Below are 245,964 nucleotides of genomic sequence, written 5' to 3' on the forward strand. Positions count from 1 at the left end.
GAGTCCAAACTGCTGGACTAACAGAGAACCTCAGACCCCAGAGAATATCAATTGGGGTGAGGCCTCCCAGAGGTCCTCATCTCAGGACCAAGACCCAGCTCTATCCAACTGTCTGTAAACTCTAGTGCTGGACGGCTCAGGCCAAACAACCAGTAAGACAGGAATACAGCATCACCCCCCCCCAAAAAAAAGAAATGACAAAAAAATTTGTTACAGACAAAGGAGCAAGGTAAAAACTTACAAGACCAAATAAGTGAAGACAAAGTAGGCAACCTACCTGAAAAAGAATTCAGAGTAATGACAGTAAACATGATCCAAAATCTCGGAAAAAGAATGGAGAAAATAAAAGAAACATTTAACAAGGATCTAGAAGAACTAAAGAGCAAACAAATAGTGATGACCAACACAATCACTGAAATTAAAAATACTCTAGTAGGAATCAATAACAGAATAACTGAGGCAGAAGAACGGATAAGTGAGCTGGAAGATAAAATGGTGGAAATAACTGCCAGGGAGCAGAATAAAGAAAACAGAATGAAAAGAATTGAGGATAGTCTCAGAGACCTCTGGGACAACAATAAATGCACCAACATTCGAATGATAGGGGTCCCAGAAGAAGAAGAGAAAAAGAAAGGGTCTGAGAAAATATTTGAAGAGATTATAGTTATAGAAAACTTCCCTAACATGGGAAAGGAAATAGTCAATCAAGTCCAGGAAGCACAGAGAGTACCATACAGGATAAACCCAAAGAGAAACCCACCAAGACACATATTAGTCAAATTATCAAAAATTATTTTCAAAGAAGCAATATTAAAAGCAGCAAGGGAAAAGCAAAAATAACATACAAGGGAATCCCCATAAGGTTAACAGCTGATCTTCCAGCAAAAACTCTGCAAGCCAGAAGGGAGTGGCAGGACATATTTAAAGTGATGAAAGGGAAAAACCTACAACCAAGATTACTCTACCTAGCGAGGATCTCATTTCAATTCGATAGAGAAATTAAAACCTTTACAAATAAGCAAAAGTTAAGAGAATTCAGCATCACCAAACCAGCTTTACAACAAATGCTAAAGGAACTTCTCTAGGCAAGAAAAACACAAGAGAAGGAAAAGACCTACAAAAAAAACCCCGAAACAATTAAGAAAATGGTCATGGGAACATACATATCGATAATTACTTCAAATGTAAATGGATTCAATGCTCCAACCAAAAGACACCGACTGGCTGAATGGATACAAAAACAAGACCTGTACATATGCTGTCTACAAGAGACCCACTTCAGACCTAGGAACACATACAGACTGAAAGTGAGGGGATGGAAAAAGATATTCCATGCAAATGGAAATCATAGGAAAGCTGGGGGCTTCCCTGGTGGGTCAGCGGTTAAGAATCCACCTGCCAACGCAGGGGACACAGATTCGATCCCTAGTCCGGGAAGATCCCACATGCCACAGAGCAACTAAGCCTGTGCGCCACAACTACTGAGCCTGCGCTCTAGAGCCCATGAGTCAAAACTACTGAGCTCACGTGCTACAACTACTGAAGCCCACACACCTAGAGGCCGTGCTCCGCAACAAGAGAAGCCACTGCAATGAGAAGCCTGTGCACCACAAGGAAGAGTAGCCCATGCTCGCTGCAAATAGAAAAAGCCTCTGCACAGCAAGGAAGACCTAAAGCAGCCAAAAATAAATAAACTAATTTTTTTAAAAAAGAGTATTTGACATTGTAACATTTAAAATATTTAGGGCTTCCCTGGTGGCACAGTGGCTAAGAATCCACCTGGCAATGCAGGGAAAACAGGTTCAAGCCCTGGGCCGGGAAGATCTCACATGCCACGGAGCAACTAAGGCTGTGTGCCACAACTACTTAGCCTGCACGCTAGAGCCCGTGAGCCACATCTACTGAAGCCCACGTGCCTAGAGCCTGTGCTCTACAACAAGAGAAGCCACCGCAATGAGAAGTCTGAGCACTGCAATGAAGGGTAGCCCCCGCTCGCCACAACTAGAGAAAGCCCACGCACAGCAACAGAGACCCAACTCAGCCAAAAATAGGAAAATAAATTAATTAATTTAAATATATAATTTTTTTTAAAAAGCAAGCTAGAGTAGCAATTCTCATATCACACAAAATAGACTTTAAAATAAAGACTATTACATGAGACAAAGAAGGACACTACATAATGGTCAACGGATCAATCCAAGAAGAAGATATAACAATTGTAAATATTTATGCACCCAATATAGGAGCACCTCAATACATAAGGCAAATGGTAACAGCCATAAAAGTGGAAAACATCAGGAACACAATCAGAGTAGGGAACTTTAACACCCCACTTTCACAAAAGGACAGGTCATCCAAAATTAAAATAAATAAGGAAATACAAGCTTTAAAGGATACATTAAACAAGATGGACTTAATAGATATTTATAGGGCATTCCATCCAAAACCAAGCAAATACACTTCTCAAGTGCTCATGGAACATTCTCCAGGATAGACCATATTTGGGTGACATATCAAGCCTTGGTAAATTTGAGAAAATTGAAATCTTATCAAGTATCTTTTCTGATCACAATGCCATGAGACTAGACACCAATTACAGGAAAAAAATTATAAAAAATACAAACACAAGGAAGCTAAACAATACACTACTTAATAACCAAGAGATCACCGAAGAAATCAAAGAGGAAATCAAAAAATACCTAGAAACAAATGACAATGAAAACACGACGGGCCAAAACCTATGGGATGCAGCAAAAGCCGATCTAAGAGGGAAGTTTATAGCAATACAATCCTACCTCAAGAAACAAGAAACATCTCAAATAAACAATGAAACCTTACAACTAAAGCAATTAGAGAAAGAAGAACAAAAAAACCCCAAAGTTAGCAGAAGGGAAGAAATCATAGAGATCAAATCAGAAATAAATGAAAAAGAAATGAAGGAAACGATAGCAAAGATCAATAAAACTAAAAGCTGGATCTTTGAGAAGATAAACAAAGTTGATAAACCATTAGCCAGACTCATCACGAAAAAAAAGGGAGAAGACTCAAATCAATAGAATTAGAAATGAAAAAGGAGAAGTAACAACTGACACTACAGAAACACAAAGGATCATGAGAGATTACTACAAGCAACTATATGCCAATAAAATGGACAAGCTGGAAGAAATGGACAAATTCTTAGAAAAGCACAACCTTCCAAGACTGAATGAGGAAGAAATAGAAAATATAAACAGACCAATCACAAGCACTGAAATTGAGACTGTGATTAAAAATCTTCCAACAAACAAAAGCCCAGGACCAGACGGCTTCACAGGTAAATTCTATCAAACATTTACAGAAGAGCTAACACCTATCCTTCTCAAACTCTTCCAAAATATAGCAGAGGGAGGAACACTCCCAAACTCATTCTACGAGGCCACCATCACCCTGATACCAAAACCAGACAAAGATGTCACAAAGAAAGAAAACTACAGGCCAATATCTCTGATGAACATAGATGCAAAAATCCTCAACAAACTACCAGCAAACAGAATCCAATAGCACATTAAAAGGAACATACACCATGATCAAGTGGGGTTTATCCCAGGAATGCAAGGATTCTTCAATATATGCAAATCAATCAATGTGATACACCATATTGGCAAAATTGAAGGATAAAAACCATATGATAATCTCACTAGATGCAGAAAAAGCTTTTGACAAAATTCAACACCCATTTATGATAAAAACTCTCCAAAAAATAAGCATAAAGGGAACCTACCTCAACATAATAAAGGACATATATGAGAAACCCAAAGCCAACATCATTATCAATGGTGAAAAACTGAAACCATTTCCTCTAAGATCAGGAACAAGGCAAGGTTGCCCACTCTCACCACTATTATTCAACATAGTTTTGGAACTTTAAGCGACAGCAATGAGAGAAGAAAAAGAAATAAAAGGAATCCAAATCGGAAAAAGAAGTAAAACTGTCACTGTTTACAGATAACATGATACTATACATAGAGAATCCTAAAGATGCCACCAGAAAACTACCAGAGCTAATCAATGAATTTGGTAAAGTAGCAGGATACAAAATTAATGCACAGAAATTTTCTGCATTCCTATACACTAATAATGAAAAATCTGAAAGAGAAATTAAGGAAACACTCCCATTTGCCATTGTAACAAAAAGAATAAAATACCTAGGAATAAAACTACCTAAGGAGACAAAAGACCTGTACGCAGAAAACTATAAGACACCGATGAAAGAAATTAAAGATGATACAAACAGATGGAGAGATATACCATGTTCTTGGATTGGAAGAATCAACATTGTGAAAATGACTCTACTACCCCAAGCAATCTACAGGTTCAATGCAGTCCCTATTAAACAACCAATGGCATTTTTCACAGAACTAGATCAAAAAATTCCAGAATTTCTATGGAAACAGAAAAGACCCCAAAGAGCCAAAACAATCTTCAGAAAGAAAAACGGAGCTGGAGGAATCAGGCTCCCAGACCTCAGACTATACTACAAAGCTACAGTAATCAAGACAGTATGCAACTGGCACAGAAACAGAAATAAAGATCAATGGAACAGGATAGAAAGCCCAGAGGTAAACCCACGCACATCCGGTCACCTTATCTTTGATAAAGGAGGCAAGATTATACAATGGAGAAAAGACAGCCTCTTTAATAAGTGTTGCTGGGAAAACTGGACAGCTAGATGTAAAAGAATGAAATTGGAACACTTCCTAACACCATACACAAAAATAAAATCAAGATGGATTAAAGACCTAAATGTAAGGCCAGACACCATCAAACTCTTAGAGGAAAACATAGGCAGAACACTCTCTGACATATATCACAGCAAAAGAAATGGAAATGAAAACAAAAATAAACAAATGAGACCTAATGAAACTTAAAAGCTTTTGCACAGCAAAGGAAAGCATAAATAAGACAAAAAGGCAACCCTTGGAATGGGACAAGATATTTGCAAATGAAGCAACTGACAAAGGATTAATCTCCAAAATATACAAGCAGCTCATGCAGCTCAATATCAAAAAAAACAAACAACCCAATGTAAAAATGGGGTGAGGACCTAAATAGACATTTCTCCAAAGAAGATATACAGATCGGCAACAAACACATGAAAAGATGCTCAACATCACTAATCATTAGAGAAATGCAAATCAAAACTACAATGAGGTATCACCTCCCACAGGTTAGAATGGCCATCATCAAAATATCTACAAACAATAAATGATGGAGAGGGTGTGGAGAAAAGGGAACCCTTTTGCACTGTTGGGGGGAATGTAAATTGGTACAGCCACTATAGAGAACAGTATGGACGTTTCTTTAAAAACTAAAAACAGGGGCTTCCCTGGTGGCGCAGTGGTCGAGAATCTGCCTGCCAATGCAGGGGACACGGATTTGAGCCCTGGTCTGGGAAGATCCCACATGCCGCGGAGCAACTAGGCCCATGAGCCACAACTACTGAGCCTGCGCGTCTGGAGCCTGTGCTCCGCAACAAGAGAGGCCACGACAGTGAGAGGCCCGTGCATCGCGATGAAGAGTGGCCCCTGCTTGCCGCAACTAGAGAAAGCCCTTGCACAGAAACGAAGACCCAACACAGCCAGAAAAAATAATAAATAAAAAATAAAATTTTTTTAAAATTAAAAAAAAATTTAAAACAAAAATTTACCCTTATATCCTTTAAAAAAAAAAAAAACTAAAAATAGAACTACCATATGACCCAGCAATCCCACTACTGGGCATATACCGTGTGAAAACCATAATTCAAAAAGAGTCATGTACCACAATGTTCACTGCAGCACTATTTACAATAGCCAGGACATGGAAGCAACCTAAGTGTCCATTGACAGATGAATGGATAAAGAAGATGTGACACATATACACAATGGAATATTGCTCAGCCATAAAAGGAAACGAAATTGAGTTATACTGAGGTGGATGGACCTAGAGTCTGTCATACAGAGTGGAGTAAGTCTGAAAAAGAAAAACAAATACTGTATGGTAACACATATATATGGAATCTAAAAAAAAAATATGGTTCTGATGAACCTAGGGGCAGGACCGGAATAAAGACACAGACATAGAAAATGGACTTGAGGACATGGGGAGGGGGAAGGGTAAGCTGGGACAAAGTTAGAGAGTAGCATTGACATATATACACTACCAAATGTAAAATAGATAGCTAGTGGGAAGCAGCTGCATGGCACAGGGAGATAAGCTTGGTTCTTTGCGACCACCTAGAGTGGTGGGATAAGGAGGGTGGGAGGGAGTCGTAAGAGGGAGGGGACATGGGGATATGCGTATGCATATAGCTGATTCACTTTGTTACACAGCAGAAATTAACACAACACTGTAAAGTAATTATACTCCAATAAAAAGTTTAAAAAAAAAAAGAATGGATATGCTATATTTGGAATTATGTCTTCCTGGTGAATTGATCCTTTTTTGTTTAATAAGGTTTTTTTAAAATAAATTTATTATTATTTTTTTTTTAATTTTTGGCTGTGTTGGGTCTTCGTTGATGTGTGTGGGCCTTCTCTAGTTGTGGTGAGTGGGGGCTACTCTTTGTTGTGGGGCACAGGCTTCTCATTGTGGTGGCTTCTCTTATTGTGGAGCACTGGCTCTAGGCACGTGGGCTTCAGTTGTTTTGGCACACAGGCTCAGCAGTTGTGGCTCGTGGGCTCTAGAGCGCAGGCTCAGTAATTGCAGCACACAGGCATAGTTGCTGCACGGCATGTGGGATCTTCCCAGACCAGGGCTCAATCCCATGTCCTCTGCACTGGCAGGTGGATTCTTAACCACTGCTCCACCAGGGAATTCCCTGTATTGATCCTTTTCTCATTTGAATTATATCTGTTTTTTTTATAATACTCCTTAACTGGAGATTACTTTTTCTAATAAACCACTATAATTTTCTAAGGAAAAAAAAAAAAAGAATGGATATGTTAGGGGTTTTAAACACTGGCTATGCATATAATTCAACTGGGGAGTTTATAAAATAATTTCCGGGCCTCAGCTCAAAATCACAGACCTTGAAATAGGGATAAGACTGAAAGTTTATGTTATATGAAAAATTTAATGCAGTTATTCAGCCAAAGAGACGATTTTCAAAAGTGAACACAGAGGCCAAGGGTTCAACTTCTAAGAATGGTGAAGTAACAGGTAATTTTAAACAATAAACACACTGAAAATGACTAAAAAATGATACAGAATATTTTTTTTTCAGAATATTTTAAAATCTGTTGTGAAGGAGAAGAAAGTTCTAGAGGTATATTCCAAGAGCCTAACTTTTTTTTTACCTGTAGAAAAAAAAGAATTTACCAATTCTATAAATGGCAGCAAAAAAACCTGAGGATAAACCTGAGGAACTGATATATTAATGGAACTAACATATAAAAACTGATGTTAAAATCCTCACAAAGGAGAAGGCCCTTGTAAACCATGGACTGGCTATACACCATGGGTTAGGATAAGTGGAAAACAACCCAGCTTACACAGAGATTAAAACCCAGCTTTTAATCATCTCAATCTCTTATTGGACTAAGAAGATTGGAGGTTACTAGTGCCTGAGTATCCTTCCAGAATCAACTATAAATCCAAATTCCCTCTTCAACTTTCCAAAACCAATTTCTAGTATTCAAACAAAAATAACCAGATATAAGAAAAGACAATATCCAAATAACCCAAAACAAACAAAAAGACCTTTGAAACAAAATCAGAGATACAGATAATGAAATAACTATGCATGTATATAAAGTAAATGTCCTTAATATTATTTGAATAATTAAAATGTAAGATTGTAATATTCCATTGTATATATGTACCACATCTTCTTTTACCCATTCCTCTATGGACATTTAGGTTGATTCCATGTCTTGGCTATTGTAAACAGTGCTTCAGTGATCATTTGGGTGCACATATCCTTTTGGACCATATTTTTCTCTGGATATATATACAATGGAATATTACTCAGTCATTAAAAAGAATGAAATAATGTCATTTGCAGCAACATGGAAGGACCTAGAGATTGTCATATTGAGTGAAGTAAGTCAGATAGAGAAAGAGAAATATCGTATGATATCCCTTATATGCGGAATCTAAAAAGAAATGATACAGATGAACTTACTTACAAAACAGAAACAGACTCACTAACTTAGAGAACGAACTTATGGTTACCAGGGTGGAAGGGTGGGGGAAAGGGATAATTAGGTAGTTTGGGATTGACATGTACACACTGCTATATTTAAAACAGATAACCAACAGGGACATACTGTATAGCACAGGGAACTCTGCTCAACGTTATGTAGCAGCCTGGATGGGAGGGGAGTTTGGAGGAGAATGGATACATGTATACATATGGCTGAGTCGCTTTGCTGTACATCTGAAACTATCACAACATTGTTAATTGGCTATGCTCCTATATAAAAGAAAAAGTTTAAAAAAATCAATAAAATAAAATTTACACGAAAAAGTAAAAAAAAAAAGTAAGATTATAATCTAGGGCAGAGAATCCAGCAGAATTCCCAGGCTTGAAAAATATAACTTAAATTACAAACTCATTAAATGAGTTTCACTTCAGATTAGATACTGCCAAAGAGAGAATGAAGTGTTCTAGAACAGTGCCTCTCAAAGTTTGGGCAAATCACAGCAACATAAGCATCAGCAAAGAGCTAAAAAGAAGTGCACATTTTAAGGCCCCACCCCAGAAGTACTAATTGAGAATTATGAAGGTGGACCCAGGAATAAACTTTATCAAGATCTGGTGATGAAGAATTCTGGGAAGGCTTGGATGGGAAACTGTGCTTAACTTCAGTCAATTTCAGCTCTTAGCATAGTAGCAATTATCCATCCCCCACCCCCAGGCACATGGCAGGCAACTGTGCACATCTCCTGAAGCAGCTTGTACACAGCTTGTGGGAGTCAGGGTGGGAAAAAAGGATCCTATGCTCCAAATATTAGGGACCTGTGCTCTGATTTCTGATTGCTGCTTCTGATCACAGAGGTGCAGTCAAAGAAGTCAGTGGCCATTTTTGTTGTACCTACCGTAACTGTTACAAACCCCTCCCCCTCCAGCTAAAGTAACTTCCATGGGATATAAAGGGCCAGTACCTTTTCTTTCCCCCTCTTCATTTTTCTACTTTTCCCCTTTTAGGAGACATTAAGACACTCAAAAACAACTTCAAATATGGGGAAAGCTAGAAATGCCCAGGAAAAGTTGCAGACTAAGAAAAGACCTGAGAAGAACTAAAGTTTACACCTCAGGCTGATCCTTGCCACAGAGACAGTCTACAACAATAAAATAAACAAACAAGACAATAACAAAAAAAGCAAACCATGGGGGAGGGAGAGAATCTGATATTCTGAGTTACAACCTCATTAGATTCAAATAGCCAGTATTCAATAAAAAATCAAAGAGCATACAAAGAGACAGGAAAGTATGGCTAATTCAAAGGAAAAAATACGTTAACAGAAACTGTCCCTGAAAATGACCTGATGGCAGACCTACTAGACTAAGACTTTTAAAAAACTGTCTTAAAGGTGTTCAAAGAACTAAAGGAAGACATGGGGAAAGTCAAGAAAATAATGTGTTAACAAAATGGAAACATAACTATAGAGAAATGAAACCTAAAAAGAGACCAAACACTAAATTCTGGAGCTGAAAAGTACAATAAATTAGATGAAAAATTCACTAGAGGGATTCAAAGGCAGATTTGAGTAGGCAGAAGAAAAAAATCAGTGAACTTGAATATAAGACAAATGGAAATTATTGAGGTTGAGGAACAGAAAGAAGAAAGATTTTAAAAAGCAAACAGACCCTAGGAATACCCTAGGAGACCCTAAGAGAACCCTAAGAGAACTATGGGACACCAACAGAAAGACCAACATACACATCATGCAAGCCCCAGAAGGAGAAGAGAGAAAAAGGGGCAGAGAGAATATGTGAAGAAATAGTGGCTGAAAACTTCCTAATTTGATGAAAGTCGTGAATATAAACAGTCAAGAAATTCAATGAACTCCAAGAGACCCACAATGAAATAAAATAAGACCCCCATCGAGACACATTATAATCAATTATTTGGAAGACAAACACAAAGAGCAAATCATGAGGGGAGCAAGAGAGAAGTGAATACTAGGGATCACATACTAGGAATCCTCAACAAGATTAGTGGCAAATTTCTCATCAGAAACTTTGGAGTCCAGAAGACAGTGGGCTTGTATTTAAAGTGCTAAAAGAAAAAAAAAACCTGTCAATTCAGAATCCTAAATTCAGGCAGAATCCAATTTAGGCAAAACTGTCTTTGAATAGTGAGGGATAAATCAAGATTTTCCCAGATAAACAAAAGCTGAATGAGTCTGTGACCATTAGATCTGCCTGAAAAAAATGCTCAAGGGAGTCTGCAAGGTGAAACAAAAGGACATTGGACAATAATTTGAAACCATATACAGAAATAAAGATATCTATAAAGGTAAATACATGGGCAATTATAAGAGCCAGTAGTATACTTTTTAAAAATTTCTTGGCTGTGTCACGCAGTATGCGGGATCTTAGTTCCCTGACCAGGGTTTGAACCTATAGCCCCTGCGGTGGAAGCATAGAGTATTAACCACTGGACTGCCAGGGAGGTCCCAAGAGCCAGTAGTTTTTTAACAATGGTCTATAACTGTATTTTTTGTTTGCTAAAAAAAAAACCCAAAAAACAAAAATTAATATGTTTAAAAAAATTAACATAAAAGCTATTATTACTGTACCTTATTTTCTATATAACTCAGGAGACTAATGCATTTAAATCATTTGTTTGGGAGCACACAATGTATAAAGATGTAATTTTGTGATATCTACAACCAAAAGGGATGGGAATGGAGTTGTAAAGGAGCAGAGTTTTTATGTTATTGAAGTTCAGCTGCTATAAATTCAAATTTGCATGTTATAACTTTATGATTAAATGTAATCCCCATGGCAACCACAAAGAAAATACCTACAGATTATAAACAAAAGAAAATTTACAAGGAATTTAAACATCTCACTGTGAGAAAACCCAACTAAACGCAAAAGAAGTCAGGAATGTAGTCAATGAGGAATGAAAAAGCTGTAGGGCATATAGAAAACATTAGTACAATTACAGAAGTAAGTCCCTGCTTACAAGTAATTACTTTAAAGGTAAATGGATTAAATTCTCCAATCAAAAGATAGAGATTGGCAGAAGAGATAAAAATACATTACCCACCTATATGCTGTCTACAAAAGACTCACTTGATATCCAAAAACACAAACAGTTTGAAAATAAAAGGATGGAAAATGATATTCCATGCAAACAGTAACTAAAAGAATGCAGGAGTGGCTATACTTATATCAAACTAAATATACTTTAATCAAAAAAGTTTACAAGAAATAATGAAGGCTACTATATATTAATAAAGGCCCAATGCAGCAAGATGTAACAATTATAAACAATTATGCACCTAATGACAGACCACTGAAATACATGAAGCAAAAACTGACTGAATAGAAGGGAGAAATAGACAATTCTGCCGTAATAGTTGGCGATATTAATCCTGCTCTTAAATAAAGGATAGAACAGCCAGACAGAAGACAAGTAAGGAAATAGAGAACTTAACACAATAAACCATTTATATCTAATAGACATATACAGAACACTCCTTCCAACAACAACTGCACACACGTTTTTCTCAAGTGCACATAGGACATATGCCAGGGTAGACCATATGACAGGCAACAAATCAATTCTCAAGATTTTAAAAAGATAAGTATCGTACAAAATATCTTCTCTGACCACAATGGAATGAAGTTAGAAATCAATAACATAAAGAACACTGGAAAATTCACAAAACTGTGGACATTAAATAATACACTTTTAAGTAATCAGTGAATCAAAGAAGAAATCACAAGGAAATTAGAAAATACTTAGAGATAAATGAAAACAAAACACAACATACCAAAACCTATGGATGCACAAAAGTGGTGTAAAGAGGGAAATTTGTTAAATTAAAAAAGAAATTTCTTGAATCAACAATCTAACTTTACAACTTTAAGGAACTATAAAAAGAATGAACTAAATCCAAACCTAGCAGAAGGAAGGAAATACTAAAGATTAGAGCATAGGTAAATGAAATAGAGAATAGAAAAATGGAGATAATCAATGAAACCAAAAGTTGATTCTTTGCAAAACGTCAACAAAATTGACAAATCTTTAGCTAGATGGACTAAAAAATAGAAGACTCAGATTGCTAAAATCAAAAGTGAAAGTGGGGACAATACTCCTAAATCTACAGAAATAAAAAGGATTACAAGAGAGAACTATGAACAATTTTATGTGAACCAATTGGATAACACACATAAAATGGACAAATCCCTAGAAAAACAAAACCTACCAAGACTACATCACACACAAAAAGAACAATCTGAAAAGGATCAGCCATGATGGTAGAGTATAAAGACTCTGAGTTCACCCACTCTCACAGGCACACCAAAATTTAAATTATTTACAGAACACCTATCAAAAAGACCAGAACCTACCAGAAAAGAGCTTCTACAAAGAAAGATATGAAGAAGGAACCACAACTAGGTGGGTAGAAGGGGTTAAGTGGTGGTATAGTCAAGACCCATACCCATGGGTGGGTGACCCACAAACTGGAGAATAATTATAATTGAAGAGGTTATCTCCAAAGAGTGAGTGGTCTGAGCCCCACATCAGACTCCTCCACCTGGGGGTCCCAGAACATTTGGCTTTGAGGGCAGCAGGACTTAACTTTGGGAGACCCAGAGGGCTGTGGGAAATAGAGACTCCATTACTAAAGGGCACACACAAAATCACATGCTACAAGATCCAAGGCAGAAGCAGTAATTTGAAAGAAGCCTGGGTCAGACCTACCTGCTGATCTTGGAGAGTCTCCTAGAGAGGCAGGAGGCAAGTGGAACTCACCCTGGGAATACAGACATTGACAGAAACTACTTTTGAGAGCTCATTCTACTACATGGACACCAGTACTGATAAGCACCATTATGGAATACTCCCTCTAGCTTATTAGCCCCAAGAACCAACCTCCAACTCCACCCCCTGCCCATCTAACAGCCTGTAGGCACCAGCACTGGGATGCCTCAGGCAAAGTATTAACTGGGCAGGACACAGCCCCACCCACCAGCAGACAGGCTGCTTTAAGAACCCCATAGCCTGGGCTTCCCTGGTGGCGCAGTGGTTGAGAATCTGCCTGCTAATGCAGGGAACACGGGTTCGAGCCCTGGTCTGGGAGGATCCCACATGCCGCGGAGCGGCTGGGCCCGTGAGCCACAATTACTGAGCCTGCGTGTCTGGAGCCTGTGCTCCGCAACAAGAGAGGCCGCGATAGTGAGAGGCCCGCGCACAGCGATGAAGAGTGGCCCCCACTTGCCACAACTAGTGAAAGCCCTCGCACAGAAACGAAGACCCAACATAGCCATAAATTAAAAATAAATAAATAAATAAAAATTTAAAAAAAAAATAAAAAAAAAAAGTTTAAAAAAAAAAAAAAAGAACCCCATAGCCCATAGCTACCCCTGGACATGGACCTGCCCTCCAGAGGGCCCAGAACCTGGCTTCCCACACAAGTGAACAGACACTAAACCTAGGACCCCCAATGCCCTGCAGTCAGAGACCCTGGGACCGAGCTGTGTGCACCAGAATGCAGGCACCAGCCAGAGAATCTACAGCCCTGGCCGTCAGCAAGCCTGCTTTAGCTTTGGGACCAACCTCACCCACCAGCAGGTGGACACTGACCCCACGGCAACTGTACTCCTGCAGCCTATGGACCCAGCTCACATACCAGCAGGCCTGCACTGGCCCTCAGACTGGCTGGGCCCCAGCTGCATCCAGCTTCCAGCCACCACAAGCTTCAGGACACCCCAAACCCTGAAATCAGCTGTGTCAGGAACCAGCTCAACCCACCAGCAGTCCAACACCAGCTCTGGGAACCCTGGGCCCTGCAGCCAAACTCCATGTCCCAGCATTAACCCTAGGACCTGGCTTCATCCATCAGAGGGTAAGCACAGGCTCAGGATCACCTGGACACTGACTCCACCCGCCAGGAAGCCAGCACTAGCCCTAGAATCCCCCAGGGTTCAGCAACTAGCTGCCTCATGACCAGGCCCTGCCAACCAGAAGCTGGCAGCCTCCACACAAGGTAGGGCTTGGCAACCAACCATACCGGGGGCCAGCCAAGCCTACTAGACTGCCCATTAGTAGTCAGCCCAACACAACAGAAGGACCTATGCAGCCCACATAGGCAGCAGCCCTAGAGCATATAGCTTTGGTGACCAGAGGGGAGCACACCGCTGGGATGCATAGGATGTCTCCTACAAAAGGCCACTTCTCCAAAGTTGGGAAATGTAACCAACTTAACAGATAAACAGAAATAAAAACAGGAAGTTAGGCAAAATGAGGTGACAGAGGAACATATTCCAAATGAAGGCACAAAATTAAAAACCCAGAAGAAAAACCAAGTGGAGAAAAGTAATCTACCCAAGAAAGAGTTCAAGGTAACAATCGTAAAGATGATCGAAGAAGAGAAGAGAAAAACGGATGAACAGAGTGAGAAGAAATAGACATTTTTAACAAAGAGAAAACATAAAGAACAATCAAAGAGAGATGAAGAATACAGTAACTAAAATGATAAATACACTAGAAGGAATCAGCAGTAGAATAAATGATACAGAGGAATGGATCAGTGAGCTGGAAGACAGAGTAGTGGAAATCACTGATGCTGAACAGAGAAACGAAAAAGGAGCAAAAAAATATTAGATGGTCTAAGAGACCTCTAGAACAACATCAAATGTACCAGCATTCACATTATAGAGGTCCCAGATGGAGGAGAGAGAAAGGGGCAGAGAATGTATTTGAAGACATAACTGCTGAAAACTTCTCTAACCTGGGAAAGGAAACAGACTTTCAAGTCCAGGAATCAGAGTCCCAAACAGGATCAACCCAAAGAGGACCATACCAAGACAAATTGTAACTAAAATGAGAAAAAAATAAAGATAAAGAGAGAATATTAAAAGCAGCAAGGGAAAAGCAACGAGTTACATACAAGGAAACATTCATAAAGCTATCAGCTGACTTCAGCAGAAACTCTGCAGACCTCAAGGGGAGTGACATGATATATTTAAAGTGATGAAGGGAAAAACCTACAACCAAGAATACTCTACCCAGCAAGACTCTCATTCAGATTTGATGGAGAGATTAAAAAAGTTTTACAGACAAGCAAAACCTAAGAGTTCAGCACCACTAAACCAGCTTTACAAGAAATGTTTAAAGGATTTCTCTAAACAAAAAAGAAAAGGCGACACTAGAAACATGAAATTATGAAAGGCTAGACCAACAATAAGAACTTCAGGGATACACAAAAAATTAGATGTAAAATATGATGTCAAAAACAGTTATCGTGAGAAGAGGGTAAAAATGCAGAGTAATTTAAAAGTGTTTGAAATTAAGAGATCAACAAATTTTAAAAATCATTTATACATATAGAGTTCTATATACAAAACTTGTGGTAACCATAAAACAAAAATCTATAACTGACACACGCCCAGAAAAAGGAAAGGAATCAAAATAGAACACTAAAGACAGTCATCAGATAACATAAGCAGAGAGAAAATAAGAAAAAAAACCACAAAACAACCCAAAACAATTAACAAAATAATTACTTTAAACATAAATGGACTAAATGCTTTAATCAAAATATATAGAGTAACTGAATGGATATAAAAACAATACCCACGTACATGCTACCTACAAGAAACTCACTTCAGATTTAAAGACACACAGACTGAAAATGAAAGGATGTAAAAAAGTATTCCAGGCCAATGGAAACCTAAAGGAAGATGGGGTAGCAATACTTATATCAGACAAAATAGACTTTAAATCAAAGATTGTTACAAGAGACAAAAAAGGACATTTCATAACGATCAAGGGAGCCATCCAAAAAGAATAACAATTGTAAATATATATGCACCCAATATGAGACAATCTAATTAACTAAAGCAAGTATTAACAGATATAAAAGGAGAAATTGACAGTAACGCAATAATATTAGGGGACATTAACTCCTCACTTACATCAACAGATCATCCAGACAGAAAATCAGTATGAAAAACCAGGCCTCCAGGCCTTATATGACACATTAGACTAGATAGACTTAATGGATATATACAGAACATTCCAACCCAAAGCATCAGGATACACATCCTTTTCAAGTGCACATGGAACATTCTTCAGGGTAGATCACATGCTGGACCACAAAACAAGTCTTGGTACATTTAAGAAAATTGAAATCATATCAAGCATCTTTTCACACCATAAGGCTATGGCACTAAAAATCAACTATAAGAAAAAAACTGCAAAAAATGCAAACATGTGAAGGCTAAATGATATGCTACTAAACAACCAATGGATCACTGAACAAATCAAAGAAGAAAGTTTTAAAAACACCTGGAGACAAATGAAAACAAAAACACAACGATCCAAAATCAATGGGACACAGCAAAAGCACTTCTAAGAGGGAAGTTTACAATGACACAAGCTTACCTTGGGAAACAAGAAAAATCTCAAATAAACAACCTAACCTTACACCTAAAGGAACCAGGACAAGAAGAACAAACAAAACCCAAATGTAGTAGAAGATCAAGGCAGAAATAAGTGGTATAGAAACTAATAAAACAGAAAATGAAACTGAAAATGAAACAATGAAATTAATAAAACAGAAAACTAATAAAATGAAACAATGAAACTAATAAAACAGAAAATGAAACAGAAAATGAAACTAATAAAACAGAAAATGAAACAGAAAATGAAACTAAGAACCGGTTCTTTGAAAACATAAACAAAATTGATAAACCTTTACTCAAACTCATCAAGAAAAAGAGAGGGCACAAATCAATAAAATTAGAAATGAAAAAGAAGTTATAACCAACACCACAGAAATAAAAAGAATCTTAAGCAATTACTACAAATATGTATTTGTACAATAAAATGGACAACCTAGAAGAAATAGACAAATTCCTAGAAATGTGTAATCTCCTTGAAAACATAAACAGACAAATTACCAGTAATGAAATTGAATCAGTAATTTTAAAACTCCCACAAACAAAAGTCCAGGAACAGATGGCTCACAGGCAAATTCTACCAAACATTTAGAGAAGAGTTAACACTTATTTTTCTCAAACTATTCCAAAACCTGAGGAGGAAGAAAGGCTTCCAAACTCATGTTAGGAAGCCAGCATCACCCTGATAACAAAACCGGAGAAAGATATCACAAAAAAAGAAAATTACAGGCCAATATCACTGATGAACATAGATGCAAAAATCCTTAATAAAATTTTAGCAAACCAAATCCAATGATACATTAAAAGGATAATACACCACGGTCAAGTGGAATTTATCCCAGGGATACAAGGATGGTTCAATATCTGAAAATAAATCAATATGATGCACCATATTAAAAAATTGAATAGTAAAAAAACATATGGTTATCTCAGTTAATGCAGAAAAAGCTTTTGACAAAATTCAGCATCCATTTATGATTAAAACTTCAGAAAGTGAACTTAGAGGGAACACACCTCAACATAATACAGGCCATATATGACAAACCCACAGCTAACGTCATACTCAGTGGTGAAAACCTGAAAGCTTTTCCTCTAAGATCAGGAACAAGACAAAAACGCCCACTCTTGCCACTTTTATTCAACATAGTATTAGAAGATCTAGCCACAGCAATCAGAAAAAAGAAAGAAATAAAAGGAATCCAAATTGGAAAAGAAGAAGTAAACCTGTCACTGTTTGCAGATAACATGATAATATACATAGAAAATCCTAAAGGCATCATGAAAAAACTACTAGAGCTCATCAATGAATTCAGTAAAGTTGCAGAATACCAAATTAATATACAGAAATCTGTTGATATCTGTTGATATCAGAAAGGGAAATTAAGGAAACAATCCCATTTACAATCACATCAAAAACAAAAAAGTACCTAGAAATAAAACTACCTAAGTATGTAAAAGACCTGTGCTTGGAAAACTATGAGATACTCATGAAAGAAATAGAAGATGACACAAACAAATGGAAAGATATATCATGTTCATGGATTGGAAAAATTAATATTGTGACAATGACCATACTATCCAAGGCAATCTACAGATTCAATGCAATCCCTATCAAAGTAACAATGAAATTTTTCACAAAACTAGAACAAATAATTTAAAAATTTGTATGAAAACACAACAGACGTCTAAATAGCCAAAACAATCTTGAGAAAGAAGAACACAGCTGGAGTTATCACACTCCCTGACTTCTGAATATGCTATAAAGCTACAGTAATCAAAAGAGCATGGGGGCTTCCCTGGTGGCGCAGTGGTTGAGAATCTGCCTGCTAATGCAGGGGACACGGGTTCGAGCCCTGGTCTGGGAAGATCCCACATGCCAAGGAGCAACTGGGCCCGTGAGCCACAACTACTGAGCCTGCGCATCTGGAGCTTGTGCTCCGCAACAAGAGAGGCCGCAATAGTGAGAGGCCCGCGCACCGCGATGAAGAGTGGCCCCCGCTTGCCGCAACTAGAGAAAGCCCTCGCACAGAAACGAAGACCCAACACAGCCAAAAATGAATAAATAAATAAGTAAATAAATAATAAAAATAAAGGAATTCCTTTAAAAAAAAAAAAAAAAAAAAAAAAAAAGAGCATGGTACTGGCACAAAAACAGTCACAGAGATCAATGGAACAGAATAGGAAGCCCAGAAATAAATCCACATACTTGTGGTCAATTAATCAATGATAGAGGAGGCAAGAATATTTAATGGAGAAGAGACAGTCTCTTCAATAAGTGGCGCTTGTAAAACTGGACATCTACATATAAAAGAATGAAATCAGAACTTTTTCTCACACCATATACAATAAATTCAAAACAAATTAAATAATTAAACATAAGACTACAGACCATAAAACTCCTAGAAGAAAACATAGGCAGAACACTCTTTGACATAAATAGTAGCAATAATTTTTTGCATATGTCTCCTGAGGCAATGGAAGTAAAAGCAAAAATAAACAAATAGGACCTAATTAAACTTAAAAGCATTTGCACAGCAAAGGAAATCATTGACAAAACAAAATGACAAAAAAACAAAAATATAACATACTGAATGGGAGAAAATATTTGCAAATGATATGACTGATAAGCAGTTAATATCCATAATATATAAACAGCTTGTACAATACTAAAAAAAAAACAATCTGATTAAAAAATGGGCCAAAGACCTCAATAGACATTCTTCCAAAGAAGAAATACACATGGCCAATAGGTACATGAAAAGATACTCAAAATCACTAACCTTTAGAGAAATGTAATCAAAACCAGAATGACTTCCAATACTATGTTAAATAAAAGTGGTGAGAGTGGGTGGTTTTGTCTTGTTCCTGATCTTAGAGGAAATGTCTTCAGCTTTTCACCATTGAGTATGACGTTAGCTGTGGGTTTGTCATATATGCCCTTTATTATGTTGAGGTATGTTCCCTCTAAGTTCACTTTCTGGAGAGTTTTTATCATAAATGGATGTTGAATTTTGTCAAAAGCTTTTTCTGCATTAATTGAGAGGACCATATGTTTTTTAATCTTCAATTTGTTAATATGGTGTATCACATTGATTGATTTGTGGATACTGAAAAATCCTTGCATCCCTGGAATAAATCCCACTTGATCATGGTGTGTGAACCCTTTAATGTATTGTTGGATTCAGTTTGCTAACATTTTATTAAGGATTTTTGCGTCTATGTTCATCAGTGATATTTGCCTGTAATTTTCTTGTGATATCTTAGTCTGGTTTTGGCATCAGGGTGATGGTGGCCTCATAAAATGAGTTAGGAAGTCTTCTTTCCTCTGCAGGTTTTGGAATAGTTTGAGAAGGATGAGTGTTAAGTCTTCTCTAAATGTTTGGTAGAATCACCTGTGAAGCAATCTGTTCCTGGACTTTTGTTTGTTGGGAGTTTTAAAATTACTGATTCAATTGCACTACTGGTAATTTCTTCCTGGTTCAGTCTTGGGAGACTGTACATTCCTAGGAATTTGCATATTTCTTCTAGATTGTCCATTTTAATGTCCACTTTAATAGTTGTTTGCAGTAGTTTCTTATGATCTTTTGTATTTCTCTGGCATCGGTTGTAACTTCTCCTTTTTCATTTCTGATTTTATTGATTTGGGCCCTCTTCCTTTTTTGTTGATGAGTATGGCTAAAGTTTTATCAACGTTGATTACCTCTTCAAAGACCAGCTTTTAGCTTCATTGATGTTTTCTATATCACTTCACACCTGTCAGAATGGCTATCAGCAAAAAGAACACAAGTAACAAATGTTGGCGAGGATGTGGAATAAAGGGAACCCTTGTACATTGTTGGTAGGAATGTAAATTGGTGCAGCCACTGTGGAAAACAGTATGGCAGTTCCTCAAAAAATTAAAAATAGGGCTACCATATGATCCAGCAATTCCACTCCTGGGTATATATCCCAAGAAAAGGAAAACACTAATTTTAAATGATAACATGCCCCTCTATATTCATAGCTGCATTATTTACAATAGCCAAGATGTGGAAGCAACCTAAGTGTCCATCAACAGATGAATGGATAAAGAAAATATGGCATATGTATACAATGTAATATTACTCACCTATAGAAAAGAATGAAATCTTGCCATTTGCAACAACATGGATAGAGCTGGAGTGTATTATGAAGTAAGTGAAGTAAGTCAGACAGAGAAAAACAAATACTGTGTGTTATCACTGTTACATGGAATCTAAACATAAAACAAATGAATGAAAATAACAAAACAGAAATATATGCACAGAATCAGAGAAGAAACTAGTGAAGAAACTAGTGATTACCTAATCACTAAGAAACTAGTGATTACCTACCTAGAGAGAAGGGGGGAGGGGCAAGATTAAGGTAGGGGATTAAGAGATACAAACTAATATGTATAAAATAAATAAGCTACAAGAATATTGCACAACACAGGGAATATAGCCAATATATTAAAATAACTATAAATGGAGTATAATCTGTAAATATGTTTAATAACTATGTTGTACACTTGAAACCAATATGATATTGTAAATCAACTATATCGCAACTAAAAAAAAGAAAAGAAAAAAAACGGGGTGGTGGGGGTTCCCTGGCAGTCCAGTGGTTAGGATTTGGTGCTTTCACTGTCATGGCCTGGGTTCAGTCCCTGGTCAGGGAACTGAGATCCTGCAGGGCACGCAGCACAGCCAAAAACAAACAAACAAAAAGGTATCTAGAGGTGAATTCATACACCTCTCCCCCAAAAAAGATACAGACAATCAGAACTCTAAGTAGTAAGGAGATTGAATCAATAATCAAAAATCTTCCAAAAAAGAAAAGCCCTGGACCTGATGGCTTCACTGGCAAATTATACCAAACATTTAAAGAAGAACACTAATCCTTCTCAAACTTTTCCAAATAATTGAAGAGGAGGAAACACATCCTAATTCATTCTGTGAGGCCAAAATAACTCTGATACTAAAGCAAGACAAACACTATAAGAAAACTACAGATCAATAACCTTTACAAACATTGGTGCAAAAATCCTCAAGAAAATACTAGTGAACAGAATTTAGCATATATTGGAAGAACTTTACCCCATGACCAATTGGGATTTATTCCTGGAATTCAAGGATGCTTCAACAAACAAAAATCAACCAATATGCCACATCAACAAAATGAAAGAAAAAACACATGAACATCTGAATGATGCAGAAAAGTCATTTAGCAAAATTCAACAGCCTTTCATGATTAAAACCCTGAACAAAATAGTAATAGAAAGAAAGTACCTCCACATAATAAAAGCTATACATGAAAAACCCACAGCCATCGTAATTCTTAATGGTGAAAAACTGAAAGCATTTCCTCTAAGATCAGGAACAAGGCCAGGATGCCCACTTTCACCACGTCTATTCAACATAGTACTGGAAGTTTTAGCCAGAGCAATTAGGCGAGAAAAAGAAATTAAAGGCTTCTAAATTGGAAAGGAAGAACTAAAATTATCTTTGTTTGCAATTAATATGATCTTATATCTAGAAAACCCTAAGATTCCACATCAAAAAAGTTAGAACTAATAAATGAATTCAGCAAAGTGGCAGGATATAAAGTCAACACACAAAAATCAGTTGCATTTCTATGCACAAGCAGTGAGCAATTTGAAAAAGAAAAAAATTTTAAACCCATTTACAATAGCATCAAAAACAATAAAATACTTAGGGATTAGTTTAACTACAAAAGTGAAAGATTTGCAAAATTAAAACTACAAAACATTGCTAAAAGAAATAAAAGAAGACATAAATAAATGGAAATACATCCCAGTTTCATGGATTGAAAGACTTAATATTGTTAAAATGTCACTATTACCCAAAGTTATCCACAGATTCAATGTAATACTTATCAATATCCCAAAGATATTTTTGCAAAAATAGAAAAAAACCTAGCCTAAAATTCATATGGAATTTCAAGGGACCTCAGACAGCCCCAAAAAATCTTGAAAAAAAACAAAACTGGAGGGCTCACACTTCTTGGTTTCAAAACCTATTACAAAGCTACAGTAATCAAAACAATATAGTATTGGCATAAAGACAGACATATAGAGCAATGGAGTGGATTACAGAGACCAGAAATAAACACATATACAATCAAATGATTTTTGACAAGAATACCAAGACCATTTAATGGGTAAAGGGTAGTCTTTCCAACAAATGGTGCTGTTGAAAATGGATATACACATACAAAAGAATGACATTTGATCCTTACCTAACACCATATACAGAATTGACTCAAAATGGATCAAGAACATAAATATAAGACCTAAAACAACAAAACTCTTAGAAGAAAACACAAGACAAAATACCAGATATTTGATATTTGATATTTGATTTGGTAATGATATTTGATTTGGTAATGACTTCTTAGAGAACAACGAGTACTGACAATGATGTGGTGAAATTGGCACCCCTGTGCACTGTCAGTGGGAATTTAAAATGGTACAGCTACAATGGAAAAAAGTGTGGAGGTTCCTCAATAAATTAAAAGTAGAATTACCATATTACCTAGAAATTCCACCTCTGGGTATATACTAAAAACAAAGTAGGGTCTTGAAGAGATATTTGTACACTCACATTCCTAGCAGCATTATTCATATTATTTAAAACATGGATGTAACTCAAGTGCCCATTAAATGAGGAATGAATAAGCAAGATGTGGTATATACTTACAATGGAATATTTCGTTGCTTTATTCTAAAAACTTCCTTTTTAGGAAGGAAATTCTGTAATATGCTGCAACATAGACAAACCTTGAATACATTATGTTAAGTGAAATAAACCAGTAACAAAAAATGCTGACAGGATTTCTTCAAGCTGAAAGGAAATGACGGTAATTACTAACATGAGAACATATGAAAATATAAAACATTCTGGTAAAGGTATGTATATAGACAAATTCAGAATACTATAATATTGTAATACAGTGTTGTGTTAATCACTTTAGTATAAAGGTTAAAGGACAAAATTATTAAAAATGACAATAATATTAATTTGTAAAAATATACAATATACAAAGAGGTAAATTTTGACATGAAAAACATAAAATGTGGGGTCGGGGAGTAAAAGGGTAGCATTTTGGTATGCAATTGAAGTTAAGTTGTCATCAACTTAAAATAAACTGTTACATCTATGTATTATGTAAGGTTCATGGTAACCACATAGCAAAAACCTACAATAGATACATAACAGTTGAAGAGAGAAGAATCAAAGCTTATATTACAGGAAATCATCAATTCACAAAGAAAGCAAGAGAGGAAGAAAGAACAATGGAACTACAAAAGAGTCAGAAAAATATTAATAAGATGGCATTAGTAAGTCCTTACCCATCAACAGTTATTTTAAATATAAATGGATTAAATTCTCCTGTCAAAAGACAGAGGAGCTGGATTTTTTTTTAAAAAAGATCCAACTAAATGCTCCCTACAGAAAACTCACTTCAGATTCAAAGACACATACAGATTGAAAGTGAAGGGAAAAAAAAATATTTCCTGAAAATGCAAACAACATGAGACCATGGATAGCTATACGTATATCAGACAAACGACTTTACTTAATTCTTTTAACATTTTTATTGGAGTATAATTGCTTTATAATGATGTGGTAGTTTCTGCTGTATAACAAAGTGAATCAGCTATACATATACATACATCCCCATATCTCCACCCTCTTGCATCTCCCTCCCACCCTCCCTATTCCACCCCTCTAGATGGACACAAAGCACCGAGCTGATCTCTCTGTGTTATGTGCCTTCTTCCCACTAGCTATCTATTTTACATTTGGTAGTGTATATATGTCCATGCCACTCTCTCACTTCTTCCCAGCTTACCCTTCCCCCTCCCCATGTCCTCAAGTCCATTCTCTATGTCTGCATCTTTGACAAAGAGACTTTAACTCAAACACTGTAACAAGAGACAAAGAAGATCATTACATAATGATAAAGGGGTTGATTCACCAAGAGAATATAACAATCGTAAATTCATATGCACCCAACATTGGAGCACCCAAATATATTAACAGTGAAGAAGGCAGAAATAGACAACAATACAATAATAGTAGAAGACTTTACTATCCCACTTTTAACAATGAACAGACCATATAGACAGAAAATCAATAAGGAAACACTGGACTCAAACTATACCTCAGGCCAAATGGACCTAACAGACATATGCAGAATATTCCATCCAAGAGCAGTGGAATACATATTCTTCTCCAGTGCACATGGAACATTCTCCAGGATAGATCATATGCTAGCTCACAAAACAATTCTCAGCAAGCTTAAGAAAACTGAATTGATACCAAACAACTTTTCAAAACATGACGGTATGAAACTAGAAATCAATTAACAGTAGAAAAACTGAAAAACTCAGAAATATGTGGAAATTAAACAGCACACTCTTCAACAACCAGTGGGTCAAAGAAGAAATCAAAACAGAAATAAAATATCTTAAAACAAATGAAAATGGAAACACAACACACTAAAACTTATGGGAAGCAGCAAAAGCAGTTCTAACAGAAGTTTGTAACAATATATGACTATGTTAAGAAAAAATAAATATCTCAAATAAACAACCTAACTTCACACATCAAAAAATTTACAGAAAAGAACAAACTACACCAAAAGTTAGCAGAGGAAAGGAAACAACAAAAATCAGAGCAGAATCAAATGAAATAGAGACCAGAAAAACAATAGAAAAAAATTGAACAGCACATTAAAAGGATCATACACCATGATCAAGTGGAATTTATCCCTGTGCTGCAAGGATGGTTCAACATATGCAAATCAATAAATGTGATACACCACACTAATAAAATGAAAGATAAAAGTAATATAATCATCGCAATAGACGGGGAAAGAACATTTGATGAAACAAAATATCCTTTCATGATAAAAAAAAAAACTCTTCACAAATTGAGTATAGAATACGGGTCATATTCAACAATCCTACAGCTAAAATCACACTCAAGAGTGGAAGGGTGAAAGCTTTTCCTCTAAGATCAGAAACAAGAAAACAAGACAAGGGTACCCAGAGTGGCACCACACATATTCAACATGATACCAGAAGTCCCAACCAGAGAAGTCAGGCAAAAATAAGAAATAAAAGGCATGCAAATCAGAAAGAAAGGAGTAAATCTGTTTGCAGATTTATGATCTCATAGATAAAAAATCCTGACGACTCCATCAAGAACTGTTAGCACTAATTTTTAAAACTCAGTAAAGTTCCAGGATACAAAAATCAACATCCAGATATCAATTGCATTTCTATACACTAGCAACCAAATATCTGAAAAAGAAATAGAGAAAACAATCTTATTTATAATAGCATCCAAAATAATTAAATACTTAGGAACAAATTTAACCAAGGAGGCAAAAGATCTGTACACTGCAACTATACGACTTTGATGAAAGAATTTGACAGACACAAATAAATGGAAAGATACCCCATGTTCATGGATCAGAAGAATTAACATTGTTAAAATATCCACATTACCCAAGGCCATCTACAGATTCAACGTCATTCCTATCAAAATTCCAAGGGCATTTTTCACAGAAATAGAAAAAACAATCCTAAAATTCAAATGGAACCACAAAGACCACGAAAACCCAAAGCAATCTTGACAAAGAATAAACAAAGCTGGAGTTACCACACTTCCTGTTTTCAAACCTTATTACAAAGTTATAGTAATCAAAAGAGTATGGCATAAAAACAGACACATAAAACAATGGAACAGAGTAGACAGCCCGGAAATAAACCCACACATATACAGTCAATTATTGTTTGACAAGGGAGCCAAACATACTCACTGGGGAAAGGATAGTCTCTTCAAATAATGGTGTTAGGAAAACTGGATATCACGTGTAGAAGATGAAGCTGGACTCTTAACTTACACTACTCACAAAAATTACCTCAAAATAGATTAAAGACATAAACATAAGACCTGAAACTGTAAAACTCCTAGAAGAGAACATAGGGTAGAAGCTCCTTGACATTTGTCTTAGTGATATGACATCAAAAGCACAAACAACAAAACAAAAATTAAAAAATGGGACTACATCAAACTAAAAACCTTCTGTACAGCAAAGAAACAATTCACAAAATGAAAAGGCAACATATGGAATGAGAGTAATATTTGTACACAAACTAATTAGGGGTTAATATCCAAAATACATAAGAAATTCATTTAACCCAACAGCAAAAAACCAAGCAATTCAATTTAAAAATGGACAGAAGATCTAAATAGACAGTTTTCCGAAGAACACATATAAATGACCAACAGGTGTATGAAAAGATGCTCAACATCAATAATCATTAATGAAACACAAATCAAAACCACAATAAGATATCACTTCAAACGTATTAGAATGGCTATCATAAAAAAGAAAAGATAAAAGTGGAGGAAAAGGAATGCTTGTACACTGTTGGTGGGAATGTAAATTGGTACAGCCATTATGCAAAACAGTATGCTCAAAAAATTAAAAAGAGAACTACCATATGATCCAGCAATCCCACTTCTGGATATATAGCCAAAGGAAATGGAATAAAATTACTATCTCAAAGAAATATCTGCACTCCCATATTCACTGAAGCATTATTCACAATAGCCAAGCTATGGAAACAACCTTAGTGTCCATCAACAGAAGAATGGTTAAAGAAGATGTGACAAATATATCTATATATATAGATATACACACAATGGAATATTATTTAGCCAAGAAAAAGAATGAAATCTTGCCTTTTGAGCAACATGGATTGACCATGAGGGCATTATGCTAAGTGAAATAAATCAGAAAGACAAATACTGTGTGCTATCACTTATACATGGAATGTAAAAAAGCTGAAACTCACAGAAAGAGAGTAGGATGGTAGTTGCCAAGGTCTAGGAATTGGGGGAAATGGGGAGATGTTGATCAAATGGTGGAAACTTCCAGTTATAAGATGAATAAGTTCTGGTCATCTAACGTACAGCATGGTGACTACAGTTAACTATACTGTATCATATACTTCAAAGTTGCTAAGAGAGTAGATCTCAAATGGCTTAACCACACACACACAAAGTAACTGTGTGAAGGAATGGAAAAGTTAACTAACCATACTGTGGAAATCATTTTGCAATTATGTATGTGTAGCAACTCATCGCATTGTATACCTTAAACTCACTCAATGTTATATGTTAATTATTTCTCAAAGAAGATGGAAAACAAAACAAAACTGCAGTCCACCATTGTTCGCTTAGTTGATCAGACTGGCATCCCAACACAGTCTATTGGAGCAAGCCTCCCTCACTCACTTTTGGGAGAAGCCTCTGCCTTGTATGTTAACTAGTTATTCTAGTCACTCCTAGGGTCACCAGCCTAAAAAGCAGGTATGTTGATCTCAGACAAAAAGAGACTGATGAGATGAATCTGTCCTGGCTAAGGTGCCAACTAGTGAATTATAGCCTTTTCAGACCTATACTATAGCACCTTTAAGTTACAGAAGGAGCTGAGAAGGACCTTAAGGACTACTCCTTCAAGATCCTATAACAATTTAAGTTGGAATACAGCATATGGTAGACACAGCACAAAGTGGCAGCAGCCAAAGTGCAAATGCACCAAGAACTAACAGTGCCATCTTAGGCAGAACTTGCTGTGTGGTAAAATCAGTTAGAAAGCCAAGAGCAGCCCAGAGGTGGCCCCTCCATTGAACACTTGAGTCATTCTGCTCACTGTGCCAACTGTTCTAAAATTATGTCCAGGATTTAATTTACGGAGGTGACCAAGTGATGATACAGAGAGGCCAATGCCTCTGAAACTCATTAGTTACATTTCCTGAAAGAAGGGAACATGCAACACCACACAGGGCTAGTGGGTAAGTACCAGATTTGGTCAGGAGGCAGAAGCAGGAACAAAGAGAAAGCCTATGCCAGAGCGTTTATTGGAATTTTGACAGAAAATGTAAGGGAGGGCAGAGTAAACAATTTAGGATTGCTTAGTTTGAATAATTCTGGTGGGTTTTAGGCTATAGGTGTGGTCCCTAGTTGCCTGGTACCTGACCCTGGGACATTTTAGGTCAGGGGAAATATTGGCTTAGTGTGTAAGTTAGATAAATGGGGTAATTGGGGCTCTAGACCCCAGACTGGTTGGTTGATTTGCATATGAAAGACAAGCTCCCAGAGAGCCCTTTGCTAGCCCAGTGTGGGGCAGTCTCTCCCTGGCCAGACAGCTTCTTAAGATGTCAAAACATCACAAAATACAGAAAATGAAAACTTGATTAATACACTGCTGCTGCTCTACATGGCCGTTTGTCCACCAGGCTCACTCATCTCAAGACCCATATGCCAGGACCACACAAATGCTGAAGGAGTGTGAACCTGCCTAGGTACAGACACCCTGAACCCATCTGCACGAAGAGGGGCCAGAAATCATCAACATTTATGGGGATTCTTTGGCCCTAGAGAATGGACCAACTCTAAAAATAGAGTTACCATGTGATCTTGCAATCCCACTCCTGGGCATATATCCAGAGAAAAGTCTCATTTGAAAAGATACATGCACTCCAATGTTCATAGTAGCACTATTAACAATACCAAAACATGGAAACAACGTAAGTGTCCATCAACAGATGAATGGATAAAGAAGATGTGCTATTTATATGCAATGGAATATTACTCAGTCATAAAAAGAGAATGAAATAATGCCATTTGCAGCAACATGGATGGACTGAGAGATTATCATACTAAGTGAAGTAAGTCAAACAGAGAAAGATAAATATCATTTGATATCACTTATATGTGGAATCTAAAAAAAAAGATACAAATGAACTTATTTATGAAACAGAAATAGATCCACAGACATAGAAAACAAACTTATGGAACCAAAAGGGAAAGGAGGGGAGGGATAAATTAAGAGTTCAGAATTAACATATACACAGTACCATATATATAATAGATAATCAACAAGGACCTACCATATAGCACAGGGAACTATACTCAATATTTTGTAATAACCTGTAAGGGAAAAGAATCTGAAAAGAATCACTTTGCTGTACACCTGAAACTAACACAACATTGTAAATCAACTATACTTCAATACAAAAAATACAATGCTTCCTTTGGAATTTTCCTGAAGGTCAATGACCAGCGGGTATCTTTACTGTGCATTGGCAGGAGGTTATCTTTACCCATGAACTGATTATTTTGCTATCGATGAATAGAAAATTTAGTCCATACATAACAATTTTTTAAAAAGAGACAATTTATTTTTTAAATATTTGTTTGTTTGTTTGTTTGTTTGTTTGGCTGTGTCAGGTCTTAGTTGCTGTGTGCAGGATCTTCGTTGCAGCATGCAGGATCTTTAGTTGTGGCATGCGAGAATCTTTTAGTTTCGGCATGTGGGATCTAGTTCCTTGACCAGAGATCGAACCTGGGCCCCCTGCATTGGGAGCATAGAGTCTTAACCACTGGACCACCAGGGAAGTCCCAAGACAATTTATTTAAGAAACTGACAATTCGTCCTTATCGTTTTGAGTGCAATTTGAATCCACCCTCACTTCTAAATTCCACTGCCACTTACTTATTGTGAGTCACTTCACCAACCAGAACAATTACTGTGATCCCCAATTCCACTCTTTCAATCTTGCAGTAGTGCCTCTGCTCAGCTTCTAAAACTGCCATTTTCTTGTTTAAAACCTTGCCTGGGAAACTGTCCAGCTACAGATTGTAATGGTGACCACCTGAATCTGAATCTCTTCAACCTTCCAAACCAGAAGATCGACAATGACAAGTAAAACAACACAAATAAAGAACACTAATAAAATTACTACTGGCCATGCTTTAGATATACTAGGGTACAGAGAATACCACGAACTTCTAATTATTTACAAGTAGAGAAATGAAAAACAAATTTCAACAGGCTCTCATTGAGACAGGCCTGGGACCTGGGACCTTTTGCTGCAGTGCTGCAATGCTTGCACCTGGACAAACCTCTCCTCAAGCAAAAAAATACAAAGAAACTATAAGGGGCTAAAGATAACTGCATGCATGCGCAGTTGGGACAAATTATGTATAAAAGATACAAAAAGAACAAAAAACCTCCCTACTGTCATTTCTGAAGACCTAGGAGCAAAAAAACAGGGTGTCCGGAGCAAAAGCAGGGTACTGAGCACGCCCCCTGCACTCAACACCACCAGAGGGGTGGACAAAACACTTAAGCCACCCCTCTGGCCTGACCCCTGGACACCCCCTACGCTCACCCCATATAAAGAACCAGCTCACTTCCCCCCCACCAAGGGAGCAAGTGAGCAAGGGAACCGGTAACTTGTTCTGGCTCCCCACTGCTGCAGCAGGGGCCCCAATAAAGCCTTGCCTGAATTTCTTGTCTGGCCTCTAGTCAATTTCTGTTTATTGAGGAAGGCCAAGAACCCTGGTCGGTATCATCATGGCTGGTAAAAGTCTACAGGCATGAAGAATGAGGGAAGGCGAACTTAAGAGATTCTGTGAAAAAGAAGAGTGGAACAGAAGATGCAGATAAAGATAGACAAAATCACTTCCAGAAAGTGAGATTACAAGAGTAAGTGTCAAAATGTTAAACACAAGTTGAAGAATTGTCAATTTCTGGCATCAGCTATAAGAATTGGGCTTGAAAGTAAGCAGAACTCTAGGTATTAGCCTTTGGGAAGCATTGCTTCTCGGGGGAGAATCTGCCAAATGGAGAAGTGGTGGCAGTGAAAAGAAAGAAGGAAGAAAAAGGAAGAAGTAAAAGTTAAGGATCCTACAGAAACCAAAGACAAACATGTCACACCACCTCTCCTCTCTTTCTGCCACCATCCCAACCATTACCAACATAATCAAAAATTTTAAATGCATTTTAAAATACTGGTAAAAGAGGGCACTCTTACGCCAGGAAAATTATCAACAAAAGGCCTAGGATTGAAAAAAAATTAACTCAATTCAACATAAAGTACTACAAAAAGTAAATAGAAAATTCAAATTAAAATATTTCCTGTGACAGATATTCTTTCCAAAAATTAGTAAGGGAGCAGAAGAATACTGTAACAAACTTCTAAATTGAATTAAATATTCATAAACAAGCAATTAGTTTTAAAACAATAAGTTTTTTAACATTGAATGCATGCATTGATTCAGCAATTTTAAAAACTAATGACAAAACAGGACAAAACACACAAAAAATTCAATGAAAGTCAATCAAGTTCAGAAAAGGAATTGAAGAAAAAGACAAAGTCCACCAGGGAAGGAAGAACAAATTAGAGGGTGCCCAAGAGAGTACAGATTGGAATAAAATTTTAATAAGGGACTTTGAGGAAAGGCAGGAAGACAAACAAGAGAGTACATCTGAGATTTTTTTAAAAGAGTAAAAATGTTTAAGGAGAAAGTGGATGAAATGACAGGCAGGCAAGAAAAAAAAATCTGATCTTTATATAATTAGAGTTACTAGAAATGAAAAAGAAACACAACAGAAATAAATATTGATATTTAAATCTGTAAGGCAAGAAAACTACCTGGAAATAAAAGATAACTTAAATTGACATGTTGAGAGGGCCTACCTTGTACCCGGGAAAATGACTCAAAAACAAATCACTTTGAGAAACATGTTAGTAAAACGACTCTAAGGAAAAAAATCATCAGGTCCTCTAAACAAAATAATCAAATTACCTATAATGAGAAGAATATTAGTCTAGCACCAGCCTCTCAAGAGCAGCATACAATGCAAAGCAACAGTGGAACAGCATTTTCAAAATATTCCATAGAACAAAAGTTACCCAAGGTTTTTATATTCAGCCAAGCTGCCTTTAACGTATCGAGTCTATAAGTAAACAGTTTCGACTGTGCAAGAACCCAGGGACTATTGTGCAGGTGAGTCATTCATGAGGAATCTACAATAGGATGAGCTCATGTCAACAGCACACACTGAGGAAACCTTGGTAAATGATTGCTGGTGATTATTTAACATATTTAATTGTAAATCAAATACTAACACAAGAGTAGGGTAATGGGTGAGAGAATTGTGTTTAATTGTTACATGTTCCGAGTATGTGGAAAGAATTCCATTAAAAATGGGAGGAGAAGAGAGGGAGAAGAGTGAAATTTGAAAAAGGTAACTGACTGTTGTATATATGAGTGTCAGTGAGTACCATTTAAAACTGACAGACTAGATAGCAAAAGCTTTTTAAGAAAAAGGAAAATTAAGGGCACTGTAACAGGTATACATATAAAGAGTACTTAGAACAAAACAGAATCTAAAAACCTAATAAAATAATAAAAGGATATTTTGTTATATTTATTGTAAATAAAACATATCAATTATAGCATAAAATAATATGTCAGAATTGAAACAAAATGTACTTGTAACATTAAAAGTACATGGGCAAGGAAAAAAAAAAAAAGAATGCACCAACTTGATCGACCAGGGTCAAGGCACAAATACCAAGGCCCACAGCCTCTGAATGCCCCACTCAAAATTCTCATAGAGTCTCCCATACACGTACGCACTGATGCCTGAATATTCTTACTTCACACACACACACACACACACACACACACACACACACACACACACACACACACACCAGTGATAAATGCTGATGAATGCTTAATAAAATGCTTTCCAAGGGCAGGTAGGAAAGCTTTGATTTACGGAGCTTCACAACTTACCTGGTGTAACTATTCTCAGCATGACTAATTTCAACCTGACGTCACAGAGCTGGGAAGAGATATGCACCATTGACTATACCAAGCTAGTACGAGCCAGTTCCAGCGCACCCCATCCCCTTTCATGTGAATATGTGCACACAGTCTGACTGCACCCTGAGTAACACCCTGAACTCTCACCCCAAATATACAAACAAAACCACACTACATATCTCCAGAACATATCTCAGAACATACAATCTTTCATATACACTAAACACACCCATACAACTGCTACCTGAAACCTGAATGTACATACAAAACACCTCTCACTACCTGATTTTTACACAAAACCACTCACCTTGAATGTGCTCAAATACCAACATATGCAACCAACACACTACCTGTATATTCACAACAAATAACCTGTAGACACATAGGCTCTCAAAAAACACCAAGTATACAGTTGTTTCATGAACCACCAAAAAAATACCCACACACAATCCCACAGTCCCAAAATACATATACTCCACAATTCCTGAACACACAACCTACACAGCCTCTCTGTTTCCAAATACATACACTGAACCTCTCCCATATCTCAGAATACACACCCCGTAAGCCCCATGAACCTAAAGACACACACACAGGCACAAAACAACCAAACTTACCAAATATATAGAGGACCATCCCACGAACATTGAAAATACACATATAAGCAACTCCACCAAGTTCTTCAACCAGTACATTCCAGAAGTGACACAAAGAGGATCCCTGAATACTTTAATACACACACAAAGCCCTTATGCACACTCTCATAAACTAACCATGAACATACACCCCTCATGCTCAGATACATACAAGACACAAAAACACCAACAATCCCTCAACTGTAGCTACTATACACACATGACCCTCACACACTCATGGACACACACACCAGCAAATATTCCCAATCTCTAAATATATATATCGCCCCAAACACTATACATCATCCTTACATTTCCAGAATCCAACATTACCACCACAATCCCCAAACATTTCCAAACACAAAAATCCCAGCATTCCGGGAAACCACTGTGACCATTTCTGACAACCTCAAACCCTATGAATTCACCCATGCCCTGATGGATATACACACAAACCAGTACACACTCCTAAGACACATGGACACATCTCCAGCATATCATATATAAATACACATAAAACCCCTTCCAAGTCCCAAATTACACATCTTAAACCTCCATACCCCTAAATACTTACTTAGAGCCATATCATATACTTCCAGTACAAATAAATTCTCCCATTCTCCTGTATACACATAACTCCATTACTATATCAACACAAAAATACTCACTTTCAGATACAAATAACCCCCAATGAAAAATGTAAACACATACTCTAGAAAATATTCATCTAATCTGCTACGCTCTTTGAATACACACACAAACTCAACATACATGTTTCTCACCACAAGCCCCAAATATACCCCCAATTACTCACCATACTACACATATGGAAATATACCAACCTATAACCAAAAATAAACATAAGGCTTCACACTATCTGCATATACATAATCCCACACTCCCAAATACTCACACTGAAATAACACCACCTGCTTCCAGAACACAGATTCATATAAACCCCACACCAAACAACACATTCATATGCACATATACATTATACCACCAGTCCCATAAAATAGTCTTAAACCTGCCCTCACACACCCCAAAACACACAATTCCTGAAAACCACCAAAAGAAACGCACATAATACAGCATGCCCTAAATATACAAATGATCCCTCTACATTTCAAAAATAGGCAAAACACATGACCCTACACCAAAAATAATAAACACAAGTACTTTTTCCAACTTTTCCACTATGTACATGCAGCTAACCCTTCAAAACCCACCATCAGACACGCATTTCTAACATGCTGGGAGAAAACACACAAATAAACGCACATTCCCAAAGTCTTACACTACAAATACATAACCCAAACAACTTGACTACATCTGAATTACATCTCAAACCCTCTACATAAACTCAAATACATCCACTCTCACAACAACACACTCATGTCTTCCACTTAATCCCAAATATCCACACAGACATCACCAACCCACAAATGCAAATACACTACTCAGATTCTCACCAACTCCATAAATACACAAATAAACCTCACGCCAGGAATTCATGGAAACACATTCCCAATAGACTCCCAAATAATGATATACATAAAACCACCCACTGCCCATGAGGTCCTACAATCCCTGGAAGATCTACAAATACGCATATACAACATGACACTTCCAGATACACATAAACACCCACAACTCCCCAACTGCCAAAAACAAGGATGTAACTTCTTAATATCCTTAAATACAGACACTGAACTCCAACAAGCCACAAACGCACATATATGTAATTCACACTACAAACACACCCACACAGTACTTTCACAACCCCAGAATACAAACATAAACTACCTTAAGCCCCATACGCACCTGCAGTGGTGTGTCATCAAGCAAAGCCTTAATAACCTGAATCAGCACTCCCTAAAGAAATGTGGAGATATATACCATATAATTAATTTTAAAGATATAATGGATGTGTGCACATAATTTACAAATAACTTAAAATGTACACTATTCTTCACTGTAAATTCTATATACCGAATTGATTCTTACCTAATCCTTTCGTTGATTTTTGCTGAACTTTTGCATCACCAGCCAAACTATGCTTGCAATTCCGTCATGATCTGAGAGTATCAGACTACGAATAAATGCTTATTGTTAGATTCAGGAAACTTACTGCTCTCATTGACAAAAGAGTACAGTTTGAACATAAGTGTTGATTGATATTTTTATGTTAAAAAGTTACTAGTGAAGCTGTGAGGATGTTCGCTAGATCTTCACTCATATTCCATTGACCTGAGCTGCACCTTTGGAACCAGATGAGGGTTTTCAACTCGCAAGAACTCCCTCTGGCTTTTGTACTCTTCAGAACGCGCAGACTAGAACGGCACCTGTTTAATAGCTCGCACACACTATTTCCCCCCCACTGTAGGCCCCGCAATCACTGAACCCTTCATGCAGCCGGCTCCCCAGTGGAGCCAATAACCCTGGGGTAAACCCCTCAAGGGAATCGAGCTCTATGGGGGCGTGAACCCACATTGTGGGGAGTCTCCTTACATGGACAAGGGCACAAATAACCCACAGGGTGAACACCAGCGCAGAGCGGTGACACCTGAGGGGTGAAAAGTCCCCGTACCCCTTACCTCAGGGTTCCTGGAATTGACTCTCGAGGCCGCCATGACAGGCCCCGCCCCCGCCGGACGGCCGTTTGGGCCCCAACCTCCGCGCTTGCGCATGCGCTCCTGTCTTCCGGAGCCGACTGCCCCAACGACGCCGGGAGCCATTGGAGGACGGCGGTCCGCGTGCCCGAGAGCCCCGCCCCAGTGGGTGTGCGCAGGCGTGCAGGCGAGGGGCGCGCGGGGATCTGTTCCAGGAGGTCTCTGCAGGAGAGGAGAGAAATCCAGGGTCGGGCACGCTACGGAGCATCTCTGGAGATGCTCCTCACCGGGAACCTTCGTGACGGTCTCTTCTTAAAACCAGCTCTTGTGAGATGTGCACTCGTGATTTTTATACTGCACACGTGAAACCCATGCACTTAGCTACAAAGAGTTCTGGAGAGCTCCGCTCTAAGCACAGTAGCCTCAAATTGGGGCAAGTGCTTTCATGCCCTTTGGACTGCAGTTCCTTGGTTCTTCTTTATGCCTTTCAAAAAACAGTAGGTCCTTTTTCCTAGCAAGCCTGAAGTTTCCGTTAAAGAACAATTCTAGCAAAGAATTCAGACCTGGGAAACACTCTTAAGATACTGTCTCCTGACTCCATTCCTAGAGTTTTTCTAAAGGCATTTACTCTACTAGAATATTTTTTCTCAGTGTATTTAATACATGGAGGTTTTTCAATAAATGTTGATTCACAGGTGTTTCCTTTGTACGGTTTTTTTTTTTTTTTTTTTTTTAAATAACTTTGAGAGAGAGTGGACAATCTGGGCCAATTTCAACACAGCAGGTAGTATGGGAACAATTTTCCTTTCCCTCCCTCCTTTTTTGTAATATCTTGCAGACTTTCAGTTGGCATTAAAAACAACAACAACAACAAAAATAGTAGCGGGATCAACTTACTGACCTAACTTTGTAATACTTCCCAAAGAAACTTCAATCATCAGATCCTCTTTCTGGTCAATTGCAAGATTAGAGCATTTCTCACTCAACAGGATGCCTCTGAAGACCCCTCACATCTAACAGCACTAAGCGCCTCCAAGTGCACAGACTTGAAAACTCCACAAGACACAAACATGGTATCTCTTCGTTTCTTTAATGTTTCGTGATTGAGTGGAAGATGAACTGTCTTCTGAGGCTTGTGATGCATGTCCAGAGTTGTTTTTTCTCAGTAGTCAATGCCTGCCTGCAGCCTCTGTGCAGGAATAGTCAGAGACCATGATCCAAAGGACTTTTAGATACTCCCTTCTGTGACTGCTCTTCCCAAATTACATTTGGGCTAATTTGATTATCTCTGTCTCTGAGGTGTAGGATTTTGAAGTATTACAAAAGTGATCGCAGAATTGGGACTGGCTAATTTTTGCACAGTGCAATTTTTGTATCAGTGGCCTTGAGAAGAGTCCTTCAAATACTGTATCAGAATTATGAGTGAGAATCTTGTAAATAATTGGTTGAATGACTGAACAAAGGGAGAAAGCAACAAGGAAGCCTGCCTTTCTCGAGTGCCTGGGTACAATATTTTGCCTCACCATCCCTCTAGTGTGAAGTTATTGGTTGACAATCATTTAAGTTTTCCTTCATTATGAAAGCTCCAGTACTGACCGATATTCCCAAATTGTTTATTTTTTTCAGTCCCCAACAGGAGTTTCTTTAGATATAAAGTTCACCATGATGTTGCTTGAAATATTCTCACCTTATCTTCTCATCTTCTTTTGAGTCAATTTTTCCTGACAAGGGGCAAGGAACTTCTTAAGCACCAACAGGAGTCTTTTTCACACTGTGGAACAGTCCTTCTAAACCTCTGTTTCCTTCCAACACCCCACAATCAGTAGGAGTTGTACTGCTGCTACAGCAGTGAGTGAATCTCGTCTCCCAAGAGATTTGGTTGCCATCCTCTAAGGTTTTCAGCCTTCGTCTCCCTTGACAAGTTTCCTAACAGTCCTCTCCTCTCACAACACAAAACACAAATACTCTTTCATATCATTTTGATAGTGTTAAACTGACTGACATGGATTCTCAATATGAAAAAAATAATCAAACAAGTTTTTTAAAAGGAATGCTACCATGATTCCCGTGCAGATGGGACCATATGCAATGATGAGGCCTAGATTCTAAAGAGCAAGGGTAAGAAATGCAGACAGGAAATTAACAAACTTGTAAGCAGGGCTTGCAGGCTAGGATTTAGATGGAAGTGGGTTTGTCTGAATGGGGATTGGTAACTGGTAGATAAACTCTTGGCATTGTGTCAAGGTGCACATCCATTTCATGGGTAGTGGATTTTTAACACCTAGAAAAACCAGGGCTCTAGGATGTTTAGTCCCTTTACCATAAGGAAAGAGAAAAAGATTTTCTGCCTTCTTGTTCCTTACTTCTGTCCTTACCCCTACTAAGCCAAGATGTTCAGTGCTTATATGATGGCTCTTCCAAATCCATTTCATCCAAAGAGCCTGCAGATTTTATGTATGTTTACAATTGTGTTTTCTGCTGGAGCCAATATGCACACTTGAGTCTCTTTACTCCAAGTTCTCTTTCTCATAAAGATGAGTAACTAATAATAGCTTGGTATGTTTATACTTTCTTGGTAGTGTTGCCAGATAAAATACAGATTTCGAGTTAAATGTAAATTTCAGATAAAGAGGGAAAGAATTTGCAGTAAAAGTATGTCCAAAATTTGCATGGGACACCGTTATACTAAAAACGAATTCATTGTTTATGTGAAATTCAAAAATCAAATTCAGTTAGGCATTTGTTATTTTTCTTTGCTAGATCGAGCCACCCTATTCTTTCAGGTACTTTGAAATGTAAGAGACTGTAGAAATTCTTGTTCTAGGAATCTAGTGCAGAAACAGAGGAGCCACGATACCCATACAATCATTGGAAATATCCGCAGATATATTAGAACATATATGAATTTTCAACTAGAAAAAAAAAAAAGAAGGCATTTTTAAAAATGAAAACAGATTGCCTTCGTTTTTAGTTGCATGGCGTATCCCTGGAAAGATTTTAATGAAACAGGTAACACTGCTTTCCCCCGGGAAAGAGGTGGGAGGAGGACTCGCCACTGCATATTCCATTTTGCACAATTTAATTTTGAACCATGAGAAGGTGTTGCTCGCTTAAAATATTATACTAAAATCATTTAAAAGGTAAAAAACTCAATCTTTTACAACCATGGAATACTATGAGAAAGACATTTAGTGAATTCTGGTCTTGGACATGGGGGCTGCATGACGGTTTTTTGATGGACGGGGGCTTTCCAGCACAAAGGATCATTAGTAAGGCTGGTCCTGCTGGATGTTGGTTGGAGCACAAGGACCACTCCCTTAGGAGTGATGTACATACAGCAGTCAAAGACACTGGATCTGCTGAGACAATCCTAATTTCAAATACTCAGTTCCATGTGGCCATAAATACCCAAGTGTTTATCAGACTAACAGTTCTGAATTTTGTTCAGAAAGTCTAGTCTCTGTTGAAGTAAGTCAAGAGCCAGGTAGGAAGCAGAGTGTGTTGAGGGACACAAAACTAGGTTGATGGAAAAAGAAGTGAAAGGAAGGGACCGTCAAGTCCAACCTCGGTGCCGTGAATCAAAAAAACAGTCTATAAACTGCGTAAAGAGGCACATGCCAATTGTGTTGCCACTGTGTGAGGTGGAAGGAACTTCCGGTTCTTGCCTACCTGCCAGAGCCCTCGTGGAATGTCTCCCCACCCCCACCCTACCCAGACCCACGTGCCCTCTGCCCCTCCCCCACTGCAGAATGTTTCAGCCACATTCTACTATTATGATTCAAACCTGCCCCTCCTTCACTTGGATCCTGAGCGTCTGCGAAGTGAAGCAGGTCACTCTCTGGGTCCTGGTCTTGACTTTTCTCATTGAGGCTACCAGGCAGCAGTAGTCCGTGCCCAAGCCTGCAGGATGGCTTCAGAAGGAGGTAAGCCTATAGGCTGGGGGTGTGTTCTCAGAGACCCTGCCATCCCTCACATCCTTCGGGTTCACACGTGACACTTCACGGTGGGCACACAGTTGGACTGAAGTAGAGGGAGAAGAGAGCACTGGACACACGAGGACATTTCACCTGGGGAGACTGGGGAGCCTGAAGAAACCTGAGACTGCACTGGGGAGGAGGGGTCATTGGAGGTGGATCAAGAGGAATTGCCCTGGCTATGGAGAAAGGATGGCAGCAGGCAGGTTGATTCTTTCTAGAAGGGAGACAAGCCACTTTGAAACGTGTGTGTAAGGATGTGTGTGATGTCCTGGTGGTGACACAGGGAGGGTCGTGAGGAAAGCCTAGACGTGTCTTGTGTTCCTGAGGCACCTGAAGCTTGCCTCACCATATCTTTCTAAGGGATTTGAACAGGAGCATACTGTATCTAAGGGGGCCGTGGGGAGAGATGGTCTTGGTGAGAAAACTATTCAGTGGGGCTGTGTGTGGCCACACCTGCAGTGAAGTGCCCTCTCCGAGAGCTAGGCAGGAGGTTACTCTAACTGCCGCAGCCCACACCTCGTCCACTCCTCCCAGCCCAGAGCTCACTTCTCAGTTCAGACAACTGTTGCTTTGGATTCAACAGGGGATGGGCAACCATGTAACTTCAGCCAAGAGAGGGCTCAGGTTCCTGAGTTGCTCTGAATTGTTCTTCCTTTTGTGGAATCGCAGTACTTCAGACCTACTTCATCTCGTCCAGTATCTCATGGTGGACCCTCAGGCTGCCTTGAGAGGAAGAGTTTGTTCATATTTCCTGTCACTCCTTCATGGACAGGGGACAGATGTGGAGTGGGGTTGTTTCGGGTGGAATGTCTGTGAAGGCTGCTTCCTCTTTTAAAGGGGGAAGGAGTGTAGCCCAGGGGCAGGAAGACGATCTTCTGTGTTATTATTAAACGTCCTATGACACCTGTTCTGGTTAATTAGGTGCTCCGTGGTGTGTACCTTGTTCTCCTGAACAGGGATGTGATCCAGACAACTTGATCGCCATGGCAACTGGCTTCTGCCTGCTTCTCAGATTGTCTTTCCGTTATTGGGAGCTGGAGGGGGAAGGACCACAGGCGGTCTGTACTCCCATGACCAATGTAACATGACAATTCCCTGGCCCTTGTTTAATCCTCTGCAGCCATCACTGGCTGTGAAATGACAGAATCTAAGGGACACGCGCCTACTTCTCACACACCACTCCCCCCACCCCCGCCTCCTAGGAACAGAACTCCTGAGTGATGACAGTGACTCTGGGCACTGGGGAGGGGGTGGCAGGACCTGGCCCATGTTACGTGTCTGCTGTGGGTTGTTCTGAGATGCAGGTGCATTCTGGGCCAGTGTTATGGGTTTGTATCAGGATTCCATTAGAGAGAGATTTTCCAGCATTTTGTTTTGTTTTGTGAGGCTAGGAAAGAAAGAGGGGATTTCTACTGAGCATCAGGAAAAGGAGGACTGAGGAGGAGGTGGGGCCCTAATATTTTACACAATACCTGTCCACAAAGGGCCTTTGGGTGCCTAGAACTTACCTTGGAGAAGGTCCCTACCTGCTAGTACGCCGGCTGAGGGGCATTTCTCACAGAGCGGTTGTCCACACAGTTCCAGATCTTGGGAGACAGCCTGTGAGGCTTAGGTGTCAGGGGGTGCCTTAGGGAGGCTCTCCAAGTCAGTGCTTGCTGAGGCGATTTCTTCTCGGCAGACAGGGGTCAGGGACCTTGGTGGATGGGCGCGAGGTCACCAGTGGAATAATTCTCAACTGGAGGTCAGGGCATGAAAATCACTTGAAGACATTTGCACGTTGCACAGTTTCCCTTGTCCAAGTGTCCCTCACCTGTGGAGATTTACACTCTGAGGCCACAGAAAGCCTCAGTCCCACTTGCCCATTCTCCTCCTCCATTTACTCCTTTCCTTTGCCTCAACAGCATGTCCAGTGCTGGGAACGGATGTGACCATGAACCCCGGTGCCTCCTTGTCTACTTTCACGGCAGTGCCCTTCCCTCCACCCATTCCTGGCGCCCAGCACCGGCCACCCTGGCAGCAGCACCTGCCACGTCCCATCACCCCAGCATTCCCTCCTGGCAGCAGCCTGCTGCTGCCAGCTTTCCCCAGGACGCCTATGGTGGCTAATGGTGGCCGTGGCCCCAGTGCCCCTGGGGCTTGCAACCTCACTGTCCAAGTGAGGTCACAAGGGAGGACAGTGGAGGCCCCCCAGACTCAGACCTTTGTCGTTACTCAGGCCCCCCTCAACTGGAGCGCTCCAGCGGCCCTCAGCAGCAGTGCTGCATGTCCTGCACCCGTATTCATAGCAACCCCTGTGATGGGGACCGTTGTGACTGCTTCAGCTGTTGGAGTTAGTCAGGCTGGCAAGGGAGGCTGGACCCCAGGCTTTCCTCCTCAAGCTCCACCACCAGCTGCCCAGCTGGCCCCTATCATTCGCCCAGGGAACTCTGGGCCATGGCCACATGGCACTTCCAGGGAGGGCCGCCTGGCCACCAACCAGTCCAACGCCTCGCAGGATGGCTCCTCTAACACCCAGAGAGAGTACAGTAACTTCCGACGTTGGCAGCGCTTCAAGCCCCTGGCCCGGAGACACTTTCGCCTGAGTCCTGATGCAGAAGCTTTTTCCTGCTTTCTCATGTGAGTGAACGTTCAGAGGGTCCTGAGCTTATGGGAGCTTTTAGATAAAGAGGAACTGGGGATGGACTCGCACGTTAGGTTTCTAGGGATACTGGAAGGAAGGTGTGAGGGCGATGTCCATGCTATGAGAAGGCACATTGTCGGTCACATGGGTGGGCCTGCCAGTCCGTGACATCAGGACTGAAATGTGCCCTATCTCAACTGGCCCCACCACCCTGTGAGTCTGGTCAGCTTGCTCTTCCATGATTCTCATGGTAATACGGACTGAAGACTTGCAGTCAGAGAGGGTCGTGGTGTAAGGTGAGGAGCCAAGGAGTGGATGCCGCACTCTCCTGTGGTGCCGCGTCCTTCATACAGGACGTGAGCGTACATGGCCAGGGGAGGTCACTTCAGAGGAGGAGGAGGAGCGCGGGGCCCAGGAGAGCGCTTTATGCATGCCTCCACTTCGTTGTGGAGAAGTCCACTAGGAACAGGGTGATGGTAGAGCTCTCCTAAGGGCGTGGGCTCTCTCCCACTAGAGTTGTGAGCCTGGCAGGCATTTCCATCCTAAACCTCCGGTCCCTCGTAAAAAGGGAACAATTACACTTCACTCAGAGGACTGTGCAGAAGACGCCTTGGGCTAATCTATGAAGTGTTAGCAGATTGCTTGGCACATGCCACGCCTCATTGATGATGGTGATTTTTATGATGAAAATGCAGCCTTGAGGAGGAAAAGAGCTCCCCAAGGCACAATGTCCCAGCTCTAGCCTGGGAGTGGGTGGTCGTCCTTGAGTGAGTGTGAGGCGGTGACAGCAGTGGCCGGGAAGGCTTGTCTTTGCCCTCCCAGACGCCCGCCTCTCACCCTCCTCTTGCTCAGTCATTCTGGGTTGAGTGATGTGTGGTCCACATGGGCGGGTGGGGTCAGGCAGGTGGGGGCTGGGCTGGGCCCGGAGACTGACCCCGAGGGCTTACAGCCCAGTGCTTCGATCCCTGGCCCGCCTGAAGCCCACCATGACGCAGGAGGAGGGACTGTGGAGGGCCATGCAGGAATGGCGGTGCAGAAGCAACCTTGACCGGATGATCTACTACAAGAGGGCGGAAAAGTGAGTCAGCGTCCTGGGCCCAGGGGCTGCGTGGAGGGTGAGGCGAGTGGGTGAGGGCAGGGTCTGGCCGTGGGGGTGCTCATCAGAGAGGACAGAGGAGAAGGGCTGTCACCCAGCACAGGGGCCCCGCAGCCCAGGGGCCCTACTGTCCCCCAGAAACCCCTCCCTCACCTTGAGAGTTTGAGACTTCTGTCCTTCCTCCACCAGGAGCTCTGCCTTCCCCTGATTTTGACCTACCTTTGCCTTGACGTGAAGGTCTCAGGACGGGGCAGGGTGAAGCTGTGAGTCCAGTAGGGGTCCAACTCCGGCCATATGGGCTGGGCCGGGGAAAGAGCTCCACCCGCCAGCCTGCTGCTTCCTTAGTGGTGGGTGGCTGGCGGCCACTAACATAAACTTGGGACCCCCTCTCCTTACAAACAGTGGCCTGAGTGGGTACCCTGGCTTCCCTCAAGAGGCTGCGGAAGCCAGCTGCCATCAGCCCAGGGGTCTCCAGCCCTTCCAGTGTTTGCTCCATGGTAATCCCCTTGGTTTAAGAAACAAAAACAAACAAACGAGCGCCTCTCAGAGGAGGGGAAGGCCTCTCCTCTAAGCTCAGCATCCACATCGTCCAGCCTCTCCTGGGTCCTGTCTCCAGGTCTATGTTCCAGGAGGCTCAGTCCTAGCCCAGGGTCCTGGATTCGGGCAAGGACCCCTGTGGGGAACACATGCCTGTTCCAGCCTCTGGCTGTCAGCCCTTCATGTGGTTCTGGATGGAGACGGGGGGCATGAGGAGGGTGCCCCCTGGGTCAGCCATGTGTCCCGTTGACCTGGTTCAATTCAGCGACCTGGGTCTATGCTGTTGAATGCCCTCCAGTGCTGGTGAGGCAGGAAGGGTCCCAGATCTTGTTATCACTTCCAGGAGCAGCTCTCTGCTGTGGACAGCACCTCACAGGGCCTTGACGGCCCCAAGGCACATCCTCTCCCAATGCCTCATTCTTGGCTGCCTTTGTTGGGCTCCAGAACCCAGGCCTTTTTCTCAGAGTGGCCTGTGCCTCCGTCACCCCCCAGGTTCATGGAATTTGCGGCCAAGGAGGAGATGCACATTCAGCATTTGCAGTGGATGCAGTGCGCGCAGGACCTGCCTCCTCCAGCCCCACCGAAGCTGGATCCTCGGGGGCCCCCAGCCCCGAAAGTGGGCCTTCAGCCAGGCACCCAGGTTTCCACTGGAGCTGAAGGCACAGGTAACAGGGGCCTAGGGTTGACCACCGCCCCCATGTGGATCCTTTTCTTTCAAGACAGGGGCATTGGTCTTTCAACCAAAACAGCCACCGAGGCAGGGGGTTGGGGGTGGGGTCTCAGCTGCCCCTTGTCACTACGGGGTATTGACTTGGTCAGTTTTGTAACTCCTCTCACACCTCCCTGTCAAAGGACCCCACACGAAGTCTGCCTAAGAAGTGGGCTTGATGGGGAGACCCCTAGAAAATTGGAGGTTCCCCACTTCCTTACTTGTGACTCTCTTAGATGACCCCCTTACCTCCCCTCTCCAACTGTGCATGAGGCTTCAGATGGTCCTGACCCCTCCCACACCCACATCAATGTCCCCCAGACAATGCCCTCACCAACGTGCGCTCGGTGGTCAGGAGGTGGACCGGGAGTCCCTCACCTTCCTTCCCTTCCTTCTGCTCTGCCTCAGCCTGTGCTCCCAGGATGTCCGGCCCCAGGGCCCAGCCCTCGCACCCGAAGCCACACAGATCCCAGTGGCCCCCGGAGCCCAAGGCGCCCAAGGAGATTCCCCCTGAGACTGTGAGGGAGTATGTGGAGAGGATGGAGGCGCTGGTGGGGCACGTCCACTCAGCCACGGGCAAGTCACATGCAGAATGTGGAAAGGACGGAAATGAGCTGAAGCAGGAAGAGGACGACACCTACTTGGACCCGCGTCTCTTGAGCTACACTGACGAGCTGCGTTCCCGGGAACACTCTGTCACCAAGGTAGGCTGGGCCTGGAGCCTGGGGTCTACAAGATGCCAGGGCATGGAACTCTCAGCACCCAAGATCTGGGTTCTGCTCAGGCCGATGGGACTTAAGCTCAGCTCCTTGTTCCTGAGCCTGGTGTTAGGGGAGGTTTACGCAGATGTATGTGTGTATATGTTTGTGTCTGTGTGTATGCCTTTGTGTGTCTGTGTATGTGCATCTGTATAAGTGCTCTTTTGTGTGTGACTGTGTATGTGCGTGTGTGTGTGTGTGTGTGTGTGTGTGCTGACCATCCCCGCCTTGTGGAGGAGAGTGGGGGTGGGTCTCTGCTTTTCACTTTCCCTCCTGGTCTTCTTGTGTCACAGGCCACTCCTGGCCAAGGATGCTCACAGCCTCTTCTTTCTGTCCGAGGTGGAGGCAGTCATTCATCCTCGATTCCCGGCAGAATTGTTTTCCCCAGACCCGCAGCTGGATCTCTTGGCCCTTGCTGAGGAGCTGAAGCAGGAGGAAGGACTCACCCCTGAAGAAGTGAGCCAGGGGAGGGAGAGGGACACTTAGGGAGCCAGGGGACTCCAGGGGAGGGGGGACCCCAGGTGATCCAGGGGACAGGGGAAACCAGGTTGCCCAGGGGAGCCAGAGGAGGGAGGGATCGCAGGTAGAACAGGGGAGACAAGGGACACCCAGGAAGACCAGGGCACGAGGGACCCCAGTGAGCAGGGGAGAGGTAGGGCCCCAGAGCAGGAGGCCCACATGGCTCTGTCCATCCCTTCCCTGCCTCGGAGGCCTGGCATGGGGAAGGGCCCTCTCTGGGGTGGGTGCAGCGCAGGGTGATAGGAAGGAGAGGATGGGGAGCCGGGAGCGGAGGGAAGGACACACAGCTGGGAATAAGGTGCAGGAGGATGGCAGGAATGCCACCGTGTCTGTATTTGGAGTCTAGTCCTGGGGTCCCCCGTCCCCTCCTCCCCCCCAGGGCCATTGTCCCACTGCCCAGTGCTCCTCCTCTCACACGTGCGCGTGGAGCCGTCACTGTCCTCCTCCCTCCTACCAGCTGGTGCAGAAACAACTCCTGGACTTGAAAGAGGAGGAAGGTGGGCCGGCAGCCCCGAGCCACAGTGCACCCGGAATGGGCTCAAGTCCATCTGAGTCCCACGCCGGCCAAGGTGCCCAGAGGCACGACCAAGACCGCCATCGAGGGGTCAGTGATGAAGCCTGCCCACCAGAGATTGATGTTGAGGCTCTTCATAGGCCCATCCGAACAGACACTGGCCCGTTCGTGCTCAGAGTCTTTGGTCCCTGTCGAGGACGTCAGGAGGTCTCTCCATTCCGGGCCGGACAGCCCTCCCCTCCCCAGGGTCAAAGGCGCACTGGCCCTCTACTGGAACCCAGGGATGCGTCTGTTCTCAGAGAGGCGTCTCCTGTTCCGGAGGCCCGAGGGCCCAGGGACGCGTCCAGTGAGGACGAGGAGGAGCTCCCCAGCCTGGCCTCCCTCTTGGCCTCTCCGCAGAGCCTGCCGCCTTGCGGGCTGTCCCAGAGTCCTGCCCCTGCCTCAGGCCTGGCCTCCCCTGGAGGTTGGGGGGCCCAGAGTGCTCCCCAGGCCCCCTCCCCTCAGACAAGAGGCCCCAGCCCAGATCCACCAGCCGCTCCCAAGTCGAGGAAGCGGGCTCTGTGTGGGCGCCCAGCCGCTGCTGAGAAGCTGCCCATCCCCGGGGCTGGCCACGGGGTCTCTGCGAGGCCAGCCTTGGCTCTGGGGCTGGCTCGCCCCTCACAGCCGAGAAAGAGAAAGCGTGACCCGTTTGTCACAGGGAAGAGGAGGAAGAAGAAGAGGAAGCACTGCAGCCAGTAGGGAACAGCCGGGCCGGCCCTCCAGGGCGAGCCCCCCAGGGCGGCCCCCAGGGGAGCCTAGGGGCTCCTCCTCACCCCAGTGCTGATCCTGGGATTGTGGGGGGTTAGGGAGGTGGGGGAGGTGGGTGTGGGCAGGACCTTTGGAGTGATGTATGAAAATTGTGAATAAAGATAGTTTTGGTGGGAAATGCTCTCAGGCCACCGTCATCTTCTTCGTGTGGAGCTGCTCCACAGAGAGCGATCCTGAGAGGAAGGAAGGGTGAGGGAGGTCACAGGAGCTATGGATCTACAGGTGGCCAAACCTTTCCTCCACATAGACAAGGACTCCTCAGGCTGCCCCTGGGAACGCATAGCTCTCACTTTCCCCAGGGACCCCCTCATCATCCGCTTCTCTAAAGCCTGCTTGGCTAGGGGCCTTCTGGGGCATCTGTAGCATCTTCTGCATCCCTGAACCGTCTGGGGAGGGAGAGCTGCTTTTGTGCCTCTCAGCCCTCTGGACACTAACCAGTTTCTAGGACGGAGCCTGGAGACGGCCCTTGTCTTTATGGAGCTGCTCTCTGCTTCCCTGAAGTGGCCAGGCGATGGCGCTGGGGTGACCCTCCGCTCATCCAGGGTTTCCTGTGTGGGTGGCCTGACCAGAGAGGAAAAGTCTTGGCCATGGGGACAGGACTGTCTGCCTCGTCATAGCGGGAGCGTTCTCTAGTCCCACTGGGATTATTGCAATGTGGAGAGTGGTTGAGGCAGCTACCTCTTAATCCCAGTGAGGATGCAACAAGGGGAATGGGCGCGGGGAAATTCATGGGGCACCTGTTACAGGTGAGTCTAAGGGAAACGACAGTTGGGCCCCTTTGTGGAACTTGTGGGATTTCTGTGCCGCAGCATCTCTTTCAACTGAGGGAGGAGGACCCATCTGGCTGTGGCTGTGGGGACTGGCCTTAGGGGCCTAGGGGTGTGCAAAGACACCCCAGAACTACTGTCCCTTCCCTTTCCACCCATGGCTGGACATGTGTGTGTATTGGTATCAACACTGATTTGTATTCCCATAGAAAACAGTTCCTCCTGACAAACTATGACGGTGTTTCACAAGAACAGCTTGCTCACAGGGGCAGCAGGGGTGGGGGAGAGGTGTCTGCGGCCCCAGATCTGGGTGGGAGCTGGGATCCATGCTGAGGAGTGTGGAGGCCTCAGTCACTGTCCTGTGGGTGCCGGCAGAGACTTTGAATCATCAGAGCAGGGGAAATGACCCGCTCATAAGGGTGAGACGAGCAAACAATGAGGGCAGGGAGCAGACCCCTGCTATCTCCCCGAACTGCCCCCCCTCCCAGTCTGCTTAGCTTCCGTCACAGCCTGTGCTGGCCCACCTCTGAAGCCCCTTCCTCCTAAAGCACTCAGATGCTCTGATCTTTTGTAGACCTGCCCCGGGCCTCACGCCCCTTCCCTGCTGGCCAAAGGCTCTTCTCCAGGTTCTGAGTTCTGATTCCTTCCCCAGGACCCAGGCAGGGGTTAGGACAACAGGGACTCCCTGAACATGACCCCTACACCATCAGCATGCAAAACTGGGGCCGCAGGCTTTCACAGGTGACATGGCTCTCTGCTGGAGCCTGCAAAGAGCTTGGAGAAGAAAGGGGCTCATGTCTCTCCACCTCCACTAATCTGTAGGTCAGCCTCACAGGTCCTCCTCTGTCCAGGTGGGCAGCACATATGTGCTCCCAGCCCTCCTTGACCCTTTGTGAAAGAAAGTTTTTGCAGCTCAGTAGTCTATTAGTCAAGGTGTCTCAGGGCTTGTTCCTTTTGAAGCCCTACAGGAGAATCTGTTTCCTTTCCCTTTCTGTCTTCTAGAGGCTGCCTGCATTCCTTGGAATTAGTCCCTTCTTCCATCTTCAAAGTGCATCACTTTTTTCTCTGCTTCCCTCATCACATGGTCTCTCCAACTCTGACTCTTCCTATGTCCCTCCTATACAAATCTTTGTGTTTATATATAGCCCACCCAGAAAATTTATGATAATCTCTTCATCTCAAGATTTTTTACTTGGTCACAGCTGCAACGTCCTTTTTTCCATACAAGGTGACATTCACATATTGTCATAGGAGGGGTTAAACACGGACCTTTTTGGGGAACCGTAATTTACCCTACTAGAAGAAATCCACAAGAATACCTACCATCAGAATCCACATGAATAACAGACTATGACCAAGTGGAATTTATTCCAGGGATGCAAGCCTGGTTCAATGGTAAAAAATCATCAATGTAATCTACCATATTGAGTCTAAAGGAACACATACTGTCACACCAATTAATATAGAAAAGGCATTTAACGAAGTTCAACACCCATTCATATTAAAAATGCTCAGAAAACTAGGAATAGAAGGTCACTACCTCAACCTAATAAAGAACATCTACCAAAAACCTACTTCTAACATCACATGAAATGGTGAAAGAATGAATGTTTTTCCCTGAGTTCAAAAACAAGGGTAGAATGTCCACTCTCATCTCTTAGTTTTCAATGTAGTACTTTAGATTCTAGTTAGTGTAGTACAGCAAGAAAAGGAAAAAAGAGGCATACATATTAGAAAAGAAGAAATATAATTGTCATTATTTACAGATGACATAATTGTCTACATAGAAAATTCCAAGGAATGTATAAGAAAACTCGTAATAAATTATAATAAATTGCTTTAGCAGGATCTCAGAATATAAGATCTATACACAACATTGTAAACATTGTTTACATTACATTGTTTACATGTAAACAATGTACATTGTACATTGTTTACATTGTTTACATTAATGTAAACATTAATACACAACATGGATCATATTTCCATATACTAGTAACAAACCGAACGATTGAAAACCAAAATTTAAAACATAGTAAATAGGTTCCAGTTCAAGGTGGCAACATGGGAAGATCCTGAACCCACCTCCTCCCACAAACACACCAAATCTACAGCTACATATGGAAAAATTTCCTCTGAAAAAAACTAAAAGATGGTGGAGCAACCCCTTCACATCAGGAAAACCAGAGGGAAACCACATCAAAACAGGTAGGAAAGGCTGAGACACAATTTTTCCATAAATCCCATCCCTGGTGTGGAGACACACAATCAGGAAGGAGCTCAAAACCTGGAGCTTCTCCCTGAGAGGTGAAGGGTTTGGACACCACATTGGGCACTCCAATTTTAAGGCTGGCACCTGAGAGATAGACCCCCAAAACATCTGACTTTGAAGACCAACAAGGCACATCCCATGAGACCCACAGGGCTGTGGTGGACTGAGGAACAGCTCTTAAAGGGCCTGTGCACAGACTCACCTGCCCCAGGGCCAAGTGCAGAAGCAGCCCTTTGAAAAGCACTCTGACTTTTTGTGAAAGAGACTCACTTCCCAATTTTAAAGCATTAATCTGAGGAACAGGGGCCTGCCTGGAATACTCCCCAGGGACAGAGGCTGGCGGGTGCCATCTTCCTGCTCTCTCTCTGCCTTGATAAAGCTGAAAGGTGCCATCTTTTCCCCCCTTTTTCCTTTCCTGCAGGTGACAACTTTGTGCTCCAGCCAGCTGGCTCCTTCTTCCCTGCTCTTCCTCTGTCTTGCTATATATATATATTTTTTTCTTCTTCTTCTTTTTCTTTTTTACTTTTCCCTTTTCCCCTTTATTCAGATGGTGTCATCTTTGCACTCTTCCCAGCACCTCACTCCAGCCAGTAAGCATCATCTTCACACTTTCCTTCTGATGTGATCCAGAGAGCCAGAATCTCCAAGACGGGAGATCCCACTTTTGTGGCCTCCACTCAGGGGATGCTCCTTGATCACCTGGCTCTGGAGGCCAGGAGGGATCTCTTTTCTGCATCCCATGGGACTGTAACAATTGGAGAGACAGTTCTTGGCAGGATACCACCCCCAGGCTGTACCACTACACATCAGACTGAGACACAGTCCCAGCCTTTACATGAAAAAGGCCTATTTGCTAGTAGGGACAAGACTTAAGAGCAGGCTTCAGGTTCAGCACACATCTAGAGGCTACGGATGTGCTCTCAAGGAAGGTAGGCTGGGGGTACCATCTTTCCACCCTCACTCTGCCTTACTACAGTTCACTGGTATCTCCCAGAATGGAGCTTGTACACTTATCTGAAGCCCTGTTTTCTTGTGACTGCTCCCCAGGGAATATCTTCAGATTGCTTGCTTCTGGGGCCCAGCAAGGCTTACACTTGCAATCTCACAGGACTGAATATATTTGTATTCTTTAAAAGCTGTTACCAAATTGTCTGGTTTCCTATCAACCTGAATCTAGGTGCTGACTGAGATCCTCCAGTTTGGGATGCTCACTGGTCTTGGCACACCCTCAACTGCTGGGAGGGTGTGCCAAGTCTATTAAAAATAAACTGCTTAGACAATCACAAAGGTTTGAGAGGCAACCAAGAGTAGACAGCGTTAAATGACAAGGTTCATCTGTCACACAGCTCTTCAAGACTGGGAGATGTGACTATTTCACTTAATGCATAGAAAACAACACAGAGAGTCAAGCAAAATGAAGAAAGAGAGGACTATACTCCAAAAAAAGAACAAGATAAAACCTCAGGAAAAAATCTTAATGAAATGAACATAAGTAATTTACTTGATAAAGAGTTCAAAGTTATGGTCATAAAAGTGCTCACTGAACTCAGAAGGAAAATGGATGAAAACAGTGAGAACTTCAACCAAGGAATAGAAGATATAAGAAAGTTCCAAATAGAAGTCACCGAACTGGAGAACGCAATAACTGAACTTAGAAATACAGAAGATGAAGCACAAGAAAGAATAGGTGAACTCAAAGACAGGTCAGAGGAACTCATCCAATCAGAGAATAAGGAAGAAAAAAGAATGAAAATAATTAATATAGCTTAAGGGACTTATGGCACATCAAATGGAATAACATTCACCTTATAGGAACTCCAGAAGGAGAAGAGAAAAAGGGGCAAAAAACATTTGTAGAAATAATATCTGAAAGCTTTTCCTAACCTGGGGAAAGAAACAGACATCCAGATACAGGAAGCCCAGAGAGCTCCAAAGCAGATCAACCTAAAGAGATCCATACCAAGAAATATTAAAATTAAAATGTCAAAGTTAAAGATAACAAGGGAATCTTAAAATCACCAAAAGAAATACAACTTGTTACATACAAAAGAACTTCCATAAGACTATCATCAGATTTTTTAGCAGATATGTTACAGCTCAGAAGGGAGTGGCACAATATATTCAAAGTGCTGAAAGAAAAATCTTTCCAACCAAGAATACTTCACCCCGCAAATACTTCACCCAGTTATATTCAGAACTGAAGGAGAGATAAGAGTTTTCCAGATGACTAAACGTTTAAGGAGTTCATCACCACTAACTCAGCCTTACAAGAATTGTTAAAAGAACTTCTTTAAGCTGAAAAGAAAGGGCACTAATTAGTAACAAGAAAACACATGAAAGTGTAAATCTCACCAGTAAAGGTAAGTGTATATAGTAAAGGTAGTGGATTAATGAATTATAAAGCTGTATGAAGGTTAAAAGACAAAACTCGTAAAAAGACTTATAATTAAAATATTAGTTAAGGGATATACAACATAAAAACATGTAAAATATGTCATCAAAAACATAAAATGTGAGGAGGGAGGAGTAAAAACTTTGACCTATAGAATGCATTCAAACTTAAGTTGTTATCAACTTAAAATAGACTGTTAAAATATAAGTTGTTATATGTGAGCTTCATGGTAACCACCAAGCAAAAACCTAGAATAGATGCACAAAAGATAACAAGAAAGGAATCTAAACATACAACTAAAGAAAGTCATTAAGCCACTATGGAAGAGAGCAAGAGAAGAAAAGAACAGAGAAATCACAAAATTGCCAGGAAACAATTAACAAGATGGCAATAAATACATAATTATCAATAATTATTTTAAATGTAAATGGACTAAAGGCTTCAATCAAAAGACATAGGGTGGCTGAACGGATTAAAAAAGAAGTCCCATCTATATGTGGCCTATAAGAAACTCACTTCAGAGCTAAAGACACACACAGACTGAAATTGAAGGGATGGAAAAAGATATTCCATGCAAATGGAAACCAAAAGAAAGCTGGGGTAGCTATCTATAATTATATCAGAAAAAATAGACTTTAAAACAAAGACTGTAACAAGAGACAAAGAAGGACATTACATATGGATAAAAGGGTCAATCCAATAAGAGTATATAACATTTGTAAGTATTTATGCGTCGAACATAGGAGCACCTAAATAAATAAAGCAAATATTAATAGGCCTTAAAGGAGAAATAGCAATACCATAATAGTATGGGACTTGAGTATTGTACTTACATCAACAGATATATCATCCACACAGAAAATCGATAAAGAAAGATTGGCTTTAAATGACATGTTAGATCAGATGGATTTAACATATATATATAACATTCCATCCAAAAGCAACAGAATATACATTCTTCTCAAGTACACATGGAACATTCTCCAGGATAGATCATATGTAAAGCTAAAACCAAATCTTAACAAATTGAAGAAGATTTAAATTATATCAAGCTCCTTTTCTGACTACAATGGTATGAAACTAGAAATTGATTACAAAAAGAAAACTGGAAAATTCACAAACATGTGGAGAGTAAACAACAAATTCCACAATACAGTAAAATGGTCATATAACATGATCCAGTGAGATTTATTCCTAGGATGCAAGGATGGTTCAATATCTGCAAATCAATCAATGTGATATACCACATTAACAACTTGAAGAATGAAAATCGTATGATCCTCTCAATAGATGCAAAAAGACTTTTGAGAAAACTCAACATCAGTTTATTATAAAAACTCTCAATGAAGTGGGTATAGAGGAGGGAACATACCTCAACATAAAAAAGACCATATATGACAAGCCCACAATTAACATCATATTCAACAGTGAAAAGGTGAAAGCTTTTCCTCTAAGATCAGAAACAAGACAAAGGCGACCACTAAAGTCCTAGCCAGGGCAATTATGCAAGGAAAAGAAATAAAAGGCATCCAAACTGGGAAGAAAGAAGTAAAACTGTTACTATTTGCAGATGACATGACACAATATATAGAAAACCCTAAAGACTCCATCGAAAAACTGTCAGAACTAATAAATGAATTGAGTAAATTTGCAGGATATAAAATCATTATACAGAAGTATGTCACATTTCTACACACTAATAACAAACTAACCAAAAGAGAAGTTAAGAAAACAATCCCATTTACAATTGTATCATAAAGAATAAAATAAGAATAAATTTAACCAAGGAAGTGAAAGACCTGTACACTGAAACTATAAGACATTGATGAAATAAATTGAAGAAGACACAAAGATACCCCATGCTCATGTATTGGAAGAATTGATATTATTAAAATGTCCATACTCCCCAAACAATCTACAGATTCAATAAAACTCAATCAAAATTCCAGTGACATTTTTCACAGAAACAGAACAAACAATTCTAAAATTTGTATGGAACCACAAAAGGCCCTGAAAATCTTGAGAAAGAAGAAGAAAGCTGGAAAATGCATGCTCCCTGATTTCAAACTATATTAGAAAGCTATAGTAATCAAAACAGTATAGTATTGGTATAAAGGGAGACACATATCAATGAAAAAGATAGAGAGCCCAGAAATAAACCCATTCATATATGGTCAATGAATTTACAACAAAGGAGCCAAGAGTATACAATAGATAAAGGACAGTCTCTTCAATAAATGGTGTTAGGAAAACTGGATAGCCACATACAAAAAATGAAACTGGACCAGTATCTTACACCATACACAAATTCAACTCAAAATGGATTAAAGACTTGAATGTAAGACCTGAAACCATAAAAACTCCTAGAATAAAACATAGGCAGTAAGCTCCTTAACATCAATCTTGTCAATGATTTTTTTTTTTCTTTTTGGGATTTGACACCAAAAGCAAAGGCAACTAAAGCAAAAATAAACAAGTGGAAGTACATCAAACTAAATAGCTTCTGCACAGCAAAGGAAACCATCAATAGAGTGAAAAGGCAACCTAGTGAATAGGAGAAAATATTTGCAAATCATCTATCCAATAAGGGGTTAATATCCAAAGCATGTAAAGAATTCATACAACTCAAAAACAAACAAAAAAATTCCAATTAAAAAATAAGCAGAGGATCTGAAAAGACACTGTCCAAAGACGATATACAATTGGTTAACAGGTACACAAAAAGATGCTCAACATCATTAGTCATCAAGAAATTGCAAATCAAAACCACAATGAGGTATCACCTTATACCTGTTAGAATGGCTATTATCAAAAGCGAAGAAATAATAAGTGTTAGCAAGGATAGGGAGAAAAGGGAAACTTTGTGCACTGCTTGTGGGAATGTAAATTTGTGTAGCCATTATGGAAAACAGCATGGAGTTTCCTCAAAAATTAAAAATAGAACTACCATATAATTCATCAATTCCACTTCTGGATATTTAGCCAAAGAAAATAAAAACGCTAACTTGAAAAGATATATGCAACCCTATGTTCATTGCAGCATTATTTACAATAGTCGAACTATGGAAACAACCAAAATGTCCAGTGATGAATAAATGGATAAAGAAAATGTGAGATATATATATATATATATATATATATATATGTGTGTGTGTGTGTGTGTGTGTATATATATATATCTGTGTGTATATATATATATGTGTGTGTGTGTGTATATATATATATATATATATATATATAATGGAATATTATTCAGTCATAAAGAAGAATAAAATCTTGCCACTTGTGACAGCATGGATAGACCTTGAGGGTGTTATGCTAAGCAAAATAAGTCACACACAGAAAAACAAATACTGTATGATCTCACATATACGGAATAATGAAAAACAAACAAAACAGACTCACAGATACAGGGAACAGTTTGGTGGTTGCTGGAAGTGGGGCGTGAGGAAGGTGGGCAAAAAGGCTGAAGGTAGTCAAAACATACAAACTTCCAGTTATAAAATAAATATTATAAATCATGTGGATGTAATGTAAAACACGGCAACTCTAGTTAAAAATACTGTACTGCATATCTGAAAGTTTCTAAGAGAATAGATCTTCAAAGTTCTTATCACAAGAAAAAAATTGTAACAATATATGATGGTGGATGTTAACTAGACTTATTGTGGTCGTAATTTTGCAACATATAGAAATATTGAATCATTATGTTGTCCACTTGAAACTAATATAATGTTGTATGTCAGTTATACCTCAGTTTAAGAAAAATAAAAAGTGCTACAAATAAATATAAATAAATAAATGTATACAATAACTGCCTTCAAAATGAGATGTTTAATATAAATGTTTAAAAAATGTAGATCTGTATAATGAAACTTACAAAACTCTGATGAAAACAATTAAACAAGTGGTAAAAAGAAAAGTACAGAGGCATATTATTTTCATGGATTGGAAGACTCAATATGGTAAAATATGAATTCTTCCCAAATTGATCTGTAGGTTTAAATGCAATTCCTATCAACTTCCAACAGGTTTTTTTTTGTCACAATAGACAAGCTTATTCTAAAACTTATTTCAAAAGTTAAAGGAAGAAAGATTGCAGCAAAATGATGGTCTAGGAAGTTTCAAACTCTCGTTTCCCTACAGAAACATTCAAAACAAAAACCGATCAGAAGCTTCTAAACCAACTCCGTAAGAGCTCTGGAAAATCATCAAAGGTTTCCACAACCAAGCAAATGCCCAATTGGAGAAAATCATCGCCAAAGAGATAGGAAAGTTTTGTGGCCATTTACCTACTCTTGTTCCACTCCTCCCAACATAACAGTGGTCTTAGTCTTGAGCCAGCAGCAGCCTGGTTTCCAGTTCTCCAATTCCAACTGGTTGGAGCAGAGTAGACCTTATTTACAAATTATTGTGTACCACTATTCCAACCTGTCAGGGGGAAAACTGAAAGCCTGAAAGCCTGAAGCAAGATGCTCTTGTCTGTTTTGCATAACACAGAACACAGAAAAATGGCAGGTGCTACTTGCAAAGCTACAAGGCAACTGTAAATGAACAGATGCCTGGGTCAAGAGATTCTGGGTGGAGAAATATAATAGACCATTTAAAGCCCAAGGTAGAAGCTGGAAGTGAGACTATTTGGGAAATTAGGACTTTCAAAGCAGCCTGTATGCAGGGGAATTTAGAAAGCCACATGCAGGGCCAGGCATGAGATGCTCAGAAAAGTCCTGAGAAGACCTCAAGCTTTCACCTCAGGCTAATCCCTAGGCTCAGAGCAAGCCTAGCTAAGTGGTGAACAAGGACCCCAGCACAGAGCCAATCTGCCGTAATTGGTGGTGGCTGTTCCCTCTTTTTACATGTTTTTATTTATTATTTCAGCTCCTAGACTTCAAGGAAATCTCCATCAGAAAAAAAGCTGGGGGGCTGGAGTCAAGGTGGCAGAGTAGGAGGATGCAGAGTTGGCGTCTCCTCACAACTAGGACACCTACCAGGTGTTGGTGGGGGACCTCGGACACCTAAGAGGACTGGAGGAACCCCTGAGTGACCCAGTAGGACATGGAGGGAGGGAAGGGGAAGGAGAAGTGGAGGCCAGATGGGACTGGAGCCCCTGAGGGGCAGCTGGAGGAGGGGAGGGATTCCCATGCACAGAGGGGCCCATTCACAACGAGGGGAACAACAGGGACAGGGAGAGACCCTCAGGGGATTGGAGGACCAGAAGGAAATGCGGCCTGCATTTCCCCCCACCCAGTGGGCCTCGGGGAGCCTGCAGAGCCCAGGCCTGATGCTCCACACGACAAGGCCCCTTCTGGTCGCACTGAGCCTAGGCCCAGCACCCCCACCCCCCCAACCCAGGGCCTTTTCCTTTCCCATGTTAGGGAAGTTTTCAACTATAATCTCTGCAATATTTTCTCAGACCCTTTCCTTTTCTCTTCTTCTGGAACCAGTATAATTAGAATGTTGGTACGTTTAGTGTTGCCCCAGATGTCTCTAAGATTGTCTTCAATTCTGTTCATCCTATTTTCTTTATTCTGCTCCTCAGGAGTTATTTCCACCATTTTGTCTTCCAGATCACTTATTCGTTCTTCTGCCTCAGTTATTCTGTTACTGATTCCTTCTAGTGTATTTTTCATTTCAGTTATTGTGTTGTTCATCTCTGTTTGTTTGTTCTTTAGTTCTTCTAGATCTTTGTTAAACATTTCTTGTATCTTCTCAATCCATACCTCTATTCTATTTCCACAATTCTGGATCATCTTTACTATCATTACTCTGAATTCTTTTTCAGGTAGATTGCCTATTTCCTGTTCATTTATTTGGTCTTGTAAGTTTTTACCTTGCTCCTTCTTCTGTGACATATTTTTTTGCTGTCACTTTTTTTTTTTTTTTAATGAGTGGGATTTTGTTCCTCTGTTATTGATTGTTTGGCCTGAGGCTTCCAAGACTGGAGTTTGTAAGCTGTTGGGTAGAGCTGGGTCTTGGTGCTGAGATGAGGACCTCTGTGAGACCGCACTCTGATGAATATTCCACGGGGTCTGAGCTTCTCTGTTAGTCCAGTGGTTTGGACTCAGAGCTCCCACTGCAGGAGCTTTGGCCTGACCCCCGGCTCGTGAACAAAGATCCCACCTTTGTGGTTCTTTTGTGAATAAGGACACTCCAAACCTAAAAGGTCATTATTTTCTGCTGGGTTCTGCCTCCACTGGGTTCCACCTCTGCTGGGTTCTGCTGGAGCAAACTATCTTTTAATAGTTTTGGTGAATTTAGCATATGACTTCAATTCCTCTCCATTCCCCAAACACAGACTCACTCCCTCTGCTCATCTCTAGAGAAGTCTGCAGACCTTTTGTGCTGCCCATCAGGTCTGGCCCCACCCCCTGTCCCTTTGGACTCACCACACCACACATGGGCCCATGCTCCAGGAACCTAGGGTGGCCTGCTCTCTGCTCTTTTTGTTTTAACTTGCATCAGATGTCAGAGGATGGTGCTTTTGGTTGCCTTACAACTCTCTTGGGGGGGGGGGTGCTTCCTTGCCTAATTTCATTTAATCTTTACAATAAGCCCACAAGTTTAGAAATCACTTGATTGCAAGTGACCACAATCTCATGCACACTATCTGAAGCCAAAAGCAGAGGGGTTTCCTAGGAGACAAAGTGACAGAGATAGCCTCCCCATGCTTGGAGTAGCAGAATGATGTCTCAGACCTAAAGGTACCCTCTCTGTACCTTCAGAGCTGCCTGAAGCACCATCTCTACTTCTCAGAGCAGCTGTCACATCCTCCTGGTTCCACGTGTTCCCTTTACTTGCTCATGACCCCAGCAGGACAGTCCCTAAAATGCAGCCTTCACTCCAGGAGTTCCCTAACCTTCTGGTTCTGACCATCTCGGTCCTGGTATCTCTGGTTCTTGACTTTGGTGTCTCTAATGTGTTCAGCCTAAATAAGGTCACACTTCCTCTGAATACATGTGCCCTGATCAAGTCATCTGTGTCTGGAGTAGAGGGAGAAGTGTTTCATGTTAAGAATAGGGAATGTGTTAGTGACAGCTGAATTTTCTAAGGAATGAGAAGCACCAAGATGTAAGTGTGTAGGAGGAAAATATAAGTTCTGTTCAGCCAGTGAGGTAGATAGTGCATTTATTCTTAGTTTATAGGTACAGAAACAGACTTAGAAGGTTCAGTAGCCAACCCAAAGCCACTACACAATGGCTTAGCCTTCACAGAGACCAAGAATGTACGTGTATACGTGTGATTTAGGGAAATGGAGATTTAGGTGTGTTTAGTGTACAATACATATATATGATATATATCTATATATGTATTCTATCTCTAAGGCTTTCTTTGGTCTACCTGGATATGCAGATAGGCAGAAGGGCTCAGGGGCTGCAGAGAACTGAGTGCTCCATGCAAGTACAGGGAGAGAATTTCATAGATATGTTTCTTCTTGAAGGGAAAGTATGTTCAATGCATTTGACATTGGCCGATTGCATGTGGTTCTAGAAAGGAAAACAGGCTGGACAGCATAGTGACTATGAGCCTGGGTTGGAAGCCTGATACTGCCCTGGGCCAGCTCTGTGACTTCAGAAAATAATACCTAATGTCTGTGTGCATCTATTTCCTCAAGTGAGCATGAGTAACATAATGCCTAGACCACAAAGATTGTTAATGCAGACTAAATAAAGTAATATTTGCAAAGTACTTAGAACCTTGCCCAGCACATAGTAAGCACCATAAGTGTATGCTGAAGAAAACCAGAGCAAAAGATATCTTTCCTTCTCGCTTTGTCTCAGGAGAGATTCATCTTCTCTTTCTGTCTCATTTAATGTTTGAAGTTCATCCTACAATCTTACAAATAACTTTTTAACCTGAATCTCTCTTCCTAGTCACGATAACCCTTTGATTTAACATTCTTACTGGGAACTATAATAGAAAACGTTTTTGCATTGGGATAGGTATATTATTTTTCGTGTACTACCTCTTTATTACATTTTGTTTCTATTATTCAGAAGTCAACATGAGTAGACTGAGAAAGAAAGTTCTTGTCTACTATCCAAAAGTAGCTTAGAACTGAATTGTGTTCCATGTCTAGTTAACATCTCAATAACTCAATAACCTTATTAAGCCACTCTTTTGTTTTTTTTGTTTTGTTTGGTTTTTAAACATCTTTATTGGAGTATAATTGTTTTCATTGTTGTGTTAGTTGCTGTTGTATAACAAAATGAATCAGCTATACTTATATATATATCCCGATATATCCTCCCTCTTGTGTCTCCTTCCCACCCTTCCTATCCGACCCCTCTATGTGGTCACAAAGCACGGAGCTGATCTCCCTGTGCTATGCAGCTGCTTCCCACTAGGTATCTATTTTACGTTTCGTAGTGTATATAAGTCCATGCCACTCTCTCATTTCGTCCCAGCTTACCCTTCCCACTCCCCGTGTCCTCAAATCCATTCTCTACATCTGCGTCTTTATTCCTGTCCTGCTCCTAGGTTGTTCAGAACCATTTTTTTTTAATTAGATTCCATATATATGTGTTAGCATACGGTATTTGTTTTTCTCCTTCTGACTTACTTCACTCTGTATGACAGACTCTAGGTCCATACACCTCACTATAAATAACTCAATTTCATTTCTTTTTATGGTTGAGTAATATTCCATTCAAATCATAATTTGAAAACATACATGCACCCCAATGTTCATTGCAGCACTGTTTACAATAGCCAAGACATGGAAGCAACCTAAATGTCCATCCACAGAGGAATGGAGAAAGAAGATGTGGTACATATATACAATGGAATACTACTCAGCCATATAAAAGAATGAAATAATGCCATTTGAAGCAACATGGATGGACCTAGAGATTATCACACTAAGTGAAGTAAGTCAGACAAAGACAAATATTGTATGATTATCACTTACATGTGGAATCTAAAAAAAGATACAGATGAACTTCTTTATAAGACAGAAACTGACTCACAGACTTAGAATACAAACTTTTGGTTACCAAAGGGGAAAGGTGGGGGGAAGGATATATTAGGAGTTTGGGATTAACATATTCACACTACTATATATAAAATACCTAATCAACAAGGACCTACCATATAGCACAGGGAACTCTACTCAATACTCTGTAATAACCTATATGGGAAAAGAATCTGAAAAATAGATATATGTATAACTGAATCACTTTGCTGTGCACCTGAAACTAACACAACATTGTAAATCAAATATACTCCAATATAAAATAAAAATTAAAAAAAAAAAAAAGCTAACAGTCATTACTGCCAAGGCAATAAAAGAAAAAAAGAAAGAAAAAATACCCAAAAACAATCCTACAAAACGTAGAGCCCAGACTGCTGCAATGAAGAACAAAAATTCTATGAATGTATCAGAAGTTGTAACAGAGGTATAATTTATACTTCTTCACTTTCTTTTCCAAATGCACACATTTTAACTCTTGAAAAAATGTCACTATAGACTTTTAATTGATGCAGATCATTTATTCCAAGCCCTTCAGGTTGTCTCCCAGAAGGTACCAAACTTTGGGCATTTTGGAAATGTGATAAGACCAGTAGTAAATATATAAACGTGATTTGATTGCCACAAGTGTTGTGCTACAAAACGAGTTTCTAAATTTTATTAGGTTCTTCCCCGTATTTTTCTTTTATGCATATGTGTACTTGACAGAACCTAAGAGACATGCCTTTTCCTAGCAGGAAAGGAGTCTGGCGTGAGTTTATGGAATCCTCTTTGAGCATGCTCACCTGTTAATGTGAGAAGAGTTTCTCTAAAGATGTTGGCTGCAGAGAGTGAGAAAGAATTCGAGGGAGAGAGACAAGCAGAGAGACAGAAAGATCTATAACCTCTCATTTTACAGATGACAAAATGGAGACAAGGACTATCGTTGAAATTCAGGTTTTCTGCTCTGTTAGTGCTCTAGGATCATTGATATTATGATTACCCTTTTTGTTAGTTGTGTATTGGACAGTTCTCATAATATTTCTGTATGAATATGAAAGCAAATGGATCTGGACTTCATAAAATGGGCTAATGTTGACTATTTTCTTTTTAAACATGTTTACATTGAGAAAATGTATCCTCTAGACGTGAAGAGAGACTTAGAATGAGGAGGTCAGAAATGCAGTCTCTTGGGGGAACGTCAGCGCACAAAATGCACCATAGGAAACTACTATTCTGATGATGCTTTAGTCAATATGCTGGGGAAGGAGGTCAAAGGGGAAATACTAAATATGCTTTCATAATTAAGAACATGTAAAGATTACTTCAATGTTTTAAAGAATAGTCCATTAGTTAGGAAAAATATTTTTCCCATTTCTACTGGAAAAAAAATTGGACTTCAAGAAAAGTTCAAATTGTAAAAAGTGAGATATATAATTGATATAAATTAATAGCAATTTTTTAATACAGCACAACTAACTTTATACCAAATAGAAGATAATATTTTATATCATGTAAATATATATTCATGTCTGTTATTTTTCTATATTTTATTGTTTGCCATCTATATATTGTTATTTTCATAATAAATATAAACATTTTAAAAGTTATTTTGTTATATAAGGGGGCCAAGTTTTTTTAAAAGAAGTTCATTTATGATTTGACATTGAATGTCAAGGGAAATGCAAGGCATGATACATTGACGCAAAGAGTTTTATTAATCTATTTTCACCAACGACCTAGTCTGTGTTTATATGTTATGAACCATAAGAAGTATAGTAATAAATAAAAATAAAAAAGCACAGGGACCTCATAGTTCCCATTCCAAAGTTTCAGCCATGAATCAGGTACAACAATGTAAAACCTATCAGTTACAAAAGAGGTTGGATCCAAACTGGGTTTCTGGCAGATGGGACAAATCAAGGTCACCTGTCTAGATGACTAAACCCTTTTTACTAATATTTATGGAAAAGGCACTTCTATTCGTAGCTTCTGGTGATTTTAGGAACCAAGTGGAACCTTTCTCTTCTTCCTGGGAATGTCCCACTCTTGGAGAAGAACAGACAGGTTTATTTATTTATTTATTTATTTTTCCTGTTCCTTTCCTACATTTGACATCAGTAAAAGTTTTAAATATCACAACTGATTTGGCTGTAAATGGAGAAACAGTACCAAACAAAATAAAATGAAAAACCCAAAGGACAAACAGAAAATCCTAAATAAACCCTCAAGTTTGGTCTTGGGGTTTTACATATACCAATGACACAGGAGATCATAAACAGCGTAATTATCACAGCAAGGATAGCAGTACACGGTGCACAGAGTCCCAAGATAACCCTGCCTGAACACCTTGCGGAGATCCTAACAGGTACTCTGGCCACACATTTTTACAATAAAATATCATCTTCCTCTCACCCATGTGTTCATAGCTGTAATCAGATCAATTATCCAAAATGCGCCTCAGAGGACTTTAGGGATTGTTGAAACATTCCCCATTTTTAAAGACAGAAATTCAAGACAAACAAAACACAAACTTCACTCACAAATGCCAGCATCCAAACAAACAAATGAACCTGTTCACAAATCGGGGAGAAGTCCAACAACTCTTTCCTCTCTCCAACAGTGTACCCCACTCAAATGCAAAACAAATTGGCTTATTCCAGAGAAAAAGCCCCAAACGGAGAGAAAATAAAGTTCCCAGCTGTACACACTGGAGTGACTTACCCTACCGTATGGAGCTCGCCAGCTGCCGAATGTCGATTCCTTGTTCCAAATGCCAAGCGCTGGGGTAGCCACTGTTACTTCAGAGAATTCTGAAGGGAAGATCCTCAGTACAAGGGTCCCGGCAGATGCTAAGGCCTTACCTGAAAATTTTCCAACTGGGGCCGGCCATCCCACCTCTGCTTGGCAAGAGGCTGGAGAGAGAAACTCGGCAATGCAGCCCATGCCATAGTCTCTAACAGTTAGACGGACTCTCCTTGCTAACTAACGCCTAGCCTAAATCTCCCTTCTGGAGTTTTACATTTCCTAGACTCAGTGTTACCGAGACCAAATTGTTGGGGAAAGGAATAGCGACTTTATTCAGAAAGCCAGCGGACTGAAAAGATGACGAACTCACATCCCCAAGAACCATCTTGCCTGAGTTAGAACTTAGGCTTCTTTTATACTAAAAGGGGAGGGAGTAAAGTCAAACACTTGCTGGTTCCGGTCCGCCTCCAGAGGGGATGTGTTAATTTCTTCCTCCCTGCAGTCATTCACAGGTGGGCCTGGTCAGGATGTTTCCTAAGAGCTAAACAAAGGTTTTTTAGCTTAATGCTCATTACCTAGGAGGCAGGGTTCCCAGAGATGGGCCATTTTGTCTAATTTAAGCTTATAGGAAACATCCCTTTAGTGACGAACTTGTAATGGAATACAGAAGTTCTCCCCTATTACATTAGCACTACCTTCTAGAACTATATTAAAAAGGACTGATCTCTATTCCACACGATAGTCCTTCAAATATTTTGTTAGCTGTTTTACTTTCCCCAGCTCTAAGAAAGCAGCAGAGCAAGTTGGCTAAAAGTACCAGTTCTAGATAAGAATACTTGAGTTCAAAAATATGCTCCTTCATGTACTAGCTGTATAAACTTGAGTGAGCCACTAGTCTCTCTAAGTCGGCTTTGTCATCTATAAAATGAGGAAGCAGGGATAACAATGGTACCTACCTCCCAAGGTTTTTGCGAGCATTAAGTGAGAAAACAGATATTAATTCTAGACATGTAAGTACTCAGTAAGTATTAACCATTGCTGTGGTGATGGTGATTATAATTATTACTACCACTATTTACTCTTCTCTCACCCAGGCACTTCTAATCCCTTCAACCATTTCTCATTTACTAGAAACCTGGTCATCTTGCTTGTCCTTTAATGCCATCTCCAGAATTAAACAAAGGACCCCAGATGGGTACTGGCCCAAGAAGAGTACTAGACTATGGCCCCTACTTCTATAAACACAGCCTAAAATTCTGTTGCTTTTTCTGCAGCCACCTCACATAGCTCTTTCATACTGGGCTCGAGGTTAACCAAATCTCCCAGACCCTCCCTCAGTGAACTGCTTCCTCATTCTGTCCTTGTGGAATTTTGGTTTTGGCCAAGCACAGATATAAAAGTTCATTCTTGATAAATTTTTTTCTTATTGGGTTTGTTGAATATTCCAGCCTGCTAAAATCACTATGACTGTCCTAACTCTAGCATAAACTCTGAATTATTAAGACATCAAATGTATCAGCTTTCATTGCCAGCTCTGGTGTTTCCTGTCTTCATCCATGTCTTTGATAAAATGTTGACTAAAATAGGGTCAAGATCAAAGCTTTGTAATCCTCTACTGGTAATATTGCTGGATATTAATAGTTATTGTCATGTAATACCATTATAGTTTATAAGATGCCTTTAATATACATAATCTAACTTAATCCTTATGAAGTAAATAGTGTTATTATCTTTATTTTGCACCTAAGAAATCTGTAGTTCAGAGAGTTTAAATAATGTGAGCAACGTCTCCCATCTGAGAAGTGGTATATCCAGATGCAAACCAGGGTCCTCTGACAACAAACTGAGTTGTTCGATCAATTATGAGACCACTTCACCTTACGTCATCCACCATGCATTTTCCCTCTTTATCCTTAGGCAATCCATAGGACCTGTCTCAAATGACTTACTGAAATACAGATTTATTTCAGTACCTTTATTATATTTTCCTCCTACTGCAAGGTGCCAACAAAGCACGGGGAGGAGGGCGAGGTGGGGAGGGAGGAAGCAGTTGCTGGTTATAATCATACCTACTTCTCTGAGTTATTATTTGGATTTGACTAGAACACGGATATGGACTTGGCATAAAGTGGGTACTCACCAATGGCAGCTCTTTTCCTTATCATGGAAGCTCTCCCCATCATACCACTCTTCCTACAGGTACATGCGCAGGTGCTATTTATCCTCACTTATGGGATAAAGTGAGGATATCCTCCTTTTCTCATCAGAGCTCATCAGTGGAGCCTCTCTGTAATTAGACTTTTCATTTATATGTTTGGTTTATGTATTTCTGTTTTGTCTGCCTTTCCCTTTTTTCTTGTTGGAATATTAGGATGATTTGTTTTCCCTAGATTTTTGCATGCCTCTTTGGCCATTACCACTCCTGCCAGGGAATCATCCTTATATCCTCTGAATTTTTCAACACGCCAGTAAAAGCTCTAGGACACATGTCTGATGATGACCAGTATCTTCTTTCCTCACTGTGATAAATATAAAATGAAATAGTGACTTACTCCCAAGAGTGTAAATGACTAACTTCTACTTAACAAACCAGTTTGGGGGGTTTTGTTTGTTTGTTTGTTTTAGAATTACACTTTATTGGCTGGTTCCTGGCTCTGCCACTTAGTGTTCAGCCTTGACAGTATCATTTCTATTCTGAGTCTCACTACCCACAGCGGCAAAATAGGAACAGTAAAACTATCCAATGCATTGGGTTCTCAGGAGGATTAAATGAGATTATGTAGAACCCACAGCATCATGAAGGTATAAAATAAGTGCTTGCAAATGCCAACTATTATGAGCATAGCAATTAATTAGAATGTCCTGAAAACTGTTTCATTCTTTGTTGGTCTGTCTCATCGAAGGTACAAGCACTCCTAAGGAAACAAATAGTTTCCTCTGTACATTCAGGGCACCAGCTGCTGGATTTGCAGGTGGGTCTGTTGAGTTCCCTAATAGCAGACTTTGCCTAATCTCCCCTGGAGATGAAGGTACCCCCAATGGATTCAGCAGCCCACAGTCAGAGCTGCATACAAGAGAGACCCCAGTGAGGAATCTCAAGAAGGAAGGCAGCTCAGGGCCTTCTCAGAAGGGAGCAGCTGGGCAGACAGACAGAGCTGGGCAGTTATCCAAAAGCTAGGACTTTAAAAATACCCTGGGAGAGTTCACTCCATATGGGCTGGCTCTGTGTGTCCTGGAGCATTGGGAATGGGAGGGGAAGTCCCGTCTCCTGGAAGATAACACTAGATGGGAGCAGGGCGACCTCAGAATCCTCGTAGGCAGATCCTTGCATTCTGATCATGCAGCTTCTCTGGATGTTTCCTAAGCAAGAAATAGGTCAGGCTCTTTTCTGGGTCTCACCTCCAGAGTCTGGGCTCCCCTCTGTCATAGGTCTGGCTGGTAGGCTGCCAGGGACAACAGACTTCTTGGGTTTCCACTCAAGGACAGCAGGGCCCGGCCCTGACAATATGCTGGGGTACACAAACCCTGAACCACTGATGGATGACTCAGGCCCTACCTGGGAAAGATGAACAGCATGGTAACAAGAAACCGTCTGTTAGGCAATCATAAGCTTTTCTGAGCAAATTTCAAGCTCTTGCTGGAGAACCATTGAAAAATGTGGGGAAAGGTGCATGTTGCCTAGTTCATTCTTGATCTGTGTGCTAACAGCCAGGAAGCTTATGTAAGTTGCTTGTAATACAGTAAATGAAACGAACCAAACAAAAATCAAAATAGTCCCCAAAACCCCCAGTGCTTTGGTGGTATGGGGAGCAGATGGGGGGTTGACTGATCCTGAACGTTCTGAGTTCTGACAGGTGCTGAGCCCTCAAGGTTGACCATCCAATCAACCTTTAGGTACATGGTGCTTCAAGACTGTTAGAGAAATAATCCCAAAGTCACAAAACCAAAGATCTAGTTCTTCAGGAGGAGCAAAGGGCACAGTCAGGTGGGGAACTACAGGCACCCTCCACTTTGCACCACTTCACCTTTAGGAAAGACCTACATTAGTATTGTTTTCACTAACCGAAAGAAATCTGAAGAGGATTTTCGCTTTTATGAGAAAAGGTGAAAGCAAAAGTAGTGTTCGGCGTCTGTTCTGCAGTGCGCCCTTATAGAGGCAGCGCGCATCCTGAGCAGTGAAAGTGGCCCCGCCAAGCTCCTTCCCCAGAAACTGCACTCAACATCTCAGCATCCAGCTGCCATCGCTTGCAACTGTGTCTGTGAGCGTCTTGCTTTACCTCCATTTATTTTGTGCACCCGTTAGTAAGACGTGCCCTAAAGTAATTGCTTCTTTGCTTTAAGTCATTTCAAATTGTGAAGGTTTCATAGGAATGTTCTACTTTGTGATGGTGAGGGAAACCTGTATCTCGAAATCTTTCCTGTAAGTTCTGCCCAAGACTTCAGGTCTTACGGGGGGAAGTGTTCAATATTTAACTATTAAGTATTATGTTAGCTGTAGGATTATTGCAGATGCTCTTTATCATATTGAGGAAGTTCCCTTTTACTCTTAATTTGCTGAGAGTTTTTGACATGAATGGGTATTAAATTTTGTCAAATGCCTTTTTTCCTTCTATTGAGATGTTTATATGTTTTTTCTCCTGCACTCTGTTAACATGGTGAATTACACTGGTAGAAACATAGACCATAGCTCAAGGGTCCAAGGCACTGGAGGGTAGACACCAGCAAGCAGTGGTCCTGGAGGGAGACCGCAGATTGTAAGAACTTTTTAGTTTTTGGTTTCCTAGTGGTAAAACTCTCCACCAATTGCCACTTGGCTCTTGTCTCCACTGCACAGCTGGTCTTCTTAATAATGACAACTCTGAAGAATATACTGTAAGACAGTGTATTCTCTTGATTTTACTTTTAAAAAGTATATATTAAATTCTGTTCAAGCACTAGCGATGCCATTGCAGCCATTCCAGGCTGCAAAGGGATTCTCTGGATATGTCCAAAGTGTATGTTTTTATGCCTAAAATCTATGTCAGTTGCTAGATAAGATATACACTAGACAGGCACATATAGAGGAAGAGCTGGTTAGTTTTCTTTAGGAAGAAATGCTCACCTGAAGGAGGTGAAATTTTCTGTTTACTGTTTACTTTTCTGTTTCAGTTTACTCATCTGTAAACTGAGGTGCAGAATGCCCACTTCAAAGGGCTTTGGGAGTTTAAATGACAAAAGAAATGACCACATCCAACACAGCTTAGTATATAATAAGTGCTCAACCAAAGTTATTTCTTGAATTAGTTAGAGATTGCATTCAGTCATAGGTAAGAGTCCCCAGTAAAAGTAGCCTTAAAATATAGAGGCTTATTTTTTCTTCAAGGTTACATCCTTGAAGATGGTAGCTGCAGCTCCTGCCATCACAACTGCACTATAGGACTTCTGTGTTTTGTTTTGTTTCATTTTTTCTTTCTTGTAGAACTTTAATGTGTCATTCCATTGTCTTCTCATCATAATGGCCTCCATTATTCGTGATGAGAAGTCAGCCATTATTCATACTCTTCCTTCTCTTTTTTTAGTATATTTTTAAAAATATGACAGCTTTTATGATTTTCTCTTCACCTTTGGTTTTCAGCAGTTTGATTACATTTTACCTAGATGTGCTTTTCTTTGTATTTAAATTACTATTAAGTCATTGGTGGGGTCTTTGGGTCCTGTCAAACTTTTTTCTGGGTCTTTGGGTCCTGTCAAACTTTTTTCATTCTATGTTAGGGCAGGTCTGTTTCAGTTTTGAAATTAGTCTTAGAGCATGGCCCTCATCCCTAAGTTATGGTCTTTCTGGAGTAATAACAATGTGTGCATTACTCAGGGAGGTGTCTCCACTCTGGCTGGTCTAAAATCCCAACATCTCCCAGAATCATTTTTCAGCTAATCTCCTCAAAATATTTGATCTCTAAAGTCTAGCCCTTTCATACATAGTCTGGTCCTCAGCCCAGAAATTGAGGTGAATTATCATGCTGACTTCTGAGGTCACCTCTCTGTACAGCTCCCTTTTCTCAGGTACTCTGTCCAAAAATTCCAGCTGCTTCAGCAGCCCAGAACTTGTCTCCTTGATTCCTTAGCTCACCAGGATGACAGCTCGGCTTGGCTTGCTCCTCCTTATGCTGAGCCAGAAAAGTGTCCCCAGATAGAAAGCCAGAATGCCCACGGGCTCACTTCCTGCGTTTCCTCCCCTCAAGTTCACAGTCCTACCCTGAATGTTGTCTCATACCTGAAAACAGATGCTTCATACACACTGTTCAGTTTTATAGTTGTTTTGGGAAGTCCAGCACTTCACTTACTTATATGGCTAGAAGCAGAAACCTACTGCCAAAAATGTTATCTATTTATTATTTTATTGGTAGCCCTACTAGTAGTAACACGATAACATCAACTCTTTTGTGGTCTACAAAAATGTTTAAAATACTTGAATTTTTAAATATAAAGCATATAAAGAGTTATATTACTAGGTTGAACCTTTCTCTAACTCCTCCTTATACCTCTAGAGGCAACTACTATCCTGCATTAATGTGTATCACCTTTACGTATATCTTTATACTGTTTTTATTCATGAACATATCCTCAAACAGGAAAATGGATAAGTAACTGGAATACTTAAACATTGGAATGGAGAGATGCTTTGGAGAGAGTATAGAAGTTGTATTAGAGAGAAAGATTCTAGAGGTAGGAAGATGAATTAGAAAGTTGTTGAAATGGTCCATGTGCACGTTGGTGAAGCAGGGGTTAGGGCAAGAGGAATAGATAAGGAGACTCAAAGGCCATTTACACGGAAGGAACAACATATTTAATTTGACTTAGAGCTTGAATTTTAAGTATATTTATTGGTATTATTTAAATATTTAGAAATATAGTTTTCCAAGTTATGGCCTGTTAAACAGTTAATGAGTGTCTACTATGTACCAAGCACTGTGCTGAGTTCTGTGGAGATGATATTGAGCAAAAAAACCCCATAGTTTCTGCTTATATGGATCCTTTGCTTGGCCCAAAGTCCATTCAAAAGGGACAAATCTAAACAGCTATTTTTCAGCCTGTTATTCAGCAGGTATGCATTCATAAGGCCATGCCAGGTGTGGTCAGTCAGTGCCCATTCTAATTCGTTGGCACCCTCTTCTAGTAGGTTGATTCTCCATTCTGATTGGTTGAGGTCTGCCTTGTATTAGTTATTAAGTATTTGACTCTCACCAGAAATAACCAGTAATGTGGCACCCAAAAGATAAGCTGAACGTATCATACTCTTTCTCTCAAAAGAAAAACATGGAAAGAATTAGCCCTACAACCCAAAATTGTGGATCACAAAAAACACGATTAAATAGAGGAAGTTAATTGATAGTAGGATTTTTAAAAAAGCAGACATATAACACTGTAATTGCATCACAGTCATGGCGTAGCATTATAGCTCTGCCAGGATGCTTTGATCAGTCTTGAATTCAGAACCATCTGTCAGCTACAGACTGTGTGAGCCTCCACCCTATTTGAGATCTCCTCTTCTTAGATATCCAAGGGGTCTCCTAATCACTTCACCTGATTCCTCACATTAACCCCCTACCCCCAATTTAAGCTGCTTTGAATGAGTATTTAACCCAAGAGACAAGCTAAAACTGTAACATAATGTATAATTCAGAATATTTGTCAAGCCATGACATCAATATTTTATCAAAAATGTTCATACCAATATTTTCATTAAATACACACACAGACACACACACACACACTCTGTGTCAGTGCAGGCATAGGCCTAATATATTAAGAACAGATGAGCAATCTAAAAGCTAGAGACACGTTTTTTTCCATAAGATGGCTTTAGTAGCACTTAATTGTCTTTAACTTCATTCAAAACAATTTTGTTAGATTGTATGTGACAGCTGTCATATCCACGTGCATTTTTTAAAAACTTATCAAAATTGGTGAAATTTTGTGTAGCCATTTTAATATTGAAGATGGAAGATAAAAAGCAACATTTTTGGCATATTATGCTTTATGATTTCAAAAAAGGTAAAAATGCAACAGAAATGCAAAAACAATTTGTGCAGTGTATGGAGAAGGTGCTGTGACTGATCGAACGTGTCAAAAGTGGTTTGCGAAGTTTCGTGCTGGAAATTTCTCACCGGACGATGTTCCACGGTTGGGTAGACCACTTGAAGTTGATAGCAATCAAATCGAGACATTAATTGAGAGCAATCAACGTTATACCACGCAGGAGGTAGCTGACATACTCAAACTATCCAAATCAAGTGTTGAAATCATTTGCACCAGCTTGGTTATGTTAATTACTTTGATGTTTGGGTTCCACCTAAGTTAAGTGAAAAACACCTTCTTGCTGTATTTCCGCATGCAATTTTCTACTTAAACGTAATGAAAATGTTCCATTTTTAAAACAAATTGTGACGGGTGATGAAAAGTGGATAGTGTACAATAATGTGGAACAGAAGAGATCGTGGGGCAAGCGAAATGAACAACCACCTACCACACCAAAGGCCGGTCTTCATCCAAATAAGGTGATGTTGTGTATATGGTGGGACTGGAAGGGAGTCCTCTATTATGAGCTCCTTCCGGAAAACCAAACGATTAATTCCAACAAGTACTGCTCCCAATTAGACCAACTGAAAGCAGCACTCGACGAAAAGCATCCAGAATTAGTCAACGGAAAACGCATCATCTTCCATCAGGATAACGCAAGACCACATGTTTCTTTGATGACCAGGCAAAAACTGTTACAGCTTGACTGGGAAGTTCTGATTCATCTGCCGTATTCACCAGACATTGCACCTTCGGATTTCCATTTATTTTGGTCTTTACAAAATTCTCTTAATGGAAAAAATGTCAATTCCCTGGAAGACTGTATAAGGCACCTGGAACAGTTCTTTGCTGAAAAAGATTAAAAGTTTTGGGAAGATGGAATTATGAAGTTGCCTGAAAAACAGCAGAAAGTAGTGGAACAAAACAGTGAATACGTTGTTCAATAAAGTTCTTGGTGAAAATGAAAAATGTGTCTTTTGCTTTTTTACTTTAAAAACGAAGGCAATTTTTGGCCCACCCAATAGAATTTACTCAGTTCTCTTGACCCTATGTCTTAATAGATGATATAGAGCAGTGGTTCTCAGACTTCAGTGCCCATCAGAATCACCAAGAAGACCTTGTTAAAATGCAAATGTCTAGGCCCCATTGCCAGAGTTTCTGATTTGGTAGGTCTGAGAAAGGGCTCAATAATTTGCATTTCCAAAAAGGGTCCAGGTGCTACTGGTGCTGCTGGTCTCTGGACTACACGTTTAAGAACTACTGATGTGGAAAGTTCTCAGAGCAAGTTCATGTTTATGTTGGTCTGTATTTATGTTTCTCATCTTTAGAGAGTCATCGGCTCTGTGGTCACTCATTACTTTACAACACTATGTCATCTGTATTCCCAGAGTTAGATGGTGAGAAGCTGATATCCCAGATCAAGGAGAAGGTTATAAAGGAGCCATTTCAGTAATAAGGATTTTTCCTGGAAAAAAAAATGATAACAGGGAGACTTGAGGGTTTCCAGTTACTTCTCCAGCACTTACTGTGCTATAAATAAACAGTCTTAAGTATACAGTTGGGATCTGACAGTATTTCTTTAATAAACTACACTGGGAAAAGCTAATGATGGTGAGCCACAGATGTTTCTAATATCTAGGTGGTCATTATCACCCACAGTACATTTCTAATTCACAACAAATTTCATAGCCCAGTGATGGCCCATTTTTTAATAGATGCAAAACCAATAACCAACAATAACACTAATTATTGCCTAGACTTGATATAGCTCTCCATTTTGTCAAATTGTGAAATTCCCACATGCATTCACTTTGCTTAGTCACACAGCTTTTCTGTGAATTGAGGCCATGCCCTGGTGCTTCTTCACTCAACTAATGTTTATGGGAAAACAACAAAAGTTAGGACCTGTGCTCTGTGTGGAAGCCAAAGGTGTTCAGGCTATGGTGACTTCAAGGAGAAAAGGTTACTGTAGAGGAGATGAGACTTCTGCAGAAATTACTGTGGCAGCAAGAAGTGGAGCAGGGCAAGTAGCTGAGGGCTCAGAAGAGAGCGGAGTCGCTTTTTGGTTGGAACGATCAGAGAAGGTTCTATGAAGAAAGTGGTATCTCAGCAGGATTTCAAAGGTGGACTTGGGTTTTGACAAGCATATGGGAAGAAAAGCAAGGACAGGGAATTAATTCTAAGTGCACCAGAGGCAAACTAGCTCAGAGTATATCCCATTCATAGTAAGTTAAGTGGTTCACTACTCATGTAAGATCCATGCAAAGGGATAGTGGGAGAGGAGATTAGAGGTGAGAAAAAAGGGGTTGTAAATGCTAGATCCAGGATTGAGAGTTGATTCAGTAGACAACGGCGGCACATTGACGTTTTTGAACAAAGGAATAATATGATCTGGAATCTACCTTTATCACATTCATGAATGGCCCATGACAAAGGAAGAAGAGTTAATGGAAGCAGTGAGATGACTCAAGAGGTGTACTAGTATAGGACTGACCCACGAGTGTACTAATCAAGGCAAGACCCAGGAGGCACCCGTGGGAACAAAAAAGTGGGGTATAAATGAAGGAGAGACAAAATATGGTAACCGATTGTATAAAGTTTAGGTTTTGAGAAGAGTGTTGGTACCATTAACCAAAATAGAAAAGTCAGGGGGAGTGGTATGTTGTAGAGTTGGGGAAGAAAATGATAAATACAAGTATAGACATGTTAGGCTTATACTTCTGTAAGTAAAGCCAGATGGAAATCTTAAAACAGCTGGAGACGTGGGGATTGAACTTCAGAAGAAAGTCAGAATAGGCCAGCTTATGCTGCCTTAACAAGCAGTACTAAAAATCCTAGTGACTTGAAAAAATCGTGCTTATTTATAACTCACACACCATGGCCACCGCAATTCAGCAAGGAGACTCTGTTCATCAGGGACGCAGTTTCATGGAGGCTCCATTTCAGTGTATTCTCAGTGATCATGGAGACTGGGCAAGGGGAACATGGACAACCAGGAGCCAGTTAGAAAGTTGAGCAAATTTTAATCTCGTGTTAATTTGTGCTGCTTCTTGTGCACGATAGCAGCAGTAGAATCTCTCTTGGAAATAAACATCCCATATTATGATGTCTATGAATATAGGTTTCCTTTTCTACCCTCCCTCCCTCCTTCCTTCCCTCCTTCCCTCCTTTCTTTCCTTCTTTCCTTCCCTTCTCTTTCTTTACTTTTTTGGAAATCACTTATTGTATATAAGTTGTAATCCAGACCTCATGTATCAATGGGGAACTTTCAAATACAGCTATTACCAATACAAAAAAAACAAAAACAAAACTGCTGCCCAGAAGTGTCACATGCCTTTTTTTCCCCCTCACATTTCATTGGCAAAAGCAAGTCATGTGATCATCCTTGAGATCAGGAGAATGTGGATAAATAATCCTACATGTGCCTAGGGCAAAAGAACTGCTATCTGTGCAACTGCTGCTCTGACTCCCATATGTATCATCTAAGACTGAGACCCTTGATGAAGACAGAGCAGTAGATACCATCTTTGATGTAAAGAGGAGAGAGAGTGGAAAGCAAAACTCTAAGGACAGAAACTTAAGGAATACATAGGAAGAACACATACTTACAGAGGCAAAATAAAAACACATAGAAAAGCAAAGGGCTCAGTTTACTAGGGCCACATTCATGAGAAGCATCTCAGGAAGGTTCCTCACTACCAAATCTGGAGATAAGTCAAAAACAGCCGAGGCCAAGGAAAGACCGCTGAGTCTGACGTTGAAGGAGACATGGCTGACCTTCAAGAGATCTGCTTTATGGAGGCGATGGGGTCAGGCATGAAGCCAGACTGAGGAAGGAGTGATCGAAAGTGGAGACAGAACACTGGACTGCTGATAAAAGGAAGGGAAATAAGATGTCCACTTGAGGTAGCAGCAAAATCAAAGCTGCTTTGCTAAATGAAGTCTGGCAGTTTTTCATGTGTTCATTCAGCACATGTTTATTGAACATTTACTCTTGCCAAACACTATTTTAGGAGCTGGGGAGTGAGCAAGATAAGCTTTCTGTTCCCATGAAGCTTATCTTCCAGTGGAAGCAGACATACAACAAACAAGTGAGCAAAGGAATCAATGAGTGAAAGAGATCATTTCCAATTATATTTAGTTCTGATAAAACTAAATAAATTATATTTAGTTCTGCCTTCCCTTCTAAAAGGGAGTCAGAGGGTGGGTGGGGAGTATAGTCTAAAGGGTATGTCCTAGACTAGTCAGGAAAGGCATCTCAGGAGGGGATGCTAAAGGATAGCATCCTTTAGCATGTTGCCTCCTAAAGGGCAAGAAACATCAGCTAAGGACAGATCTGGAAACAAGAGTGTTCCACAGCAGGCAGAATCTCTGAAGGAAAGATCAAGTTCTCATAAAAAATGGGGAGGGGCTTCCCTGGTGGCACAGTGGTTGAGAGTCTGCCTGCTAATGCAAGGGACACGGGTTCAAGCCCTGGTCTGGGAAGATCCCACATACCACGGAGCAACTAGGCCCGTGAGCCACAACTACTGAGCCTGTGCGTCTGGAGCCTGTGCTCCGCAACAAGAGAGGCCACGATAGTGAGAGGCCCACGCACCGCAATGAAGAGTGGCCCCCGCTTGCCGCAACTAGAGAAAGCCCTCGCACAGAAATGAAGACCCAACACAGCCATAAATAAATAAATAAATTAATTAATTTTTTAAAAAATGGGGGGGGGCTTCCCTGGTGGCGCAGTGGTTGAGAGTTTGCCTGCCAATGCAGGGGACACGGGTTCGAGCCCTGGTCTGGGAAGATCCCACATGCCACGGAGCAACTAGGCCCGTGAGCCACAACTACTGAGCCTGCGCGTCTAGAGCCTGTGCTCTGCAACAACAGAGGCCACGAGAGTGAGAGGCCCGCGCATCGCGATGAAGAGTGGCCCCCGCTTGCCACAACTAGAGAAAGCCCTCGCACAGAAACGAAGACCCACACAGCCAAAAATAAATAAATTAATTAATTTAAAAAAAAAAATGGGGATTAGAAGAAACATTTTAAGGGACTTCCCTGACGGTCCAGTGGTTAAGACGTCACCTTCCGATGCAGGGGGTATGGATTCCATCCCTGGTCGGGCAGCTAAGATCCCACATGCCTCCCGGCCAAAACACCAAAACATAAAACAGAAGCAATATTGTAACAAATTCAATAAAGACTTTAAAAATGGTCCATATCAAAAAAATCTGTTAAAAAACATTAAAAAAGAAGAAGAAACATTTTAGCTAGCTGGTTGTGTGTGCGTGTATGTGTGTGTGTTTGCATGTAAATACTTACAGCAAATGAAGTTCTAGAAGAAATTTGCCTCTCAATGCACAGGATTCTTTGGTTTCGAAGGACACGCCTTCTCCTTCAGGCAACCTACCACAGAACCTGCTTCAGTAGCTTGGGGAAAATTGCTGCAGGGTAGAGATCTGCTGAGGCAGATTCTTTTTCTTGGTGTATTATATTGTGCAGAACGTTTCTTTTTAAAGCTTTTGAACCAGGCTTCTCATGAGAATGCCTTTTATATTGGTACTTGCATTCTCTCCAGTTTCAGTCTTGCAAATTTTAGTCAAACGTTTGTATAAGGTCGACCTTTCTCACATGTGACTGTGGGTATAGGGGAGGTTTTCCTGGGCCTGCTCATGGATTTTTTAAAAAGAGAAGCTTAAACAAATCTCTGCTGAACTCTATGACCAGCCCCACTGGTCTTAGGAGGGCAGTCATCAAGGCCATTATGATCTGAATTAAACCACCACTGGAAAAAAGTACATATATTTTAAATTGGGGGTATGCCAGTGTGGTGGGATGATCTGCTAAAAGATTAATTTGTGTTAACTTTTTTCTGTTTATTCATAATATGTGTTTATTGTCCCCACTGCCCTCCCCTGCTATAACATAAGCTCTACAAGGGCAGGAATATCTGTCTGTTTTGTGCACTGATGTTTCCTCAGTTCCTAGACAGTGCCGGGCACAGGGGAGATGCTCAGTAAGTACTGGGTGAATTCGTCTTTCTTCTCTTTGTAGTGGGACCCTGGCAGGAAGGAAGGTTTTCCTTGGGCTAGTGCCAGAAGGTAGCCAAGTTCCTGAGTGAGGTGTTCTGTCCCCCTCGAAAGCCCTACTCCCGACATGCAGAGAAAAGCCTGTGCTCAGAACAGCAGGCTGGAGATCAAGGGGGACAGAGGTGTGAGGACAGGGTCTCGGGGACAGGTATCAGACCTTCCCGGAGTCTCTGAGTACCAGGGACAGAGGGTGTATCTTGCAGATTGCCAAGGAGAAGGAGGCGCCCCTACTGCTTCCGGGGGGGAAGAGGGTTACAATGTATTCTTCTGATTTACATAAACTCAAAATTTCCAAAAGATATCTTAAAGGCCAAAATGGGATGAGAGGGTGGGGAACATGGCCACGGTCCACATGTACTTTTTCCACACGTGCTATGTGTATGGGGCAGAGTGTAAGGGCTTTCCAGTCATTTTGTCACCCCAGTCTCAAAACCATCCTGGAGGCAGGTATAAGTGCAATCTCCATTTTATAGGCAAGGGGACTGCAGTCTGGAGGATGGTTTAACCTGGAGCTGGTGGTGGCTAGCGTGGCCTGGAGAGGAAGGGCTAGAGCCACCGTAGTCAAGGACTCACAGAAGGGTCGTGAGCAGGATCTCGGAGCTGGGGAGACTCACCCCAGAACGGAGAGGTCGCCCCCAGTGATGAGTGTGGAGGCCAGGGGCATGGCTTAGAGACAGGTGGGGCAGGTGAACTTGACTGTGGCCTTGGATCCCCGCTCGGTATTTCACAGGGCGGCTTCGTTTTAATATGCCAGCAATTCGGGGAAATCTTGGCCCAGGAGGTTTCAGAAGACAAATTCTGCTTTCAGTACATGCGTTGATGGCGGGAGGTTGGCTTCAAGCAGAGCTCAGCAAAAGCAGGAAAGGTGCGGGTCGGAGAACCCCAGCCCCCGTATAGCCATGCCGTGTTCACAATCCTGGTTCAGTCCCACATTTCCAGTAGGAGAGAAGGAAAACAGAAGAGGGTAAGTGAATGCCAAAAGCCACTCTGCTAAATCTAATTTAAAACAGAAAAATCACCAATGGTCATTTTGGAAATGAGACCCTTTCTGTGCAGAGCTGGGCGGGCTCAATAGCACCCTTCAAGAGAGCGGAAAGCTCATCTTGCCCCGGGCCTTCCATGAAGCATCCTCTCGCCCGTGGGAGGCCTGGAGGGTGTCTGATTTTCCACCTTTCTGCTCCAACAGGCTGGGCACAGGGTCCTCGTTAGCAGAGAAGGGTGCAGAGGAGCTTGGTCTGCATGAACCTGTATTCTCCTGGCCTAGGTCACAGCCACGTGTCTCCTTGTCCCAGTGTCCTGAGGTCCCAGGAAATGTGCCAGGCAAATTCAGGGGGCTCTGACTTAGGGTGTGGGCTTGGGGCCATTCTTTTGTCTTCAGCCTCGTTTCCTTGTCCTCCTCAGGGCTGACCTGAAGGGTCAGCATCTCCAGGGCCAGCTGTGTCGCTCCTGTGCTCGGGCAGAAAACCGCTGCTGTTTGGTGACTGACACTAGCACTGGCTCTGGGAGGAGAGGTCAGACTCGGGCTTCTGACGAGACGGCCAAGGGTGTTTCGTATCTTCTGCTCTGTGAGCACGGTGTGTACTCACGGCGCTAAAGCCCTGTGTCAGATGGATTCCCGCGTGCGCCTCACACTCGGCTGGTCGTTCCTGCAAAGAGGAGCGTCAGTAGGGACGTTGGTCCCAGAGAATCTATTTCCACAGGTTTGAAAAGCTACGGGGCTCTGGGAGCAATTGATGATTGAGAGAGATCAACACCATGTTTGCACCTTTTCAATTCCCCCCCAGACAACCTGAACTAATATGTGAGAACAGAGAAAATTGGTTCCAAGGGAGACAATACTCAGGGTCAGATGACCCTGGCAGCCCCTCCCTCCTCTTTTCTATCTCTCCAGATCGTTAGGGCCAGCACAGTGTCGCCTCTAGGAAACATCCTCTGACCTTTATTAAATATGAAGATTTCTCTCTTCTCTCAGTTCCGATGCTATCTGCTATTTCAATTCCATTCAACCTACGTTTACCAATCTCCTACTTTGTTCCAGGCAAATGAAAACGACAGTGACACCATCCTACCCTCTCGGGGACTTGGAGGGGAGATAGGAATTCATTAGCGCGTCATAGTGCATTAATATATACTGCCTTAGAGTGTTTATTCAACTCAGCTGCATGTGTATATATTTATATTACATAGATATAGATACATATTGATATATAATTGGTTTTCCCATAAGACTAAGCATTTTGAGCATAGGGGAGGTATGTTGTATGATCATTCCCAATGTTCAAGGTATAAAGCAAATGTATAATAATTCCTTCTAAAATTGAAAGGAAATGAATTTGAGGTGGTAGAGCCCTATGGTCAGAGCATCTTCTGGAAGAAAACCAGCAAGTTATTCATGTTGTTACAACTAAGCATTCATGGTTGGTTTCACTTGCACTCTTTCCGCTTGAAAATAACCCTAACCACTTATGTAGTTAGAACAGAATGGAATCCTGCTGCTGATTTCAGGAATACCTTGCGGGCTGATTATTTCCAGGCTTATCTTTTCAAGGCAGCCAAACAGGCCAGTAAGGAGCAATGAGGGATACTCATAAAGGGAAAAAAATTAAGTTGGATCCTTATCCCATACCATACACAGAAATAAATTCCATGTAGATTAAAGATCAAGATGTAAAAAGAAAACCTAGATGATTAGAATATCTCTTTGTAATCTTGAGATAAGAAAGGCCTTCCTAAACAAGACAAACAAAAACCAAAAAATTCAGGAGGCATAAAGAAAAAGATTGACAGATTTGAGCTTATAAAATTTAAAACTTCTCTAGTAAAGAAAGAAAAAAGTCTTTGTTTTTTTTAAGCCACCAAGTTGGAGAATATTATCCGCATAGATGGAGATCAGTAAGAAAGGTGAATTTTTTTAAAAAGATAATCTAAAAGAAAAAAAGGAGGGGCTTCCCTGGTGGCGCAGTGGTTGAGAGTCTGCCTGCCAATGCAGGGGACACGGGTTCGAGCCCTGGTCTGGGAGGATCCCACATGCCGCGGAGCGGCTGGGTCCGTGAGCCACAATTGCTGAGCCTGCGCGTCTGGAGCCTGTGCTCCGCAACAAGAGAGGCCGCGATAGTGAGAGGCCCGCGCACTGCGATGAAGAGTGGCCCCCGCTTGCCGCAACTGGAGAAGGCCCTCGCACAGAAACGAAGACCCAACACAGCCATAAATAAATAAATAAATATAACATGAATGAACCTTGAAAAAAAAAAAAACTTTAAGAAAAAAAGGATTTTAAAATGACATAAACAGAGAATTTATAAAAGTTTACAAATGGCCAATACAGGATACCTTTATTTTTATTTCTTAAGGTAAGCTATGCTTTTATTGCTGTTAGTCTGTTTTTGTCTCCATCTTAGCAAAATTCATTTTGTAATATGATTTCACAAAATATAGCACCATTCTGTTACTAAAATCTTTTGGAAAGAAGTAAAGAATTTTATCTTTTGGAGATATTTTACCTCTTTGCAGTCATCTAGAATCCAGGTTTCCTCTTCATGACCTAGAAAAGAGAGGAAAAGTTCACCAGGGCTTCGGCTTTGAGAAGCCACAAATGGAAGATAAAAGTCATGGACCATCATCACCATGGCAGAGCCTCCTATTCATTGCCAAAAGTGAAGCCTCTTTGACTGTCACAGGGATCCAGCGTTCTCAACAGAGATGAGCTAAATGTGTGTTCCTTGGTGGCTTGGAGTAAACAAAGAGTTTATTTCAGCACCAGTGATGGTTCAGACCTGTCTCATTCAAAGGCAAGCTGACTTCAGATCACACATAAAGATAGGATGCCATTGTATCCCCAGGCATTAAGGCCTAAACACACTCACTTTCTCATCACCTGACCCCATTTCAGGGATAGTCACTTCTATAGCCATGTGTTGCCTTGGTCACCCGGGCACACAGAGCCAAAGAAGAACTAGGAGAAATACATTTATATATCTATGAAAAGGGCTGTCAGGAGAGCTGAGAAGAGAGATTCTGAGAATTGGAGACCGACTTTGAGAGAAACAGGAACAATGGTAACTCAGATAATGAGCTATGAAGGTAAAAGTGCAAGTTTGCTGAGTGTGATTGGAAAGAGAACTAAGAAGTGGATTAAGAAGTGTTGGGAATGTTTGTTAGTCATATGCCTAAGGTTGCTAACATCAGCTTTTTCTAACTCCCTGCCAGGGCTCAAGTGCTGGCAAAGTCAGTAGCACAGGGAAGCTGCCCTGCCATCCTCCCAGCCTTCCTCTTCCCTCCGTTGTGTGGAAACCATGGCATCCAAAAATTATTGCTGGCATGTTTGGAATTCTTAATGAAATTTTTCTTATTTACCTTAACAAGGTGTCAGATGCTAAAACAGGTATCCCACTCATGTTCCTACCTCATGAGTGTAAATATATTGGGCAAATCATTGTCTGTCTTATTTTGCTGTTGCTGCCCTAGTATGAATGAACTCATCCTTCTTTCCTTCTCCTTCCATATCTTCTTCAGCATAATAATAACTGTTCAATTGTATATATTCATAAACATGTATATATAATATATGTCATTTAAATATGTACATGATTATATATTTTAGGGAGTGTTTTGTAATAAATATAAAGTATACACATTATGTGTGGTTTAGAGAGCATTGTGGTGGTGGCCAGGTGCAGAACAGCTGCAGGAATCCAGGAAGGTAAGTCAGCACAATACAGAAGCAAGTGAACCCTGGGGGCATTGTGTGCATCCCACTGGTCTAGAACATTAGTGCCCAGGGGGATGGATTCAAAGGGGGGAGGCAGATCAAAGGCCACCACAAGTATTTATAGGTTTTAAAAAGAGTTACACCCACAGAGGAAAGGGAAATTAGAAATGCAAGAACCATTATGGCACTCAGAGACAAACAACAGGGACAACTGTCTGTCTTGAACTTAGACAAGTAACCCCCTCTCCCAACCCAAGTATTGTCACTTAGGTGACTCTTGGCTGTTGTTCCCCCATTTGGCATAAGCAAACACGAGTCATGCTCTCAACCCAGGCCTTAATTTTCACTGATAGAGTGGCAACAAACATGCATTTACAAAAAAAAAAATCACAAAAGAGAAAATGAAACAATATTTCATGAATAAGAGTCAGAATAAAAAATAAAGACCAGAACTACAAAGACTTCAGATACTGGGATTATGAAATATAGAATACAACCTGATTAACGAAACAAAGTAGGAATTAAAGACACTAGTAAGGAGCAGCAGGTATCAAAGTGATAATGTTCAGATGAAATTTGAAAAATATCCAGTAGAACTTATAGAAGTAAAGACTATCATAAATGAAATATAAAATACTAATCAATGGGTTAAACAGCAGTTTGGACACAGCTGAAGAGAGAATTGGTGAACTGGAAGATAGGTCTAAATAAATTACATGGAAGAAGAGGTGTCAAAAGAGATAGAAAATATGAAAGAATGGTTAGCAAACATTTAAGATAGAGTAAAAATGCCAATATACATCTAATGAGAGTTATAGAAGAAGAGGACAAAGAGAACTGGTTAGAAGCAGAATTTTAAAGCAAACGAGACTGCCCCTTAGTAATGTAAAATGTTAATAATAGGGGAAATTGGGTGTGGGGTATATGTACTACCTTCTATCTTTACACTATCTTTGTGCTTCTGTAAACCTAAAATTGTTTTAAAATAAAAAGTTGATTAGCATATCTCCTCTCCCAGAGACAGAGAGAGAGAGAGAAATTTTCCAAATACTATGAAAGACACAAATCTTCAGTCAGGAAGCCCTATGACTTCCAAGCAGAATAACTAATAAGAAGGTAGACAAAAGAACGTACTTAGACACATTATAGCAAAACTGCAGAAATCAGAGGCAATGACATCTTTAAGACAGCCAGTGAGAAAGGAAAGATAACCACAAACAAGTGATAATTAGACTGACAGCTGACTTAGCAGCAACAATGGAAGTCAGAAAATAGTAAGACAATATCTTCAGTATGCTCAGATAAGATAGTTGTCAAGCTAGATAGATATACTTAGCAGAACTACTTCTCAAGAACAAAGGCAAAATAAAGACATTTTCAGATAAACACTGAGGAAGTTGACCTCCAAACGCTTACTAATTGAAATTCTAAAGTCTATACTATAAAGAGAGACAGAAAGAGAAAGAGAGGAAAAAAAAAAAAAGAATCCTCAATAGGTCTAAGATACAAGAAAGAAGGGTAAGCAAAATTTTTTAAAAATTCTGAATTTGGAAAAATCTTACATTGATGTTATAAAAAATAATATCTAGATTATGAGGTCAAAAAACAATGCTCCCTTTGAAAACTGTAGGGGAATCCTTACTCGTCTACACAGCTTCTGGTAGTTTGCTGGCAATTTTCGGCATTCCTTGGCTCGTAGATTGCTCCTTCTGGTCCTCCATGTTCACATCACCTTCCTTCTCTGTGTGTCTCTCTGTGTCCAAATTTCCCCTTTTTATGAGGACATCAGTCACATTTGATTAGGACCCACCCTAATAACCTCATTTTAACTTGATTACCCATGTAAAGACTCTATGTCCAAATAAGGTCACATTCTGGGGTTCTAGAGGATAGGATTTCAAGATATTTGGGGGAGGGAGGGGGAACAAGTCAACCCGTAACACAATCCCAATTCTAACTGGTGGTTTTAAACTCCGGACTTCACCCTTGGTTCTAATTGCTACTGAATCTTTCTTTTCCACCGCCCATCCTTTCAAACCTCCAAAGCCCGTGGTGCCCATGGTTCCATGCTCCTACACTGCTTATTATGGGCTAAATTGTGTCCTCCCTAAATTCATATGCTGAATCCTAACCCTCAGTACTTCTGAATGTGACTGGAGATAGTCTTTAGAGAGGTGATTAAGTTAAAATGAGGCCAATAGGATGGGCTATAATCCAATATGACTGATGTCCTTATAAAATGAGGAAACTTGGACATGCAGAGAAACACCAGAGAGGTGCATGCACAGAGGAGACACCTTGTGAGGACACAGTGAGAAGGTGGCCATCTGTGAGCCAAGGACAGAGGTCTCAGAAGAAACCAAACCTGTTGGCACCTGATCTTGGACTTCCTTCCTCCAGAACTGAGAAATCAATTTCCGTTGTTTAAGCCACCGAGTCTATGGTCTTTTGTTCCGCAGCCTGAGCTGACCAATCCACTGCTCAAAGCCCCTCCTGGCTGCATCTGGCAGTGCTCCTGAGCACTGTCCCCAGGCCTAACTCCCTCCTCCCCTCTGCGGGCTCTTCCTTGACTTACATCTCAGTGTGTGAAGTCCATGGAGCCGTCTTATCAGTTTAGGTAGGCAGCATGGCCACCCACAGGGTTTGTTACGCTCCCAACACTGTCCAGTGTGGCCTTTGATGCCACAGCACCTGTGGCTATGATGAGGGGCGATGGGAGCAGACCGAAGGATGGATTCCAGCAGCCGGTTTGAGACTATTGCTGGGCTCAGAGGATGTGAGAGAGGATCACGTGAACATCAGGCAGCTTGCTGAAGGAGAAGCGTGACTGAAAAGCTCCGTTGAGACTTGAAACTCTTGTTTATTCCTGTAGGTCCAGCAATGCAGAAAGAAGGAAGCCAGCCCTTCTAGCCTCTTCTACCTCCACATTGTCATCAGGCTCTGGAATTTTCCTTCCTTGGATTTCTCCTGGAAACAGCTTCCTTTACTTGGTGGATATCCAGATGTTCCCCTACCCCGTGGGGCTTTCCTTCTTCTTCTGGTTCTCCACTTGTTTCCTGGCCTCTCCTGCATAACAAGGGTTAACACAGTAAAGAGCCTTGAGTGTTGAAAAATTCACTGTTCTGGGCTCCGTGGACACGGCTGTGGTCAAGGTTGACGTCAGGAGTTTATATTCTTGTGCTCTGGAGACCGTAGCTAAACAAACAAGAAAACTTTCGGGGAGCCAGGTGCTGAGAATTAAGATGGGGAGATGAGATGGCAATTGATCAGGGATGGCTTTAGATCAGGTGGCCTTTGGTGCAGCTCTTGGGGTTGGGGAGCAATTGACAATTTATGATCGACAGTACTCTTACTCAAGCTGTGAAAGCACCAGGTACACAACAGAGTTCTGGCCTCTTGGCTCTAAGTTACAAAAAAGTAAATGTTTGCTTATCTATACCAGACAGAGGGGGTAACCAGACCCGGTTAGAAAGTGAATAAAAAGTGCTCCCAGGTCCCATTTCCTTTGCCTATTTAAAGGGGATTTTTAGCCATCTGGAAGTTTTCTTATCAGACATTTGATAAGGAAAAAGGATGTTTTGAAAGGTTGTTACCCAAGAACACATAAACCAGGAGAAACATATTTAACCTACCCTGGTACCTTCTTGAATTCCCAGACATTGAAAGGCCATTTAAAAGTGACTTGGGATCCCAAAGCCAGGCTGTCCCTTAGGCCCCAGCACTAAGTCCAGGGGAGCCCTTTCAGATGGGTACACTTTTGCCAAGGGTCTGAGGGCAAGGGAATGTAGCATCCCAGGTCTTACAGACATGCCCTGTGGAGCTCTGTGGCAGCACTACGTGGGAGGGGCGCAGGGGAGGGGGTTGGGGGCCATACGGGGAGCATAGGGGGTGCCAGGAGCAGCTGGAGCCTCAAGGCCTCCCTTCAACCTCACCCCAAAATGGCAGGAGAGAGCGCTTGGCTCTTATCGCTGATGCACTGATGTTCATTCCAGGGCCAGCACACTGACCTTCAGCTCAGGAAGTGACTTCTTGGTCAATTGCTGCTTTGGAGGGACCTGCCAGGATTTGAAATGAAGCAGCAGTTCTTGTAACATCCAGTCATAAATCTAAATCTTTTTTTTTTTTTAACTGAAGCAAAATAGTGAGATAACTTGATGTTTCGCATGCTTAACATTTAGAACAGATTATAGCAATTGAATACCCACATCATAAGCTGCTTCATTTAAGCACAACACACGTACCCAGGCTCAGCTTCATGTGATTTGAGTCTCGAGAGTGATTCTTCTTCTGCCAAAGTTTTTAAATCTTAGGCTGACTAATAAATTTCAGCCTAAGGATGAGGCCACCTGATCTCCAGTCCTGGCCCTCACTGGGTTGAGCAAAGGTGCCTCTCTGGGCCTCAGGAAATCCCTCTCTGAGATCTCACAGTGTGGTGTGCACACACTGTGTGGTGTGTACACATGGTGTGGTGTGCAATGCCCAGCTCTTGTGCCCAAAGTGTATCATCCCAGATGACCACAGGTAGTCTTTGGGATGATGTGAGCAGAGAGATCTATGAGATTACATTATGAATCTATGGCTAATAATGGCTATTAATAATAGATGCCACTCACCCAGTACTTCTCATGTGCTGGGCACTGTTGCAAGCATGTTTTGTTTGTCTTAATTGTCCTAGTTCTCATTCCTCATTTTACCAATGAGGAAACTGAAGCCCAGAGAGGTTAAGTAACTTGCCCAAGCTCAAACAGCTCTAAGCGGGGAGCCAGGATACAAACCCAGGCATGTGAGTGCACCCTATGCCTTCTAGCCTTTGGGTATCAGCCCTGAGATCTCCCCACCAGCACTGACATGGAGGGATGAGAATGGGATGGAGCTAGAGAGCGATGCTGACTCAAAGATGGGGGTGATTGTCTCTGGGCCCGTCCCAGAGCTGGGGAGAGAGAGACGTGGAGGCAGGAGGGATGAATAAATACAAAATGGGTGATCCAATTTAGAAAAGAAAAAAAAAAAATCATTGCCCCATGACCATGAGCAAGGTGCAGTGTTTTAAAATTTCCCTTTCAAGATAATTGCTGTAGACCTTAGAAAAATAAATCTAATAGAAGAAAAAAAGAAAGGCAAAGGGAGCCCAGTGATTTGAGTATGAATATTCAGGTTTAAAACATCTTTTCCCCTTGAAATACACCCTCTTACCTTGGTGGAAAGTCCTGTTACTTTAGGTTTGTCTCAACGCTCACTCTGAAGGCTGGCTGGGCTTGTCAGTCAGGACCATCTGTGCTGGAATGAGGTTTCTTCCAAAGACCTGATTATGATTTTTCTTGGAGCTACACCTGACCTCATACAATTAAAGAGGAACGTCTTCCCTTCTGCTTGCTGTCTCCCTTCCTGCCTAAATAGGTGTTTGCCTGATACTCTACAGGCAGGATAGCGGGAGGCAGGTTATTGGGTTTTCGGAGAAACCGTTTCCTTTTCGTAGGACATAGCTGCAGAACCCGGGAAGTGCAGAGATTCAGCCAGAAATGTTTGCGGGCTTTGCCTGAGGACAAAACATCCAGAACAAAGTGAAGCATTTAGTCAAAGCCAGTGGACCTAATCTTTCCAACCCTTTCTTTGTTTTTTTTTCCTACTCAAAAGTTGTTAGAATGAATTCACCTTGCTTTTGGTGGGTTTTCTTGTGGATATTTGTTTGGACTGACTGCATTTATACACATGCTTGTCAATAGTTTCAGCCCTTCTGTGACCTAATCTGGGCCCAATTGATAACTATTACAAGGCGGGTGCTATGAAGATGAGGAAATGGGAGAGAGTGGGCTTCACAGAAAATTATGAGAGCCCCTGACTTTAGAGGCTTCCATTCAAATGAACCCACCATCTAATGTTTAAATAGGTCCATTTAAATAAATGCATAAAGTACAAGAGACTCATCCCTCTTGTTGGAGCCGGATGGTTAAATAAGACTGAATTAGAGATATTATTATTGATAATAATGGTAAACGACACCATTTATTGAGCATCTATTATGTGCTTGGCAACATTATCGTGTGGGAGGTACTATCTCTATTTGGATGACAGAAAGCAGACCCTGTGAGGCGCCAAGAGCAAGCAGTGGCAGAGACGCAGGTCCGAGTCCAGAGTCTGTGCTCACGTGGCCCCAGATGAAGAAAATGAGACACAGATTCTCATAATGTGACTTACTCATGCACGGGTGCAAAACTTGCTAATGAATAAAGCAAAATAATAATAAAAGGAGCTGGTCTGAGGACCTGGGATTGCCTGGGTTCAAAACTGAGTTATAAATACAATTCCAATCATGAAACTCTCCACATGACACTGGATACGTTACTTAAACTCTCTGAGCCTCTACTTCTTCATCTCCAAAATGGGCTAATAATGCTTAGTTCATAGCATTGTCATGAGGCTTAAATTAGATACACCATGTTATGTGCTGAACTCAGGACTTGGCACATGGTATGTAATTGATAATGTTGGTTATTGTACGGGTCTTCAGTGAGAGCAGGTGACTATTTGTCCAGGGTGCTTTTCTTGACCTTTTACCCTCATGCCTCCACCTCCACTGCTTCCTGCAGGAGTCCTGCAGTGTCAGCCATTATGCTCTTATACTGCTAACTCCCCTTGAGGTCAGAGAAGCAGATGGCTGGGGATGGAAGGCAGTCAGGACCTTGGCCAACATGCCAGTTGAAGGTCCTGGCCAATGGCCTTGACTTTGCCAGCGCAAACCTTTTTTTATACCTGACAAGGCAAACTACCACGTGTCAGGTCAAGACAAGAACAGGGGTGTAAAGAGAGAGCCAGCCCATGAGATAGGAACAGGGGTAGGTCAGAGACCCCCTGGAGGTCACTTTCAGCCCTATGATTTGATATTGGCATAAAACTGAAGGCAATACATTGAACTCTGAGACATTCCCACCTCCCACCTGACCTCAGTCTGGGCAATCTTCCTGTTAGTCAAGAGAACAAGCCATAAATCTCCCTGTGGACGGGAGTGCTGGGTGCACAGTGAACTCTGCTGTCTCGTCTGTTTTCCAGAAAGGGTTGATGGATCCTTCTCCTCACAGTTATTTCAGCACAGTAGAATTTCAACAAGACAGAAATAGAAGACAGAACGGTTGGTCCTGTCAAAAGCTCTTAATATAATTATGAGAGTCAGGCCTCTGCACATACCACCCCCCAGCCCACGAATAATTAGGGTGCGAGAGGCCGGGAACTGAATGGCGGTGGGGGAGGCGTGGGGAGGGACGGCAGGCTGAGGACGTGGTGATTAGTGTAACGGCTGCTGCTTCTCTGCTGGGATGCCCCGGTCCTGCAGACCCCCTGGGAATTCTGCAGCTTCATAAAAGCTCCACTTAGAGCTTGGATCATCCCAGGCAGCAATTAGTGGCTCTAACAGTTTCAGCTGATGGCCTTATGGCTGTCCCGCCTCAACTCCCTTCACTGAAGGTTACTTACATAGAGCTATGCCCTCATCACCCCCGACACCCACAGTATATGCAGAAGGTGGCCGGGACATGTAGGCCATGGCACCAGGCTTCGGGTCTGATGGGGACCTCAGAGGCAGGCCCAGCCTGAGCATTCGGGCTACCAATGGGAAAGCAGAGGCCCTCTTCCCTTGAATATTTCCTTTCTGTTTAGTGTTTAATTTTCTCTCTGAAAGGCAATCTATGGAATGGAAAAAAAAAAAAAAAAAAAAACCCAGTCCCTAAAGTCCATTCGAGCTTTCTCTTCTCCAGGTTAATTTCCATTCTAATGCTTATGTAGCCCCCACCGCAGTGTTAGGCATTTGTTACTCTAATTCTGCAGCTATTCTCCCCAGGGTTTGCTGTTTTGTCAGGGGCCTGTGCTGTTCCATTGCAGGGTTTGGAGCAGAATTACCGAGCTCAGTGTCAATGGAGGGGCTCAGGAGGGGCCCAACACCCAGGGAAGGAGCTCTCCATGGATTCTTTCTTCCCAGCCCCAGAGGTAGGCTGTCCTTTAGCTCTGCTGGCCGCCACCGGGCACCACAGCATCCATTCTACACTGGGGGTGAGGTGACAGAGCCCCGCGCTCCGTACACGGAACAGACTTGGGTCCCCAAAACCTGCTCCTTCATGATTCTGCACTTGGCCCCTGCTGACAGCGGTGCTGACTGTATCTTTAAGAGACACCTCAGCTTAGTCCTTAAAAGTGCTCTCTTGAGTCAAGCTGGATTGCTTTGGTTTGAATCTAAGAACTGTCACTTACCAACTATGTGACTTTGGACAAGTCCTTTAACTTCTCAGTTTCACCATCTGTAAATTGGATACCAACAGTACAGGGCATTAAATGAGTTACCATTGTTCTTAGCATTAAATGAGTTTATAATAGATATAAATTGCCTGTAAGAGTGCCGGGCACAGAGTCAGGGTCAGCAGGTGGTGGCTATAGTCACTATTACTGTTATTAGTCCCTCCTGGGGATGGCCTGGCTGCAGAGGCAGGAGCTGCGTGCCCAGCAGGATGTGCCCTGCATCTCAGCAGCGCAGGGTGTGAAGGGGTGGCCATCCCTGCTGGGTCCACCGGATGCCAACTGCTTGGTACCCACACACTGGATTCTCCTGGACCAATGGGCGCTCCCATCCCTTCACAGGCTCCATCCTTATCCCTCTCACCCGAATGGCCTGGGGACTCCTGGAATGTGACCTATTTGAGGAGGACAGGCAGGCAGGGAGGAAATCAGGAATTCTGATTCTCATCCTCAGAGGGATTCAGTCCCTAGGCCATGGCCACTCAACTAGTAAGTGGCATTGCAGGAGCTCACACGCACACTGGCGTGACTCCCAGGGGCACACTTGCCTACGAGGCCCCTTGGGGTGACGACCCTTTTGCCGGGGGCCGCTCTGTGTCATCCCAGGCTGTGGAGTGGTGAGTGGTGTGAACGGTTCCAGCAGCGAATCTCGGAAAACCGAAGTGGGGCTGTTTCATAGCCTCCAAAGGCTGGAGACAGGCTCTGGTTCGAGACTCTCCAGGAGGGAGAGGCTGGCCGACTTTGAAGACCTCACCGAAAGAAGCCTCTCCAGACATAGTGTGAGCTGACACCTTCAGGCCAAGTGTGGAGGACAGAGCCTAAAACGCCTGGCCACCAGTTCCACCTTACGGGACCCAAAGCCTCACCGATCTGTGCCCCTGCCCACTGGCAAGGGCCGCCAGGATCAAACCAGAGCCTGCTCCCTGCTGCCCAAGGGCCCTCCCTCCCTGGCACGTGTGCATAAATCCTCGGCTCCCACCAAATGAGCGTCCAGGCAGGAGGATGGGCAGCTGTCTCTGTCGGCCACCCCTCTGCAATTTCCCGACTTGATTTGCGGCGCGCCGCCAGCTGCACAAGTTGGCTGCTCCGCAGTGTAGAAACGCCAACTGGAAGTCCGCGGGCACGTCAGAGCTCCCCGCTGCACTGGGCCTCCAGCAAGCCGGGCGGGGTCCAGCGAACCCCAGGAGTGTGGATCCCCTGAGGGCTGTTCTCGGCCTTGGCGTGGTCACACCTCCATGTCTGCAACCTGCCCCCCCACCCCCTCCCACCCCTTGCCCAGGGCTTTCCGTGCTGGACTCCCCCTTCAAAGAGGCCAGGCCCTTCGCCTGCCTGTGATTCTCTCCCTGTTCAGGCTCTGGTTATATCACCTGGGGAACGGCTGTTTTAGGCTGGATTTCCCTAGATCAAGAGTATTCCAGCTTTGTTCCCGGCAGGCCAGGCAGCCCCAGGGTGATCTAAGGAGCTGCCAATGTCTTTGGTGTTGGTCACTTCCCAGCCATAACCTCCTCAGGTCCTGGCTCTCCTGTGATCTTTACATACCATGATCAGCAAAGGTCAAGGATCTGGGCCCCTAAGGCACTCCCTTGTCAGTCTAGAGCCTTCACTGCCCCTGTTAAGAGATCCATCTTCCTGAGGCCCTTACAGAAGAGGAGGGGAGAAGTGTCGAGGACAGAGCTTGGCTTTGGGCCCAGATCTGGGCTCCAGGACTGGAATGCTGAGTAGCTCTGGGCAAGGGATAATTCTAGCACTCAGAATGCTCCCCACACAGTAAGGAGAGTGGTAGCTCCACTAACTGTCATTATGTGAGCAGCCCAGGCCACTGTGCACACTCAGTGCTCCTCAGATGCCTGTGAAACCATTTCCCATGAAGCCCATGACACCCCGGCTGCTGGTGAGCTTGGGCTCCTGCTGAAAGCAGGCTGTGCTTGTTTGAATCTGGGAGAAAGGGAAAGGAATGGTCTTGAACCTGGCTGCCTCCGGAAAAAGGTAGCAACAAAATCCAGAGCTTCCCTGAGCAGGAGAGCTAGGCATGGAAGGGCACGTGCAAGAGAAAGTGAAGAGGAGATGGCAAGGGCGCCACACATAACTTGCCTATTTTGCCTTTTCGCACATCCTCAGGCGACTTCCAGATTCTGGAGTTTCCTGCCCAGCCACCCTCCATAGACCCAGCCCCTCGCTTTGCACCTCATTCATGTCCCATGGTTTCATGGTCTTGTTCTTTGCAGGGACAGCTGATTCCCAGCGCTGATCCTTGAGACTGCAAACACTTCTCTGTGTTGGGAGGATGGTCGGTAGAAACATGTGGTCTGCTCAAGGCATTCTGGAGGTTCTAAAGATTGGGAGTTCTATGGAAGAATTGGAGGAGGTAGACAGGCAGGACTTTCAGCTAACAAGCCTCCTGGGGCACTTTGGAATCCCACCACAGGCCTCTCTGCTGGCACAGTTGACGGCCAGGAAAAGAAGTGAACAGTTGCCCAGAGATGTGTGTGACTGAAAGATCACGCTGTTGGATGCATGGATTGGTCCTCTTGGATCTTGGGAGGTGTGTTGGCGGGGAGAGAGGTTGGTCCCACAGAAGAGCCTGGCCCACCACGTGTCCGTCTGGCTGTGGGGCCCATACTGCCTCCCCCGGGGGCTGCCTGCATGCAGAAAGGCAGGGAAGTCTCAAGGAACAAGATGCACGAGCTGGGCAGGCGTGCAGGAGCCAGCAGCACACCTGGGTTCCTTCCTGTCCTGGGGAAGCCTCACAAGGAACCAGCAGCCCCTACCCCAATTCTGTCCCATGAGAGTATCCCGAATACAATCACAGAAGAGGTATGTTGGTGCATCTTCAATGCTACAGACATAAATTAGACAATTTCCCTGATACCTGAACTGCCCCACATGACATTTGATTTAATTCTTCATAACCAGCATCAGTGACTACTGATCTCCAAAGCAATGAATGAAGCTGCCCAAGGTTCTGCCGAAGAAGGTGGGTACTGCCCTGGCCAGAGGTGTTCTGAGCCATCAGGCACCACTTCCCCCCCTTAGTTCTCAAAGCCCAAGTCCCACCCATCAGTCATTTCTGGCCTTACCTTATCGATCCTTTTAATAGCAGGCAGTAACAATTTATTAGCACTTTTCCAGAGTCTCTGCCTCCTGGCTAGATCTTTTTCCATCCTGAGAGCTGAAGTAATATTTCTTCTAAATCTAGCTCTCTTCAAGGCACTACGGGAGGCCAGTCTGAGTGAGTCAGGGATGCTACAGAGAAGGAAGAATTAAGTTAGGACATTTCCATTTTCCCACTGCTAATTTATGAACAAATAAATTTGTTGGTTACAATTGAGCAACTGTATGGGGCTGGGGGGAGGGGACTACAGAGACCAGATGAAAACAAGCCATCTTTGATTTCCCTTTACAGAATTTTATCTTTTTCATTAAAAAAATTTTTTAATACAGTTTTAAATGTTACTTTCTACTTACAGTTATTACAGAATATTGGCTAGATTCCCAGAGTTGTACAATACAGCCTTGAGCCTATCCTACCCTCACTACCCCACCCCGGTTTGTCCCCCGCCCCGGTAACCACTAGCTTGTTCTCTCTGTGAGCGTAATTTGATTTTTAAAAGTGGGTTAGGAGGTGAAAGGACAGCGCAGCTTGAGCCGGGTGGGTCGCGGGCTGGACTTCCCGGCAGCCCAGCCTCCCTGCCCTGCTCTTGTGACGCAAACTTTCGGTGCTTCAGTTTTACCCACGACCAAAACGAGGTAAGGAAGAAGCCACTTCCCTAACTCCTGCCCCACTAGTTGATTCCTGACTCCTCTCCTTCCGGAGAATGAACTGCCGGGAAGGCGCTGGCGGCTCGCGCGCCGGCAGGTGGCGCCCGACTGCGGGAAGGAGGAGAAATTCAGGAGACTCTGGGCTGCAGGGAAGGGGCCCCGGCAGCCCTTCTGGCTTCTCAATTGTCCTCCCGCCCCAGCCAGGAAGCAATCAGGGACTCGGCCTGGGCAGGTGTCTGGGGCCGTGTAAACTCAAAGCGTTTACCCTGCTGGTGGCTGAAAGGAAAGAGGCCAAGAAGAGGCCAGGGACTAAGAAAGTCCCACTGCGGGACCAGCGCTGCAGGCTTTCGGGCTAGAGGTGCCTTTGGAACCAGAATGACTGCTTCCCAGAGGACGGACTGCTGGCCCAGGGCTGCTTCACCCTCCCCACGAAGGCCCTGCTCTGTTACCTTCCGGTCCTCTGCCCACCACCTCCCACTTCCCAGAGCCGATCCGCACCCCAGGCACCAGCTCCGCGCGCGTGCGCAGTGCCAGCCCTTGCGCCCACTCTCCACCTGACTCTCGTTTGATTTGCCCAGTAACAGACGTCACTGTGCTCAGAGCAAAACAGAGGCTCAGAAAGGGTAAGTGGCTTGTCCAAGACCACACAGCTAGTAACTGGCTTCAAATGCAGTCCATCTGCTTGATTGTTTACTTATTTTTCCAACATTAATACTAGAGTAAGTTACTGACATATAGTTTTATATATAGAACTTTAATATATTTGTAAAATTATGCAATATATTAAATTATTTTATAGTTAATGACTATTTTTATTATTACTGTTGAGGTTTTATTTATTTTTTGAATAGGCAGTAGTGCATGCAATTCAAAATTCAAAATACACCAGAGGAATGCAGTGAAAAGTCCCCCACCTCAACCTTTGTCTTTCAGCCACCCAGGTCCCTCCTCTCCTCAGGAGCAACCACAGTTAATCCGTTTCTTGTGTATCTTTTCAGAGACAGCGGAATAGATAAAGATGCAGGGGTCCACTAGCCAAAGAATGTAGGCAGCCCCTAGAAGCTGCAAAAAGCAAGGACACACATTCTTCTCTGGGACCTCCAGAAAGAGAAACAGCCCTACTGACATCTTGATTTTAATCGCTTAAGACCCATTGCAGACTTCTGACCTCCAGGATAATAAGGCAATAAATCTGTGTTGTTTTAAGCCACTAAATCTGTGACCATTTGTTACAACATCTATAGAAAACTAATATGAGTTCCCAGTTTATAACTTATCAAATAAATATTAGATTAAATATTTAAATAGGAATACCATACAAACAAACAAACAAAACTTGTGGGGAGAGTAGATCTTATAATTATGGCTTCAAAGACAAAGAGTGAAAGCATTTTTAAAAACCTCTATATATTAAAAATAAACCTATAATGAAATTATCACGCAACTTACAAACTGGAAAAATATTTGAAATGTATAAAATGAACAGAGAATCATCTTGAATGGTAAAGTTAAGGGTGATTTTCTACAATGAATGTGCATTTTTTTTTTGTAAAGAAGATACATATTTCGACAGAAAGAAATTGTTACTGTGGCAGTTGTATTAAAAATGAATTAGAGACAAGTATGGGCACTTCACCAAAGAAGATATAGGGATGGCAAATACGTGTATGAAAAGATGCTCTACATCATTACTCACTAGACAAATGCAAATTAAAACTACATTGATACACCACTGCACACCTATTAGAGTGGGTTAAATTAAAAAGATGGACCATATCAAGTGCTAACGAAGACATGAAGCCACTGGAGCTCTCACACTCTGCTGGAGAGGATGTAGAATGGTACAGCCACATTAGAAAACTTGAAAGATAAGCATACACCTACCATATGATGCAGCCATACCACTCCTAGGTATTTTCCCAAAAGAAATGAAAGCATGTGCCCACACAAAGACTTATATGCAAATGTTCATAGCAGTTTCATTTTTAATAGCCCCAAAGTGGAAACAACCTGTCCATCGACAGGTTTATGGATAAACCAATTGTAGTATAGCCATACCATGGAATACTACTCAGCAATAAAAAAGAATGAACCATTGATATCTGCAACAACATGGAGAGATCTCAGAATAATCACACTGCATGAAAAAAGACAGACCAAAAAAAAAAAGACTACATACTTTATGGTTCCATCTATAAAATTCTAGAAAATACAAACTAATCTATAGTGTCAGAAAGCAGATCAGTGGTGGCCTGTGGTTAGGGTGGAGTGGGGAGGGGAGAAAGGGAGGGGTCACAGTGGTGCACAGGGAAACTTCAAAAGGGGTGGGTATGTTTACTATCTTGCTTGTGATGATGGTTTCACAGGTGTACACATACATTGAAACTCATCAAATTATGTGCAGTTTGTTGTATGTCAATTATACCTTAAGAAAGTGGTACTTAAAAATGGCTTGATCTTGGAAAGAGATGGAAGAAACTTAAATACATAACACTAAGTGAAAGAAGCCAATCTGAAAAGGTTACATCCTATATTATTCCAACTATATGACATTCTGGAAAAGGCAAAACTATGGAGACCATGAAAAGATCAGTGGTTGCCAAAGGTTGGTGGGAAGAGAAGGATCAACAGGCAGAGCACAGAGGATTTTTAAGGCAGTGAAATTATTCTGTCTGACTGAGTATCCACTATAATGGTGGACACATTTGTCCAAACCCATTGAAGTTACAACACCAAGAGTGATGTGTAATATAACCTACGGACTTTGGGTGGTTATGACGTGCCAATGTAGATTCATCAGTGGTGATAAATGTTCCGCTCTGGTGAGGGATGTTGATGGTGAGGGTGGGTTGTGCATGTGCGGGACAGAGTGTACAGGAGAAATCGCTGTACTGGCTGCTCAACTTTGCTGCGAACCTAAAACTGCTCTAAAAAGTAACGTTTAGTTTTTAAAAACTGGCTTGAACCATTGAATATGTTTTGTCTCTCATATCAGGGCTCTGGGGGCAGAGGGGGTCAAGGGTCTGTTCAGGTGCTACAGACACTACTGAGGACACAGATGCTTCCCATCCTTGGGCTGTGTCTCCCCTCCTCGTGTTACGAAAATGGATGCAGCTTTTCAAGAAGTCACATGCAGGCACAGCCATGTGTAGCAAAGATGAACTTATTTCTTCTTTTAGACGTCTTTTTTTAAGAGAGAGGAAAACTCTCCTGTGAGCTCTTCAGAGACTTTCCCTCAGGTCCCATTGGCCAAGGCTGAGTCGCATATCCATGGTCTGACTGTAAGGGAGTCTGGGAAGCGGAAGGGGGAGGGTTTCCCCGTGGGCATCCACCAGCACTCCTCTGGCACTTACAAGGCTGTGTGGCTCCTTCCTCCCGCTTTCTCCACCTGCTGCGCTCAGCCTCATTCTGTTCTCTCTGGCGCTCCCTTACCCCACTCTCTACCCCAGAGGGTTCAGTGGTGCTCACTGGGGTTCCCATAGGCCTTTCTATATAACTTCATTGTCCTTCTGTCTAGACTGCCTTATGCGTGCATATGTCTTAACGGCCAGACGTGAGCTTCTAGAACCACCCCTCTTTCATTAGGAGAGTCCCGGGACCTAGCCCAGTTATGCTTGAAAAAGTGAACTTGAATAGGAAGAAAAAGCTGATGGAACTAGAAAAGGTCCCGGAGAGGACACAAGGCAAAGGTGGGAGGTGGGAGGCGAGGAGCCGAGTCAGTACAGAAGCGGGTACTAAACACTGGAAGGCTTCAGTACTGAAGCAGCAGAAATGATCAAGACCTAGCATGATAAAGGACATCACTTAGATGAGCTCAGAAAAAATAGACCTGGGAATCTCACTCTGAAATTGAAAGGAGAGAATTTTAAAACAGAGATGGCACAGCTGGCCTCATGGGACAGAATTCTCTGTTCATTCAACATGTGGAACTTATTACCTCTAATAGGTCGTTCAGGAAAGACTACAACAATTTTTAAGTGGTTAAAAGCTACTAAATGGACAAAGTGACTACACTTGTTAATGCCAGGCCCTGCAGCCTCGCAAAACACCCTCTCCCGATCTCAGTTCTCCAGAGGTATCTTTGGGCTGGATGAGTCACGTGGGTCTGAAGTGAGCCTCAGGTTATCCATGCTTCATGACTCATCAGATCGAAAATCACCTCTGTGGGGCAGAGATTCCTGACAGCAGGAGAAAGAACAGGAGATGCTCCTGACCCCAGGATTGTACAGTCATTTCAGTAGCGACTGACTGTTCCTTGCCGGCCATCCCAGGCAGAATTCTAGAGACGCCCTGGAAGTTCGGGCCCCAGTCTTAGTGGGCTGGTGGCCAGCAGGCCCTAGCATTGGAATCAGGATGGTTCCTGCATATCAGGACCACTGCTGTTCTGAAGCCATTTATCTGAGGAGTACAGACGCTCTCTAAAGAGTCCAGCCCACTAATTGCAGACTCAGAGTCTTTAAGGAACATTTGAGCTGAATCAGGTTGAGATTCTCCGCTGAGCATAGCTCTTCTATTCTCTAAGTTCACTGGAAGCACCGGAAAGACATCTTGCAGCAATCGTTTAATCTCATTCACCTGCATCCCAGCCCCCCAACCTCAAGCTGCACCCAGTTTTAGGAGTCTCTAAGGTCTAAACCCAATTGGCCCTTTTCTCCCACTCCCAGCTTGGGCATTGCCAGGCGGCTCTTCAAACCATGCTCCCTGGCTCCCCGTGATGGGCCCTGGGGCCTGGGGTCTCCCCCTCCTCCCACTGCTTCTTCCAGCAGTTGCTCCCAGATTTGCTCTCCTCAACCCAGCAACCTCTGTCTCCTTCCCTTCTCTTTGAGCAGACGGTCCCCTCTTCTCTTTCCCCAAGAGGGCTGAGACCATCCTCACCAGCTTTCTTCCTTTTCTCCTCCTCTGATCTCCTTTGTGAGATAGATATGTTACGTTTTCTCTGTTCTTCCAAAAACCAAAATCACTGCCTCTCTAAGACTTGCCTTCCCCTCTCCGTTTCCATCCTCAACACAGCTACACAGTGACCTTTGGCTTGCGCCTCCCCTCCTCACCTGTGGTTCCTGCCCCCACCCCTCTACTGAAATGGCTCTTGCCAGAGCACCAGTGACCTCCTGGTCACCAAAGTCTAGGGCCATTTCCAGGACTTTGTTCTTTTTCCTGCCCTCACGGTCACTAGCCTGCTTCCGACTCTCCTTCCCTGACTCTTCCCTATCCTGGACCCCCAGCATTTCTTCCGGATGACCCGATCAGCCATCTGCACTGCAGTCTGGACCTTCTTGTTTGAATGAGAACATCTTGCTTCAGGGGCTCTCGCTACCTTCTGGACTAAGTCAGCCCCCTGACATGATGGGCTGTCACGGATGTGGCCCCGGCAGGCTTGCCTGCATCATTTGGGACCGCTTGTCCGTAGCCCCTTACACTTCAGTCACATCCAGACTCTTGTAGCCCTCTCATTGGTTTCCATGAGTTTGCAGGTGCTGTTTCCTCTGTCTGGAATACCTCTCTTCCCGCCACCACTCGCCTCTCCACTTCAGTGGAGGAAGCCGTGCTCCTGCTGCTTTTCCTGAATGTGTTCTATGCACTTAAACTCGGCAGCAGCCTCAGCCCTTTGGGTGCCAGGAAGGTACCGTGTAGCCCAGCACGCCACAAACAGACATCCTCGGTCTCCTGCTTCCACACTGGCTCCCTCTGAACATCCATTCCATCTCAGAGTGTCAACTTGCAGCTCAGTTCGGCAGAAATGCGTGGATGCTGCCCTGCAAGCACACGTTTGGCTAATTCTCAGCTCTCCGCCTTTATGCCTCACGTCCTCTCCTAAGGCCAGACCCATGTCCCTGCCTGTTCGCAGGACGGGAAGTTCTGATCAGCACTGATTCCTCTCCTCTCTCTCCCCCCAGCTACCAAATTCTGTCCCTTCATCCTTCACAGCCTAAACAGACAGACAAGCAAAACAAACAAAGCCCTATGCTTTGTCTTTCCTTTCTAGTACTCAATCTGGTTGTGATGGTTCATTTTCTGTGTCAATTTGGCTAGGCCACAGAACCCATTTGCTCAAACATGAATCTAGACGTTACTCTGAAGATGTGTTTAAGATGAGATGAACATTTAAGTCAGCAGGCTTTGAGGAAAGCAGATTATCCTCTCAAATGTGGGTGGGCCCTGTCCAATCAGTTGAAGGCCTTAAGAGAAAAAAGACTGAGGTCCTCTGAAGAAGAGGGAATTCGGCCTGCAATCCACCTTTGGACTCCAGCTGCAACATGAACTCTTCCCTGGGTCTCCAGCTGCCGGCCCACCCTGCAGATTTTAGACGAGCTGCCTCTACAATCAATCATGTGAATCAATTCCTTAAAATAAACCTCTCTCTCTCCACACACACACCCTATTGCTTCTGTTTTGCTGGAGAACCCTGACTAATACACTGTTCTACCTCCTAACTCAGCTCCCTGTTCCTGTGTTCACTCCCCTCCAGCCCACTCCAGTGATGCTCGCTGATTTTTTTGTAATGTTAATTTGCTCACAAAATTTGCTGGATCCCTACTGTTTATCAGTGGATGGCTGTGTTTCCCAAATATCAGATGTTTGTGTATCTTCACCATGTTTGACATGGGTTTTCAGTGTCTCGTCTATACAGTTACGTGTTTTAGATTTTTCTTTACACTGACCCTTCTCAGGGATGTTTGCATTTTGGCAGGAACGTGTGAATTTTTTTTCAACTTTTTATTTTTATTGGAGTATAGTTGATTAACAATATTGTGTTAGTTTCAGGTGTACAACAAAGTGATTCAGTTATACATATACATGTACCTATTCTTTTTCAAATTCTTTTCCCAATTAGGTTGTTACAGACTATTGAGCAGAGTTCCCTGTGCTATAGAGTAGGTCCTTGTTTGTTATCCATTTTAAATATAGCAGTGTGTACATATCAATCCCAAACTCCCTAACTAGCCCTCCCCCCTCCCCTCCCCCCTGGTAACCTTAAGTTCGTTCTCTAAGTCTGTGAGTCTGATTCTGTTTTGTAAATAAGTTCATTTGCGTCATTTTTTCTAGAATTCTGCATATAAGCAATATATTATGATATTTCTCTTTTGCCGTCTGACTTACTTCACTCAGTATGGCAATCTCTGGGTCCATCCATGTTGCTGCAAATGGCATTATTCCATTCTTTTTAATGGCTGTATAATATTCCATTGTAGATATGTAACACATCTTCTTTATCCATTCATCTGTTGATGGACATTTAAGTTGTTTCCATGGTTGTCTATTGTAAATAGGGCTGCGATGAGTATTGGGGTGCAAGTATCCTTTCGGGCCATGTTTTTCTACAGATTTATCCAGGAGTCGGATTGCAGAATCATATGGCAACTCTATTTTTAGTTTCTTAAGGAACCTCCATACTATTCTCCATAGTGGCTGCACCAATTTACAGGAATGTGTGAATGTTTAAGATAAAAGCTCTTGCAGTCCCAATCAAAAAGTGAAGAGCAGTTTTGTGGAAGGGTTTTGAGCTTTCCTAATTCCCTGCCACCACGCAAGCTGGTCCTCTTGACTTGAAGCTAAATTTCTAAGATGGAAAGTCCCAGCAAGATTGAGACGTGTGGGACTTCCCTGGTGGTGCAGTGGTTAAGACGGCACGCTCCCAATGCAGGGGGCCTGGGTTTGATCCCTGGCTGGGGAACTAAGTTCCCGCATGCCGCAACTAAGAGCCTGCATACTGCAACTAAAGATTCCACATGCCGCAATAAAGATCCCCCATGCCACAACTAAGACCCAGCACAGCCAAATCAATAAATACATATTACAAAAAAAAAAAAAAAAAAGATTGAGACGCATGACACAGATTACTACACCTCTCCTGAGTCATCAAGACAGAGGTGGCTCCTTCATGCAATTTGTCTCTTCAGCTGAGGTTGGGAGTGGAGATGGTGAATGTTTGGTCCCACCTGTGGGGGTAGGGATGGGGGTGGGGAGTATGAATGAAGGAAGAAGAGGAAGAGGGCAAGAGACCACCCAAGTTTTCGTAACTTACTCTCTGACGTTTGAAAATACCCTATTTCATTATTTTCTAGGATTGATTTCTGCAACATCTATTCCGACAAAAATATTAGAAAGAAATATGTAGTTTCTTTGCATCTGTTATCCCCTTTGTCAATATTAAACGACTTAGTCACTTCTCTGGGGAATTAAAGAGGTTGATTCATGGCTATGTGACCCTCTTGTCACTTCTGGTTCCTTTTTCCGTGTTCTATATCAAGACTCAGAGCCCTAGGAAAGGGCATTTTTGCACTCAGAGAAGAACCTGAGAAGAGCCTGTAAGTAAACTTTCAGAATAATCTTGATTTTGAAATTGCTTTTTTTTTTATAAGAAAAAATTAAGTATTAGTAAATTGGAATAAACAGTTGAGACCAGAGGAAACTTTAAACCTCTGCCTCTATCCCCGACAGTTTACCTCTGTACAGATATACCAGAAAGTCTTTGTTAACCTTGGCCTGAGGGATCTGAATCCCTCATCTCAGGGAGGACTGCAGCTTGAGCATCTTCTTAACAGAACAGCTGTGTGGACTTGGGCCATCCCTGGCTTTTGAAGAATTGATCTGTTAGCCAAGCCTCGGGTCGGGGAGAGGAGCAGGGCTGGCTCGGAAAGGCTGCCAGGCCTCACAGACAGTGCCATGCCGGACTGAATTTTTCTGTAGACACTCCTCTGTTTACCCAGTAGCTCTCATTAATCTTTCCTTTCTTGTGTGAAGGTTGCTTTCAGAGAGGAAGGCGTTCGCTGGCTTTCCCAAGGCAAGAACGATGAAAACAAAATTATGAGGAATTCATTTCACCTCTTGGCACTGCTCGAGCTATTTCGGCAGGCTCAGAGAACACTGCGGTCCCGACCAATTTATAAGTTTGCAAGAGCTTTAAAAAAAGAAAGAAAGAAAAAGAGAAAAGGACAAGAAACGCTCCGTCCTCCTTTTGTCCCCCTTACCGGTGCTGGGCTTCTGCAAAACGCCAGCACCCAGAGTGGGCTCGGCCACTCTCCTTTGCCTTTATTTCCGAGACTGTGGGCTGGCAGGACCCAAGGGAGCTGTGGTCCCCAGAGGTGAAGTGACCTATCCAAGGTCACATGCAGGCCGGACCACAGGTCTCCTGTCTCCTTGCCCCGTGGTCTTTTTCTATCCCACTCTGCCCTTTCTCCAAATCCCCTTTAAAATGAGATTCCCATCAAGTCCTGAGGTCAATGAGAGGCTGATGTGTTAGACTAGGTTCCCACAGGGGATTAGCAGAGCGGGTCGGAGAAGCAGAGAAAGAGAACATCGGCAGTGGGGTTTATTTTCCCCCAGGCTGTCTGCAGACTGTATCTGGGCTTGTTGAGCATAAGCCACTGGCTTCTGCATGGGGAGCCGGGTCAGAAGGAGCAGGTCTCACTTACTGGAAATCTCAGGCTGTCAGACAAGGTGAGGGCTCCCCACTTGGGGAAGGAGGGAAGCAATAGGACCGCGTTGAGTTCCTTGTCCTCTGGGTCCTTCCCCAAAGAAGGCTGCATTGGTTTCTCCTGCACTTGCAAAAGCAATGATCCTGTGGGTTTCTGTTTGCCAGCGCCAGAGCGACACTGGTGACGTGCTTTTTCAATATCCCCCCAATCTTGAAGGCGCCCAGGCTGGGCCACTTTGGAGGCTCTAGTTATTATTGTCACAGCTGCTGACTGGGCCTTGTATCTGAAGCAAAGGATGCGTTCTTTGCACCTCGAGAGTTCATCTGCGCTCAAAGGAATCACAGGACAACACAGGAATGTTCATCGCCCTGACTCCCCAACAAAGTGGGCGAACAGGGCTCTGGGGCTGCGGCTGGGGGCTGGGAGCCTGTGTCCTCCGTGCCAGGGCTTTTGCTGCTGCCACTGACGTTTAATACCCCCCGGGGAAAACAATCCAATCCACTGCCTATGCACCTCACAGCCGGCGTTTTGCTGGCGTGCGCAGGTTGATGGAGAAGCCTGGCCGCTTCTGTTTCCCATGGCAGCAGCTCAGCTCTGCGTGAAAGCAGATTAAGTGTGGGCTCAGGCTGGATACACAGACCGCACAGTTCTGCGTGGCTCCGCGCTTGGACCAGGAGCTTCTCATCACTGCCCCTGTTCCGTAACTCGTTCCCTCCCACCCAGCCACACAAAAACTCCTTTCATCCCATGAAAGAGAGATGGGTCCTTGGTGATATTCTCCTGTGAACTGCAGCTGTGGTTTCCTGGCCCCGGGTTGTGGCGCAAACTGGAGTTTAGGGATAAAGGCAGAAAAGTGGTAATTATTCTTGGAATATTGCCATTGGTAAAAGCAAAAAAGCAGGTACACGGTCCTGGGGAGACACTGATGTTGAGATAAACATTACTGATAATGGAGGCACCGTAAAGAGAAACTGCAGGTTAAAGGGATCAGGTTAGCCTTTTAGCTGCTGCTGGAAGAAGCAATGGAGAGAGAGGGAAGGGCTCAATCCAGGAGAGCAAGAGAAGGGAATAAAATAGAGCTAGAGATCTTTGGGGAAAAAATATTCCCAAGGCATAGAGAAAAACCTTTATGCATGAGACTGGAATCTGGCCTACAGCATGATTTTAAAAGGTACCAGGGAATAAAAAGAGGGTAAAGTAATTCAGATGACTGGAGAAGGAGAAGGGGAGGAGGAAGGCCGGGCAGAGAGAAGAGGAGGAAGTCACGTGAGGATTTCCCCAAACACCAAGGGTTGCAAACTGACAACCAGTAGCCAAAATCAGTGTCAGACTATTCAAAAATAATTTGAGCCAAACTTTTTTTTTTTTTTTTTAATCAGGAGATGCTATCCAAAGAAAATTAGATTTCTGGCTTCTCTTAAAAAAAAAAAATCAGAAAATCTGGTAACACTGGGTCTGTGTACAGCCTCGAAGAAAATCTGCTGGGCTGGACTCCTGCAACTTCAGCTGGGACATGGGCTCCCAGCCCCCCAGGACCCACTGCCCACACCCCTGACCCCCAGGAAGTCTCTGTATCTCTTGATTTTCTTCACTCTTTTCGGTGCCTGTCTGACCCCTGCAGGCGTGTGAAGGCTCAGTGCTACCCACACTGCCCTAATTTACCAGCAAAGGGAAAACCCCGACCCTAACCCCCAGCTCAGCGGAGAAGGTGGGGACCAACACTGAATGCTGCTCTCATCCCCTGACGCTGGGAGAGACGGTTCAGTTGAGAACGAATGCCTTGCAGCCTAGACCTCAGACCAGGATGGGCCTGACACCCGATGGAGATCTGTAGTCAGCTCTGGAGGGTTCAGTTAGGCTGTGCTGACAGAGGAGGTGGAGGACACCCCATGCAGATGACAACGCAAGGAGAGTTTATACCTACAGTGTTGAATGGCATTTCAGGATTCGCCCATAATTGGGATTCTGGGAATATATTTCAACCAAAATTAGAAGCAACTCTTTGAGGATCATGTTAAAGAGAGTCTGAGAAACTTGCCTATCCTGAACCCTCAGTGCCACGTAAACATGGGTTAGAATCCTGGCTCTTCTACTTACTCGCTGTGTGACTTTGGACAAGTTATTAAACCTCTCTGAGCCTCAGTTTCCTCATCTAAAATGTATCTATATAATCATACAGAGCTACTGTGAAAATTAGGAATAATGTATTTTGGATGCCATAACAGTGGCCAGACGCTTGGTAACAACTTGGTAACTATTATCTATTATTATTACTATTTTGCTTGTCCACTTTTCTAATTATGTATTTTGTGATGCCTAAAGGCAAATTTGGTATGTGGGAAATTTTAACTCGGTTGCTTAGGAACTCTGGTAGGAATTTTAAAACAGGTTTCCTGAAGAGTCAGAAATGAGATGTTGATGTGATGGGAAATGTGTCACATTGTGGTAGAAAACTGGGGTCTCCCTCCCACTGCTGCCTCTAGTCTAGGACAGCCTCGGCCAGCCCAGTCGCCTCCTTGGATTTTCGTTTCCTCATCGGCGGAAACCAGCCGGCCAGGTGTTGCTCATCTAGAGCTGTGCCGTTCAGTAGATAGAAACCAGCCACGTGTGACTATTTAAATTTAAATGAATTAAAACTAAATAAAGTTAAAAATTCAACTCCTCAGTTGCACCAGCCCTCCGTGCTCAACTGTCACATCAGGCTAGTGCTGACCATGTTAGACAGCACAGATACAGAACGTTTCCATCACCGCTGAAAGTGCTATCAGACAGTCCTGAATTCTAGAGATTGCTACACAGTGCCTGGTCGTCAGATGACCAGCATCAGTACCGCCTGGGACTTGTTAGGAAAGCAAACTCTCAGGTGCCAGTCTAGACCTTTGAAATCAAAATCTGCATTTTGACAAGACTCCCCCAGTGATAACATCCTCAAGTTTAAGAAGCTCTCACCTATAATATTTCTTCCAGCTCTAAAAGTAAAATTTAAGAATCTGGGTATCTGCCTGAAAAAGTCTTTGAGAAAGGAATAAATAACGAGCTTGTCCAAATCCTGATTCCCTGATTTTTCTAAAAGGAAAGAACTGGGGCCGTCTGGAGAAAGAAAGACCAGCAGAATGACTGCACCTCTGCAGGAGCGAGAGGATAGAAATCAACAGACATCTAAAGGCAACGTGTCAAACATTAGTGCTGGGAAGGCGGTGCAATCCAGCTCCTGCCTCTGAGCCTCTCATCGTTGGGACATTGAAGCCTTGCCTTAAGAGCCTCAGAGGAGGGACGTTCTCAATTTGCTGTGGCAGCAAAGAAACAAGAAGAAACGGGTTGCATTTCCTAGGCACCTTATCTCCAGGCCATCTTAACGTGCTTGCCAAAGCTTCCCTCCTTAAACCTCACCAGGAAGGAGCTCAGGCAGGTCTTTTATTCAAGTAGGGAAAATGAGGAACAGAGATTGGTGAAGAAATCAAGGCCACATTCAACAGTGAGAGGAAGGGCAGACTGGAACACCAGCCCTGAGCTTGTGGTCCAAACGCGCCTCTGTGGCTCGAGCTATAAAATAGGAGAGAAGGCATTTGGTCCTCTTGCTGCAGAAAGTTTTGATGTCTTTTGGTGACATGCTGTTTTCAGCACAAAAACAAAGGGGAATAATATTAGATCTGTTGCTTGTGAAGAAAACATGTGCCTCTTACAAGACAAAACTGCAGTAATATATCTTATTTAATTGTTATTAGATTGTATTGCCGAAGGCTAAAATTTTAACGTATCCATAAATCTGTTTCTCACTTGCAGAGAAATCTCTTTATAAAGAACACACTGTACAAGGATGAAGGCAAGAGGAGGGAAAAATGAATCTAAAATCTGCATTATTAATTTTTTAGACAGCAAGCAACATGGTACCTCATAAAGGATATTAGAAAAAAATGAAACAACTGGGATTTTTGATTTGCTGTAGAGAAAAATCTGCTGATTTGAGAAACATTCTTACAGGGTAAACTATTTTGATGCAAAAAAATGAGCAGATAGAAATGGATTTGTGATATACAAATCAGCTCTTAAACAGTCACTGACAGAAAGTGTGATGTGTTTCCAGCAGATACAGTAAGCTGAGCATCCTGTCACATAACCCAGAGCCGTGGAATCTGGGCGTGGCTCAGGGGACAGGGAGACCTGGTCTGAATTCTGCTGTGCCACCTACTCTCCGTGTGATCGCTGACACATTTCAGCAAGCACTCCAAGCCTCGGCGTCCACTGTGTGAAAAGCAACCTCCAGAGGCTTTAGGGAGGATGCAGAGAGATGCTATATATAAAGTGCTCCTAGGACATAATAGACAATTATTATCTATTAGTGTACCAATTACTCAGATAACGGTTTGGGGCCAAATCCAAAGCCATACCGAAGAAAGCAAATGGGGACACACCTAGGAGGAGAGGCAGCACCTCCCAATTTGCTGTGGTGCTGGGCGTCTTGCCCACTGTCCCCCTGCTCTCGGCTGACTGATCAAGTCCTCCGACCCAGGCAATGAAGCAGGGCTGACTCGCACCGGCAAGGCTGGGGACAGTTCAGGAGCACAGGGGCTATCAGTGATTTCTGGGGCTCACAGAGGCATAGGAGTGGATTTGGTGCACAGGAGTACTGCCAACCTCCAAATCAACCTCCAGTTCTGAAAGGCAGCAAGCTTGCAGGAGAAGAGAACTCTGTTCTTTTGCTGGTCCCCACTCTAATGTCCATTTCTTCCAATTTCCTTTCCTCCGGATGGAGTAAGACCGCCTTCTTAGGGAGGATCTCGAATCTTCTGTAAGGCCAGTCCCACATGGTAATGACCTTTCTTCAACACAATGTCTCCCTGTATCTCTTCTCTGCACTGAACTTTACCATTCAGATTATGTGCAGGAGCTGCAAGCCCTCTATATTATTGCTGAAGATACTTCCACAGGTTTGTTCCTAACCTGCCTATTTCCCCATCTCATTTCTGTCCTACATTGACCCCATTCCACCCGAACCCAAAAAGAGAGCCATTTCTTCCCTTCAGGTTGCTCAGTTCATGCCCTCCCACCAGTGACTGGATACCTTTCTCACATTACCAGTGTAATTCACTGGCTCAAACAGTATTAAGCTACTCCATAAATCCAGCCCCAAAATATTTGACGTGAGAAGGGATTTATTTGAGAGTGTTTAAAAACTGATCAATGTCTTCGTTAAAATTCCATACATAGGGTATAATGCTCATTAGATACTTTCATGTCAATTAAGATAGCTCAAATTTATTTTGTATCATCCCAAATGAACCCAAGGCTCTCTGAGTGCATCACACACCTAAATCTGCATGACTGACAGGGCAGTAGCAGCCCCATAGCACCTTCACTTTTGTTATGCCAGATCTGGGAAAAAAGAAAAGATGATTAACTCGGTGACAAAATATTCTCATTTTCCTTGTAAGATTCTCAGGAGAGAACTGCACTCAGAGGGTAGGAGCAAGGGAGGGAAGGCAGAATGGTTACAGAGCTGAATACAATGGCCTCAGTCCAATGCCACGTTTAAGTTTGGATGCCTTTGGTTTGCTTTCTTGTCTGTAAACTTAGAGCACAAGAAAATAGATGACTGTCAGAAAGTGATCTTATATAATGCAGTTTGTTGAAATTTCAGCCTGTCCATCAACCTAAGGTTTGTTTCAATTAATAAGACCCATGGCACAGGATTGCTGCTTTCATCAGTTAACAATCGCTGTGCAAAAAAGCAGCACAGATTTCAGGGGCTCAAAGTAAATAAGCATTTCTTATTGCTCAAGTATCTGTGATCAGCTGGTGGCTGGGGCCTGGCTGGCCTAGGATGCCCCATTTCACGTATCTGGCAGTTGACTGGCTATTGGCTGAGTTGATGGAATAGACTGGTCATGTTCCTCTTGTCATTCAGCAGCCCAACCTGGTATGACATGATGAATGACCCCACCCCCCGAGCCCCTACCAAAGATGTCCATGTCCTAATGCCCAGAACCTATGACTATGTCACCTTTCATGGTAAAAGGAACTCTACATATGTGCTTGAGTTAAGGACCTTGAGATGGAGAGATTATCCTGGATTACTTGGGTGGCCCCAGTATAGTCACAGGGGTCCTTTGAAGAGGGAGGCAGGAAGATCAGAGTCATGAGAGAAGAATATAAGGATGGAAGCAGAGGTCAGAAAGAAAAGAAGATGCAACATTGCTCTCTTTGAGATGGAGGAGAGTCCACAAGCCAAGGAATATAGGTGGCCTTTAGAAGCTGGAAAAGGCAAGCAAATGGATTTTCCCCTAGAACCTCCAGCCCTCTGCAACCCTCTGGACCAGTTTTAGACTTCTGACCTCTAGAACTGTGAGAGAATAAATATGTGTTTCTATAAGCCACTAAGTCTGTGGAAATTTGCTACAGCAGCAATAGAAGCTAATACACCTGGACTTGTCAACAAGTTAGTAGTAGGGTTCCAAGAGAGGCAGGAGGGAATCATAGACTCAGGATAGGCATACTATTACTTCTGCCACATTCCATTGGCCGATGATGTCACAAGGCCATCCCAAATTCAAGGACTGGAGAAATAAACCCCACCATGTGATTCTATTTCTCTCACTTCTTGATGGGAGAAGCTGTAATGTCACTTTGCAAGGAGGTGTAGAAACTGAGCAGGACCCTGCGGGGCCTCCCCAGGGACAGACCCCGTGTCCCCCACCTCTTGTTTGTAGAAAAGCTTTAGCCTCGTAGGCCTCCCCCCAAGTCCAAAGAGCAAATTTAATGAGAAAAGTGAGAAAATGCAGAAACAAAGGAAAAGAGTCAAGTAAGACAAAATAATAAGAGTTTAGCCATAACACAAAGTCAAGGACTTTTAGTGCCTCCTCAAGGCTGTAGATAATAACCTGAACCATATCCCTGAGGTGTTTTGCAGACATTAAAACCCCCCACCAGGTGGAAGAAGTTAACTGCATGTGACAATAAGCATGTAGACCCCAGAGGGGTTGGAACCAGAGGTTGATGATGTTAATTCCCGAAACATCACACTGTTACCTCACCACCCACCATCAGAAGGATGTACCAAGCTGATCAGGCACCTGCAACCCTCTCCCTCACCTTGCCTTTAACAACCCTTCCCCGAAAGCCACTGCGGAGTTCAGGTCTCTTTTTTTTAAACCGTGTTTTTTTAATTGAAGTATAGTTAATTTACAGTGTTGTGTTAGCTTCAGGTGTACAGCAAAGTGACTCAGTTATGCATAAACATTTGTATATATATTCTTTTTCAGATTCTTTTCCATTATAGGTTATTACAAGACACTGAATATAGTTCCCTGTGCTGTAGAGTAGGTCCTTGTTGTTTACCTATTTTATACATAGCAGTTAATCCCAAAGTTTTAATTTAGCTCCCCCGCACCTCCCCATCTCGTTATCCCCTCTGGTAACCATAAGTTTGTTTTCTATGTCTGTGAATCTACTTCTGTTTTGTAAATAAACTCATTTATATTGAGTTCGGGTCTTTTGAACGCAAGCTGCCCGTTCTCCTTGCTTGGCCACACTGGGCACCACCTTGCAATAAACTCTGCACTTCCCTTCAGCACAATCCAGTGTCAGTGGATTGGCGGTGAGCGGGCCCAAGTTTGGTTTAGTAATAGTGTAGAGACTGAGAAGGGTAAGAAATTACGGCCATTTTTTGCAATCAATCTATCATCGTGCCCTTTACAAAGTGACAGAGGACATTTAAACGTAACATCTGACCCTGTTTCTCTTTCATTTCCAGGGACACAGGGAGCATGGGTGTCTGGGCCTCAGGCACCAATATCTTCCTCAGTCTTTGGAGGACGTATGTGTCTCCAAGGAGCCTTGGATGGATGGACTTCACCCAACATTTGGGCACTTGCTGTTTTGTTGCTTTCATTTCCGTGGGCCTCCTCTCTGGGGCCTTCTCCTGGCTTCTGTCCTCATTCGTAGTCTTCACCACCTCCTGGATGGTCACGTGTGCTCTGCTGTGCTGCTCCAAGCACGCACGGTGTTTCATTCTGCTCTTCTTCCTCTCGTGTGGCCTGCGTGAAGGCAGGAACGCTTTGATCACCGCTGGCACAGGGATAGTAATCTTTGGACACGTGGAAAATATTTTTCACAACTTTAAAGGTCTCCTGGACAGTATGACTTGCAACCTAAGGGCAAAGAGCTTTTCCATCCATTTTCCACTTTTGAAAAAATATATTGAAGCAATTCAGTGGATATACGGCCTTGCCACTCACCTAAGTCTATTTGATGACCTTGTTTCTTGGAACCAAACCCTGGAGGTCTCTCTTTTTAGTCCCAGCCAAGCCCTGGAGGCACAGGTCAATGACACTACAGACAGAGCCCTGCATGTCTTGTACCAGGTAGTGACGGCGACAGAGGTGTTGTCTTGCCTGGGGCGGCAGCTATTTGCCCTCACAGGGCTTCTGCTGGTGCTACTGGGCACTGGCCTCTTCATGAGGCGATTTTGGGGCTCCTGTGGTTGGAAGTTTGAGAACATCTACATCACCAGACAATTTGTTCAGTTTGACGAGAGGGAGAGGCATGCACAGAGGCCCTGCGTCCTCCCGCTGAATAAGCAGGAAAGGAAGAAGTATGTCATCATCCCATCTTTCTGGCTGACTCCTAAAGACAGGAAAAACCTGGGGCTGTTTTTCCTCCCGGTGCTTACCCATCTCTACATCTGGGTGTTGTTTGCAGCCATAGATTATCTGCTGTATTGGCTCATCTTCTCCGTCAGCAAACATTTCCAAAGCTTGCCAGGGCTTGAGGTTCACTTGCAGTTGCACAGAGAGGTAGGTGCTCGCAGGCCCGTCTCACTGTGTATCCCAGCTGTTTGCTGTGTGTTTGCAAAAGCTCGTGAACTTCCCAAGGCAGGGCAGTGGCTTATTCCCCTCTGGATCCTCAGTGCCTGGCACAGAGCCTGGCATGTAGGAAGAACACCCAAAATGTTGGTTAGATTGAGTTGAAACCCCAATGTTAGAGTATGAGAACACTCTGAACATTTTTGATCACTGTATTAGTTTCCTGTGGCAGCCGTACTGCAACAGAGGAGACCATGGTCTTTGTTCATCCCATCTTTTCTCTTTTCCATTTTTCCCTGTGGAAATTTATGATTATGTAGACATTTCAGAGGATCTGGATACTGTCAGATACTTGTCTTATTTGTTTTTAAACGTAGCGTTCTGCGCTAGGTGGAACGTGCACGTGTGTCTAGTGTGTGCCTCTGTGTGCATGTGCACACGTAGTGTGTGTAGTTGTATGTGTGTACATGTGCACGTGTGTGTGTGTGTGTGTGTGAATGTCATGCACGCTGGGTGGTGTGCACTAGCCTGGGCTGGTGAACATGCCATCTACTGTCTCCATATGTCTGATTTTCCCTCCTCTTTATCGAGCCACAATAGATTGTGCCTCTGCTGGGGCAATCTCAGAGGGGAAGAGCAGAAAGGGACCTGGAAACCCTCCTTTGAAAGCCCATTTGCTCCTGCTGCATCCACACTCTCCCTCCCCTTTTCTCCTGGCTCCGCAGGTACTGTCTGGCCCCTGCCCCGCCTAATCCTGGGCTGCTTCTCAGAGTTGATTACTCTGAGCCCTCTGCTTCCTCTGAAGTCTTCAGTTAATTACAAGAACCCCCCGTTGCTCTACATATCTGGAGGAGGGTGGATAATGGAAACAGTGTTTCAAATGAAAGCCAAACAAGATTTTCAGCCAGGCTTGATCCGGGGCAGCGGCTGGTAAAAGGGCTTCTCTCCTCCTCTCCCCCATAGTGCATCCTGCTCCTGTAGTCCCTTTTTTGATCTTCCCCTCTCAGTTCTTCCTCTCCTTCTTTATCTTTTTGCTCCTCTCTCATCTATTTCTCTCTGAGCCAAAACCCATGCCTGTTTTGTGAATTCTCACTGTTTTAGGTAGACGAGTGGAGAAAAGCAAGTCTGCCTTCCAAAAAAGGCCCAGAAGCTTTCCAATGACAATGTCCTGGCAAATACATTTTGGGGTGTTGCTGGGTCCTGGGGATGCAAAGTTGTCTAGACCATGATGGCTGCCATCGAGGGGCTCACGTCCTGGCGGGGGAGGCCACCACGTACGCTCACAATGACAGCAGGGTGGTGGGCGCAGAACAGATGCGAGCACAAGACTGCTGTGGGAGCTCGTCTCAAACTCTCTCCTGCCGAGCCTGGGAGGCTGTGCCACGAGCAGCCGGCTTCCATGTAACTGGCAGTGCCCTGCCCTTATCCCACGATGCCCTTGGAGGTTCCTGGTCTCTCCATTGCAGCAGATTTGCAAAGGAGAAGTCAAGCAAGAAAAGAAACATTGGCTCAAGGTTTCTCCCACTTTTATACAATTTTAAATAAAGAAGAAAAGTGGGAAACGACGTGAATAGACCTGGCTGGATGGGTGGACACTGTAAGTAAAAATAGCTACAGTCGCTACTTATTGAGCACCTACTATGTGCCCAGCACTGGTCTGCATTAACTTTTCAGGACTGTCTGATACCAGAGTGAATCTTCCATCCATTACTCCCTACCATCTTGGCAAATTGTCTACTTGAGAGAGGCAAACACATTTTAAAACACTGGGGTACCATTTAGTACATTGCTCGGTATTTTGAGAGTTTGTTACCCTCCACCAAGCCCGTACAAAAGTGTTGACAACCTTTCTGAAGCCCTGACTCCCAGCTGCAAAATCCCCAGTTAGATTCCTAGACTAAATAACTTCTTCCCAGACCGGACACCCGCTGCTTTCTTATTGCAGGATTTCTCATCACTGACTCAATCGATGTGTTTGTTTCTTCAACAGTATTGAAAAGAATGCATGCCTCTGCTCTGGGGACTGAAATCTCTCTATTTAATCGTAGGTGAACTGTCTTTTTAATAAGAGAAAAGGAGAGGCAACACAAATGCTTTCTAGTGCTTAGCCACAGTGCTGGGGAAATTGCAGATCTGACTTGACATTTGTGTAGAAGTCCCAGGTTTTGGGGTTTCCAGATTTTTCACAGGTATTGGGGTAAATCGAAGGTGCGCGGTGTTCTCTGGGTGTGATTGAGTTCTTTTCAGAAGTCATTTTCCTCCTCTGGGCCCCAGGGCTCTAGGGTGTTGGGGTGATAATAACTTACTAAGTACTCCAGTCTGTAACGTTAATGCTCCATCCCCAAGGTGCTTAATTTACACTAGGAGTAGTTTATTCATGGGCAGGATCTGGTCCATTAATTCCTGTTTTACCAAATGGAAAAACAAATCCACCAAGAGAGTATATGGCTTTCTCAGGTCAGGGAAAAGTAAGAGCTGAATCAGCACACACTTCTCTTGCTGGTGGCTTGGCTGGGTGGCTCAATGTCATCTGCCCTCTGGGTCAGTTTGTTGAGAGCAACTGGCTTATTCTCTTGCCTTCAAGCAGGAAGGAATGCGCCCCTCCTATCATCTAAGAGAGATGCGAAAATGTCCTAGTTTGAGACCTCTATAAATAGGATTTTAGAGCCACTTTCAGTAAATATACTCTTCTTTGTATTCTTGCATCAAGAATAATTCCACCCCCCCACCCCCGCCACCTCAAGCTCTAGAAGGATGACTTAGAACATAATTTAATGCCTCCACATCTTTATCACCTTGTGGTCTGCTGACAAGGTGTTTGTTGAGATGGAGAGGCTATGACTGGGTCTTGAGGGGCTCTGCTACAAAAAAAACTTCTCCCCCAGTTAAGCGAAAACCACCTTTCATTAGTCCCACATGCTCTGAAGTGTAGAAATAGGTGTTCCATAAAAATGGGTTATGCGGTCAAAATTAATAGGAGAATCGTTGGCTGAAGTTAAGCGAATTTCTCTGCTTTCTTCTCAGCACCTTCAACAGTCTCATGGCCATCGTGACTCTCTAAAGAAAGGACAGAGCAAACAAACTTATCTGATATCCTTCTCTCAAGGAAATCTATATTTCCACAGTCCCGCTTTGGAAAACTCTGCAGTGGCTACAACTAAAATTCATCCTTTCTCCTTTATTCCAATCATAGCACATAAAAGGAGCAGGGATAGCCCCTTCAGCCAAAGCTCCCTGCATATTTTCAGATAAATGTTACGTGCTACGGGGCAGTATTGAGAAAGACAAGGACAGAGTATGAAAATGGCATGGATCTTGATGATTTTATTCTTTCATTTTAGAAACAAGAAGCTCAAGACATCATCCATGATTCTTCATTTAATATATCTCTGTTTGAACCCAGTTGCCTCCCTAAACCAAAGCTACTTCTGTCTAAGACCTGGATTCCTCTCAGTTTTATTCTTGGGATACTAGTGATGCTAGGACTGTTGTCCTCCATCCTGATGCAACTTAAAATCCTGGTGTCAGCATCCTTCTACCCAAGTGTGCAGAGGGAGCGCATCCGATACCTACATGCAAAGCTACTGAAGAAACGATCAAAGCAGCCAGTGGGAGAAGTAAAAAGGAAACTGAGTCTGTACTTCACAAAGGTAAAGCCAAAATAGGGTTATAACCTGTAATTAGGGAAATTTTGATTTTGAAGGGCAAATGGAATTTCAAAGCACTCTTCAACTTTACATTAGGGCTTATATCCCCAGCAACAGATAGGACACTGTTTTGGGGCGGGTCGGGGGGGTGGGATGGGTGGGCAGTGACGGGGAACGGATGTACATGGCTAAGTCCAGAAGACTCTACAGCAATGACGGTCCAGAGGATTCTACAAGATAGCCTTCAAAACACTGATTTCAATTGAGTACGTTCGGTCATATTGTAGAAAAGCTACTGGGAAGGCCCTAATGGCTGTTAAAGAACAATACCCAGTCAGAGTTACTTTACCGGGATAGATAAATAACAGAAGGGAAGTATCTACTACAGCTTGGTAAACTCCAAAGAATTTGCTCATCCTCCAGCATTAAAAAATATATATGATGAGATATATATATATATGATATGTATATATTTATACATATATATGATAACATAATGACTTCCATACACATATAAAATGAACACTTGTCAAGGATTTTATTCAACGTATTAAAGACGGAACAGTAAGAAACTCCAACCAATTCAAAGAACCGTTTAAATCACACATGTATACAGGCCATCGTGAATACCAAAATGAATTTGCTTAATAGATACAAAACCGGCTTCTTCCACAAGGGAGGATGGGAGGATCAATTGTACTCTGCAGGGTGAAATTCATTTGCATGTTCATAGAAAAGAATCATTTGCATTGTTGCCATCAGCTATCTACAACTTACAGAACTGGAAAATACTTCATAGACAATGAGAGACCAAAATAATACCTAAGGATAAGCTTTACTGGCCGTTTGAAAGTCTTGTGAAAAGTTTGTGTCAGTGGCATTTGAAATGACTCTAATGCTCATTCATCCAGCTTCGTGTCTTTTCAGATTCATTTCTGGCTTCCAGTCCTGAAAATGATTGGGAGGAAACAAATGGACATTGCCAGTGAAGAGAGCCCGTGAGAGGCCCCATGCAGCTCCTCAGCCACGCTGCTCCAGCAATTCTCCTTAAGTCTCCTGATGGTGACCCTTACTCATGCCCAGCAACAGAGAACTGCACTGCACGGTCCTTCAGCGGTTTGAGTTTGCAGCGCCAGGCTACTTTTTTCCATAAGGGCCAAAGGGCTACCAGATAAATTGTTGTGTTGTCTGTCTCACAAACAGGGCACATGATCTGGACTGTATCTCAGTGTAACACGACTAGAACCAGGCCCTTCGAGGAGAGTCTCAGCATAGAGTAATATTCAAAGAAAAAAACTGGAAAAAATCAAAATCTCTACTGCAGGCTCACAAACAAATATCAAGGAGAACATAACATGTATGATGCCAGCAAAATATCTTTAAATGCTTCTGTCCCTTCTCTGCCCTTCTTAATATCCTTCATAGCTATTTCCTACCCACAACTGTCTGGCCTCCCCCTGCCCCTTTATTCAAGAACTCTTTCCAAAACCCATCTCCAGCAGCTCCTAATTTCTTCTCACCACCTGCTCTGCTCCTATCCTCTACTTTCCTGGATCTCTTTTGTTCTTCCTCTTCTACCAAGTCCTCTAGCCACATTTATTTAGAGAACACATTTATTAAAATCATATGAGAGGCTTCCTACAATGTGCATCTTGGGCCTCTTTTTCACTATAATCGATGTACACTCTACAGTACAGGGGCCTATTTCCCCTATATTCAAAATACCTAAGAGGGAAAAAATACTGATTCTATTATCTCTAAAGTGCCAGAATGGGAAGAAATGAAGAAACATTAAAATTTTAAAACAATTTTTTAACTTTTCATTTTGAAAATGTTTCAGCCTTACAAAAAAGTTGCCAAATAGTAAGTACAGTGTTCCATTTACCCATCACCCCTCATCCCCGAACATTAACGTCTTACATAACCATAGCACAATTGTCAAAACCAGATAAATACACTGAAAAACGCACAATCTACAAAACTCATTGGATTTTCACCAATTGTCCCACTAATATCCCACTAATGTCCCAAGGGCTAGTCCTTGATCCAATCCAGGCTCATGCATTGCATTTGGCTGTCATGGTTCCTTAGGCTCGTCCAGTCAGGGACAGTTCCTCAGTCTGTCTTTCTTTTTTTTCCATGACCTTGACATTTCTGAGGAGTGCTGCCAGTTATTTTGTAAAATGTCCTTTGCTTTGCGTTTGTCTGATGCTTCCTTATAAGTAAACCCAGGTAATGGATTTTTGGGCAACAATACTACAGAAGCACTGACATGCTCTTCTCAATGCATGAGATCAGGGGTATGTGATGTTAATATGTCTCATTACTGGTAAGGTTACCTTTCTTCACTTAGTTAAGATGGGGTCCGCAGATTCTTCCACTGTTGAAGTTACTATTTTCCCTTTGGAATGAATAAGTATATTGTGGGAAATACCTTCAGACTATACAAACATCCGGTTTCTCATCATACATTTACCCTCTAATTTTAGCATCCATGGATGCAAAACTGTGCCAGCCAAACAGTGATTTTCTATTTTAATAATATCTTCTACATTTTAAAATTGAAATTCTACACTCTCCCCAGAATGAACCATTGTTTCAAAGACCAAATTTTGTTTTGGGCACCAGAGTAGGCATTTTACACATACAGTCTCATTTATGGTTCATGACAATCCTGTGAGGTAGGTAGTATTATTTCTATTTTATAGATGGGAAAACTCACCCTCAAAGACCCTGACTTAGCTGGCCTGGGCTGGGGCCTGGGCACTGGCACGTTTAAAGCTCCCGGGTGATTCTAATAGTTGGCCAGCACTGAGAACCATCATTCCAGGAAGTTTTACTGAATTGCAGGTCTTTCAACAGAGGTCTTCAGTGGTGAAATTTCTCTAGCAGAAGGAGCCTACATTAGAAATCTGAGTCAGCATTTCCCAAAGTGTGTTCCTCAGACCACTAATCCCTTAGTTGTTCCATAAAAGAGTTCTATGATGTCAATAAATCCACACCATCTGCCTTCCAACCTTGAAGATTCATAATGCATGTTGGCATAATTTTAAAACTTTGAGAAACCCTATAATAAAGAAATCTCATTTAACCTTGTTTCACCCAAAATTTTCTCAAATTATTAAACCATGGAACAATTTTACCTGTAATAACTGTTAACAGCACATAGGACCAGTTCTACAGCCCATACTCTGGTAAATACTGATATAACTGGCATAACTTTCAACCAAAAAAGATCTGAGAAGGTGAAGATGAATTTTTAGTTTTGGCTTATTTAAATATTCTGATGATTTTATGCTTTACTGTGTTTTCTAAACAAAACAAAACCGTGTTTATTAAAATTATATATTAATAAACTAATACAATATGTGATTTTTTTTTTACTCATTTTGCATTTATTCCTCCTACAGAGAAGGGATCTGCTCCACATTAACTAGGCAAAGAATCAACTGCTCAAGTTAGAATGCACCCTCTCACCATACACAAAAATGAAATCTAAATGACTTAAAGACTTAAACATAAGACATGACACCATAAAACTCCTGGAAGAGATCATAGGCAAAACATTCTCTGACATAAATTGTACCAACGTTTTCTTAGGTCAGTCTCCCAAGGCAATAGAAATAAAAACAAAAATAAACAAATGGGACCTAATCAAACTTACAAGCTTTTGCATAGCAAAGGAAACCATAAACAAAACAAAAAGACAACCTACAGAATGGGAGAAAATATTTGCAGATGACAAGGGCTTGATTTACAAACAGGTCATACAACTCAACAACAACAAAAAAAACAACGCAATTGAAAAATGGGCAGAAAACCTAAATAGACATTTCTCCAAAGAAGAAATATGGATGGCCAATAGACACATGAAAAGATGCTCAATATCGTTAATTATTAGAGAAATGCAAATCAAAACTACAATGAGGTACCACCTCACACTGGTCAGAATGGCCATCATTAAAAAGTCTACAAATAACAAATGCTGGAGAGGGTGTGGAGAAAATGGAACTCTCCCACACTGTTGGTGGGAATATAAGTCGGTGCAGCTGCTATGGAAAATAGTATGGAAGTGTCTCAGAAAACTAAAAATAGAATTACCATATGATCCAGCAATCCTACTCCTGGGCATATATACAGAGAAAACTATAATTCAAAAAGATACATACATCCCTGTGTTCATAGAAGCACTATTTACAATAGCCAAGACATGGAAACAACCTAAATGTCTATCGACAGATGATGGATAAAGATGTGGTACATATATACAATGGAATACTACTCAGCCATAAAAAAGAATGAAATAATGCCATTTGCAGCAACATGAATGCAACTAGAGGTTATCATACTAAGTGAAGTAAGTCAGAAAGAGACAGACAAATACCATTTGATATCACTTATATGTGGAATCTAAAATATGACACAAGTGAACCTATCTATGAAACAGAAACAGACTCACAGACGTAGAGAACAGACTGGTGGCTGCCAAGGGAGAGGGAGTTGGGGGAAGGATGGAGTGAGAGGTTGGGGTTAGCAGATGTAAGCTATTATGTATAAAATGGATAAACAACAAGGTCCTATTGTATAGCACAGAGAAGTATATTCAATATCCTATGATGAACCATAATGGAAATGAATATTAAAAAAAGAATGTGTATATGTATGTAAAACTGAAGCACTTTGCTGTGCAGCAGAAATACATTATAAATCAACTATACTTCAATAAAAAGAATTCTTTTTAAATCAACTGCTCAAGTTTTAGAGAAAATGGGATCCTTTGGTCTTTCGAAATTCTATTAATTAACTAACTTACTTATTTACCTAAAAATATCACCAATATCTACAGGAAACATTTGAACAGGGCACACAGAAGGTGCTGGTGATGCCCAGACAGCTCGCCTTGGCCCCTGCCTTTGGGATGCTTCCAATCTAGTCAGGAAGACACACAGATGCTTAGACAAAAAATAACAACATGTGGTAGCTTTTGGTAAGTGCCAAGGGCACCGGGCAGGCAGTGCCTTGAGGGAATCATGGCCAGTTTCTCTGCCCTCGTCTATTACGAATGCCCAGTTTACCCCTCTTCTCTATGACAAGGGCACTGGAGGGGTTGGGAAAAGGGTCTTAATTTCCTTGAAACCAAACTACCTTTCTGAAGTAGCATAATCTCTGTTGTTTCTAATGGACCGTGACTTTGAACAGTTCTCGAGACTTCTAGAGAGTGACCTGCTGTCTTTATCTGTTAGGTATGCTTGCCCTTACTCTGAAGTGCTTGTCCCTATTGGAAGGACAGACTGGCAAAGAGGTGCTGTCACAAAAGGCAATTTTGATCTTGAAAACAAGATTTAGACTTACTCATTAGGGCCAATCTAATGTAGGGCATAAAATGTTTATTTAATTGCAGCTTACCCATGTTAGATTTAAACAAACGGTTAGTTAAATTTCTTGAGACATCTATTGCCAAGTGTGCTCTGTTAATCTTGTAGAGGAAGAAAGATATTGCCCCAGGTAATTTAATAGAACTTCTTTTTCACCTCTAATGTTAATGGCTTATAAAAGAGTATCACATTATGGTCTAAGTCACTATTTCTCATCTAACGAATCTCAGCTTGGTGGCTGTATTTTGTTATAAGCGTCATTATGATGTCCTCATTGACTCCATATTTGTTGTCAGTTACGTTGCTCTTTGACAGGAAGGTACAATAATTCTAAACACCTTCATAGTAATAGATCTCTTTTACTGTTCTACTCAGGAAGTAAAACCTTGTCCTTCCTCTTAGATCCTATATCTGCTGCTTTCTCTGTTAGAACCTAATCAATCCTAATTATAATACGGGATATGTTGACATATTCACACATCATATATTTTGTCTTAATTCACCTAAGAGAAAGAAATAAAAATATCTTCTTTTTTTTTTAATTTTTAAATTTAATTTTATTTTTTTATACAGCAGGTTCTTATTAGTCATCAATTTTATACACATCAGTGTATACATGTCAATCCCAATCGCCCAATTCATCACACCACCATCCCCACCCCTCCACGGCTTTCCCCCCTTGGTGTCCATACGTTTGTTCTCTACATCTGTGTCTCAACTTCTGCCCTGCAAACCGGTTCATCTGTACCATTTTTCTAGGTTCCACATACATGCGTTAATATACGATATTTGTTTTTCTCTTTCTGACTTACTTTACTCTGTATGACAGTCTCTAGATCCATCCACGTCTCTACAAATGACCCAATTTTGTTCCTTTTTATGGCTGAGTAATATTCCATTGTATATATGTACCACAACTTCTTTATCCATTCATCTGTCCATGGGCATTTAGGTTGCTTCCATGACCTGGCTATTGTAAATAGTGCTGCAATGAACATTGGGGTGCATGTGTCTTTTTGAAATATGGTTTTCTCTGGGTATATGCCCAGTAGTGGGATTGCTGGGTCATAAGGTAATTCTAGTTTTAGTTTTTTTAAGGAACCTCCGTACTGTTCTCCATAGGGGCTGTATCAATTTACATTCCCATCAACAGTGCAAGAGGGTTCCCTTTTCTCCACACCCTCTCCAGCATTTGTTGTTTGTAGATTTTCTGATGATGCCCATTCTAACTGGTGTGAGGTGATACCTCATGGTAGTTTTGATTTGCATTTCTCTAATAATTAGTGATGTTGAGCAGCTTTTCATGTGCTTCTTGGCCATCTGTATGTCTTCTTTGGAGAAATGTCTATTTAGGTCTTCTGCCCATTTTTGGATTGGGTTGTTTGTTTCTTTAATATTGAGCTGAATGAGCTGTTTATATATTTTGGAGATTAATCCTTTGTCCGTTGATTCGTTTGCAAATATATTCTCCCATTCTGAGGGTTGTCTTTTCATCTTGTTTATGGTTTCCTTTGCTGTGCAAAAGCTTTTAAGTTTAATTAGGTCCCATTTCTTTATTTTTGTTTTTATTTCCATTACTCTAGGAGGTGGATCAAAAAAGATCTTGCTGTGATTTATGTCAAAGAGTGTTCTTCCTATGTTTTCCTCTAAGAGTTTGATAGTGTCCAGTCTTACATTTAGGTGTTTAATCCATTTTGAGTTTATTTTTGTGTATGGTGTTAGGGAGTGTTCCAATTTCATTCTTTTACATGTAGTTGTCCAGTTTTCCCAGCAGCACTTATTGAAGAGACTGTCTTTTCTCCATTGTATATCCTTGCCTCCTTTGTCATTGATTAGTTGACCATAGGTGCATGGGTCTATCTCTGGGCTTTCTATCCTGTTCTATTGATCTATATTTCTGTTTTTGTGCCAGTACCATGTTGTCTTGATTACTGTAGCTTTGTACTATAGTCTGAAGTCAGGGAGTCTGATTCCTCCAGCTCCACTTTTTTCCCTCAAGACTGCTTTGGCTATTCAGGGTCTTTTGTGTCTCCATACAAATTTTAAGATTTTTTGTTCTAGTTCTGTACAAAATGCCATTGGTAATTTGATAGGGATTGCATTGAATATGTAGATTACTTTGGGTAGTGTAGTCATTTTCAAAATATTGATTCTTCCAATCCAGGAACATGGTATATCTTTCCATCTGTTGGTATCATCTTTAATTACTTTCATCAGTGTCTTATAGTTTTCTGCATACAGGTCTTTTGTCTCCCTAGGTAGGTTTATTCCTAGGTATTTTATTCTTTTTGTTGCAGTGGTAAATGGGAGTGTTTCCTTCATTTCTCTTTCAGATTTTTCATCATTAGTGTATAGGAATGCAAGAGATTTCTGCGCATTAATTTTGTATCCTGCAACTTTACCAAATTCATTGATTAGCTCTACTAGTATTCTGGTGGCATTTTTAGGATTCTCTATGTATAGTATCATGTCATCTGCAAACAGTGACAGTTTTACTTCTTTCTTTTCTTTACTTCTTCTTTTTCTTTGTCTTTAATTTTTGCCAGTTTGATTACTATGTGTTTCGGCGTGTTTCTCCTTGGGTTTATCCTGTATGGGACTCACTGCACTTCCTGGACTTGGGTGGCTATTTTGTTTCCCATGTTAGGGAAGTTTTCGACTATAATCTCTTCAAATATTTTCTCTGGTCCTTTCTTTCTCTCTTCTCCTTCTGGGACCCCTATAATGCGAATGTTGTTGTGTTTAATGTTGTCCCAGAGGTCTTGTAGGCTGTCTTCATTTCTTTGCATTCTTTTTTCTTTATTCTGTTCCACAGCAGTGAATTCCACCATTCTGTCTTCCAGGTCACTTATCCGTTCTTCTGCCTCAGTTATTCTGCTATTGATTCCTTCTAGTGTAGTTTTTATTTCAGTTATTGTATTGTTTATCTCTGTTTGTTTGTTCTTTAATTCTTCTAGGTCTTTGTTAAACATTTCTTGCATCTTCTCGAGCTTTGCCTCCATTCTTTTTCCGAGGTCCTGGATCATCTTCATTATCATTATTCTGAATTCTTTTTCTGGAAGGTTGTCTATCTCCACTTCATTTAGTTGTTTTTCTGGGGTTTTATCTTGTTCCTTCATCTGGTACATAGCCCTCTGCCTTTTCATCTTGTCTGTCTTTCTGTGAATGTGGTTTTTGTTCCACAGGCTGCAGGATTGTAGTTCTTCTTGCTTATTCTGTCTGCCCTCTGGTGGATCAAAATATCTTATTTCTGAGTGAGTAGGAACTAACTTTTTCACCCAAAGTCACTAATACTGACAAAGACCATTGAGGTCAATTATTATTATGATGTTATCATTATTATTATTCTTGCATTTAAAACAAAATAAGGTTTAATGATAAGGTTAACTCATTTACTTTAAGGAAGAATACACACTAGATTGAATCTGACATAAATGATTAGATTCACCAATCCCTCACACTGCCTCCAAGTAAAAAATGTTAAATGTTCTCAAAAAGATGTTGGGTACTACTTATTTAAAAGAAATCTTTAACATTACCCTAAGAGCATAATCATTAAGCCTATGGTCATGGAAGAGGTGGTGGTATGCATTTATATAAGTATTAATACAAAGTTCATACATCAGAGAATTTATAAGGTCAGTTTTTTAAAATATTGGGTTGGCCAAAAAGTTCGTTCAGTTTTAAGTAAAAATAAAAGACATTTTTCATTTTCACCAAGAACTTTATTGAACAATGTATTCATTAACCAAACGAAAATTTTGGCCAACCCAATATTACTTTGAAGGATGCCCAATATCTTTTTACATTTACAAAAGTGCTTACATAAATAAAACATTCCAAACTTGTTTTAAATTGTAAGCAAATTTGTTTAAAATTAATTATTGTAGAGATTTATTAATAACTATATTTGGCAAAGTTAGTGGGGGAACCTCAAAAGATGAAAAAGCAGCTTTGAAAAGATTCCCATATAATTATGGTCAATGCATGCAGAGCTTTTGAAATGAGAACTTTGTCCTTTTAAATAAAATGACAAGTTAATTGTTTGTTCTTAATAATATATCATGGGGAACCACTCTATCTGTGAAGTTTAGTAAGCAAGAATTGAAGAGATGAATATAAAATATCTATTTGGACAAGCACCGATTAGCAAAGTCAGTCCATGAACTATTGCAGGAGAGCACAGGAAACACAAGGAGGGTAACCCATGATATTCATAAATTTATTACTCACATACACATTAGAAATCAATGCTGTGCTTGGTAGAGCTTATGCATAGCTCTTTAAGAGAGTTTTTTTTTTTTTTTGGTTAAACAAATATTGTATTTTAAAATCACAATACAAGAAGAAAAAAATCAATACAGATTCTGAAAATGAGCTTCACAGCGACTAGAAGGTGGCATGAATGAAAAAGCCAATGATTGTTGGTGAGATTGTGGAAGATTATTTTTCATATTTAGAGTTTTCTAATGTGCTATATTGTGGTATGTGATTAAGAAGCCAGACCTTCAGGCAGCAGCTTTTAAAGTATGCAGGTATATACAGTCCTATGGGACTGCAAGTGTATGCTTCGCTGGCCACCATCTCGAGGTGTCCCCTGGGGAAGCAGTCCCCCAAATTGGGACTCCAGAGGAGTGTACAAACTCCTGTCTGTGAGCTATAGCAAGGCAGAGGGAGAGCGCAAAGATGCCTTACACTAGCCTACCTTCCCTGAGAGCACATCGACGTGCATAGAGCCCTATAGGTGGGCCTGCACCTCGGACCGGAGGTCCAGGACCAGCAAAGAGGCTGCACTCGCAGAGAACCTGGGGAGGGTGCCTCAGACGGCTGTCTGCGCACTGCCCCAGGTGGCAGACCAAGAACCACCTTGCAGATTACCATACTCCCAGGGGACCCAAGGACGCCAGCCCCATTGGCCAACAGAGCCGGGCAATCAAGGAGTGGCTCCTGGGCGGCAGCCAGACGCATATAGAAGCTCCGCTCAGGCGACCCTGGCCCCCAGAGGCTGCGGAGGGAGATCCACGATGGCAGCCGCCAGCCCCCACCCCTACCCCCAGAGCTCCAGCAAATGCCTGACTGATCAGATGACTGAGCCCAGGCCAACTCCAAGACCAGCACGTGGGCCTCTCCCCCTACAAGTCCCGGCACCCTGCATCCACGCTTTGCCCTGAGCTTTGGGGCTGGTGCATCCCAGTGCGAACCCTTTAAGAGCCCAGGTCCGTAGAGCCTTGTGGGGCTTGTGGACAGAGCCCCCGTTAGTTTTCAAAGCTAGATGTTTTGGGGGCCCGTCTCTCAGATGCAGATCTTAAAAGTGGGAGGTGCCCAATGTGGGGTTTAAAGCTTTTGCTCCTCAGTGAGAAGCTGTGGGTCTCCACACAGGGGTCAAGGAGGAGGAGGAGAAGGAGGAGGAAGTGGGGTTTATGGCGAGATTGTATCCCAGCCTCTCCTACCGGGGGCTTCTGTGTGGACCTTCTCTCGTGCGCTGGATGCTAGGAGTGGCTCAGCCAGTTTTTAGGTTTCTTCCAGAGGAAATTGTTCCATGTGTAGTTGTAGACTGGGTGTGTCTGTGGGAGGAGGTGAGTTCAGGGTCCTTTTAGGTCCCCATCTTGAATGGGAAGCTTGTAAATCTCTTTTTTTTTTTAACAGTCCTGATTGACTTTTTTTTTTTAATTTTTATTTTATATTGGAGTATAGTTGATTTACAATGTTGTATTAGTTTCAGGTGTACAGCAAAGCGATTCGGTTATGTATACACATATGTCCATTCTTTTTCAGATTCTTTTTCCACATAGGTTATTACAGAATATTACGTAGAGTTCCCTGTGCCATACAGTAGGTCCTTGTTGATTATTTATTTTATAAATATATAAACAGCTCATTCAGCTCAACATCAAAAAAGCAAACAACCCAATCAAAAAATGGACAGAAGATCTAAATAGACGTTTCTCCAAAGAAGACATACACATGGCCAAAAAGCACATGAAAAGATGCTCAGCATCACTAATTATCAGAGAAATGCAAATCAAAACTACAGTGAGGTACCACCTCACACTGGTCAGAATGGCCATCAGTAAAAAGTCTACATATAATAAATGCTGGAGTGGGTGTGGAGAAAAGGGAACCCTCCTACACTGTTGGTGGGAATGTAAATTGGTACAGCCACTGTAGAGAACAGTCTGGAGGTTCCTTAAAAAACTAAAAATAGAGCTACCATATGACCCAGCAATCCTACTTCTGGGCATATATCTAGAGAAAACCATAATTCGAAAAAAGAATGCACCCCAATGTTCATTGCAGCACTATTTGCAAGAGTCAAGACATGGAAGCAACCTAAATGTCCATTGACAAAGGAATGGAGAAAGAAGATGTGGTACATATATATAAAGAAATACTACTCAGTCATAAAAAAGAATGAAATAATGCCATTTGCAGTAACATGGATGGACCTAGTGATTATAATACTAAGTGAAGGAAATCAGACAGAGAAAGACAAATACCATATGGTATCGCTTATATGTGGAATCTAAAAAAATGGTACAAATGAACTTATTTACAAAACAGAAACAGACTCACAGACATAGAAAAGAAACTATGGTTACCAAAGGGGAAATGTTGGGGTGGGGGAGGGATAAATTAGGAGTTTGGGATTAACATATACACCTTACTATATATAATTATTTTATTGAATTTATACTATGGGAGAGGAACTGGTTAATAAAATGAATGTGGGTTGAGTGTGGTATATATGTATATTTAAAAGCCTGTTATATTAGGCTAATGTAAACCCTGTACAGTGGGGAGGAAAGATTTAAATTAATGCGTCTCTGAAACCACCAAACTCTCAGGGTACAAAGTACCTTTTGATTTTAATTGCTAATGGTTGCAGTGACATTTTTAAAAGTTGGAAAGGACAGGGAGATGAATAACAGGGTACAGGGCATAGTAGCCTTTTATGATCAAAATTTTGGGTGTCTATGAACCTCACTTTTTAGTCAAAAAGAAGAAGTTAGTCAGATTTGTATCTGAGGAAATTTTGCAAATGCAAATGAAAAGCAAAAAAAGCAATGAGAAAAATAAAAGCATAACTAAACACAGTAACTACAATTAAGGCAGAAAGTGTCTGTACTGCTTTACTGGACACTGAGGAAATACATAGTGTGGTGTGTGAGGTTCCCTCGCCCCCAGCCTCATTCAGCAAAGACAAGGAACAATGTATCCACTGATCACCGAGTGGGACTCAGGAAGAGGACAGGGTAGAGGACGTAAGGGAAGACCAGGAAGGACTAAGACAAAGATACGAACATCCATCCCTTCATGACCTTACAGAGCAGTGGTTCCCAGAGCTGATTAATCATCAGAATTATCTTCCGAGGTTACAAAATAATGTAAAATTATGGATTCCCAAACCTAAACCCAGATATACTAACTAGAGAGTCCTGGAAGGGTCCTGGGAATCTGTCTTCTAAGGGTCTTCACGGGCAATTCAGATGATTAGGCAAATTGGTAAACACTGCTTTAGAGAAGTGTAGCCAATTTTGGAGAGGAGGAATTGTTGGTTAAATAAAAACACATCTATGTGGTATCTATGTAATTAGTTGTGTGGACATATACATAAAACTTCCATTCTACAAGTTGCTGAAGGAGCTATTAAATCCATCAAGTTTAGCCAATAATGCAAAATGCTAATTGTCAAAAAATATACTCTTATGTTCTGCAGTCCAACTCCCCCACTTGTGTAAATGAGCACCCAAAGGAAAATAAAACCCATGATGGCATCATGAATTAGACAACTGTAACCAGTATTTAACTATTTATCAAATATGATTTGGTATCTAATATTATTTTTTAATTCAACTCTTTCAATTTAAGGGATGGTATATCACATTTTGAAAAATAGAAGGTAACCTTGACTATGACAATCACACGGTACAGAAGAAAGAACAGAGATTTTTAGAATGGGGAAGGCTGGATTCAAACCTTAGTCCTGCTAATTATTAGTGACATGAACTTAGGCAACTTGGCTTTTATCTCTCTTAGCCTCAGTTTTCTTATTTATAAAATGGGGCTTAAAAGAGCAATCTGACAGCATCTTTTTGAGAATTAAATGGGGTGACGCATAAAAAGTCTCCCCCAATGAGACAAATAAATGTTAGTTCTTTCCTTTCTCTTTCTTCTTTCCCATTCTTCCCTGCCAAACCCCACTTTATTCAACATTGACATTAGGGTCTGATACAAAAAGAATAAAAACAAAAAACAGAATTTCAACTAGGCTTGATAGACGATGGAAATTGACACAATTTTTTTGTGAAGGGATTGATAGTAAGTCTTTCAGGCTTTGCAGTCATGTGGGTCTGGTGCAACCCCCTCACCTCTGCCACTGTAGTGAGAAAGCAGCCATAGACAATCAGTAAAGGAATGAGCATGGCTGTGTTTCAATAAAACTTTATTTGCACAAAGAAGCAGCAAACTGGATCTGGTCTGCCTGAAACGCAGGAAGACGTTTCAGAAATCCATGAGTTGATGCAGGACATGATGCAATGCCAGAAAAAAAAGGGGGTGGGGGATCAAAATCCCTCGTTTTTTTCAAAGTTAGAAAAAAAAAATGGGATCAAAATCCCTCTTTTCCATCAACTAGCTGGATGACTTTGCAAAAGTCACTTCACCTTTCTGAACTGAATTTTCTCGTCTATAAAGATGAAGGAGCAGGGATACGGAATCTCCGAGGAAGCTGCCATCTCTTAAGGTCTATGATTCTTCGGGAGACCACAGTCTCCTGGAGAGAATCACCAATAAACTGCCACCCAAGTTTCAGTATTTGATTTGTTTGTTCTTTTATGGTTGATCAATGAAGCATAAAGAATAACAGACGCTCTTGGGTCATAAGGATGATTCATTTGATGAAAGAGGGAAAAGATAACATTTGGTAAAAATAAATGTTTTCTCTCCAGACACAAAGAAGCAATCAGAATAGTTATTATATTCTAAATGTCATATGTAATTTCTTATGGTTTAAAGTCAGGCTGCAATGTCAGTTGCCTGAAGACCTGAAAATTGAAAGACTTTCTTTTTCAAAGCAAACAGTGCAGTCACTCTAAATGTGATATATTAATTAGAGAGTGAAAGAAATTGATCAAAATTCTTTTTCCAAAAGGAAACCATTGTAATGATTGTACACAAAGAATAGGAGTGCTATGTCTTGCAAGTCGAAATGCTAATACATACCAGAAAATAAATAATCCATTGTTTTAAAATATGATACAATGAAAGAAAAAGAATGTTGAGTTAGAAATTACAGGAACTGACTCCTAATTCTGGCTCTGCTATTAACTAGCTCAGCCAAGGCACTTCTGTCTCTTGAGTCAAATCAGTCCTTAGAAATCATAATTGCTATGATTTATTGAGCCCTTACTAGATACTAGATATTGTTTTTGGTGTATTATTTCCAGTAATCCTCACCAAAATTTCATGAGGGAAGCTCTGACGCTGTTGCTGTTTTGTAGGTGAAGAAACCAAGGCACAGAGAGGCTAAGTAACTTGTCTGCACTGTGTTCTGGAAACAATATTTGAGCATAGTTACTTTCTGCCATGCTGCCTCCTGCAGCATGGTTCTGACCTATTGTTTCCCAGCTCAGAGATTTGCATCATAGGTCCTGGGGAGTTAACATTCTCCCCATTGGGCATTCAAACTCCCCTCCAATCTGATCCCATCCTATTTTGCCACCTTATTTCTCACTCCGCTTCTGCCCCAACCTTCCCTTTAGTCAAAAAGCTCTTCCCACCTGGCTTGCGAAGAGTCGCCGGCATTCCCCCTTCACACCTTTGCTCTCTTGGACCTCCTCATTGCACGCTCCAATCTTCTCTACCCATTCACTTCCTCCCATTCTTCAAGTCCCGCCTCCTCAGGAAGTGAGCACTGTGGGAAGAGCACGGGTGGGAGTTAAGTGAATGGGGCCTTGTCCTGGCTTTGTCACCGACTCTGTGTGGGAACTGGGAAATGTCATTTAATCTCTCTGGGCCTCAATTTCACGATCGATTGAGTGTTGGACTCCATTTGAAATTTGCAAACGTATCAACTACTATTCTTTTAAGCAGTAAACCCCCCTTCCTCTAAGTCACCTTTTTTTAAACCTATATATTTTTATTTTGTATTTTTTATTATGGTAAAACATATAGAACATAAAATTTGCCATTTTAACAATTTTTAAATGTACAGTTCAAAGCCTACAATGTATTTTTAAAATAGAAGTATAGTTGATTTTCCATGTTGTGTTAGTTTCAGGTGTACAGCAAAGTGATCCAGCTTTTGTTTTCAGATTATATTTCATTATAGGTTATTACAAGATATTAAATATAATTCCCTGTGCTATACAGTAAATCCTTGTTGTTTATCTAGTTTATGTCTAGTAGTTTGTATCTCTAACTCATTCTTTATATCACCAGTTCCTAACCCAACAAAGACAGAGGTGCCATGATTGAAAGAGAGGCTGATGACCTGAAGCCAGCTTCCCTTCCTCTCCTCCGTCTTGGCAGTTCCCCAAGCACCTGAGGGATCTGAAAACAAAGCAGGAGACCCCAGACTAACTTTAGTCATTCATGTACAACCTCCACCATTTTTTATCATATTAGCATAGTGCATGTTCTATCGTGTACTTAAATGTTCTTTAAGTCAACTCAACATTTTTACCTAAATAAGTTCATTCTAAAAGGAAACTTCAAAAGTCAGAAAGAGAAAGACGATTACCATATGATATCACTTATATGTGGAATCTAAAGTATGACACAAATGAATTTATCTATGAAACAGAAACAGACTCACAGACATAGAGAACAGACTTGTGGTTGCCGAGGGGGACAGGGCATGGGGAAGGGAAGGATTGGGAGTTTGGGACTAGCAGAGGCAACTATTATGTATAGAATGGATAAACGACAAGGTCCTACTGTGTAGCTCAGGGAACTATATTCGACATCCTGTGATAAACCATAACGGAAAAGAATATGAAAAAGAATGTATATCTATGTATAAATGAATCATTTGCTATACAGTAGAAATTAACACAACATTGTAAATCACCTATTCTTCAACAAAATAAATTTTTAAAAAACAAAAGGAAACTTTATAACACCACTGTAAATAGAAAAACAGTATCACCTTCCGTAAATAGAAAGTAACTTATATAAACATCATATATACATTAGTTATTATATACCCATATTTACATATATACATTAACATATACAATATATACATCTTATACATATATAAACTATACATACCACACACACAGACATACACACACACATTGAAAACAAAACAACATTATTACATTAACTCTAGCAAGATACTTGCCTGCCAAAGCCTGCAGCCTACTTTCTCTGTGTTAGCAGCTTGTAGAGCTCATGCCTAGGGGTTATCCCACTGAGGGGTGAGGGCCTGGGGTATTTAGACACCAAGTCCTACCAGTTCCTGATTGTGGGCCACTGCTGCTTCTGGGTGGTATTTATTCCCTGGCGCATCTGGCTTTCCTCAGTTATGAAAAAAGCCCCCAGGCAAAGAGATTTCAGAGTCTGGCCACTGGAGGACAGCGGGAACGCACAGAAGTGGTGAGGCCTGGGGGGGCCGGGGGTGAGGAGCAGGGCCTGCACACCGTCTGCAACAGTTCCATCTCCCCCTCAGTAAAGTGAGAAGGTTGCCTTCCATGATGGCTGAGCTCTCTGCTGACGTTCAAGGCCTGCCATTGTCATGATGTGGTTCTCATCCATAACGCATTGACAACGCTTTGCTTTCATTCCTGATTCCTTTTCTCCAATAAAATGCCTGTTCCTGGGGCAGGGATATTTATACAGCTAGATAATAGTTTTGCTGAAAAAATCAGCGTAATTCTCCAGGTAATCTACTGAAAAACTGTCATCACTGTACTTTGCAGTCCAAAAAAGTCATGGATCATTAATTCAGCTTTAATAAATGAATGATTTCTCTTTGAATGTCTGCCCCATTCAGCCATGAAATCCTAGACAACTTCCAGAAAGCTGTGGCCCAGAACACCTTGATACCACTCAGAAGACTATTTTTAAGAATGCCCTATGTGCAGTAGTCTTTACAGGGTTTTTTTTTTTTCCTTTTCAAATGTTCTCTAGCTCGTGTAGATGACATTTATGCAACTCAGAGAAAGGCGCCTCAACAGGATTAGTCAGCAGCCAGTCCTCTGATGCAGCTTCTGTGATCTAGTTAAAAATAGGAAAAGAGGATGTTGTGCATAAGTCATCCCCATCGCGCAGTATGGGAGAACTGACCACATTTTTGGTTTCCACATCCTGTTGCTTTATCTAAAAATAGATGAAAAGTCTGTCCCTGACTTTTTGGACAAGACCTTAGCTTCTGTGACCTAGGCTCTCTCGTCCTCCTAGTGCCTGGGTTTCTTTGCCGGGTTCTTTTCACCCCTGCCATTAACAGTCCCAACTCTGGCCTCGGCCTCGGGCTCAGGGCCTCTGCCTTTCCTCACCTCCCAGGGCTGGCAGACTCCAGGGCCGGCAGGGGCCAGGTAGAGAATATAAGTTAGCAAAGCCGGCCAGGTAGATGGGCACACCCCCCTGGGCCTGCCTGCCTGCCTTCCTCATCTAAACAGAGGGCAGCTCTTCCTCCTTTCACATAGATCCACTGACTTTTCCCAGAGCAGCTAGACAGCCAGAGTTTTAGGGGAGTTCACTTACTCTTTTTTCTTTTTTTAAGGCCTTTTATTTTTTTTTAATTAATTTATTTTAATTTTTTATTAATTTTTATTGGAGTATAGTTGCTTTACAATGTTGTAGTTTCTGCTGCACAGCAAAGTGAATCAGCTATACGTATACATATATCCCCTCTTTTTTGGATTTCCTTCCCAGTTAGGTCACCACAGAGCACTGAGTAGAGTTCCCTGTGCTGTACAGTAGGTTCTCATTAGTTATCTATTTTATACATAGTATTGTATATATACCAATCCCAATCTCCCAGTTCATCCCACACTCCCTTCCCCCTTTGGTATCCCTACGTTTGTTCTCTCCATCTGTGTCTCTATTTCTGCTTTGCCACTAAGTTCATCTGTACCATTTTCTAGATTCCACATATATTGCTTACTCTTTTAAATGTTAGTAATCAATTAAAAAAATTTTTCTTTGGCTGTGCCATGTAGCTTGTGGGATCTTAGTTCCCAGGCCACAGCAGTGAAAGCACCAAATCCTAACCACTGGACCGCCAGGGAATTCCCAATAATCAATTCAAAAATTAATTTAAAAAAATAGAGTCGAGGTCAATCCATGAGCTGGTGGTTTGTGGCCTCTGCTCATACATTCTTTTTTGGGAACCGTGTTTGTTACCAGCTATAAAGCGGGGTTCTACAAAATCTACATGCTTCAGCCTAAAGCTTCCCACTTTCTTCCAGTCTTCTAATTTGGAAAGAATACAGGACGATGATAGGAGTCCTGGATTCTGACTTGGGCTCTGTCTGTCGCTGGCCGTAGGATTTTGGTTGAGTAGTTTCCCCTCTGTGGGCCTCAGGGTGACCCTTGGAGTCAATGAGTTTGAGAGCCCTACAAGCTCTATTAGCTCATGAGGCTGCTAGATCCCCATCCTCATCACCCTCTTTCTTGCCCTTCTTAGTCTCAAAGATCAATTCCCCATCACGATCAGTGACCCAAATATTTTCCAGATTTTCTCAGCTTAGGAGTCAGTTTTATTTGTAATTCTGCTTCTATCCAACACCCAACCAATTCCCTTGCTGCACATCCCTTGAATCTCCTTTTTTTTTTTCCAGTGTTAACTGCCAATATCATTTCCTTACCAAACCACTGCATTTGCTCCCATCCCTACTCCAGCTTCTCCATCAAGCCTCAGCTCTAGAACTCTTTCTCCCAAAACAACAAACACAAAAATAATCTAAAAAGCAATTTGTGTGGAGCTTTTCCTTGGATGAGAATTTACAATGGTCACTTGTAATCCCCATTACTTATCACATCCAACCCCCAAGTTGCCTGCTGCCCTTGCAGATTAAGGAGTCAACTCAAGCAGTCATGTTTAATTCACTAGCTGGGCATGGAGGGAGGGTGCAAAGCTGAGCATCATGGTCAGGGGTGTGTCTCTCAAGCAGCCTCTTATCAGGATGTTAGGCATTCATACTCCAGGAGGAGCTGTAAATATTTAGGCAGTAGCTCAAATATGATAGTCTAATATATTACGGCTAACAATGATACCAATGTCAGGGGAGGAAAAACTGTCTCTCTTTTTTTTCTCATATCCAAGAAACAAACTGGGCAAATTCCCATTTATCCTTGGGGGATTTGAACCTTGGAGGCAGGACAAAATTCTCAAGTTTCAAACTTCTTGCTTTTATTTAGTTTTCCAGTGGTGAATGTATTGGTTTCCTAGGACTGCTGTAACAAATGACCACAAATTGGAGGCCTTAAAACAACAGAAATGTATGCTCTCATAGTCTGGAGCCTGGAAGCTGAATTCAAGGCATTGGCGGGGCCATGTTTCCTCCAAAGTTTCTAGGAGAGAATCTTCCCTTGTCTCTTCTGCCTTCTGGTGGTTACTGGCAATTCTTCACATCCTTTGGCTTATGGCAACACAAGTCCAATTTCTGCCTCTGTCTTCACATGACCTTCATCCTTCTGTGTCCAATATTCTCCCTTCTTTTAAGAACAGCAGTCGTTGTATTCGGACCAAACCTAATCCAGTATAACCTCATCTTAATTTGACTACATTTGCAAAGACCGTATCTCCAAATAAGGTCACATTGGCGGATAATGGGGATTAGGACCTGAAGGTATTTTTGTGGGGGACACAATTCAACCCAGTACAGTAAACAACCAGCACAGACTTTCCCCTAAAAGAATCACCCCTTGTACGGTATGTCCGGCATGCATAACCAACCCTTTAGAAAATATCTTCTACTGGGTTATAGCATAGCTGCACAGTTAGGATGAACTTTACACATCCTCTGATGCATTCTAACTCTAAATGCAGGCGTGAAAAGGGCAGGAGAAAGCAGAATTGATTTTTTTTTCCTTTTTTTTAATTGAAGTATAGTAGATTTAAAATGTTGTGTTAGTTTCCGGTACACAGCAAGTGATTCAGTTATATATATATTCTTTTTCAGATTCTTTTCTCATATTGGTTATTACAAAATATTGAGTGTAGTTCCTTGTGCTATATAGTAGGTCCTTCAGAACTGAATTTTTTTTTCCTCTGCACAACCAGAGGGAAGTTGTTCTATGGAACTTGGAAGTATATCTTAGCCACAATAAATGTTCTGCTACACAGAGTCTCACTGAGCATTGAGGAAAAGATCTAAATGAAGGATCCCAGCAATACACTGAGCTGAGCCATGAGGGACCTTATAAGTGAGAGACACCAAATGTAGGAATCCATTTGGTGCTTTATGGGAAGGTAAGGAATGGTGAAAGGCCGCAAGTGAGGAACAGGATGAGCCGCTGGACCAAGGACAAGCCTACCCACACTGGTTACAAGTGGCAGGTGTGTGACAGACAGTTCTTCCAGCAGATGTGAAAATCCGCCTTGAAAAGAAAAGACGAGGTGATCCTGAACCGGCATTAGTGGGTCCCATCTGAGTGTTTCTTAAAATAGTTGACAGCTGAGAAAGAGACTAAGGTCAAGACACACTCTGTAAATTGACCAAGATGGATTCTAAGAACAGATTAGCTTGATCTTTCTTCATTAAAGTGATGAAAACCATGTCGGGAGCCTTAAAACACACATGGACTGGTCTAATAAAAGTGACACAATAAAATGAAATTAAATATGTACTGTGACTCTTGTGCCTACATTTTCTTGGGATGGTGTTCAGATCTTCTTCAGTACCAAGGGAGAGATGGCTGGTGGTCTGACCATGGCAGTGACCAGCAGGGGGCAGAGTCCGCAGATGTAGGTGAAAGTTTGAGAGCCATACATTACTTCAGGAGCCAGATGCTTCTCCTGGAGACTCTTTCCAGGGCTTTAAAATATGCATGGAGAAAAAAGTTTTGAAAAGAGTCAGTGAAAATGGCTGACAAGGGAACTTGTTTCTTGGCAAGGAAGTTGTGGAGAAAATTTATATTTCTAGTTGGAAAAAAAATCATGCCATAATGTGTTTAAGTGCAATTTTTAAAGTTAATTTTCTGAGAAGACAATGTTCCCTTAATGTAAGACATTCTATATCAGACAGGATGTAAACACGGCTGGGAACTGACAGGGTTAGAAATCTGAATAAGATACGGCAATGCCTGGTAATGAGAGGCAGGGTGAGTGTGGCATAACGAAGAAGCAAGTTGCCAAGGAAACAAGCCGCTAAGTGGAACGTGGCCATATCGAGCACACCTACCACGTAAAGAGAAGGGAAGGAGACACACTGGGTGGCCAAGAGTTCTCAGGAGGGACCGTTAGGGTGGTTCCACATGAACTATCTGGCACTAGAAAGAAAGCCAAAGGCTGTCAAAAGCCACCAGAGGGAGGAATAAAATTCAAAGCTTACTGGGTATTTTGAACTTGGCCTTATTCATTTGTCATTCATTTGTTGGTTCATTCCAACGAACACTGATCAAGTGCTTTCTGAACACCAGGCACTGTGCTAGGTAGTGAGGCTACAGAGAGCGACGAGACATAGTCCCAGGTCACAAGCAGCCTGCTGTCCCTAACTGCTCTCTGGGGGAGCAGGACCTAAACACTGTCCTCATGTCCCGCTCTTGGGAATCAAGCTTCTCTCTGCCTTGTAGCTCTGGTCCTAATCTAGGATGTCTGCCAAGTCTCCTTCCTGACCAGGTAGCATCCTTGCCACCCTGCCTAGGATTCCAGCTCCTTCTGAACTGACCTTCTTGGCTTCCAACCCATCCCCATGGCAGGTCCTTACACCTCCTGGCAGCCTTCGCTGCCCAGATATCCGTGCGTTCGCGCTGAACTCCTCCCACCGCCTCCTGCTGAGCTTTCTCAGAACTTGCCTGGAGTGTCCAACTCCTTTCACCACGCTGGTCCCCCCAGCTCAGTGCATCTTCTCCATGGGTTCTTGAATGCAGTCCTAGCCTTCACTTGGCATGCCTGTTCTTGGCTCTGGCTTTTACATGTGACACTCAATAGGGATGGTACAGTGACTCACAGTAAATGCTCACATTCTAAGCTCTTCCCCAGCCCCATTCCTCTATATATCAGTGAACAAAACTTCCAGCTTCCTCCAGTGGGACCCAGCAACACTTCCTCCTTCTCTGTGGCCCCTGTTAAACATCTTGTTCAGTTCTCAGTTATTTTCTCCTTTTCTTGTCACCCTCCCCTTAAAAGTACCCTTCTGTAATTACAGTGATCTCACCAGGCTATTTTAAAATCTCCCATGGCCTTTATAATCTCTCTCATTCTGAATCTTCTTTTTACTACAAACCAGCTTTCCAGAGTAACTGACTTTTTGAGCCTGGCATTGATATTATCATCATATTATACTCATAACACTCATAATGTTTTATTGTCCACAAACTTCATTCAGTTCAAAGCAGTAAAGTAAGCAGGGCAGGTATCATCATTTCCATTTCATAGATCAAGAAATGGAGGTTCAGAGAGGTTAAGTGATGAAAACCACCTTCTCATTCCAAATCTCAGGCTCCTTGCCCATGTCATGTGTCCTCTGGTGCATGAAGCATAACTTTTGGGGCTCTGAGTCTTTGCCCACACCCTTCCCATCTTAGTCTAAGAATCTTTCCTTCTTAGTGTTAGACCATTGTCCTCCAAAGAATTTCAAGAAAAAGAAATACCAACTCATGCCTTCAATTTCCCCTCTTTCATTAGCTCCATGGCATAAAGGTAGATTCTAGGATCCTACAACTAAGATTCAGAAACCTTCATTTTTTCCTTCTTTGCCTACAAGAAAGAGGAGCAGGGGGGAGGAGGAGGAGGAGAAGGAAAAAACAACACAAAAATCACAACAAGAAAATCCTTTTTTCAGGAACTCCCTTGAAATCCCACCACTGCCGGCATAGTTCCACTCCTAAGAATCTTAGGAACTTTTTGACTCCTCTCCCTGTAACATTTTTATTATAAGCTCCCTGAGGGCTGTGTCTACATCTTCTTAACGTAAACCTCTCTCCCTCTCAGCAGACCTAGAGCCAGTAAATATTGATTGGAGGGGACGGGCCGTGCTCTTTTAGAAAAGAGAAAGCAAGCCGTCTTGTTACTAGAATTCCCCAGAGAAGAGAAGCCTTAAGAGCGAGTTGCATATAAGGTGTAAAGCAACTCAGAGTACTGTAAACCACTTAAGAAAAGAATGCAGGCCTTGGGAGGAGGGGGAGTGGAGAATAAAGAATTCCCAAATGTCTGCCTGCAGAGGGGTGAGCAGTCTCCTGGTGCGCGGATGGGAGGAGATGCCCCGTTGGAGTGGGTGGGGCGAGCGCTCACTCAGCCCCGCAGCCCAGTGAGGGCCGCACCTGCGCAGGATCAGGGTCGGTGACACGCCCGTCGGAATCTCGCTGGGTGATGAACAGGACAGGCACAAACACGGGGTTCGGGGGAGGTTCCAACGCTGCTCTAGACACCTAATAATGATGCCGAAATCTCGGCCTCTGTGTACCGGTGCCTAAGCGCATCTTGGAGACAGAGTTTTGGGTGAAGTAGAAAAGAATAGCTTTACTGCTTTGCCAGGCAAAGGGGGACATCACAGGCTCAGGCCTCAAAAACCATGTGTCCCAACCTGGGAGGATTTGGTGAGGAGTTTTATAGCAATGATTTAGGGGCAGAGTTGCTGATAAGGATCAGGGTGTGTGCAGGGCCTGCACTCCTTTAATCTGGCCTCCGGTGGTCTCCCGATGAGCTTCTCTGGTTCCTTTGATCTGGCCTCAGGTGGTCTCCTCCCTTGTCTCTGCATCCCCTCCCTTCCCTGATTAGCAACTGTTCAAACCTGCCCTTTGGAAGGTCATGGAGGCTGGAGTCTATTCCCTACAAACAAGAAACAGGGGACACAGAAAGGCTTCCATGTCCAGGAGCCCCAATGGGTCCTGCTCTGCTTCAATAAGGGCCTAATAAATGTTATATTAATGATCTATTGTGCACATTTATAGAAATCATTAAAGAAAATGCCAAAGGTTCTGTGTTCTTGTGGAGACTACATCCTATTCTAAGGCAAATACTGTTAATACTTCCTTACCCCAACAGCTTGTTTTGGAAAACTCCGTTGGCCCATAGAGCCACAATGGCCAGTCCCCAGTGAACCTCCACTGGCTGATGGCCCTGGCTGAGCCAACCTCTGCTTTTGCTGCGCTGTTCCTTTTCCTAGAATATACTTCCTTCTCTCCTCTGCCAGGTGTGACTGTCTTCATCAATAGGATTTTAAATCCTTTTCTTTCAGCGAGCCTTTCCAAATTCAGACGCTTTCCTTTAAATCCCCTCAGCCACGGTACATTAATTTCAATTCACCAAGCCCATCGTGAAGGTCTGCCCTGTGTAAATCATTGTGCTGGTGTTGTTTGGGGCACAAGCTGTTAAGAAACTGTCCCTGCCCTCAAGGAACTTTCAATCATAATGCAGTTGCAAATATTTTGTATAACAAATATAACATGGTTATTTTATCGTGTTAGATTATTGTATAGGCTGAGTTAAAATGTGGGCAAATATATTTCACAACTGGCCATTTAGATTTTTACAAACTCCCCTGACACGCTATGGATAGCTCCTGAGATAAATGCCGTCCTGACCCCTGAACACAAATAATGGTTTGCTGTAGTGTTGATTTTCATTCGTGAATTATTTCTCTCTTCTTCCTCCATCACCATAATCTTCTTTGTCTTCTCTTCCCAAGATGAATTCATTGAGCACTTCTTTGTGTTACTCACTGTACTGTTGAGGGACAGTGGCAGCCAAAACTGAGGGGTTTGGTTTGTGTTCTATAAACAGTAGGTGTTTAATAAATGATAGATCCACTGCCTTTATTTCCTTTTAACTTGTCCGCAGATATTCTCCAAAAAGAAGGAAAGGGAGTGGGTTTGACACAAAGAAATCTAATGAATCTATTGGTGCCTTCAGGGGGGTTCGATAGTAGGTAAGTGAGAAAGAAGGCAAAAAAAGAGTAAAAGCAGGTGTAGGGGAGGGCCACAAGAAGAGGATGAATCTGACCTTCCATATCATCTCAGTTAATCCTTTCGCCTCTTCCCTGCCAAGGAAGTATTAGTAATTGTTCCCACCTTACCAGTAGGGAAACAGGCTCAGGAACGTCAAGCATCTAGATCACCTGGTTCAAATCCAGCTTTGTGATTTTAAAGGCAGTGACAGGCCGACACTCTTTCCCCCACAAGATGCTGTCTCCTCTCCAGTGGGCAGGCAGAGGGGAGAGAAAACACTGAGAGAAGAGGGTCCCAGGTGTAGCTGGTAGATGCTGCCATTGGGACCTGCTGGATCTACAGGCGTCACTTGAGAGCCAGGCTCTGCTCATCCCCCGTATTTCTGCTTGTGCCCCTGCTGACTGCTCACATGTGCCAGGACCCAGGGCCACCATGCCCACTGAGCCCTCCCCAGGCCCGTGCTAATCCCTCACCCTGTGCCTGCTCTCACTCCGCCCTTCCGGTCTTGGCTTCCATGCTCCTCCAGCTGCCAAAGGAGCTGGCATTACCAAGCCTGGTGAGCTTTGCCACAGAAGGAGAACAGTCAAGATTTCGGCAGTCTCTGGGCAGCACACTGTTTATTATTTCATCATGACACTATTAGCAGTAATCTTAGCTAGCCCATGCTGACCACACAGTATGGGCTTTGTAACCCTCACAGCATCCTTGTGCATTAGGAAGATAATATTATTCTCATCTTATAAATGAAGACGCTGACGCTTAGTAAGATCAATTAAACTGCATGATAAAAAGGAGCTCAACTTCATTAGCACCCAAGAAAATGCAAATTAAAACTCCGATAAGATAACTTGGAAAAGAATCAAATTAGCAAAGTTAGTACGTTGGACAATATCTCATGTTGGTGAGAATCTGGAGCAACAGAAACTCTTCCACTCTGTTATGGAGGGCATACGTTTCCACTTTGGACAAGAATTTGCCAGTATCTAACTAAGGGGAGAATGCGCCCACCTTTGGACCCGTCAGTTCCACTCCCCTTCACTCAAGGCATATATGTTAGGGAAGCACTCAGTGAGCACAAGGAAATAGGTACAAAAACGCTTATAGCAGTGTTGCTTATGATAATGGAAACGACCTAAATGTCCATCAACAGGAACATGGGTAAATAGATTACGGTGTGGTCATACAAGGAAATACTGTATAGCAATAAAATGGATAACTAGAGCTAGACCTAGCAAAACAAATAACTCCCAAACATGTTGACTGCAAAAAAGCAGAAACCAAAGAACACGTACCAACAAACAAAGAAAAAACCAACACATACTATATAATGCTTTTATGAGATTTAACCACAACAAAACAATGCTTAGAGATATGTACACATATAGCAAATATATAAAAGATGTATTGTACATGGGAATAAAACACCAGATTCCAGACACTGGTTACCTTGGGGGAGGAAAGGGAAATGAATAGAGAAGCACACAGGGCTCTTCAGCTGTACTGGTAAAGTTTTCTATCTTAAACAGGATAATAGGTATATAAGTGTGATTATGTTAATTTTTTTGCTTTTGGTATGTTTTGATAAATTCATAATGTATTTTAATTTTAAGAATTGTTTAAGGCCTCACAACTAGGAAACAGAAGTTTAGATCCCACACTTTTTTGCTTCCCAGTACATCATACTGCCCATCAGAGGAAGGAGTGAATATTTAAAAAAAAAAAAAAAAAGCTACTAATTCCATCTAGTCTTTGGACAGACCTTGAGAATGCAATTGTTTAGTGACAAAGGGACCCTTACTTTGTATACCAGAGGCAATCCTGAAAAACAAGGTATTAAATATTAATAGCTTGAAATCATGTTTTTCCATTGCCTTATGTCATTTATTTAGAACTATGTTTCTACAAACATTTTCATGACAAAGCCTAAGGAAAGCAACAAAGGGATCCCCACATTCATTTCAAATGATTTTGTTAAAGTAGAGTCCTAAAGCTATTTCATTCTCCCAAAGAGATCCATCAAATACCAGATAATGAGTCAGTAGTCTTCATTTAAAGCCCCTTTACACTAAAATACTCCACAAAATTTATCCTTATTTTGTTGAAAGTTCTCACTTAGTTCATCAGTATCAATTCAGGAACTTAGCAGGAACTCCTCCATGTCCTCTGATACTTATCCATTGAATGCCCATCAGTTGGTGCTCTGGTAGATGCTGGGGAAATAACAGTGGACCAGACAGCCCTGCCCTGAACGAGCTTTCAGTTTCCTGGGGGAGGCCAACAAGTAAAGCAGGTAGATATAGTACAGTTGGGTGTGGTGCTGTGATGGGGTACGTGGTGGCCTTGATATGGAGGAACAGAAAGTGGGACTTAACCCTATGGTGTTGGGTCTGGGGAAGCCTCTGAGTGAGGGTGATATTTAAGCTGAATTCTAAAGGATGAGTGAAAATTGGCTTCTAGATAAAAAAGTAATTTCATTCTTTCTTTTCAGAGGATTCAGTCATCTTATTGTCGAATTTTTTCATCAACCAAAGTGGAGGAGAAAAGTCGTATTTTAAGGTATCTCTTACCTGAGAAAAAAGACCTGTGATTCTTCCGTAGATGTATTTCATCACCCTTTTTACTGTGTGTTCAAAACGAATCACAACTGAGTAAACTAGATTCCTACCATCCTTTGTCAAAAGTGTGACTACACCCCAGATCTAAGTGAGTAAGTCGGGGCAGATGTGTCTGCAGTGAGAACATAATTGCCCTGATTTTACTGCATGTTTTAAAAATCCCTCTTGGCCTAGTTACCCAGGAGAAGGAATATAAACTCAGCTTCTCTGCACACCCAGAAGGTTCAGAGCACAGACCAGGAAGCACAGGGGCTGGAAGGTATCACTGCAGCATCTTTCAGCCACGTTGACTCAAAACAAAGCCATAGAGGCTAGTGAAATTGCAAAACTGGCAAAACATGTAGATTTCATGAAGTCAGTGGAAATGATGTTAGAGAAATGTTGAAATCACAGGAAAGCCATGGTGAAATAGGTACCTGGCAGAGCAGGACCAGAAAACTGGAAAAAAAAACCCCAAAAAACCCAGAAAAAGAAAAAGAAAATTGACAAGGATGATGATAATATGTGTTTCAAAAAGAAAGATTTGAATGTCAAAAGACTAAGAGAAAACTGATGAAGCACTCAAATGTTTTTTAAATGACCATATCTATATTATTCTAAAACTATGTGAAATAAGCTATCAAATAATTTTCCTGAAAAATTATACCCAAAGCAACATGATTCATTTTTCTTTCCATTCTAAGTTCTAGAATATGTTGCCTTTACAATACATAGATTCATTTCTTCCAGATAAAGTCCTAATCGGTTTATCAATTTTGACTATAAACTTGCACTCTCAGTTTTAAGTAGTGCCAACCTTCCTCAATAACAGCCTCCCTCTGTGTTACCAGCCTCTTGCTCATACTTGATTCTCTAGGCCTCTGTGCAATGTTTCCTGACGCCTCAGAGGATAAACCTCCAGCTAGCCCAAGGCCTTCTTCAACCTGGAAGGCTCATCCAAGTGTTCTGCGTCAAGAGGTCTTTTATCAGCCTGCCCTTTGGCTGAACTGTCCTTGAGTCTGAGGTCACTTTGAAGTCTTTGACCTTGACCATGGACTCTTTAAACACTAAGGAAGAAAGAGATATGCTAATTCCATATGCTGTCAGGGAGGAAAACTTTCTCTGCCCACTATCCCTTACTGACAGCACCTGGTTCAGGAGGGGGCCTGTTTCCTGGTCCCATGTGTGGAGTCTTCTGTTGTCCCTCTGGATTTCAGTGTGATGACTTCTCCCTTATAGGGTTCACGCTCCACGGGGGTAGGCGTGCAAGTCTGAAACAGAACATTTCATTTTTCTCTTGTGGCTTATTGACTTCTTGAATTCAAAGCTAAGCTCTGCTCCCTAAGTGAATTGTGAGACCAAAAATGAGCCTTGTGAATTTATCATGTGCCTCCCATGCCCTGCCCTTTCACAGAAATTTCCGGCGACCTCGGGTACCAGCATTGCCCCACTCTTTCACTGGGGTTGATCTGCATCAGACAAAGGCCCAGGGAACACTTCCTAACAATCATTCCTTCCAGTGCAACTTTCACTGGGGCCTCTGCCATAGCCTCACACATTCTGTTCTATAACCACCTTACAGGCTTTGCCAACATTCTACCTTTTCTTGTAGTTTCAATTCTAGGTGTCTATATTCCCAGAGTGCTTTGTTGTACGTCTCCTAAGACTTTCAGCTTTTTGTTTCAGATTCTAGCAATCTGTGTGTGTGTTTCCTCATTTTCCTGATAGTCCCCGCTTGTAACAAGCCTTCTACAGAATCTCCCATCTGGAACTATACCTCTTTGGTGGCCAACTGTGTAGCAGAACCCTGGATTCAGCTAGAGTTAATTCAGTGCTTGAGCAGACTTTTGAAATCAGGACTTTCTAAACAAAGGGATTCATAAGAAGTAAGTAAATCCTACTGTTTGTCAATGTGGACACAAATTCACTGGCAAGTCAAGTAATTGTAAACCACAGTGGTTAAGGGCCTGGGCATGTTACTTAAAACTGTGCTTCAGCTATAAACTGGGGATCGTAATAGCTCCTAATTTATAGGGGGGTTGTGAGGATTAAATATATGTAAAGCATTTAGAATAATGCCTAGCATATAAAAGCTCTTAAAAAATAAATATGTGTGTGTGTACGTTTGTGTACATCTGTCTTATTTTGACCACCAAAACTAATATATTGTAGTGATCAACCGTGTGGGCTTTGGAGAAAGGTAGGTCTAAGTTTGAATTCTAGCTTTGCCATTTACTGGCTGTAGGAAACTGGCAAGTTAATAAGCTCCTCTGAGCCTACTCACTCATTTATGAAATGCAAGGAATAAAACCTACCTCACAGGCATATGAGATTTCCCAGATACAAAGCATTTCCTTCATTCATTCAGTAGATATTTACTGAGCACACACAAGCCCCAGGTATTTTGCCAGGCACAGAGGATAAAGCAGAGAACAAGACAGAGACCGTGTCCCTACAGTGGAATTTGAAGCACACTGATCACTTAGTGACTAGGAAGACCCCTGCCCTCTGTGCACAAGTCCAAGCCTCTGTCCACTTTCTGTGTCTGGTTGGATGCTTTGCTGGACTTGCATCTTGGCTCGCTATCGACTCAGTCCTTTCCTTCGCCCTGGATCCTGCCATCACCTTGAACATTGACACGGGGTAATGAAGCACCAACTTCCCTTGGCTGCCACCCAGCCCCTGGACATTGTAGTTACCTGGAGCCAATCCACACCTGAAACTTTAAATTAATTTAATACCCCACTCTCTGACCACATCCCCCGTTTCAGGTCTTAGTCTCCATGTTTTTTCTTCTCCTGGTTTATTTTTCAAGCCCAACTATATGTATGTACTTAAATCTAATGTGACCATATAATTTATCATCCAAACTGGGACACTTCTGAGAGTGTAAAGGGTACTAAACGTAATTAACAGGTAAAATTCAGGATCATCGAAGCAAACCAGGATTTGTTTCCACTTTCCTTCAACCCTTCTCTTGCAGACAACGTAAAGAGTCTTGCTTTTCTCTCTTTTCCTGTTGGTATTTGCACTCGGCAAAACCCGTGGCATATTTCAGTTCAAGCATCAGCCTCTTCTGCAGCCCCTGGAGAAAGTGACACCAGTGGGCAGATATTTGTGCCACCTGCCTTTGTGCTGCATGTCCCTCATCAGCACCCCCATCTCCCTGTTCCAACAGTTCCTTCGAAACCTTTCTGTTTGTGGCTTTCATCTGTACTTGTTTGTCTCTCCTGGACTCCTTCCTGGGGACTGACGACCAACACCAGTGATTTAAGCGGGACCGTCAAGCCTAGGCCCCCCCCCCTCCTCATTCAGGGGGTGGGCTTGCTCCACAAGCCGGCAGGTCCCTCGGAGGATCCCTTCCCTGAACCCAGCTGCAGGCTCAGGGGTGACTCAAACCAGGTGAATCGGCATCCTTCCAAGCATCTTTCTGCCAGGGCCATGCCTTCAACCATCATGGCATGCCCACCCTCTTTTTTTTAACCTAAATATCTCCAATGGATCTTCGGTAACTCAGCCCAGGCAATCATTAGCCCAGGGAGCTTTAGACCTCTCTGCCACATCCAGTATCGTGCTTACCATTTTCTGTGATTATCTGTCTATCTCCTCCAGCAGACTCAGGGTTGGTCTATTGCTCTGTTTCTCCAAAACAAGTACTCAGTAAATACTTGATAAATTCCTATTAAGGGTGGAAGGATGTTGGTGGGAAGGAGATCCCTAGTTGAGCTCCTCTCCTCTTTGTGTCAGTTATCCTGGCCAGAGCTGACTCAGTTTCCCTCATCCTCTTTTGTGCTGCTTTAGCACTGATCTGCTCCCCAGGTTGCACCTGCCCTTTGCACTTGTCTAAGAATCCCTTTCCGGCTGCTCAGTCACTGTACTAGCAATGCCACGAGGCCCCTCTTAGCCTGGCTGGTCACTCTGGTCACACTGACCGTCAAATGTCTCTGACCTGACTGGCCAGGTCTCACGTGCACACAGCCTTCCTCTTCATCTGCTGCTGAGGCTCAGGACGGGCAGGGACCGATTTCCCGCCAGGATGGCTGTGGGCTGTTAACCACTCCTGCCCACACCGCCACCTCAGACACAGACTGACCCTCTCTGGGGAGGCTTTTGCTGCCCCACACTTCACAGTCTTCCTCTTTATAGACAAGTTGACAGGAATCAAAGACAATTTAAGTTCTGGTCTCAAGTCTTGCAGTACTTTCAACCTTCTAATCTTTTCTTATCCTTAGATGTGGTTACATAAGCTCTTTAATGCTAGACCCAGGTCTTGTCCATCTTTGTACTGTCTATTGCCCCTGGCACTGTACTCTATATACATTTTAGAACCTCAGTAGATGTTCACGGTGACGAAATACAAAGGTGATGGCACTCGTTCTGCAGAATGTTAAGCCTTCCCTGCATTATTCCAGAGTTCGGCTGCACATGTTTTCTAAGCAGACTTACCCTGCAGCTCTCAGGAAAAGTAGTCACGTGGCTTCTCTCTAGTGGCAAATGGCAAACTCCATCTCCAGTGTGACGTGCCCAGCCCTGACACGGGCATCAGCATCTAGTGCAACCAGTGTATAATGCTCAGAGCTTATCCTAGTGGTTGGGTCCAAAGTGGGCTTCTTTCCCAGGTATCCAGGATGAGTACAGTGATGACAGGGACACCATCCTGAGTTTCCCAACTAAATGCATACCTATTTCTTTTCTTTTTTTTTTTTTTTTTTTTACTTATTTATTTATTTTTGGCTACGTTGGGTCTTCATTGCTGTATGCGGGCTTTCTCTAGTTGCGGCGAGCAGGGGCTGCTCTTCGTTTTGGTGCGCGGGCTTCTCATTGCAGTGGCTTCTCTTGTTGAGGAACACGGGCTCTAGGCGCGCGGGCTTTATAGTTGTGGCATGCAGGCTCAGTAGTTGTGGCTCGTGGGCTCTAGAGCACAGGCTCAGCAGTTGTGGTGCACGGGCTTAGTTGCTCCACGGCATGTGGGATCTTCCCAGACCAGGGCTCGAACCCGTGTCCCCTGCATTGGCAGGCGGATTCCTAAGCACTGCGCCACCAGGGAAGTCCCTGCATACCCACTTCTTAGAGGACATTAATGCAGCATAAAGCTCACAGGAAGACCAGGATGAAGTATCAGAGGGTTCTGGGTTGAACAAAGTAAGCAGGTCTCTTATCTTCTCCGTGTTCTCCTACTTTTCTTCTGATCTCACTGGTCAGCTTTCTCAGGCTCCTTGGCTGGCTCCTCCCCTCCACCTCTCCTCAGCCTCTGAAGGTTGGCAGCCCCAGAGCTCTTTCTCAAGTCCCCTTTCTTCTCTGTCTACAGTCTCTCTGGTGGCCTCAGACTTGTGTTTTTAAATAAATGTAGATGCCAGGATTCCTAAATTTTATGTCCAGCCCCAATGCCTCCCAATGTCCGGACTCCTTTATCCAAGTGGCTAACTGACCTCTTCACAGGGAGGTGTAATTAGCATCTCAAACAGAACTAGAACTTAAGCACCCACAAACTATAGTTGAAAGAGAAGTAGGATTAAAGCTCTTTGAGCCCAGGGACTGCTGTCTTAGTTACACCTGTATCCCCAGCACCTGGAATATGGAATTGTATCTGGTGCTTAACAAACATTTGTTAAATGAAAGATTTCTTGACTGTAGGACTTTTTAGAACTTTTTAGATGATATTGGGCAATAGAATCTCCTGAGGGTAGCATTATCTAAAATCACTTGAAAGCTTTCTTAAGGAGCACCTAAAAGAGACTAGGATCCTGAGCGCACACCTTTGGAAGACTGATCTGGGTGGGGACATCTTTTTCCCCCAGTACAGGCTGGCCAAAATTAGACGAGCACACCCCGCCAGCAGTTCTTCCCATCTTGGTGGGTTCACAATCAAATAGAAAGGTTTGAGGGTAAAACACTATGAGAGGCTATCCTAAGTAAATCAGGAAACATGGATGGCACCTCACCCAGCAGGGTGCTGGTGGTTTACTTAGGTAGATGGGAGCTCAATTTGAGTTCATAGTACTTAATGATGATTGTCACTGTGATGAGTTTATAGACAAAAATGAGAATTATATGGTGATATGAAGTGCTATGAATAAATATTAATTGCAATCACTATACCCGCATGATTGCAGAAATGTTTTTGGTTAGCTGATCAGGGAAGAGAGGAAGCTTAAAATTGATAGAAAATTTACCTGTATTGTCTGCAGAGAGTAAAATGCTAGGATGCTAGATTTTTCTGAGATTTTTAAGACCATAGACAAGAATCCTGAACCCCAAGAAGTTACTAATACGATGTTGATCATGGAGGCTAAGATACTAAAATAGCGATAAAGACAACAGAACTTCCAAATACCAAACAGCAGACACTGACCTAACACCAAACGGTCCAAATGAGCAGCGACTCCCTGAGAATGAAATCCATTCCTGGCTGGTGAATTTAGAGGTAGGTATTCAGTACCTGGTGAACTTCAAGGTTCTTAGAGGTCCTCACAGGACTGAGCTCTCCAGGGGACTATGAATCACTAGATTCAACAGAGGTGATCTATAACATGAACATTTGCATTTTGATAATGTTTGACTAGCCACCAAATGTTTCCATTTAATCCTCAAAATACCCTGTGAGCTATTTCTCAAGAACAATGTCAGCACATAATTGGTCATCAATAAGTATTTACTGGATGAACATTGAATGGTTAGGTAAAACATGAAAAGAGAGTACTTACAAAGTCCCTGTATACAGTGATGTACTGGTAAATGTTGACAACCCACCTTCCCCTTTTCTCATCACTCCTAAAGCCCTGATTTATAGCACTTGCCTATTTCTGTTGTGTAAATGCTCTCACCATGGCTGATTTCAAGCTACTGACACCACTGAAGGAGGAGTTGGGAAGGGATACATACAAGTGTCTCTCATAAGCCAAAATGAGCTGGCTCCAACATATGTATCGCCTTTTGCAATTACTAGCAATCAATCCGAGGAAATCAGAATTACATGGCAGCTGATGATATGAAATTATTTTCTCTGAGCTACCACATTGAGAAAGACATTGACAAACTGTTATTTCGGAAATGGAGAACACCCGTTTCAAGGACTAGATCAGCCATCCATTTAATTTTATCTTATCTAAAAGGCAAATTATGCTTATGGTTGCAAAGGCACAAGCCAGTTTAAAAGCTTTGGCAGCAGTATTCTGAAACCATGCATTACTCCATGAAGTTATCCCTGCTTCTCTAGAAAATGCAATGTGCCTCTAATTTTCCAAAATAGATTGGGTTGCTTATTACTGAAAAAAGAGAAAAAGGGATGACTTGAAGAATGTCTGTGCTTCCAAATTTTGGTAAAAATTATAATACCCTAAACACACAAAAATTCTAGGAATAATAAACCATTTGAGTTTAAAAAGTTTTTGTTTTTGTTTTTTTTGGTAAAGAATGAGTAGTATGTAAGTTGATTTTCTTCTTTCAAAATGTACTTGAACACCCAAGTTGCTGTTACTGTGGCCCTCCATGTGCACAGCTGGTTGAGTACATGGATAGAGAGGGCCAACAGTATAAGGGACTTGAGCAGCTGTGGGTTTTGGTATCTGCAGATACTGAGCACCAAACCCTATGGATACCGAGGGACCATGTCCTTTTTTTCCTTCCTCTTTTATTTTTCTTTCCTGAATCCCCCAACCCTCTTCCTTAAGTGACTTTTTATACTGAATTGAAATATGTATTTTATTATGTAACATTTATCAAATAAATTTTGAGGTTTCATCTTCTGATTTAAATTTTTTCCCTTAAGGATCCCCTGTTTAAATATTAAAATAAAGTAAACAATTCCCTGAAGCTGTCAAATTGCATTACAATGTCATTTCTGTCCTTTGAAATTCCTCACAATATCCGTTAACAGTGATAGCTGCACAGCATGATGCCAAGTTTCACTAAGTAATAAAATCGTGGATAAGAATCAAGTTCACAGACAACCCCACTGTTTGGGACGAGGCAAGAGGCAATCTTCTGTGTAAATTTATTTCAAGTCCTTTCTATGACCTCTGAAACTATAGTCTTTGCTCCTTCCATTTGCAATTTGTTTATTTATCAAACGCCTACTACATAGGAAGTACTGGGAATAAGAAAGTAAGTTCCTCAAAGAACTCAAATTCTAGCCAGGAGACCAGCTGAGTTCTGGGACTGACAAACACTGGCGTGTCTCTACAATCTGTGCTTCGGAGTCCAGAGTGGCAAGTGATTAATTTTCTTGGGAAGGATAACAGGAGAGCAGGAGAAATGGTATGGGTCTTTCCTGCTTGCCTTCAAACTCTTATCCTCACTTACAAAGAAATCTGAATATTTCAAATGAAAACCAAAGTAAGAGCTCTAATTACCTCATGTGAATTTAAAATCTAGGATTCCTAACAACTCTTTTTAACTTTAGCGTAATATTTTTCTTCTATGAAATTATCTTCGCCTAATGGAGAGAAAAAAGGTCTGAAACATCTCCACACAGTCCCCAAACCTCATTTTATTCATTTTATTTGATACTTTTTCCACATCAACACTTTTTAAAATAATGCATTCCCCATGATTTGAGTTTCACAATCATTTTCTTCTCTTTTCTTGCTCTACAGAGGTCTCACGTACAGCGGGAATCAGAAAGGTCTTATCACACACCCTGGCTCTTACGTTTACTTACCGCTCAGCCCAGGGAAAGTTACTTAGTCTTGCTGAGAGTCAGTTTCCTATTCTGTAAAATGGGGATGATAATATCTCCCACATGGCTTGTTGTGCAGGTTAGGTAAAATAATGAATATAAATTACACCAAATACAGTGCCTGGCAGGAATTAGAAATGCTCTTATATAAAAATAGAACAACAACTTGGGTCTTCTATCATACTGCTGAAAGCCATGCTTGGGTCACTAAACTCTTCTTGTCTCTGGTTTATCACTTAAATAAATGAGGTAGAATTACTAATTAGGCTTACAATGTTACCATAAAGAAAGTCAGGTTCTAAGAAATGAGCTTCCTAAGTCCAGAATGATAAGAACACTATTTGACAGCTCTGACCTACCAGCCATACACAACTCTATTTGCTTCCAGCTTGAGGCAAAAGAGAAAATGAAATGAAGTCAACTTGATGGAACATTGTAGAAAATCTCTATCCATCTATGTGTTTATCTCATATTCCATTCATTTAACATGTATTTATTGATTACTACTCCATGCCACACACTGTTCTAGGCACTGGGGATGCAGCAGTGAATAAAACAGACAAAAATCCCGACGGGAACTGAGCTCACACTCTAATCAAGTCTATTTCTGAATTTGCAAGGACCTCTTTGTTATAAATATGACTCTAACATATGAACAAGGTCAATTTTTCAATAATAACAACATGCATATAGGTCCTTACAGTTTATGCAAAACACTTTCATGTAACTATAGCATTTATTTCTCAAAAGAACCTGGGGAGTTTGCAAGAAATAAGACAGACCCTTTTAAATGAAGAGACAAATAATAACACTTTACCAAATGAAAAATGAACAAAGGGCATGAACCGATATTTCTTCATAAGGAAAAAAACCCAATGACTAATAAACATGGAAAAATATTCAACTTCCTTAGTGCTCAAATATATGCAATTTGTAGCTGAAAGGTAAAAATTTTTACCTGCAAAAGTAACAAAAATCAAAGGGAAAAAAAAAAAGATTGTACTCAGAGTTGGTGAGGAACCATGAGGAGGTAACCACATATGCAGAGAACCCTTAAATGCATATACCCTTTGATATAGTAATTCTGCTCTTAGTAACTCATCCAATAGAAATAATCAAAAATTTCGATTTAAAATAGCAAAAGAAAAAAAAAATTTTAAAAACTGTAAAAAGTAATCCAAGTAATAACTAAAATAAAGAAATTAGATAGAGACCCTTCTCTGGAGACCACTGCCCCACAGGGTGAGACATCCAACACTGATTAATGGCCCTTTGCAATGTGACATCTAAGGGGCATTTTACCTAAATTGCAGGTACAACTGCACCCCACTGACACGCCAATCGCAAACTAAATGTGCAGAAGTGGATATGCATAAACAGGAGTGAAACTATGATTGACAAAACAAACTGGAATTCTGGAACTATTGTTGATTCGTCTAAGCTTTTTTTTTTTTTTTTCTATAGGTTCTCACTTTATAAAAGTCATTTAGGGCTTCCCTGGTGGCGCAGTGGTTGAGACTCTGCCTGCCAATGCAGGGGACACGGGTTCGAGCCCTGGTCTGGGAAGATCCCACATGCCGCGGAACAACTAGGCCCGTGAGCCACAATTGCTGAGCCTGCGCGTCTGGAGCCTGTGCTCCGCAACAAGAGAGGCCGCGACAGTGAGAGGCCTGCGCACCGCGATGAAGAGTGGTCCCCGCTTGCCACAACTAGAGAAAGCCCTCGCACAGAAACGAAGACCCAACACAGCCAAAAATAAAAAATAAATTAATTAATTATTAAAAAAAAAAAAGTCATTTACTTTGACACCTCCCTGCTAGGTAGTAAATCTCTCGTGTCTTACCACTTTGTATGTGATAATGATAATGATATTAATGTTGCTTAAAGTTTTACCATATGCCATGCACCACGTTGAAGGTATTATCTCCTTCCAACAAGGCCCAGAGCTTGGCACTATGATTAGCATATCTACATTACTGTGGGTCTGAGGGGAAACTGAGAATTGAAAAGGTAACTTGTCCAAGGTCATGCAGCTAGTATTTGAGATTTGAATCTAGTGACCCACTTCTGCTCTGAATCCCATGTCCCTTAACTACTGTGCCACACACCCTGACCTTTTACCTTATATTATAGTTATTTGAAGAGTTTTTAAAAAAATTTTATTTAATGTGTCCAATCAGGTCCTCAGTTATATAAGGGGAACACATTTCTCACTCAACTCTGAGTATGATATTTTGCACCCAGTTGGCACTCAATAAATGCTTGGGTCATAAATGAACAAAGCTGCAGTTGTTTTGAAGTCATTTCTGACTCCTTTACCTCATTCAATTTTCAATCTTTCTCCTGGTTGTTAGGAGAACTTTTCCTCCCTGGGGGAAAAATGTCTTAAACCAATTTTTTCCCCCCATTTTCCTTGCCATCATCTTGTTTGAGGCCTTATCCCCTCAAGCCAGACTCCACCAATAGCCTCCTGACCATGTTTCCAGACTCCAACCCATCCTGCCCACTCATAACCCTAAAATACTATTTAATCAAGGTTTCCCAACTGATGAGCCCGGATGCAAGACTGAAACTCTGAGATCCCAGGGTGACCAGGTGTGGGCAGAGCTCATAGGCTAGTCACCTTTGACCAAAAGTATTCTCCCAGGTGACAAGCAGTCATTGAGGATTTGTCTGGACATGAGACTTTCAGTGCTATGGGAAAACTGGGAAGGTTCCAGGCAAACCAGGACAAGTTGCTTTTGCTATATTCTCCTCCCAGTCTCCAAATCCCTTTCTCTTTAGTGCCGTGTACTCTACAAATAACCATTTTCCACTTATGCCATGTAAAAATAGGGAGGTACAGATTTAGATCAATTCAAATCCTCACACAAAGACATTCAATAGCTCGTGCTGCCTAAGAGAAAAATCTTCTGTACTCAAACTACCATTCAAAGCCCTTGGCAGTTTGGCCAGGACTAATCTTGTCTCCAGCTGCCTGCCACCTTGACCCCTCTGCCCAGCCTCCTGGGTCTCTTGATTGCCCACTGAATTATCTTTTCCATTTTCCCTCATTTATCCCTGACTTCTCCATCTGGAGGGCTTTACTGCCCCCGTCTACTTATCCAGAACCGTCCCCAAGGATTCAGCTAGGTCAAAGCCCTTTCCCAAGCCCAACCCAGTCTTCTGTGAAGGCTTGATGACCTCAACTCAGGACAATTATTTGGACCACTCATTGGTAGGAGTCAAGCACATGAGACCCTCCCCACTTCTTGAACTGATGTGTTGAGCGCTTCTAATTTTCCTCTTCCAAGAGTTATCTTATCCTTTCCCATGTTTATATCTTGTCTGTCCAACCAGAATGCAGCCTCTTTGATGGTAGGTGTTAAATCTTATATTTATGTCCCTCACAGCACTTAGCAACGCTATTTCTTATACAGAGTGAGCACGCAATAAATACATTTGTAGGTAACCGGTTAATATTTTCTCCTCCCATCCCCACCATGCGAGGAACTCAGCAACCCTTCCGCACAGATAAATGCTCCTATTTTCTGTGTGTGGCTAAACTGCCTTTTCATTTTTCTGCCTCCAGACTCTTAGCTTTCCTTAAATGCCTGGGTAGGAGAATAGAACCAAGAGCAAAGTATAAACATGTCCCTCCTTGGTGATTAAAAAAAAAAAAAAACGGGCAGAATCACATTGGGGTGGGGTGGGAGGAGGGGAGACAGGAAGGAAATATTATATCAGAAATGTAAAGAAACCACCGTTAAGAAATTTTGGAGAGACAGAGAGCATTCCAAATATAGCAAAAGAGATAGAGAAAAGGTAGGGAGCAAAGGGCTTCACAGAAAAGAAGAAAATAAATAAAATGAAGCTGTCTGTGTTAGAATGTGGCCAGAGACGCCTGCAGGAAGGCCTGGCACAGACGCCAAGCTCTGCGTGGAGGGGCAGCCTGCGTGACCCCCTCCAGAAGGCCGCCGGGGAGGTCGCTGCCCAGTCCCAATTACAGGACTGAAGGCAGGCACAGGGAACTGATGGAGATTTTCCTTCAGGCAGCATCATCTCGGCATAAAAAGCAAGACTGATCCATTTCTCTTCCAGCCAAAAAGAAATCAAGTTGGACAAAGGAAATTAGGCAATAGGTTTAATGTGACTCCAGCTGCCGCTGCAAAATCAACTTAATGTACCTTGACTCTCCTTCCCCAGCTCTCTCTGCTTTGCACAGCCCGCTCTTCTGGGAGGGCACCGAGTAGGTGTTCTGCAGGCACAGGAAACCTTTTAAATGGAAAATGTCCACTGTCCTCTGGTGTCCAAAGAATCCCCCAGCCAGCAGGATGTGCTGGGAAGTGAGATCCAGGAGCACTGGCAGATTTGCAGAGACCTATATGCCAAGTGCGCACTTGTCACCGAGGACAGAGCACGCAGTCTGCTGCCCTGCAGCCCAGCGAGGAAGCTCTGACCTTGGACTCAGGGATGCTCTGCTCAGCACCCCCAGCTCACCACTCTGCATAAACCTACATATATATACACATATATAGATGCGTATATATGTACATATAAACTTCATCTCAGTTTATACATGATAAAGTGGGGAAATCAGGGCCAACATGTATGTTTATGCAAAATACGTGAGGCTGTAACCAGAGGCCCTGATGAATAGGAAATCGTTATATGTCTGTGTTCATGTGTCTTTGGTTGATGCTAATATTCTGTATCTCAGGGATTGGGGATGCAGTTAGAATAAGAAAATAGGTACAAAGCCAGGTGTACAGGTGGATATTTGCTGTGTCACCTCAGGGGACAGGAAGGGATCGGAAGCCCAAGTTGTCTAACCCCACTTCCTACCACCCACACCCCATCTCCACATTCCATCCCACTCTGTTAGTGACAGCGGATCCCTGCAATGTCAGGCTCGCAGCTCACAAAACAATGACTGCAGCCAAAAAGCAAAAGCCACCACCTCTCCACTAACCCTGCCCCTGCCACCCAAGTAAGGAGTGAGATTATGCCTCACTTTTGTTTTCAGCTGCCTACTGTGGTCTTTGACACATGGCAGGGGTCCAATATATGGTTCTTAATAACTGAACAAATGAATGTGGGACAAGATAAGAGGTAATAGAGACAAATGGATCGTTCTGCATTTACTTACAAAGAATCGAGCAATTTTATATCTTTCTACTGGCAAAAATTTGACAGCATTTGATGTCAAACAAATCAGGGACTAGACAGATGTCCTATAGAAACTCTCACACATGTATACAAGGATGTACACACTGTCTGAAACAGTGAAAGACTGGAAACAACCTAAATGTCCACCAGCATAGGAAGATATATAATCAATCATGCTATATTCATAAAATAGAATACGATACAGCAGTAGAAAGGAATGAAACACCTACACACATTTCGACATGGTTAGGTGCCAATAAACATAATATTGAGAAAGTTGCACAATAATATATATGGTACAATACAATCCATATAAAGCCAAAAATACACAAAATATATTTATTGTGTATATACTGTGCTTGGGAATGCACCTATATATATATATCGTACAAATAGGAAGAAATGCATGGGAGTAATAAACATCAAATCCAGGATTCAAGGTATTTATTGGGGGAGGGGAGGAGATGGGCTTGGGAAGGTTAATACACAAATGTTAACTGCATTATTCTTTGTGACTTCTGTTTATATTAAATATTGCATCTTTGAAGAATTATGGACACTGTAAATTACTATCTGCTCAAATGGACTTAAAAGTGTGAAACAAACAAACAAACAAAAACCATTTAGCATAATCCTGTTATCTTAACATAAACACCAGAGAAGGCCCAATATGTTTTTATATTATTGACTGAATAAATGTGATATTAGAACTCCACGCAATTGCTCACATTTCACATTTTTAACCTACAAATGGCAATTTCATAAGGTACATCGCAGAAAAAAATGTCATAAAGGAAATGCAAAGTTCTGCATTTAGTTATAAAACCAATCAGCCTCACATGTTCTTGCTCTCGTGCTATGACGCGCAGAATCGGATCCAGTTCTGGGACTTGCATCTTTGTAGGATGTGGACAAGTGTGCGTCAAGAGAAGGGTGAGCAGTAGTGTGGTCAGGACATTGGGATTCTGCTATCATGGACCTAAGGATCCACTGAGGGATCTGAGGATGCTTATCTGGTGATGGGATGACTTATTGGAGCCAATGTCTTTCTTCAAATGTTTGACTGAATGAATGAATGAATGAACAATTATCTGAGAATGTAGATACATTCCTCATAGCTTCAGAGGCCAAACATGTTAGCAGCTGGAAGGAGGGAATTTTTAATGCAACCAAAGTAAGAACATCCTAACAATTACAACCATCCCAGGAAGGACTGAACAGTTTGGTTAGGTAGTTAAGTTTCCTAAAACTAGTACTAATCAAGCAGGGCTACAGAGAACTCTGTTTGGGGAGTTAATTGGACTTTGAGTTCCAAAGTCTTCTCTCACACTATGAGAACCAGTGCTTCTTAAACCTGAGTGAGGAACAGAATCCCCTGGGGGGCTTGTGAAAACACAGGTTGCTGGGCTCCACCCTCAGAGTTTCTGAGACAGCAGGCTCCGGGAGGTGCCTGAGAATTAGCATTTCTAATACATTCCCAGCTGATGCTGATGCTACTGGTCCAGGGACCACACTTTGAGAACCGCCCCCTTTTCTTTTTTTTTGGCCGCACCATGCAGCATGCGGGACCTTAGTTCCCCGATGAGGGATTGAACCCGTGCCCCCTGCACTGGGAGTGAGGAGTCTTAACCACCGGACTGCCAGGGAAGTCCCAAGAACACCTGTTCTTAAAAAAAAAAAAGTAAATTAGCTTACATTAAGGTTTTTTGTTTTTGTTTTGTTTTTTGAGCTTTGTTCAGGCCATTAGAAAAGACTGTGCTTCCCTAAATTACTCACTGCCTCCAAATAGACTTCCAATTGTGATCGCCCTCTAAAGAGAACAATGCATAGTAACTGATGCTTTCTCCAAAGGCCTTTGTAGGAAGTCGTGCTCTTTGCTGTGCTTTAAGAATATAAGGACACTGGGATTCTTTTCAGGTACTGATACGAAATTTCCCTCCATCCATTTTCATTCCATCTTCTGACCCCTCCATAACCAAGGGCCCATGTTTTTAAGATAACTGGCCAGAATTAGAAATGAGTCTGGGACCAAAACACAGAGTCGTTTAACCCACAAAAGGATCCAATCTGGCTTAAGCCACATTCATGGCCAGGCCAGGTCTGGCAATGTTACTGGCCACTGACTCTGGAACGTATCCTTGTCAAGTACTGCTTTGGGGAAGGAGAAGGAAGAAGTGCCAGAATTCTTTTTTTTTCAACTCAGAGGGAAAAATGTAAAACCTCGATCTTGGACGTGTTTCCGAAGCAGATAAACAAAGCCCAACCAAAATTTTAAAATCACATTTGTTCACTGGCCCGAGACAATTAATATCTGGTTTAGTCACTCAATAAATAATTATTGAGCTGCTATATATTCCTGGCACTGTTTTGGTACCTAGGGATACAGCTGTAAATAAGACAGGCAAATGCCAAAGACAGAAAAATTTATAACATATGTCAGGTAGGAAGAAAAATATAGCAGGTTAGAAAAGCCTATGCGTTTCATACAACCACCTCCCCTTGGTGCTTATTTGTTACCCAAATCCTAATGCTTAAAATAAACTATGCTTACTCTGGCAAAGGCAAATTGTCAACGATAGAATATGGGTTACTGTGGTCTGTCCCTAAGCCGTTTTTCCTGTATCATTTGAAGAAAATTGCAGCTATTAGTAGTGAAGTCCTTGGAAATCATTTCTAGTTCACTTGAAAGGTTCAGCTGCATAAGAACATGTTTAAATAAACAACCTGGAATAAATAGTGGTTAAAATTTCACCCGTATGTAATCAGCAAGCTAGCTTTTTTCATGCATAGTCCAAAACTTTTTTTTAAAGCAAATGTCTTCTGAAGGTCACAAAATGGATCTTAGGTGGTTTGTTGAAACTGTTTCACTGCAAATAATTTTTCAAAGGAGTCAGCTCTGGGGGCACATGAGTTCTGATTTAATCAGGTTATCTTAGCCTAAAGAATCCACTAAGCTCCTTAATTTTAGTCATTCTTGCTGCAAGTTGCAGATGTGTAAGAAACACAAGAGATGGAGCGTTACATGAAATATAATTTTAGTCCTGTTTGGTCTGAAGTAAGTCATTACTGCTTTTGAATCACAATTATAGTTAATAATAGCTCCCACTTATTTGATCAATTGATCATCTACTGACACTGACCACCTACTACTACTGAGCACCTACTGCACGCCAGGCACTAATGAACATTAATTATGTACCACGCATTTCAGATATTTTGTTTTTTATTACATTTATTATACCAAGCATTTTACGTACACTATCTTAAACACAACAATGCTATCAGATAAACGTCAATCATCATCAACATCCCTATTTTACAAATAAACAGACTGAAATTCAGAAAAATTAAATAACATTCCCAAGGTCACATCCAGTTAGTATGTGGCACACAGAGTAGGAATTGAACCCCAAAGCCTTTTTCTCTTTATGCTCTGGTTCTGCTCCTGCCCCCAGCAGCTGAGAAGGTGGGCTGGATTTTGTGTGCATTAGCAAAAGTCATTTATTCCTCAAGAAACTTTGCTATCATTTGCCAGAAAATTGTCAAAATTACTCTATAAATCGATGGTAACTACTATGTGGCGGGTCCTCGGATAGCTGTGCAAAAGCAGAGCCTTGGTCAGCCTTCACCTGACGCCATGCTGCCCCCATGAACGTCTGCAAGACAACCCGGTGAAAAAGCATGGCATAAATCGTCTTCATTTCCAGCCACACACGTGGTACAAGGCCTGGGTCTCTCTCCCCTCCTCCCACATGACGTGATGGTGTGGGTTTGGGGACTGGGAGAGGAGTGAGTTATAAACAGTCTTAGAAACAGGCATTAAAAGCAGAGTTTTCAGGCTGACCAACATTTACAAGCAGAGACACGGTAGTTGTGTTTATGTGCCTGTGTGTGAGTGCGTGCTAGCATGTGTGTGTGCAAACGCTTCTTTTGAGAAGGAAGATGATAGTGTACAAGTTAGTTAAATGATACACGATGTGCAACTTCAAGGGAAAATGCTTAGTAGCTTCCGTGAAATAGTCACTGATAACATAGCTGTAATAATCAGCCACAGTCATCACTATTCACCAAAGGGCACCTTACTCCCTATTTCTTCTTTTTCCCCACGTCCCACACTCCCCACTAGCCAAGGATGAAATAGTCATTCTTCTCCTTTTCACACACAAGGCCCTCTCTAGAACTCAGAGGGGCACTTTCATTAAGCTGCAAGTCATTACTCTTCTCTGAATATAGTTAAATTCATTTATCTCTATCTTCAATGAGAAAGGGAAGGAAATTAAGCAGGAAAGACAGCACAACGCCTTCAAGAATGGTGTATTCAAGGTCGAAGCCTGCCATAATTGAGTTAAAAATAATAAACGAAAATAACTGTGAGCAAAGTATGCCTGCTTTGCAAAATACAGTCCAGCCTAGAAGTCTTCATTAAATGTTCCAGTGCACACAGTGTGTTAGCTGTGTGTCTGTGTGCTTGAGATTCTGTGAGATACCCTACCGCTCACAAATAATGAAAAGGGACAGTTGCCATGGTAACTAAGTGCTATTTAATGAATGCAGAAGAACGGAAGCTCATAGGATAGTCTTCAATTGCCAGAACATGAGTTACTGCTGCTGCTATAGGCTTGCAAGTAACTCACATGCCATCTTCTCTAATAAGGTTTTAACAAGTTGGCCAATTTGACTGGTCTCTGTATTTACCACCACATGATACCACAAGATTCTGTCTTGACACTACATGAAAATCATAATCCTGATTTTGTCCTCCTGACTCTAAGTTCCAAGATATCCTACAGAAATGGGCCAAACATTTAGATAGGCAATGTGTCCTTAAATTTCAAGCTCTGACCCAAGTAGTGATGTGTTAGGGCACATACCTCTGTCACAAGCAATAGGCACTGGCTCAATGGGCCATCACACTGAATACAGCAGACTCTTTTTACTTCCAAAAAAGGTGAATGCTCCATATGCACCAAATGCAGTTTGTTTTGATTGTGCAATGACACAGAAGAGCTATTGCAGTTGATTTTTGCAGGAACTTTTTACAGGCTAGTAACGTCTTAGGTAACCTTTCAACAGGGTGTCCAAACCTTCTCTACAGACGCCCACTCCCAATCCTCTCTCAGCATCCAGCACCACATGTCAGATCCCTCACCCTGGAATCACCCGGCTTTTTATAAGTTTAAAAGAAAAAGAAACATGGCTGCACTGCCTATCTTTCCCTTGATCTCCTTCAGCAACTTTAATGCAGTCCATTTTTAAGGTTACAGATTGTGTTGCAAGCATACTTCTACATGCCATTAATAAGTAATGAGAATTTTTTTAAAAAAAAGGAAAACATCTATGTTCCATGAAGCCAAACATCATTAGCAAACGCATCCATCCTCCAAAGGCTGGCTTTTTCTTGCATAACCAGAAGCTCGAATGGCCTGGTTGGGGCCCTTGGCTCAATGTGGGCTGTGGGCGCCCCCTTCAGGCTCTGGGGTGAAATGCACATTGCTGTCATTTGACATACTAACTAGTTAGTCAGCAGGGCAATTAATTGCTTTTGCTAAAAACCTTTCAGGAAATTTCGAAGGAAAATTCTGTTCCAACTCTAATGTTGTGGTCAGACAGAAAGCCTTCACATCACCAGCCTTTAGCTAATATTAAAATTAGGTAAAATCAAAAGGAGTATCTTGCAAGAACAAAAAAACCTACAGATATATCGATTTGTTCATTGGATTAAATGACGCTTCTTCACTAGATAAGCTCTTTTTAAAATTGCCTGTGTCTGTAATGAACAAGATTAAAACTGGAGATAGGCAGCCCGCGACCTCCTCATCCTCCCACTCCCTTCCACAGCCTGAACCTGGTCTTCCTGCTTGTAATCCCCGGCCTTAGCTGCCTCCACCCAGACCCTGCTACCAATGCCTCAGTCTACCTCACCTCCATGTTTAGCCTTGACTCTCAGGGTCAGAAGCCTCATTTCCCCTCCTCTCTAATGTGACCCTAGGTCCTATGCCAACGACTGCACTAGTGCAAGAATGATCTTTCCTCGCTGGGCTTCCGTAGCATCTTGTTTCTGCCTCCCACTTGATACCCTTAACACATTCCTCCTGAGGCTGAGACCCTTTGACTTTCTCTCTTAGCTCCTCTCCATAGACTGTCAGCTTCCCAAAGGCAGGGCCTGGCTCTTGTACAACCTTGATCCTCATGCCTGGCTCTCAGCGGTGCTCCTTGCTGACTGAATGAAAGAACCAGGAAGATAGCCCTCTGTTAACTTCATTTTCTTCTCTTATTTATTATAAGAGCTGCTTAAAAAGCTAATTGCGCCCCAACCTCAAAAATGAAGGGGACAGGGGCTTCCCTGGTGGGGCAGTGGTTGAGAATCTGTCTGCCAATGCAGGGGGCACGGGTTCCAGCCCTGGTCTGGGAAGATCCCACATGCCGCGGAGCAACTGGGCCCGTGAGCCACAATTACTGAGCCTGCACGTCTGGAGCCTGTGCTCCGCAATAAGAGAGGTCGCGATAGTGAGAGGTCCGCGCACCGCGATGAAGAGTGGCCCCCGCTTGCCACAACTAGAGAAAGCCCTCGCACAGAAATGAAGACCCAACACAGCCATAAATAAATAAATTAATTAAATTAAATATGTATTAAAAAAAAAGACAAGTGAGAAAAAAAGAAAAAAAAAAATGAAGGGGACACAAGGAAAAGAAGACCCGTGAAGCAGTTCTTTCTTCTTTCCTTAGAGAATCTTTTCTCCTTTATTCATCTTCATTTCAACAATTATTGATAATTTGCAATACGTTAAAAGTGTGAGAAAATGCTATTCTTCTTACTTTTCCTCTCACTATAACTGTCGTTGAATAAAATCTTTCCAATTTTCCTTTATGTCATTCCTTTACTTTTCCTCAGCTTTATTGAACTGTAATTGACATATAGCATTGTGTGAGTTTAACGTGTTGATTTTTTAAAAAAATTTATTTATTTATTTATTTATTTATGGCTGTGTTGGGTCTTCGTTGCTGCGTGCGGGCTTTTTCTCTAGTTGCAGAGAGCGGGGGCTACTCTTGGTTGCGGTGCATGGGCTTCTCATTGCGGTGGCTTCTCTTGTTGCGGAGCACGGGCTCTAGGCGTGCGGGCTTCAGTAGTTGTGGCTCGCGGGCTCTAGAGCACAGGCTCAGTAGTTGTGGCACACGGGCTTAGTTGCTCCGAGGCATGTGGGATCTTCAGGACCAGGGCTCAAACCCGTGTCCCCTGCATTGGCAGGTGGACTCTTAACCACTGCGCCACCAGGGAAGTCCCTAATGTGTTGATCTGATACACACTTACATATTGCAAAATGATTACTGACAAAGCACCTCCATCATGTCACATAATTACCATTTCTCTTTTGTGGTTAGAACATTTAAGATCTACTCTCTTAGCAACTTTCAAGTATATAATAGAGTTTATGCCACGTCTTAATCACATCAATCTTCCATGCAGTGTGGAACCTGTATCCTTCTCACTCACCCCTTCAACATTTATTGTGTTTCTACACTGTGCTGAACTGGGTCAGACTCTGGGGATGTAGAATCAATTAAAACATAAAACTAGAGCATAATACCCCACTCCTTAAGTGTGGGCTGTGCATAGTGACTTCCTTCTAAAAGGTACAATATGGAAAGGGGAAGAAACGACTAATTGTACAGTGGAGAAAACGGATGCAGCTGATCCAGGTCAACAACGACAGTGAGAAGTCACGTTGATAGTAGGTACCCTTGAAAGGTTGTGATGAAAATAGTACTTTGCTTCTGTGGTCTTCCTCCCCAAACCCATAACCCCAGGCTAACATTGAGAGAAACGTCAAAACAAAAAAAAAGAAATAGACATTCTGCAAAATACCTGACCAGAATTCCTCAAAACTGTCAAGGTCATCAAAAATAAAGTCAGAAACATACAGAACAGACTTGTGGTTGTCAAGAGGGAGGGATGGAGTGGGAGGCTGGGATTAGCAGATGCCAAGTGTTATATACAGAATGGATAAACAACAAGGTCCTACTGTACAGCACAGGGAACTATATTCAGTATCCTGTGATAAACCATAATGGAAAATATAAAAAAGAACATATATATATATATATATATATATATATATGTATGTGTGTATAACTGAATCACTTTGCTGTACAGAAGAAATTAACACAACATTGTACATCAACTGTACTTCAATAAAAATAAAAAAATAAAGTCAGAAAAATTCTCAGAGACCAAAGGAGCCTAAGGAAACATGACGACTAAATGTCATGTGGTGTCCTGGATGAGATCCTGGAATGGAAAAAGAATATTAGGCAAAAACTAAGAAAGTCTCAAAGTATGAACTCTAGTTAATACTAACCTATCAAAACTGGTTCATTCATTGTAGCAAATGTATCGGAGCAACGTAAGATAATCATAACGGAAACCCACTGTGGGGCATTTGGGAGTCTCTGTGCTAACTTTGCAACTTTTCTGTAAATCTAAAACTATTCTGAAACAACACGTTTATTTTAAAAAATGGAATTAGACTTCAAGAATGTTAACGAGGGAGAAAGACAGTGAATAAAGGCTGTGACGCAGTGTGGTCGGTGGGCGTGAGGCATTCCAGAGAACGCAGTCTGCGAGGCGAGGAGAGGCAAACCGTCACGGAGGTGGGGGAGTGGCTGGAGACAGGGGGAAGCTATGGGTGACGTGTGGACAGTTAGCGAAGGCTTAAAACATTGTCTCGCACCAGACAGGTCCTCCTTGAGGTCATCAGCATAAATTTTGGCCAGGAACAGCCAGCTCAGATGAGCAACTTTCTCCTAACAAGCAGGCCAAGAGTAGAGACGGCTGGTGCTAGAGATCGACCTGGATAAGGGATCAGCATTCAGTTTCTGTCAAATTCTCTTTTTTGATATGAACTATGATAAATGCACTTTCTCCTTGTCCAAATATGTATTCCTTTTCAAAGGTGAGGGAGAAATGAAAACACTCAAACTGTCCGGTCTAATTCCTAGCAAGGTGGAGAGCCATGGGAAGGCCATTCCCTGTGGATCTTCTTTTTAACCCTACACCTGGGTATCTCCAGCGGTACCAGCCTTAAGTCTCCTCTGCTGTTGTAAAGTCTGAGGACAACACCAGCTCAGGTGTAAAGCATTGTCTTCCTTAGACAACTGGACAAAGAAAAATGACCTGAACTCCAGGTTGTGAATAATTCACTTCCTTTACTTACCACATATATTGTTGCTTGGAGGATATTTATAGGCTGTGATTATGTCTCTTTGAGTCATGTTTTCAGACTATATCAATTTAGACCACTCTCTCACCAGTGTTAGCTACTGATTTCTATAACATTCTTTGTCCTCCTTTTCCTAGTCAGTTGTTTCAGAATAGCCCGTAATGATCCAGATGTTTAGTTCTTATTCTTTTTTAAGGTCTATATATTACCTGCTTAATTTCCTTCATTTCCAGCCTAAGAATAACTAACTTAAGGTCAAGCTAAAAAGCCTCTGTGCTTTTAAGTTTCTATCACTTTCGCTCATTGGTTCTCTAGTATTTCTTATATAATATCTTTCCTTCACTTTGTAACAGTAATGATATCAGAAAATTAAATATTTACATTTTTATATATGTGTCTTTTAGTTAAATGATACATACTGGCATGTGATTACTAGTGCTGAGTCTTCTCTATTGATGTCTGCTTATTGTGTATAACTAAGCGCTAAGCATAAAGAAAACCAGCACAGCCCAAGAGCCTGATGTGTAGATCCTGTTCCCAGCTCATCAGTGCCAAGCTGGAGAACCCAGGCATGTCATTTAAGGTCTCTGAGTGTCCGTCCACTCTCTCATCTGTAAAATGAGATATTAATCATTTTTATGCCTACTTCCGAAGGTTTTTGTTAGAATCTCATGAGAAATGCAAAAATGTTTTGTAACCTTAGAAAGTGTTACACAAAATTACTAAGGTTATTTTATATTTATCTAGTTTGGCTGGAGGCAGATGAACCATAGGGTTCTATTTCTCTGACTCTCGGAGACTTTTAAAAAACTGGAGACCTTTTTGATTTTCTTTTCTTGTTTTAATGTCCTTTTGAAACACGCAGAAATATTATCTTTACTTGGGAGGATGTGTTGAAATGATCTAGCCCTCTTTGGATTTCTTTGACTTATATCTTGCTTCTCCAACCCTTTAAGAATTTTCTCTAAGCCACCGTCAGAATTTTTTACACTATGCTTATTCATCTTTTTCAGTGTGAAAACTGCAGAATGTGAGAAATGGGATAGAAGGGGTGGTTGAAGAGGAGGCTCCATAGAATAATGAATCTGGAAGAATACAGGCATACCTTGGAGATAGTGCAGGTTTGGTTCCAGAGCACTGTAATAAACTGAATATCATCATAGAGCAAGTCACATGAATTTTTTGGTTTCTCAGGGCATATAAAACTTATGTTTATACTATACTGTGTCTATTAAGTGTGCAGTAGCATTATGTCTAAAGAAACAATATACATACTTTAATGAAAAATTATTTTATTGCTAAAAAGTGCTAACCATCATCTGAGCCTTCGGCAAAGTCCTAATGTTTTTGCTGGTGGAGGGTCTTGCCTGAATGTTAATGGCTGCTGACTGACCAGAGTGGTGACTGCTGAAGATTGAGGTGGCAGTGGCAATTTCTTAAAATAAGACAACAATAAAGTTTGCCGCATCGATTGACTCTTCCTTTGATGAAAAAATTCTCTGTAGCATGCAGTACTGTTTGCTAGCATTTTACCTACAGCAGAACTTCTTTCAAAATCGGAGGTAATCCTCTCAAACCCTGCCTCTGCTTTATCAACTAAGTTTACAGGATATTCTAAATCCTTTGTTGTCATTTCAACACCTTCACAGCATCTTCATCAGGAGTAGATTTCATCTCAAGAAACTACTTTCTTTGCTCACACATGAGAAGCAACTTCTCATCCATGAAAGCTTTATTATGAGATTGCAACAATTCATTCACAACCTCAGGCCCCACTTCTATTTCTAGTTCTCTTGCTATTTCCACCACATCTGCAGTTACTTCCTCCACTGAAGTCTTGAACTCCTCAAAGTCATCCATGAGGGTTGGAATCAACTTCTTCCAAACTCCTGTGAATGTTGATATTTTGACCTCTTCCCATGAATCACGAATGTTCTTAATGGCATCTAGAATGGTGAATCCTTTCCAGAAGGTTTTCAACTGACTTTGCCCAGATCCATCAGAGGAATCACTATCTATGGTAGCTATAGCCTTATGAAATGTATTTCTTAAAAAATGAGACTTAAAAGTTGCAATTACTCCTGATTCATGAGCTGCAGAATGGGTGTTGGGTCAGCAGGCATGAAAACAACATGAATCTTGTTGTGCATCTCCATCAGAGCTCTTGGGTCACCAAGTGCATAGTCACTGAGCAGTCATATTTCAAAAGGAATCTTTTTTTCTGAGAAGTTGCTCTCATCAGCGGGGCTTAAAATATTCAGCAATATCCACAGATGTGCTGTCATCCAGGCTTTGTTGTTCCGTTTAGAGAGCACAGGCAGAGTAGATTTAGCATAATTCTTAAGGGCTCTAGGATTTTCAGAATGGTAAATGAGTACTAACTTCAACTTAAAGTTACCAGCTGCATTAGCCCCTAACAAAAGAGTCAGCCTGTCCTTTGAAGCTTTGAAGCCAGGCACTGACTTTTCCTCTCTAGCTGTGGAAGTCCTAGGTGGCATCTTCTACCGATATAAGGCTGTTTCATCTACATTGAAAATCTGTTGTGCAGTGTAGCCACCTTCATTAATGATCTTAGCTAGATCTTCTGGGTCACTTGCTGCGTTACCTTGTGTTTTTACGTTACGGAGATGACTTCTTTCCTGAAGCCTCATGAGCCAACCTCTGCTAACTTCAAACTCTTCTTCTGCAGTTTCCTCACCTCTCTCAGCCTTCATAGAATGGAAGAGAGTTAAAGCTCTGGATTAGGCTTTGGTTTAAGGGAATGCTGTGGCTGGTTGGATCCTCTATCCAGACCACTAAAACTTTCTCCGTATCAGCAATAAGGCTGTTTCACTTTCTCATCATTCGTGTGTTCACTGGAGTAGCACCCTTAATTTCTTTCAATAACTTTTCTTTTGCATTCACAACTTGGCTAACTGTTGGGTGCAAGAGGCCTAGCTTTCAGCCTATCTCAGCTTTCAACTTGCCTTAATCATTTCTAGCTTTTGATTTAAAGTGAGAGACGTGAAACTGTTCCTTTCACTTGAACACTTAGAGGCCACTGTAGGGTTAGTAACTGGCCGAATTTCAATATTGTTGTGTTTCAGGGAACAGGCAGGCCCAAGAAGAGGGAGAGAGACGGGGGAACAGCCGTTTGGTGGAGTAGTGAGAGCACACACAAGTTCACTGTCTTACAGGGGCTCAGTTCGTCCCCAAACAATTACAATAGTAACATCAAAGATCACTGATCGGACTTCCCTGGTGGTCCAGTGGTTAAGACTCCGTGCTCCCAACGCAGGGGGCCCAGGTTCGATCCCTGGTCAGGGAACTAGAGCCCGCATGCCACAACTAAAGATCCCACGTGCCACAGTGAAGATCCCATATGCTGCAACTAAGACCTGGCCCAACCAAATAAATAAATAAATAAATTAAAAAAAAAAAAAAATCACTGATCACCACAACCAATGTAATAATAATGAAAAAGCTTGAAGTATTGCAAGAATTACCAAAATATGATGCAGAGACACAAACTGAGCAAATGCTATTGGAAAACTGGTGCTGATAGACTTGCTCCATGCAGGTTTGCCACAAACTCTCACTTAGTTAAAAACATGGTATCTGTGAAGTGCAATAAGGTATGCCTACATAGACGTCCGTTTACTACAACATAACCCTTAATAGACTTTGAATAAATGCCTATTCAGTAAAGGTAGAAGGTCTTATCGTATCCCTGTTTGCACACGTACGCGTGCATGCACACACACACGCAATGTTAAAGTATGTGGGATTTTCTCCATTACAGCTGCAGAGTTTATGAAAAACAGAAATCAGGATGCAGGTGTTGTCTGTGCCAACATCCTATAAGGAGAAATTAACAAAGCTTCAGCTTCTATTGAATACTTTTCTGAATTGGTGGAATCAGCCAAACCTGCGATACTCACGTAGAATTATGGAAATTGGAAACAAAAAGCCGGAGTCTACTGGGAATGACAGGCTCAAGATGAACTCAGCTGGAAAATTTGGCTAACTAAAAGTGACATCCTTTGTGCTGGAATTTTTCTATCTGGAAGCTGCAAGAAGGCTGTAATTATTTCGAGTTTTCAATGCAGCCCTTTTCAAACTAAGCCTTTCCTTTTCTTCATTGCTCTGCACCTTTCCTCCATGTGAACTCAGGTGTTTGCCAAGCACTGAAGTGGGAAATTCATACTGGTTTTATACACACATGCATTTCCAGGGAATGGGAAGCAACACAACTTTTGCATTCTCTATGCCAAGGAAAACAAAAGAATGTTTGTACATCAAAACCTTTATCTTGTGCATAGGCTCAAAATACCTGAGCCTGGCTAAATAAATCACCTAATAAGAAATGGCTGATTAAGGCCAATGAAAATTTCTTTGCAAGTTAGTGCTTTGTCTCCATGGAGAAGCCAATACAAAAACTTAGACTTACCTTGTGGCTTTTGGGTCCCAAATCACAATGTCAGCGTCTGAGCCCACAGCTATTCTTCCTTTTCTTGGATACAGATTAAAGATTTTAGCTGCATTTGTGCTGGTAACTGCCACGAACCAGTTTTCATCCATTTTGCCACTGTGCTGTAAAACAATTCAAGGAAGAAAATACATTTCTTTTCCTGATAAATGATAAAACACTAAAAATCTCCTGTCAATCAAAGTATAAGAATTTTCTCTCTTAGAACCAAATAAAACTGCATCGAATTTCTTATATCGTGAAGCCAAACACATCTGTGAATACTGATAAATCTTAAACAATCATAATGATAATGATGGGGATGAATGGGGTTATATATGGAAGCCTGAAGACAATTTTTCAAAAACCTATCAGCTTAACAAAACAGCCCCATTAATTTTTCCCATTCTTTCCAAAATCACACAGACAAGAGCTAAATATTGGTAACAATATTTCCAATTCTTGTTTAAAGTTTACTACCACCACCTACTACATTTATAATCTGGGCCTAAGATTTATGAGATGATCATGTAGACATTATATGGAATATTATAGAGTTAAAATGAGATAGACCTATAATTCAGGTGACACGCTTTTAGAAATCAACTAAGAGGTTCAATTTTGTGCTACTGAAATTTACATGAACCAACAGTCATGGACAGTCTGCTATAAGAGATTTTAATATGGACAAACTTCAGTGGGATGTGATCCCTCTAAAATGATTTGTTTTTAAATGTTGAGAATTTATCCCTATGTACATTTACATGGCAAGAGCATCCTTAAGGTTTATTTAATTATCAAAGGGTCCCCATCTCATAAAAACATTAAGAACCATGTCCTGAAAGTAATTTTCCCCTAAATAAACCATCTGAATGTTTCAGAAAATAACATAGGCTCCTGTATATTATGAAGAAGTATCTGATCACTTGAAAGCCATTTCTACACTTTATATATTATGAAAATCTGCTGTAATGAAGGTACTCATTGTAATTCACACAAGTTCAAAGTGAAAGGTTGGACTGTTATCAAGAAAGTCTAAGCAGAGAGAAAGAGAAGAAAAGTCATCTGGGATGCTTAGAATTAGGGTAGAGGTAGCAGGGGGTGGAGAGGACAATTGGTAGAAGATAGGGCTGTAGAGATGTTTTGAAGATCCTTGCATGGAAATTAACTGTTCAAATATCATCCAATAAGTAATGCTGAAAATTAAAGGATTTTAGAGAGGAAAGTAGCATGAACAGACCCTGGTGTTTGAAAGGCAACTCTGGTCTTAGAGTATGGGATAGATTGTAGTAAGCCAGAGAGTGGAGGCAGGGGCACCAGCTGTGAGACTACTGCAATGGTCCAAACAAGACATGGGACTCAAAGTAGAATGGTGGACATGATGGTGGAAATAAGGAGGCATTTTGGAAATAAAATTGACAAGACCTGGTAAAATATTAGAGCTAGAAGTCAGGGGTATGTGTAAGGGATTCTGAGGTGTGAGATGTGATTAATGTGCCATTGAAGGGAGGGGTTCTGAGAGATGGGTGAGAATGGCATGACAATGGGGACCTCAGGTCTTACCAGGCAAGTCTCCACTGCTGATCTTTACAACTACACTTGTCAGCTGGCTGGATAGGCTAACATATGAACATTTAGCCATTTGATTCTTCTTCATCCTCAGGTAGAAAATTTTAAATCATGAAATTTTTTTAAAAATCTTTCTATATTTTGGATTATTATTTATGTAACCTCATACAGCAGTTTTTAAAACATAATATCCAAAAGTTCTTTAAAAGGGATATCTACATTTTTCTATGAAAAGGAGGTATGAACGTAATAAAAATTCTTCATGTCCTTTCAATCATTCCAAGTATTTGTATCAGTGACACATGAGGAACTAGGATTCAAAAACATGGAAATCAAGTCGAAGTGCTATTACATTTCAAAGATTTCAAGAATAATCCTCTAGGTACCCAATCTAAATTTATCCCCTAATGTCTGCATCATGGTGCAAAGCATCCTCTAAACCATGCAGAGAAGAAAATTGTTTTTCATTATTATCTTGGGGGATGGCATGGTGGTGCTGATACTGTTGTATTCCCAGTTTCCACTCTAGTGAAAACAATCAAAAAACTTCTCTATGAAGGCTTTTGCCACTCTGGTCCTAAAATGGGCCAGATTCTGGCTGAAAAATCAGGCAAAACAGACTGAATCCTGTGAAACTCACCACGCCTTTTTCCCATGTTACTGACATCCGGTCCTCAACACCATTCACTCCATTGGGAATCTTAGTAAAATCATCCTTCCCAAGAGCTTTCTGGCAGGTGTTGAAAGTGCAGTGGTCAGACCCTGTTATGGTTAGATCACCACTGTAAAAGAGAAACACACAAGAGCAATAGGGGTGAGTAGATAGAATATGTCAGGAGGAAGCTACCATAACCTTCCCTGGTCTCTGGACCCCATTCTCAACTGATAGTCAGAAAACTGCAATGGAGAATGAGCAGCTTTTTTCAAGTACATATTTCACCCATGCCTGTCTCTATTCCAGGAAACACTTTTGGAGAATAATACTCTTACATGAAGCATGAGGAAGGATCGTGCTTGGGTCAGAAAAAGTGGGTTCTAGGCTCCATCACCTATTGGTTATATGACGATGAGTTTGTCCAATGCTCAGTTTCTCATCTAGAAATTGGTAATTATATATACTTGATGACAAGTATTCAGGATCACTGGCAATAACATAAGTGAACATTTCTTGTGAGTACAGAACTACACAAAGATGAACCAGGGTGATTCACATGAACAGAGGCAGCCCCTGGCCACATGGCAATGTTGTGATGAGCAGAGGTGGGACACTGGCTGAGGATGTTGAGGCCACGAGCAACAGGAATTGTGCTTTGACCTGTGAGTCACCTCGGGGATGTAGAAGGCTGAAGGAGGTAGGAGCCTGAAAGGAAATGGCAAGTGAACTCTTGGACAGTCTGTGGTGAAAAGCTCTTTGTTAACCTGGATCTGAGTATCCGTGAATGGGGAATGTCTGAATGTCCACGAATGGTGTATTTCTCAAGAAAAAATGATCAAAGTGTCTCCCAAAACAGCATCTGAAAATAGTTTGGATGGCCTTTCATGGGGATAACCTGCTCAGAGGGTAGGATTTTGCCTTTCACCTCTCCAGTGGCTCTGCCCTAGATCATCATCTCTTGTATCTATACAACAAGCACATCTGGTTCCTGGGTTATATCAGCATAGAAAAATATTCAAGACTATTCTGTACGATAAAAATGGGGCATATTGAAGAGACCTGGTCCTAGGCAGCAAGAGATAGAAAAGACAACGAAAAAATCAGAGCAGAGGAAAATTTCAGTAAAAATGATCTGATTTCTCTGTGGCCAGGAGAGATTTTACACCACATCATAACACAATTAAGCCAATGCTTTTGGGTCTCCAGATGAAGGATTCCCCAGGGCCTGTGAGATCAAGTAGAACAGAAGACTGGGAGGTCAATGGAAGGTCCAGACCTCCATTTGCAGCAACATGGATGGACCTAGAGATTATCATACACTAAGTGAAGTAAGCCAGACAGAGAAAGAGAAATAGCATATGATATCGCTTATATGTGGAATCTAAAAAACAATGATACAAACGAACTTATTTACAAAACAGAAATAGACCCACAGACATAGAAAACAAACTTATGGTTACCAAAGGGGAAGGGAGGGAGGGATAAATTAGGAGCTTGGGATTAACAAATACACACTACTATACGTAAAACAGACAAACAACGAGGACCTACTGTATAGCACAGGGAACTATATTTAATATTTTGTAATAATCTATAAGGGAAAAGAATCTGAAAAAGAATATATATATATGTATATATGTGTATAACTGAATCACTTTGCGGTACACCTGAAACTAACACAGCATTGTAAATCAACTATATTTTAAGAGAATAAATAAAGATAAAACTTTTAAAAAAGATGAGGTTAAGGCTTATAGGATTAAGTAACTTCTGTACAGTTAAATTACATGCACTCAGCATAGATGGGGTGGAGAAGGTAGGGTCCGAATCCAGGCATTTTGACTTGAGTGGTCCTAACCTCTACACTATACTATCCTGATGACAATGATCATATGGTCATACGGAGTCCAACCACACTATATCTCTGTTGCAAGTAGATTGATCATCTTTGCACACCCTTAAGGTATAAACCTCCTCTAAAAACTTATGTTAAATAAAATAACACTCAGATAATAAAATTGTAGCCAGGAATGCATATTTATAAAATCATGCAAATGAGGCCATCAAAAGCACACTATGTTAGAAAAGTTAATAGCTTGTAGTGAATTTGAATTTAAAATCAGGAGCCTATCTCTGATTAGGATTTGTCAGCATAATAGATTCTTTGGCACCAACCTGCTCATATCCAAGCAGTCATGAAGGAGAGTGCACAGAAAGGAGAAGCTGGCATCCCAATTACTTCACTCTAGTTAACCAGATGCCAGACTTTAGTTAAAATCCTGATACACAACTGAAATGCACTGATTTCCTCAGAGTCCTGACCGTGGATGGCCACCAGCTGCCTGAGTCATACTGAGTTGGAACGTAGCACCCTATTACCTCACAGATCATTTCTCCCCAAAATGAGCCATCTTCCTCCAGTGAGCCTAGGGATTTGAAAAACCCTGAAAGCAAGGCTGCTTGAAGCCTAACCAACTTTGCCTCTTATGTAACCTAGCATCAAACTACTGTTAATAAAAGTTCTCCTCCAAGAACTTAGCCACGGCTAATATCCTTCACTTTCACGATATACACACATTAGGTGAATCCCACCCCGTTTCTTACTGTCCTATTCCCAGAAAAGAGGAAATGCCGTTAGTATCTCCTTCTGGTGTACCGAACAAGAAACAATCACTTTTAACATGAACTAAGAGGTAATGCACTATTTACTGGAGAGATAACAGGACAGGCATGGTATTGTATTTGCAGGTACAAAGAGACCTTCCTATTCCAAGAGAACTTCTTATGGATGCTTGGACAATGAAAAACTCAGATTCTTGATCTGCAATCGCTTTACAAGTTGCCAACTCAGGAGTTTTCCTGGTACTTCATTACAGAGGAAAGAGTCTAATCACATGTTCTGTTCAATCATTTGGCCCATCAAGGTGGTATGGGAATACAGTTCCAAAATTTCTACAATTTTAATAGCTCTCAGGAAAAATTAAAAGTGTCAGCATCTACCAGAAGTTTGCCAGGACTCTTTTGAAACCAGATGACAGGTAATTTCCTTGGAAGGGCTTAGCACCTTTAAAATATGACGTGCCACTTTTTTGGTATATACAACAATCTCTTCGTTAACAGGGTTATTTTCAACTGTCTCCCCATTAATTATCTGTAAGTACTTAAAAAAATGAAAAAATAAAAAAGTAAAAATTTCTAACTATTCTTCCCTGTATTTCACAATGGTTCTAAGACATTTTTCAAAGGACTAAACAGCATGCAAGCTGTAAAAAGGAAACAAGGGGCCTGGATAATACATCAACTGAAGAATCAAACTAGATTAATTCAGCATAATGGCGGGTTCTGTTAGATTTGGGCCAGAAATAAAGTAGTAATAAACATATCTAATGTATGTATAGCACTCTAGAGTTTGCAAATACAGCTTGAAGATCATATACCTTACTTGACCTTCATGGCAACCCAAACACTGATTTGACAGACAAAGAAACTGACAGTCAATAAGACTAATTTCTCTATGACACAGGGGTAGTGAGTGGTACATTAGAATTAGAATCCTAGTATACTGATAACATACCATACATACGCAGTATGTTAGTAGGAAAAGTATCATTTTTCATTTCTTGGTAAAGAGCATGTATTTTTAAAAGTCAACCATAAGATCTGTGGACATGGTTAAGCAATTTTCCAATTTCACTTACTGGTTTGATTTGCTACACTTAACAGGTTAGTAATGAAAAGTCCTAAATCTGTCCTAGTCTGATACTCTCCTGATTACATTCGAGACCAGACGATTTCAGCAACTCCTGGGAGACAGTACATATCCATCATTAATATCCTCCCACTGTCTCAGCAAGTTTCACATTATGTTGTATCCTGTCTCCCCATACGTGTTCTCTCCTTCTTTCTCCATCCTTTAGCTCAAAACCAAAAAAGAGTCTTCACTTATGATGCAATCTCCCAGTTAAAGGAGTTCCGCTCTCTGAGACATTGTTACGACTTCCAAATAGTGAAACATGTCAAACCAACCAAAACTACGCCCCATCCCTGACCAGACAGCCCATTGTTTATTAGATGAAAGTGACAGAGCAGATGTCAACATCTTGTCTGAATTTGGGAGCAGCATGTAATCAAGTCATGGGATCTTTTAGAAAAGGTTGAAAGATGCAGAGAAGCTGGCATAGGTGCCCAGGAGTGGAAGCACTGCCTGCCAAACAGAAGGCCAAACACTTTTATAAAAATAATTTCTCCCAGCTAGAAGGATAAAGTAGAACCTTCCTGGGCTTTGCTTGCATTCAAAATATTACACTTACAAAGAAAGAAAATAATTGAGAAGGAAAATATGTAGAAGCAGCATAATAAAGTAGCTCACACAGATTTAGGTTCAAATCCTGATCTTGCTTTTAGTTGGTGACCTTGTGCATGATAAGTCATTGCTCTTGGTCTCAGTTTTTCTCATCTATGAAATGGGATCATAAAGTCCCTCTAGTGTGGCAATTTTGTGAGGATCAAACAACTTAACGTATACGAAAATACCTAGCATCTTCCTGGGATCCTGCAGTCACTTCATGTTATGAGCTGAATTGTGTCCCTTGTCAAAATTCACATGTTAAAGTCCTAACCCCCAGTATCTCAGAATGTGACTGTATTTGGAGATAGGGCGCTTTAAAGAGGTAATTAGGTTAAAATGAGGTCATTAGAAGTGAGCCCTCATTCAATACGACTGGGGTCCTTATAAGGAGAGGAAATCTGGACACACACACACACACACACACAGAGGGAAGACAACGTGAAGACACAGGGAGGAGACAGCCCTTCCAAGCCAAGGAGAGAGGTCTGGAGCGCACGCATCCTTCCTTCAGTGCCCACAGGAAAACCAATGTTGCCAACACTTAGGTCTTGAACTTCTAGCCTCCAGGACTGTAAGAAAATTAATTTCCGTTGTTTTAAGCCACCCAGTCTGTGGTACTTTGTTAGAGCAGCAAACAAATACATTCTACAAATGTTAGTTTCCTTATGGTTACACAATTCTTTTTTTTTTTTTTAATCTTTTAAAATGGGCAGTCTTGAACTGCTTTGCAGTTGGACATAAGGTAAATCATCTTGTTCTAAATTTAAAGGACAAGGGATGTTCGGATGTTCATGCACAAGAGAGAAAAAAGGAAGCCTGAGATTCAAATCCACCTTAACTCGGGCACACATCAACCCTTTCTTAGGAAAAGCACTGGTTACCAAGCATCAGCTCATAGTACTTGCGTGAGATTTGGTTTTCTCTCTTCAGCACCAACAAGCAGGGGGCAGTGTGACCACATGGGCAGAGAGTGGCCTCTGTGTGGCCCTTTTCCCTGTTAGTCCCCAAATACAAAAGAAATACGCTGTGGGGGGGGGGGGGCAGAGTTTAAATAAAATGGAAAATAGGACATCTAAACCTCTCTGTAAGAGAAGTTTATATTTTACAGCAATACGCCTAGAAAATAAAGCTTTCTACAACATGGAAAACCAAAACCAAAGCAAAGCAAAGCAAACAAAAACCCCCAACCATCATGTAGCCCAGTTCACTGTGAGCTACCTGAGAACCAAAGTTATCTTAATCATTTTTGCAAATCCAATGCCAAGAGCACAGTGCCAAGCATATATTAGATGTCCAATAACTTGGTTTTTTATGAAAAGCATAAAGAAAACATTTTATTAATAAGTTCAAGTGAGAGTCATATTTATCCCCTAAAGACACAAATATGGATATAAAATAGAATTAGCTTTATTAAGGTAAATTAAAACAAGTTAAACAGGGAACTAAAAAAAAGTACTGAAAATTTCAGTCATTAATTGGTAAACAAATTTATTATAACAGATATACACCAAAGAGAGCATCAAGTAAGTTGCTGGGAGAAATCGCCACCATTCTAAGCAAAGCACCAGAAAAGTAATGAATCCATATGCATGCAAGTTTTACTGGGAGGTGGGAAGGAGAGGTGAACAATATGTTTTTTTAAACATTATTAATTCCATATGTCAATACACGGCAGAAAAGGAACATCGATACCCAAAGCTACTCAAACCAAAGTAAAAAATACCTCTGCCACTGAAACAAATGACATATATTGACACATATACTATTTGGACAAAGACTAGAGTACAGTGAGTGAGAGAGGTCTGAGAGTGGTAGGTGGGAACTTGTATATGAGATACAATTTCAGCTGGTTTGTCCAACTTTATACTGGGGGTATGGAGCAAGGGAGGGGGGATTCTGCTTCTGGAAGAAAAGGATAACACCCTAGGGACAGCCTTCTGATTCCTTTGCCTCATTTTTTGCAAAAGTGGCTTCTCACAGTAAAGATGGGAACTAACCTAGTTACTCAACTTAGATTAACTGAGACTTGAAATAAGCATGAAATTGAAATTCCTTGCAAACGGTCAAAGGCAACTCAGCTTTCCATGGCTTGCATGTGAAAGCTTTCTTCTTTTCCCTGTAACCTGCTTTTCACTTTTTATTGCAGGTGCTGAATGCTAAAAGGAAATATCATGGTAGGGAAACCGCAGGCTTTGAAAGAAAGTTGATGGACTGAACATGCATTCCCGTCTCTTGCTTCCCAGTTCACATCAAACCCTGGTGAAGATGTACAACAGATGAACAAAATCCAAAACTGTGCTGAGAATAAAAAGAGGAACCATGGCCGACCAGAGGTTATGACAGATTGTAGGAAGACAGAAAGCTGATGGGATGGCAATGCTTCTAAAGGAAAGTAGAAGCAGCTACAGCTTGAACTCAAACGAGCAGAAGGGTCATGACAGACATTCCTCCTGGTGTGGGGAAGGGGATGAGTTGGGGCAGTTAGCCCTCATCCCACCCTCTGCCTGGGGAACAAAGCTTTCTAAGGTGGTGCTGATGCTACAGAGTGAAGCTCACCTGAAAACCGAAGCTCACCAGTGACCACGCCCCATTTACATTCACAAAGTTCATAGTCTCATTGTTGCTGCTCTCATTTGGGGGCGGGGCCTGCTCAACAGCAGAGGGAATCCACACCAGCTCCTTACTCTAATCACCTGAACTGTCCAGTCATGAATACAGACAGCCCAAGATCACCAGACACTTCAAGAAAAAACAAACAACATAAAAAGAAGGGCCAAGATGTTTAAAAAAAAAACTGAAAAATTGACTCAGCAAGAAACAAAGATAATCCAGGAAACAGAATTAAAAAAAAAAAAAAAATCTCTGTTAGTATTCTAATGAGGTCAAAAAGATCTCATCTATTGAAGGAAAAAAATTTAAAAGTAAGCAACTGTAGGAAAAAAAAAAGAGCTATCAGAGAACAAGTGTTTTCTTGGAAATAAATATATCATTACCAAAATTAAAGTTTATTAGAAGGAAAGAAGAAGTAAACAAAATCCTTTCCTAAAATACAGAGCAAAAAGCAGGTTTTTTTAAAGGTGAAAGTAGTTAAAGGACATGGAGGCTTAGTTCAAGAGGTCTTATACTGGAGTTCCAAGAGAGGAACAGAGAAAATTAATATGAAGGAAATAATAGAAGAAAAAATTTCAGAATCAAAGATCAGCCTTCAGGGGCTTCCCTGGTGGCGCAGTGGTTAAGAATCTGCCTGCCAATGCAGGGGACACGGGTTCGAGCCCTGGTCTGGGAAGATCCCACATGCCACGGAGCAACTAAGCCCGTGAGCCACAACTACTGAGCCTGCGCGTCTGGAGCCTGTGCTCCGCAACGGGAGAGGCCGCGACAGTGAGAGGCCCGTGCACCGCGACGAAGAGTGGCCCCGGCTTGCTGCAACTAGAGAAAGCCCTCACACAGAAACGAAGACCCAACACAGCCAAAAATAAATAAATAAAAAAAAAAAAGATCAGCCTTCAGATTAAACAGACATCTGAACATGAAGGTGAATTTTTAAAAATCCTACTGCTAAACATAGTCTTAATATAATTTCTGGAAGTCTAAAATGAAGAGGAAATATAAAAATCTTCCGGATGGTGAAAAAAGTGACAAACGGACATGAATTTTATTGGCATTTGTCTATGTATCAGTAACACTAGACGCCAGAAGAGAATGAAATGGTGCCCTTATAATTCACAAGGAAGTAATTCTGAACCTAGAATTCTATGTCCATTCAAGTTGCAAACAAGCTTGAGGACAAAGAATCAGAAAATTTACCTTCTAACACTCTTCCTTTAAAACTCACATGAGAGGGACTTCCCTGGTGGTCCAGTGGTTAAGAATCTGCCTTCCAGCACAGGGGACACAGGGAACTAAGATCCCACATGCTGCAGGGCAACTAAGCCCCGATGCAGCGAAATAACTCACTAAATAAATATTTTTTTAAAAAATCACATGAGAGGGGCTTCCCTGGTGGCACAGTGGTTGAGAATCTGCCTGCCAATGCAGGGGACATGGGTTCGAGCCCTGGTCTGGGAAGATCCCACATGCCGCAGAGCAACTGGGCCCATGAGCCACAACTACTGAGCCTGAGCGTCTGGAGCCTCTGCTCCGCAACAAGAGAGGCCCACGCGCCGCGATGAAGAGTGGCCCCCACTTGCCACAACTGGAGAAAGCCCTCGTACAGAAACGAAGACCCAACACAGCCAAAAATAAAAATAATAAATAAATAATAAATACAAAATTTAAAAACAAAAACATAAAATCTGGAAAAAAGTTGAACACCTATATATCCACTGCAGACTTTACAATTAGTATTAAAAAAAAAAAAATTACATGAGAATCTTCACAGTAATTCAAGGAAAGGGGAGAGATGGGATCCAAGAAACAGTATATCCAACCTAGGATTCTGTGAAAAGAAATCCAAGGATGGCATCTCTACAGCTTGGAAAGTATAAAAATAAAGCAGAAAGCCAAAAGATTCTCCTCCTAAAAAAATATCTCTGCAAGAAGAGCTGATTCATTTCAATAGAAGCTGATTCCATTCAATAGAAGGTATGAGGTAGAAGCTAGAAAATCTTCATGATATAGAAGGTGTACATGTTTCTTTTCTGAACCTATATTCAAAAGAGCTAACTGGAAAAATTCCAAGCCCAAAAAAACTTTACAAGACAATAATGGTCTAAATATGTAGCCAATTAAAATAAGGCATGCCGTTAATCTTATGGGAGTGTAGGAAAGGAAACCCACTTCACCTTGACACTTGGCGATGGCCTCTCCAAGAGTTAAATGACATTAGCTTTCACTCTCAAGTCAGTGATATAAATTCCTCTGAGGTTCTCTTCTCCTGAATTGTTTCTACCAAGAAGAATATTTCCACAATCTTACTTTATAACAGTTCTAAATTTTAGACCTAACCTATAGACAAAGCTTGAAAGATCTGATTCTAGTTCTAAAGCCAACTGAAAATGCGGTAACTCCTGTCCATGTAAAAATAATAATACGGCTGAAAGAAGTCGGGAGGGGGCAGAGAGGGTGATGCTGGGCCTCTCAATTCCTTCTCAGCCTAGTAGAGAATAAAGAGATACCACACACAAAAAATAGCCAAAATACATAAATTTAAGTAATATTACCTGAAGTGAACATTTACTACTAACAAAACTCAGGAGGTGAGAGGTAAGATTTATGTAGGCTAGACTGTTCTTTTTTCATCACTCAGAGTCAAGTGATACTGTCAAAAATTTATAAGTCACTACTTACAAATTTATGGTTTAGAAATTTGAAGGAAACCACCAAAAAAACAGACATGGTTAAAAATTGCTAGTTCCAAGGACTGAGCTGAGAGAGATAGAAGATGTTTACTCTTCACTTAATAGATTCTTGACCATTTCCATTTCTGGAATGTTTTCTCCTTTTAACAATGATAAAAAAATAACAAAATGATGGCAATATTTTAAATAAATCTGTTAAAAATGTAAGGCCAATAAACAAAACCAATTAAGTATAAACTTGGTATCTGCATTTCCCAACTCTGTAAACTGATTTCTTCTGGAACAGGGTGGAGGGTAATAAAAAATGTGGGCTTTGGAGTTGGATAGACTTGAATTTCAGGTTTAGCACGTACTAGTAAAGTGATCATGGGCTTAATTTACCAAACTTTTCCAAGCCTCAATTTCATCAGTCACAAAACAGTGAAAAAATTTAGCTTGAAGCATTGTTATGACAATTTAAAAAAAGATTGTATATTACAATGCATTGATGAGATAATCTATAATAAAACTTGAAATGAGATAAAGGATATATTAAAATATGTGCCAAGCACATATTAAGCACTCAACAAAGTTAGCTGTTATAATCATTAACCCTCAGGTCGCTATCTTTGGGGTATATAGTTGGCAATTCAACAATAAAATCCAAGGTAATAAGAGCATTGTATTGCTAGGCAACTACAATAGAGACAGTTACTAATCGGGTATCTTTTGTGCCTCCTGGGGCAGTGAGTCTCAAATTCAATACGCATAGGAATCACCTGGGGTTCTGGTTATAAGGGCACATTCTGATTCAGTGCATCTGCGATGAGGTCCAAGGACCTGCATCGCTAACGAGCTCTCACGGGATGTCAGCACTGTGTTCCAGGGACCACACTCTGAGTGGCAAGGCCCTAGATGATGGAATGGGCTGGCAAAGGTATCTACAGATGTTCATATTACAAATCTATAAGGCTGAATTTTTTCTTCTTTAAACAAGATAACAATGAATAGATGTATCTTGCTCTTTTATGTTCAGAAACTACGTTAGATGATAAATGCATACAGAGTAGAGGGATCTTCTATAAAAGGTCAGTGTGTCCACCAGCTCTTGTCACTCTGTACTCCCCATGGATCTGCCCTTGGATTGGCTGATGCAGTCACCATGTGAATGGATTGACACTGCTTGACCACCTGTGAGAGGTCACATGCCAGCGATGGAACAATCTCTCGTGCTAATTTATTCTGGACCTCTGCTGCCTCGGAAAATTGCGCGTTAGAGTATTTTCACAAGTGTTATTACGGTAAATCATTTGGGCTGACATTTTAAGTATTTCACGTTTACAACCCCTTTGCAAAGGGATTTAGCAACGTCCAAAAAGTAGATATGCACTTGCCCTTTGAACCATTTCCAGGTTCTCATTTCTAGGACTCTACCCTGAGGCTACCCTTTTGTGGGAGACACAATAATGGTGCCCCAAAGATGTCCATGTCCTAATCCCCATAGCCTGTGAATATGTTAACCCTACTTGGCAGAAGGGACTTCACCGATGTGAGTAAATTAAGGATCTTGAGATAGGGAGATTATCCTGAATTAATTAGGTGGGTTCAATGTCATCCAAGGACCCTTAAAGTAGAAGAGAGAGATCAGAATAATGCAATGTTCTCCATCCACCATTGCTGGCTGTGAAGATGGAGGAAGGGAGACAGGAACAAAGGAATGTAGGTGGTCTCTAGAAGCTAGAGAAGGCAAGGAAGGGCATACCCCCTAGAGCCTCCAGAAGGAACACAGCCCTGCTAACACCTTGCTTCCAGCCCAGTGTGACCGACTGCAGACTTCCGACCTCCAGAGCTATAAGATAATAAATGTGTGTTGTTTTAAGCCATTAGGTTTGCTGTAATTTGTTACAGCAGTAATAGGAGACTAATACACCTTCCACAAATATGAAATAGCATAGGCATAGGACATCACTGTGGTTCTATTTGTAACAGCTAAAGATTGGAAACGACCCAAATATCCATAATTAGAGACTAGTTGAACAAATACAGTGGCATGCTCTGCACCTGTAAACAAGAATGAGGAAGCTCTCTATACCTAATATGAGCTGACCTTTAGGACATATTTTCAAGTAGGAAAAAACAAGATACACAACACTATGGATTTTACCTTTCAAGTAGGAAAGAAAGAGAAATAAAAATATAGATATGTTCCTTTTTCATAAAGAGAAACACTACAGGGTAGGCCAGAAATAAATTAATAAAAATAATTACTTATGGGGTATGTGATGAAGAAGCTAGGGAAGGAAGCAAGATATCCCTGAGAATATATCTTTTAATATATCACTTTGACTTTTGGGCCAGGTACACGTTTTACATATTCAAAATATAAAATTATATTTTAAAATAATTTAAAATAAAATTAAAATATTCATATTTAATTTTAATAGTTTTCTGCCTACGATTTACATTCTAAAACCTTCCCTAGACTTACTCCGCTGCTAATGGAATTCTATCCCAATGCAAAATAAATACTCTAATCGAGAAACTGTTTCCTGACACAACTGGCAAAACCACAGATTGCTGGTGGGTTAAGATTGACCATTTCTGCTGATTTTGCTGTTTGTTAAACCATATTCTGACATTACGGACCTAACTGACAGGCTATGGGACACACGGTACACCACTTGCAAAGCAAATAGAGAAAACCAATTTCATAGAGCTAGCAACGGCGCCATCTGGTGGCAAAACCTAAAGCTATAACTTAAAATTGAAGTACAGATTCTTTTTGAAGTGGTATGCTCTTTTATACTGAAATTATACTATATGTGGGGAAAAAAAGCAACCAGAAATGGCTGGTAGTAAGACCTTATTAACTCCTGTGTGAAACTGAGGTGACTCTTAGTACACGATACTGATATATTACATTTAAAAATGCATTTAGCTTGCACAAAATCCTTATTGAAACTCAAGCAACAAGAAGCAATTTTGAAAAAAATTATTTTAGTGTCAATTACAGACATGCCAAATCTATTTTCATAGTTTTTAAGACCCATGTTATAAAAATGCAGCCAGTTTCAGTTTAAAAAACAAATAGCCAGGATGATTTACACAACGATTTCTGATTATCCAGGTTCCTAAAAGTGAGAGATAGAAACCAGTACCACATCCCAGAAGGGTCTAAAGTACTGAATAAAACACACCTCATTTGTTTTTCATTCTTCCTTTCCCAGTACTGGCCAATGAATAAAATTATTTCCATGTTCAATTCTTATCAAAAATAGGAGATTTTCTCTTTCTTTTAAGATGACTGTTTACATATAAAATTACACTATAGAAGTGAGGCAATTAAGCAATTTGGAGTAAACATAACTTTGCTTTAAAAATCTTAAAATAATTGTCATAAAAACACTATTTGGATAATTGCTTCAATCGCGCCAACAACCAAGTTGCTGTGAGACGAATCAATTCGATTCAAAAGAAATTTGTGGAGCACCTACTGTGTGCCCTGCCTGACCCTGATTCAGGTACTGGAAGGGCTAGCGGAGGTGCCTAAGAGCCAGGGAAGCTTCTGTAAAGTTCACTGGAGAGTTGGCAGTTAGTGGTGTGAAGGGCGGGGCTTGCGGCTGAAGAGGGCAGAAACAGACAGACGTGTAAGACTGCGAGAACACAGAAAGGATGCTAATAAAAAGGGAGGAAGAATCGTTGGGATTGGGATTGACATATATACACCAACATGTATAAAATAGATAACCAATAGGAACCTGCTGTATAAAAAAATAAAATTCAAAGATTCAAAATAAAAAAGAAAGAAAAGTTGTGGAAATTCATGGGCAACTTTCTGATAAGCAAAAGCAGGGGTTGGCGTTATTTTACCTTACTCTTCAGCTAACAGTACTAGTTGTAAGCGAGGCTACAGTTCGGGAATTACCATCCCTCCTGGCATCTGCTATCACCCTTGCTGCGGACTTGCTCATCACGTGCACGACGCACAGAGGGCAGTTCACGGCGCCGGCTATGGTGACGGCTCTCAGCGTGGCCTCTGCCTCCACCGCTTCTGGGCGGATCAGCTCATGGCCCTCGGGACCCGTTAGCCCCAAAGCCAACATCTTCTTCGCTCCCTAAAAAAGGCAGCAGGAACATGCACACCGGTGAGAAAGGTTTACTAACGACAACTCCCATAATTTTGTTGTGAAACGAATGCACTGCCAGGCTTTTATTTTAGATCTAATAGGTATAGGTGTGTGTGACTGTGGCATAGACAGTGTGTGTTTTGGGTAAAAATAATCTACTACTCTCAAAGCATGTGTTAATTTTTCATATACATATTTCACAATCAAAATATTTTGATTGAAAAGGTGACAAAGATAATGAGGTCTGTTCTAATTACAGTCTTTGAAAAGTAGTGTCCATATTTAAGACTTTTTATTGGTTCAGAACAAAATATAATAAAACAAAGTATTCTAGTCCCCCATATTATATCCTTGATGAAGCGACTCATGCTATTATGTAATTAGTTCTACGTTTTACTGATTCATTCTCTTCACTGCCTCCTCCCCCAATCCACGGAGTGATATTAGACCAGTATTTCCTCTCTCCAAAAGTGTTATTCCTTCCTTACAAAAAAGGCAGGAAGTCAAGACTCAGAGTGTCAAAATCACTCGCCTGGTGTCACACAGCTAGGACGCGGAGGAGTCCAGTTTAAACCTGGTGTGTTTGAGCTTACAGCTCATGCTTTCCTCTTATCAGCCCCCCTGCCCACCACACCCCCCCCATCCTGGCCATGGGGCCTCCATCTCACTGACTTTAATGGGAAGTGAGCCCAGGGAGAGAGAAAGATCAGCTAACATAAAGGGTAAGAGACAGCTCTTTAAATCTTGCAGATGGTGTACCCTTCGGGCATTAATAATGGAACTAACATGAGAAATATCATCTAGATTCCTCCACAGCACATTTTAATACCCAGTTTCTGAAAAGAATGGGGCTTTAAACAGCTACCTAATGCACTGCTTTAGTCATCAGATTTCACCGATGTCCACACTTTGGCATTCTGAACCAGCAGCTTGAGCTACCTAAAAAAAAAAAAATGCTAGGGACTCAAAGAAAAATATTTGTGTTTTTAGAATAAACCTTGTCTGAGATCTAATAACTGATTTGAAAAAGGGAACTCCTCATTCCAATACATATACCACCTGCAAAAAACTCAGAGCCAGGCAGCAAGTAATTCAAGTCACGTGTTTCCAAGCCACATAAAATTAGTTTCTGAATTTCCTTTCTTCCAATCCATTAAAAGAATTTACCTACATGGGGCCAGTCATCCTCACCTTAAGTTATGGCCATTTTCATTTCTGTGGAAGTTCTGGAAGGCAGTTACTTACCTCTGCAATTAGGTCTCCATTTTCTGCATGAACTTGAGCAATTGCTCCAATTTCCTTGCACCGAGAGAAGACCTTGTACAGCTCCCCATCTCTCAGCATGTACAGATCTTTATAGGCCATAAACATCTTGAAGGAGTTCACACCTTTATCTTGGGTAAGGATTTTCATTTCTTCTTTAACCTAAAAGGGCACAAAAACCACAACAAAATGTCACTCTTTAATTTAAAGATAATATCAGCATTCTCCAAAATCTTGCATTCAGAAGAAAATGAAGTAAAATAAGGACATCAGTTGAACTCCAGAAAAATGTAATTAAGGTCTTGATCTTTCCCCTAGGTTAGACCTCATTTCATGTGATGAATTTGCTGTTGCTACGATACTTTTATTTTTTTAAAATTATTTATTTATTTTGGCTGCGCTGGGTCTTAGTTGCAGCAGGCGGGATCTTTAGTTGCGGCATGTGGGATCTAGTTCCCTGACCAGGGATCGAACCCAGGCCCCCTGCATTGGGAGTGCAGAGTCTTAGCCACTGGACCACCAGGGAAGTCCCTACGATACTTTTAAATCATGAAAGAGTTAATAGTATTTCCCCCAAATACTTCATTGTTATACTTGATGAAATTCTCAGCATCTATCTCCTGATGAGAAGAAATTATTCTAGAACATGAAAACAAAGCCACTGGCAGCAACAGAAGCAATTGTGTCTCTAGAAGGAATCAGAGCTAATGCGAAGTAAGGGTTTGGGGTCAAATCTGAAACCTACAGGATGAGTTCAGAGATGAAGGTAGTGGAAGATGCAGACTGAGCCACTGGCAGCTCCTGGGAGTTGAGCGACTCTGGACCTGTCAGAAGCCTCAGGAGCCTTCTGGGTTGCCAACTAAAAGGTTCTGATCACCGATTCCAATGTGTGGAGGTGGGGAGGTTCCCCACCCTCACCAAGCAGCTCTCCAGACACCAGCAGGGGGGTATCCTACAATTAAACTCAATTTTCACACTATCTACCTGCACCAGGTAGACTGCACTGGATTCCACAAGTTAAGCGTTCAGTGCTATGGGGTGTCCAGGTTGTTACCTGCACTTCTGACCAACTGGCTATAAGTCAGAGCTTCCCACAACCCCCTCCATGGGTTCGATTAATTTGCTAAAGCGGTTCACAGAACTCAGAGAAACATTTTACTTACTGGATCACCAGTTTATGATACAAGGAAACGATAAAGGATATAGATGAACATCTGGATGGAAGAGGTACGTCACAGGGCAAGGAATGGCGAAAGGGCACGGGGCTTGAATGCCCTCTCTGAGAGCGCCACTCTCCCCAAATCTCCATTTGCTCACCATCCTGGAAGCTCTCCAAATCCTATCCTTTTAGGTTGTTGCGGAGGCTCAATTACACAGGCATGATTGATTAAAGCATTGGCCATTGGCAACTGATCCAGACTCCAGCCCCTCTGCCCTCCCCGGAGGTCAGCTGGCTGGGACTGACATTTTCAACCCTCTAATAATACAGTTGGCTCCTGGGTCAATCAGCCCCCATCTTTAGGTGCGGTCTAAAAATCACCTCTTTAACATAATAAAAGACACTTTTGTTGTTCTCATCACTTAGGAAATTCCAGGGGTTTTAGGAGCTCTGTGCAGGAAATGGGAACGAAGACCAGACATGCATTTCTTATTATAAATCGTAACATCACACCAACGGTAAGGGACAAGTTCAGATCAAAACTAGCTTAGTAATTGCCCTTGCAGGTCCAATTCTAGTCTCATCAAAGACTAAAAACTTCAAAGGAAAAGTCAGAAGACTTGATCAAATAAAATTGCTTGAATTTCTACATGTTAAAACAAAAACCCACACACACATACAAATAAATATATATATATAACATAAAATATAAAACAAAAATATACAACAAAACATAAAAATGTATAACAGACATAGGATTATAGCTTTTAGTTAATAAAAAATTTAAAAAGAGTTATTGCTGTTTCTACTTGCTAAGAAAAACCCTAACATTCTAGGTAAAAAATGTTACAGTTCAAACAGTATATACAAATGACTAATAAACATGGAAAAAATGTTAACCTTCCTACTGATTAAAAAGTACAAAATAGGGACTTCCCTGGTGGCACAGTGGTTAGGAATCCGCCTGCCAATGCAGGGGACATGGGTTCGATCCGGGAAGATCCCACGTGCCGCGGAGCAACTAAGCAGGTGCACCACAACTGCTGAGCCTGTGCTCTAGAGCTCGTGAGCCACAACTACTGAGCCTGCGTGCCACAACTACCGAAGCCCGCGTGCCTAGAGTCCGTGCTCCACAACAGGAGAAGCCACTGCAATGAGAAGCCCACAGACAGCAATGAAGAGTAGCCCCTGCTCGCCAGAAGTAGAGAAAGCCCGCGTGCAGCAACGAAGACCCGACGCAGCCATAAATAAATAAATTAATTAATTTATTTTTTAAAACAACGCAACTTTTCCCTACTGAATCAGTAAAGTTTTAAAAATGACAATATCACATATTAAGTTACTCACTTCCATCACTATTTATTCCTTTACTAATTTTCCTTACTTTCCTCCATGGCGCTTTATCACCTGGCATATAATATAGTTACTTGTTGATGGCCTGCCTCCTCCTCTAGAATTTCCACCCCATAAGAGCAGGGCCTTTGTACAGTTTGTCCCTTGCTATATCCTAGAAGAGTGCCTGGTCCATAGTGGCCACTCAATAGCTTTTTGTTGGATGAATAAATGCATGAAAAGGAACGGCAAACACCAAAATGTTGAGAGTGGTCATCACTGAAATGATGGAATGGGTTCCAAGGTACATTAAGTGACAACAGCAAAGGTAGGACTTGGGATAGTGTGCCTCATTTTTTTAAGCTTCAAGTTCATATTTTCTACCATGAGTCTCTTATTTTTTATAGTCAGAAAAAAAATGCTTTAAACATTGTTGGAATATTCACACGATGGGGTTCCCAAAGGGAATTATAATCTGCATTGCTCAGATGAAATACCTATTACTCCCTGAGTAGAAGAGCCTTTCTGAAGGTGACCTCGTTAAACGTCCCTGTCATCCACATCCATACCCATGGGTAAGTCTCACTATACTGTATTGCTCTCGCACCATCAGCACCACCTGGGAGCTTGTTAGAAATGCAGAATCTCAGGCCCTGCCCCAGACCTACTGCTATGGGTTGACTGTGTCCCCCCAGATTCATATGTTGAAGTCCTAACCCCCAGTACCAAATGTGACCTCACTTGTGTAAAAAATTAATAAATAGAAACCTCAATTAAGCGGATGTCGGGAGACCAGAAGGGGGAGCTCTCACACCTGCATATCAACACAGGGGAAAAAAAAAAAAAAAAAGACTCCTTTCTTAGCAAGGGCTCAGCCAATGAAAAGTCACGGGCTCTTTGTTTACTACAGCCCTCCCAGCTTCCTTTCCCCCTCTATGAAAGCCTGCTCCTTCCCTTGCCCTGCGGGGACTTGCACGTGGCTGGCCAAGCTTGCAGACCCTGAACTGCAATTCTCTGCTGATCCCAAATAAACCCATCTTTGCTGGAGAAATACCCAGCAGTCTATTTGTTTCAGGTCAACATTTGGAAATAGGGGCATTGCAGATGTAATTAATTAAGATGAGGTCAGGGCTTCTCTGGTGGCACAGTGGTTGAGAATCTGCCTGCCAATGCAGGGGACACGGGTTCGTGCCCTGGTCTGGGAAGATCCCACATGCCACGGAGCAACTGGGCCCGTGAGCCACGATTACTGAGCCTGTGCGTCTGGAGCCTGTGCCCCGCAACAAGAGAGGCCGCGACAGTGAGAGGCCCGCGCACCGCGATGAAGAGTGGCCCCCACTCGCCGCAACTAGAGAAAGTCCTCGCACAGAAACGGAGACCCAACACACCCAAAAATAAATAAAAATAAATAAATTTAAAAAAAAAAAACCTTTAAAAAAAAAAAAAGATGAGGTCAGCAGGGTGGACCACAATCCAATAAGTTTGGTGTCTTTAGTAAAAGGGGAAATTTAGACACACACACACACACACACACACACACACACACAACATCATGTAAAGATGATGGCAGAAATTCAGGTGATGCTCCTACAAATCAAACAATACCAGAGATTGTCAGGAAACCACCAGAAGCTGGTGAGAGGCATGAAAGAGATTCTTCCTCACAGCCCTCAGAAGGAACCAACACGGCCAACACCTTGATCTCAGACTTTTAGCCTCCGGAACTGTGAGACAGTACACTTCTGTTGTTTCAGCCACCCAATTTGTAGTTCTTTGTTACAGCGGCCCTAGCAAACTAATACACTTACTGAACATAATCTGTGCTTTAACAATATTCACCAGGTAATCATTTGCATATTAAAGTGTGAGAAACGCTGGTAAGGGCAAACATCTTCACCTTTGCTCTATCTTATAAAACAAGAGAGGGAGGAAAGGAGGAAGCGAGAAGGGAAAGAAGGAAGGGAGATAGAGAGGAAGGATGGGAGGGAGGGAGGGAAGAAGGAAGGTAGGAAGGTAGGAAGACCCTAAAAGCACGAAAGAGATAAGATGCCTCAGTTAGAATGGCGTTTCTGGGGAAAAATTAACTTTTTCTCTGGACTATAAACCTTGCTAGTATGTTTGCTGAACTATCTGTTAAAGACTGATTACTTGTTTTATATTAACTTGGTGTCTACAGTCCAAATTTGGGAAGGAAGGAGGGACATAAGTTACATGGTAACTTCAAATAAAGTCATCCCGTGAGCCCTTTCTGGCAAAACGAGTTCTGAATTAAGTTCAATGTGGAAAAACATGTTATTGATTTAAACCACAAGTAAAAGTTTCTTCCAAAGTACACATACATGTTTTCACGGGAAAAAAAATAAACATATTTTAACATCTCTCAAAACTGTCTTTTCTGTCTGAATCATGTTATCATTTCTGCCATGACCTAAATAATTAGCAGATACGGAAGGTTGTGTAAGCTCTGTTTTGAAATGCTTTGACCAGGTGTTGATGTTCGCAGAGCACCAGGTTAGTGCACAGCTGGGAGAAGGCCTTGAACACATTCCCAGTCTGTCGCTTCCTTGGTTTTTTCCCAGATATTAAAAACATTTCTAACTAAAGTTCTGATCTGTGGAAAAAGACTGCTTAAAAGCGTCCTGTATTGTTGAAGTTGAGAAGTCCAGTACTTTTAAAAATTACATGTAAAGTATTTACAATTCATGAATTAAATATTAGGAAAGTCTTTTGTGAATGAGTATAAGGGATTTATCCTACCACCTTCATATGCTTTAAATTTTTTTTTAGTTTTCTAAATTGATAATACCTCACATGATTCAAAATTCAAACAGTACAAAAGAGTATGCAATGAAAAGTCTTCCCTCCAATTCTGACCTCCAGGAAGCAACCAACATCACCAGCTTCTTATGTTTTGACATTGCCTGTTCCTTGATCTTTGCACAGAGCAAGGACTAAAGGGCTAAATGGAAGAAACTGGACCCCCCAGTGGTTCACCTGCTCACTCCACCATGTCACCGCCACATGAAGGCTGTAGTCACAGCAGACTTTGGGATCAGCCCAGCTTCGCCAGGTCTCGAAGGCCTCGATGAGGGAGTGAGTGGCCTTTGTGAGGAATGGCGAAATCAAGGATCATGGTGGTGCCTCCTGCCAGGGCAGCCTGGAATCACAAGAGAGTTTCAACAGGTTAGCCAACAGTTTTCTAGTTGAGTCATTTATCTCCTTGAACAACATGCATTTGCAAGCACTCGGGCAAACTTGATGGGTCCAGGAAATTGCACAAAGATGCTGCCTGTTTAAAAGATCTAGAGAGACATGAATAGATGTCCCATAAATTAAAGTTTGAAGTATTCAAAGAGCTGGAATTGCTTCTGCAAAAAGAATGACACGTCTGATGAAATGAAAATGGCTTTGACCAAAGAAAATAGTGAAGGCTGTAAAGAAAAACCAAAATGGAAAAACAGAGACGATTCAAACATTTTTCTTCTCAAGAAAACATCATTGTACAATCCATTTCATTAGAATCAATCTTGGTGAACTGTATCTCTAACTACACTGTGTTCCACACAGAATCCTGGGAGACTCACGTGATTCCCACCTCGCCTTCATTCCCCACAACCAACTGGTGACTCCTTAATTCTCAGCTGTCCCCTCTAATCCATCTCCAATGCTCTGGTCTTAGTGTCACCCCTCAGCTTGATCTTTATGTCCCCAATTTTGCTCTTACTTCCTCCAATGCAAACCCCTTTTTGCAATTAGGGGGAAATTCCAAAGCACAGATGGGGCCCCTTGACTCCAAGACTTAAAACTGAATGCTTCTCACTGCCTCTGGAATAGCGTTTAATCTTTTTAACATGATCTACAAGGCCCTGCGCGATCTGCCTCGAAGCTTCTATTTTCCCTGGCATGTTACACTATGTTACATTACAACTGGATTAAAAACTATTAAGTTATTAAATCACGTCTTTGACTAATTACTGGCTTTGATTTTATTTAAACTAAGATTAAAAGATGGTTAAATGTGGTTTTAACTGCTGTGTTCAGACAATGTAGGTGAAAAAAAAAAAACATAGGCAGGGATATACTAGTGCACTGGTTAAGGGCACCGACCAAAGAGGCTTATTGGTTCCAGGGCACAGCTCAGATTCAGCACTTATCAGCTATGGTACTCTGAGCAATTCCTTAACCACTTCCTTCCCTCCTTCCTTCCTTCCTTCCTTCCGTCCTTCCTCCTTCCCTTCCTTCCTTAATTCGTTCCTTCCTTCTTTCCTTGTACAGTATTGTTCTGTACATTCTGCACATTTGATCCCCAGAACTTATTCACCTTATAACTGGAAGTCTGTGTCCTTTGATCAACAGCTCCCCATTCCCCCCATGCGCCCCGTCCCCAGCCCCTGGCAACCACCATTCTACTCTTGGTTTCTCTGAGTTTGGTTTTTTTAGATTTCACATATAAGTGAGATCATGTAATATTTGGGTTTCTCTGTCTGCCTTATTTCACTTAGCACAATGTCCTCAAGGTCCATCCACTTTGTCACAAATGGCAGGATTTCCCTCTTTCTGGATAATATTCCATTGTACACATACACCATATTTCCTTTATCCACTCATTCACAGATGGACACGTTAATTTATTTATATCTTGACTATTGTGAATAATCCTGCAATGAACATGGGAGTGTAGACAGCAATTTCTTAACCTCTGTGTGCCTTTGATTCCTAACCTGTAAAGTGAGGACAATAATTGTACCTGAACCATAGGGTTGTTGGGAGGATTAAACTGGGGTGACGTATATAAAGTGCTTAATACCGTGTTTGACTCACGCTAAGTGCTTCATAAGCTTCAGCCCACAATGAGTGATGAGCCTTTGCACCACTGCTTTAGAATCAGGCATTTCCCCACTTTTCATACATTGACTCATCTCACCACCAGAAACATGGTCATGTTACAACAAAGAAGGGAGTGCCACCAGCTTCCCTCCCAGGTCTGCACCCCTGTCACCTTCCCCCCCACTCACAGGCCCCCAGACATGCCGAGTGCTCCCAAGGTCCCAGCTGCTACATGAGCTCTATTCTAGCTCCTTGTTCTTGCTTACCTCAATGGATTTTTACTTGTCCTTAAGTCACTTGGTCCCACTCCAACTCTTTTTGCTCTCAGAAATCTCACTATTTGTACAGGATCCTGTACTTTATCTTTCGATAACAATTGCCTTATGCATGGCAAAACAATGCATATTTGCATTTCTTAAGAAATCCCTATTGGTATAATGACAATACCAGAAAAAATCCTTTAGGCTCTATATTTTTATTCGAATGCAGATTAACCTTCTCACCTTCTTCCTTCTAAAATGTCTTCTGACAGATATCCCTTGAGGCTGAAGGGCATTTTTCTAATAGAAAGTGCTGTTAATTAAAGTGTTGGAAGAAAGTACTTTTTTAGTGTCTACTGAACTAGAAAATCAAGCTTAAAGAGCAATTCTTTCCATATTAAATGTCTATCACATGCAGGATGTGGGGAAACTAGATACAGTGCTGGTAGAAATATAAATAAAATGATGCAGCCACTTTGGAAAAGAGTTTGGCAGTTCCTCAGAGAGTTACCATATGACCCATCAATTCCACTCCTAAGTATATACCCAAAAGAAATGAAAACATGTCCACACAAAAACTTGTACACAAATATTCAGAGCAGCATTATCCATAATAATCAAAAAGTGGAAACAACCCAAATGCCCATCTACTGATGAATGGATAAACAAAATGTGGTATATTCATACAATGGAATATTATTTGGCCATAAAAAGGAATGAGGTTCTGATTCACTTGCTACAACTTGAATGAACCTTGAAAATATGATGCTAAGTGAAAGAATCTAGTCACAAAAGATCACATATCATATGATTCCATTTATATGAAATGTCCAGAAGAGATAAATCCATAGACAGTAAGTAGAATAGTGGTTGCCTGGAGCCAGGGGGGTTGGGGAAAGTTGGGGTGATAGCTAAAGGGTATGGGCTTCTTTCTGGGGAGATAAAAATGTTCTAAAATTGATTGTGGTGATGGTTGCACAGCTCTGTGAATATACTAAAGAACATTAAACTGTACACTCTAAATGGCTAACTGGTATTGTATATCAATTACATCTTAATAAAATTATTACCAAAAAAATGTCTACCCAAGTAAGCCATTACAGGGAGTGAGTGGGCTGTTACACACAATGCAATGAAAAGTCTTCCCTCCAATTCTGAATTCCAGGAAGCAACCAACATCACCAGTTTCTTGTGTTTTGACACTGTCCATTTCTTGATCTGCCCATTTCTTGATCTTGTACAGAGCAAGGACTAAGGGACTAAATGGAAGAAACTGGACCCCCCCAGTGGTTCACCTGGTCACTGCACCATGTGACACACTAATAATCAGACACACACAAATAATCAGACCGTCTAGAGGGGGAGACAGAAACATGCACAAACAATTATAATCAAATAATCAGATGGTAATAATAGGTAGTAAGTACACTTCCATAGTAAATGTGGTATAGGAATTGCTAAAGGGAAGTTAAAATTGCTAAGCTCCCTAGAAGAGGAAAAGACTCCTGGGAATTCAGAGGAAGGAAACAGATCAGAGGAAGCTGGGATTTGAATTAGCATTAGGACATAAATGTGCAGTTGCCGATAAGGATAATAGTATCTAACTTGTAGTGAGTGCTTATTATGTGCCAGGAACTATTCTGATGTCCTAAGTGTTTTAACCATCTCATCAGCTCTGCAGCAGGTCGTATTGTTAACCCCTTTTCAGGGTTGAGGAAACTGAGAACAGCACCATGAAATAACTCCCCACATCTCACAGCTAGAGAGTAACAAAGGCAAGATTGGACGCAGGTCATTGGGCTCCAGAGCCAGTGCTTTCAGTAACCGTTGACAGCAGGGGAGAAACTCTGAGAAAAGGGTCCGTGAGGAAGCATCAGCAGAAAAGTGGTAAAGGGCAGAATGTACATGCAAAAGAGAAACAGACTCACAGATAGAGAACACAAACTTGTGGTTATCAAAGGAGAGAAGGAAGATGGGGAGGGACAAATAAGAAGTATGGGATTAAGAGATACAAATAACTATGTATAGAACAGATAAGCAACAAGGATATACTGTACAGGACAGGGAATTATACCCATTATCTTGTAATAGCCTATAATGGCGTATAATCTGCAAAAACACTGACTCACTATGCTGTACACCTGAAACCAACATACTACTGTAAACCAACTGTACTTTAAAAAAAGATGACTGGGATGTGTGAAGCAATGGTTCCCAGAGGGCAAGGCAGTGGCTGGCTGTCTGCGGGGGTGACGGGAGTCCAGGAGCTAATTTTGGCTGGAGTGACTGAGAGGTGGCAGATGAGGGGACAGAGGAGGGCAGCCGATCTGGTCTTTGGAGGGAGCATGAATTCTGCGGAGAGCACCCTGAGCATGAGGTGCTCAGGCACATGTCCACTCTGTGTGTTTGCAGACAGAGAAACGCAGCCCCGAGCACAAGAGCACTCAAACGCAGGAGAAAGATGTGGCAGTCACCTTGCAGAGGAGGCCAGAGGGGTCCCAAGGTCAGGGGAAATAACCAGAGAGACAGAGACGCCATGGCAACATGCTCCAGAACATACCAACCCTTAGCAAGAAAACAAAACAGGTCTGAGCCAGTGGCTGTTTCTGGGTGGAGTGACTACAGATCCTTTGAATTTTCCTCTAGTTCAATTTTATTTTCAGTAGTTGCTACATTTTCTATAACAAAGCCTAACTTTCAAAAGAAGAAAAAAATAAAGATTTTACATATATGTGATACAAATCCAGGTATGCATGCATATGCCATATAAATTAAGTAGTTCAACTTCGATGGGCCTCTTATGAGACTGAAGATGTGATGGTCAAATGGCCACTTTTTTTTTTTCTTTTTAAACTACAGCAAATTGAAATTCCTGGGGCTATCATTTAAAAGCCCATAAATAAGGATTTATCACAAATGCTCTATCTCCCTAATGAACAGTAAAGGAGCAACCACTTGTCTTCTTTGGTTTCTTCTTGTTCTGTTTCTCCTCCCTAATTTCCTCCTTCTCCTCACCCTCAAAATGGGAACAGATCTAGAAAAACTATAGTGCCTGGGACAGGACAGCCTGGGCCAATCCTAGGCAATGGATTGAAAACGGAACCTGTCTTTTTCCAAACCCCTGGGGCTTTATCCATCCACCTGCCGCAGGGATCCTGGCTGCTACCCTGGGACCTGGCAAACAGTGGCCGGACAGTCAGCGCCCCAGCCTCCTTGGAACCTCTTTCTTCCTCCTGCCTCTTCCGTTCTCTCTGGTTATCCAGGGTCCCTTGGCTGCCCAAAGTTATCTCAAATCCCTATTATTTCAAGATCTGAAACGTTGCCTTCTTTCCACTGGATCCAGGGAGCCACGTGCCAGAGCTGCAGTTCTATAATCCCAATTAGAGGGGACACCAGGAGCTGTGAAGGAGACCTGCCCCTCCCGGGAAGTATCTGCCTCTTGAAAGAAGAGCTTGTTCAAATGCCCAGTCCTGGGTTAAGCATCTTACACACGTTAGCTCATTGAACGAAGCCTTGCTATAGTCCTGAGAGGTAGAAATTGCTTTTCTTATTCTACAGTTGACGATAATGAGGCTCAGAGAGGTCAAATGACTCTCCAGGGTCTCACAGCTGGTAAATCCTCATTGGGAACATGGAGGAGGATACAGCTTTGAGCAGGAGGTCTTACATTCAGCCTACTCTGGGCCTCAACCCTATGCAGGCCATTCCCCCTTATCCCATCTTCCATTTAGTGTGATCTGACTTCCAGCCTGTTGCCCCAGGTCATCAGTGAATCATTACTTGGAGAAAGGCATAGGTTGGTAAAATGAATCAAGCATTTAGGAAACCCAAAGCCATACCAAAACAAAACAAGTCCCATCAAATTATAAATTGTAAATTCACAAATGAGACGCAACTTCATTAAGCTCATGTGATGTTCATCACTGCGACACCTGCCATTGAAATAATGCGCCCCTAGAAGAGTTACAAGGAAAGGCCCATATCAGTGCTTCTTGGCCTCCACACACTTGTTAGCCATGGGATAATTAACTTTATCCAGCAAACCAACTCAGCAGAACATCTCATTCCTAGCTCACCTTGGATATTTTCAGTATTCATTGAATTGCTTTTAACATCAGATGCTTCTAGATTCACTTCACAAAATGTTCACCAGGATCAACATTTGAAGAATGAAGAGAGTTTAGGGGAGGGAGAACCAGTAAAGGGTGAAAATTTCTTTCATATTTTTATATAAAACCTAATTGTTTCCTTTGTATTTATTGCTGATTGACTTCTCCTTTATTTGTCAGGTAGCCAAACAAAATGCGTTTGCCTTTTCTAATCTTGGCTCATAAATCAGTTCTTTCAGCTCCTAATTACTTTGGCTGTTCTCCCTTGAAAACCTTCCAATTTGTCTAAAACCTTGTCTTGAGGGGAAAAGAGCATGTGCTGTCTTACGTGAAAACGTGATAGAACATAAATTGGGATAAACTCTTAACCAACAGTGGGGTCATAATATGACAGAACACAAGACTTTATTTAAGACTGTATTAGGTTGTAAATCATTATTGAAAGCATCCCAAGGATTTTCTTTCCTTTTATGGGGTCACTGAATTTTCATTTCGAAGCTCATCCTAGAACAAGTGACTTTGTTTCCCTAAAATTTATCAGAGGACCTGCTCGACCCAAATAAAACAAAAAGAAATCCAACAGTACATTTGAGCCTTAGGGAGAAAAACACGTGGCTGAATTTTCAGACTTCTCATAGTCACTAAGACTTATGAGAACAAACTTCATGATCCCAGTTTACGTTCCAACTCTAGAAGCATATCCAGCTTTGTAAAGATGTCCTCCACAGTGCCTCTCCACACTCCTTGCCTCCCCAAATGTGAAATATTCATCACACCATCACCCATCCCACTGTGCAAACCACAGACTCAAGAGGCACCCTTGACGTCTACCTGTTCCCTTCCTTACACCCCCAAATCCAATCCATCAGCAACCTATCCCTTCCCCTACATACTCCATGAGTCTCCATACTTCCTGCGTCTGCACCTCCGTTGCCCTGTGCCACCCTCATCTTCTGACTAGACTAGACCAGTTAGTCTGGGCCACTTCCAATCTGTTATTGACTTCCCTCTGCTCTCACGATGAAGAAAACAATTATTACACAGCCCATAAAGCCCTGCATGATCTGAGTTCCTTTCCACCTCGGAGAGACAAGTCACCCATACTCTTCTCTCCCTGTCCCCTCTCTACCTAGTCCAGCGACTCTTAACCCTGGCTGCACACTGGCATGGTCTAGGGAACTTTTATCCTGCCCCCCAGAGATTCTGATTTAGCTGATGTAGTTTCATCTCCATAGGCCCTGTGCCTGTTACAGTGCCTAGTACATAAATACTCTTTAAATGTTTAAGGAAGGAAGGAAGAGAGGCCAATGAATGTCTCCCAGAAATTATGAGATGGAAGAATTAAGATGGTTCACTTTTCCAACAGCAAAGTGGGAAAGCTGCGCAAGTTGCATATTCATGTGAGATTTTGTTTCTCAAAAATATTGCTAGCCCTGGCTGTGCGGTTTCTGAAATCCTTCTATGAAAATGTTATTGTAGAATGTAGACTCTGAGCACACTTGAAAGCTGAATGCTCAGTTTTGTCCCAAGCCCATTACCTCATCAGCGTTAACGAGGACTTTTAACAAAACAGAATTATAGCCTATTTCTATATCTATGCCTCCAATAATTTCCTGTTTTTATAAAAAGATTATGGTTTGTTTTATTTTAAGCTTTTACGTGTGAACAGATCCTCAGGGCTCAGGAACGCATGACTCTCACTATAACATGAAATTCCTCTATTAGATGCAATGAAGCATAACAGAAAAATTGCAGTGTCCTCCCTCAACTGTCACTTGACATCTGAGAAAAAGCACAGAACGGTGTTGAGGAGAAGGCTCTGGGGAGTTGCTGAGGCTCACCTATTGGAAATGCAGCCCAGCGATGCCAGCAATTATAAATGGTTACTAAGCACAAGGGGAAATGCCAGATCAAAAATTGTTCACTCAAAAATAGTCACAAATTGTCCAAGTTAAGTCTACAAGTCCAAAAGTCCACTGTATATAATTTATTATTAAAGCCAAGATAAATTAGAACCCCATATACCTCCAGTCTGTCTGCCATTGCAAGCAAAGACCACAGTTTTCATCTCTATAACCCCAACCATAATGCCTGGCTCGTAGTGGGTTCCCAAGAACTATTTGTTGACTGAATTCACGGAACATAACTATCAACTTGAAAATTCCTTAGCTTAAGGTTATTCCATATTAGACGGCAGTGACAAGGTCCAGAATGTGCCACCGCGGCATAAAAATCATTTTGAGCTGAAGGCATTTGAGAATAGGCTTTTTTTCCTGAACTCCCTTAGCTGCCTAAAAGCAGAGCTTTTCAAAAGAACTGAATTGTCATAAATGCCTTTCCAGGAAGATGACTCTTACCACCTGAGACTAGAAGCCTGCACTGCACCTAAATAGACCTCGTCATGAACTATCGTATCTCCATCTATTCCCCTAAGAACCCACTGGTCTTTCCTAAAAGTCATTTGCTTTTCCATAAGTGCCCTTCTTCCCCTCCCCTTCCCTTGTTAAGGTGATATAGAAGCCCCAAATTCTAACTGCCTCCTTGAAGCACATTTTTCTGTGAACTTGCACTGCATGTACATGAATTTTAAAAATCTGTCTTTTCTCTTGTGAATCTGTCTTTTGTCAGTTTAATTTGTGGGCCCCCAAAAACTGAACATAAGAGGTTAGAGGAAAAATGTTTCTTTCCCGACAGCAACGTCAAGGAAACCTTGAATCCTGACTACCCCTGTCAGACACTGAAGGCATGCAGTCCAGATAAATGAGGGAGAAAACAAGCAGTGGAAGTGAAAAGCCTGCAAAACTCAAGTATGAAAACTGAAAGAAGGCAAGTCCCAGATTCTGTAAAATTCAGTGAAAGGATTCCTAACACACAATACCTTCAATAGGCCGAAAGCCCTATTTAATGTCAAGTGGTTGCAAATTAATCTTTGAAGTGGTTTTATTTTCTTCCTCTGATTAGTGCAAAGATTAACTTTGTAATCAGTAAATAGCCACTGAAGGAAATGACAGAATTATACACTCTTACAGCTGGAACATGGAAGTTATTAACACAAGAATGTTCAAAGCTCAGCCTTGCAAGCAATTAAAGAAATGCTTGTTTAAAAACATTACGAAATTCTATGTTTTTCCTATTAAATTAGCATAGATTTTTAAAAAGTCAATATCCACAATTAGCTAGGATGCAGTGAGATGGGAATTAGGATGTACTGCTGTGAGGGGGGCATAAATTGAAAGGCAATTTGGATGTATGTTAGACTCCTTTAGGATGGATCTAACACTCACTGGCCCAGGCATTTCACCCTGAGGGGTGATTTCTCCGTCAATCATCAGGAATCTGAGTGATGAATTACGTCACAACATTGTTATGCACAAGCCAAAAAAAGCTGGAAACCACCAAAATGTCCAACACCAACAAGATGAGAGTGGAGCTGTTAACAGTTGGGGAAACAGAGGATGAAAAATGGGTCGAGCACTTGAAGTTTGAGGCGCCTGTGGGACATTCATTGTCGATGGGCAGAAATGGAAGCCTGATGCGGAAGAGATACAAGACCAGAGAGAAAGATCTGGGACTTAGCCTCGGAGATGTCAACAGGCCACAGAAATCACGTTCTCTGACAACAGTGAAGGCCGTGGGGGAAAGGTTTAACGAACAAGGCTGATTCCAAAGTGTACGCACCAGTTAGTAGAAGGAAAAATGTTTATATGTGCCCCCAAAAAGAAAAATCTGAAAGGAAAATGTTAAAAGCAAAATGCTGAAATTATAGATGATTTATATATTATTTTTCTTTATACTCTTCTGTATTTTCCTTTTTTAAAAAAAAAAAAGCAGTGTCTTCATTCAACTATGTATGATCAGCGAATATAATGCTCCAGCATTTTCCTGAATGATAAATATATGTATTTTTCATTACTTAGAAAAAAAATTTAATCCGAGATGTTCTAACTATTGCCTTGTTTTACAGATTCGGAAATGCTGACAACACCAGTAGAGGAAGTGACTTGCCCAAGGTCATGCAGTCAGCATGCACAGCTTCTGAAAACCATCCTGGAGCGCCAGCAAGAAACAAAATAAGGGATTTGGTTTGTAACCAAGCTCTCTGAATCACAGCTCTTCTACCAGGTGAGGAAGCTCTATAAATACAACCATAAATATGTGCTTAATCATGTACCTTCCACTGCCTTATGATAAGTAATCACCTCCATGGCATTTTACCAAAATGTTCCAGAGCAAAGTATAATTTTCTCTCTTGATAATTTTGAGGACTTTTTGTCCTTTACAAAAAAAAGTGTCCTGCATTTTCTCAATTAAAAAAAAAAAAAAAAAAAAGATCCTTTTGCCAGCTACTGATGCTGCCAGGTTTTCAATGTGAGTCCACCCACGCCAAGCTGTATCTATGTCTGAATACAAATACGTATATTTGAAGACTGGCCAAGTCCTTTTAATTCATTCTCTTATCACAGGATGTAGTAAAAGCAAAGTCGTATTTCCTTCAAGTTTATCTAATTTTCAATACCCATTTGAATAAAAAAGTCCCACTGTCTTTCACGATGGATACTGAATTACTGGAAGACCACTGTACAGCCAGTCTAGACCAACAAAATGAAATATGATTTCTTTAAAGCAGAACGCTATTTCCATTACTTACATCAGATGGAAAGCTTTTACCTGTAATTAACTAAATCAATTATAAGCTTTAAACCTACCTCTGACACGAATTAGATTTCCAAAATATGTAACCTTTGGTTGACCTATATTTCATTTTTAAAACTGGGGTCCATCACAATCTAGTGATCAATACATAGACCACCACAAATAGTATCCCTTCTGTTTGTCAGATATTATAAATGATTAGCATTATGCTTGCAGGAAGCACACAGCTATTGGTCTAACCTTTGGGGGCCCATCTCCTGAAAGCATGATATATCGTTCTTACTTTATGGCTTTCTGTACTTAAGGTACCCATTTCTGTAGCCTTAGGGATGATGTGGCTATAAATGCACGTATAAATGTCTCACAAACCCACACCATGACATGTGTATTTATTTTGACAACCTTAACTGCCTCCAGTGTCGGGAAGGTAAAGAAGGGCTAGTGTATTTCTGAAAGATGACTTTGCTCTGTCTTTGACAAAAGACTTCTCACAGTAACACACACCTTACATTTACAGCTTTTTCATCTACCTACTGCCATTCTGACGAATCTAAACATTAGACTTTTTTTCAATCATCATTTCAGAAAGGAAGAGAACCTAGTAGGTAAGAGCTCTAGGGATGGCAGGCAGTCCTGAATTTGAAGAGCCACTCTACCACTTACCAGGTGTGCGACCTTGGGCAAGTGACTTAAGTTTCAGTTTCTTCAATTGCGAAGAGTAGACAATGGCACCTGGGATTGTTGGAAGACAATGCACAGTTTAGCACAGTGTCTAGTACATAGCACGGACTTGATAAAGTAAATGTTACTTAACAGTATTCATAAGATGTTTTTCAAGTTTGGTATATAGTATGATGAGCATTTACAAAAGACTTCTTTGTCCCTGTTTCCCCAAACCAGAAACTCCATCAACATTGCCTTGGGAATTATCGTGAAGACTCTAGAAAAGAGGACAAAATAACTCCACAATGCCCTTCTTTCAGAACTCAGGCCAGTACTTTAATGCTCATGTTTATCTGTATTTACCTGGCTGGTTCCATTTTACGGAGCCTCATCTGTTTGGGGGATGGGGATGTCCTGGGATTCAACCAACCAATTTTGCAGTAGACTTTTGCAACTTGGCCCTTTTGTGAGTACTGTTTAATGTTCCACGTGAATTTAGTCTTTGCTAAATCTTTGACCTTATCTCGGACCATATCATTTTCCGCTTGTGATCCTAAGCTCATGAAAAACATGTTTTCCTTTAATGTTTTGACAACCTTTAAGTACAGAAACGCCTACAGAATCAACTGGTGAGTAAGTTCTTTCAAATGGTGAGAACAGACTATATGTATATATATATATATATATATATATATATATGCTACAAAAACCTGCCTTCTAAGTATGGAACCGTAAATCTCTCCACACTGGAATCCCAGAATGGCCAAGAACAGATAGAAAACTAAGAACCACCTCCCAGGGTCTTGGGGCATGCACAGATAAACTTGAGAATGAGAAGGAATGTCCTGCCCTGGCAACATTCTAACCCCTCTTCTTGGCTGCTTCATCTGGAACCCTGATCAGAGAAAGGGAAATAATGAGGGGGAATAACGCTAGTGGGTCTGGTGACTGATGGTCAGCAGGTCCCCACTTGGCAAACGGGGGTGTCAATGGAATGCCCTGCCATCAGCAATGCACTTAGTGAATGACGAGTCTGTGATAACAGAAAGTGCCTGTACTATAATTGAATACAACAGGTTACAAAACTTTTGTAATACAGGTACACACATTCATACACACATGCACAATACAACCTCAATTATGTAAAATAAAGCATATGAAAACCATAAAGACAATACACCAAAACATGGGTTGTCACTGACTGGGAGATTATGGGTAATACTTTTCCTCTTTCTACTTTCCTATTATTTTTTTCCAATTGTCTATAATCGTGTATTGCTTGGATATCTAAAAAAACGTATTTTAAATGTCAACATAAATTCAATGAAATTTAGCAAATTTCACGTTTTAGCAAGAGAGAAAAATAAATACTCTTCAAAACAGATAACGATCCTTCCTACAAACGACTTTGACCATTGGCCTAATGATAAAGGTTGATAATTAGTAAATAGGAGGACGCTTTGCAAATGTTGGCGTCAGCAGCCTGCCCCAGACCCCTCTCTCTGGGTCAGAGGGTTCTTTTTTCTGTGAAACATTCTGGTCTATCCTAGAGGGCTGGGGAACGTGGAGGGAGAGAGGTGTAAGGAGAGTAAAACGGTTAGAAATCGGTTGGGTAACGGATATATCCTCAAAACTGCTCTGAAAGTGTTTGCAGCCTGTACCTGCACTAAACAGCCCGATCTGTTTCACACACACCAGGGCGTGGCCCACGAGGAAAAACCCGCGCATCCGTGAGTGACATTTTAGACCTTAAGGGTATGGATACTTCCACTTTGCAAGGAGCCGTTGCTCCTTTGGCTTGGCCAAAGCCGGGCTGATGCCACCGAGGAGGGCCACCTAGAAGAAGGAAGCTCAGCGTGGGCGCCTTGACCCCGCTCGGGTCTCCGCGGCTCGCTCCCGCCCCCTCAGGCCCCCGCGGCTCGCTCCCGCCCCCTCAGGCCCCCGCGCCTCGCTCCCGCCCCCTCAGGCCCCCGCGCCTCGCTCCCGCCCCCTCAGGCCGCCGCGCCACGCTCCCGCCCCCTCAGGCCGCCGCGGCTCGCTCCCGCCCCCTCAGGCCTCCGCGCCTCGCTCCCGCCCCCTCAGGCCGCCGCGCCTCGCTCCCGCCGCCTCAGGCCGCCGCGGCTCGCTCCCGCCCCCTCAGGCCCCCGCGCCTCGCTCCCGCCCCCTCAGGCCGCCGCGCCTCGCTCCCGCCCCCTCAGGCCGCCGCGGCCCCCTCCCGCCGCCTCAGGCCCCCGCGCCCCGCTCCCGCCGCCTCAGGCCGCCGCGCCCCGCTCCCGCCGCCTCAGGCCGCCGCGCCCCGCTCCCGCCCTCTCAGGCCCCCGCGCCCCGCTCCCGCCCCCTCAGGCCGCCGCGCCCCGCTCCCGCCCCCTCAGGCCGCCGCGCCCCGCTCCCGGCCCCTCAGGCCCCCGCGCCCCGCTCCCGCCCCCTCAGGCGCCCGCGCCCCGCTCCCGCCCCCTCAGGCCGCCGCGGCTCGCTCCCGCCCCCTCAGGACGCCGCGCCTCGCTCCCGCCCCCTCAGGCCGCCGCGCCTCGCTCCCGCCGCCTCAGGCCCCCGCGGCTCGCTCCCGCCCCCTCAGGCCCCCGCGCCTCGCTCCCGCCCCCTCAGGCCGCCGCGGCTCGCTCCCGCCCCCTCAGGCCGCCGCGCCTCGCTCCCGCCGCCTCAGGCCGCCGCGCCTCGCTCCCGCCGCCTCAGGCCGCCGCGGCTCGCTCCCGCCCCCTCAGGCCCCCGCGCCTCGCTCCCGCCCCCTCAGGCCGCCGCGCCTCGCTCCCGCCCCCTCAGGCCCCGGCGCCTAGCTCCCGCCCCCTCAGGCCGCCGCGCCTCGCTCCCGCCCCCTCAGGCCCCCGCGCGACGCCGGCGCGAGCCGGCCCGGCCAGACCCCGGGGGGCAGCCTCAGAGGCGGCTGAGGACTCGGCGGGCATCCCGGGGTGCAGGGCGCGGCGAGGCGGGTACCTTGGTGCCCTGGTAGAAGTCGTCCACGGACCGCGAGCCCATGAAGGGGAACTCCATGTGCGTGTCGATGCCGCCGGGCAAGACCAGCTTGCCGGCGGCGTCTAGGACCCGCAGCCCGGCCGGCGCGTCCCCGGGCGGCAGCAGGTCGCGCCCCAGCGCCCGCACCAGACCGTCCTCCACCAGCACGTCGGCCACCTGCGAGGAGTCGTCGTTGACCACGCGCCCACCGCGTATCAGGAGCCGCGACGGCGCCGCCATGGCGAGGGGCGCACACGCTGCGGAGCCGCCCTCCTTCCGGCGGCACGGGGCGGGCGCTCTGGCGGGGCTCCGGGTTTATCAAGGACCCGCTGCGAGGGGGTGGGGGAGGAGCGGCTCCACCCCCGGGGGGCTGGGCCTGCGCGAAAGGCTGGGGCGGGCGCAGAGGTCAGCGGGGGTCTGACCTGAAAGTTGCGCCGACCTGAATCCAGGTGTACGTCCAGACCCTGGATGTACACCGAGATTTTTTCCCTTCCAGTCATTGGAAGGGGAAAAATCTTGGAGGCACTTTTAAAGACGAGGGACGTTTGTTTTCCTTTCTAAGAAAAGGCACTTTGGGGAAAGAAATCCACCTCATTTCTTCCCTTTATGAAGAGTGTGTCTGTACCAAAATGCAGAGAGACAGGCAGAGAGAGAGAGGAAGGGAGGGAGACAGACAGACACCACCAGCAGCAATGAAAATACCCACGCCCCGAAGAACCACTTGATCTGGATTTCCTTTTAAATATTCTTAACTATGTGAGGAACAAAGATAAATGACATTCTCGTCGTCAAGGAGCTAAGAGCCAACAGTGACACACATACATATTTCAATGGATAACAATAAAGAAACCAGAAAATTCTACCTTCGAGAGAGGCTAAAGATACGAGTTTAGAGGAAAGGGGGAGTTTATTTCTGCCTTGAAGGAAATTAGATATGGAAGATTCACAAAGAGGTATCTGAAGCAGGACGCAGAGGACGTGGACATGGAGAGAGGAGGGGTGAGAAGAGGGACGATGCTCTGGGTGAGGGAACAGCTGGATAAAGGCACCAAGAAGGTGATGGCAAGTTGAGTGTGACCTCCACGTGGTCAAGCTGAGGGGATAGGGTTGGACAGCTGTGGACCACCCCCTTCCTCCCAGGTGAGAAGGATGAAGAGAAGACAGAGGAGGAGCCGTGAGAGAGAAGGGAGCTCGGGGAGCCCTGCGTGGGGGAAGACGGCAGTGCGGGATTTCAAGAGCACCGAGATCGAATGCCGCAGGAAGCGTGGGGAGCGTGGTGGACGCATGCTGCTGCATCGTCTATTCTCTTCCTCGTTCTGCCAACAGTCACTGGAGTTTCTTTAGCAGGAAATCCTCCCCGTGCATTCTCAGAACACTCGCCTGGGTGGAACTGATGGGACCTCCGGCTCTGGGACTGATCTGCTTATCTAAGCACTTCCAATCACAGCAGGAAGTCCTCACGGCCACGGTGATGTGTTCGGGGATGACACGGGTCCCAAGAAGACTACCTGTGCTCAGTGAGAGCTGATCCTAACTTGTGTTAGGTTGAGCAGATGAGGGGCTTTCTCTTTCCTGCTGGACTTGAATCCTGGAGGGAGTAAAAGACAACAAGGGACTAGTCCTGTGAACAGAGCCAACACAGAGAACAGGAAGGAGAGATGGAGAGGAACTGGGTTCTCATGACACCGTTGGTGCTCCTGGAACCAGCCATGCCTGATGTCCCCTCTTTCAGACTCTCCAGTGTTTGCTTCAGCTGGTTTACTTTGGTTCTTTTGTCCTTTTCAACCATCAACTGACAGAGGATGGGAAGGTACTTTGAGTTTGGGGAGTAGGTGGTCGGTCACATGTGACCTCGGAGATGGCATTTTTAATAGTGGAATGCAAGGTGTTATTATTATCAAATTTCCTCAAGTCTCAGATCACACAAACCGCAAAATGATTAAAAATTAGGAAACATCAATAAAGTGCCATAGATTTGGCTGTCAAGCCAGGAATAAGAAGCCCAAGAAGGTTATGCAATTATTGTCCAAAGACCATTGTGTAAAGATGAAAAGAATAATAATAAATATGCAACTCTGCCAAGCTACACACATAACAGCACTCTAGGAAAGTAAGATTGGGTGTCAGGGTGGTTGTGACATCCTTTCTGAAGCTCAGATGATGATTTCAAAGGTTTCTTTATCTCAGACACTTTATATCACAAAATGCCCTGTAACACAATGCAGCATAAACTCTCCACATTTAATTAACTCAAACTTGATCAGAAGAGGGGATTTGTAGAATGTCACTGAGGCAGGAGGAAATAGCTCATTGAGATTCACTGACCGCACAGAAGAGAGTGTTGGGTAAGTTTAAGGAGAAAAGCCAGCTCGCAGAAAGAAGGTGTCTTCCCCCTTTCTGGCCACCACTGTCCAGACGCTGGGCATGTCTAGATGCCGGATGTCGTCCACCAGCTTGCCGGGTGGGAGGCGAGCAAACGTGCTCAGAGGGGAAGCTTGTCCTCAGAAACCCCTCACCTCCCTTTTCTCTGCCCTACTCAGCCACCTCTGCACCCAGACACACGGGCCCTCAGTGGGCATGAAACAAGTAATCCCAGACACGATGATCTTGGCACTGGAGGAAGGCGGGAAGCAAGCCTCCTGCTGTTTTGCCTTCTTCTTGCTGGAGAAAGAATCAGTTTGATTAACTAACACACCAAAGTGTGTCTGAGGACCCATGACTCCTTAGAGGACTCATTTTAAAGGAGGGTTACAAAGGTTGTGAAAGCTTAACCCACAGAAACATGTCTACTTTGAAGTGTAGGTGAGAGCAATTGGAAAGGAAGGCCTTCCCAGCCCTGACTGATGGTCTAAAGGGACAGAAAGGCAGAGCAGAAAAGGGTGACTTCCTTCACTGAGCAGCTCGGGGTTTTGGGGAAACAAAGCCACCAGGCCCAGGTGTATTTAAGTCCTCTGAAGCCCTGGAGTCACTGAGTTTGCTTTCCCTACTCTCCTAACCCACCCCCACTCCTACTCCAGGCCCCTGTGGCTCTGAGGGGATTTCAGGGTATTGTTTCCTCTGGAGGAAAAGCTGTCCGTGGGGCAGAAAGAGCAGACAACGAGGGTGTGTGAGCCAGAGTGAGCAAGGAGAGAGGGGGCAGAGCCGGGCGTCTCCAGTGCGCCCCAGCTGGGGGCTCTGGGCAGCCCCAGTCCCCTGACCCTCGCTGGGATCAAAGTCCCTGGCAGGGTGATGAGGTTATACCTGAATCAGCGATAGGAGAGGCAGGTAGGCAGCATGGATGGGAATTAGGCGTCTAATCCTGGCTCTGATGCAAGCTTCTGGTGTGAGTCTGGGCAACCCACTTACTCTTAGGGCCTCTCTCTCCTCAACTGAAAAATGAGGAGCTAAGTTGACAAGAGCTCGTAAGACCCAGCCTTTGCACTTTTAAAAGTCTTGTGATTCTGTGAACAGGGACAAGACGCCCATCCACGGAGTGCCTGGCATAGTCCTAGAGCTAAACTCTTCTCAGGTCTAGATAAGGGAAATGGAGACCAAGAAGGACTTGCCTTCTAGATTTGGGGCTCTTTTATTTCTGGTCCCTCCACTGAGGCAGAGGGGATGTGCTAGGAAAGGGTGCCAAGCACAGAGTGTAAATCCAGATGTAGGTCATGGGGGGACGATGCTTGGTGGGACCTTTCGGTCATGAGCAGGGACAACATCTTTCTCTCTGGCAGCCGGCAGTGGTCTCTGTAGGACCAGAGAGAGAAAGCTGGCCACTGCACAACTCCAGAGGGCACTCTTCCCTGAACCTCCCAGGCAGAAAGAGGAAATAATAGCCCTGAATAACAATACCAGCATCGGGAGCTAAGGTTTATTGAGTACCTGAATCAAGTCAGTACTGGGCCAAATGCTTCACATGCCTTATTTTACTTCGTCCTCCGCAACACCTCTTTGAGCTAAATACTATTTCCCTGTTTAACAGATGAGCCTTTTGAGGTAAAAGGACCTGCTCAAGGTCACCTAACAGTAAATGCTGGAGGTAAGCCTTTCATTCCGGAACCTGTCATTTACTCATTATGTGAGTCCAAACTCTAAAGCCAGGTTCAAATCCTGGCTGCATTTGGGCCTCAGGTTACGTAAATGGATGAGCGTAATCCCGGAATGAACTCCTACATCCATCACTCTTTATACCTCGAGCACTTGTGACATGGGGCTGCAAAGCTGCTTCAGATTGTTATCTAAATATTGGGGAGCTGGTCTATGTTTTTGCTCAGATAACTAATGTCATGAGGGTTTAAAAAAAGTGCTCCATCCTGTAACAAACAAATTTAGTGAGTCCAGATCTAATATACCAATACTGACCTGCCTTGGGGGAAAATTTTCAGGACATGCCACCTAGATAATCCAGGATGATCTCTTCATTTCAATAAATCCTTAACTTTGCCACATCTGCAAAGTCCCTTTTGCCATGTAAGGTAACTTTCCCAGGTTCCAGGGACTAGAAAGATATCTGGGTATCTTCGCGCCCCGTAATTCAGCCTATGACAGTGCCTATCAGTGTCCCCCCCTTGAACAAAAAGACGCTGCTTTCTCAAGGGATGGCCTAGGAGCACCAAGCTCGGCTCAAAGGTTTCTTCTGCCCTTTCTGCCAGCAGCACTAATGTATGCTTCCAGAAACTCTCTTGCCCCTTGACCTCATGCGTACTGTGCCACGGTTTCCAAGTTATTTTGAGCTTTCCTAGCAAACTATATTTCAGCAGTGAAATAATACTCAAGGAAATAGAGGAAGCGCCCCCTTGATTAGAAAAAATGTAATAAAGTAAAATTAAAAAGCTTGTACTTTGGAGCCAAATTGATCTAGATTTGAGTTCTGGTTTTATCACCTATCATCTGTGGATTCTTTGGTTTTTTTTTTTTGGCTGTGTTGGGTCTTCGCTGCTGCGCACAGGCTTTCTCTAGTTGCGGCGAGTCGGGGCTACTCTTCGTTGCAGTGCACGGGCTTCTCATTGCAGTGTCTTCTCTTGTTGTGGAGCACGGGCTCTAGGTGCGTGGGCTTCAGTAGTTGCAGCATGCGGGCTCAGAAGTTGCGGCACGCAGGCCCTAGAGCACGCAGGCTTCAGTAGTTGTGGTGCGCGGGCTCAGCAGTTGTGGCTTGTGGGCTTAGTTGCTCTGTGGCATGTGGGATCTTCCTGGCCCAGGGATTGAACCCATGTCCCCTGCATTGGCAGGCGGATTCTTAATCACTGCACCACCAGGGAAGTCCACATCTGTGGATTCTTGGTTAAGTTTCTTAATGGTCCTAAGCCTCTTGGTTTTTTTTTTTTTTTTGGGTTTGTTGTTTTCTTTTGTCTGTTTGTTTTGTTTTGTTTGTTTTGTTCGTTTTTTGAATAGTGGTAGCAACCCATTAAGGGCTGTACACTTTAAATGAGATAATTCATGTAAAGCCCATAGCATAGTGCTTGTTAGATATTATTTTTAGCAAAACCAACTGTTTCATTTCTCTATTCTAGCATTTTCTTCTTATTAATAGTTTCACTTTTTAAAATGTGAGATCCACAGGCTTATGAAATTATTTTACTGATCTTGAGAAGAACTTTTTCCAGCTTTATGGAGATGTAATTGACACATAACACTGTGTAAGTGTAAGGGGTACATGTAATAATTTGATATATGCATATATTGTGAAACGTTTACCACAATAAGGTGAGTTAACACATCCATCACCTCACAGTTACAACTTTGTGTACGTGTGTGTGGTGAGAATATTTAAAATTTACTCTTCCAGCAACTTTCAAGTACGCAACACAGTACTGTTAACTCTAGTCACCAAGCTGTATATTAAGTCCCCAGAACTTATTCATCTTATAATTGGAAGTTTGCACCTTTTGACCACCTTCACTCATTTACAGCCCTGCCCATGACAATCACTAATCTGTTCTCTGTTTCTATGAGTCTGGTTTTGTTAGATTCCACATATGAGTGAGATCATATGTGATCATATGTGGTATTTGTCTTTCTCTGATCTATTTCACTATGAGCATAATATCCTCACCGTCCATCCACGTTGTTGCAAATGGCAGGATTTCCTTCTTTTTTTTCTGAATAATATTCCATTTGTTGACCTGAAACAAATAGACTGCCAGATATTTCTCCAGCAAAGATGGGTTTATTTGGGATCAGCAAAGGATTGCAATTTGGGGTCTCCAGCCATGGCAAGCCACAGGGCAAAGGAAGGAACAGGCTTTAAGAGAGGGAAAAAGAAGCAGGGAGGGCTACAGTGAACAAAGAGTGCATGGCTTTTCCTTGGCTGAGTCCTTGCCAGGAATGAGGAGGAGTCATTATTCCTGCGGGGCTCTGCTATAGGTGCAGGAGGTGAGAGCGTCCCCTCTGGTCTCCCAGCTGTACTTGATTGAGGTTTCTGTTTATTAATTTTACACACACACACACACAAAATATATATATATATATATATATATATATATATATATATATATATGCCACATTTTTATCCATTCATGTGTTAATGGACACTTTTATGTTTTGGCTATTGGAAACAATGCTGCAATGAACATGAGAGTGCAGAAACCACCATCTCTGAGATTTCATTTTGAGAAAGTTTTATTTTTTTAAGAGTCAAGAGTAAATCATTAAAAAAAATTACTTGGACTTTGCTACACAGACCAAAGAGGGTTTGAATATGCATTTTATATATTTAATTTCTTAACAAAAATTAAAGTAAAGCACATAGAGCAAAATCCATCTTTTCAAGTGTACAGTACTATGAATTCTGACAGAAACACGCTGTCATGTAACCACCACCACAATCAAGATAGAAGATATTTCCATCACTCAGAAAAGTTTCCGGGTGCCCCTTTGCAGTCAATCCTCTTCCCCCAGCCCTGGCCCCTGGCAACCCCTGATCTACTTTCAGTCTTTTGTATTTTGTTGACTTGAGACATGGAAACAAAGTAAGTTGCTGGGTATCTTCTGGAGAGTTCAACTTCGGTTCTGCCACTTAGTAAAACTCTTCCTATGCCCTGCTGTTGATGCTGTCAAGGTCTAAAGCTGAAAAGATTCAGAGGCGGACCTTACTAGGATTTACCTCAACTTTTCCAGGAATCCTGGGAGGTCCTGAGCGTGACCACAGTTGGGGCTGAAGCAGGGACAGCAGGTGCCGTTCTGGAGCCCTCATGACACTGTTTACAGTTATGTAGACAGGACAGTGTCGAGACTGATGCCCCAGATGTTGGAGGCATCAGTGTAAAAGGAAGACCATAAGATAGAGAGAGACAGTAGTCAAGGTGCTGCCCCTTTTACCTGCACTTGTCCCACCGGGGCCCACACCCTCTGAATTAGAACCTTTCTGTCTCTGCACTGGCTGTGCCATCTCATTTTATACTTCATTTCTCTAATATAACTGGAAGGGACTAGATTTGTATATCTTCCTTCTTTATTAAAACTTTTGTTCATCTTAAACAAAAACGTCTTGGGAGAAACTTACTGTTCTGCTTGCTGTGAGAGGTATTTAGTATTAGACAAGGCAAGCACAGTGAAAATGTGATTTAAGGTCAAGGATAATACCAACTACCCGTCTGTTGTGTAACTGTACTTAAGGGCACTAATCTGTGAGCTTCTGGAAAATGAAAACTGCATGGTATTTATTTTTGTATTCAAAGACCTATCACAGACCATGGTGACGTCTAAGAAGAGTTCACTGTGTACCTGATGTACTTCATTTCTAATCCTCAGAACAAATCTGTGGAGTAGGTCTTATCCTCTCAAACATCAGCAGAAGCTTCAGGAAGTGCCTTTCTCATTGGGATTGGAAGCAATATGACTCTTTGCTGTATTATATTTTCACATTGCAAGGATGTGGAGAAATTGAAACCCTCATACATTGCTGGTAGGAATGAAATGTACAGTTACAGTGGGAAGTGGTTTGGCAGTGCCTCAAAAGTTAAAGAGAGTTACCCTATGACCCAGAAATTCTACTCCTAGGTATATACCCAAAAACTTGTACATGAATGTTTATAGTAGCATTATTCTTAATAGTCAGAAAGGAGAAATAACTCAAAAAAACATCATTTGATAAATGGGTAAACAAAGTGTGATATATCTAGTACTGTGGTTGGTTCTCAGGAAGTACTCTAAACATGGATGCTTATTTTCATTCCAAATCTAGGAAAAGGTTACGAAGAATTGCTTTGTGCACTTGGCTAACATCTCTAATGGCAACTCATGAGCTAGAGAAATGGAAATTATGTTGTATGGTGAAATCTCCATCGAAAACAGCAATAATGTAAGTTCCAACCCAAGGAAAGTAATAAGAACCCAGTGAAGTTGAAATTTACACAATGCACAATAACAAAGTCTATATTTAAGGTAAGTAAAAACTAAATCTAAAAGCCAAATTAGATAAGGAATTTCTATGCTCCTTGAAATCAGAGCTCAGCAGATGAGAGAAGTATAAATATTCAAGTGAAATTTGATACTGTAGTGAAATTGAGAAAAGTTTTTTTAATATTGTTTGTTACTATAATTTTTTAATAGAAATCACTTCTCTGTATGTCTTTTATTTATACTCGCTCAACATATGTTACGAAGTCCATAGCTTGTAGCCACATCTTTCTTGGTCTGGGGCTCTATGGAAGTTCACCATTTTGGCCTTTTTATAATAAAATAAAGACGTCTGTGCCAAGATGCCACTCTACCTTTGTTTAGTGAATCTACTTTTCATTGAGATACAGCCATAAGTTGCCCTGTAATCAAGAAAACAGGAGAATGATTACTGTAAGAAATATGCTCTTAAAGAAAGCTCTACTAATATACAAAATGCATAACACTCAGTGGAGGGGAGCTCGAAAAAAAGGTCATTTTTATTTGAAAATGAGTCTGTAATAATCACAATTAAAATTTATTTCAACCTCTTATTTCTTTCTTTAGTTTAATCCTTACAGTAACCCTCAAGCCTGGATGTTAGCCCATTTTTCAGATGACACAACAAGGCTTACTGAGATCAAGTGATTTATTCAGTTATAAAACTCCTAAAGTAGCAGAGCCAGGAGTCAAACTGTTATGTGTCTGACTTCAGAGTCCATGCTTTCCCACCACACTCTATTATTTCTCCTTAGTAAAGCTTACATATCCCTTTTTTGGAGGATATTAAGCTTCCTTGGGCTTTAGCCTCCCTCCAGCACGTGGGAAAATCCACTCCAATTGACATCTCAGTATCGTTACTTGAAATCACTCTGTAAATTCTTTTCAAGGCACTTCATGATCAGTAAACCATATGTGCCCTAGATTAGCATACGGCAACTTAGTCTTGTCATGTTCTAGCACTGGTTTCTAAATTTTATTAACTCTCAAAACCCTTTGTTCAAATGAAATCTTGTAGGAAAGCCCAAGACATAAACAGAGCTGCTGCTGGAAGAGAGCAGGGTGAGCAGTGCATTGATAACCTGACCATCATCAACTGTAGCCACATTTATCGTTTACCGAGCACTCACCTGACACTATTTTAACTCACTAATCCTCATTAACTCTCATTTAATCCTCCCAACCACTGTTGTTATTCCCAACTTAAGAACCCGCCCATGAGTTAGGCATGTCTTACTCCGTGGGTGACGGAGAAGCCTACCACCCTTGCTTCATGGAACCGGGAAGTTGAGGGAGCCAGGCCAAGGCTGGTGCAGTTGCTCAGAGACATCAGGCTTCTTTTATCCTTTCCCCAAACCCTTAAAATGAGGCTTCTCTCCCTCTGGATGTTGAGGATGCACATTTGCTACAATGGAAGAACTAAGTGGTCTAAAAATTACCAGGTTCTAGGAGACCTGTGAAGACTTTTCTCCAGATTCAGTCACTGTGGTAATTTCCTCAGGCCCCAAGCGCAGCACGATCCTGTTTCCTGGGTCTTGGAGCTCCCTTCAACTCATCACAAGCGGGCTGCTACTGCTTTCTCCTCCCCCCCCCCCCTTTTCTTGCTCCCCTTTTGACTTTGAGCTGCCGGTTCACTTCCACGATGATCCCAGGGGAAGCGGCTGCATTCAGAAGCACCTGGGAAGCACATCTTCACGACCTTTGGAAACCATGAATCATTTCGGACTTTTCACATACAAGATCTGATTTAATTCAAGCTTCAGAGATGTTCTCTGTTTAACATTCAGACAATGACAAAAATAGCAAAGATGTAGTCCTTACAATGAGCCAGGCACTGCTCCAAGAGCTTTACATACATTAATTGAATCTTCCAACAGCCCTATTATCCCCATTTACAGATGAAGAACTTAAGTACAGAGTGATTAAGGGACTTGTTGAAGATTGCACGATAGGAAGAAGCGGGACAGGCAATGTGGCTCCATTGTTTTCATCCACGATGTTGCCTCTAATAAATTTAAAAATATTTTACAGGTTATGATAACATGTTGAAATAAACTTAGCTGAAAAATAACTAATTGTTAACATTCATCAAATGCCTAAACATGCTTATCTAAATTTGCATCAATGCTATGATTTCTCATTCGAATATGCTAAAGCAAATTGTTACACTACTGTATTTCTAATCAACTAAGATATGCACAATTCATGTACGTGACGTGACAGAGGAGCTAATTTGATAACCTTTTGGCAAATGAGCTTCTTACTGGGACTGTAGCACTGTTTTTCTGCTTAAAATATTAATTCTGGCAACTTGGTGTTTCTTACGTATCAGACACTGTCCTGGGGTCGATTACAGACGTCACAAATTCTTTGTTACATCTGCTATGGAGAGTGGAGTCTCTCTTTCTATGGAACCTGGGTTGGCCTTAGTGATTCGTTTGACCAACAGAATGTGGCATAAGTGACATTTTGGGCCTTCGGAGACTAGCTCATAAGAAGTTTCTGCAGAGATGTCTATCAATTTTTAAACAAGGGCCCACTTGAGTAAAATGAGTCCGATCAAGTTGCTGTCATCTTCTGCCTGGAATTCAGCAGGGTGAGAGGGAATGGCCAAGCAGCTTGAATGGAGAGCAGCAGCAGGCAGGTCACCGCTGTCAGCATTACTGGGTGTGTGGTAGGGACTCGACAAACACCTTGTGAAGTCAATCTGCTCGTTCTTCCTTTATTCTTTTAACCTGTTGTATGCATTTATTTCCAGCTTAACGGTGGATGCCGGTGGTAAGCAGTAGTAGCAGCCAAACCCCCAAGAGCTTGTTGGAAGACTGCCCTCATCACGTGCTTATGTTCTCAGTCCTAGTAAGTGACATGACCTGAGGCGGGGATCTTGCCCCGGGAGCTCGTCTGACACAGCCCCTTGGTTCCCCCTCTCTTCCTTTATACCAACACTGGAGCTCTGACAGACAGATGGATAAGACAAGACAAAGTACAGGAGGGAAGATCTAACTGATACATGATAAACCTGAGTAATATCTATTAAAATCTATATCCTGTAAACCGGGAATATACTTTTTTAAAGTGATCCTGGAATATTTTAAAATTAAGAAAAGACAATAAACTCTCCACAGTAAATAGAATACACATAACATTCTCTGATCCTGATGCCAAAACATGACAACTAATAAAAGAGTCAGAAAACAAAACCACTACCCACACCAAACTGCCATTATCTGGGGGAAAAAAACAGCAAAGAAAAAGGGAAAAAGCCTTCTTTTATACAACTTGTCGGTTAAGGAGGAAATAAAAACTGAAACTGCAGAACACCTAGAATATAATAGTAATGACAACACTAGTTCACCTAAGTGATTCAGCTTAAGCAGTACTCAAGTCCACACCTTAAATCTCATATTAATAATTAAGAAAAAATAAAAATGATTAAACTGAATGCTAACTCAAGGAGTTAGAAAAAAAAAAACAACAAAATAAACTAAGGAAAGCAAAAAGTAGGACATTTAAGGAAATCAATTAATTGGAAAACAGAAAAATAACAGAAGAGACGTTCAAAGCATACCACTTGGGGGAAACAAGCAAACAAAAACAACAACAAAATAGGTCAACCATTAGCCATCTTAATTAAGACAACAAGGGAGCAAGCATAATACATAGTAAGGGGGACAGAGCCATATGCAGAAAAGAGGAGGGTAACTTTGCTCACCTCTAGGCAAATGAACTTGAAAACATGGACAAAATGGATGGTTGATGATCCTAGCTACGACAGAAAAACTACACAGACCAATTACTGTAACAGATACTAAAAGAGCTGTCAAAGAGCTATTGCCGAACATCCACCAGCACCAGATAAATTCACTGAAATTTTAAGGAAGAGAAAATTCCAATGCTGTGCAAACTGTTCCAGAACTCAGGAAAAGGAAAAACATTTCCAATTTACCAGCATAAAATTAAAAACAAAACTTATTAAAGATAGCGTGCAACACACACACACACACACACACACACACACACACACACACACACGACTAACTGCACTGATGAATACAGATGCAAATATATTAAATAAAATATGAAACATAATCTGGAAATATATTAAAAGAATAATACATATGGTCAAGTAGTTTATTTCAGGAACGCAAGGATGGTCCAAAATGACAAAATATATTAAAAAGTCAAAGGAGAAAAATCGTATGATCATCTCCATAGAAAATGAAAAGGCATGTGATAAAATTCAACATGCATTCTTGACTAATTTATTTTAAAATAGGGATCAATGGATACTCCTTAACATGATTAAATGTATATATCTCAACCCAGTTCATTATAGCCAATATATTTTAACATTATTCTAGAAGTACTAGACAATGCAATCAAGACATAAAGAGGTATGCAAACTGGAAGACATGACTGTATAACTGGAAAACACAAAAGAATTAACTGAAGTACTATTACAAACCATAAGAAAATGAGAGTCTGGTAGCTGGGCAGAAAATTAACATAAATAAGTCATTAGCTTTCATATATACTAAAATCAGACTAAATTATAAACAGAAAGGACTTCCTTAATAATGGTAACAAAAATAATAAAATTTCTAAGAACTCTTGAAAAACATGTACAAGATCTCTGTAAAGTAAAATGCGAAGCATCTGTGAAGGAAACAACAAAAAAGACTTGAACAAATTGGGAACCATTTTTGGATAGAGCACCATGGTTTAGATAGAAGCTTTAACATGATAATGATGTCAAATTTCCCCAAGTTGACCTATAAAAGTAAAACTGTCCAAAAAAATAAATGTACAATGGATTTGTTTTGTGGAACACAAAGGGTTGATTCTAAAGTTCAAATGGAGAAATAAGCAAGAATATTTGAACTTTTAAAAATGACTGTTATTAAAACAGTGTAGGACTGGTACAAAAAAAAAAAAGGCAAGTCAATTGAAGAGAATGGAATTAGAGTCTAGAAATACATCCACATAATATGAAAATCTGCAATACGATAAAAGGGCCATTTCCAACAGCAAGGAAAGGACAGATTTAATAAACAGCCTTGCAGTAACTAGGTAGTTACCTAGGAAGAAAAACTGGAGCCTTAAATTCAGGATAGATCAAATTTTTAAATGTGAAAAGTCAAATAACAGAAATACCCAACTGTACTTTTAACATTCAACCAGTAGCAGATACACTTTTTCCCTTGAAAAAAGGTGCAGAAAAAGAATGCATAGTATGTTACAATTTGTATTACATCATATAGCATTTATACATATAGATACATTTATGTATCTATATGGTATTTCTGGAGGGTATACAAGAATTTGGTCTTGGTACCTATTTCTTTGAAAGGGAACTAGAAGATGGCTGTCAGGGATAGGAGAGAGACTTAATTTTTTTATTGTTTGAATCAAGAAGATGTATTAGTTAATTAAACAAAGAAATTAAAATATATGTCAGAAAACAAAAACAAAAAACCTATACATAATAGTATATAATTAGTAGGACCTAAACAAGGTTAATTTGGTAACCCAAATTCTGCCAGTAAAATATTGTATAGGGGTCTAAAATGTATCTGAAAATAATATAAAAAGAGAACTGATATAGTTACTGACTCTTATAAGACACATCAATTAAAGGCAAAATAATGTCCAGGTCCTTAGGGATTTTTTTACCCTTGAGAACTGGAGTAAGCTACTACTTTACTATAAGGGAGTTAAGAAAGACATCCCCTCTTTAATTTTTCTTCTAGACACACTGCATATTTCATGGCCTGAAATTGTATATGCACCAAATGAACAAAAATAAATAGAAACTTTGATTTAAAAAGTACCTCAAGGCAATACAAAAAAAAGAAGTCATTTTAATTTTTGATACATATTAAAACATTTCAGTCAGTTCTTCCTGACAGCATAACACGACAAATACACAAGACCTCAAACATGCTTTAAAATGACATTCAGCAAAGTATTTAAAATTTAATAAATAGCAATAATCATACACAAATACATTTTTCATACTCAAACATTAAGCTACTAAAACAGACAGCTAAAGAATAAATAAATGGGAATTGACAATAAAAAAATATGCGGGGTTTTGCAATTCATTTTACTTAAAAAAGGGAGGTGATCTGAATGATTTCTTAATTTGCTTTTCAACATGTAGCATGATCCTCCCCTTATGAATAAAATATATTGAAAAAATCACTTTCTTACTATAATGCAGTTTTTAAATACAACAAATAAATATGAAACTAGCAAAGCAACCTCAAGTTGTCATAAAAATGCCCCCTCACGCCCCCCCCATAAGCTAGGGAAATATATAGTCATTATGATAGCAAATAATAGTATTTAAAATGATAGTGCTTCTGCACTAAACTCATCTGAGACCTTGATATGATTTTAGTGCAAATCCCTAGGGTCCAATACAAGCATAACCCTGTATCAGGGAAAGACATTACCAGTTGGAACTTATCTTGTACAATTTTTGTACATATTTTATAAAGTTCAAGATTTAATGCATAGTAGAATATCTTCATCCGCTTAATTCTGTCCTTAAATAGAGATAAAAAAAGAAATGATTTGGGCTTTTTACCATTTGGTTTGTACCATATTAGAGTATTAAAGTCAACATTAGAAAATTTATAAAAGAGTTTTGTTTTTGCCATTAATTTATCTAACTCTATCTAAATTTCACATCATTGCATGTTAAACATGAGAAAAAATTTTAGACAGTTTTTTTCCCTTTGACAAGCTCATATTATGAAATCTAATAATGTTTAGACAGATGTTATACAAATAAAAACAGGTGAGAATAAGGACTTTTTCTCTTTTTATATTAACCACCTTAACATCTAGTATATTAAGTTACAAGATGTATTGGCAAAAGCATAAAGGGTTCAATTAAAAGAAGGTATTATTTTGAACAAAGAAACGTTTTAACATAGGATAGATAGAAACTGACAGTCAAATGAGTTTCTGCAGCCATATCTCTACTGCGAACTACAGTACCAGGATGAAAACAATTAGAAACAAATGGAAGAACATTATTGAACAATCTGAATACATAATGCATTTTTAGCTGCTACAATAGTAAACTCTAAAGTTTATAGAGTTACAGGTGTTTAATTTAACCATGCAGGCTAACATATGATAGTGAGAAATCACCCTGCATCTTTTTTCTTTTTAAATTAAAACTAGTTTAATTGTAAAGTTCCAAAACAATGAATGGATATTGCTCCAACTTGTATCCAATCTCCCTGATGGGATTCGTGTACCTAACAAAGTAACAAAGCTTCATCATCACTCGTTTCATTTTTCAGCGTTGCTTCTAAGCAAGAGTCTGATATCTGGGCAGTGTGGACAATACCGCAGCGCTCACAGGGGCCATCGCGATTACTTGGTCTTACTCCAGGGTCTGCTGCACTATATGGTTGTCTGAACCTTTGCCCTTGATCGGAGGCAAGATCAAGAAGAGGTCTGGAACAGTCATTCGCGTCAAAGTCTGAAGCTCCTTCAGAAACTGGACTCAGCATTTCGACATCATCATCTTCTTCTCTTCCATTTACCCCATTATCAAGTTGTCTCAAAGGGCTCTGGTTCTGACTTATGGAGCTTGATCGCCCTAATGTAAAACGTACCCAACGTAGCCCCTGAGTCATACGACTTAGCGCACTTGTGAGCTGGTGACGCGCCGGACTCACACTTGGGGGTTCCGCACTTGTCACATCCCGTCCGGTTTCTGTGTAACCACCTCGGGTATTCTGAGTGGAGGAACTTCCACTTGCTCCCACTGTTGCTTCTACCGCTGTTGTGGGAGGGATTTTTTGAGGCAAAGGAGCTGCAACCCCGCCAGATGCTCCTACCGTATCTCTTCTCTCATTTTCTGTGTCTGTGTCGTCAGATTCCACAGAAAACAAACTTCTGTGAGTATGATTTCTTTCAGGTTCTCTGTTGGTACTCTGACTAGGGGCAACCTCATCCCCATCTGCTGAGACCAGAGCCAATGACCCTGAATGGCGTGATCTTGCAAAATTAAAAATACGATTCCAGATGTTGCTGGATCTGCCTGCCATAGGAAGTCTGATTGAAGTAAATCCAAGCTGAGACCATACAGCTAGCCTCAGGTTTTCCAAAACAGAAGCCTGCGGAAAGAAAGAAAAGAAAGAAAGAAAGAAAGAAAGAAAGAAAGAAAGAAAGAAAGAAAGAAAGAAAGAAAGAAAGAAAGAAAGAAAGAAAGAAAGGAAGGAAGGAAGGAAGGAAGGAAGGAAGGAAGGAAGAAAGAAAAGATCTTAAAACAGCTAACAACGAGGTATTAAGATGGAAAACACCCTTCTATTCAGCATGTGTTGTGGATGAAAGTTCTATTACTCATTTTACGGTCTATGGAGGATGAATTAAATTCTCTCATCGATACAGGTTCACCTCACTCCAGAATCTAACCTATAACTTGAACCACTGTTCACTGTGTTTAAGATTTTCTCGATACTTCATTTTATATATGAACTTTAAAATGATGTTTAATGCCAATTACAACAGCAATTTTATTTCAAAACTTCACATAGTAATCCAATCCTAGAAATGCACCAAAGATGGAAAATAAAAGTATTTGATACTTCTTTAGCTACGAAGATAGAAGAGTCTCTACAATAATTCTCTAAATGACCTAAAGAAGTGTGAAAACTAGGCTGTTTGTTTTTTTGTTTTAACACAGCACAAGTTAGACTTGATTTACAAGGATGAAACCTTCCAAAACATGTAAAAATTATATCTCACAGTTGGTTCTCAAGGATTTGTTGAATGAGTGGATATTGAGGATATCCATAAATTGAGGATATCCATAAATATTTATTATAAATAAATACAAATTTATTTATATTGTCATAAACAAAGGAATTACTGTATTTGTAATGCAGCACAGGAAACAAAAAGCCAAAGAAATTAACTTGTTTATAGCCCTATTCAATGGTATCTGAGACATTTGGGTTCCTTCTCAATCTTAAAGATTTAAGTCTTGGGCTTCCCTGGTGGCGCAGTGGTTGAGAATCTGCCTGCTAATGCAGGGGACACGGGTTCGAGCCCTGGTCTGGGAAGATCCCACATGCCAAGGAGCAACTGGGCCCGTGAGCCACAACTACTGAGCCTGCGCATCTGGAGCTTGTGCTCCGCAACAAGAGAGGCCGCAATAGTGAGAGGCCCGCGCACCGCGATGAAGAGTGGCCCCCGCTTGCCGCAACTAGAGAAAGCCCTTGCACAGAAACGAAGACCCAACACAGCCAAAAATAAATAAATAAATAAATAAATAAATAATAAAAATAAAGGAATTCCTTTAAAAAAAAAGTCTTTAAAAAAAAAAAGATTTATGTCTTATTTTCTACAGCTTCATGTTAAACATAAATTATAACCTTATTCTTTGAAAATTGGTGATTTTTAATTAGTGCATATGGGAGGTGACCATATTGCCCAACTGAAAGAAAAATCATCTAGATTTTCTTTTTTCTAGATGAATGACTATCGGAATTAAAAAAAAAAAAAAAAAAAAACTACAGTATTTACAAAAACAGTCTTTAAGCTCCATCTAGTGGTTACAAAAAGGAGTAATCAAACTTGGAACAAACACAGCTTTCATCAATCTGGCATTTAGTATTTAAAATACAGTATTTCCAAGAAACAATGGTGAATTGATATACTCCCTTTCAAAAGGTGATACAGTTTCCCTCCGCCAAAATGAATGGCTCTTGCCTGTCCCCCCACAGAAAAAAGGAAGGGAAGAGAATAAGAAGATGTGATAACGTATGTTTTCCATCTCTGTTTGTGACTGGTATTGAAGTAAATCCAAGCTGATACCGTACAGCTAGCCTCAGGTTTTCCATATAGATTTGTGATTTCCATATACACCCTTTGAACATAATCCCTGGAATATAATTCACAGAAAGCTAAGAAGCTACTATCACAGGAATATTTCATAGTCTAGCCTTAGTAAATAACAGATTGCCAATAAGAAATCTGAATATCAGCACATAAAATTTACTATATAAATGAGTAAGAGTTTTCACCAATTGGGAATGTAACTATAAACTAACTGGAAAAAAAAAAAAGTGGCTCACATCCCTATGAACTCCATAGATTTGGTCCTCTTCATTTGGCATTCACGTTCTAAGGCTTTGTGTGAGCACTGTCATTAAATCCAGCAATGAATACAAGGCTCTTCAGATATCCTCCACTTTTATGCAGCTGCCACCCACAATGCCTTCAGCACACTTCAAAGCCGACTTTAACAGTATAGTCTGTCAGTGAGATGAAGCTCTCTACTGGCTTCAAAGTCTGTTTAATTAAATGATTGCCAATTTAACATTAGATTCTACAAGGGGATCTCATGATTGTTTTAGGAATAATTTTATATACTTCTTCCATTTATGAAGCAGAAGAAAAGGATTCTTCAGAAAGGATCGCTATTTTGAATGAGTTGGTAATCAGAAGATTATTTTTCTTTTTAAAAACAAATAAGGAAATTTGATAATTTATTACCAAAAGTTTCAAACATAAGAGTGTAATCTCATTAACTGAATAAAATCGAGTTTACCATTTGCAAACATATTTTATTTTAAAACTTCGTTGAAGCAGAATTCCCACACAAGGGTAAATTATAACCCTACAAAAATGCTGTAGTAGGTAGTAAAGAATTGAAACCTTACCCAAAGTGAGGTCTGACCTTTGCCCTTTACTTCTGGGATGAGACCTCAGACCTTGGAATGTCAGCTTTGACAGGAGTGTCATTGCATGGAGACTTGGGCCAGCCAGAGAGTAGCACCGCGTTTTCGGTGGAGGCTCTGGGCCACACCAATGTGATGTAGCGTGGGAGAGTTGAGTCAGCAGAATCAGTCAACCTCTGGAGAGGCTAGAGACTGGGATCAGCCACGTGTGCAATTAATCATGCCTATGTGATGGAGCTCCAGTAAAAACCCTGGACACCGAGTTTGGGTGAGCTCCCCTAGTTGGCAATGTTTCGTGCATACTGTCACACACCTGTGTCGAGAGAATAACACTGTCCTGACTTTATGGGGAAAAGACAATTGGAAGGGTCGTGTTTGGTACCCTCCTGAACCCTGTCCTACGTGTCTCTTCCTTTGGCTGATTTAATCTGGATCCTTTCCCAGCAATAATAGTTACACCAGCTTATACTATTAAGTAAAACAGCTTTCAATGAGTTCTCAGTCCTTCTAGTGAATTATCAAACCTGAGGATGGTTTGGGAGCCCCGGAACTTAAAATTGGTTTTAGAAGTAAGGGCTGTCTTGTGTGGACTGTGCCCCCTCTAACTTCACAGTTGACTAACCTCTTGAAGGTAGCCTCAGGATATAGGGGTGGGGTGATACATGGTGGAGTGGGTGGATGGAATTAACCATCCTCTGAATTCCTACCTAAGAAGAACCCTTCCCCATGGCAGGGACAACAATATATAAAAGCCACAATGTAGGTTTTTCCTATGTTGCACACAAAATTCCAACCAGTGGAAGTTCTGAATTACTTACTTAGCAAATTACATCAAATTCTCACAAAGATTTCCTAAAAGACTCAAATAAGATGACCCACTGTAATTGGAAACCTATTTAACAAAAAGGAAACGGTCTTTCATTTTGAACAGAATTCAATTACTGGGAAAACAATGTTCATCAATTTTTCTTAATTCTGATACTGGGAACAACTTTTAGAAATGATTCTGGATGAATTTACATTTTAAATGTAGAAACCTTAATGCCCTTAAGAACCCTGGGCACAATTGTAAGCATTGAAAAAGAAATTAAAAAATAAATTGCAGGGAACTATATTTGATATCTTATAATAATCTATTATGGAAAAGAATCTGAAAAAGAATATATATATATATGTATAACTGGATCACTTTAATGTACACCCGAAGTAAAAAATCACTCACAAAAATTTAAAGAATTCAGAAACATTAATAAAGAATGAGTTACTATTTAAAGAAAATGATATGAATTTTTAAGCACTGTAAAATCCAGCTGTGAAGAAGTTTCCTCTCAAGTCAGGTAGAAATGTTAACTTAATTTCAACAACTTTTATTTTAATCTAGCATATTACTAATCTATTACTAAGCATATCAACTTTAGTATTTCTTTTTAAATCTTTGAAATAGTTCAAGTAGAAAATAAGCTGTCAAACTTTACTTTTGAATTTTAACGCACTAAATTATCCTAAACAGTAAAATGCTTAAGAATCACCTAACCAAATCAGAAGTAAAGAATGAAAAGTATACTTCTGAATTTGTTAAAATACAATGAAACAATTAGAGTTGACCCTTGAACAACATGGGCTTGAAATGCACGGGTCCACTTATACGTGGATTTTTTTCAATGGCAAATACTAGAGTACTACATGATACATGGTTGGTTGAATTTATGGATGTTGAGCCCCAGACACAGAGGTCTGACTATAAAGTTACATGTGAATTTTCACCTGCACGGAGGGTGGGTGTCCCAAGCCCCCTCGTTGTTCAGGGGTCAACTGTATAATCTCAAATCCTCCATATATTTAATTCTTAACTTGACTGCAAAAATTCTGACACAGTCAAGGATACTTTACCATTATATACAAGTATAGATTTCATTTTAAGAGGTACGGAAAGAGAAATAATAAGTTGCAACATACCTGATTAGGTGGACAAACAGGAAAATCTTCAACTGGTGGAATTAAACCCTGAGCAATCAATTGTCCATAAGAGGGAGGAGCTTCTCTTCTTAACAATTCTGCTTCCACTCTGGACAACTGTGTTTCAAATGATCTTTGAGAGAAACAGGGGGATGAAAAGGATTAAAAAAAAAGGCAAGCCAAAACAGTAATTTTTAAATTATCAACAATTAAAACAATCTGAATTTTAATATACTTGTTCATTTGTAAAGCTTACTTAGCCAACATTTGATGAGTATCTATACTACCCTACACTGAGAACACAAAGATGAAGCAGACAGTTTAGTCTCATGCGGTTTTACACTAGGGGTCTGGATCACTAAGTTTTAATAAATTAGATATCCCCGTAAAAGATAAAAGTACTAGATCTTTAAACCCCTAAGAACATAGGGGCTTGAGACTTGAGGTGAAAGTATTTGAAAATTCTTAGAAGACACTTTATTCATCAAGTCCAACACATTTACTTTTCAGATAAGGAAAAGAGTGAAATGAGTCACCAAAACCCTTTCTGGAATAACTTGTTCTTAAACTCAAGACCTCTGGTCTTCATTGTACTCTTATGTTGCAATGTAGTAAAACATTTTCTGGCCATTTATACTGAACCAAAGATAAGATGCACTTGGTTATTGTGATACTGTGCATCTATTCTTAGCTGTCTGGTATGTGACTTCTTTGTTGTATCTATCATTTGTAATTCTCCTGGGACTGACGGTCATGGTCTCCACAGGAGCTTTCTAGAAGGCCTCTCTGCCATCACCTTCTCCCAGGTCCAGTCTCTCCTCTACCACACAAAAGACAGCTCTCCCTGAAGGCCACCCTTTAACGCCGAACCACTTCTTAACTGAGATCTTCGACTTTTATACCACTTTATTTTATAGCTCTTACAACATTTATATTTTTTGTCATCTAATTCTACCCAACAGTTCCTTCCTTCTAACTGTAAACTGCCCATGAGATTACTCCTACGCACTTCTCTATTCACCTGTATAATGCTTTCAACACAGAAGGTTCTCAAATATCTGGAATTGTTGAATTAATATTTATAAAAACCGAGGTTAAAGAGCAACCACCGAGAATTACAGCTTGCAAAATTCCTGTAAGACAGATTAACCTGAAAACAGGAACTGATAAATACTGATTGGCTTTTCTCACCTCATAACTCTTAGTATTTATTTGTTTTTTAATGTTCTTATTAGGTTTTTGAGTCATAGGCTTTTCATAGTCATTTTATAAATCATAAGAAGTATTTATTTCTCAACAATATAACAAAAATATATTGCTAATCTCATTAAAAAAAATGTGTTGTAAATATTTGGGCCACGCTTTTACTGTAGAGAGCATAAGCACTATAGTTTTGTCTTGATACTGACCTTCGTTCAAACATTCTCAGAGAATAAAGCTTACAAGTACATCCCAAGGCAATGAGCAGTAACAGGCCACAGATATGGCTCCCTATGACGGCTGCAGTTATGACTCGGGTAGGCACGATTACCGGGCAATTCTCCTCGTCGCTGCCATCGCCACAGTCGTCCTGAGAGTCACACACCCAGCTTTCAAACACACAACGATTGTTTTTACAATGAAAATTTCCTGGCTGGCAAAAAAAGCAGTGTTTTTCATCGGAGCCATTTGGGCAATGATTCTGGTAGTTGCAGCGATCAGAACGAGGGTAACAGACGCCGTTCCGGGAACATGGGAACTCTTCCTTTTGGCACATGGTACAATTGATTTCATCCCTTCCGTTTGGGCAATGCCAATACCCATCACAGCGCTGCTGCGCCGTATAACACCCCCAGTTCCCTCCGCAGGGTATTTCCCATGGCAAACAGAAGCCGTCTACTTGGTAAGTAGCATTAAATCCCCTGGCAGCGTTGACTTTATCGGCACAGAAATGTACCCTTATCTGTCCAGAAGAAGACACGACAGTGAGAGGCGCATGAGAATCAAAAGCAGTTAACACACGCAAAAGCTTGTGTGGAGTCTCCTCTAATCCATCGTATATTTTGACATAATCACCATCACCAGTACCATCAAGTTTAAAGTCAGTGAAGCGTAAGATGACTTTGCGATGATCACCAGTGTCTATTAACCAGGTGCAATTGCTTCCAGGAGGATAAAAGTCTGGATAATTGGGAGAATTAAAAGTACCATAAAAATATTTTAACCACTGCCCGCAAGTTGGCACATCACACTCTATCTCATCTCCAAGGTCAAGGCAGTCAATGTTCCCATCACATTTTAAAGATTCGGGGAGGCAAGTGTAAACTTTGGTAAACCGAGATAGACACTGGAACTGGTTGTAAGCACAGGGTTGGAAAGCGGCCGATGTTGGAGGATTCACTTCTTTGGCACAGATCTCTTCATCAGAACTATCTCCACATTCGTCCATGTTATTGCATTTCCAGGCTGCTGGTATACACTTTCCATTACCACAACGAATCTGGTCACAGTTTGGTTCCTCAGATTTCCCTGGGAGGACATTGGGAGGAGGGAGATGGAGAGATAAGGAGGGAAAAACATACTCTTTAAAGGGTATGTAACAGCAAGTGGCATTTTTATCATAAATGTTGATTAGCCCAAATGATAGTTGGGCTTGATCAAAAATAGGTTAAACTCTAATGACAAATTAATATTGGCTTACTGATTACTCAACAATTTATTAAACACTTATGATTTGTTCCATGAAGATCTCTACAGCTGATCTAAAGAGAAAAGACCAATCCTGTTTTTGCAGAAGCTATTTTACTGCAGAACATTTAGTAAAGTGATGTAAGATATATAAGTTAGTAGGATGTATTGCCTAAGAATTTCAAATACTCTATTGTATAAACATTTTGCAATGAAGAAAAACTCTTCTATAATAATCACCTTTTCAAATCCAGTTTTAATATTCTTTTTGAGTTGTTTATATATATTATATATATATATATATATACACATACACACAATATTTTGCTTTGTGTATCATAGCATATTTTGCAAGCCCATTATTTAGACTCAAATTTTTGCTAAGATTATCATAAGTTAACTTTATTCTATTTCTAACATTTCATGTAACCACAACATGGTACTTCCATTTTATAATTTCTATTGTTTTAATACAACTGCAAAATATTTTATGAATCTGAGCTAAAGGTATAAATTTACTCAACAAAACAGTAGGGGGAAGAAGAGAGAAAAGAATTGAAATGTTTATAGAATTCTGATTATCTTAGTGGACTACCTTAAATATATAACAATAATGAGGTAGGGAAAGAAAACCAAACATTAGATTCCTACAGTCCACACTGATGATGTCGGCCAATGCTTACCTCTCCATTAACAACTTTTATTTACTGGCAAATAGGTGACAGAAAATGTGCTTCAGCACCTAAGTAAATATTACAAAGACTGTGCTTTTAATAAAAAAGAGAAAAAGCAGCATATGTTGCTAAAGGAGACCATGTAATTTCAGAAAGTGTAAAATGATTTTCAGCAAAAATTTACATAACTCTAATGCTCTGAGTTCTTCATATTTGTATGATCTGCTCACTCTTTTTGGATAAAGTTTAAGAATTAGCATAAGAAGACTTCTGATACTACAAACTACGAAAGTGAAATTGATTGTCTTTTCTTTGAAGGTGTAAAGACAAGGGTAATGCACACACAAAAATACATTCTGAAGTAACTTGCAGGATACTGGTAAACACTTGAGGGGAAAAAGTTCCTTTTAAAATAAACGTATTCAAAATATTTAAAAAGAAAACTGACCTTAGTTTGTAAAATTAATCATTTTATTAGGATTATACAAAATGCCTTTTGGAGACCCGGATCTACGGCACCTGAACCTTTAGCCTCTAATTTCTCAATCTCAGCTGCCTTGAGGATTGAGTCACAATTAAATGGACCTTGTTTAGAAGGCGAGTCCCAAAGTGACTGAGCAGTAAATACTATAGAATTCTGCTCCATATCTTTCTTCTTATTTAAAAACACACCTGAAAAGTATGCCAGTCTGAAACCCTTCCTAGAGATACTGTCATCGGAATGGAACCTGATCCAGACGTGGTCTTGTGAAGAAATATATGGTGGTGGGATTGTAGAACCACAGGCTCTGTAGCTTTCAATATTCTTGTATGTTTCTATCGTCAACCAGTCCAAACTGCATCTTCTGGACCCTTGAATATCAAAACCCTGAAAACTACAAATAAAAAGTCAGAAAAGGCTACTGAAAAGGAAATTTTGGAAAAAAATTTCATTAATAATACAAAGTAACTGAGGACTTTATTATAAGCCTCCATATATTCACTGATTATCCTGGCTCTTCTAGGCCCACGACTATATCATCAGCAAATAATAATACTACTTCTGTGTTCCTAACATTTACATCTCTTTCCCAGATTCCAGAACAATACCTCTTCATAAGTAACACGAAATTCCAAAAAAACACTAAAAAACAGGAGACAGTTGGCACGATGTTTCTTTGTCTTCTCCCTGTGTGTGTTTAGGAAGGACCACTTCTAATTCTTAGCACCCTAAATTGTTCTCTGTTTGAACCACTCCATAATTCGATGAACTGAAAGACACAGAGGAAGTCTGCCTTCTCTAGATTAGACTGGTTCATCTGCTTGCTTAACGAGTTTACAGCTTACATTTTCAGGACAGCAAATAGCAAACCTGAGCCAAGTAAAAAAGTTAAAAATGAACAAACAAAAAACTTCTTCAGTGAAAAGTCCCTGAGTTTGGGAATACTTTTCTACATAAATGATTTATAACCAAACGTTATCTTGTAGTTCATAAAATATGGGCATGAATAAAGGGCAGAAGAGTCAAATAAGGAGCACATACAAAATTAGCCAGTGCTATGAAAAAAGAAAAAACAAAATAGCATTTTCTACTAACATGTCTCACCGAAAAGTGAGATTCCTGCCTTTAGCCAAGTGATGATAAAGTTAATTATCCAAGGATTATTGTACCAGGATAGTTCCTCTTTAAATATTCTGGGGGCTTCCCTGGTGGCGCAGTGGTTGAGAATCTGCCTGCCAATGCAGGGGACACGGGTTCGAGCCCTGGTCTGGGAGGATCCCACATGCCGCGGAGCAACTAGGCCCGTGAGCCACAATTACTGAGCCTGCGCGTCTGGAGCCTGTGCTCCGCAACAAGAGAGGCCGCGATAGTGAGAGGCCCACGCACCGCGATGAAGAGTGGCCCCCGCTTGCCACAACTAGAGAAAGCCCTCGCGCAGAAATGAAGACCCAACACAGTCATAAATAAATAAATAAACAAATCCTTTAAATATTCTGAGTAACTATAACAAAGGCTGACAATTTGACTGCTTCCAGTTTTTCACTATTATGAACAATGCTGGAATCCTTATACATGTTCTCTCCACACACACATAAGCAAGTATTTCTCTAGGACAAATTTTTCTAGAAGTAGAATTGCTAGGTCAAAAGACACAATTCCACTTTAAATTTGATAGCAACACTGAGAAAAATGTTTATACCAACTCACAATTCCACCAAGTGCGTATGAAAAAGCACCTTATACCCCACAACTCTGGCAAAATGCAACATTTTATTTCTAAAGATTTGTTGCCAGTTAGGTGGATAAAAGAGATTTATCATTGTTCTAGTTTGCATTTCCTTATTTACTGAAATTGAAACACTTTTTCCTATGTTTATTAGCTATTTCTATTTCTTTTTCTGTGAATCACCTTGTTATATCCTTCGTACCTTACAATTTGTTCTTATTTAAGAGCTCTTTATATAGTATAAACGTGTATCTATTTGGGGCATGTATGTTATGCAAGATATATGTAGATCCACTCAAACCCTCATTCTCTCCAAAAGTTGGTGCTGTCAGTCTTTCTTAATGGTATCTTTTACTGAGAAGTTTTTTTTTTTTTTTTAAGTATAGTTGACTTACAATATTATATTAGTTTCAGGTGTACAACACACTGATTCGATGTTTTTATAGCTTATACACCATATAAAGTTATTATTGCATATTGGCTATATTCCCCTGTGCTGCACATTACATCCTTGTAACTTATTTATTTTATACATAGTAGTCTGTACCTCTTAATACCCCTCACCTATCTTGTCCCTCTCCTTGATCTCTGTATCTGTGAGTCTGTTTCTGTTTTGTTATGTTCGTTAATGTGTTTTATTTTTCAGATTCCATATAAACTGAAAACATACAGTATTTGTCTTTCTCTGTCTGACTTATTTCACTAAGCGTAACACCCTGTAGGGCCATCCATGTTGTTGCAAATGGCAAAGTTTCACTCTTCTTTTATAGCTGAGAAATATTCCATTATATCACATCTTCTTTATCCACTTATCTGTTGATGGATACTTAGGTTGCTTCCATGTCTTGGCTACTATAAGTAATGCTGCTATGAACACTGGGATGCATATATCTTTTCAAATTTTTTTTTTCATTTTCTTTGGATATGAAGAGTGGAACTGCTGGATCATCTAGTAATTCTATTTTTAATTTTTTGAGGAACCTGCGTACTGCTTTCCATAGTGGCTGTGCTGAATGGGAGAAGATATTTACAAATGATATGTCCAATAAGGGGTTAATAATCCAAAATATACAAAGAACTCATACAACTCAATATCAAAAAAAACAAACATCCCAATTAAAATATGCACAGAGGATCTGAACACACATTTTTCCAAAGAAGACACACAGATGCCAATAGGCACATGAAAAGATGCTCAACATTGCTAATCATCAGGGAAATACAACTCAAAACCACAATGAGATATCACCTCACATCTGTCAGAATGGTTACTATCAAAGCCATGTTGGCAAGGATGTGGAGAAAAGGGAACCTTTGTGCACTGTTGGTGGAGACGTAAACTGGTGTAGCCACTATGGAAAACAGTACAGAGATTCCTCAAAAAATTAAAAATAGAACTACCATATGATCCAGCAATTCCACTCCTAGGTATTTACTGGAAGAAAAAAACACTAATTAGAAAACATATATGCACCCCAATTTTCATTGCAGCATTATTTACAACAGACAAAATATGGAAGTAATCAAAGTGTCCTTTAATATACTTTTTTTTCACACACACACACTGTATTTTATTTTTACAAGAGATAAATAGACTGACACCAAGCATTGTACATGGATGACCACAACAAAAGCAACAATGATTGCAATTACCAAACATGAAACACACTCATACTATGTCATAATATTGACATTCAGTCCAGTAATCCTCCACTGTAACAGCTCCTTTACTTTGCAGTGAAAATTGATTTGTATATTCTTTGCCTCTGAGTCCTTGTGGGATTTTTTTTTTTTAATTCAGACAGAAAGTCACAAAAATTATACTCATCCTCATCAGTTCACTCAGTCCCATGTAATTAATTTTTTTTTTCATCTTGATCTTTTGTTAGCACTTTTATGAGTTCATCAGTTTTTCATTAGAGTTCTGAAAATGCTTATTCATTCAGTTCAGCAGTACAGTTACCAGAAACCTGTACCTGTCAGAGTCTTTTCCATGAATTTCTTGAAGATGAAACCCTTTTATAGGAACATATTTGCAAAATCATCTGAGTACACCCAGAACTGTCTGTAAATGACAAAAGACTTAAAAATGACCACGGTTAAAGATTTGATGAGAGTTCATAATAATGCAGTTGACAAGAAAATTAGTTATTTCTGAGATATACATTTTAAAGTAATAACTAGGATTATTACTTATAACATTATACCAGAACATATAAGATTTTTAGAAATTTCATGTAATGTCTGAAATATTTATATTAACATATTTCCATACATATTTCCATACAAATACAAATATAAGATTTTTAGAAATTTCATGTAATGTCTGAAACATTTATATTAACATATTTCCATACATATTTCCATACAAATACAAATATAAGATTTTTAGACATTTCATGTAATGTCTGAAACATTTATATTAACATATTTCTATACAAATTACCCAATGAAAGTTTAGTATTAGTTGTTTTGTTTGTTTTTTTATACTGCAGGTTCTTATTAGGCATCAATTTTATACACATCAGTGGATACATGTCAATCCCAATCGCCCAATTCAGCACACCACCATCCCCACCTCACCGCAGTTTCCCCCCCTTGGCGTCCATATGTCCATTCTCTACATCTGTGTCTCAACTTCTGCCCTGCAAACTGGCTCATCTGTACCATTTTTCTAGGTTCCACATACATGCATTAATATACGATATTTGTTTTTCTCTTTCTGACTTACTTCACTCTGTATGACAGTCTCTAGATCCATCCACGTCTCAACAAATGACCCAATTTCGTTCCTTTTTATGGCTGAGTAATATTCCATTGTATATATGTACCACAACTTCTTTATCCATTCGTCTGTTGATGGGCATTTAGGTTGCTTCCATGACCTGGCTATTGTAAATAGTGCTGCAATGAACATTCGGGTGCATGTGTCTTTTTGAATTACGGTTTTCTCTGGGTATATGCCCAGTAGTGGGATTGCTGGGTCATATGGTAATTCTATTTTTAGTTTTTTAAGGAACCTCCATATTGTTCTCCATAGTGGCTGTATCAATTTACATTCCCATCAACAGTGCAAGAGGGTTCCCTTTTCTCCACACCCTCTCCAGCATTTGTTGTTTGTAGATTTTCTGATGATGCCCATTCTAACAGGAGTGAGGTGATACCTCATTGTAGTTTTGATTTGCATTTCTCTAATAATTAGTGATGTTGAGCATCTTTTCATATGCTTCGTGGCCATCTGTATGTCTTCTTTGGAGAAATGTCTATTTAGGTCTTCTGCTCATTTTTGGATTGGGGTGTTTGTTTCTTTGATATTGAGCTGAATGAGCTGTTTATATATTTTGGAGATTAATCCTTTGTCCGTTGATTCCTTTGCAAATATTTTCTCCCATTCTGAGGGTTGTCTTTTCGTCTTGTTTATGGTTTCCTTTGCTGTGCAAAAGCTTTGAAGTTTCATTAGGTCCCACTTGTTTATTTTTGTTTTTATTTCCAATACTCTAGGAGGTGGATCAAAAAAGATCTTGCTGTGATTTATGTCAAAGAGTGTTCTTCCTATGTTTTCCTCTAAGAGTTTTATAGTGTCCGGTCTTATATTTAGGTCTCTAATCCATTTTGAGTTTATTTTTGTGTATGGTGTTAGGGAGTATTCTAATTTCATTCTTTTACATGTAGCTGTCCAGTTTTCCCAGCACCACTTATTGAAGAGACTGTCTTTTCTCCATTGTCTATCTTTGCCTCCTTTGTCATAGATTAGTTGACCATAGGTGTGTGGGTTAATCTCTGGGCTTTCTATCTTGTTCCATTGATCTATGTTTCTGTTTTTGTGCCAGTACCATATTGTCTTGATTACTGTAGCTTTGTAGTATAGTTTGAAGTCAGGGAGTCTGATTCCTCCAGCTCCATTTTTTTGCCTCAAGACTGCTTTGGCTATTCGGGGTCTTTTGTGTCTCCATACAAATTTTAAGATGATTTGTTCTAGCTCCGTAAAAAATGCCATTGGTAATTTGATAGGGATTGCATTGAATCTGTAGATTGCTTTGGGTAGTATACTCATTTTCACAATGTTGATTCTTCCAATCCAAGAACATGGTATATCTCTCCATCTGTTGGTATCATCTTTAATTTCTTTCATCAGTGTCTTATAGTTTTCTGCATACAGGTCTTTTGTCTCCCTAGGTAGGTTTATTCCTAGGTATTTTATTCTTTTTGTTGCAGTGGTAAATGGGAGTGTTTCCATATTTTCTCTTTCAGATTTTTCATCATTAGTGTATAGGAATGCAAGAGATTTCTGTGCATTAATTTTGTATCCTGCAACTTTACCATATTCATTAATTAGCTCTAGCAGTTTTCTGGTGGCAGTTTTAGGATTCTCTATGTATAGTATCATGTCATCCGCAAACAGTGACAGTTTTACTTCTTCTTTTCCAATTTGTATTCCTTTTATTTCTTTTTCTTCTCTGATTGCCGTGGCTAGGACTTCCAGAACTATGTTGAATAATAGTGGTGAGAGTGGACATCCTTGTCTCGTTCCTGATCTTAGAGGAAATGCTTTCAGTTTTTCACCATTGAGAATGATGTTTGCTGTGGGTTTGTCATATATGGCCTTTATTATGTTGAGGTAGGTTCCCTCTATGCCCACTTTCTGGAGAGTTTTTATCAGAAATGGGTGTTGAATTTTGTCAAAAGCTTTTTCTGCATCTATTGAGATGATCATATGGTTTTTATTCTTCAGTTTGTTAATATGGTGTATCACATTGATTGATTTGCGTATATTGAAGAATCCTTGCATCCCTGGGATAAATCCCACTTGATCGTGGTGTATGATCCTTTTAATGTGTTGTTGGATTCTGTTTGCTAGTATTTTGTTGAGGATTTTTGCATCTATATTCATCAGTGATATTGGTCTGTAATTTTCTTTTTTTGTAGTGTCTTTGTCTGGTTTTGGTATCAGGGTGATGGTGGCCTCATAGAATGAGTTTGGGAGTCTTCCTTCCTCTGCGATTTTTTGGAAGAGTTTGAGAAGGATAGGTGTTAGCTCTTCTCTAAATGTTTGATAGAATTCACCTGTGAAGCCATCTGGTCCTGGACTTTTGTTTGTTGGAAGATTTTTAATCACAGTTTCAATTTCATTACTTGTGATTGGTCTGTTCATATTTTCTGTTTCTTCCTGGTTCAGTCTTGGAAGGTTATACCTTTCTAAAAATGTGTCCATTTCTTCCAGGTTGTCCATTTTATTGGCATAAAGTTGCTTGTAGTAGTCTCTTAGGATGCTTTGTATTTCTGCGGTGTCTGTTGTAACTTCTCCTTTTTCATTTCTGATTTTATTGATTTGAGTCCTCTCCCTCTTTTTCTTGATGAGTCTGGTTAATGGCTTATCAATTTTGTTTATCTTCTCAAAGAACCAACTTTTAGTTTTATTGATCTTTTCTATTGTTTTCTTTGTTTCTATTTCATTTATTTCTGCTCTGATCTTTATGATTTCTTTCCTTCTGCTAACTTTGGGTTTTGTTTGTTCTTCTTTCTCTAGTTTCTTTAGGTGTAAGGTTAGATTGTTTACTTGATATTTTTCTTGTTTCTTGAGATAGGCTTGTATAGCTATAAACTTCCCTCTTAGAACTGCTTTTGCTGCATCCCATAGGTTTTGGGTCGTCGTGTTTTCATTGTCATTTGTCTCTAGGTATTTTTTGATTTCCTCTCTGATTTCTTCAGTAATCTCTTGGTTATTTAGTAACGTATTGTTTAGCCTCCATGTGTTTGTGCCTTTTACGTTTTTTTCCCTGTAATTCATTTCTAATCTCATAGCGTTGTGATCCAAAAAGATGCTTGATATGATTTCAATTTTCTTAATTTACTGAGGCTTGATTTGTGACCCAAGATGCGATCTATCCTGGAGAATGTTCCGTGCGCACTTGAGAAGAACGTGTAATCTGCTGTTTTTGGATGGAATGTCCTATATATATCAATTAAATCTAACTGGTCTATTGTGTCATTTAAAGCTTCTGTTTCCTTATTCATTTTCATTTTGGATGATCTGTCCATTGGTGTAAGTGAGGTGTTAAAGTCCCCCACTATTATTGTGTTACTGTCGATTTCCTCTTTTATAGCTGTTAGCAGTTGCCTTATGTATTGAGGTGTTCCTATGTTGGGTGCATATATATTTATAATTTTTATATCTTCTTCTTGGATTGATCCCTTGATCATTATGTAGTGTCCTTCCTTGTCTCTTGTAACATTCTTTATTTTAAAGTCTATTTTATCTGATATGAGTATAGCTACTCCAGCTTTCTTTTGATTTCCATTTGCATGGAATATCTTTTTCCATCCCCTCACTTTCAGTCTGTATGTGTCCCTAGGTCTAAAGTGGGTCTCTTGTAGACAGCATATATATGGGTCTTGTTTTTGTATCCATTCAGCCAGTCTATGTCTTTTGGTTGGGGCATTTAATCCATTCACGTTTAAGGTAATTATCGATATGTATGTTCCTATGACCATTTTCTTAATTGTTTTGGGTTTGTTTTTGTAGGTCCTTTTCTTCTCTTGTGTTTCCCACTTAGAGAAGTTCCTTTAGCATTTGTTGTAGAGCTGGTTTGGTGGTGCTGAATTCTCGTAGCTTTTGCTTGTCTGTAAAGCTTTTGATTTCACCATCAAATCTAAGTGAGACCCTTGCCGGGTAGAGTAATCTTGGTTGTAGGTTCTTCCCTTTCATCACTTTAAGTATATCATGCCACTCCCTTCTGGCTTGTAGAGTTTCTGCTGAGAAATCAGCTGTTAACCTTATGGGAGTTCCCTTGTATGTTATTTGTCGTTTTTCCCTTGCTGCTTTCAATAATTTTTCTTTGTCTTTAATTTTTGCCACTTTGATTACTATGTGTCTCGGCGTGTTTCTCCTTGGGTTTATCCTGTAAGGGACTCTCTGCGCTTCCTGGACTTGGGTGGCTATTTCCTTTCCCATGTTAGGGAAGTTTTCGACTATAATCTCTGCAAATATTTTCTCTGGTCCTTTCTCTCTCTCTTCTCCTTCTGGGACCCCTATAATGCAAATGTTGTTGCGTTTAATGTTGTCCCAGAGGACTCTTAGGCTGTCTTCATTTCTTTTCATTCTTTTTTCTTTATTCTGTTCCGCAGCAGTGAATTCCACCATTCTGTCTTCCAGGTCACTTATCCGTTCTTCTGCCTCAGTTATTCTGCTATTGATTCCTTCTAGTGTAGTTTTCATTTCAGTTATTGTATTGGTCATCTCTGTTTGTTTGTTCTTTAATTCTTCTAGGTCTTTGTTAATCATTTCTTGCATCTTCTCAATCTTTGCCTCCATTCTTATTCCGAGGTCCTGGATCATCTTCACTATCGTTATTCGGAATTCTTTTTCTGGAAGGTTGCCTATCTCCACTTCATTTAGTTGTTTTTCTGGGGTTTTTTCTTGTTCCTTCATCTGGTACATAGCCCTCTGCCTTTTCATCTTGTCTATCTTTCTGTAACTGTGGTTTTTGGTCCACAGGCTGCAGGATTGTAGTTTTTCTTGCTTCTCCTGTCTGCCCTCTGGTGGTTGAGCCCCAATTCCTCTCTCTTTAAACATAAAGTGATTGGACTTAAAGCAGTGCTTAACGTTTACTGGTACTATAATCCTTGTTCAAAATTGCTCTGTGGCATAAGCCACAATGCAGTGAATTGTTGACACCTCCAAATCCCAGGGAGGCCCCTGAGTGCTCTCTCAGGAGGAAATTGAGGTCAGGTGTATCTGATGGCCTGTGTGCTCTCTGTGCTCCTGGTGATATTTGGGGCTTTCAGGTGAGTGCAGTGGGTAGACTCATGGACTCTTAGTCTTGGCTGGGGGAGACAGCACTGTCGGGTTTATGTTTCCACATTTGCCTCCTTTTGTGTTGCCTTTCTCCCAGTTGCATTTAGCCTGATGAGAGGGAAGGAGGAGATGTCGGTAGCTGGGCAGGTGGTTCTCCAGGAGCAAATGTCAGGGATGGTTGTGTGGGCAAGATCCCTAGGCCCCGTCCTGGCAATCTTGCTGTGCACTGAGCAGTCCAGATGAATCGGGTCCTTGACCAGAAGTCCATGAAACTTTTGGCAATCTGGGCAAAATTTGGGATCTGAGGATGGGCTCAGAAATTTCAGCAAGGATTTGGCGGTATCTTACCCTCGGGCTGTTTAAGAGCCCCTGGTTTTGAATGGCATGAAGCACCAGAGAGCCTTTGATCACATTCTATACAGCTGTCCTGTGTGTGGCCCTCCAGCAGCAAACCTTCTCTGCTGTGACCTCAGGGCAGGCCCCATTCCCCCGCCCCGAGGCTCCTGCCCTGTGCAACATGAGGGTGTAACGCAGACTGCTTGTCAGTGCTTGGCTCCTGGCTTGCCTGACGCAAAGGATGGAGCATCTGTTCACCTTGTGCTGGTGCCCTTCCCAGAATCAATGGGCTCACAGCCCAGACACTTATGCTGAGTCTGGGGGCAGCTGTGCCCTGAGAAGCCATGTCTTGTCACTTGGCCCAGGGAGCACCTACTCAACGGACCACACTTATCATACGGGCCTCCTGCTCTTGTGCCCTCTTGTTTTGTTCTGAGGCAGGTGGTTGTGATGGCCAATACTGTGGGGTCTTGTGATCTCAGAGCAGACACTGGAGGCTGACTGACCCCACAGAGGTGGACAAGGATGTGGGCTCAGGCGATGGGTCCTTT

The 245,964-nt window shown here is 41.5% G+C and overlaps 4 protein-coding genes, 2 long non-coding RNA genes and 1 pseudogene across 11 annotated transcripts; 3 read left to right on the top strand and 4 right to left on the bottom strand.

The window, feature by feature from the left end:
* Positions 1-36,659: 36,659 nt before the first annotated feature.
* LOC309664313 (NUT family member 2G-like) lies at positions 36,660-80,969 on the top strand (the record flags this gene model as incomplete). The annotated part of the gene is made up of 7 exons (XM_082469494.1): positions 36,660-36,748; positions 45,306-45,478; positions 45,931-46,226; positions 46,620-46,736; positions 47,257-47,758; positions 52,670-52,862; positions 80,777-80,969. The coding sequence occupies 7 exons, from the start codon at positions 36,660-36,662 to the stop codon at positions 80,967-80,969; spliced, it is 1,563 nt and encodes a 520-aa protein (XP_082325620.1).
* A 5,750-nt stretch (positions 80,970-86,719) lies between these two features.
* On the bottom strand, positions 86,720-89,413 carry LOC309664546. The gene is made up of 3 exons (XR_014265914.1): positions 89,277-89,413; positions 88,016-88,138; positions 86,720-87,149 (listed from the first exon to the last, which is right to left on the bottom strand). It is a non-coding gene; the product is annotated as an uncharacterized lncRNA (long non-coding RNA).
* A 79-nt stretch (positions 89,414-89,492) lies between these two features.
* LOC309664466 (uncharacterized protein) lies at positions 89,493-176,067 on the bottom strand. Of its 5 annotated transcripts, none has more exons than XR_014265764.1 (6): positions 175,713-176,067; positions 173,486-173,628; positions 95,441-95,606; positions 94,548-94,708; positions 92,322-92,368; positions 89,493-89,619 (listed from the first exon to the last, which is right to left on the bottom strand). XR_014265764.1 is itself a non-coding variant. In XM_082469940.1 (6 exons), exons 1-4 carry the CDS (start codon positions 175,737-175,739, stop codon positions 94,549-94,551), a joined length of 480 nt encoding a protein of 159 aa, XP_082326066.1. In that variant the 5' UTR covers positions 175,740-176,067; the 3' UTR covers positions 89,493-89,619; positions 92,322-92,368; position 94,548. The 5 variants fall into 5 exon arrangements, 4 of the variants coding, with proteins under 4 accessions (XP_082326066.1, XP_082326068.1, XP_082326067.1 ...); XM_082469940.1 differs by having other exon boundaries at positions 94,548-94,692; XM_082469942.1 differs by lacking the exon at positions 94,548-94,708 and having other exon boundaries at positions 175,713-176,065.
* On the top strand, positions 96,395-97,663 carry LOC309664560. Its single transcript, XR_014265928.1, has 2 exons — positions 96,395-96,745; positions 97,121-97,663. It is a non-coding gene; the product is annotated as an uncharacterized lncRNA (long non-coding RNA).
* LOC309664495 (dendritic cell-specific transmembrane protein-like) lies at positions 111,861-119,103 on the top strand. The gene is made up of 3 exons (XM_082470011.1): positions 111,861-114,330; positions 117,681-117,989; positions 118,914-119,103. Exons 1-3 carry the CDS (start codon positions 113,302-113,304, stop codon positions 118,986-118,988), a joined length of 1,413 nt encoding a protein of 470 aa, XP_082326137.1. The 5' UTR covers positions 111,861-113,301; the 3' UTR covers positions 118,989-119,103.
* A 13,026-nt stretch (positions 176,068-189,093) lies between the features above and the next one.
* LOC309664446 (dihydropyrimidinase-like) lies at positions 189,094-211,052 on the bottom strand (annotated as a pseudogene). The gene is made up of 4 exons (XR_014268446.1): positions 210,697-211,052; positions 196,230-196,392; positions 190,727-190,906; positions 189,094-189,469 (listed from the first exon to the last, which is right to left on the bottom strand). The product of XR_014268446.1 is annotated as a dihydropyrimidinase-like (transcript).
* Positions 211,053-225,428: 14,376 nt separating this feature from the next.
* LOC309665206 (low-density lipoprotein receptor-related protein 12-like) lies at positions 225,429-237,130 on the bottom strand (the record flags this gene model as incomplete). The annotated part of the gene is made up of 5 exons (XM_082471406.1): positions 225,429-227,210; positions 231,735-231,867; positions 233,144-234,242; positions 235,748-235,950; positions 237,075-237,130. 5 exons carry the CDS (start codon positions 237,128-237,130, stop codon positions 226,344-226,346), a joined length of 2,358 nt encoding a protein of 785 aa, XP_082327532.1. The 3' UTR covers positions 225,429-226,343.
* Between the last annotated feature and the right edge of the window lie 8,834 nt (positions 237,131-245,964).

This window comes from Balaenoptera physalus (genome assembly GCF_965194825.1).
Source record: "Balaenoptera physalus genome assembly, chromosome: 7".
Classification (NCBI taxonomy): Eukaryota; Metazoa; Chordata; class Mammalia; order Artiodactyla; family Balaenopteridae; genus Balaenoptera; species Balaenoptera physalus.

Excerpts from the sequence above, each read along its gene's own strand:
- LOC309664495 (XM_082470011.1), top strand. The coding sequence starts at position 113,302 with ATGGGTGTCTGGGCCTCAGGCACCAATATCTTCCTCAGTCTTTGGAGG. Across the intron at positions 114,331-117,680 it reads ACTTGCAGTTGCACAGAGAG|AAACAAGAAGCTCAAGACAT; the intron begins GTAGGTGCTCGC and ends CTTTCATTTTAG. Across the intron at positions 117,990-118,913 it reads TGAGTCTGTACTTCACAAAG|ATTCATTTCTGGCTTCCAGT; the intron begins GTAAAGCCAAAA and ends GTGTCTTTTCAG.
- LOC309664466 (XM_082469940.1), bottom strand. The coding sequence starts at position 175,739 with ATGTCAGTAACATGGGAAAAAGGCGTG. Across the intron at positions 173,629-175,712 it reads TAACATGGGAAAAAGGCGTG|CACAGTGGCAAAATGGATGA; the intron begins GTGAGTTTCACA and ends ATTGTTTTACAG. Across the intron at positions 94,693-95,440 it reads CTATTAAAAGGATCGATAAG|AACCTCCAGAATGCCTTGAG; the intron begins GTAAGGCCAGAA and ends CCCAATCTTTAG.